This window comes from Ischnura elegans, chromosome 3 (assembly GCF_921293095.1).
Source record: "Ischnura elegans chromosome 3, ioIscEleg1.1, whole genome shotgun sequence".
NCBI lineage: Eukaryota > Metazoa > Arthropoda > Insecta > Odonata > Coenagrionidae > Ischnura > Ischnura elegans.
The window spans coordinates 115,782,160-116,070,517 of record NC_060248.1 but is presented as its reverse complement, the minus strand read 5'-3'; the positions used below and the strand labels follow the sequence as shown (position 1 = coordinate 116,070,517).

Genomic DNA, 288,358 nt, shown 5'->3' with positions numbered 1-288,358 from the left:
GACAGGTCAGCTCAATATATCCCGGGTGAAGCATTTGAACTCTCCCTGTCAAAATCCCTCGGTGTGTGCTGTGGATGAGGGAAAGGAACTGGACAACCTGCCTTGAATGCGTGATGCCATACGGCTGTAGCTTACTCAGGGGTGACCTCTACCCTCAATTATACGATCCTATGTAACGGGTTGAATCACTGCGTTAGGGCACTCTTTGTGATTTGAAATTTTCAAGATAACAGATTTCAAATTTTGAGCAAGTAATAATGCATCACGAAAAAATATGAAATTCGATCAGCTGAACGGGATTGATGCGTCCCCCTTTTTGGGATCTAGCACAAAATTTGTCTGTATTCCGAATCAAGGAGACTATACATTAGAACATTTTGATAAGATTTACCCATGCTTGCCAGTTTCTTTTTTAAATACGTAACACGTTTTTCGAGTAATCGTTAGCGTAACTTGGGGACGAGGGAATTCCTTGGCTGCGATTGAATGAGAACAGTAGCTGATCCAAATGGGGACACAGGAGGTGCCCCCCCCCCTTGCGGGTCTAACCGCGTTGCCGAACATTGCAGAACCATAATTGTAACTTTTTTATATCATAAGGTGGCATTGTCTTGTATATGCGTAAAATCAGTTTGAATAAAACCATCTTAAATTTAGCATGTAACTTGATTTTTTTTTCGCTACGATAAAATTTGGAAACTCAAAATATCTTTTGCTCCGCTCCCCTTGAGTTTTTTCAATATCCGTTACTGAACAGGAATATTTACGTATCCGAAAGATAAGATACAGGAAATGATTCAGGCATAAATCCAAGAATATCTAGTATTCTGTTATGGTTTTTGCAACCTCAAATGTGTTGAAGAAAGATGCTTTCCGCTTATGAGCCACACCGAGTGATTATTCGCGGAAGGAACGCGTTTATAGAGAGGTTACTACTATGTGTATTGAAATACTCTTCAGTGCTCTTCTTTCTTCATTGACCACAATTCAAGACATTTTAATCTCTCATCAGGGTTGCTGAAAATTTTCGTGTATTCTCTATAAGGAGTTCAGTCCTTTGTAGCGATATTTATTGTCCCATCTATCCCACAACCCTTATTCTCTTTTTTTTATCTTTCCCCGCAACCAGTTGGTGTACCAATGGGTAAATATTCTCCAATTTTTCCTGGTTTATTTTTGTTTTTCAATATTGCGTCATGGGATGGGATGGATACCCTAGGGTAAAGAAGAAGCGAGGGAGGCCTCTCTACTGGACGCCTATCAGGATGCATTTATTCCCTCCACCCTGGCTCAAATCCTGCCCCTAGGGGATTCATGCCGAAAAAGGGAATGATTTACCCCCTTAAACTCCCACCCCTAGTGGTAACCCTCCTCCCACCCCTCTTGCCCCCGTTGGCCACAAGTCCCTCAGGGGAACGTACTGGGGCCTCACCGTTTAGTCACGCCGACAATCAAAGGCATATTCTCCTCGGCAGCGTCCGGGTCACTCCATCCGTACATATATATTTTTTTTATCTCGCTCGGGGATATAAGGCGAGCCACCGTGTCCAAACAGTTCCCCCTCGGTCCATGAGGGTTAGCACGATTGAATTCTCCCTTCGGAGGCCTCCTCCAATTGAAAATCGCACGTCGGTCGGAGAGTGTTTTGGATTCAGCGGAAGGAACATTAAGTATGGAATTGATCAGGACAAGGAAGTCAAAAAGGAAGAGAATTGGTGCATTAACAGGGGGCAAAGTGGTTACCCATGGTTCCCTGCTGCGATGTGGTCAAAGGACCCATAAATGTTAGCACCTCTCTCAAAAAAGCGAACTGAAACATTTGGATGAACATTTTTATTAATAACTTAAACAAAAGAGTTCGATATAAATTTGAGAATAATAGGATGGCAATGCGGTAAACCTCAAAAGACAAACACATCCTTGAAATGTGAGTTGGAACAATTACATGACCATTTTCAGTGACTTAAATAGAAGAGTTCAATTTACGTTAAAAGGTAAAAGTGTGACGACGTGGTTATCCAATGTCGACGTGATGAAAGGGCAGCATTGGCAAACAGTTCAAAAAGCGAGGTGAAACATTTTGATGAACAGTTTTGTGATGACTTAAACAAAATACTTCAATTCACAAAAGTAACAGTTTGGTAGGTACGAACAAAAAATTATGACGGAAGTGGCGTCTACCTCTTTGATAAGGTTTATTTAACACCTGGATATTGTAATATTTGCACATGTACGACATTACAGCCCATTTTGAGGGATGGATTCATTGTAAAAATTAAGCGTGATGGTGGATGCTCGACAAATGTACTTTCCGCCAGTGAATGCTCCTTAGGCTTCATAACTTTTGCGGAGCTTTGTCACTATGGGCCCCCGCGCACTGGCAACTTTTACAAAGCAACTATTTAGTTGCTTTGATGAAGTTCCAATGAAACACACGGCATTGACTATGGCCTCGCTCACTGTTGACTATTTAGTTGCCGCAACTAAATAATTACGTCCGAACCTATTCCGACGGTAAGTAAACTGTTGCCAGCAGGAATAGACCACGTGGGTTTTTAGTAACTAAATAGTTGCTTTGAAATAGTTGTCAGGCCCCTAAACCGACTGAATACCCGAGAAACCTTCATTAATGCCGTGGACTTGAAGAACTTGCTATTTATCATTTTCGTTTACCCCTATGCGCATCGGGGCAAAAATAAAAATACAACAGATGGGCTATCGATTTTCTGGAATATATCATCCTCATTCTAGTGAATAAACTTGTATAAATTACATTCTTTTTGGATGCGTATCATTAGTTGGTGATGAAAGCGGTTATAGCAGAGACGCGAGACGTTTCCAAATACATATGGGAGTAGTGTGGACCAATTGGCTACCCATTCCATTGTAAATACATTCATTTTTCAGTTTAGAAATATTACGCATTGAAGTCGGAAAACTATCCTGTAACGGCTGTCACTGCAGCTGTTTGCGATTTTATGCGTTTCCCTCCGTTTCTAATTCACGCACTAGCATGCGTGCATGTGAGCGGGTAAAGGGAAGCGATGTAGATTTGAAATGCATATCCATTCCTATATTGTATACATTCTGGTCCTCCTCCTATGCGCTCAAAATGGCAATACACCCTTCAAAACTTATTTCCTGAGTCTAAATTAGCCACCCTCACAAAATATTTTAAGAACCGTAGCAAATAGACATTATTGACAAAATTCAAGGGAAGAGTATTATATTTCCTAAAAGTTAACGGTAAGTAAGTGATTCATTCTATTCATCACGGATTGCGTAACGCAAGCTAATTGTTTTAACAATACATAGATACATAATTATTCGTTCATTTCACTACAGTAGTGCTAGTTATAGTGAGCAAATTGGATTGATAGTCTTTCGTATCTTCTCTGCTGTCGGGAAACCACACAAAAATGTATCCAGTGTTGATTCAAAAAGCTTACTTCTAGTTGGATCATTGAAATTTCTAGAAATAAAATCCCTGCAGTTCAATATAAAAATATTTAGCTTACCTTCCCAAGCCCTAGTGCATGGCGTAACTTCCCCCAACTCTCCTGGGAGATGAAATCACGGTGCAGACCACGGAAAAATACTTTAATACCGGTTCATAGAAACAATTAGCAGTGAGTCATCTGTAGGGAGCATTTAGCGTGAGACTCCAGTACCTTATAGGTAATAAATGTAGTGCATGGGTACGCAACATTGGAGGCGTTCAGGAAATTATTAGCAGGGAACCTGGTGAAATTAGAAGAGATGTGCGAGTACTCAAGAATTCGAGTCGAGTCGAGTAGTTGGAACTCGACTCGAGTGTTTCGAGTAGCATTACGCATGTCGAGTCGAGTAGTTTTGGTTACATTGCTGTCGAGGCGAGTAAGTTCAGAAAACTGCCGACAAGAGGCGCTAACTCGAAATGCATGCGATAATAACGTTTTTTAATTCGATAAGTCGTTCTAATGCCTTGGCTTGGCAGTTTCAGCTTGCTGTATACCTACGCAGCAGACAACTACTATAGTAGTCGACGAGGGCAGCAAGAGCGGCCGCCAAACGTCTTCAGACCCGGCTACATATTCGGAGAAGACCGTTGCATTGCTCATACTTTTCTTATGCAATACTCTAATGCCCTACTCTCTTCACTCAAACGCCGAGAAAATACGTAAAAATTGTTAAGATTTCTGCGAAACAAATATGTAACTTTTGGGTTTTAGCGGACACTGCCGGTTTTTCCTGATGCTTGACGTCATAAGTGGTACCATCTTTTAGAATATTTGAGTACTTCCGATGTTGCTTTACGTTTTTTTCCTTTGTTGCGTTTAGTTTCCTTCATAAACTTACAAAAAAGTTGCCCAGATTAATTAAAGAAAGTGGGAAATGAAGTATTCTTTTTGGTATATAAAGCTAAAGTTGAGTTCTATTTCGTTCGCTTCGTTCACTTTAATTCCGTTAAGATTCAAGATCCATAAAAATTGTTGATATCATTTTTAATAAAAATTCCCAAGGTTCTCAAATCTTGGAATTTTGTCAAGAAAGTACTTGTCCAGACAAAAAAGTGTGTAGCGAAAGACAATTTTCTGCAGGCAGTACTACTCTAATATGGACACGTCAAAAACTGCCTGAACATGTAGAACAATTAGTTTTTCTGAATGAGAATTTGGAAGGATCAAATATTATATGATTCATTTACGCATATAACAATGCATTTATTTGGGGTATCCTTAGCAGTTTGGATACAGATATTAGTTAAATTGTCTACATATTACTAGAGGTTAATTCATTTCAATAGTGCTTATAATAGAAATCTTTAAGACATTAATTTTCAATAATTTTCTAATTCAGACACAATTACCATCGACGTTTCTCTTTATCTTTTCCTTTTCACATCAGGCTAAACAATCAGAATTGAAAATTTACAATGGGATTGGAAAATGAGAGTATGTTGGAGCATGCATTGTTTAATGCCTGTTCCAGAAATTGCCATACTCGACTCGATACTCGCGAGTAGTTTTCAACTCGAATCGATACTCGACTCGAGATCAAAAAGTACTACTCGTACATACCTGGAAATTAGGGTGAAAATTAGTTTGCGGTTTGGTCGAATACGAATAAATGGGAATATAAGCATGAAATCATAAGGATTAAGCTTCATAATCATTTGCTTAAATGCTGAATGCGCTTTTTACCCTTATTTTGTGTAATAAACTGTGGATCATAGAATATGACATCTAAGGACGAAAATATCACTAATATAATATTGACGTTATTACACTATTTTTCGCGATTTCAGTTCTCCCGAGCCTATGGAAGATATGTCCTTAGTAAATGGTTTATGTCCTTACGTTTGGGTCGAAGGCAGCACTGAGGCCCAAATACTTTAGAAACTGACTGAAGACTCGTTATTGCCAGTTTATTTACTCCACTGCCTAATCTAGAATTTCAAAGAAGGACGTTCGTTCAACGTATGTTCGTATCTACCCTTGATGAAAAAGTTGGGATAAAGCGGAGGCATGCTGTGTATTTGCGAGTTTTTCCGGTGTTTATAAAAAAAGGCAGCGAGGGACACCGTGGATAATTTAGCGCGAAAAGTCTCCCCATGTCTTTCAAATCCCTTCCTTCCATTTCTGCTGAAAGGTATTTATCCTGGTATCTTTTATTTTCGTTTGCGCCAAGCTGAGCCTCGGGGCAATGGGTTGTTCTGCCAGATCGTGCTGTCTTCTTCGCGTTGCCCCCGGGTGAGTGGGCTAGTTTTTGTAGACTTCTGACAGTAACAAGTGAGCGAGACACTTGCTTCAGCACATAGGTACACTCCACCCTTGTGAGTACACCCGGGGACTCATATGGCATAAAATTTAACAAGTTTCGATTTTCTAGGAAATATTTCACTCTTGGTTCCTGAGTTCCCATGACTTAATGAACGACTGATTTAAGTATCATTATTGAAGTTGTTAAAGTAAAGTTTTTCACCATGAAGTTAAAGCAGTAGTTTCTTTTTTAGCATTGTACTCCAAGTAAAGGAGGTTCGTGGTAGGCCTAGTGGGTAGAGCGCTTGGCAGCCGATGGAGCGGTACTGGGTTCAAATCCTAGATGAAGTCTTCGGATATCCCCCAAAAACTTATTCGAACCTAGTGAAAGGAACTGGCTCTCCTATCATGAATTATGTAATTGTAATGTAATATGCATATATGAAATTCATACTCCCGTGGCTTAATTAGGTGTTAGCTATGCATTACTGTACAAATAATCTTCAGGTTCAACCACTGTGAGTGAAAACTATTATTAATTTTTTTAAAATATAATCCATTCTGTCAAATAATTTTTAAAAGGTCGTAGCAAGCAATATTCAATATATTATAAATATTACAAGATTATCAAAACTTTTTGAAAGATAGAAAATACATTAAAATTCAAAGCAACTTATGTGCTCATTCATGAAATTCTTGAAATATTTATTTCACGGTATTACTCCTCCTGAGCCGATGACTTCATAAGCATTTAAACTTTGTTGAAATACTTAAAACTTTTAGTATACGCGAATAATAGCATTTGGTAGGTTCTTTTGTAATTAGCCTTCCCAGCTTCAGTCCAAGTGTATTTGCTTCGTTTTTCTAACTTAAAATCTCAATTATTTTGTATTATTGATGATTTAGACCTCATATTCATGTAGGTATTATTAATTAAGTGCTTCGCAGCATAAAATATGTATCTCATAATTTATCATTTCAGTCGGACCTCGAAATACATTAAGTTTCAAATACGACGTTCTCCGTGTCGCTCTGAAAGGTCATAAAAATTCTCCATTGTTTCAGCAACATAAGCTTAGCGCGCAGCCTCGAAGTGTCAAGCGGCTCCAACCCTAATTCGTTGGACACCTGTGTAAAGGCCGTTTTACACGGAGTACTTGCACAATCTGACTTGTGTACGAAGGCGTAGTCAAAATTGCGTCGTGACAAGCGGTGAATCGCTAGAACACATGCGAAAATGCGTGGACGTGAGATGGCAAAATGGCCCCTGTTCCATTTTTTGTTCATGCATTCGCGCAATTGCACGCCATATTAGAAATTAATGCAATTCTAACCTGCGCAATTCCGTGCCCCGTGTAGAACGGCCTTAACGCTTTCTGTACGCTCGTAGCAGTTTTTGACGGGTCGGGCAATTTTCTTTTTATTTATTTTATTAAGTTCACGTGTTCAGTCTTTCTGCACAAGATCTCATTCGCTCGCTGAATATTCAAAGAATATATGCAATTTGAATCGGAAAAAATGCTGATAATACCAAAGCGGGCTCATTTAATAATTTTTTCTATCAGAAATTGCGTTGGGATTTCAAAAGGGAAGAGACTCGTATTTTTTCGTTCTTCGAACTTCGTTCTTCTTTGCCTACTCTTCGCTCTGTCCGTAATGAAAAGGGCCTTCCGCAGATAAGTTAATGAGCCCATGAATTCGTGCTGGGCGTGCTTCTGAGCTATATGCTACGATGCATACGAGCGTATGCTGCGATGTTAGTCCTCAGCGTTCATGGACCATGTATGATTCCTTGTTTTTCTCATTCTTTAAGGTGAATGCGTGTGAAATACAGGCATTTAAGGTCTCTAGGGCCAAATCCTCTCCCTTGGTCACCAAGAAATTAGAGTAGGTCTTTTATGTTTGGCGGTGCTTGCAAAGCTTCACCCGGCTATGTGAGATTAGAGCACAATCCAGAACACGGCGAATGCGTGTAAAATATTTACAGGCCTTTAATGCTAGGCGTTGCTCGCAAAGCTTCCCCCGAGAATCGGACTCCTGTCAGAGGCATATAGCTCCAGCTTCTGGGCTACCATGTTCGGTCTTGTTTGGATTTATATTATTACCAATATTGCTTCTGTGTGTTCCCCACGATGGTTTTGAAGCTATCGATTCTCCCAGACATCTGAATTAAATATAAGTAGTCGTTACGCTGTAAGAGTACAATCAAGTTGGAGGGGAAGTTTGGCGTTTCATCTCCTTTGGATTCGGAACCTAGCTTGTTTGGATTTCCTTAATGGATGAAATAATAGGCAGTTCATCCCCTATCCGTACAATCCTAACTGCATTCGCCCGGTACGCACCCTTTCAAAACGCACCAGATAGACTGAAATTGCACAATGCGAAGGGAATAATGTTGTTAGGGACGCTTCTCGGTTGATTTGTTCCTTTCACTCGTCCTGATCTCGTTTACCTCACTCGCGTCTTTTCCAATATTCTTTTTGACCTTTTTTTTGAACGTTTCCCAAACCTTCGTATCTGCCTCCTCCATTCTTGGGACGAGGTTACATTTCATACGATTGCACTCGACGGGACGAATCGGTTGTCATACTTTTCACAGCTGCTAATTCGCTCACATCGTCACTCCACCGTACCCCAGTCCCCTCATACTCCCAGAAAAGACGAATGAGAACTCTTGCTATAAGGCATAGGTCTTTAATTGAGTAGGTACTGTTTACGGAGCCTTAATATGGTAACGTTTCCTTCATCAAAGAAAGCGAAAGTCTTTGATTGCGATTCGTTACCCACCAATAGTGTATTCATAATATAAAAATTATTTGGTTTTAGAAATCCCAATTTAGACGAATATCAATGGTCAATTTCAACCTCATTTGAAAAACGCCAGATTGGCGCCAATGCGATGCCACTCCACGTGACGTCAAAGGAACCTAGGTGCTATACGAGTAGATAGGAGTTTTACATCGTCTGAGATTACCAAAACATGCATGAGGCACAGAGCTCAGCGAAGCATCTCTTAATATTCACCTATTAAACTTGCTTATGCTTGGAAAGTTTCCTTCGTTTGATAGTGTATTAATAATACTTATTTAAGCCAAGCTCTACCTGCTAGCTGGGTACTCTGCTACCTGCTAGCAGCCTGCATTGTATCGTCGCTCAAAGCCTCGCACCAAGGCTGGCCTCACACGGCGGCAGCCGAAACCAAAATTACGTCACACGGGCTTTTCCCAGCATTCATTCTTAGCCGTCGCGTTTTCGCGCGCTTGAAAATTCTCACTCGTCATTTAATCGCGAAAAATAGATATCGTCATTTAAAAATCTAAAAGCGTGAAGTACGTACCCCAGGAGTACTTAATAATCTTTCGATTTAGGCAATTTAAAAAAATAGGAAACCACCCTATTACTTCTGTCCTAATTTGTTTTCTTTGTTTATATTCAGTCAGTGGCAAATAAATATTTGAGCAAATATTCCACATCCTCCATAAATTTCGGCCTCAAAAAAGCAATATGAGATTAGAAACTCACAGCCATTTGAGTATTTCGGTTACACGGCGATATGAGTTTTCCATTTCATGTGACGTTTATTTTTTTATGGAAAAAATTGCTCACTTGCTGTTGCATGCAAGTTAAATTTGAAGTCAAGGACTCATTTTTCTGTTTACATACAGATAAAGTGATCGCATTTGTAAAAAATACATCGTCTGTACCAAATGTTCTCGATTTATTTGTCCCTTTCACTCGTTCTACTCTCTTTTACCTCTCCGGCGTCTTTTATAATCTTCTTTTTGACTTATTTCACGTGCCGCAAACCTTCTTACCCTGCCTTGTCAATTGGGGCTAGGTTTTATTTCATACCATTGCACTCGACGGGACGAATCGGTTGTCATGCCTGTCCCAACTGATATTTCGCTCACAATGTCACTTCAACATACCCTCGTTTTCCTTATACGCGGTCTTTTTTCACCGAAAAAGAAGAACGAAAACTCGCGCTATGAAGCATAGGTGTTTCATTGTTATTTAATAATAGTCGCATTCACCTAGATTACTGTTTACGGAGCCTTATTTATTGCGGTCCTACTTTATTTTCTTTCTTTATTCGCAATCAATGGCAAAGAAACATAGGAATTATTACAAAAGATCCTCAATAAATTCGATGTCGATTATTGCAAATGATGACATTTCGTTGTAGTTTAGTATTCACATTAAAGTCAGTTCTTCAGCCCTCTTCGTTGATGCTTCAATATGGTGATTTTGATCTCGAGAAAATACATAGGCCAAAGTTAATATTTTTAGGGAACGTTTAAATGGAAAACATTGCTCATTCACTTTTACACATTCAATTTCGCATGATAGTAACAATTTTACGTTTACGTAGAGATGGAGTGATTCAATGCTTACAAAATTCGTCGCCTATACAAAATGCTACCTTTTAATTTGCCCCTTTCACTAGTGCTTATCGTTTTCACCTCTCTGGGGTCTTTTATAATATTCTTGTTGAATTTTTTTTTCACGTTCCGTATACCGTCTTACCCTGCCTCCTCTATTCGTGGGCCCAGATTTCATTTCATACGATTTCGCTCGACGGGACGAATCGGTTGTCATATATGTCCCAGCTGCTAATTCTCTCGGATTGTCGCCCCACAATAGACCATCCCTATACTCGTTCGGTTATTTTTCCAGAAAAAAAGAACGGAGAGGAAGCGCGTTCTGAAGCATCGGTCTTTAAAAGAGTAAGCTGCGACACAGTAACAGGGGACGCATTCACCTTTTCTTCGCGGTGACTTTTTCCGCGTGACCGATCCGCCATAGAATCGCCGTAAAATCACCTCTTTTTTTCTGGTCACGCACGAGCATATTGTGGCGTTTTCATTTTATGCGATCGCACCGCTTATGGATCGACATCAAATTGCCCGAATGGAGAAAGATGTTTCCGACGTTTAATTTTCGTGATTTTGTTTGCTTTACCCGAATTTTTTTTTTTTGCTCTTTTCGAAAGGGGAATATATCCTTTCATTCCGGGTTTTATTTGATTTTTTCTTTCAGCCATGACGGATCCTCGATAATGGATGTGTGGCTTGCCGGCAGAAATATGGCATGTGGCATCGCGGCTGGGCGATCACCGCCGGAGTCCGTCTCCACATGGTCCGAGGAAATCAGAGGAATAAGAGGCCGCCGGCGTGTGTGAGTGATTGAAGACCTATTGACCAGGATTAGTGGCTCGGCTGACCTGGATTTGTGAGTTGAACTTTTTATTTGACCCCTCAAAACTGCATGGACTTTTAAAATTTGATTCTAATGGATGGTAGAGGGAAAAATATCAGTAAATTTAAGCTAACACTTAGCGAAAAACGAAACGGAAACTTAACGAAACATGTCGTACGGACGAAATAAATCAGTGAAAATCAACGAAGTCTCCTTTTCATTTTCGTGTATTAATTTCCACATAGTTGAGCCTAATACAATTGAACGAATTAACGAAAAATTATCTTCATAGCTTTAGGGCGTTTATAGAGACAGCGTGGGCCGGACACCCTCTGTCATTCATCTCAAGAACTAACCGCACGTACTGTATTGCACAGGGTGCGGCAATAGAACTTCCTTTATTCAAAACTTAATAAATATGTCAGTCAGTAATTTTTATTATTTTATTATAGTGTAGGTATATGTATACAAAGTGCTGTTTTACTCACAATCAGTTTCGAAGATCAAATAAGGTAGGTGTCTTCCCCTAGTCTCCATAAATTATTGCTGTAACTAAAATATTAATATGAATGGCTCATTGAATATTGCCTCATTATTCGATAGAATGATTGATGAAACCGGGCATTTAGGGGCAAAGTGAGATTACCGCCTTCTCTGAAAATCATAAAATCTCTCTAAAAAAATTGAAAATTCCTCTTATGCTTATGATCTGAGCACTTACGTTCCAATTGTTGTAATTTATTTTTAGTTTATTTCCACGTGGAAAACATTTATAATGCATGGAAACAAATTGATAAGTTGAAAATCATACTGAAATTCTAAAAGAAGCAGCAGTGTATGCATACATATAGGAGTAATATTTACTGCCACTTATTCATTTTTCTGCTAAATCAGTGTATTTTGTAATGTATTTATTAGTTTAATAGTTAATAAACTTGATAAAGCTTATCGTCATCCTGGTAATGAGGTGAGCACTGCTTTTTGAAATAATTTTGCCCTTTACTTATTTTCCTCTGGCTCACCTCGTCTGATTTATTGATATCACTCCATTAGATATCAATGATTTGCGGATACCATGACGACGATATATTGCTTGCCTCTGCCTCATTGTTTCCTTACCACGATTTCCATTATTAAGTAGATCCAGGATTTTCGTGCGAGTTGTTACTTTATATTCTCTCGTCCGCAATGCTGTAGTTGGGAAAAACATTTAGGCGGTACTCGCCAAAAATTGCCGACAGCTGAGCATGTATTATCCGGCCGCAATTGAAGTGTCCAACTCCAACTCTTATATTAGTTCCAAGTTGTGCCACAAGATAACTCTGAGCAAGTAAATAATCATTTCCGATTTTTCTTTCCGAAATCCATTGGACAATTTTCAGTAGGGCTAGTGTTTTTACAGATTTAAAAAGGTAGTTTAAAACGGTACGCTTATGACGAGTTTGGATTTTAGGGGGTACGCCGTACCAGCCCAACCACAGCTCTGCTCGTCCGCGTTATCACAATAATTGCAATGGCTATCATAGATATGTGGATAACATGACGATACCTTGATTTTCCCATTATGAGACCCAGTGATGGAGGAATTCGAATTGCTGAACGAGAAGTCACTAAATATATTCATTTGAATTCTTTCGTCTGCATTATCGGAACAAATCTATTGAATTTAATTGATTTGCGGTTACCATGACGACGGAGTATCACTTGACACTGTCTTATTGTTAGGTGGTCTCCCCACGATAAGCCCATAAAGCTTAAGGAGACCCAGCGATAAAGGAGTAAGAATTTCCAAGTGAGTAACTTTCATTCTTCCCTCTTCTTCTTCTTACAGTTCTTCTTTCGGCATCCTCTTTTACAGTGCCGTCCCATTATTCTCCATATCCCATTCTCGCCGTTTTGAACGGTCGGAGCAAACCCTCTCCTCCTTCCCTTGTGTCGCTTTTATGACCGCCATTCGCTTTGATCATTCTTTCCTTTCTTTTATTGTCCATCCCATAAGTCTCTTTCCATCCCACCCCCTTTTTTTCTTCTCTCCTCAACTCAATCTTTCATCAAGTCTCTATCCGTTTTATTTCCATCGGAGATGAATACTCTCACTCCTTAGGCTCTGCTTCAGGTATATCTTTCGTGTTAATGCCTTTTATACATTTTATTTTCGTGATTCCAAACACATTTAGTTTATCACTGAATAAGGTGCCTTCGGGTTTCCAGCGGGGTGAGAGTGTTTTATTTTCACCAACGTTTCGAGGTTCGGCACGTTTTCCGCTATCAGGGTATTATGCCGGTGCCACATCCACGGCTTGTGTATATACTTGTGTGTTTACACTGTATTTATACGTGTACCTGTATTTATTATTGGCAGCAGCATTATTCTCTGATGACGAGGAACGAGTCGGTCCTTGAAAAATTAAAAAAAAAAATGGACCTGACTGGAAGTCCGAAAAAACCTTATTCAGTCTATTCGCCGGGAAAGCACAAGTTGTTTCTACGCATATATTTTATATTTCTGCCCAATGTTCCTACATCCACAAATAACATAAATTTTGGCGCAAGTGATTTTATTTCTATGTTTAGAGTCTGGCAATCACAAGGTTTAATAGCTATGCCTAGTTCGTGAAAGAGCTATGTTTTCCATTACAAAAGTAATTTTATTTCCTTCTGAAACATATCAGGAAAAGAGTGAGTAAGTAATAGCCATTATATAGCATTATCAATGTAAAGGGCTTAATACGAGTCACGCAAAAGTACTTCACAATGCCTATAAGGAAAAAAACATGCAACGGTGATATCATTATATGTTTCTTCACTATAAACGCTTTCTTCATGGTAGATACTCGTTCAAATTATCTCTTAATATCTAACCGTTTAATCTCAAAACTTTATATCAATCCTTTAAAACATTTTTAATCTCTATCGAATTGTTTAGCAACGACACGCTGTAGTAATTCTAATAATTTAAAAATTAATCACTTATATATTCGCTTTTATTGCAGGCAGTAAGTATTTTTAAGACACAACGTAGCAAAGCATAAATACTTAATAAATGACTTCTACCTCTTAGGCGACCTAAGCTTTAAGAACATGGCATTGGAGAAAAGAACGAGGCGGGCAAGGATACATTTTTATTACTCATTCATAAAATCAGATAAACATGTAGGCCTGACCTTTAACCTTAAATTAGTTAAATATTAGGAAACGTATTAAAATTCCTCTCCTGCTAAAGACCTAAGCCATTAAGTATTGTTTAAGGAGCCCTAACTATTGCTGTCGTTCTTTTTTCCTTTCTTCATTCGCAGCCAACGGGAAAGAAACATTTGGCTAATAATATTACATGCACCATAGACTTTTCTGCGGGAAATTATATAACACGATAACCTGTTACAGTTCAGTCTTTTCAATAAAACCAAACATTAAGCTTTCAGCATGCTGTTGTTTACACTTTGATATAGTGGTTTTCTTCTTTGGAAACTGCTTTTTTCGAAAGTTGTATTTTATGGAATATTATCGCGGAAAAAAATTACTCATTCACAGTTGGGTAAACATTCAATTCGATGTCATGGATTCAAAATTTTCCATTTTCATGGAGATAGAGCGATTTCGATGCGCAGAAAAAATACACCGGCCGCACGAAATGTTTTTCGGAATTCCACCACCACGGCAGAATTGTTCTCTGAATTTCGGGCTCACATTCACAGTAATGGCGAAGCATTCAACATTCCTCCTCTGTACCACCGAGATAGAGCGAGTCGGAGGACTCGGAAATAATAATTCCCTCTTGCCATTTGGACGTCTCGACTACAGTCTTTGTCTCCCACTTCTCCATTACGGCCAATCCTTTTTATTTCATTTTTCTCCGTCTCTCCATTTTTCTCCTCAGCACAATCTTTCCTATCTTCCCGGCGTCTGAAGGTCTTTCTCACCCTACTCGGGAGACCGAACCGCCCAAATAACCCTTTTAAGGAAGACGCGGGAATATACACGACCGCCGCCTCACTCAACAAAATGGCTTACAAACACTGAAAACTGCACGAAAGCAATGGGTGCGAATAAACCCTTTTAAGTGTTATTGCAATGCCTTTAGAGGGAAGGGGGGGGAGTGTAAGGGGAGAGGGGAAGATGTGGGTAGAATATGGAATTGGAGGGGCGGTATACTGAAGGGCATCGGGACCAGTATTCCCGAGATACCGGGACCAAATTTTCCGATTCCGTAATATCGGGTTTCTGTACTTCAAGGTCTATCTCCAAGGTTCTGTACTCCATCAAATTATCCATTAAAGATATTGGGTGTGGGTCATTCTAAATAAATTAATATAAATAATTCTTTTCCAAAGATTCCAAATTTAATGAATTCCATCTTCAAGGCTCAGGACTTGTTAAATGAGAGCACCATTATTTCTAATTCATACTTGGGTTATGCATCCATATAAAAAATACTAAGCCCAAAAGTTGGAATTCATAAAATTCCGAAACACCGGCAAGGAATCATTTTTTAAGCACCCAAGCTGAAGACCCACACTCGATATATTTAACAGATATATAAATAAAGAGGTCCAGAAGGAAGATACTCTTTTCTATGAACGTAGCGAAAATTCGTCTTCTACTAATAATCTGAGCCATTAGGAGCTATTTGTTGTTAGTCACCTTTAGTTAAATTTATCTCTGCTTCGAGAGCATTTAAAATACTTGGGCAAATATCACAGTCTTCCTATCTTTTTCGTTTTTCAATGGTTTTCATTACGTGTGATGAGTTATGGCTTTCTATTGTTTAGTTACATGTTTATTGGCTGTCGAACGAAGTCCATTGTGAGATTGTATAAGTTCGTAAAGTCGTATTAAGCCTAAGTAAGTCTTAGTCTACTTATTCAGCATGATGAAATAAAATAATTCAAACTATACTGTTAAAGGAGCTTAATACTCGCATATCCCACTTTTTTCATATATTAATCTGCTATCAATAGCAAAGAAGTGTTTGAGTAAGTAAATAATATCCACCATAAATTTTGCTGCGAGAAATTGTAAAGGGAGAAATTGCGTAAACGCTCAGTATTTATAGTAGAGAGAAATGTTTTTTTGTGACGGCTAGTTTGTTGGCTTTCAACCCAGTGTAATATATCTTATAACAGCGTATTCCATGATCAGATTCTCTGTTTTTGAAATGAATTATGTTCTGTCTGATCGGCGGGATAGAAAATTTATTAGAATGGAGAAAAATGCGTAATAGAATAGTAGGGAATACATTACATCTACATCTACATACTACCCAGCAAGCCGCCTAAAAAGGTGTGTGGCAGGGGGTGTTAGGACATTAGCCGTTTACACATAAAAAGGAAATGGGAATTTAGGATTAGTATTTATTTAAGCCCTTTATGGTTCGTGGAAAACGTATTCCCTTATCTATCCGTTCGGCAAAATGTCTCTCTTCATTTATCGCTCCTGTTGGACCTGGAAATAGAGACTCTAATATGATCTTCTCCTTGTCGCTCTCAAAGATATCTATTCTCAATTCTTCAAGCAATCTGAGCCTAGTTCACAACCTCCGAGTCTGAGCGCTTCCCAACCTAATTAGCTTAACATCTGGGTAACGCTGTTCTTAAGCCCGTAGCAGTTTTTAACGATTCGTGCAGTTTTCCTTTGTGTTTTATTCAGTTCAATAAAGACTCTGCAACAGATCCTATATGCTCGCTGCACATTCAAGATGTGGTCGGACGAGTGCGAAATAGCACTTTTCTTTTAATTTCATCCGAAAATCTTTACAATATAACACTTGACGAATCCTAACTTTTTGAGGGCTCTACCAGAAATATTCCTTAAGTTCCTACCTCAATTATTCCCTCATTATAGTCAGATAATTTAATTTCTCCAGTGGTTATTAAATTCATCTTTCGCTCGTCTTGATGCGATAGCACGGCGTTATGTTTTCCGGAGTTGCGTTGCATGGCATTTTTGACGGCATAATGATAGCTATTTCTTTGCGCGAGGCAAAGTAATTACGGTTTAATTGATTTCGTGTGGTTTTAAATTTTAATGTATAGTATAGAAGAACCACTAATTTCAATAACAATCGTTCATTTCAACAAATAACCATTTAAGGCATCCCAATATCGTATCATTTTCACCTTATCATTAGGTAAATGACCCATTCACCGGTTCATTTGAAGATCCGTTTCTTACATTTTATATCTTCATTGGTATGTTCTATATTTCCAAAAGGAACTCAACAGATTTGATTGCATTTTACTCTATCATTAACAATTGCTGATTTTCCATGTCTAATTAAGTATTAAATATTTTAAAAGTGTAAATGTGCTACTTTTGCATTTATCTTGGCGTGATAAATCAAATATAGAATGCTAATTCATGAAAATTTTTGAAATATGTGAAATTTATTTTTAACTCCAATGCTATACTAATTAGTTATCCCTTTTTGCAGAGAATGTTTTTAATTTCTGATTTTTTTATTGTCATTGATGCATAATCTAGTCATGTCATCTATTGTCTAAATAAGGGAATTAAATAAATTTAGCCTCTCTAATTACACATATAATGTTCCTTTTTCTTATGTGAGGGAATGAGAAACCAAGGGGTACGAGTGATTTTTTTTCACTATAGTTCGGTAAACTTAATTGTTAGAAGAAAAACACAAAAACTTGGTTGCCTAGGGATAGGAGTGAGTCTTTGTTCTGCGCTGACATCGAGTGGAAAATCAAGTGCACCACTAATTATCTAATCGATCTATTTTGTTTTACATACCTAATTTCTGTACCTAACTCTGTTTAGAAAAAAAAAGAAATCACTTATACCCCTTGACTTCTCACCCTCTCATATAAAATTGTCCCTTTCATTGGCGTCTCAAGATCAGTATAGATCGTTGCATCAACAACTGCACTAGTGTCGGCCTACACGTCACGTAGCTATTAGTTTTTCTACAGATTCCTGAAGGTATAAAAAATATAGAATTAGGAATAGATTTTGAAGTTGAAAGTTTAAAACTCTCAAAAAATCTAAATAAATGATTGTACGTAGTAATTATAATGTGCCAACAGAGTCCAATCGTATATTTTCGAATATTTCCCTAATATTCTATTCACACTGAAGTTAATGCCAAAAAGTTTTGTAGCAGTTTTTATTTTTTGTTATTATCAGTATTTTGAGGAGCTGAATCCAAATATGAGGTTTGTTGACAGCATTTCGTGGTGAAAATTTTCAAAAATGAATAAATGCCAAAATATGCTACATTTTTAGCATTTTTATTTTATAAATCAGTTTATCAAATTTTAAGGAAATAAGTTGTCATTTCAAAATTAAAATACATAAAATTTTCTAAAAGTTTTATTCCTTAGGTTTTTTCTTCGATGTCCCATTTTAACTCCGGTACCATTTTAAAATTAGCATTTTATGCTCATCCCTGCAAAAACCAGTTTCTCCGCAATTAACTAAACTAGCAAACAATGATTATATATTTTCAGTTCAGCATAGTTGTTTTCTGTGAATTATTCCGCGGCAAATCCGGATATAACCTTTATTTTCCTCCTACGTATTTGGTAAATTGTAATTTTGAAATTTTGCAGAGGGTCGAAAATTGCTTTGGAATATACTGTGAAACTTCAAAAAGTGCTCAAAACTTTTTTTTTTGTGTCGATACTCCTTATGCGTACCTTCGCGTAGGAAATGCTGATTGAAATATAAGTTGGGGATGGAAGTTGTGAATGAGGAGGTGGAGTTGGAACGAGGGATTATAAGGCGAGGGAGAGATAATATGTATCTTAATTGTAAGTTATGTTAAATGTAAACTAAATGAATTTTACATCGCAAAAAACCTGAGGGTAAAAGGATGAGGGGTAGTTTTTGAAAATGTCAAGTACTTTTATGTTGAACTGGCAAATTATTCTTTATAATTTGATGTGCCGGAATATATCTCAGGATCGCAGATCCAACATCAATCTCATTTTTCGATGAACCAGTGATATAATATTTGCATATATTATCCGATTATTATTATTCCACAAATTAACTGAAGTTACCTGAAATGACCTGTTAAATTTTTCTCACGACACAATAAATTGAAAACAAATTTTCATGGAATTTTTATCCTGAACGGGAACTCACAACATCTCAGCGGGAGATATTTTTTTCTGTTCTTCATGACGCATTGCTCATTCGCAGCTTGCGCTATCATCTTGACATTTTCAGGGTGTACAGAGTAAGCACTTGTCAGCATAAATACCTGTTTCCATTCGAATTCCTACACTTCAGACATTGAAATCTGTTGTTGAGGATAATCTACTCTAAATGCCCACAAACGTTCAAGACGATAGCGGAAGATCAAAACAACAATCGTATTTTCAGTTCAGCACAGTCGATTTCTATCCGCCACCCTCAGATTTTTTATCATTTTTATCATAGAGGGGAAAGGGAATGGATATAGGAGGATGATCGATACGGCTGTGAATGTAGCGGGAAGTGTGAGGAGCCAGGAGGTAAGTTTGTAAGGGTGGGGCTGGAGAGATGTAGTTGGGACCTGGCGCCCACTTTAGTGTGTGAGTGAGTGAGTGGATGTCGTAAATGGAGATCGGGAAAGATAGTGTGCGAAGGAAGGGAACGGACGAATTCTCCGCAACTTTTGATAACTTAGACGGACGCGCAAAGATTCCAAAGAGGACTCAAATACGTATTTTTGAGGGCCGTCTCTCTCTATCTCTCTTTACTTCCCATTCGCTTTTTGCCACATTCCTCTATCATTTTTATTCCTCTTCCCTACTATCACCATCATGCAAACTCGTTCGCCATTCATATCAAACGCTTGCGAACGTAAGGTTACGCATCACTCCCCTTTGACCAGTATTATCTATCAAGCATTGTTATTCTTTCAAATTTATATCCATCACCACATAAACAGAATTTTGAGGGCTTTGTAATCGTATATTTTTTAAATTTGGTGTTTCTTGTCTTTTTTCTTTGGTCTTAGCATATTGTTATATAAAAATGGATTTTCAGGGCAATGTAAATGTAGAAATTTATTGTTTTTTTTTTGCTGATTTGGTGATATGTATACAGGGACATTATTGTGTAAAAAAATTGTTTTTTGAGGGCTTTTTAAAAAAATTTGTGGTACTAAGTATTTTGTTTTGCATTTTGGTTTATGTATATTATTGTGTAATAACTTTATGTTACCACCCGACTTCATGGTCGAATTGTAACCAATTATTTAATAATAATAATAAATAATAATAATTTGGCTGACTTAAACGGCCCTTATGGCGATGAATAAGACATCGAAGCGTCGGTAAGGATGGAGATGGAGGATCGAACCGTGATTGACACCCGAGTACTGTCAAAGTCAGCCGTTCGCCGGGAGAAATTTATATCTTCCATAGCATTATTTGACCTTTACATCGAGGGGCTACAACATACGAGGGTTGCCTACGAATTAATACACACAATTTTTTCTCAGCCGACAACAATGGTGCGAATTCAAAACGTTACGTATGCATTATCTGAAGTTTCATGAATGCGCATGCGAAATTTCTGGCTCTTCCGACAGATAGCGTAGCCGCAGGACCCTTTCAAAATGGCGTGTGTAAGTGATGTAGTACCTACTTAGTAAGCAAGTCTTTGAATTTCTCATAACATAAAAAGAAACTGCGGAAATTATTCACAAAAGTTTGTGAAAAGTCTATGGAGCATCAGCTGTCAGCGAGAGTGACAGCTGATCAGTATAGAAACTCAGCTAATCAGTATAGAAAAATCGATGCTTCCAGCGAGTTCGGCGCCATAACAGCCCAGGAGATGCTTTGATTCAGCTTAGCTCGACCCCACACAAGTTTTAGGACTGCCGAGCCCATGCTAAACAGGGTTGAACGGTGTTATCCCATCCACTCAACAGCCCTGACCTGGCTCCCTCAGATTTCTACATGTTTGGTCCATTAAAGGATGCCATTCGTCGAAAACATTTTGAGGGCGACTATGAGGTGATTCACACAGTGAAGAAATGGCTCCGTGGTCAGAACTAGGATTGGCACCTACACGGTTTACACGACCTTGCTTCACGCTGGATGACGGCGTAGAACGGGACGGAGATTGCGTGGAAAAATATGGTGTGTATTGATATTACCATTTAGTCACTTAAAACGTGGCTTCAACCCCTATCATTTTATCAAAACACCATAGAAAATTATGTACTCCTAACAAATTTAGTGACGAACCAAAATTATTTTACCTTCAAAGGGAAATATTACATACGAGATTTCGGTACCACTACGGGAAATAAACTTTCACCATTCTTAGCCAAAGTCTGCATGACGCATTTTGAAACAACCTTCAAAAAATTCTCATATTTCCCTTCAGTTTATTTGCGTTATGTAGATGACATTTTTGCCGTATTTGACACAAACAAATGTTCACTGAATACTTTCGTAGACAACCTAAATAGCCTTTTCCCTTCCATTAAGTTCACCGTAAAAACCGAAAAGAATTATTCAATTCCTTTACTCGATCTCTCCTTAACATGATTTGAAAACAGAATCGTATTTGGCATATCGAAAACCCACCAGAACAACAAAATATAAGAACAACAACTCATTTGTTCACCCAAGCCACAAATTTGTTACCTTCCATTTCCTCATTAATAGACTTTTAAACGTACCTCTAAGTATCTCAGCATTCAATAAAGAATTAAACTTCATTAAAGATATTGCCAAACAAAAAAAACACGTTACATCCGTTGGGAGTTGCTTCCTCTCCCAGTTGACATTGAGGCCGTAGGGCTCACGCATTTTTATATATAGGGTGTATAGCTAAAATATAATTTTGAGCCATGAATAAATGCCGAAGAAAAAAATATGGTGCATTACTTTATGGAAATCCCTCGTGTAACAATGGACTATCACAAAATCCATGCCCTGGATAGGGGTAAGCTTCCCTCGCGGTACTCGTACCCGTGACCTTCGGTTTGGCAGGCAAGTATTTTACCCCGCCGCCACTGAAAATCTTATTCCATTGTATTGTAAATGCCAGAAGACCTAGAGTGCTTAAACTCTTGCCAAAAATTTGTAGACACCGTCGGATTGAAAAATTTTCCTTAGTACCTTTGCTGAAGCAAAAGATTTACGACTGAAATTAATAAAATATTTTTAAATGCTAGGGTGGATCCAGGATTTTTCCGGGGCACAAGGGTCTAACTGGTCTTCTGATACTTGAGATTAAAAACAAAATACAACAATTACTGTAGGCAATATTCTCTTAATGTAAGATTTTACGCTTTCCCGGCGAACAACATGTAAAAACTCTTCTCAGGATACCGCGCGGGTAAGACTATATAAGAGCGCCTACGTTTCGGGTACCGACTCGCTACCCATTCTCACGGCTAGTTGTAGTATTCCAGTAGCCGTGAGAATAGGTAGCGAGTCGGTACCCGAAACGTCGGCGCTCTTATATAATCTTACCCGCGCGGTACGTCCGTTTCGGGAAGAACCTTGCGTTTTGGGTACCAACTCGCCACCTATTCTCACGGCTACTGGAATACTACAACTAGTACCCGTGAGAATGGGTAGCGAGTCGGTACCCGAAACGTAGGCGCTCTTGTATATTCTTACCCGCGCGGCACCCCGAGAAGAGTTTTTACAAATGTTCTCTTTATTTTGATATGAAAGTTATTAATATTAAATTAAACGATTGAGGCTCCGCAATACACAAAATAAAACGAACGTAATGATAACCGTATTGAAAATCATGCCTATTTTTCAAGTGTCTGCGGGGATTACGGGCCCCCGTGCCCCCCTCTAAATCCGCCTATGCTTAAGTGGGTCAATTCTGTTTCCTGGGTGTGCGGAGATGCTCTGGTTGTCACTTGTTATAGGTTCAAATTGTGGGTACAAGGAAAGCTCCAATAATGAAGAGGTCGCATCACTTCCGTTCGACGGTTATTTTGTGATAACGTAAATTTTTTTCAAATTTCTGCTTTCATGTTGAAAATGTATGGGCATTTCAGTAGATCCTTAACAATGGATTCCTGTCTGGAGATTTGTCTCATGTATTTTTTCAGATGTAAAGCGACCAGTTCAATGCAATGCGTAAACAATCCAATGTACGAAACATTAGGTTTTTTCGTCAAGAAATAATAATATTACATCAAATTTTCTTCAATAATAATACGAGGTGTGTTAAGAATATAACGGGAATTTTAGTTTTTCGGAGATAATATTTGTTTATTCGTCCTCATTAATGTTGCCGACTTCAAAATAGTCCCCATAAGATATTATGTACTTGTGCCAGCACTTCTACCAATCCTCGAAACACTTCCCAACCTCGTGGTAGGGGATAATGGTTAACCACCTTAATGTTCCACCAGGCATCCCTTAATTCTTTCTCCGGCCATCTCTCCTGCGACGATTCCCGATATCCGTCGAGGCATCTCCTCTTCTTCGCCACAACTCAAGACGCACGATGGGAGCAGGAAGTGGAGGAGGAAGAAGCAGACGACGACTGAAGGCGATAAGCGATGCGCCCATTCATGCATGGGAAAGAGAGGAATGTGTTCCCCGCGGGAACTTTATGCGACGTTTAATACTTGTGAATGCGCGTTCTCGCGGGAAGGGCCATTTGTTCCTCCCGCTTTTCTTTTATTTTTTCTTCCCTTCGGAGGAGGGGGTCGCACCAAAAGGCGTTTTGAACGCTCCTTTAATGCGTGCACTGCTTCGAGATTAATTCCTCGGCGAGTTTTAAAGAGGGCGGTGGTGACGAGTGGCCGGGATTGTGCTTGAATGCCAAGTGGCGCTCTCCGTTTCTCTCCTGTTTTTCTTCCTCCTCCCTCCATTGTGAATTCCTTTCCCTCATGGGGTACTTACCTAACTATTCCTCCAACTCGGTCCCAGCTGTACATCACCATAAGCGGCATTAGAGGCAAAAATAACTCCGCTCTGCAGTAGTCACTGGAATTGCTTGTAGGCATGTACAAAGCGTCGAATTTTTTCGTTTAGAAAATATACTTTTACACCATGCTGTCTTCATTTGTAATACTAGAGGCATTTAAATAAATAAAAGATCGTAGCACCTTTCCACAAAATATTTTACTGCGTACAACGCGTTTCACATAATAGAGCCATCATCTGGCACAAGACAGCAAGACGTCTTGTACCGGATGATGGCTCAGTGAGAGATGGCTTTCCGAAACGTGTTGGACGCAGTAAAACATTTTGAGGAAAAGAACTACGATCTTTTATTTATTTAAATATGTCTAACTTCCACCAATTGAAGCCTGAATCAGTTAAACTTAATACTGGAGGTGTTCAGAATAAAACAGCAATTTTAGTTTTTCGAAAATCAATATTTATTCGTCTACATTAATGTTGTCACCTTCATTCAATAGTCCCAATTAGATATTATTCACTAGTTCCAATCCTCGAAACACTTCTCGAACTCGATGTTTGGGAGAAGGCTATTTTGCTGTCAGCGACTTATTTCATTGACATCGTTGAAGTATTGTTTCTGACTAAATATTCATGTACCAGCAATGAAGATTGAGCCGAAAATCGCCGGGCTCATAAAAACACGTCTAATATTAGCGGCATCCACAGACATAGATAGCCGCGATAGACGCGAGCGTTGTGGGGGTCCCTTATGATCGCCGACCAGCCGACCTGGCCATACCGCCCCTCTATGTTATGAAACCCGGGTTTTGGTTTTTTAAATATATTAGTGAACCTAACAAAGTTATTTCTTTCATTTTCCATGTCAGAACACGTCATAAATGAATGCATAGAGTATCCTAGTTGGTAATCAGTGAGGAGAAAATGTTCTTTCGAATATTAAATACTAGTAACCTCTTTATTCAATGTGCAACGCATATGAAAGTGAATATAATAATAATATACAAAGGAGTTCTAATGAGTAGAAATAATTGAATACATAGGGAGTGTTATAGTAGGTACTAAAAGATCTTGTTTTACATTCTTATTATATATACTTCCATGTGCATTGTACATTGAATAAAGAGGTTGCTAGCATTTACTTTTCGAAAGAACATTCTCTCCTCACGGCCCGAATTCAGCGGGCCGATCATTTCCACATTTCATTCCCCTATTCCCGCTCCTTTCTCTCTTCATCTTATCACCTTATCTCTCTCCTCACCCTCTGAAAACTTCCCCACTTCACCCTCCACGCTTCCTTCCCTTCCCCAACCCCTTCTTGGGAATTCCTTCCGAAGCTCCATTCCTCCCATCCCCCAACGGTTTGGAAACGTTCCCATCTGCCATCTTCCGAGTCGGGAAGCGCCCGCCACGTCTGCCGCAGGGACGAGTATCTACGGCCGTAACGTGACGGTGGGCGTCTCAAGGAATAAACTTCCCCATCCCCTCCTCCGACCACTTCGGAAGTGCCTTCGTGTAGAGGGGGCTTTTCCTCCCTTTCAGGGGCGTCAGGGCCGTCAGCACGCGCGCTCGCCTCTGCCCCGGTTGACACGCCTCCTCCTCCCCCCCCCCCCCCTCCGCACCCTGGATACGCGATGGTGACGTGTTCTTCTTTTCGCTATGATGTAGACCAGTGCATATCCTTGCTCTTTTTTCATTTCACACGACATTTTTGGACATTCGATCAATATGATAACATGAGTTTTATCGGAAACAAAGTTTTTGCACTTGTCTTTTTAAGAAGTTAATGCATCTTCGTGCCACTAATAGATAATATTTTAATTCCAAATTTTCACACGAGTGACTTAAATAATAGGTAGGTACTGCTTTCGTAAATACTGTCTTCTCACAGGCATTTTTACGCAAAATTAGTATGTTGCCACCAACTTTGAAATTACCCGTGAAAAATTCATTTGGTTTAGCCGGCATTCGAACCTGGATCTTAAATTTTATTCATCGATTTGAAAATTAGGATACCCACGTAGTATGCCAATTAGTAAATTTTTATTAGTGCATTTATGACCGATAGTAATTTTTTAAGCCTTTTTCGTACATATTCTACACTTAGGTTTTATATTTATTGTAAATTATACTGTATATTTGTTCAAACAGCTGGTAGAGAGTAAAAAAAAGAACAACAAGGAGTTAATGTAGTCCAAATTATGAGTGATTAATTTTAATCGTCAAACTTAGATGCTTTGGGGAGTTAGTCTTCCAAGTTTGGTCATCCTTTCTAACAGGGGCGTCAGGGACAATAGCACACGCACCTTTGCACTGAATAACGCACCCCTAACTGCACTTTGGATATGCGATGAAGAATCACTTTTATTCTCGCAATGTAGACCCTCGCTCTTTCTTACTCCACACATAGCCTCCGTTCACTTTCGTCTCCTGAGTCATGAGGGCGAAAATGCTGTCACTAATTCTCAAGTGTATACAAGCGAAATCAGCATACTCATATCCATTATTAATCGATTACAAGACATATGGATGGAGGTGTGAGGTAGCCTAGTGGTTAGAGCGCTTGGCTGCTGTTAATTGAGAAGTCTTGGGTTCAATTCCCGGGTGAATACTTTGCTTTTGGATACATCCAAACAAAATCCTCGTAATGCGAGGTGGCCCAGGAAAAGGAATCGCCCCCCCCCTACCCAGAATGTCATGTTCACACGCTTGTGGCCTGAATTCGAGGTGAGACCCTCACATATCCTAGCCAACCATCGGATCGAATCACTGAGTGATACATCTGAAAAGCAGATAGGCAAAAAATCAATTTTTATGTTGACGTTTTTGGAAACGAATCGGCGAATATTTTCTGTACGTATAAAATTATAAGTAAGTCGCCATGGCTCTCTCGTCCTCGTCGTCCATAGGAGCATAGGGAAAGTCGCGCAGAAAAAGGAAGAACTCACATGTCGGAATCAACAATTACACTTTATTGTTACCTACTTCATTAGCATACCCACGCCGATTGCCCCAAGGAACCGTCGCCTCTCGTCAGCGCTTCTGTTATTGGATCGGGTGTATTATAAGATCACGTTCACAGCATGACTTACCTAACGTCCTAGCACTTCCAGTGGCTGAAAGGGAGGCAAGAAATACGACAGCCGCCTCTTACCAGTACACATTAACAGAGATTTGATTAGACTATTATCAAATACAGATATTTGAGGAGCAACTTGTATGTTATCGAGAATTAACTTACTTGTTTTTATCCAGCGAGTGTCTTCTAAGGATCTCCCTCCGCACCACCCCAGGGGCGTCAGGGCCGTCAGCACGCACGCCTATAGCCACGACTACCCCTTCGTCCCTTATCCGTATCCTGGATATGCGACGATGACGCGTTCTGCTTTTTGCAATGTAGACCCTCGCTCTTCCCAACGACACACCAAACCTCACGCCTTCATTCACTTACTCAGCATGAGTTTCATGGAAGAATAAGCTGTCTCACATACGCTCTGAGAGATTGCATACCTCTCAACCGTCGTTTTTGATGACGTATTACTCACTACAAGCACACGCCATCCACTTGACATTTCCATGGTCTGCGGCGTTCACCCTGTCTAACATTTGGCTGAATCAAATGATAAAAAAATGCATCTAAAATCATCTAAAGTTTCATTCTTTACCTATTTGTGATGCATACACCTATTCAAGTGTTTGTGTAGTATTTTTTGCTCAATCTCGGGCTATGATGCAAATAACATAATTCCTTGCAATACCAAAAAAAAACTATTTTGTTCGGTTTCCAATCCAGATATTGATTTCTCGGAAAATTCGTTCAAGAAAATTAAGTTGAAATTTTTGTGGCACATGATTTGGTCCTCGAAATATATATGTTTGAATATATTAAAATATTTCTTGGAGTGTAGGTCAATGTATGTTGTGCAATAAAAGTTTTAGCCAACGTTTCTGTTTATTTTAAACCATCCTCAGGGCTATGAAAGAAAACATAAAAACAATATAAAATGATATGAATAACATATACCCGGGGATGGCTGGGCGACCTACGCAAGATGTATACCGCCGTGAATTAAAGGGTTTTTGAAGTATGACAATTCTGTATCTATCTTTTTAAGATTGCTCTTTTGGTGACCTTAGGTAGTTACCTACCTCAAGCAAATCACATTACACACCTACCCATGTGCAATTTTGAGGGTGATCATTAAGCCTAAAAATTTGCCCATAATTACTGGACCGAGTATTTGTTCACAAAATGGGTGCGCTAGCATATTGACCTCCTTGATATGGTGCTCTCTGTGGGACACTCTTAGCGTATCCTGGGTGCCTCGGAAATCCTAGGTAGCCCGGAACGATTCTCTTAGATTTATTCCTATCGAGCGAGTACTTGAGCATTTACAAGATGTAAAAAGACAGCAAAGGCTATCCCTCTCTATCCCTCCTTGGGAAGCGCTCAAGCCTTTTTACGGCCCATCGGGGGAGAGGAGGGGGGGAAGAAAAGGCAATCAATCAAGCAGAAGGCGACGTCTTTCTTTTCCCGCTGAATCATCTAACGCGGGGCCCATATATGGAGTAACGCCAAATGCCGCAGAGGAATCTAAAAAACGGATAAAATGCCTCCCCCTCCTTCCTCCCTCACCTCTCGACTTGGGGCGTCAATATCGATTCCCCCTTCTGTCTTCCCCCACCCCCTCACATGACCACCCCTTCCGCCCCCGACCCTCATCCCCCACGTCTTCCACGGTCGGGAGTTGGGGAGGGAGGATCGGAACCGGAGTGCAAGCGCCCATACCATCAGGGTTGTTCCATGATTCCATTGGTAGAAGCCATCTTCGATAGTGTGGGTTGACCAAAAAGTCACTATTGCTATGGCAGGAATGGGGTGTTCCCATGGATTATGAAAGCGATATATGCTGAAATTCACTTCATCTGAAGCACGAGCAGCGTATTTAAATTTATATCGATAGAAATTTTGGCTATTTCTAGCTGCGTCAATAGGTAGAAGCCATCGTTGATAGTGCGGGTTGATTCAAAAGTCACTATTGGAATGGCGGGAATGCGGTGTTCCAATGGGTTATGAAAATATCGACGGCTAAGTTCTAACAACACGTGTCTCAAAATTTGGCCGGCTTGACACAGGTATCTTAAACTAAGTGTAATAGCATAAACAAATAAAATTCAAGCAAAAAACAACTCTTTGTTGGCAAATGTATGCTTCTTTTTTCAGTTTTATGAATTGTTGATTTTTAATTTTAGCGTACTTATAGAAAAAAACAATCGTTTTATTGCTCTCCTGTAAAGTTGTCATTTTTGAGATACGTGTTGTTAGAACTTAGCCATCGATATGCTAAACTTCACTTCATCCAAAGCACGAATAGGGTATTTAAATTTGTATCGATAGAAATTTTGGCTTTTTCTAGCTGCGTCAATTGGTAGAGCCATCGTCGATATTATGAGTTAATAAAAAATTCACCATTAAAATGAAAGGAATGGGGTATTTGCAAGGATTTTTTAAGCGATATGTGCTGAAACTTCACTCATCCTAAGCACGAACATGCTATTCAAATTTAAATGGACATTATTTTAGCCATTTTTGGCTGCGTCCATTGGTAGAAGCCATCGTCAAAAGTAATGGTAGGTATATCAAATTATAACTATTCCAAAGGTAGGAATGGGGTATTTGAATGGATTTTATAAGCGATAAATACAGAAACTTAACTTCGTCTCAGGCAAAAATATGCTATTTCAATTTAAAAAAATATAATTTTGGCCAATTCTGGTTTCGTAAAAAATACCTGTTTTTCAATGTTCGCGAAAACAAGAAAAATGAACTTGGCCGCCTGTGACGTCACGTGCTCGAAACTTTGAGTACTTGCCTTACGATTATTGTGTATTAAATGGTTTAACCTCGTTCCTTGCCGTAACGAGATCCAGTGAAAAAATTCAAACCATGAGTCATGCAAGAATGAATACAGATGTACAGATGAGGTTCATTTTGACTATGATATTTTCAGAGCAGCAGATGCCATATTGATTGTTCCATCGATAGATCCCACTGCCGATAGTTTCGATTGGTATAGACCACTATTTGCGGAATGGGACTCATTGTCAGTAATTTAAATTCGATTGTTTTAAGGTAAATCGTTTAATTGCAATAAGAAAAATATAATTAACAAATAAAAATATCACATTTTCAACCAAAAAAATGCAAAATAACTTTAAGTTTCAATGATTGACAAGGAATATATAAATCGGCGGTTAATGGTGGATGTCAATCAGGTAAAGGATTTGTCGAAATTCATCGACAATTATGTTTACTTATATATGATTTTTTGGTTAACTTCGCGCTCCATTATCAAATTTCAAGTAAACGCAGAGTATATGTATCAACTTTGATAACCAATGGGAAACGGAGTGTTCTTTATGGATTTAAATAGGTATTTGGCAGTTTATAATAATAATTAATGAGTAAGTGGCAGGTATGGGGCCTGAGGGGGTGACGGGGTGAGGGGGTGGGTGTGACGAAAAAATGTATTAGGCTTATTGATTTTCCCCGGAGTGTCCAAATATCGATATTCGAGTTATCAGGGTTCTAATGTTGACCAAATGTTGACTCTTCTAAAATGCATAAAAAACTTAAAACTCACTACTTATAAAATTTTTCGGGGCAAGATCCCCGGTTTGGGCCCCCCCAATATTTTTTGCAAGTCGGCATCCCTGCTTACCTTCCACCTTTCTTCCACCTGTTATCATGAGGCCATCATGCCTCATAGTAATAGTAGTAGCCCAACTAAGTTGTGTATTCTTCTCCTGAAGATTTTCTCCCACTCTCATTAGTACTTCCTCATTACTTAATCTGTCGATCCATTTTATTTTTATCAAATCGCTAGCGTCACATTTCGAATGCTTTTAAATTTAAGGACGAGCTCCCATAGCAGCAGCGTAGCCGAGGGTCCGAACCCCCCCCCCTCCCCCGAAATATAAAAACACAATTATTTTCGTTCATAATCCTAGAAAATCCTAGTAACGAGGAAGTCCTAAGAAGGGTAGGAGAGAAGAGAAGCCTCATGAAAACCTTAATAAGAAGACGGAACAACCTTATAGGCCACATCTTGAGACATGATGGCCTGATGAAGACAATCGTCGAAGGACAGGTGGAAGGCAAGAACGGAAAAGGAAGACCTCGAACAAAATATATGGAACAAGTAAAGAGAGATGTGAAAGAGAAGAAATACGTAGGAGTGAAAAGATTAGCTGATAGGAGAACTGAGTGGAGAGCTGCGTCAAACCAATCCTAGGATTGTTGACCAGTGATGATGAACAGAAAACAAAATGGTGAAAAATCATGAATTTACGGAATAATTTTTTTTAACAACTGAAGTTTTTTTCGATTATGAAAAGTGCTAAAATTAGTTACTAAGTACCCTGTTTTTCAAAAAATTTTCCCTCTGGTTTTGGACCCCCCCGAACGAAAATCCTGGCTACGCCATTGTCCCATAGAGGACAAGCTCCTTGTGTAGCATCTGATTTAGTCTCATCTCACTTCTACGCTTGTATTTTCAGCCGTGGGTCTTTGAGTGGGGTCGTGGAGTGAGGGAGGTAGTGGTGGAGGGAGGAATGGTGTGAAGAAAGAGTGGGGCATTATTCCTCATCTTGTCCATCAAAAACGGTGCCTCGCCCGCTCCTATCCCCGCATTGCTGCGCATGCGTGACAGGGGGTTGATGGCGCCCCCTTCGCGCCGGACGCCGTTGGCGGGTAGGTGGCATGAGGGAGGGGCGTGGTGGGAGATGGAGGTTGGGGGAGCGGCCGGGCGGGCGGACCATTCGGCGGTGTATTGGGCCACAGTAACCACATACCCTCGATAGGAGCGCTGCCTGAGGCAAAAGTGTGCCGACGGACAGGAGTCCGGAATCGTGAAAGAAAGGTTTTTTATGTAAACTTGGAACTCAAGATTTTTTATGTAAACTTGGAACTCAAGACGGGGCCAATTTGTTTGGAAAAAAGTGTCTGCCATTTAATACAAATTACTAGAGATGCGTGAAAATCGCAAATGCGATATAGATGCAATGTACGCAAATAAATGCGACATAGATGCGATGATTGGACTTTTATGATATTTTTACGCAAATTTACCTTTTCGACGGCAAAATTCGTACATTTTGTGCCGAGCGCAGTTTAAATGCTCCGCCGACACTCACCGCTTAAAGCACGTGAGCGACTGGCCAGCTGCTAGTCGTGGCCGCGAACTACAAGTGGGCGCGGGCAAGCTACACCTCCGCCACTATATGTCTTATTCCTTAATTTATTATTGTTCTACAACATAATTATTTAAAATATTCTGTATTTTGTCATATAACTGTGTTTCACTACATTTTATCGTCATCTACCTCATTATGAAAATAAAAATGGACACTACAAAGTGCGATTTTCACGTATCTCTACAAATTACCTATACAAGATGGAGAAAAACTGTATCACACACAAAATTTTAACCTTGGATATCTGATGCCAGCTGATGAAGAACACCCAGGGTTGGTCTTTAGATAGCTACAACCACCTGGGCCGGGACCCAATACCCTTTAACTGATTCGCCCAGCCACCCGGGGGAAGGGTTTGATGGGGAAGGAAAAAAGTAATGAGGCGCCGCGCCGCCGAGATTAGGAGCCCGACGACGCCTCCGGAGTGAGAAAAGGGTTGGAAAGGGGGGGGGAGGGAAATCCCACGCCGTCATTGGGACGACGTGGGCCACTACTAGCGAAACCATACTTTGATGTATCTACGGAAGGGGCAGATTTTTCTATGGAGAGGGAAAATCTTTCAATCATTCCATAGAACATATCTGATACCAATAGGAACGAAAATTACGGATGATGTTCAGGTCGAAAAAGCATCATTTTTAAACAACAGAAATTTGGAGCAAGCTCTCAGATAGGGCGCGAGTTTGTCCTGTTGCCTGATACTCTCGGCAAAGGCAAAGGCAGGCAAAGCATTCGAAGAAAAAGCTGACCAGAGCACCCGGCTACAGGGCAAACTCGCGGCAGTGTCGAAAACATGGTCGGTCTTCAAGTGTTAAATTAAATAGTGTGGAAATTACCATTATTCCACAAAATTAAGCCTGAAACTATTTTATACGATCATTAGTGATTCTGTTTCCTTTTGGCATCAGCTACCCATGGTTAAAATTTCGTGATACAATACCTTTCCACCCTGTATAGGTAAAAACCTATGAATTTCGCAGAAACCGAGGTCTGTGATTCGGTAACCGGACCCGGTACTTTTGATTTGTGCTGATATGTCTGGGTCTTTATATAGCTCCCTTAGTTATTTGCTGGTGCAGATCCTCCGTATTCTATCATAATTTATAAGACCATGAATTCATCTTAAATTATTTTTTTTGAAACTTACTTTAGCATCTTGGAATTTTTAGGCAATAGAGAGTAGAAAGTCGTCTACTCCGTGTAGCCTAATATTACTACCCTACTATTTTCAAAATGTTTCACTTTAAATAGTCTGAAAATGCCTAGGAGGTAGCTGAAATTTTAAGCGAGTTATCCGCAACAAAAAAAGACGAGATAGTTAGTTAATAATAACGATCATATTCATCCATTGTGGAGATCTCACCATTATCGGCAAATTATATCTTTCTTTTTCTTTCATGCAGTCGATGCCTTTGAGCTAACTAATTTGAATTTAAAACTACCCACGGCAATCCGTGACTCCCAAAAATAACTCGTAGGTCTTCAAGCTAGTTTCCAGTGGAATTGTGTTCATAACCCTTTGATCGCACTTATTGTGACACAGAATGGTAGAGATGAGGGCATCACCTCCATCATCATGTATCATTCTAGGATTATGGGATGGCGAGGTTACCCGTACATTACAAATCTACCGCCATCCTCACTGTTCTCCCAGCTGGCTGCCTCCTGTTTGTATGGTGCCTTTCGCAGATAATTTTATTCTTTAAATGTGTTGATACCGGTAAAGCTAAATTCTTCTCGTATAAAAATAATTCAAGATGTGCCGGGGAGGTCAAAGTGTAATATTTCCTCAGAAATATAAATAAAAGATTATTAGACAAAAATTGATGCCATTACTGAGGTTTATTTTCAATCTAAAAAGATAAGAAAATTCAGCTCTTCCATAAATTTACTATTCACTTCTTAACTCATAAATTCCTAGCAATGTTCTTAATTTGTGGACCTGTAGAAAGCTCAAAGGTAAACTGATCTGAGAAAAAAATCCTCAAAATTGTTTACTAGTAATATGCGCAAAAAAATTGATGAACTCACAAAATGGATCACTAAAATTAATATTTAGAAGTGCATAAAACTTAAGAGATAATTACTGTAATTACTGTAATCTTCTGTATTCCTGAATAACTCCTGATAGTCGCCTAGTTTACCATAGCATAGGTCTACTACTTGAAGATAGGCTTCTTGAATACGTAATAATGACTGAAAACTACTGTAATTATAAGTACAAGATTAAAAAACAAATGAAAAATGCAATGGAATTGACACAAAATGAATGGTGAGAAATTCCCAACCTACTAACTAGTATCATATAGTAAGTAAATACTTACTCTCTGCTAGTATATTACAGGGTATTGGGATGGAGGGTCATGGGAGAAACCTGAACCTAAAGCCTTCCTCCGAAAAAGGACTCGTACGTTTTGCTATATCTCCTCCTTTCTCCCCCAACCCATTGGCTGACCTTTCATTCCCCGCTTTTTCCCTCGAACACATTCTCCCACCCCTGCCTATTTCCCCCTTCCCCGCCAAACCACTCACTATATGCCCATATTTCTGCGGGTGTATGTTTTCAGGTCGGGAGTGAGGGGGGTAAGTATTAATCCCGAAACTTCTTCTCCTGCCCCCTACCTTTTCCTTTCGGCTCCGTTTATCTTCACCTATAGATTGCTGAGCTGTCTTTATTTTTCTCTCTCTCTCCGCTTCTTGCCCTCCTCATTCTTACCATTCCCGAAAGGTCTCATTCCCCCTCTCATTCCTTTTCACATCGCATTCCAGACATCCGTGTTCTCGTGGTCTTGACTCCCTCACCAACTTTTGTTTTTCATTTCTGTCTAAACTCAAGTCACTCTCGGTGGTGTTGACGTAATTCATGGCTTAATAAATAAATAAAATTTTATTAAAAACAACTGAAAAAATAAATATGCTGTAAAGCACAAAAATTTAGCGGTGGAAAGGTTTTCACAGTTAGTGAATCTGTGAATTTAATGAGATTGACCAAATGCAAGCTCCATTCCCTGAAGGGTTTGCCTTTTCTGACGTAATTTCTGTAATACTTAAATTTTACGTAAGTACACAGAGTAGCTTCATATTCGGCATTCAGTATCGGTTCATCCTTCCTAAAACGATAATATCGTGTAAATATTCATTCATCCTCGTATAAGAAAGTCATTGCATTATTTTTATTATTACAATCATACAAAAAATTTAGTGTACCGCTGAATTATAGGAGAATGAGCAAACGCAAGCTCCATTCCCTGCAGGGTTTGTCTGCTCCTTCTTCCTTTCTCCTTCCACTTCCTCAATCTTCTCTCGTCTCCGCATCCCAAATACCTAAATACCCTACTAATTGTATTTTGAACTAAAGACGACAGGATCGTTTTGCGAGAATGCATTTCACAATTTATTAATTCATGAACTTGAATGCGAGAGCTGGTTCATCTGAAGATCCTTTGTGAAATAAAAAAGCGTTGCCTTTGTATCAGAGAGAATGTGTGGTGGCCTAGGTTTGCTAGGCTGGTGACAAAGGGTATCGGCATCGAATCCTGGTTGAAGCCGAAAGCTGAAATCCATGAAGTGCGGCAGCTCAGTGAAAAAACTGCCCTCCCTAACACAGAGTTTGTGAAATTCACACGCCTTTACTTAATCTGAGACGATCTCAATCTTCACCCAACCAAACTTATTTTAGTCATTTAATAGTACCTCGCTAGCCGACTCATTCGTCATGTGGTGGGGGTATTAGAACACCAGCTGTTCACAGATAAAAAGGAAATACTCCAACCAATATACACCTACTATTCATTAAGTGTTACACCGCGCGGAGGAAAAACGATTCCCCATATCTATCCACTCGGCAATATAAATAGAAATATCTCTTATTTTATTAAATATTATTATTATCATTTTGAGCATAACGGGACTAGCCACGGTGATAACTTTTAACACAAATTGTGAGAAAAATCCACAGTGAAAAAAATCATTCGCCTTGACCAGGATTCGAACCCGGATCCCTCGATTTCCGGCCGAGAGCTTAGGCCAGTTAAGGTACCGAGGCATCATTCCTCCGTGTGTCCACTTCTAGTCCGATTGTGTCCAAAAATATTCAGAGGATAAAATGAAGCCTCAATAGCCTAACTGGTTCAAGCACTGCGCCAGAAATTGAGGGATCTGAGTACGAATCCTGGTCAAGGCAAAGTTTTTTTTTCTTTGTAGGTTTTTCGCACAATTATTACTATATTTTCTGTCGGACCTGGAATATAGCAGGCTTTAATATGATGTACTCAGTGCCACTCCGAAGGATATCTTTTCTCAATTGCTCAAGTGATCCAAGATTATGTAGCCTCAGAGTCTCCAGTGATTCTGAGACTGATTCGTTTAATATTTATTTTAACGCTTTCTGCACGCCCGCAAGAGCCTTCGACGAATCGTGCGGCTTTGCTTTAAAAGTGAGTGGTGCACAACTGTTGAGTCACTGTTATATTTATTTGAAATATATTGAAAATTCCAACGCTCTCGAAAAGTTAATATACCTTTCAAAGTAGTTATTTTTATTCGTATTTGTTCATTCAGGCAGATATTCTTCGCCTCTTTATGTGCTTTCGGTATTATCTGCTTAGTTTAGCTATAGTTTACAGAACCTAGGGTTTAGCTATGATATACAGTGTCCTACTAGCCGTGTGACCTTTTGTGTGTGACGTTTTTGACCTCCAATTTTGCTGACTTTCCCTCAAGCAATATTCATGAAAATTGGCATACTTATGGGGAAAGGCTCTAATTTTTGTTGAGTGAGCTAAAGTTTACAATTTTGACCTTTTGTTCATAATTTGGGCCCAAAGCAAACTTTTGAATTTGCCTTATGGAGTTTTAATGTTAAAAACATTCGAGACAGAAAAAATTGTTAAATTCATAGAACACGATTTCAATTCTAAGGTCTTCGGACTCTAGGATTCCGAAAATAACACTTTTATTAACGAAAATTCAACCCTTGACGCTGTATGGTCACAGTCGAGGCCGTAGGGGTGGCATAGAATAGCTTTATAGCTTTAGCTTTAAAATAGAAGTATAGCTTTATTTGAAATGTGTCATCGGTACATCTCTGTCTTGTATCAAAATGAAATTAGTATCAATTGGAAGAATAATTTTGATATTCGAAGGATGAACCGATGCGGAATGTTGGATATGTGACTACTCCGAATACTTGCATAATATTTAAAGTACAGAAATGACTTCACGGCCAACGCCACCGAGAGGGCTCGAGATATTGACAAATTTCTAGGCAAATAAAAGTTTGTTTCCTTGACCTTTCTTTCACTTGTACTTCAAAGTTTTATGTATATTAAGTTATTAATTAGTGTGCTATGGTATGGTTTCCTAGAAAAAACTACGTATTTAACCTACTCTGAAGCAATAAGTACCAGATAATCGTGCTAGAAAAAGACGTATAAAAACTCGACGACCTAATGTTCACCACTTTCATTTGTAATTGAATTGCTATGGAAACATATACGCACGTGAATGTCGTCCTCTATATCAGATAGAAATCCCTGGAATATTTATCATTATTATTTTTGTACTCCTTAACGACCATAAAAATGGCCTGAACTTTTAGGTAGTTCCCATTCATTGGAATTTCAACAATTAGATAGGTACCATAAAATTCGCCGATTCACTTAAACTGTGAAAAATTGTTCACTATTTATTTGATGCGCTTTACAATATATTTATTCCTATTTTTTTTCATAAAATGAAATTTTACCGAAGGTTTCATACCATAGTTGCAATGTAAATATAAATATTCTAATTAAATTTTTACTCGAGTATAGATAAAAAGCATTTTTTATATTATCATTATTAGCAGATAAGGTGCATGACAATTCCATAATTAATGTTAGGAAAAGAAGATATACCAAATTCGTTTTACCACACACCCTTGATTTGCCTTTAGAAATGATTAGTTGTATCTCCTTCATTTTTCTTAGCATGAATTAGACTGTATGTCGTTTTTTCACAATTGTCAGGAAATAAATTTCTCAGGGCACGGGCATAAAATGTTCGGAGACACGTTATCCTCTTCGAGAAGTATGTAACGCTGACTAAATTAAACGGGGGAGGGGGTTGGGGACCTTGGGGGACTCCTTTTCATCAAAAACGTCCACGCTCTGGACCGCTCCATAAAACAATTCGGGACCACATTCGGCACCCAATACCAGGGTCGTAAAAAAATGTGAGAGAGCCAGCGCCAAGCCGGCGGGGAAGAAATATCCTTTCCTCGATCTGAGAGGGAAGGAAAATGGGGCCACACCTTGCGAACGCTTTTTCGGGAAGAGGAAGGGCTTCGGCCTTTTCGGATGGGCGTCGGAAGCTTGGGAAGGCCGTGTGTACGTCTGCATGTGCTATTTGTATGTAGTGAGGGTAGATATAGCATGTGTTGGAAAATGGGACGATGCTTGAGAAAGAGTTCATTTTGGAGTACTCTTATTCCGATCTAAGGACCGATTAATTCTAATATATCAGCAAGTGAAATAATAAAATGCAATTCAATCAATTCGTTCGATTGTGCAATAAAAAACTGGTAAGCTCATATTAAGGATGTATGTCACTTGCGTTATATTTTAGAATGCGGTTTAAAATGGTGATAAGTCAATATCATCTATTTTTTGTCTCTAGTTTCAATGTTTCTTAATAAATTACCTGCTGAAAGTCGTTCAATCATTCAATCGAACATTTTTTAGCTTAAACAATATATACATCACTTGTTTAGTATAGTAAAATAAGGTTTAAAATGATAATGAGTATGAAACAATGCAAGCAATGAAACCCTTCGGAAATAAGCTATTTTGAAAGCTGCATATGTAAGAATTGAAATTGTAATCAATGCAAAATTTTATAATTACATGGCCTATAAACCTTTTTTTTAATACTGTAAGAAAATAAAGATAGCTTTTATAATCTAGGTTTAAGTTCTGTGAAACCAACTATCATTTTTTTCCTTTTTACTTGCAAAATGGGCTTATTTGTGTACTGTACACTGCTGACCACACTGATTGAAAACGTGGTCAGTTTATTTCCAAATTATTAATAGTACCTACATTTGCTTTTATTTATGCTTTATAAAACCTCTACAAGTTGGAGCTAATTACATAAGGGATGTCCATTGAAACCATACAGACTTTGGCTTCTCATGCAAAATAATAAGTTGTTGACTATGACTCCTAGCCTTATTCTCCTATGCTACGCAAGTTATTAATATATATTGCATGAGGTAAACAATTTTCAATTGCATGATTAAATGACTTTTAATGCTTTTTTATTGGAAATATATTCATTGGTTCATTTTCAAGCATGCACAAGGGGTTATGAAGGAATAGGGGATGTGTATGCGAGGGAAGATTGAGGAAGTGGCAGCTAAAGGAAGGAAGAGAGGAAGTGAGGGAAGACGAGCCCTGCTGCAAAATGGAGCTTGCGTTTGGTCAATCCCCTAAGTCAATGATACCATTCTTTATGGCCACCCTCCTTCCACTCCCCAAAACTCCATTCGAAAAAAGCGCACCTAATACTTTTTCATACTTTACCACGACTACTCCTTTCTCACATCCCATATCTCCTCCATTCTCTCCTCTTTTAACTCCCTTCCCCACCCCCCCTCCCATCTTTCCTCGCCCCGAAAAAGCCCACACAATCCGTTCTCCATTCCCTATCCGTGTTGGAAGCCATTTCCCCCACCGCCGCCACCCCCCTCCCTGCCGAAACTATTCCCAAGCTCATTCTTTTCCCTCAACATTTTTAGTGAGGTCGGCAGAAATATCGGGGTTATGCCCAAGTATATATGTACCAGCGTTTGATCGTTTTTGGTGAGTCCACATACCTGTGTAGGTTGGTATATAATTTTACAACTTTCCGAGTGTGTGCGCTGGCAATCTTTGACATGGACATTTCTCTCGCGGTGAAAAGTAAATAGGGGAGTGGGAAAAAGCATTTGTCAAAGATGTCACGTTATTATAAGCATTTTGTTAAAAAAACTGCAAAATTTAGGAAAAAAATTCAATGATTAAATGAGGTCACGATAAGAGGGGGGGAAAATTCAAGTTACTTCCTTGTGCTTTGGATGATGGTTTGAGGCGATTCGTCATGCTTTTTTGTCGGAATTTTCTTTATATAAGTATTCCCGGACTAGCCACGGTGAAATATTTACGGAGTCACCCGCAATTTACTTGCTTTCACTGCATTGGTTTCAGCTTTCGAAATTTTCTTAGTTTTACAAAACCTTTTGTTGGTAGGAGACATGGAGGACCCGACCCGGTGCGAAACCCGAGAAATCTTTGCTTCAAGTTTATATAATATTTACGGATTCTTTCTGGAGGAGATAAAAATATAAAAATTGATTCGGATAAAAGGGGCAGCCGCTCAATTGGAGCAAAGTCCCATTTACCCGGGGCTACTTACCAAGAGCGTGCTGGTGGGCAGGCACTCTGCTGGTGCTCCAATATGCTGACTAAATATTTAATGGGCCGGTATTTTGTTATTTTTAAATCTGAATATGGCTTTTGTAGAGGTATAATTTATCGCTAAAGGCAAGCAAAATTAATACGTAAAAAATTATGGGGCCAATCTAGTTGTGAATATTTATTTTTAATTTGATTTTAATATTAACCAACAATATAATTAAAGAGCACAATGATAGTGCACAAATGTTACAAAAATACATACCTGTGGATATACTTCGGATACCTGCTACTTAAAAAACAGCCGCTTTTTATTATTAAGTACTTTAGATTCAGTCATTGTAGTCCATCGACAATATGAGATGGTTTTACAAAATTTGTGTCTTCCTTGAAACAGATGGAGTTCATTGCAACATTTATTGTGCATCTCACACATTCTATTTAACGTCAATTTTTGTCACGATTCCACTGGACTTATATATTTATTTCCTGCTACCCATAAACAGCATATAACGGCCTATTCAGCGGAAATTCAAACATTAACTACGCACAACACAAACATCCATGCACTGCATAGGGACTACCTATCCACGCGGGTCTAGAATACACGACCTTAGGTTTGGCAGGCGAGGACTTTACTCCATCGGGTGAAAATAATTATGTGGTTTAATTAATACATAATATAAGTAAAAAAAATACTGTAGGTATATGTGTAAGTAGGTGGTGCACGCTTGCATGTGGAGGATACTTGTATGTGGTTACTTTTTATTCGTATTCAGAGACCTTCCCTCTCTCTCCCTTTGCCTTCACCGCGTGGGATTCTGAGGGGGAGGGATTATTATTGTCTTCTGTTGCGAGGAGAACAAGTGGGTGGTGGGAAGGGACGATAAAAGAGTGAAAATAAGGCGAGAGAGCAAAAATACTTCCTCCAATTCCCAGCATGCACTGCTCGCCCTACTCCTTCCCATCCTTTTCTTCTCTCCGTCCAACCCTTGGCTAACTTTACTGCCGATTCACTATTGCTCTGCAACACTTTTAGTTCATTCAGCGTCGACCTGGTCTTTCTCTTCTCGTACGGAAAATCAGTCGTCTCTTTTGGTCTTCGCTCGACCAAAATCCTCTTTCAAACCGCTTTCCGACCTCTTGTCCCAGCTGATTTTAACGGCCGACATTTCCACCTCTCGCGCCCGCATTTCTCTTTAATCAATGGACTATTTCATCAATTTTATTTTATTTTCGGTGGTGATAGAATTGGGATAAAGTAAGGAAACCATCACTTACCAACCGTGGCGAAAAATTCAAGCCGCTTGAGGATAAGCTATCATGATGTCACGCACATCTGCAGAGTAGGCCACCGCTAAGTTGCTCCTCAGTATCAATCGTTCGCTTGGTTTGATGTTGTATGTTATTAATGTTATAATGATGATACCAGTTAGACGTAGATCGCTGGCACGGTGTATGCTTCATTAAAGAGTGGAAAATACTGAAGAAGTTATTATCTGCCATAATCATAATAGAAAAAAATCCACAACGTAAAACCTGGGTCAATTGTTTGTATCAAAATTATTATTAAAGAAGCATGCTAGAGGAGATATTTTAGTTATTAGCGAGGAAAAAGAAAGCATAAATTATCCTAAATTAAAAGAAATAACTTTGTTTTTTGCCACCAAATTATTTTCAGGCACAACTACTTTCGACGCTGCGGCGTCATCTTCAGGTTCCAATAAAATGAAGTTCTACGAGGTTGAGCCTTAGACGATAGAGATTAACATACATCAGTACTGGGCGCTAGAAATATTCTTAGTAAAAAGGAGTCATCTGATGACACGACACATCAGGAGGCTCCGCTTCCGAATGTTTCAAGCATTCCTCGCGGTAAGCAAAATTTCTTTCGATCCAAAAGGATCCTTCCAACTCATCCGCACCATTTTCACGTCAGCTCTCTTCCCATTCCGCCACCGCCCTACCCTTTCCACCCCCTCCAATGCTGTTCCACACCCTCACGAAGCAATCCCTCCCTCCATCTCCAATTCAAGACCATCATCCCCATAAATTTCCCGCGCCCCACCAAACAACCCCTTTCACCCCCACTCGCACGATCTTCCTCGATCCCACCTTCCCTCATCCCTCCGCACCCGATCCTCCCCCGATTCCTGGAAACCCCTCCGTCCCACCCGTCATTGTTCGCTTTCTTGTTTCCCTGTATTCTCCCGCTTCCAGTCTTGTCATTTCCTATTTCTCACATCTCCCTCTCTCTTCTATTCGCGAATTCAAGGGAAGTCTCAAGCATGTTGTAGTAAGATTTTTGGATGAAATAGTCGAAGAAAGGCGTTTCTTAGCACTCATCCGACCACACCTTACCACAGAAAGACTTAATCCGTGAATTTTATTTATATTAATAATAATAATAATAATAATAATAATAATAAAATGCCTTTATTCGGGCGAGGTTGAGACTGGAAAGTCCCCTCTTCCACCTAACCCCTCGATAACGTCAATGCAAGCATATTATAAAATATTAGACAAACGTTTACAGTACCAAGAATATACAATATACACTGTTTGTGAAATGTCAAAAAATATAAACAACTATATGTGAAATTTTTGTGTAAAAAAGATTTAAGTTGGTGGGAAAAAAATGAGGATAAGGGTGTAATATCCTTCAGCGAAAAAACCCACTGCAGGAAAACGTCCACACAAGAAGGGGGGCGTCAAAAACCTGCGAAAACCTACTGAGTGAAAGCTAATGTCATGTTACATGCAAAATACAACATAGTTCATGAGATACATAGGATACACAAATATTACACAAGCAATTAAGATATAAAATATAACATGTATACATATACAAGCATTCAGTGATGCATATCACTTTGTCGCAGGTGCTGCTCAGTGTCATGTATACCTACTTGTTGTGAGGTGAAAAGTGCTTTGTGTAGTCTCCTCTTAAAAGATGCCAATGATGATGAGTTCCTAATTGAAAGGTCAAGATTATTCCATTCCCTACATGCAGTAACGGTAAATGATTTGTTGTAAATGACAGTTCGGTGATGAGGTATAACAAGATTGTGATTCCCTCTTGTGTTAGTCATATGGACAGTGTCAAGACTCCTGAATTCGCATGATAGGTAAGGAGGTGTTTTTGTGTTTAGAATTTGATATAGGAGAGAAAGAGTATGCAGCCGGCGTCGAGAGTCAAGTTTCAGCCATGACATATATTCGAAGGAAAGCTGCGTGATTCGTCAAAAACTGCAAAGGGCGTACAAAAAGCGTTTATCAGACATTAAGCTTATTAGGCCGGGATCCGCTAGAGACTCGAAGGCAGCGCGCTAGGCTTAGATTGCTTGAGCAACTGAGAAAATATAAATATCAGAGCGACATGGAAAACATCATATAAAAAACCCCACTATATTTCCAGGCCCGACAGAAGCGATGAATTAAGAGGGATATTTTGATGAACGGATAGATTTGGGAATTCGTATTTCCCCCGAGCGATAAAGTACTTTAATCATTCCTAGTCGTAATTTTGTTTGAGTACTTGCTTTTAATGTGTAGATGGCTATTGTCCTAGACGTGCCTTTTAGGTTCCTTACGGGGTAGTATGTAGATGTAGATGTTTAACGAATTAGGCTGGGATCCGCGAGATACTCGGAAGCTGCGCGCTAGGCTTAGATTGCTTGAGCGACTGAGAATACTTATATATTAGAGCGACAAGGAGATGATCATATTAGAACCCCACTATATTTCCAGGTCCGACAGAAACGATAAATATAGAGAGATAGTTTGCCGAACGGATAGGTATGGGAATTCGTTACCCCACGACAAAAGAAAGGACTTTATTAAATGCTAGGCTGAACTTCGTTAGAAAACTTCAATTTTATGAAACGGCTGGTGTCCAACACCCCCTGCCACACACCTATTGAGGTGTCTTGCGGGGTAATATGCAGATCTGGATGAAGTGTTTGACACATTGTGGCCAAGAATGGAAACTTTTGCAAGATTTTTTATGGTAGCCGTGAAGATTGCAAATAATGTAATCAATATTATATTCGATGACTCCTTAGAAATATGTTCTCATATATTTATTTTTACTGATATAATTTTTTACCGACTCAAGTTACGTCTAAATACCATTCTGCACTCGTGTCATTTCGGGGACCACCCGGAGTACAACAAACATGTTGTCACTATCCAGAACCAAGCATTCACACTATGTAGCGTTATATGACAAAGATACCGTCTTCCTTCCCTGAAAAAATGGGAAATTATACCTACATGAGGCTTTCTATTGAACTTATCTATCTGAGGAACATACCCATCGACCGCAAATCCTGCAAACGAGCTACCATTTGTACCGCATATAATTTTCTTTGATCGTAATTGATCAATTTTGTGTCTTAAGTCAAAGGACGCCGTTCAACATCTATGTACTTTACAAGTTCAGAGACTTCAATTGCCTACACTATTGATAAAATTTAATAAAATCACACCAGTTGTCAACGCCGCTGGCACCCGATCACCTGTCCGCCATTAATGGCGTTGCCCATCATCGCCCATTGGATTCACAAATCGTCTCTTCGTCGCTATGAACTCCGTAAAAACTATGCACGCTCTATGGTTTCTATGGCTCTCATTCCGTATTATCCATTTGTGTTAATCTATGAGCTCGTTATTGAAAAATAGGAACTAATTCATACTCGTATAACTGCAAATTTAACCTGAAGACTAAATGGAAAACAGAAGAAAGTAACATGTTTCAACAAGAACTTGCATGAGCGAAAAGAGAGAGTAGCACAGCTTTAAAACGAATTATATTGGAAGCCCTTAGAGACTCAGACACTCACTTGGCTTAAAATGCGTGAGTAATCACGAACAGATATGATTCAGAGCGATTTCAATTTTTACCCGAACATTGAAGGATTCTAACAAATGCTATTCCGAACTCAAGCAGTCAGTGATATGGAAACGTAAAAATAAATGTTTTGGCATTTCAAATTTGGATTATTCTTTATACTTTTTATAGTTATAGTTCAACTAAATTAAATTCCAGAAATAATGCGTTTATATTTCGATTTGTCTTACTTTTACATTATATTATCCAATTAAGTGCATTAAGCAATTAAGTGCATATCCAATTAAGGTGCAAGCCGCCTCAATAGGCACGTGCGAGTGGGGGATAGGTACAGAAAACGGCAACAGCCTAAACATTTTCGCTGCAAGTTTACGGAAGCCATTTTTGGGGTAGCATTTGATATGATTGTTTTAATACCTACTCTACCAAGCATCGTAGATTAGGCATCGTAATTCTATGTACTGGTTTTGCCCCATTAAAATATTTTGGCTTTTGATTTTATGTCACTTAAACAATATCTATGTTGAGCTCCATGCGTCAGAGAATGGCGGATTGTCCATATTATAACAAACAGTAAATTCGTGAGAAATAACATGGAAGTCATATATATTCATTGATTTTCTTTAATCCCATCCTTACTGTAATCATTCGATATATGAACGCCCTTCGAGATAAAAAGATAATCGCAGCGCAAAATCATTACATTACGACGTAATTGGTACTCCCAGCCAAATTTCCTAATGCTCCATAAAAAATCATCTATTTTTAAAAGGCAATGCCAGTGCTATAAATTTGCAGTGAAATTATTTAGCAATGCAATGGAGGAATTAAAAACAAGTTTAGAATTTCAGTTAGAGCATAGGTACATTAGTGACGCTTTTCTTAATATTTCTTTGAAAAAACTGATGCATACAAAATTAGAAGAAATATAACTGTGTATCGATAGAGGGAAACCCTAAAATATTTTAATTTTCCGTGGATATACTGATAAAAAAAATCAAACTCAAACGGCGTTATGAGAAATTGAGAGTTTGTGCAGCGATTTCGACGCAATCCGCATGATTTGAGCGATATAACTTATTAAGAAACCATTTTAGCAGAAGAGTCTCGTTAAAGATAGAAAAATAAGCTCAGAATCGAAAAGATATTTTGTTAAAAAAATATCGCAAGTTGAAGAGAAGGATTAAATATTTGCAGTTTTCGGAGGATATTTTTCACTCATTTTTCATATGTTGTGAGCACTTAGGAAACAAATAAAAAATATTGGCTTTATGCCTGGTAATTCATGCCAAATATTTGAAGATATAGCGTGTTCCTGCGCATGACTGAATAAAAAATGTTGGTCGTGGATATTAAAAAGATGATTTTTGAGAGGCTTCGAGATTTTGATCGCATAATCTGGGAATATCTTTGGAGTCATAAATCTCTTGATTTCTATCGCGTGTCATAAAACGGAAATGCTTCATATCACTGCGCCATATCTTTATCCGACTGAGATAAAAATGCTCGAAAACAAAACAATGACTTCTCGCGGAGATTGACGGGATTAGATTACAGTGCGTCTTTTCACAATCAGCCCCATCTCTTGCGCGCATCCTCTCTCTCATGATTGGCTCGCATGCCTCATTATTTTCATTCATTTTATTATGCTTCATTTCTCCTCTCCAAGGGAACGTGGGTCCACATTTCGCGAGTGAAAGGGACCCGGATCTCATTTATTAGGCGAACACTTTGACAAATATGGAAAGAACAGTGACCAGTCATCAGATGAAAATCAACAATAGAAAGAAAATATGTTTGTATGCAGCAAAAGAAAGGAGGCTAGTACAACCATAAAATAAGAAAAGCAACAAATTGTTTAGGTGGAAAAGTTTTGTTGCCTAAGTAGCCGAATTACCAACGAAGGGCGAAGCTAGTAATAAATAGTAGAATAGCATAGGAGAGGGTTTTCCAGAAAAAGGGAAATATACTTACATCTGAAAATACATTATTTAAGGCGAGGAAGTAATTCGTCAGGTGCTACCTATGGAGCGTGTTTCACTATTGGATGCCAGGTTTGGACGTTGAAAGGTGTAGAGAAGTCAAGAGTGGAAGCATTCGAAATATTGTACAACTGAAGAATGATGACAATAAAATGGGAATAAAATCTAATCTTTATGTTAAATTGTAGCCTTCTTTTTATAAATATTCATCTATGTTTTCATATAATTTGGGATTTTTCAGTTTGACCCAATAGGAAAATATACGTGTGCTTATGAAGTACTTACGTGAAATACACTTATGAACTACATACTTATGAAATTACTCAGTCACACCTTTTCCTCGTAAATCTTACAAATAGATTGTCGATTCAAGAAGGAGGGTTAACTTCGTAGTCTCGGGTATCTTGAATTTTATTAAAGTTAAATTTAAGACAAGTTATAAAACCTGAGCTATATTTTTCCCAAAATTAATATCAGTCCCTCGTTCAATCCCAACATAGATGGCGTCCCGGGTGCAATTTCTGATCGCCATTATTAGGTAAAATATTACTTATTTCTTACTCTTGAATTGTTCAACATATTACGTAAAGTTTTCCTTTCATTTCTAAAATAATTTTTTTCTCGCTAAATCGGTAAATTATTTTGGATGATTCGCTTTAGTTATCTTTTTAAATCCATTCACATTTAGTAAAAAAAAACCGAAAAAATATTTTTCAAAAATACCACTCTCATAAATTTCAATTTGTCAATTTTCTTTATCTAAAACATAAAATGAAGAACACAATACGTCCAACACACGAAATAACTAATAAAGGGGTGACGATATAACATAAAACATAGGGCATTCACGCGTATAAACAGTGGGATATTTCGGCAGTTTGTATGAGCTTCATTCTTTCTCAACCACACGAAGACGATCGAGAAAGAAATGGTTAGGAAGATCCTATCCTCTGCCCCCTGCTGTATCGCCAGTCTAGCAAAAAAATTAAGGAAAAACTTTCTGGAGTTACCGAGTATTTCTATTACACTTCGTCGATATCTTGATCGTAACAACTCTCCATTAATTTATGCGAAAGGTTATGCTTTCCATTTTAATATAGCCAAAAAAAAACAAAAAAAAAACGGTTCGAATCCAAAAAAGCCCCAGATGAAACGTGTGAAACGTCAAACAAGGAAGTTACAGGGCGTTTTATGTTTCGCCTTTTAAATCCTGTACTCGCTAAAATAATTGGATTTGTGAAACCCCCAGAATTAATACAACATAACACACAAACTCTAACTGCAGCACTTTATTTTTCTGTATTTTACTCATCTCGACCCTCCAACATTTCGATACTTCCACTGCACAAACGCTAAACAATCGCCCACTCAATCAAATCCGCTCATCTATTAGCCCTAGTATTACTAGACGAGCTGATTCGATTCGGAGGGCAATTGTTGAGCGTTTGTGCAGTGCAGGTATCGATTTATTCACGTCACTGCCTTCTCCCAAAACTACATTTTTATCCAACAAAACTATACGGCGGCATCCTCTCCCTTCCCCCCCCCCCCCCCCCCCCCCCCAACAATAAACCCATCTTTTACGAAGAAGACATTTTTTCATCCTTTCAATGAAAAAGACGAGCATCTTCGTCTCCTTTTTTTGTGTCCAAGGAATCCTCTTGTTTTTTGATGGGGAAGAAAACACAGCATTTCTTTGGCGATTCCCAGGCATTTCGTCCGCTTTTCCAGGTCTTTTACGTTTTGCTATCATCACATCGGTATTATTTCGGAGGGGAGATGGGGCGTCCCTCCTTTGGACCGAATTTGATTGACATGTGATTTCCATTGTTAAAGGAATAATAGTAAAAAAAAGGAGGAAGGGGTAGCGATCGGCGTTTACGGCGGTCGAGCATAAAATGCTTCGTACACCCCCAGGTTATGAGGTTTTTACGCGCACTAAATTTGAAATAGAATCCTACTCCCTCCTCAGTCTACCCTCTCACTAAAAAAATTAGGTGCCATCGTTTCATTTTTAATGCCTGGGCCTTAAAAATCGCGATACGGCCTTTACACGGTAGTTTTGTCAATCAATTGAAGAGATGCTTATCGGGTTAAATGTAATGGCGCTGTAAAAAGCCTGAGGAATCTCCGAAATGGTCGAAGTAATAAATGCAATTTTGATTTTTATCTCTTTCGTTTATGCATGGTTGTATTTTAGCGAAAACAAATGCATAATTATCCGCCTGTTGGTCATGAAGTGTGTATCTTTGCTGAACAATGCGAAGCATTAAAAATCTTTCCTGAGGACAATTTGAATTATTGGCTATATTAATATTAAAAATTTGCGTCGACTTTATCTTGTGCTAGAATGTTCAAGATGTAATTTCCATTACCTACCGCTAATTCACCGAAGAGTATACCTGGTTCACGATGGAAGGAGGTGTTACTTCATATATTTTCCAAGATTATAGAATTTTTGCTAAAATTTAAGGGAAATAGTGGCTGCACACGTTTTAGATAGTTCTAACTGGCATTGGCCGACGACGAAGTTTTGAGAATGCGATGAAAAGCTTTTGAAGTTGAAGAAGATTACATCATGAACCAACTTTCCCCCAACTCATGCGGAATACATGGCAAATAGTAAACTGAAAAATTGTCATTATGGAGTCGTAAATAAAGAAACTGCGAAATGCTAAGCCATAACATTTTTTTATTATGAGAATGGCTACCGCTCGAAATTTTTAAAGAAAACGGTGCAATTGGTCCACTCTAAAAGATAAATAGCAAAGGTATCATTGCTTTACGCTACGTTCAACGTGAACCGCAGAGTACTGTAGTGCACTTTTCAAAGCATTCAAGTAAGATGTTGATGGAGACTTTCGCGGGGTGGTGCAGCATGCGTAGCAAGGTTTCCGGGTTGACCTCCGCGTCGATTCATCTTCAAGACGACAGTTTTGCCGGTGTTGCAGCTAGCTGCAACTGTCGTCTTGAAGATGAATCGACGCGGAGGTCAACCCGGAAACCTTGCTACGCACATTCATGTAAGAGTTGGATTTCCACATAAATATGTTCCCCCTAGGGAGATTAAATTCACGTATTTTATACAATACTAGATGACCCGGTGGACTTTGTATCACTATTTTGGAATAATATCTTATGAGTAGGCATGAAATTGTCCAGCGCAATATGCGTTGTTCCATACGAAGTCCTTTGAAAACGACTGTTATACTCTTGAATGTTGTCCAAGAAGTGTTTAGTATCATTTCACCTTCCTAGAAACTATCGAGGGTAGTGGATATTGTGGTGACACAATTGTGGCATTTTTAATTTCCCACCAGCACAACATAATCCAGTAGATTGACATCTGCATTTTAACGCCTTACAATATTGTAAATGATTTTTCATCTCCCCAATTCTTGCAGATTTGTCGGCACAATAATCTGCTTCCGGATCGTAGTCGAATGCTACTCGTTCCAGGATCACAGGAGCACTGCGTCGTAATCGAATAATTTCATTTAGTCGCGCTCACTGTTGTTGTGTTTGATGGGCACGAACTCGTTGCATTCTAAGCTTATCCGCTTCATTATCAGTTGAATTAGCCTACAGTAAGTGAAGAAAGTTTTCGTACTCTAAATTTGTGGGTAAATAATGACATGAACTTTTTGGTGACTGTAAACAAGTATTTACTTTGTGAATAAACTTAGAATGAGATGGCAAACTAAACAAACAACATTGACGGTCGTCAAGGGAGCAGTAAGCCGAAAACGCTAAGAATACGGAATTTTTAGGAAGCATTTTTTTTCAAAATCCACCGTAAATTACCTAGAAAAAGAAAATCGATTGCAAGAATGAGAATTTGTATTTATTTTTCTGTCCAAGGGTATATGTTTCAACTATTTATGACCGTTATCAATAATTTAAATACGAAGAAGGAAAATGGTCTGCTGGCATTAATAGCTTTACATTTATTTCTTATGGAAATTATTCATAGCCCTCTCCAGGGTCTCGTGGGCCCTGTGTTATAATATTCTCACCTTTTAAACCTTCCCTGGACTTTCAAAAATATTTTAAAACCAAAATTAGCCAATCGGTGCATCCATTCTCGAGTATTAGCGAGACTAACGAACAGCAATTCATTTTTACAATGTAGATGCTACATGAAGCCCTTCTTCTATGTGTGGCATGCAAATTAAAGTACCGACATTTAGGAATTTTCTTATTTTCCATGTAAGTATATTTGGCATTAACCCTGATACGATCTTTTTAAGCCTTGACCTTACCATCTCTTTCTTTTCTTCTGGCATTAATTGCCTGGCATTAATTGAATTTTAAAAATTATTTTTTTTCCGATTCTCCGTCCATTCATTGCTTCTAGATGTTTTATTCCAATTGCGTTTGCATATAAGTATTATATTTAGTTTTAGTGTTGCTCTCTCCATCAACGACTCTAGTTATCTGAACTTAGTTTTTAAAGAGGGCTGCGTTAGACACAAGCAGTTAGAAGATGAAATATGGATAAAAAATTTTCTGAGATAATATTAAATTCAAGTTCAAAATATCCTTTAGCGCTGCTTCGGAGGAAAAGAGACTGCTTTTTTATGCCGCGAAAATACAAAATATCGAAACCTGTAAAAACATTTCTAGGTATAAATACGTTTAGTATGATGTTCATTTTCCTGCTTTCGTCTTTACCTGAACGTGGCAGCTTCAAAAGCCCACCTTATCTCAATTTCGACGGTTTTTCTCTTCCTAGGGCGACAAATACCCTCTCTCTATTTCAAAACCCTCCCGCGCGAGGCAAAAAAAGCTATGGCATCATCGCACGCACCTGCTTGCTTCGGAAGTGTGTGCCTTCCCTCAATTGACAGACCCCGGAATCGCATTGCATGTCGTCGAACATCCCATATCCAACGTGTTCTTAGGCTCAGAGCCTACCCCAACACACACACTGGAGGAATACGAATACGAGGAATATCTGGGCGCTGCTTACGGATGGAGAAGTAGCATTTGTAGGCGTTTTTTCGCGGGGCAAGGAGAAGAAGAAGGCTTCGTGGGCAGCCTACGGGATCGCCAATTTTCGAGGTACACTGAACCAGCCCCCCAAAGTTCCTTGCCGTTTCATTGTATTAAGTTTAATTTATTTGAAGCTGGACGTCAGATGGCAGAAAGGAGCAATCAGAGGTTACAGTGATAGATACATTGCTTGGCGGCTTAAGGCGGATATTTATTGTTGGCTGAAGAATTTAGTAGCATCATGGTAAAAAATTGATAGAAGATCTTGTTTTGTCCCTGGATACTCCACGGGGTATGGAGCTGCAAAGAAAAAGGACAAAATTTCCGAAATTAAGACTAAAAGTTTACTCAAGATTTATGTACTCGTAAATCACCTCTTGACGTTTGACGCTTACCACATAGTAAATCTTTATGTTCGTTGATGATATTTTAATGCATCGACTGTTTACTTTTTTGCTAAAAATAATTTATGTCTTAGCTTAAGAAATATTTATCTTCTATTGGAAGTTAATATATTAAGAAGCTCGTTAGAATTCGTCCGTTAATAACCTCACATGGACTGGTGGCGCCGCGACCAGCGTCAGCAGACGTATCGAGTAAGAGTTTGTGACGCCATGAACTTATCTGTGGAAGGGTCAAGGCTGGTGACTTTTTACCGCGAATGTCTCAAGAAATTGACGCCGGATCGTAAAACGGAGAGCTACGATTGTGTCTGCTTTTTCCCAACTCTATCACTATCGACAATAATACAGAGAATGGAGAATGATCCCATTAGTGAAATACACTACCCATTAGCAGCTTAAAAGATAATAGAAATAAGAAATAAACAATAGATAGAACATTGATGATTAATTGCCAAATATTTATCTTCCTGCTTTACGTATAGGTAATATCACATTCATTACTGAGTCCTCGTGTTTACTCTGCGTTTAAATTATCGATTTATAAATGATGATAACTCCATGATTGACCAAGTTCATGTATAAACTCACAAGTGCCATAAATTTCCTGGTGTAATGTTTTAAACGTTTTTAGTGTTTTGACATTGTCTCCATCTACTGGGGAAGCAATCAACTTTCAAACTTGAAGCATTACCGGATAGGAATCCGAAACTGGAATCGAGTTGGCCTCTACATATCTCTCCAGCAGTACTGAAAAAAAATTCCAATCAGAACAACAGTAAAAGCTCTGCGGGGAAGATAATCTGGGAGCGAGCAAACTTGTCTTTATGGGTTTTTCTCTCTCCAAACGAAGGGAATAAACCCACCAACGAGTGGCTATGAGCTTCCCTCCGCCGCTTTCCTTTTTTTTATCGAAGATGATTTGTGGCGCATTGGCCGATGAATTAAACCACGCCCCCTTCCTCCAATCGTACGCGCCCTTCAATTTCTCATCCCTCCCTATCTTCTCCATCCACTGGTGCGTCTGCAAACACAAACATGCCGCACGAGAAGAGGCTGTTTATTTTGTTGCATTAAAGGTAGCATTATTTCAAACCGAATCAAGGCAAATCTCCGGGTATAAGAAACTATCATAGTTGTTATTTGTTGGAAAAGTATCTTAAAATATCAATTCAATTTAACTTAGGAAAAATAACAGCTTTGCTCAAATTGCTTTGCTATGTCCAATATAACTTAAATTTCAATCGTTGACATCTTTCAATACACTATAATTTTCAAGACTAGTGGTCTACAGTTTTCAAGCCTAGTCTTGAAAATAATAGGGTGAAATGTATTGAAAATAGTGGACGATTAAAAGTTAAGTTGGAGCAAGTAAAATTGTTATTTTTCCTAACTTCAAATGAAATTCTACAATGCTAAGACCTCAACAAAAAATTCAGTGGAAATAAATTTTCATGCCTGCATGAGGAATAAAAACCAAAAACATAATGCGATACTCAGTGACCTTATGGGCAATGAAGGTCTTACAAAAAACAGATCAACAATAATTTAAATGGATAGAAGTGAATTGTAATTAAAGGTTATATAAAACTTATTGCAATTTTCATAATGAATATATAACTCCTTCATTTCAATATCAATGAATATTTATTTGAGAATTTAGTTAAATCTCAAATTACTTCTAGGAATTTTGCTAAGAATTAGCTCTCTGATCTTAAATGGGCACTTGTTACGATATGTTGCGGGCCATTTTGTAACACTTGCATGAATTTATGTATTTGAGGAATAACGTTTGCTCTAATTTTATCATTACATGAAATTTACTATTAATACAAGGTTATATGACTTACCTATATTAGTTCAAGATAATTAAATATGGTTATCGCAGCATCAAGGATTTAAATGTCTTTTAAGTACGAAATATTTCGTTCTCATATTATCTTTCTACAAATTTTCTACCAAGATACTACGTTAGGAACCTTACGAGTGGTATCATATGCGATTTTTTTGGTTTTTGATGGACGAGTGGGTTGCTTAACCTATAGAAGACTCCCTCAGAATGTATTTTTCCAAGAAAATTATTCAAATCATAAATTTAATAAAAAATTTTAATCACATAATACTCCTCTTCAAAATTAATGTAGATGAAATATTTGTTGCTCTATCTGTTTCATATGAATTCATTCCTGACTTATTCTTAAAATATATTCATCTCTTTCTCCCATTTTCATCTTTTTCCAAGAAAAAGCACTTGAGAGAATGAGCATGGAAAAAGTTTAGAGCACATAAACGTGAACAGACCTAAAATATTAGAGGAAAATTAAAAATCGTGCCCACGATACTGTGAGCCAGAGGTTCGTCTCCCTTTTTGCCCTCCGACGGTGAAAATGACATCTGGACTCGGAACGCGACCCTCTCCTTTCGTCGCTTCGAAAGGATAAATAATATGAACGCTACATTTGGCTTAAGCGGGTGACATTATACACTTCGACTGACACACGTAAGATTTGGGCGAAAAAGGCGAAAAAAGAGAGGTTAATACGACGAAAATACACATTTTTTATGTCTATGGGATGCAAAAAAAAAGGAAGAGTTTCGCTGAAAGATAAAATTACGTGTGGATCCGAGAGGCTTGTATGTGAGCGTGGAATGGCTAATCCCCACGAGGAGGGGAAGAAAGAGTATAATACGTTTAGGGGTGGAAAAGGGGTGGGCAGAGGGGGAGAGAAGAAAGGATAAGGAGGGTTAGGAGAGGATTTTTGGAGAAGGGGTCGCATAGTGGGGGTACAGAATATCCCCTCGCCTCCGTCACCCGGATAGTATCATTTGTATTAATAATTCTTCCGATCAATTTGATGATGAAAACAGCAGTCGGCTCGAGGGATCGCTTCCAGCGGAGGGCTGTTATTGAAAAATATCATTCCCTCGTAGGCGATCGGGAAAGAGGCCCCTCGGTGCGGCTCATCGTTGCCCCTAACAGGGTCTTCTTTCTTTTTCCCCCGCCACGCATCTCCGCCCGCAAGACATTATCCGCATGCGAGAGGGGATAAATCCACCCCTTCCCAAGTCCTCATCCCGAAGGGAGTTGCTCGCTCCCCGTTCCAAGGACTACTGTGCTGTAGGGGGGAGGACTATCGAATGCTAGTCTCATCTTTTCTCGAGACTCGCGCATGGAGGAAAAATTGAGTGAACCACGAAATAAGTCGGGGACAAGAATAAGGAGAAACTCGTAGTCGCGTCTTCATCGGTTCGATTTTATTTATATCCTCTCGAAAATTCGTAGTTGTTTCTGGGATTATAATAAAATGCATAATAAATATTAAGGAGAGATTAAAAGCTACCCCTGATATATTAATAATTATTTGCGTTAGCGTATTATTTATGAATTTTTGAAAACACATTCACCCGATCAAAGAAATACTTCACATTACCGGGGAGGACAAACGAATACTACGCTTCTCTAGTGCTGTGCCGAAGCTAGGGTTTTTAAATTAGGGTTAATAGGAGATTAATAGGGGTTTCGCCGTCATATGATTTCTGGGCTCTTCCTTCGGGGTATGTGGAAAACACCCCCTGGCAAAGGTGGGTCCTTCCGTGGAAAAATTTTGGGATTTTTGACGTTGAAAACGTGATTTTAAGGACTCAAAAACAGTAATTTTGTACGAGCATTGTTTAAGAGTTACTTATTAATGCCATCTTACACGTTTTTGGTGCCTCTTTTAAAGGCTTAAGGAGGGAGTTGTATCCCGGGCAACACCCCCGTGGATACGCCACTGCTAGCATACTCTCTTTTTCTCTCCGTTAAGGCTCGTTAATGGAGGAAAAATAGAGACAGATACTTAGTCGGAAAGAAAACTATGGGAAAACTTTCATGAGAAGTCGACGTTTTTCTTCATAAACTGTTGTTTTCTTTACTTAAATATTTCATGCAAGTAAGAAAAAAATTTCGGCGAATTTTTGGGGTGTCATAAAAGATATAAGTATTTATTTTGTAATGCGACAATTCCCTTTCAACAACAATTTCATATGAAAAATTTTATTTTCTTTTAATATACATCATAAAAATAAAAATGGCGATTTTAGCAAGTAGAGTTTTCAAACTAGAGGTCCTCTATGAAGGGTTTAATAAAGACGGAACGATGATGTCACCGAATGCTCATGCGAACGATATTGATAGATAATTTTTTTCTGAGATTCATAAGAAAAAAAAAATTGGTTGAAATTGATCTCATGTAAATCAAAGTAGTCCATTTCAGTTACAAGCTTTTGAGTCAACATCATATTCCTAGTATTTGTTTCTTTTTTCCCAACTTGAATTCTGCAGCATATATTATTAATCTGGGGCTTCCAACTCACGTAGCCTCGGTGGCGGTGGGTTTAAGTCCTTGCCTCCCAGACCGAAGGTCGCAGGTTCGACTCCAGCCTGGGTTGGTAACCCATATCCAGAGTATGGGTGTTTGTGGCCGTTCTGCGTTTTCATTTGACAGGTTCTCCCGTTGTAAGGACCTCGGATGAGCGTAGTTTTCGGATAAGCAAAAGGAATGGAAGATAAAATTACAAATAATAAAATGTAATTCTCAGCCCCCTTTTCTTGAGACAAATTTCACCGTTATAATTTTTCGAAAATTTCTTCTCTCCATTAATTTTATGATATATCTATTATTTAAAATGGCAGTAATACTACCGCAAAATATCCTATCGAACTTTGTGAGCAGCCCTTCCAAGTCTATGAAGTAGACGTCTGATAATATAACTAGAATATCCTAGAATCTCTAAGTGGAATTGGATTCAACTCCCCTTTGATCATGACTGATTTGACCATTTGACCATGACTGATTGGACATTATTTGACCATTGGCCCATTAAATATATTAAATTATCTGTTAATTGTTTAATGTTTAATTTCTGCTATGCTATTCCGAATGCTAATTAGCAATAGGGGTGACTCTTTTATGAAGATTCAGTTACTATGGACTTGGTAGCTATGACGACGATAATAATCCTTCTCCCCCTATCCACTCTGCTCCTCCAATTCCCTTCCTTCTTTCATCTTCTGCGTCTCCCCCTCTCCCATTTCTCTCTCCTCCTTCCAACTCGCCACCACCCCCTGCCACCCACCCACCCAGCACGAGGTCCATCGGTCGCCGTCCCCAGCGGAGTCGTAATGGAGTGCTCCCCACCCCCCTCCTCCCCCGCACGACCGGCCCTCCCTCTCCCGAGTGGTTTTTGAGTTTGCGTCGGCGATAAAAGCGAGAGATGTATTGCGATTGCTGCGTATGGATTGTTTTATGTGGAACTGAAGCGGGGGATGAAGGGGAGGTTGGCTCTGCGATATGGAGCTCCGTGGTGTGGCATTGGAGAGGGGTGGTTATTATGGCCCGAGGAGTGAAGAGGGGTGGGTGGTGCGGGAGATGGGTTTGCCGGGGGAAAGGGAAGGGTGACGGGGGATATATGTATGTGGTGGGTGCTTTCAATTACAGAGCTCTTAAATGTATCGTCCCCAGGAGGAATTCGATGGAGCTAGTGCGATAGATACTGTTCGGATACTACCTTTGTCTAGCGTCCATATTATAAAGGCCTGGTTGTTACACTATACATATTAACCCGTGCTAGTCAATGTCTAATTGCATGAACTATTTCGGTTGACCCGAACGGAGCATGTACGAATGCATGAACCAAGTTATGATAGATTCTCTTTTCTATTTATGCAAGTGTACCATTTGGATGATTACACTGTTATTTTGGAGTTCATTTTTTAGTTTATTCATGTAAACGTTAACTAGAACCTTCGTGCTTAATGTACGATATGTTCTGCGTAACCAGACCGTCACTTCTCGTGCAGATAGTTTTGGGCAAGGAGTGTAGGATTTTTTGGGTACAGTTCGTGGTAATAAATATATCGCTCGTGTCCTCATTTGAAGAATCTTAAATTGCGGGAGTAATAATTTACTTAACATATTCACACTAATGACGCACCTGACCATGATTTGCAGAACACTACGTCATTAATAATGACATATTAAAGCCAAAACTATGCGCGGGATAAAAACGTTCATGTAGAATTTACGAAGTGAATATTCATTTCCTCCTTTGAAGTTCCTTATATATAGTGCGATAGATACTGCTCGTACTAACTTCGTCAAGCGCTCCGAAGCAAGTCCGAAGACCTGGTTATCAGTATATGAGTCAATGCCTAAGTGCACGAGCTATTTTGGTTGACCGGGACGGAACACTTACCAATACATGAAACAAATTATGACATATTCTATTTTCTTTTCATGCATTCACACAATTTGGGTGATTACTCGGTGCATTTTGGCGTTCATTTTCGACTTCATAGATTTAGATGTTAACTCGTTCCTACGTGTTAATATATGTAGGTACAGTGTAACTGGGCCATTACTTCCCATGGAGATAGTTTTGACCAAAGAGTGTAAGCTGTGAACAGTGCGGTTATTGGTGTATTATGTATCACTCGTTTTTATAAATTTTAAGAATCTCAAATTAGTAAATAATAATTCACTTAACACATTAACTTAATACGTGACCATTTTATTTATTTTTATTTTAAAGAAAGAGAACCACATGCAGCATAAAGTTGCCATTTTACAGTGGCCAGGTAAAAATACCATGGTTTCTATAATATATATTGTCAAGGTTAGAAATTTGGATTAGGATAAAATTGAATAAATGAAATAGTAAAAAATGGACGCGGTAAAAATCATGGAAATGAAGTGTTCACACCATACTTTACGCGCTAATAGTTTATACCCAACCAGGGTTTCGAAAACACTTTATCGTTATATAAATTAGACCTCGATGATTACACATTTATGTCGAATATATGCCCGGGATTAAAGCGCTTGTGTAGGATGTGAAAAGTGGATATTCATATCCTACTTCGAGGTTCCTTATATAAAGCCGCAATGGTTGAACAATGCTATCAAGATTAATTGGCGGCCGCCATCCGTCTTCTCTGTCCTCTTCATTACAGATAATCGTCTGCGTCTCTATCTGGCTTCAATATTCCAGGGAAAGGGAAGAGAGCGGGGGGATATAGTGGTGTTTTCAATTACGGAGCTCTTAAAAGTATAGCCACCAGCAGGAATTCGATGGAACTAGTGCAATAGATACTGCTCGGATACTACCTTCGTCTAGCGTCCCTATTATAAAGGCCTGGTTATTAAAGTATACCTACATATTAACCCGGGCTAGTCAATCTCTAATTGCATGAACTATCTCGGTTGATCCGAACGGAGCATGTACGAATGCATGAACCAAATTGCAAGAGGTTCCATTTTCTGTTCATGCTTTCGTACAGTTTGGGTGATTACTAGGTGAATTTTTCGTACATTACCGAGTTCATGCTATGAGGAGTGTAAACTCTTCATAGTAGGCGTTAACTCTTACGCCTACTAACCGATTCCAGCCAAGGGGGACACCACCTGGCGGAGAACGCTCGAAACAGAGGAACGATGGTCATGACGCGGTAGTGCTATGAGGAATAGTGTAAATGAGACCTTTACACTGTTTTATTGACTAGTTACGGGGTGATACCTACTTTTTTGTTTCAAAGCAATTATTACCGTTACTTGAGGTTAAATATTATTTAATTCTACGACCCTGTAATAACTGCAGCACAAGTGGAATTGTTTCAAAGCGAGGCGACGGCTGTTGTTCCCGCACGTAGGTAGGAGCAGAAAGCTCTTGCTTAGGACGATTTTAATGGAGATACGTTGGTTTTACATGCTATAGCTATTAATATAGTGTTATTTCAATTGAAAATCGTTCATGTGTCAGGCTACGCAGAAAAAAGAAGAAAAATAGCGTATATCCAATGCATCAAAGTATCCGATATCCGTGATCGCTGTTTTCGAGATTTTCAATATAAAATACTCAATATTTACATCGCCATTATTATAAGCGGGATGGTATTTACCCGTGTTAGTCTGATAAATGTGTTTTTTTCTTCTGTGCGCGATGTGCTATTGAACAATTTACATAAAGTTGCTGAGTATAGTAACTCAAGATTGACGTTAAGTTTCAATAGCAAGGAGGATGAACCTACTGTACCATTGAACGAACAATTTTTAACAGGGTCTCACGGTGTAAATTAGTAATTTATGCAATATGGTTAACAATATTAGCTTATTTTGATTGATTCCAGGTGTCAATTCGAAGTCATACATAATCTCAGAACATATTGCTTTCAGACAAGAAATGGACGACTTTCACCTATTCAAGGCAATGCCAATTGGCTAAACTTAAGTTTCATTTCGACTTTGAAATGTAATAGTGGGCAAAGAAACTTAGTCCCCAAATTTATTTCCCCGTAGACAGTTAGGTACAATAACTCATTCAACGGATTATTATTTAACTTTGACACCCAATTTAAATTCAAAACCCAGCCAATTTCATGTGATGCTCTGTCGAATAACCATAAACCGGTGTTAATAAGACTGCTATAAGTAATATTGTTTCTACAGAATATTACAAAGATAATATTTCAATTCCTATCTGAAGTAACCGAACGATTAAAACTAATATTATTAAGACAAGTACAACATATCATACTATGACATAATTCATGTAAAAATATCAGGCCATTCAGTTCCTTCCTAACCATCAGCGGTTGGATATCCAAAATATACATTGTTTCTCTGTATGGGGTATGATTAGTATTGAATCCACCATAGTAGTTTAAAATTTGCTTTGTACCCTTTCAGTTGTAATCATTTACACTTTATAATAAGGATGCTATATAACTCTGCTAAATTCGAGAATAGGGTATACCAGTTCTGAATGCAATACTTTGAGCAAATGAATGTGTTTTTGTTACTCAAAGGAGACGATTTATAAAACCTAACATACATATACGAGCCTTTTGCAAATTACCTATTAATTACACCAACTTGTATATTTTCATCTGAGGAATTATTAAAAAAATTATTAAATGTAGCTAAATTAGTAGTACTAGACATTATTTATCTGAAACCTTGCTGTTTAGTATGTACATACTTCAACATGGTGATAAAGAATGAAGAACTATCGTCTCCATGATTTTACCAAGAACAGGGAATCAACAGTAAAGATACTTAAGTCGTCCTTAAATTTCTAAATCATACCAAACAATTTCATTTCCCAATGGTAAATCACATCACATAACTATTTAGTTCATTTCTTATCCGGAATATAGGTGAACACAGCAATCCACATCAGTGAAGCAGACGGCTGTGGCACCCAAATACAACACGAAAACTGCCTGAAATGGTTCTATGTATTGAAGCGGCAGATTGTGTATGAAATACTATCAAGTTCTTTTGTAGTGTATTCCATAGAAATGAGTAGGAAGTAACGCGACACGAGTCGGATAGATGCAAGTCGAGAATCAAACCTGACTCGTAATGATTAGGTACATTATAAACACCTTTAGTTACATCGTCAAGCAGTTTTATTCAGTTCTAGACCTTCTTACGGACGAAAGAAGCCGAGAAATACACCGTACGAAGGTTTTAAAAGAATATTTCTATCTTATTAGCTCTTGATATTATGCTTTATGTTCTCTCCGTACGCCAAAGCTTTATGATTGTTTTGATTTTACCATCACTCTGGCGGCCATATTGGAAATTGACGTCACTGACAGCAGCGCCGCCATCGGTCATTTGAGTCTCGAATTGCCTTTACTTCCCGTACTGATCGTTTAGACCACGGCTTTGATGCCTACCGATCTTGTGTTTCATAAATTTAATTTGATTGTATTTATTTGCAAAATTTCAAGTTACAGAAATGAAATTTCACTTAATATATTCTACTCTAATAAATACTTTATACCCAACCCTCGTTTCGACAGTATCATGTCAATATCAAGGCTAGGCTCAGCGCAGAGGTACACGGGATATGCTCCACCTGTCCATGTTTGTAGACTAAGGTTACGCTGAAATTGCAGCTGGCTACTTCAGGCCAGTAAGAAGAGGTTAATTTATTTTGTGATTTCACGATTCATGTATAATTTTTATGCCTGCAAAGGTCACGAAATATTGCTTGTATCCATGTAAAACAGATTGAATTATATCGGTGTCAAAGGTAATATAATAATGTACACTAATTCTATTCATAAAAATGTACCTACTCTTCCTTGAACAGGGAGCATATTTTGCTATTTAAATAGGAATTTATATAATGCAGTGTTCGATGTTTTTATGTCAGGGGTATTAAGTTTACTATCGACTGAGGTAAAACGAGTATAGTTTCTTTTTTATTAAGCGGGAGTGTAATTAATAAATTTTCAAAATTTATTGAGAGCTTTAATATTTTAAGTAAGGGTTATTTTAAGCCAATGACGCGTAAGATGGGTTAAATAACACCTATTTAAATACGAGGGCCGTTTTTTTTCAACCTCCGATCGCTCAGCAAAAAAACCATTCAAGCGACAGGCGGATGCAGCGCGGATAGGGCAACTGCGCGTCCTCCACAACACACGCTCAAGTCATGTCTGACCGTAAATTGATAGTTTAAGGTTAGATGCAATCTCATTTACTACACTGCCTCAATTGACTCTACCGCCAATTGTGCACTGCGGAGCGACAGCCAGAAAACTCACCGAATGGTTTCAGCGTTGAAATTTCTTTACCTTTATACCGATAAAAGAGATTTTTTTTAATGCACTCCAGCAAGAGTGCGACACAATACGTCCATTCCCATTCCAAACAAAAGAAGAGACACGCTGAATTCTGTAAGTGCTCTGATCCATGACAACGACCGTCATCTCAGCGCTGATGCAGCCCAACTGCTCCTTGGGCAATTTCAATGGGACACTTTCGAACACCCACCATTGCCGACCTTGTACCGTGTGACTTCCATATGTACGCTTAAACGAAGATGTGGCTTGGAGGGAAGCGTTTTCTAACGGTCGATGAGCTACAGGACAATGGCAACATTCATTGAAAGTCATAGGTGACAACATTATGTTAAGAAGATATAGTAAAGCTTGTCCGCAGGCACGACCAGTTCTTCAATCGCCGAGGCGATTATGTCAAAAGGACACCACAAGTATACTCATGATTTACCGATGAAATAATTTTTAATCATTGATTTCATCTTCTGTTCATGGCCCATCGGAGCTTGAAAAAAACGGCCCTCGTAAAAATGAAAACCAAAGTTAACGAATTCTTCAATCTCTTTAGCTGTTAATTGATCTCACGATTATTTTAAACTATTTTCCTATAGTGTAACTCTCAGTCATTCTTTAGTAATGGTTACCGCGTTATGCAATCGTTATCACTGACTTTTTATAGAGGAATTTATAAAAGACGTCCTTGAAGTTTCCTTCATTCATTCTCATTTATACTGAACCTAGAACGAGAGTGCAATTTAATAACAACGGGTTAGTCAGAAAACATTCGTAATGCCATTTCCAGCCGGGATTCATGAAATTTTTCCACAGATGGTTATATAATGAAGTTCCTAAGATATAAACGAGGAGATAACATCCGAACTGGAGCGCTGGACCGGACCGAGGAAGATGTAATAATGTAGAGATGCTGCTGGAAGTTGCCAGGGGACAAATTGTATGCCAAGCTAGAGTGTCCTGGCATAAGAGCAACTCCAGCTCCATCACATTTACATAACTCTCATCATATTTGGCTCCACAGAAGTTCAGGCGCTATACAATTCAGCTTTTCATTCAATTCATGTCGCGGCTAAATCATTTTCATCTTGCTAGTGTCAAGATTTCTTGCTTAACTCTGAAGCATTTGTAAATGCCTTTATACATAACTGATTGAATATTTTATGATTAGTTTTTGTGAATTCCAATTTGTGATTTAATTAAAAATTTTCACCTGCCATCCAATGTTGACAGCGTTTGCTTTTTTTTAGAGGTCTAAGCAATCCTTTTGATTATTTAAATGAATGTAATTAAAGTATTCTTCAGAATGAAATAATTCAATTTTTCCATTCAATTTATTTCGCACACGATGCGTGCCGGTTTAGTATATTGTATGCTCAAGCAGTAGTGCACTCAACAAATTCAGTGGACATTTTTTTAAATGTCTCATTGAAACGATTTTAAGAAGATACAGATGACGCCGCGGAGCTTGAAGTCTCCAGTGCTGGCTCTGAAATCGCTTTTTCCTTTACAAACAAAAAAAATTATAGTGATAATAAGACTATCGAAGGGACATTTCTGTGTAAAAAGATGATCACAACAGGTTGTTTACTTACAAGTGAGCTATGGATAGTAATTTTGTGAAATTGAATGATATTTAACGATAATATCATCTGAATTTGGTTGAAATGTAGTTGATATTAGAAAGGATTACCGCTAAAACGAGTTTACGCAGTAAATTTTGTTTAATCAACCTTGGTTTTAACAAAATATTACCATCAGCTAAGTTGCTATGATTATCCAATTTCTGGTCGGTTTGATTAATATCATCTTGTAGAACTTACGAAGTAATTTATATGGCTATACTTTTCATACGATAAACCATTTTTTCACTCGATACTTTAAAATATGTTCATTTTATAATAATTATTTGATAGGATTTCCGGAGGCCATGCAAACAGATGGTTTAGCGCTTAGCTTTAAACAGGTGAGTCCTGGATACAAACAATGAAATCTTCAGACACTCCCAATCAAAAATCCTCTAACTGCGAAATGACCCAGGAGCTGGCACCCAAACCCTGGATGAGTGATGATTCTCACGCCTGAGGCTTAGTGTGGGGTGAAATTTACCCACATTTATCCCTACCAGTCTTCGAGTTGAAAGGCAGCTCCAACGTTGTGGCTAGTCCAGGGTCAAATATGGTGGACTGCAATATGTTTCAATAAGCCACATTATTAAGAAGGGGCGTTGGTAATTGAATCACCCATCCTTCCCCGATTGTAGTGTGTAATGGTAAACAACATAGGAGTACTTAACCCGAAAACGCCCGCCGCGTCACCTGTAGGTGACACAGTTTTGTGAACACATTACACACAGCAATGCAAACTTAGACACGGTAACTTTTGTTACATTTTAAGTCTCTCTCTGAGACGCATAATGGAATATCATGTTGATTTGGCGAAAGAGAAGTCTTCAGTACACCTGTGAATGGAAGACAGTGAGGTAGCGTGCATTGGACTGAGCATGGGAGCTGTAGGGTTAATCCATAAACTTAATAAATACTGAGGGAAGTTGCGCAATTTTTCAATAACTGCTTCGAGCGACCAAAGAGCGTTACATAATTTTTAAACAAATATGGCTGGGAGCCGCTTGGGATTCGAAGGCTACGTGATTGGGTAGGATTTTTGAGCAATTGAGAGTGAACACCTTTCACAGGGAGACGGAGAACAGCATGTTAGAACCCCACTATATTTCCTGGCCCGACAAAATTGATAAATTAAGATAGATATTTCGCCGAAAGGATAGATAGGAGATTTCGTTTTTTCCTTTAACAGTGAAGTAACTTGAACAATTCCCGGTGGAAATCAGTGCGCGCATTGCAGCTATGCTGTCATACCCTTTTGCTTGGATTCAGGCTGAGCACTCAAAAGGTTTCAATCAGGTATAGGCTCTATTATGTGTTTTGCTCGATTTTGCTCTATTTAACTAAATTTCAATATGGAAAAATAGTTTAAAATTTTCTCAATAGGTAGCGTTAGTTATAATGTTTTGGTTTAAATTTCTTTAATAGCTCTGGTTTAATCGATTATATGATTCACCACTTTAAACTGTAAAATAAAATAAAAACGATAAAAAAACACGCTTTTTCCAAAACAGTATAAAATGCGTTAAGGAGTAAAAAAATTAGGTTTTCATCCCTCGAATATTATAATGCTTGGGTGCTGATTAGGTTAAGGCATTAATATTAGGCGCCAATGCTTACTCAGCGATCAAGCTCTTCAACAATCATTTGTAAAGATACTAATAATTAACTACGTTGTTTTCTCAGTGTGGTTTAAAGGTTAATATTCATTGTATACTTTACACTGTTTCTGAAAAATGAGTGTTTTCAATAACTTTTATTAAATTTCCTTCACACGTGAAATTTTGATGGATGAAAGGCACATTGGCTCAGGCAGTGGAACCGTTGGTCGAAGGGTTAGCCATTCATCGAAGTGTCTTTGTCATTCCATCAAATCACTGCTCCTTCGACTTATCTCTTCCCCTCCTGCCCCACCAACCTGTCCCCCTACTATTCCTCTCCTATCCTCCTTCCTTCTCGATGACAACATACCCACTCCATCTTCCCTAATGCATCTCTTACTATTCTCAACCAGAAACCAAGAGAAGAGGACCTATGACCTACAGGCCCCTTGCCCTTTAAGGCCCGTTCATGACATCTTAACTTGGTGTAACTTTATAAGTTTTCCTGGAAGTTAGTGAATTACCACAAAGTTAATTAAAAGTCAGTGAATTTTGATGTAACTTTACTTAGGCCGAATTCCACTCCAATTATACCACGTTAGCATATATAATATGCTTACTGAAGAACATGTTCGGGGCGTACTAGAAAATCGGAGCATACTCACGAACGTCCGAAGCGCTATTGCACTGATACGGCCGTGTAAATAACTATAAACCAAAACAAAGCACTGCGTTGGGCTGAGGAATATGCGAAAATTAATGCAGAAAATGGTGATTCACATGTTACTGATCCGACTTTCTGTGTACAACCAATCGTCGTCTGGAGAATCACAGCGCCCGTACGAAGTTTGGAGGAATTAATTCAACCAAAACATCTAGTATTCAACATTCAAATACATCTAGTGGGAAATTTTGGAAACCACGCACACAGCAGGAAAGAATCATAAAGAGTAAAAAAAAAAGTTTCCTTGGTGAGGCTTTGAAGTATAAGTGGATTATCTTAAAAAAAAAATTTTAACCCAGATATGTGGTTTAGATTGATAAAATTATATGTTACGGATAAATAGTATGGCCAACCGTTTGGTCTTTGTCCGCCATGTTTCTTTAGTAAAGCTGGAACTTCTCCTATATGCTGATTTTAGATATTCATAAAGTATTTTAAAAATTTGTTTTATCAAGCCCGTGAAATAAAAGCTTTCATTAGAGAGCTACCTCATGGATTACCATTCTTTTGAATTTTCCAGAAATTTTGGGGGGCTACCCACATAATCCGCCGCTGATTTAATTTAACGTAAGCTCTTTCTGAGTTTTTTTTAACTCCACAGTTACGCCAAGTTAAGTTCCAGTTGAGTTGTTACGAACAAGGCTTTACTCTCTTTTTCCGGTCCACTGCCCCTCCAACTTTTGGCCATCCCGACTTGACTTCTGATATTATTTCATGGCAGCAATAAAAATAAAAGGCTTTTAGTGGGAGAGGCCAAACTAAAAGCGATGGAGGAAGACATTCAAGAGGGTTCTCTCTGGGCGTATAGAGGATGGGCATTTTTGGGGAGGAGAGTAGTGGGTAGAAGTCACATCTTAGGGAATGGGTAGAAGTTTGGGGGGGGGGGGGGAGGAAGGAAGAGAGGGGTCTGAGGGTCAAAATGAATTTCTCTTTCCCTTTGACTTTGGGGCCTGAGACTCTCTCGGATGCTCATGTTTTCAGACGAGACCCTTTCATTATTGTTTGGATGGCTTTTTGGGGGGGAAGGAATAAGCCAGTGATTCAGGAATGGTGGACAAATAGAAGTGAAGGGATGATGGAAATATGAGAAGGGAGCAGTTATGGATGAGTGCGAAATGAAAGAATATCAAGCGCTCTTTTTATGAAAGTGGGATGGATACTCAACAACATTTCTCCTTCTTTGATGAGGAAATCTACTATTTCTTTATTTTTCAATCCATTAGAATTATCGTATACTTTGTATGAGGTACGCTATTGTGGAAATTAAAAGCACTGTTTAAATAGTTCAATAGGAAAATGTGCATTTTCTGATTAAAAAAACATCAGGAAATGAATATTCCTGATGTACGGGGTTGTCATATAAGAATGGTGCGGTTTTTAACATGGTTTAAAAGAAAAAAGTATTAATACTTACAGCTTATGTTTTACATTTTTCGAACTTGCCTTCTTAAACAGTTTTTTTACATAATTAATAACTTTCAATATATACTCCCTTATTCGATAGACAAGAGAGAATCCCGAAGTCAACATCGGCCTAATCCTAACGAAAGGCGCCAAAGAGACCACGGGTTAACGGACGGACGGAGTGATGCACTTGAAGTGCCCACCTCGGGCGGCCTCTGAAAAATCTCTGACACCGTATCCCTCCTTTCTTCCTAAGAATCATTCAATTCCCATTTTTCTTGTGTGATAACCACGTGCATGCTACGCTGATGCATTGTTATTGAATGTGGTATCGACAATACTATTTTCCCATCATAATGGAAAATTCACTTGGCACATTTCACACTGTTTCATTACGCACCTTAGATTTAGCTTTAGGTAAAGAATATTCACTCTTTATAGCTAATAAAAATACATTTACGACCATGCTTTTGACACCACTATGACATTATCCTCTAATGGCTGGAAATAAAGTATGCATTAGCTTAAAATTTAGAACATGAATATTAATTTCCAGATAATTGTCAATAAGAATCAGATTCTGGCATTGTCGATACCATGGTTCGAAAAAAAGTATTAATTTCTGCTTGAGGCTTTCGCAGCGCTGGATTGCATTTCTCACCATTTCTTTTCGGGTTAGCTATTTGTCTGCAATCAGACCTGATCTGAAGATGTGACCAGCATAGACCACGAAACGTCATCAGAACTCAACTTCGATGCAGCTAATCCGAAAAGAAAAGGAGAAGAATGAAGCATTGATATTGAACGTAAAGATTAGCTATTCATTTTCTGATTCGAAGTTCCTGACATTAAAACGCAATATTTGAACAATACCATTAAGATTAATTTGCGACTCCTGTCTTTATCCTCTTCACGTCAAGACCGCATCCTATATTCTTCATAAACTGGCTACAATATTCTTATCTTGGTCTTCCTGTACTTCTTTTGTCTTTTGTCATCCCTTCTGAAATTATCGTTTCCAAAACCTCATTCCTCAGTCCCCGTGCATTTCCAATGAATCTATTCCGCCATCTCTGTGGTGATTTTCTTATATTTCACTGAACTTTCACACTCCTGACTACCCCTCTCCATTTGTCACTTTCTTTTGTCAGCTCATTCTGTATCCTACCGTAGCATCACATCGCAATTGCCTCTAATATTTTTCTCTCATCTTGAGGACATAAATGATACCACCACATCGACATTGCCTCTAGTCCTTTTATCTTGTGGATTTTAATGAAGAAATAGCGTGGCGTTAAGAAGAGCGTGGAATCCAAAACTTTTAGCATGCATTCGCGTGTAATCGTTGCCCCAAAAAACAATACTGTCAGATGCCTTGTTGCCATCTCAGCGGTCAAGTATACAATCAACGTGGTGTTACAAAACGGCGTATTTTCAGAGGCAAGTGTTTCATTTTTCGTATAAAAAAAAGGACGCTGATAATATAGGCATCACATGTGAATTGGAGTGCACTCGAGTAATGGAAATGCGAGGGTTCGATACAAATTTTGTAAGATATTTATAGTAGTTAATTAATATATTTTCAAAATTTCCACTGCATTTATTTACTGCGCTCGACGCGTTCCGTCGTTACAACTTGGGATTGAAAGTATTCCTGTAAGAACGCAATGTGAAAATATATTCAGTGGAAATATTGCAGATACTTACTTCACTAATATTTATTTATTTATTTTCATACCACCGAAAACAGCTTATGTTGGCCTTTACAGCGGGGCTTTTCAAAATTTTTTAACAAATACACGTTCACTAACAATCATGCCCTTGATAGGGGCAACCTACCCATGCGGGACTCGAACCCGTGACCTCTTATTTGGGAGACGAGGAATTTGCCCCGCCTCCATTGAGGCCGGCAGGGTTATGTAAATCCATTGTAAACCGCGATAGTTGGCTATGGATATAGTGAAACACCGAAGAATCATCTATTGCAATATTCGTGGTGAAGACCTTTTGAAGTGCGTTAGCAAAATTGTTGAGTTGTGTTTCGTGCGCCCGTTTTTTTCTTTCCATTTGCCAGCCAATGTCGACAACCCTTCAAGCCATTTCAACAATCCCTTTACCTCTCCCTCCCGTCTCTCTTCTAGGGGTCGTCAACGTCCAGGGGCGCCGACTTATAAAAAATATTGGGGGGGCCCATATCGGGGGTATTACCCCGGGAAGAGGTTAAATTCAAAGTGTGTCGCAGCACCGTAACACTATCATAATTCACACCACTTGTTTTCAGTTAACCTGCTTACTACCTTAAAATTTTTTGTTTTAACACATTATTGAATGTGTTTTAAAAGGTATCTATCGTCAAACATGGGAAAATACTAATATATGTTTGTGATTTCAAGAAGCATAATATAACTTAATTATTTTCTTGAGTTATTGAGGGGGCTCCGCCCCCCCTGACGAATCTTTGAGGGGGCTCGGGCCCCCTCAGGCCCCATGGAGTCGGCGCTAGTGTCAACGTCCCCAATCCCCCACCGAATTCTGCGGGAGGGCGTCTGCGGTGACTTATGTCCACTTTGAGCGGATTAAAATGGGGTCCTGTTTTCGCGCCCCCAGGCGACGTGTAGCGACACTTGGTGGTCGGCGCGAAATATCCCCCGGTGAGATATGCCAAAGGTCATTAAATTAAATATTATATCTTCAAGGAAAAAAATCATGCCATTGATATATTAACCTGCTGTTTTTTTAAATTTTGCCCTAACTATATTAATTTTTTACCGTATTATTCCTGATTTTTATTGCAGATTCAGTTAAGTTAGATTTAGAAGATAGTTATTGATTTGAAACAGTGGCGTAACTAGGAATATGCTTGGGGGGGGGGGGGGGGGGGGGTGAGGAGGCTAGTGGGGGCTACCCCTAGGAAACTGAACTACCCCCTCTGAACAATCCCTTTCCTGGACTACCCCCTAGGGGAGTTCAGGAAATAATTGAAAAATAACATGCCTGAAAATTCAGTTTACATCATTTTGGCACTTAAAATTAAGCAGATGCAGTTATTATGTATCAAATCCAGACAATATTTTTAAATTCTTTTTGATTTATCAGAGGCTTTTTCTTTTTGATTTATGATTTTTTATACATCACCTCATCCCCCCCATACTTACGCCACTGATTTGAACAATTAACTAACTCAAAGCCAATAATTCTGCTGGTGGCATTTTCAACTGAGAAGCAAAAGCCAATTCGGCCCGTGGCACTGAGAGGGTCAAGGGGAAGATAATTGACTTTGTCAGCATAAATATTTCAATAGAGGATTCGTCCTATTGCTATGCTCTGCAAAAAATAAATTTAATTTCTAATGCGATCTTAATATTATGGTTGTTTGGTGCTACAGAATTAGCCTGCATTCGCGATGTGCCTCGCGTTAATATCACACATACTCGTAAAATTTTAAGGAACCTCATATATAAAATCAGCGCGCTTAACGTGAATAGCAGTAATTGCGTGCTCAGCGGTATCATATACTTGAGTTTCAAACTTCTAAGCATATGTATCCCAGAAAAAAGGTGCCACACTGTCCGACCAAGTTCGTCACAAATTTTATGTGAGCGCTCCATAGTGATAATGTTTGAAGACAATTATTTTAACTAAGGCCAAATAAGTTCCAATAGGGTAGTTTCCTTCATCAAATAAAACGAAAGGCATTGATTACGATTCGTTACTCAACATTAGTGTATTCATAATATACAAATTGTTTGGTTTTAGAAATCCCAGTTTAGACAAATGTTAATGGTCAATTTCAACCTCATTTGAAAAAGGCCAGATTGGCGCCCATGCGATTCCACTCCACGTGACGTCACAGGGACCTAGTTTCTACACTAGAGGATAGGAGTTATACATCGTCTGAGGTTACCAATGCATGCATGAGGCACAGAGCTCAGGGAAACATGTCTTAATAATCACCTATTAAAACTGGCTAAGGTCGGAAAGTTTTCTTCGTTTGGTAAGGTATTAATAAACCTTTTTTAAGCCAAGCGCTACCAGCCAGCAAGATACTCAGCTACCCGCTAGCATCCTGCGTCCTATCAGAGCTCAGAGCCTCGATCAAGGACGTTGCGTAGCGTTGCACCGACTTTTTCCCATCATTCCTACTTAGCCGTCGCCTTTTTGCGCGCTTGAAATTTTTCACTTTTCATTTAATCGCAAAAAACAGATATCGCAATTTAAAAATCTAAAAGCATGAAATACGTACTTTAGGAGTAATAATCTTTCGATTCAGGCATTAAAAAAAAAAAAGGAAACCACCCTATTTCTATGTACGTCTACGCGTTCTATTGGCTTTGGATTAAGGTTTAAGCTCCTCTTTACCTATACCTATTACAATCCTTTTTTGAATTACCTCCTACGATTGCATAAGTTGATACTCGATCGTAATTTTGATTAGCAAGGAAGGGGCACTGTGGCGTAACGGTAACGCGTCTGACTCCAGATTTGAAGGTTACATGTTCAAATCACGTCGCGGTGAGTTTTAAAGTTCGAACCTTTCTCTACAATCTCTTCTGCGTACTAATTTTATTTTTTCTTAATGCTACCGCTTTTCGTCTAATTGAATTAATTTCATTTTTTACCCGTAAATATCTGGGTATTATTTATTTTATCAAATGAGGATGCATGGTGACGTAGTATGTTCGGTGTTTGCTGCTGAACCAGTAATCAGAAAGGCGTAGAATCAAATCCCCCCAGGACCCTCCCCCCTGGATAGCCAAAGAGGAGTGGGCATTCCTGAAAAAGAGCTGGCAGCTGAGAATGTAAGCGTAGAATTAAGCTAAAAATATATACAAGGACTTGCATTAGTTTGAGTGAGGCGTGGACGGCGGAATCGGCGGAAAAATCGAGGTTGGAAGCTTTATAAATTTGGTATCATAGAAGAATGATGAAGATTAAATGAATCGATCGTGTGAGTACAACGGTAGGTCTAAGAAGAGAAGTCTTCAGTAAGCATGTGGTAGACTACGGGTGAGTTCAATCGGAAAAATTATGACTCGTATGGCACGAGGGCCTGATGATAAATATCGTTGAAATACTGGTAAAAGGTTAGCTCGTCAGAGGTAGGCCTCGGATTAGATACACAGGGCAGGGGATGAAGGATTTAATTCAGGAGAATTACATCGGTGTTATAAGTTTAGCGGATGGGGGAACTGAGTGGAGAGCTACGTCGAACCAATCGTCACTGTTGATGATAACTAGAGATGAGCGATATATCGCTGACTGCGATTGAAGCACCGTTACTGAAAAGTAGCAGTCACTATCGGTGATTTAATACTCGAAATCACTGTGATTGGATCACTGGAATCGGTGATGAAAGCGCATGTGGCACAGGCTGCTACCAAGTGATAAGCGATACATCGCTTTCTGTGATTGAAGAAAAGTAGCCGATCACCGCCGGTGACTAAATCACTAAATACTTGAAATCACTGCGACTGTGAATACGGTGAAGATAACTTCGGCTGCTACCACTACTACCAACAGTATACTAGAGGATGTCTTATTCATGTTTTATGATAAATAAGATATTCTTTACGAAATATAAATATATATAGAATAGCTAACGGTTTGAATCATGATGGCTTGAATATAAAATACGTTAAAATATTGCCGACGGGATTTTAATGATTGGCCCTTATAAATTCCTTTACGATATCAAATTTACTTAATTATCGTAATTTAAGCTCAGAATCAGAACTATTCCCTCAAAAAAAATATTTTGCCTAATTTTCCAATTTTCAATAAGTTTATTCGTTCCTATTGCGGAGAGATCATTCATTGGAATTGGACAAAGTAGCAGGAATAGCAGCGCCACAAAACACCGCTGGCTTTTAAGAGTGATTATCCTCGGTAGAGCTGTGTCGTTCATGAATGAATCGTTCAAAGTGAACGATTCAATGGCATGAACCGAATGAATCGAATCCACGTTTTCCTCTCGAATCGTTCAAAATGAACGATTTGATTGAAGATTCAAATCCGCCGAATCCAAATCGTTCAAAATGAATGAATTGTGGGGGAAGATTCAAATCCGCCGAATCCAAATCGTTCAAAATGAATGAATTGTGGGTGAAGATTCAAATCCGCCGAATCTAAATCGTTCAAAATGAATGAATTGTGGGGGAAGATTCAAATCCGCCGAATCTAAATCGTTCAAAATGAATGAATTGTGGCGAAGATTCAAATCCGCCGAATCTACTGGTGTTCGCAAATTGGAATAGTTACCACTAATTTCAAAAATACAATTTCAATTTACCAGAATTTATTAACAGAGTAAATACCTTTGAAACACCTTGTCAAACGCCTGATCACAAATTGGAGCAAATATAACGGTAATGTTTCAATGACCTTATAATAGATTAGAAAACCGCTCATAACTTCGAAAATAATTATCACATTCCAATAAAATTGCCAGATAAAAACAATTTGAATACTTCTTCAAAGATCTTGTGTTCCCAAAATAGAGCACTGTTCATATCTTCAAAAATATAATATCACATTTTCAATGACCAGAATATCTTTGCATAATACCCTTGAAATACTTTGTCAACCAGAGTGTTCATAAATTCACAGTCTTGTGTTTCTAGATTAGAACATTAGATGTTCACAACTTGAAGCACCACTCTTAAGTTAAAGCTATAATTGTAACATTTCAATAACTGCAGATTAAATACCATTAAAACACCTTTCCAACAGTCTTGTGTGTATAGAACACCACTAATAACTTCAATAACAATTATCATATTGCAATAGCCAGATAAATACCATTTGAATACTTCTTCAAATATGTTGTGTTCCCTGATTGGAGCACTGTTCATATCTTCAAAAATATAATATCACATTTTCAATGACCAGAATACCTTTCCCTGATAAAAATAAACTCCCCCATGGTGGGTAAAAGAAGGGTAAAGGAAGGGTAGTAGCCACCATGGTGGGTAGTTACCCTTGCACTAAACAGGCCCTACACGTACTCCAAGGAGGGTAAGGGAAGGGTAGAAAAAATCTTCCTCTACCCTTCCTGAAAACTCCTTCGCTTACCATCCGTCTACACGCCATTAAGAGTAAGGGAGGGGTAGGGCTATCCTTCGTCTACCCTTCCTCTACACGCCATTAAGGGTAAGGGAAGGGTAGGCCTATACTTCATCTACCCTTCCTTGGCACTCCTTCCCTTACGATCCGTCTACCATTCTTCTACACGCCATTAAGAGTAAAGGAAGGGTAGGCCTATACTTCCTCTACCCTTCTTTGGAAGTCATTTCCTTACCATCTGTCTACCCTTCCTCTACACGCCATTAAGGGTAAGGGAAGTGTAGGGCTATCCTTCGTCTACCCTTCTTTGGAAGTCATTCCCTTACCATCCGTCTACCCTTCTTATAACTCAATTAATGGTATGACAAGTGTAGGAATATCCTTCGTCTACCCTTCCTTGGAACTTAGCATTTATTGCTGAGGAAAGCCTATCCTGAAAGTGTCTCCTCAGCTACTTTCACCTGCTAAAGAGCATTGAGTTCTGCACAAGAACGTAAACAGTCTTTGAAAGCAAAGATAGACGGGCTGCACAACTAATATTTAAAAGTCCCCTAAGGAAAGCAGTAATATACACAAACAGTGGCGTAGCCAGGGGTGGGGTCCCGGGGGGTTCGGATCCCCCTGCCCCCAAAATATAAAAACACTATCATTTTCTTCATAAAAGAAAACAAAATATTGAAAAATCATGAGCTTAGAAATATTTCTTTAATAATTGAAGTTTTTTCGATCATGAAAAGTGTTAAAATTAGTTTAAAACCCATTACTTAGTATCCTGTTTTTCAAAAATTCCCCCCCCTGGTTTTAGACCCCCTCGAACGAAATTCCTGGCTACGCCACAGTAAACAATAGTTTCTATACTTGTGTGAAAAATGCTCATTTAGAAGTTCTTTCATTCACATTTTTAGGATGTAACCTATCTGTGTGGCACACAATAACGAGTTATTTACTGAAACGAAATAGGAATGGTAGAAAAAAAATCAGTTTTCTTCCACATAGGCCCGGTACGAAAGATAATCTCATCTAAAGATTTTGTAGTATAAGTTCCGTTGAGAAGCACTAACTTTCAAGTACCTCAGTAACTTAGTTGTTAAGATGCTACTTCATTATCCCCCAATATGTGAGTCCTGGGTTCAAGACCATGTGCAGGCTAATTTTTTTTCTGTCTTATAATTTTAGAAATCACTGTTACAACTCATCCCCATTCGTTTAATTTAGTTGCTTAGCGATTTTTTAAATTTTCATGTTAATTTATGGATTTTTAGTTTTATATTAGTTATTTATTTGCTATTTTTATTGTTACACCCAGATTTAGTATGATAGTCACTCATAGGATTTGAAATGCAGTAATCGACAGATTTACAAGGATTCGAGATTCATGGATTCGAGGTATGGATTCGAGAATCACACGGTTCATTATGAACGATTTAAAGAACCGAATCATTGCCAAGAATCAAATCCCATGAACCGAATCCACAAAATGAACAGAAATTCCCACCTCTAATCCTCGGTGATAGCAATCACAGTTAAGAATCACCGTTACTGCTGAGTAACAGTCACAGTTAAAGAAGTGATTGGAAAATTACAGTCCCGAGCATCACTGATGGTAACGATTCGGTTTTATCCTGAGGAGCAGTGTGACTGCCACTGTGAAACCCTTGAGAAGCTGTATGCATTTCATGTTGATTATACTTTAGATGCGATGAATAATCTTAAGATCCTTATAAGTGTATTAATGCTGACTTGGTTATCAGTTGATATAAATACGCACATAAATGAAGAACCTTTTCTTTATCTGCATTTCAATTATTAATGGCGGAATGGAATTAATGAAATTTGCTTATACAAGTGGCACACTTTAGAAAAATATGAAGAACTGGCAATGTAAATTAAAAAGTATATCCTTTAAAAAGATAGCGTAGATTAAGCCGCTTTGACTAATGCACTAATCAGCATTTCGCGGCGAAGTACATAAAGTGACCTTTTTTATTTCACGGAGAGCCATCTGCTGGCAAATCCAGTTATCACCCACCACTTCGATTCGTTGAGAACTTCCCTGGCATACCTCTACGGAGATATTTTGTGTTAGCAGCTATCAGGGCTCATTTTTACCTTTATATTTTCTATATGAATCCGAGCAACAGCCTGTAAGATAGCAAATTATTAAACTTTTCTGGTACCGCTTTACTTTTGGGCGTATTGATCTGCAAATCTCTCACTGGAGTAATATTTGCTCTGTTCTGTGATTAAGTATGCTGACATTTTTTGGAAAAAATTGAGCGATAAATATTCCATCTCGCGAAAAAGTTCCAGCGTGTCGCTTTGTGGGTCATACTATTCGTCTTGTTTTTATGGATGGTATGACCTGATTTAGTTTAGATAGGCTTCACTATATACTACTCTGTGGTAAAAACAAAAAATTGAAAGCTATTTCCAGATTTTAATTTTCTGAAATCTGTTTCTTAGTCTCTAAAGTAACTAACATTAAGCTATAATGATCACACGTTATACCTAATTCAAATGAATGATTCCTACAATCACCTAAAGACATTTTTTTAAACTTGAAAATTCCTACTTAAAGTTTTTAGGATAATAAATAAAAGAAAAAATAAGGACCGGTTTTATAATTTCCCGTTAGTGTTCACTGAAACATGATACATTTGGAATACGGCCGTAATCCTTGTTAGAGAACATTTGTTAGTTACAGTAAAGCAAAGCAGGTCAGTATAACGTCTAATTAAACTGACGACCTCAAATGGAAGAATATGCTAACTACGGTGTTCATACTCCACAAAATTTTAACTGGAAGTCATAAAGCCGGTGCTAGAAAATAGTGAATTCTCGGGTTTTCTGATATTTTCGCAATTTTCCGGTATGGTTAAACCAATATTTTATTAATTATGCAAAAAATAAACATTAGGTAAATTCATTTTGATGTACATTCATGATAACGGCGGTCGATAACATTTTAATACAATTTCTGCGGGGATTGAAAATCGTTTTTTGTTCGGCGAAAAAGATCTTTTCTCAGGCCCGTAAGATGGGGAAGCGAAAGAGGCGTAACCAGAAAATTATAGGGCAATATATTTTTCAGAATTGCTACTCACTTATCTCGGGTCTTCATCGCGCTCGGCTTGATTTATTATTGAAGCTGTTATCATTCCGTTCCTTTTTGTATAGGGTTCAACTGTCGTTTAATCAGTAATTTGCATTCACAAAATATACCCCCATCCATCTCATTTATGCGTCAATTTTCGAGCTTCTAAAACCCCTTGTATATAACGACGAGGGTCTCTCCTCCACAGCCGGGCCCTCGTGCGTCCAAAACCGCCCCCACTCCTCCTCCAAGATCTGCCCCACACTCCTTTTCCTGCCCCCGACGCGACGTCGCCCTGCCCCACGTGACACGGGGGGGGGCAGGCGCTGCCAAAACCACCCCCCTGCTGTGTCCCGCCCACTCATTCTCCACACCCTCATATCTGCTTAACAATAACCTCGCTGTATATTAAACGGCCAAGTTCGACACACTGTGCCACACGGATGGATCACATTATTCAACCCACCCCCATCCCCTTTTCCTTCCCCCCCCACCCTTCCCACATCTTGCATCATTGCCTTTGCCCACCCCTCTACCCTACCTCCCGAACTCTAACTAAACCATCGTCTCAGCAAGAGAGCTTACTCATCGCCCATATTGCTTCCGTGTCTGTGGGATTTAGGAGCTCCTCCGTTCCGTGTATTTGGATTTTTTTTTCGGAGGGCTCGCGGTGAATTGGATCATTTTTTGAGGTTCACAATCGATTTTAATATGGTCCAAAAAATAAAGAGATACACATATCTTTCGTTTTCATATCCGTCGCCTACTTTCTTAGACATTCTTTAGACTTATCGAGAATTCTTCCGTCATCCAGTGCAATAAAAGAATTGTAGGATAAACGCGAGACGCTGCTCATTAATATCATAAACATGCTCCGCCCCAACAAGTAAGCCCATTATCCAACTTGGAGTGTACTTATTATTATTATAGTATTCTACCGATTAAGGTAGGTTTCCATGGAGTACGCAAGAAGTGATCTGGGAGCCTCCCTTTCCTTCCAGCGCTGCCTTCTTTAACTCACAGTAAGACCTACTCTCTTTCAATCTATCTAAAAATCCTATTCTTCTCTTTCCCCTCCCTCGTTTCCCTAACATTCTACCCTCTAGCACTAATGCATGGTAAATCATTTTTCGGACAAAGAGAGGCTATTCATTAACGGTAGAATAAAATTTGGTGAGACTGAGAAAACAACACTTAAATTTGCAATTTTCTTATCCCATTTCAGGCGATAAATTAATGTTACTCCCAGATATTTCTCTTCTTTTGTCCTTTTAATGTCAATGCAATTGCAAAAATGCGTTGAACAGTCTAAGAAATGGAAGAATTATACTTATTTGGGTTGTATGATCAACAAAAGATAATTAATTACAACACCGCTACTGTGGAAGTATTCACGGTCGTCACGTTCCCTTTGTTTAATTATCGTTTCTCTGCTGCAGTTAGCCTCCCACGCGAAGGTTCGCCAACGCATAGGTTCGCATTCTAGCGAACGGTTTACGCGAAGAAATGACGTTTCTCGTCGCGTGCAAGAAATGACGCCCCTGACGCGTCTATGAAAACGTAGCTTTAGTCCTTTCGTGGAAAAGTTGATGAAGCTATAAGCTCATGCCGATCGAATAACCGCTTCTCATCTATGGCTAAGCTTCTCGCAATGAACTAGCGTGGATTTGCCGTTGTTTATCCCCTTATGAGTGATTCCTTCCCACCATTAAGAGTTCCCCCTGAACTAGTAAATAAATGACGTCACCTACTCAAGAAAAGTGGGCGTTGCCGTTTACATATTTTGAGTCGACGAGAGAGAAATGCTGAATGAAGGATATTATTTTTTGCCGTAATTTAGATTTATTATTTCCTTAGCAGGCTAATTGGGGAACAGTGCGCGGGGCAAAAACGGGACTGACCAAGGGGACAAACTAAAATTCTAAATTATTATTATTATAGAATGAGGTGTTTTTAGAGTAATACACACAGCGTATCGCACTCAGTCATTCAATTTTAATAATTTAATCGAGATTTTATTTAGCATTGCTACCCATGAGATTACAACGAAGGATAATTTGCATCATCCCTTCCATTTCATTTGATGCATTAGCACTTGGAGTCATTTATTTGGACCTCCCATTCCTTCTCCAGTTTTGCCCTTGTTACTTCCTCACCCTGTGTGCTTACTCCCCGGACACCCTGGTCGCCCCTCGGGGACAAAAACTTCCCCTCGGTCAGTCCCGTTTTTGCTCCGTGCACTGTTCCCAATTAGTCCCCGGAGAGGCAACACCGATTGCAACGAAGGTGGAGTGGGAGAGAGAGAGAGAGAGGATGCTCTCAGAGTTACAACAGGGAGTACTGGAACAATGCGCACGTGATAGACCCCTTTCCTTTCCCCCCTCTACATCACCTCCTGATGTAGCTGCTCTTCACTTTCACCCTCAATAGGCGTCCACCAACGGTTTTTTTTTTACTTCAGGCATCCGTTGGTTGCGAACGAAACCAAAATTTTACGTAAATCATGCATGATTATAGCACTAATTTTTTTATTTACAACAGTTATTTATTTTAGTAAATTTATTCTTTCTAATTACATCTCTTTTGCCAAAGCATTTTTTTTGTTTTTAAGAAAACATACAAGACCTCCACGGCAAGGGTGTACTGTAAAACTGTAAAAGGGGGATTTCATGATCATTCATGTAAGTATTTCAGTGCGGACGAGACGAATGAAACCAAAATTATACGGCAATAATTCTTGAACCTAGCAGTAATTTTATATTTATCATAGTTATTTTCTTTAACAAATTGATTTTTTTTCTAGTTAGATGTCTAATATCAATATCATTTTTTTGAGTTCGAAGAGGACTCACAAATGATCTTCATACTCTGATGATTTTCGCGCATTTGAATCAGGATTAAAAATGTTGAAAATACATCGAATTATTCTCCCAATAATTATCATTGTTTGGGTTTGAAGAAAACTCACAAATGATCTTCACACGCTGATGATTTTCGCGTACTTATATCAGGATTAAAAATGTTAAAAATACATCGAATTATTCACCCTAAAAGAAGTACTTTAATATTAACCAATGAAGAAAACATGTTCAAACTTTATTGCCATTTAATACTTTTTGGGGGCAGCCTCCCCAGCTTCCTAGAAATTATCCTCGAAAATTACACTCCCCCTTCGCTTCCCTTTTCAAGTTGATGTTCACTTTCGTCCTCCGCAGTCGTCCACTCTCCTCCTCGCCATGGTTTTTGCTCACAGGCGTCCGTTGGTCGCGAAGGGGAGGACGATCGTCCACGTTTTGGGTATGCATTTCCCTCACTAAGACACACCCCAGGGATCGTTTTTTATTCGCCCACGGAGTATCGAATGAATGAATGAAGGAGCATTTATTTATACTATGGGGTAACTCGTGAGAGTGGAAATGAAAATACTTCTAAATACACATTCTGCTAAAAAAAATGGTCGAATATCATCCATGCAAAAAATAAAAATAAGTAGATAATTCATAAAGTTATCAAGTCAAACACGTTAAAGAAATCACAATGGACATTTTTTAAGTAAACCCGGACTAACCGCGGTGATAACTTTTACAGGATTGCATAGTTTGGTCGTTGCGAGCGAGTCTCCTGGCTAGTTCCGGTATACTTAAAACTAGTCAAGAGCGAACACCTCTATGTGTTTTAAGTCCTGGCCTGCTCTCCGGCTGAGGCGCCGGGTGCAGGATTTGGACTGCTTCTGGTATCATGTGCTCAGCAGTTCATAACGCCTTGTCCTGTTGTGTCCACAAATATCGATACGGAGGAATGACGCCTCGATAACTTAACTACCAAAAGCACTCGATTGGAAATCGGGGGATTCCAGTTCGAATCCTGGTCAATGCGAATGATTTTTTCTCTGTGGATATTTGAGTCACAAGACTATCACAAGAAGAGGTGATTCGTGAGAGCAAAAGGATTAAGAGTCAAGAGAGTCAACTACTAAGAATTAGAGGTTAGAACAATCGTCCTAATGGAACCGGACTTCATGTACCTTTGGGACTTGCAGGGATATGTTACAGCAGGCTATCAACAATTGAAGTACCTAAAAATATCGAAAGCGATCGACAAAAGCAATTACTGACGATAATTTTCGTATTCTGTTCTCATGATAGAGCTGTGAGTACGATGATAAAACCTAGCCAATAGAATTAGATGGCATGAAACTACGAATGAATAACCTTTAACGAAAAATAAACCCCACTTTGTCGCTAATCCGCGACGGGCGTATTTCAAAGCACTGCTTGAAACGGGCAACTCTGTACGCAGTCACGCGCACGGATCCATCATTAACGACATACATCGGGGTTACAAAGCAGCCGTTACCAATCAACCTAATCGGCCATATCATGAGACACGATGGTCTGATGAAGAAAATTGTCGAAAGACAGGTTGACGGGAAGAAGGGCAAAGGACAACTCCGAATGAGTTATTTACGACACATATTCGTAAAGTAAGGGCCGCGTGGACACAGGAAAAGATATACTCATATGAAACACATTTTATTGGCACTTTTAGTTAAAGTAATTAAAAACCTACTTTACTTCTCTACTTATCTACATCTACATAATACCCCGCAAGCCGCCTAAAAGGTGTGTGGCAGGGAGTGTTAGGACACCAGCCGTCTACGCATAAAAAATGAAGCGCTCTAACGAAGTTGGTATTAGCGTTTATTAAAGTCCTTAATGGTTCGGGGGAAAAACGAATTCCCATATCTAACCGTTCGGCAAAACATCTCTTTTAAATTATCGCTTCTATCGGACCTGGAAATATAGTGTGGCTCCATTGTTATGTTCTCCTAGGAGCTCTTAAAGATATCCATTCTCAATTGTTCAAGCAATCTAAGCCTAGCGCGCAGCCTCCGAGTCTCCAGCGGCTCACAGCATAATTCGCTTAACATCTGCGTAACGCTGTCTGTAATAACATAATCGCTGTTCGCTTCCAAGCATTTTTGGTTCCGCTGCACCAGATTCTTTAACCCCTCTACTTAGGAGCTCGCCGCCTGAGGGTTGAACCCATTGTCAACGCCCTTTGAGTTCCTCCACGGTTTCGTAATGTCGTTCCCCGAACTACTGTTTCAAGTTCAAGAAGAGGAAGTAGTCGCTAGATGCAAGGTAAGGACTGTACGATGGGTGGTCAAAGAGTTCCCAACGAAAATATTGAATTTTCTTATTGGTTTTGACAGCAGTGTGAGTCTGTGGCTTAGTCCAATTGGTTCGACACTCAGGCGGCGAGCTTCTTTGCAGAGGGGTGAAAGATGCTGGTGCAGCGTTACGAAAAATTCTTGGAAGTGAACGTCGATAATGTAGAGAAAAAAGTAGGTTTGTAGCCAAATAAACGTGACAATTAAATGTGTTTCATATGAGTACATCTTTTCCTGTGACCAAATGGCCCTTACTTTATGAACATGCGTCATAGAACAGGCTATTAAGGGTGTGAAAAAACATACATCACTATGAAATGTGAGCAGATAGTAGAGAGAAATCGAGAGCTACGTCAATTTAACGTTATAGTTAGACCTGTTGACTCATGATGAGAATGAGGATAAGCCAATCCTCATATAATAAATTATTTACTAGTTACAACTTAGTAGTTAATATTATTTATAGATGCTTGAGCCGACCATTGCAGTATTTCCATGTAACTGGCGTTTTATGGCTTCGAGTACAGCCTTCACTAAGATCACAGCCTTCACAAAGAAGTACAGCCTTCACACAGAAATATTAAGACACTAATCGATAATTTTATAACATGCACCAAGGATGTAGTTCGCCATGAAAAAATATTTGGCCCAGCCGGAAAAGCGATCCCGGATCTCCCGATTACCGGTCAGGTATTCTACACCAGAAAACCATCTTCTTCCATTGAGTATCTCAGGCCGTCCATGCCTTGTTCCGTAAAACCTTTAATGAACCTTACAATAGATAATGCACCCCGTTTGTGCCATGTTCTAATGTATGCCTCGAGTTTACCCTTGCTCTCTGGTTGTGTCTTGTTAATGTTCTTTCTCCACCCTATTCCTTTGCCCCCTTACCAATCTTATTATTACTCTGCGACATTTTCCTCCTCGTCATTCCCTACTCCTCTGTCTCCATCATGATCCCCCACCCTTCCGCAATATCTTGCGAGAGAGATAAGGGGGTGGGTTTGTAGTGTGCGGAGGGAGGGAGAGAGGGAAGGGGTCGCACGGGAACAGGGTCTAAAAGGGATTGGGGGAAAGGGGCGGAGGGTGAAGAAATTCATCTGGAATGCTAGTCTCGGGGATGGACCCCGTAATTAGAAGGGCATCTCGACGTGATTATGTTCCCTTATCCCTTCTCTCGGGAAGGTCTTAAAACTGTCGTTTCATTCACTTTTTTCCGTTATTAATTCCGCGTGTTGCATTCTGGATCGTATTCTGATGTAGTCGGTAGTCACAGCAGATAAGCCCGTATAAGACGGCGGCAACTCCTTCTGTTTCTCATTTCCTCCAGCCAAGATTTCCAGACTCGCGCTCCTGCTGCTCTCTTGTTTTTTTTTGACGAACGCGAACTGTTTTTACTCCCATTTAATTTTTCGAGTAAAAAAAATTAATTGCCTCTCTACTTCATATTTTTACGCCTCTTTCTCTCTGGAGTAGCGGCGTTTATTATTCCGACCGTCACTTATTCAGTCGCTCTAATTTCTTTTCCTGCGAAACGATTGTTTGAATAAGTCCATTTTCTGTGCTTTTAATATTCCGAATGTAGTGAACATTTTTAGCGCTGCCTTCGTCAACTTTTTTAACGGCTCGAGAATTCTCGACGAATAGGAATGAGGAATATTTATGCGTCGCTGACGATCATAAAATAACTAATTTAAGATGAGTCAACTCAAAACATTATGTCATAGTTCGCATGGATAAAGTTTTCATGATGTGCGAATTTAAGCACTGTATTAATCACTTTATTTAATGTGGCGAAATGTTTAAAAAAAAAAAATGTTTTTTAGGATGTGTGAGGATTCAAAAAGCCGAATCCGGTCCAGGGATTTTTTTACAATAGCAATTAATTTTTGCTGTACTGAGTATTTAATTTTGCTCTTCATGTACTCTTATACGCTTGAATTATTGTGCATCGATTTTGATTCTCGACCGGCAATCGGACCAAGCACTCTGAAATTTTCGGAGCACTACACTAGCCAAGTTTCTTCGTTGCCCGGGCAACGTATGTTAACCAAGTACCATGAAACACGGCAAAATTCCATAAAAGATCCTGTATATCCAAGTAGTGTACGCTGGGATATTGTAAAACGACGGTTTGTGGTTAGAATAAAATGATTTATTTTTGCACGGCAGCTTTTGTAAATTGTATCACCGTTTGTGCAGCCGTTTTGAAATAAATCTCACTTTTTGTTATCCCACAACCATTCTATTGAGCCAGCCGGTCTCAAAATACGTGCCTGCGTCATTAATAGTGTAGATCCTTATTCTTTTATTCTCTTACGTAATAGCCCGAGTGTGTTGAAATCGGTCGCTGTGAATTTAATTTACTCGATTGTGAAATATTATTATATCAGGAATTTTATTAATTTTTGTACTATTAGAATCTCATTAAATGAGTGAACCCGAAGGTTGGTTTGGTTAGGTAAGGGCAAAGCTCACCCCAGACTAAGCCGCAGATGTAAGAATAACACGCATTCAGGGTAGGGCGGGGGACAGTTCCTTTTCCTGGGCCACGTCACTCTACGAGAATTTTGTTTTCTGTTGTCCGTAGGCTTCACACGGTTTATGATTCTGGAACACTTCGATCAGCAACCAAGCTCCCTAGGGGAAGCATCTCCTGGAAAATAATCGGATCAGTAGTATAGTAGGAATAGTAGAATTTATGGAGGGAATTTTGCGCATTTTCTCATTTAAAATGAATGGGATATGAAATAAAATACTTTGCACTTTTCCACAAAAATATTTATTTAAAAAGGGGTCAACATGCTTCATTGGACTACTGCAATGCGGTGACACACTTTGACGCCGTTTTAAATACATATTTATGCGTGAAAGTGCAAAATATTTTACTTCATATCCTACGATGGATTTTCACAACGTATCAGCCTCCGCAATTCATTTGATCAAATTCATGGAAGTCGACCATGTTTGGTGGGCCCAGATGGGCTTCAGCTTGGCTTCACATATTCCCGTGTGCGGTACATAAAGACCAGCATTCAATTGTTATCAGCTCAGTGCACACAACTGAACTTCTTTCTAGTCAGCAGAAAAAATACACCCTCACAAACGCACTGCAATCTTAAAGGTTGCCACGGAGGCACTGCGGAATCCATCTTCGAGTCCCACTTTTCGAAGTCTTCAACGGATATATTGGTGCACCTTCCAAGACCTCTACCTCCCCCTGTAGTATAGGCGGCGACTCCTTTTTCGAATTAAGGCGTTGGCATGGGAACGCCATCAAATTCCTCCTTCCTCCCATGCATCTCTTCTCCCAGCGACCCCATCCCACCTTCAGCGCCATGCCTTCCCGGCCAAGATAACCCTCTTCATTAAAACTTTCGCCTTGCAGCCCCGAGCAATTGCTTTCGGTTCGCAAGCAATCTAATTACCATAAATGCATGCGGCAGCCAGGTCGAAGGGGCTAGTGTGGTTGCGGGCCAAGTGGGGGCAGCACCGTCGGCAAGGGATGATAAGGGGGGAGCATCATGGCGGCGCTCCGCAATTCTGAAAAAAGTGTTCCAGGCGGTGAATAAATGTAAATGACCTAGGTGCGTTAGTTTCAAAAACTTTTCCAGGACCATTTTAATTGATACAATTATTAAGTAGGTGTTGTTTGAATATTGTATTTTGAACGCCTGAAAACAGTTTATCACTGTCATTGTATATGTACATTATTGCATAACGTCGTTAGTCATCTTCAAATCATTTACTGGGAAATGTTTTTTCCGAACATGCAGGACGATTAACACTACCAAATCAAACATCGAATACGCAAACGTAAAAGCTTACGACTATAGCAGTCCTTAACGCATCTCTAATAAAATCCTCTGATATGCAGAAGAAGGAAGCTACCAGTTAGAGAAAAGGAGAGGTTTATCAACATACAACGAAAAAAATTAACCCATATAATTTTAGGATTGGCTCCAAGCATAATGCAAATTATAAATTTCTTGCAAGATCAACTATTATCATTAAATGTATTTCATTCCTGGTAGTACAACGGAAGAATCACAGTTCTAATATTTCTTTAACGCAGCCTTCCTCTTGACAATAGAGGACAATCCATAAGTTAAAGCTGTCGTAATATAAAAAGGTGATATTATGCATTTATATCAGAATATTTGCTTTTCAAAGTTCATCAATGCATTTAACCTACCATTGAATGTTTCGGAAAATCGGAGTTCAACTCAATTGTATTTGTACTAATTTTCACATTTTACATGGCGTTTTTCAGCGCAGGACTTTATTGATTCCTTTTAATACATAGGATATTTTTTACAATAATCTACCACAGATGGGGATTTAATGACTAATTTCTGCTGAAATGTGTGTCACAAATCTGCATTCAGAGAATACTAACATTGACACTCTTTTTTATGTAATAAGATTCGTCTATGTAAACTTAATTTTTTTGAAGGTAGTACCAACTGATATTGCCTTTTTTGGGAGGCACTTTTTGTTCATTATTTTTTCATGTCTGCTGAATACCTTTCAGGGTTACCATAAATCTAATCTAGATTTAAAAATAAAGTATCCGTTAATACACATGCTAGTATGCTCATCAAAATTTTGCTATTATTTCATTTTAATTTTTGTCTTTACTGGTAGAGGGATAAACTCGACGTTTAAATTTGTTTATTCTATCGTCAATATTCATCTTGGACAATTGATGGATAATTATTTCTCTTTGTTCTTTAGTCATAGTTAGTATATGGCCTATTCTGTCACATAAAAGCTTTTTGAGGCTTTCCTCAGATTAAATTTTCCGTCAATACAATTCTGTGGCGTGGCAAAGCATTCTTCTGTTCAGCATTAAAGATAATCCGATTCTTGCATCTTCAATATACCCAACCCATCATTGCATGTTTTGGAACACCGGGATACAAAGTAACACGATTTTAGTCATATTTTGCTATTAATCATCATATAATACAAAGGGAACGCACTATTTTCATCACTGAAGTTGATTCCTTTTCATAGGATTGTTTTTACAATAATATAGCACTGATGGAGAATTGATGATTACTTTCTGCTAAAATGTATTTCACAAATATGCGTTAAGGGAACACTATTATTTTGACTATTCTATAAGATTTTCCGCCAAGGTAAGCATAATAATTTTGAAGATACCTACTGTCATTCTCCATTTTTAGGGAGGCGCTTCTTGCTCATTAATTTTTCATTCCTCCTCAAGACCTTCGTGATCATACAGCTAATCCAGTTTTAATTTTTTCAAAAACTTTCGTTAACACACATCCTAATGCTTATGTTGAATTCATATCCTCATATTCTCTACAAAATTTTAACTATTCTTCCACACTATTATTCCTATTTTTATCTTTTACTGTTAGATGATTAATCTCGACGTTTTCATTTATTTAATCCATTGCGAATATATATAATTTGGGCAACCGATAGCTTTTTCACTACATTCAATCCGGTGCCATGGAATATTTCTGAGGGGTATTCAAAAAGAGGAGAGAAATCATCTAAAGTTCGGTTTTTACTTAATTCCCCATAATTATTTTGGTCAGGGTTGCGATTGCACTTGTCGACCCACCCTTTGGAAATAGCAATGTTTGTAATTTTTTATTCTACCTAGTATTTGCGCGTATCTGCAGTTCAGTGATTACCATTCCGTAACGTAATTCTCAGTTGGAACTAAGGTATATGTTTTAAAATATCAAAACATGGATTGCCCTTAAGTACGCACCGTTATTTCCTCGATTACATAATATTATGGGTGTATAATGAGGAAGTTATTCAGCGAATCGTACGTTCGTGGTAGTTTTAAAAGTCTTCCGTGTGGATCGCAACGAATTCCTTTCGGGCGGAAATCCGCAGAACGAGCTCCGCCGATAGAAATATTACCGTGGGGCCGAGTCTCGCGTTTTAGTCTTTATCTTGACTTTTCCCCCGAAACTCACGAAAATTGAGACGATGGTAAGAGCAAAAAAGACAGGGAGCACGGAGAAATATACGAGGTATCGGGAACCGAAATAAAAAAAAGAACACGTCGAAGGCGTCGCGGTTCCCGATGTTCTTTTTTTTTCTCTCTCTCTCTCTCCCTCCGTGGAAAGAGTTCGAACGGGAAATACGGTTGCGGGGATCCGGGAAGACTTTGCGGTGGCAGTTGGACGGTAGGAGTTTCGGACGGTGGGGCTGTGGACACACGGCGAGGGATGGGGAGTGGGACGTGGGAGGTGGGGGAAGTGAGGGTCAGATTGATGGCAGGGGGTGTAAGCGAAGGAAAGGGGGAGAGGATCCTTGGCCAGGGTGAGCTACGGCTCCTTCCCTCCCCCTTCCCCTAGAAACCTCGGCCGTTTCAATCTCACGGCAATGGACCAAGGGGGATGATGCGCCCAGAGGGGTTCTGGCACCCAATCTCTATCTCATGCTATCCCTACCTCACCCCCCCCAACCCCACCCTTCGCGTCCTAATACACCTCCTCGACTGCCGAGCACAGTCATTCTCCAGCGGGCTTCGCTCTCAACCGACTACGTTTTCCGGGAAAGACTGTGATCATGGGCGTGCTCAGTGAGGGGAAGGAGGGGGCTAGAAGCAAAAATCGCAATTTTCTTTAAGGAAAATAATATTTTTTCAAGGAAATAATTTTAGAAGCTAATAAAGAGCTGTTACAGTTTCCTTATAATGTTGGTTTCGTTCACTTTTTCCATGCTTAATCATCTTTCCATCATTAAATCTTACCTACAACTTGAACCACCATGACTTACCCCCTCTAGTTTTGATCCTGGGTACGCCCTTGAAAGTGACAGAAAAATAGTGGAATTTCTGTGTATTTTGATGCTCCAGAAAATCTGATTATATTAATATTATTCATCAAAGATTCATTTAAAAAAAGCAATGATGATTAATGGCGGTATATGGTGAATAATATTGAAATAGAATACCAAAAATTTACATAAAAACCTGTTCCGGAGTATATTACTTAATTTCTCTCGTGATTCTAGCCGAGCTAATTTTTTTGGCAAACGTTACGAAAGTATGCTTTTACATTATCAACAGAGCATGTGGTGATGGTCTGATAGCAATGTCTCAAAGCAATAGTTTCCAAGACCAAGCAGTTTTTCACTTTTTAGGTTTATATATCCATCGTTCCAAGCCAGATGGCTGCCTCCTAGGATTTGGTGGAGAAATTAGTTTCATTATTAAAATGTGTATTCGCTTTGGTGGTAATTGGAGTCATGGCATTGATTTATAGGCGTTAATTAGGAGTGGGAATACGGATAGGGATAAGGGCATATGAGGTACTAAGTTTAGTTTTTTTCAGTAATTGAATAGTCCCAACGATTCACAAAGATGGATAATTTTCTGTTCAAACTTTGGCTACAAAAATTGAACTCATTTAGGTATCCGAGAATCATTTATTAATATAATTTGCTGAGAAAGGACTAAATATCCTACCGGAGTAATATTTCGTTATAATTGTAATAGTTATATTTCAGAACACTTCCTTTATTATTGAAGAATTTGTTTTATATTGCTAACATTGCATAAAATGCGTTCCGAGAATTAAGTAAAATATATGCTAATGAATCCAATAATGTCCCGTTAAAACGCTCAGACTTTTACCCATTCGTGTACATAAAAACTCTTCTGTCACAACTGCCAGAACTTACGAATAATGCGACACCAATCGGTTTTGATGTAGCAGAAGAACTGAGAACTGACGTATGCCCTGCCGATTTTTATTTTCGCGGCCACTAGGAATGTTTAGGATATCACAAGATGCACAGTTTTGTCTCCCTGCCTGCATAGCTTATCCATGGCAACTACCCCTCGCCTTCCCGGTTTAAAAAAAATTTCAAAAGTCAAAGTCGTTTTATTCCAACTCACTTCACCTTATCGATGAAATCATGTTTGACAGTACTTTGTTTTCCAGGAATGGATGAAGATATTTTTTCAGCAGTTTTTTTCCGGTTCAAAATAGCAGGTGAATAAAACTCACAGTTATTCAGATGAAATTACAAAATTATGCAGGCTTTCCAGTGCCCTCACTTCGTGCACGTAAAAACTCAACTGCGACGCATGCTAGAACGAACGAGTTATGGGAGACCAGTCGCAGCAGAAGAGGTGTAGCTTAAACTGGCGATTATTATTTTCGTTGTGACAACGAAATTCAGGGTATCGCACTCGAATCAGAATTCAGAATGCTGAGATGATGATGATCGTAATGCACACTCACGTGTGGGGATAATAGTTACATCATTTTACATTTGGAAATGAATTCAAGAAAGTAAAGTCAGAAATTTATTCTTAGCTTGATAATAAGTTGGTGGAGCACTTGCTCTTCGTGTTTTTATGAGCTATACAAAACTACCAGAGTATTTATTCGACTAAAAAGGAAAATATTATGTGAATAGGAAAGTATAGTGAGAATAAGTGCTAGCCCTCGTGTTTCTAGTCATTCCGGGTCAATATCCGTTAGAAATAGTTGAAACAGAAAAATTACCCGAATTGTGAAATATCCTCCACTTTACCGACGTTGAATGAATAATCCCCAGAAAAAAAATTTATTTGCGAGGAGAGAAGAAAAGAACACTTTGAATTGAGTTCTAGCACAGGCTTCCATCCAGTCGACAATGAATTAGCGAGGGAGCGAATTTCTTCGTAAAACTCCATCGAATACCCTTATCACTGGGATTCCCCTCACCCTCCATTGCTTTTGCCAAGAGACGGAAAGAGAAAACCGAGCGTCCATTCGTTTTCTTTGCTCCCCGGAAACGCGGCTATCTCTGTTTTCCCGCCCAAACTGCCCTCATGGTCCTTTTACAGCCTTCCTCCCTCTATTTTCTCTCTCCCGACCCATCTGGAGGAAGGAAAGAAAAAAAAGAGAGGCCGCCTTGTACATATATCTCCATTGGAACACTCTTTTAGCGTCGATTTCGGACACTCCCGCTACACTTTGGGAAAACCCCCGACTCCTTCCTCCGACTGCCTCCACCGTTAATGGCGTCCGGTCACCGAAGAAGGGTGGACGGCAGGAGGGCGGGGATCTTGTAAGAAGGAGATTGCGTCTTCTTCTTCCAAGGGGAGAAGATGGGAGGAGGAGATGGACGATCGGAGGGGGGGTTGTCGCAGTTCGGCCATCTTGGAAAGGAGGTGGTTGTGGGGGCTTTCTGTTTGGCCTCTGGAATGGACCTGGTAAAGGGGGAATGGGAGGATAGATTGTACATACATAGGTCCAGCCGGGAGGGCCAGTGTCCATTGGAAAACAATCTGTAGGTGGCCTGGCCCTGAGGGGAGGGTGGGACATGGGCTTCCTTGTCCAGCCGAGGGGTTTTGGGGGTTGTCGGGAGAAGGAAAAGAACTGATAAGGGACGTAATGCACGTCCATTGAGGGAAAAAAGGAAGAATGGGGATTTTTCATGACGTAACTCCTCCTTTACCCTCCCACCCCCTTCTCCACCGACCGAGGGAGGAGTTTAAGAGAAATAAATGCTCTGAGATAAGGCGCCCCGAGGTGTTTGATTATTTTCAGATGCATGGGTTGGCTTAGTCGATCACCACTTCCTTTGTGCTTGCTTTCCCTTGTCTTAGTGCGTAATCTGGTTTTTTGTATCGAGTGACTACCGATGAAGCTGGATACAAAGTTCTTGTTACCGTATGGGTACTTGTAGATGCTTTGGTAAGTCAAAGAATGCCCTTAAGGATAAACATTAATGCCATCGATTCAGGTTATTTCATGATCTGGTCTGAAAGTGGAAAATATGAAAATTTTCTTGTTTATTTATTTCGACAAATTTCATACCAAAAAGAGTACCCATTGACTCGCCCCAATTACTAAACATTTGCTAGTATTTGTGAAAAGAAATGTCATAAATACGGAAGCGGATATTTGGAAATTCTAACGGTGGTAATTCTTGCAGGAAAGCTCATTGAGAGGTGATAAAACCAATTCCTGTTATTTTCTGCAATTCAATAAAATACTTCCATTGTTATCATTTTTGCCTCTTGCACAGTTTAGCTTTGAGAAATACTTGCTGCCGCTCAGTATCAACAGAGGAACAACAGACGAACCACATAAACACTGCTACGGTCACGACTTGTGTTTCAATGTGTAAGCACATCATCATGGAATTTAACAGAAAAGAAAATCCTTATACGCTATCGATTAATATTTTCTTGACAACTACGAATTTTAGGATATCGCACTAATGTTTGGAATGTTATGATGGTGATGGACGTGTTGCAAAGTCATGAGCATGATTTATTTCTAACTTTAAATGAAACATTGCAATATTTCCACCGGATTTATTCAACCATGACGCTTCTCGTCGTTACGACAACCTTTGATAATGGTATTGTAGAATTATTGTATTAAAGAAATATCATTAGCACTAGATAATTTTGTTCTGACAACGAAACGCGTTGCATTCGCACGAATCCTTTCGAAGATATGCGGTTTTTATTTAATGAATGTGAAAATTAAGGTCTTCGGTAACCAAAATTAGAATTTCAAACTTTTTAAGTCGTACTTCGAATGTTCAACTATCTCCTGGATAATGCAGATAACTTATCAGGAAGATTACTCCCTCATCCGTCGACTTTTATCTCAGTCAGGTGTGCTTGACCGGGCGATCGTGATAAATTAAAAAGACGTCATGGGCACCCAGGGATCCTCCGCACACCGTCAGGGTCGTCTCCTCCTTCAGCTCTCTCTCATCCTCCGTTGGCCCCTTATTTCGCCCGAGGAGCAAGTTGGCGGTGACGTGTTTAAAATCATTCATCAGGGCCGGCGTCCGGTCGCATCCACACACCCCTCTCCTCCTAGGACGCAAGCTGAGCGTGAAGGGCGAACGTACTATCCAGGGAGACGTCAGCGAAATCAAAGAATTGTGCATGAGCCGGAAAAGTACCCCTGAGAACATGGGGACTTCGCATTGGCGTAGCCAGAAACTTCGTTCGTGGGCGGGGTCCAAAACCAGGGGTGAAAATAAAAAACAGTGTACTAAGTAGATGGTTTTAAACTAATTTTAACGCTTTTCATAACCGAAATAACTTCATTTGCCAAAGAAATATATTGTAAATTCATAATTTTTCAATATTTTGTTTTCTCTTATGAAGGAAAGTAATTGCGTTTTTATGTTTCTGGGGAGAGGGGTGTGGACCCCCCGGACTTCCTCCCTGGCTACGCCACTCGGACTTTGGTTGCAGCCATTGTGATTGAAGAATTTTGTGATTAGATAAAAAAAAATTACTTGAACAGGTGGTACGCGTTACCTATAGCGACGGGCATGGGTTATTTTGTCCCATAAAGCATGCTAGCCATGCTCCAACTTCAGTCATGTAGACGCCCTTTCCTTTGGAATATTTTATCTGTGCAAAATGAATTAGACCATATGATGTAGGGAATATAGCTAGCCATCAGTCTTATTATTCTAACTAGTGCAATTTTTATTGGATTCGTATAAATGTGAAGATGTCTGAAGATATCCGGCTGTATTCATAAAAAACTGAGCTCTTTGAAGTCTTCTTTAAAGTTTGATGTTCTAGTCTCCTTCTGTCTATCATTGTTATAATGAAAGAAGTTTATAAAATGAAATCCGCAAGTTTTATTTGTTCCCATCATGGAAATATTTCTCATAATGGTCCCTGAATACGTTGGTTTTTTAAATGTCAAAATGTTGAAATTTTGGCATACCGCAATGCAGGTGAAGTAAATGTTTGTTCTACTTGTATATTGTCTATACAACTAGATATCTGGGTGGTCCAGGAGAAAAAAATTTGAGGGAAAACCTGGCCTTGAGTGAAAGGTTTCGGTTCCAAATTTACTCATTGCCGTCCTTGTAAGTAAAATATCCATTTTTTGATTCCCTGTGTACGGTTGCGGTAATTCATTTGTATATTTGTATAATATAATATTTGTAAAGATGAATACAGTCCGGGTATTTCAAATAATTTGGGTAGAAAGGGAACAGATAAATTTGGTATTGAACTTGATCTATGGGTCAAAAGCAGGGATGGCAATGGAAACTAAATGAAAGTCAAAACCATTAAAATCTCAGTTGTTTCGTTCCCAAGGGCGAAATGTGGAAACGAAATGTATTTAAACCCAGGGAACTAAACTCAGGGTCGAAACGAAATCGGAGTCAAAACTACTTCGGGTCGAAACTTAAGTAAAACTCTGGGACGAAACGAAACGCAGATAATGTTTCGCATCGGAGGGACCACGTGCTTCACTTTCGAACGGTTTAGTTTCGACCCACACACGGAGTACGAAGTATGGTTGAATGAAGCCTACCGCTATTGGATGCATGGGGCACTCATTTTTTACCACTGACAGGAGAACGGTGAACGCAAACTGGCCAGCACTTCATCATAAAACCCGATATCTCAAATAAGTACATCCAAGCGTAGTATTCTCAAAATAAATGTAATTACGCGGTGAAACCTATGTTGAGCGGCTACCGTAAGGATTGGATGAAAGAGGTAATCGCTGAATAGAAGTGAGGTGTACCGTATAGTATCATTTGTTTATAATACAATAAAGGGAGCCATTACTTTGTTTTATTTCGAAAAATACCATGGCTACCTGTCTAGAATTCAAAGATTTTAATCTCATGCTATAATGCAATTCCCAGGGACTCGAATGAAGCAATGCTTGTTGCTGGCCTCTGAGGGGCGGCTGTACTCTTGAAAAATGGAGCTCTTTCAAGTTTGATTTACTATCATCCTTCAGTCTATTATTGAACTGGCGTGCAAAAGAAAACTTGGATACTTAACGGTAACTTAAAACGAAAAAATCTGGAAGGAGCACTTTAGAATTTAAAATTTCGACTTTTAATCCCAACTATGTCTGAATTCCCATGCTGTAAGTAACTTTTTTACAGTATGAATTGTGGAAATGCTGGATACACAAAATCGAAAATCACTGCACTTGTTAGAACGTAGGTTTCCGCGGCGATGGTTTGATCTCTGCATTTCTTCAGGGTTTTCTTCCGCGTCAGGCTGTTTGTGGACAACAGTCACCTTCGACCTGAAGACGCTGGCAGGATAGCCAGCGAAACTGTTGTCCACAAACAACCTGACGCGGAAGAAAACCCTGGAGAAATGCAGAGATCAATCACTGCACTTTTTCGTTTCGCAAAGTTTGCAATGCGCCGCATGGATAGCAGTGTATGTTATTTTCTAGTTGCTAAAAGCTCCGGAAAGGGATGAAAATTCTGAGGATAAAAAACGGTTGAGCCTCGCAAGACTCTCTCCACAAATTGTTCCTCCGGCGCTGGATTGGATGTGGAGGCGGTGAAGTCTCGAGAAAAAGTGAGCAGAGGAAGGCGGAGGGAGTGTTGTTCGGCCATCTAGCGGAGAAGTGGTGCGATAAAGCACGGTTAAATAAATGAATGGGGAGAGAAAGACCTCTTTTTACCCTCCACCTCCTCCTCCGCTTCGCCCAAGACGCGAGTCTTCTTCGGGTCCCCTTGATTGGTATTTACGGCGAGCGGTTGCAGATCTCGTAATGGAGATTTAAGGGAGAGAGCAAGTTCTGTGTGCAAAGGGGTGCTTTCAGCTTTGGCGGTCGGGAATAAGAGGCCGAGAGATGTGGAGCCTCGCATCCCTCGGAGACGTACATTCTATCGCACGTGTGATTTGAGTGTGTGTCGCTGCTGAGGCGTGGGGAAGGGCTTCTCTCTCCTACTGCATACATAACTCACGGAAGAGGGCGTCTTCATTTTCGGGTCTGGGGGATGTTTTTTGGTGAACTCCGGATGGCGACAGTGTCTGCTAATTTGAAACATTAAGTGCTGCGTAAACATTCCGTTTCCTTGGATTGCGTCTTTAATTTCAATTACGGGTAATGGATGGGGTTTATCTCGTTCCCATTTTTTTTTCTAGCTGGCAGTTATTTCTGGCTTCTCCTTTTACTTCGTAGGGCATCGCTACAATTTGTGCTGCAGGTTTTAAGGGTGTAAAAAGGATTGGTCTTAAAGTGTCCTCTTTTTCCTCGAGATGGATAATAAGAAGTATGACCGCAGCGTCATCTTAATCCGCGTATTTTTTTAGGTGCCATTACTACAGGAATATTTTATGCTATCTGGCTCATGAGACCCTCAGTTACTTTTGTTCGTTAAATGATGGTTTAAAGGAAATGATTTACTAATTAAATTTAAAAAGTTCGATACTTAGGTGGATAGTGGAAGCAAGTCATATACTATTGGAAGTAAGAAGTTTATCCTCCTGGTGAAAATCTCGGATGATCCTATCACTAGTAAGTAAAGAGGGAGGAAAGCATAAAATTGTTTTTTTTATAAGATTATTATAAGTAATAGAATAGAGTAAGTAATATACTTACTCTATGGTAATAGTTAGCGAGTTCCAATTGAAGATGATGCTTTTTCAGTTTTAAGAGGACACAAGGGATTTGGCGAGACTAGTTGGTAGGACAAGCACGCTAACAAAAGTTAAACCTGTATTTGTTCAAATGAAATTTATGCCTAAATAACTGTTTGTAGGAATTTCCGAGTAGTATTTTTTGATCTCGAGTCGAGTTCCTATGCTAGCTGAATGTAATTGCCTAGCTTGCCCAGCTTGATGTAAAAAGGAAAAGATAATGAGGAAAGTTGACGGCAATTGAGTCACAATTAGGAGATGAATGAAAACTTATGTGTCTTAAACAGTTGCATAAGCACTATTGAAATGAACTAACCTCTAGTAATATGTCATCAATGCATGTATCCAAACTGCTCTGAAGAACCCTAAACAAATATAATTGTACAATTGTAATCAAGATTGTATACGTAAATGTATCATGTAATATTTGATCCTTTCTAATTCTCATGCAGAAAAACCAATTGTTCTACATGCTCAGGCAGCATGTTTTTACGTCTCCATGCTTCAGTATTACCTACTGTCTTTCGCAACACACTTGTGTAGCTGGAAACGTACTTTCTTTCCAAAGTTGCAGGTTGAGGAACCTTGAAAAGTTTTTTTTAAAGTTATATCAGCGATTTATATGGATCTTAAATGTTCATGAAATTTTAGTAGACGATGCGAACGAACAATAGAACTTAGGTTTCGCTTTGTAGATAAAAAAAGAAGTTTTCTGTATTTATTGATTCGTTTAATCAGCCGTAGAAACTCTTTTTTTGTAGGTTCAAGAAGAAAACTAAACGTAATAATGTAATAAACGAAAATTATTATCGGACGTACGTCGTACTCAAGAATTCTATTATATGGCACCCTTTTGTGAATTCAAAAACCAGGGAAAAACCGGTATCGCCCGCTAAAACCTAAAAGTTGCATTTTTTCCATAGAAATCCTAATAATTTTTACGTATTCCCTCGATTTTTGAATACAGAAAGTATGGTAGGGTATGAAATTATCGCATTAGTATGAGCGATGCTGTGGTCCACTCCGATTACTCCGAATGCGCCGCTGGGGCAGAAGATGGTCGGACGCCGCGGCTGATGAAAAGGAATTTGGCACCCTCGTCGACTACTATAGCGGTCGACTGCTACGTATACAAAAGCTGAAACTCCTAGGCCAAGGCATTAGAACGACTTATCGAATTTATGAACGATATTACTACCTTAGTTCCATGATAGCGCTTTCTGCCGGCAGATTTCTGAACTTACAGGCCTCGACAGCTCTGTAACCGAAACTACTCGAGTAGACTCGACATTCGTAATACTACTCGAATCACTGGAGTCGAGTAGGTACCAACTACTCGACTCAACTCGAATTTTTGTGTACTCGCATATCCCTGTTTGATTATTTCACTTCCATATTTTTATCTACGACACCCGCTTTAAATATATTTCCGTTATCTCATTTCACTACGTTCTCCCATTAGCTGGCCACTGTGTTCACCGACACTTTTTATGCTGGCACATGCTTATGCACTAGAAGTGATTGCAGACTTTTCTTTATTTCAATCGTAGGTAGTGGATGAGATACTTACCTCTGACATAGTTATTCCTCGGTGACTTTTTTCAGGGCTTCCTTGTGCCTTATAAAGCGAATGCTACAATTCACACACAAGTATATCGTCCTTATCTTCGACATTAATGTTTAGTAGATTGATCGCAAACCAATTCATTAGTATGGCTTAAACATGAATTAATGCGGTAGATTCACAGTTTTAATATTTTTATTGTGTTCATTGTTATCGTATTTTTTGCACATGAAGTTCCATTGATTTAAGGAGAGCTATGATGATTTAGCAGGATTATAGGCGGATTGAAAGGAATCTTCATATAATCTACCTTTCCGAAAACTGTATTGAATGATATGTGAAAAGTTTTGACGGTCCATTTTCCATTGCTCGGACTTTTTATGAGTGGCTTGCATTTGCATTTGAATCTTCGACACCAGATGAAAACCGCCATATAATGATATCAATAAACTCTATTCTGGTAAGTTGCGTTACCATACCATATCTTTCATAAATCTCTTCGCATTATTTACTCTCATTAAACGGCGGCACTTCTTTGAAATCACGTTGTCTCCTCTAGTGATGTAGTGACCCCCATACCACCATCTCCCCCTTCCTCTCCCTCATTCTATCACGACACCGTCTCCCCCCTCCGCCTCTCTACACGACCAAACCAGCGATCTCTCTCCGTCTCCAACTCCTCCGCAATTATCTCCGAAGAAAAAATCCTCCCCCTCTTCCTTATAAAGCACCCTTAGATCTTCCCTTCCAACTCCCTCCCTTGCTGAAATCTCGCCTCGCATCCGTCCGGAGCCAAATCCCCGCTCCCTCCTGCCCCCCGCTCTCCGGGAAATGGCTCGGATTAGCCTTGTCCCCACTTCATCTCCAAGCTGCCTCTCTCTCTCTCTCTCTAACGCTCTCAACCCCAATGGAGAGAAGACCACCCCCCACATTCATTCCCCCACACGTGAACGCACCCTCCTCCTTCTCCGAGCGCCACCTCTCCGCCGCCATCTTGAGCCGGAACGGAAATGAACACTTGACGATTCCCCCTCCCCCCCTCCTCACACACAATCTTATTCCACGTGTGATTCTCCCATTAAAAAAAAAACGTATTATACTGCTAATTCGGGAGAAGATAAAGTTAACATATAATATAATTAATAAAAAGCTAGTTACCTACGCGACCTTCACCTTTGATGTTGTAACAGTGTCATCTGGTGTCCTACAAGGAAGAGTAATTGGTCCCATTTTGTTCAATAATTTTTCACCTGTGGATCACTTTAATCACAATGACATCGCAGCCAGTTCTGTCCTTTCAACATGTCCTTTTTACTTAAGATCACTCGGAAATTTATTGCCGAATGTAGTGAATATAGATTGCAAGTTTTTTTTTATAGGGTCTATCCTTCTGAAAGACGTAATGACTGCCATGTAGGAAATTTTGATTGTCCTGTTTTGTTTAATTCATTCGTGAATAATTTGTTATAGATAATTAAGGAAACTACAATAAATTATTTTTTTTATTTTGTACTTAATATCATTTGGTATTATAATAAGTATATGTTTAACTTTCCCAGTTTTTTGCCGTCTACTTTATTAGCTAGTAAAGGTGATATTTCTCAACTTTGCACGGCTCTGTGCACCAAGAGAATGGTAAGATGTAGGATATTTAAGTAATCCAACTGGTAATGAGTGGCCAGCGTTTAATTTTCATCATGGCTCCGGCATCATCGGACCAAAAAAATGTTAATGCGTGGAGCCAAGGTTGGGGACTAGAACTAATTCTCTACTTGATATTTAGTTCTTCTGTGCTTAACCAGCCCAATGTAAACGTTCTGTATGGAGTTAACGTCGATGCGTCATATAGTATTAAATATTTTAGACTGATATTAACTTCAATGTAATCGTGGGAGCAGATATGAGAAATATTTGCTGTAGAGTGTTAAAGAAGCTAGAATACGTCAGGAGTGTTGAGGGAAGGTCCTCGGGCGATGAAGTGAAAGAGAAATGCTACATCGCACTCGCCAGACCGCATGTGAAATGCGCGGAAAGGATATGGGGTACGGAGTATGAAGATTTCGGAGCTTTTACTCGAATTTGGTCGGAAGCCGCTGGAAACGTGGCGTTGAGGCCATTTCCAGGGGGGCTCTGCCCAGACTCCACGGAAAAGGCCTGCGATATTTTAAGGCCACTCTGACAGTTCTTACAATTTTTGTCTGCTATTTGTTCCATAGGGGTCGTTTTTTTCCTGTGATATCTTAACTACTTATGTTGAATCCTAGGAATACCAAACAGTTCTTGGCTTCTAGGCTTTCTGACAGTTACAAGGTGAGGACTAACGGCTACCACATTTACTTTGATACGGTGAACAAGCTTCCTCACGATGTTCAAATTCCTCATTACCATCGATTTTTTGCCTCTCAAACCCCCCCACAAAGAAGAGCCACAGAGAAAACTGGCAATACTTCAATATTTATATAAAATTTATTGCTTCGACAATTTTTTCGAGGGTTTCAGAAGATTTTTCACGGGGTCGATTCCATGACTTTTTGTAGTATCGCCTCGCTCACCCCAAAAATGTGTATGAACCAGTCAGTCGTCGTAAGTGGGTTCCATAGTATTCATGGTGGAGAAAACTGTACCACGAAATTTTAACCGTGGATAGGTGATGCCAGTAGGGAACCAAAAATACCAATTTTGTGTCATGCGCTCCGATTGGCCGCGAGTTTGCCAAGTTGCCAGATGCCTTGGATACATCGCGATCTAAGGCAGGCTCAAAGCATTCTAGCATTGTAAGCCATGAGTTATCCTGAGCATCTTTCAACAGGGCAAACTCGCGGCCAATCGGAGCGCTCGACTCAAAGTTTCTGTAATTAAATAATGGTGCGTTTTCAACCCAAACATCAATAGTAATTTTGGTTCTTTCAATTGCATCAGCTATGCGGAGTTAAAATTTCGCGGCACAATTTTTTTCCACCCTGTCTACATGAGGAAATAGGAATATATTGGAGGAATGCTATTGCACGCGGAGGGAGAGAAGAGGATTTGGAGATGGGGCGTGGATGAAATGGCGATCGGAGGGTGGTTGACGTGGCTCTGTCGTGTGGGGGATGAGTTAAAAATAGTTGGAACGGTCCCGAGAATGTGGGAGGGGGGAGTGGAGAGACAAGATGGCGGGAAGGGGTGGGGTGGTTGTTGGAATCAATACGGGAAAAATGAGGTGGATATGTGGTGGGATCGTCTTCTGGGTCTTGTGGGTGGGTTCTCTCGCGCCCTTTCTCTCGCGGTGCCAAAGGGCGATTCTCATCTCCCCGGTTCCTTATCCCTCTCTGACACGAGTGAAGGGGTGGAGCGGGTAGTGGAGCCTGGAGTCACTGATCCAAGGGTTTTGAGCGCGGAATTGGGGTAGGGATTCATTTGATAGGCAATTTAAGTATCCATAATTTTTTTTGTAATAATCATCATTCTATTTTTTTGTTATCAACATGATAATTTAAGTGGGTTGATATCTGTAATTAGAGATTTCTTAGATTCGCGTCTACTCTCTCAAATATTGTCTCCGGCTCATCGTTAGGAATGGAAAATAGATCCTCATCAACATCTTCTACCTTTAGTTGCCCTTTCTCGGGTTTCTTAAGTTAAAATATTTATTGTAACAAAAATTCAATAAATTATTCATGGCAATTTTAAATTTGCTTTGAATTATCAAGTTATCATTATCAGAATTATCAACTTTGAGTTATTTTTACCCGTTAAAAGTGAAAGGGTATATCAGAGTATGCATCTGTAATGTATGTAATCCCCCTTCCATATGTAAACACTCCTGTCATGAAGACGTGAGTGCCAAGAGTACGTTGATGAGAACAATACACCAATAAAAAGGCAAAATTAGAACCGATGTATTTAAGATACGAAACAATGTTACATGAACAAAATTTATCGGTAGAAAATATATTAATTTTAAATATACCGGGACTAGTCACGGTGATAACTCGGACGGGAGTCGCCCGCAATGCACAAATTGCTTATAAGTTCCTTTCAACGGGAATGAGAATTATCATGGGAAATATTTTCTCCAAAAAGTAAACCATTAATGCCCCAGTGCATTAAAATAGCATAAAATTGCATGAAACAAGTGGCTTTGTATGCAGTCACGCGCATGAGTGCAAAGTTAAATACACCAAAGGAAGAAGTACGCAATGTAAAAATATATTTTTACTTAGCAAACCTCAAACCTTGGTGCATATGGCATAAAGATATGTTACTTACCCCTTTGATAGATTAATAGACATGTTGAGATACTTACTTAGAACGTAGTTCATATATCATCGCAGACCTTAGTATTCTTCCCAATTCCTTATTGCATTCAAAGCGAAAGAAGATTATGGATTATTAATTGCAACAATCCATTGATCGACATAAAAATCATTGACATTATTCGTCGGAATACTAAATAATTGCAGGAATAAATCGAGTCTCTGTCACCCCTCTAGCGAGTAAAACAACATGTGTCTTCCTCGGGTTTCGTTTCCGAGAAGCGGCGCGAGCAAGGGCGGTGGGCGCTGATGAGAATCTATTGTCCCATTCCTGCCGATGAGTCGGAGAGAAGATTTCCAAGAACAACGACTCGAATCTAATCATTCCCTAATCACAGTGATTATCCCACTCCAGAAAGCAAGAGTGAGATGTACATCACCAGACAGTTCCGAGAACGACTCTGGTTATTACCGCCGTTCATGGAAACACTTCGAATGGAGACATAAAAATGGTCGTAATTCGCAATCAACATACGTGTTGACAGTTCTTTTGAAGCAATAAGGAATAAATTCAGAAGGAGATGTATCAGCGGAAAATGTTTTACCATGGAAAGATTGAAGATTGGAGTCCTTTTCTATCAAGAGAAATTGGTATTATCTACGAGTTTAAACACCTTAAGTGTCAGGAAAATAGAATGAGAGCGAATTATATCTATTTTCAGTGTTGAGGATGTATTGACTCCAGGGAGTTTTATAAAACGTTGTTGATTGCCTTACCTATAGGAGAAAGTGGTCCATAATTGGAATTAGTAAGAAGGATCAGTAATATTGAGTTTCGACTTATACAGTACTAGCGGTACTACTGAAGATAGGAAAAGTTTAGTAAGGGCGAAAGAAAGGAATTACTCCAGACTAATATTAGTTTGATAAAGCAATTTTATGGAAGTCACTGAAAGTAACAGCCATATGCTAATTTTTATAGCATATATATGACCGTAATCGTCTTCTTTTTTTAATAAAAAAAAGAAATTTGGAAGAATAATGCAGTTTGAGTTATATATGATTAGTTCTAAGTAAGCATCATATGGACGTGCCCTGTTGAAGCGATAAGGTGATCAAGGCATGTGTGGAGAAACAACGGAAAGCCCTTTTCATATTTTTTCTCCATATTGTCTTCATCCCTCATCCCTCCCTCCCCAAAATAGTGTAAATTTGGATGGGGAAGTTTATACATTATGAAAATGATTGTTATATAGCCATTACATGCGGAAAACAGTATTTTACATAGTGCAGGAAATTGATGCAATTTTACTTACCTATGACTGTTAAATACTTGCAAATCACAATATTCTTATAATTAAGTCTTTCGATTAGATATTTTATTTTTTTAATGCTGAATTTTTAGAAATAAAAATTTGGGAAGCATTTGAACTGATGATAACTGATAATCGATAACATATATTCAGGTGTCATGGACCGTGTACTCACAGAGAATTAAGTTTTTTTCTGAAAAATTAGAGCATGAATAGTTAATTTTGCTTATGATAAGACCGTTAATATTACTTCCTATCTCAAAATATAATCAAAATTCTTACATTTTAGAGTCAGAGTGGAAAAATATTTTTAATCCCGTGTTATTTTTAAGTCACCACCTTCCTGCTTATTTGACGTTGTATTTTTGCGGAAGATCTCTACTTGTAAAAATCAATGTATTGAATGAAAAATCAATGTAACTTATGATGGGTAATATCTCCTCAAGCTACAAGTCGGTCAATTTATTTTCTGATGGAAATATAGCGATTATTGTTGAAAACAACGAATCCTTATCATCGATTAAACAACCAACTCCGGATGGAAGAGGTGACTTGCTTTTGAGTGCATGATTAGCGGGAGGTAACCTTCGTAATGAGTTCGGCGCAGACTCATCTGTTTGTGCGAATGAAAGACATAAATCAGGCCTCACAAAAAGTTATCGGGATGGCTGGGGAGTTAACCGTGGCGAAATTTCCCGCAAAGCGATCCTCTTGTGTTCTCAAAGCCTCGAGAGTTTAAGGTCTCCGGGAGACGTTGGGTGCGTCACTTTGATCGAGAGGAGCGCGTCTTGATGAGGCTTCGGCTGCCGGGGTCGAGGGAAGCGATTCGTCTGTGACACTCCAACATCACCCTCCCCCCACAACCCCTTCTACGCGATCACCTAAATTTGCCCACTCACGGGAGAGAGAATAGGATGGTGGAAGGGTTGCAATCAGGAAATGTTGGAAATGGATCAGCTAGAAGAAGTGTGCGTTGATCTCGGTTACATCTACACGGTTCAAGGAATAGGCTGTCCTAAAAAAACATTTTTTTTTTAATTTCAAAATCGTCAACCGGATTTCGATGACCCTCGGGTATTAAAATTATTCAACAAAGCCAGGTTTCAGTTGAACTATCTCTTTCTTCGTACCCTCATTTATTATTTTTCGAAATTGCGATACGATCTGCAGAAAACATTGCTTTTGTTCTTCGTCATTAGTAATAATGCTATTGAATTCCAACTGAAACTGAACTGGCTCCAACTGAAACCTGGATTTGTTGAATAATTTTCTCAGTAGGTTAACGAATTTGAGACAATTTTCCAAAATAAAGTTAATATTGATAACCAGACGTTCCAACATGATTTGGTCTACGAAACGAGTCCAAAATCTGAATTTGAGAGAGTGAGAGAGAGTTACTGAAGCATGTGAACATGGCGGGCGACCGCAGGTGAGGAGGAGATGGAGGGGAGAGCAGGGGGAAGGCCTTAGCCGTCTGTTGCGCCGCGTCGCTCGAGCCGCATCGCTTAGCGCCGCTCATGGCGTCAGGCTGCACGGGCCGCAAAGCCTAAATGGTGAAAGATACGCAAAAACCGACGAAATTTTTCCCAACGTATCATAGCTTACCCTGATTACCCTAATTTTGGCAGTTTTCGCGAAATCGTATAAAAAATTAAGGGTGTTGGTATTTAGGCGCCTCTCGCTAACTAATTATTAAAAAAATTTCGAAATTTTTTTGTCTATCCTTGTATACCCGAGGGTCATCGAAATCCGGTTGACGTATTTAAAATAAAATAAAAAAATTTTTGGGACAGCCTATCCAAGGAACCATCTGCAAGGTATAAGCCATCATAATGGTGCATGTCACGGGGTGATACCACGCTAGGCATGCAGAACTCATACTAGCCTTGATCAGAAACACGCTCGTTCGCCGGACGCAGATAAAGAACTCAGAATAGCGACACGCAGTAGGACCAGTAACTATGAGAGTGTTACAGACACGAAGATGCCAACATGAAAATAAAACTTCTAGTTGGTATTAGAGAAACAAAAAGTCAGCATTAGCGTTTAAAGCGTTAGTGATAAAGACATGAGTTATGACATGCCTAAAAATTCATTCAAATAGTTAGTATTTACAGTTATAATTAGCCATTAACGCCAGCATTTAGAGTCTATTTTACCGAGTCCGATTCAAGATATCGCAGAGCTAAGCTATCGCAAGTACTTATTGTAGTCCATTATTATACGCGGGAAAAAGACATCTTAAATCTTTCCGTTCAACAGTCTATTTACTTAACCTTATCCATGTGATCGTTTTTAAGATTATAATTAGGCGCTCTCAAAATATCTTGAACCATTTTTTGCCTATCTCTGATTGTTATTATTAAAACTGATGTAGCTGGGTTATTGCGGTTTGGTCTTGAGAGTCATCGTCAACATTTCACCGTTGGTTCGCTCTTTTATTCGTAAAATATAGTACAGAAATATAATAGTGGAGATATATAATAGTACAGAAATAATTGTAACGTAAAGCAATGCTGAAAGTTTTTGTAATAGCCTTCATTATATTGCAATTACTTTTATATTTTTATCAATGCTGTTGTACTCAGCCCTGATGACGCTCAATTAAATCAGCGAAACTTTGGCGAAAAGTTCACAAATAATTCCCTTAAAAGTAACCAGTAGCATTGAAGATGTAATGTATCTCGATGGTCTTACGAAAGTTCTTCTAGATCTATTTCATGATTGACGCACGGTCTGATATATGATTAAAATGAAATAATATTTGTAAATTTAGCATACATACATAACTTTAATCCATCAGATTCATCACGGTGGTAAATCGTCTGATCAGGTACAGAAAATACACAATCTCACACAGGGGCGCAACTAAGAATTAAGGCTAGGGCTAGGCGCAACTAATACTTTGTGGTGTGGGGAGTATTGCATACCCGCCAGGGTAAGTTGGTGTTGCAGAGGCCCTCCTCCAGAAAAATGTTAAGATTAATGGTTCAAAATGGCGAGTTTTGCGGCTTTCTGAGGGATATTTGATTAATCCTAACACTATTCTATAAGTAATACTAATCCATTAAGTAAAATGGATTACACTTAAAAAATTCTCTGAGCTCTAGAGGGGTGGGTTTATCCTCGCAAATCCCCCCCTCGCTGCGCCACTGATCTCACACGCACTTGGCCAATAGGTTGAAAAGTGAAATAAAAGCGATAGATTTAAGATATAAATGTGCAATTTACTAAACGTAACAGTAAATTTTCTGTCTATTACAGTGTTGCCAACTACCTCTACGCCTCTGTTTTGGGGGTAAAAAAATCAATGGTAAGGAGGAATTCGAACATCGCAGAGGAGCTTATTAATGTCACCATAGGCATTGCGGTAGCCATTTGTACACACCTTTTAACAGTCAGAAAACCTGGAAGCCAAGAGCTCCAGGGATTCAATTTAAGTAGGTTAGACATCACCGAAAATAAACGATCCTTAATGTGCAAGCGGCAGACAAAAATCATAAGAACCAGCAGAGTGACTAGAAAATGTCGTTGTCTTTTTCCGGTAGGGCTCCTACCAGCGAGCGAAAGCAATTTAGCCTTCTTATTGCCATATCGTTGGAGTGGCACTGACGAGAAATACCAAAGATATTTAAATTAATTGTACTGCGTCCGACAGAAAAAATTATGCCTTTTTTTGGTATACAAGCATGCTGTTTTTAAAATTTTATTCTAATTATAGAAGTTGTTTAGTATGTTATTAACTTAACTGAACTATTTGCATTTTAACTGTAACTATTCCTGATTTTTATTGAAGATGTTAGTTGCCGCATCTTGACGTGTATGTTGGAACCGAGCTTCTCGCCTTTCTTTTCCTTAGGCACAATGGCAAATACCATTTCAGGCGAATTTTTATCATGTTTTATTACTCATCGGTACAAAGAACCGCTTATTTTGAGCTACAGAAGCCATAGCTTGCGTATCAGTTGCTTTTTCTGCACTTCAACACTAGCGAATGCCTTAGTAAACACTGCACCAGCAACCCGATATGACTTGTGACGTAAATTTCCCACAATTCCGCGTTCCTGCTGTTTTCGCAACCGTTCGAAATCTCCTACTCTTTTTCATTAGTTTTTGCCTAAAATACTGTTCAATTTGCGAAAGTAATTACTTTTTCAGTACACTTTCACGAAATCGATTCTGAAGCCCATTATTAGTTTGAACAATTTACCACCTCAAAGACGATTTTTTTCCTCGTGACACTTTTCAGCTGGGAAGCATGAGCCGATATATCGGCCCGCGGCACTAAGAGGTGTAAGTTGCTGTGATCGGGGCTTCAGTCGTGGCCTGAGTGTATGTGGTGTACAGTGGTTGGCGGTGGTTTTTTCGACGGCGAGAAAAGGGGTGGTTCACAAACCAGGATCCACCGTGAAAAAGTACCCTCTCCCCCTAAACTTCGATACCCCTCCCATTCTCGCTGCCTCTCGACCCTCCCCCCCCCCTTCACACAAAGCGTCCCACACTGCATCGCGCCTGTTCGTTCTGAGATGGAAGCGACAGATAATTTGGAAAAATGGCCAACGGAGGCCGCTGCGGGAAGCGGGAAAAAATCGTCCGAAAATCTGAATAACAATGGTGAACGGGTATTTCTTTTTTTCTTTCTCTCTCTCTTCCCGCCATTTGAAAAATAATGTTAATTCTCGCGAGAGGAACTCAGCCAATATCTTCTTTTTTTATTGCGGTGCAATTTTTTAATTCAGTGAGTGTTGTGATATGTCGCAAGCAAAGCCCGCATTTGGGGTGACTCTTGATTTTTTTGCTCATGCATTTCTCGGCATCGCTCTAAAATGGAAGCACAAAGCTCACTCTAGACATTTCATGTTAAAAGTAATTTGAAAGAGAAATGCACAGCCCTCCTATTCTCAGAATTTAATCAGTATTACATTTTACGTAAAGTAGTACTGACGCTGGACTTTGCTTCGCCCTAATTTTTTTTAGATAAAATGTGTGTGAATGACGAAATTTCAGCTCAAAGTTTGACGTGATAATATGAAATGATTAATTTTAATTAGGATTGAGAATTATATACGTATCGTGATTTATCTTCTTAAGGTTACGTCTGTCAGTTCCGAAATTCAGTAACTTTCAATATTATAATTTATGATGCAAAACAATAGAGAGAATAATATAAATTACTGTGTCGTTTGCTTTCTTTCGAGTTTTTATCAAAGTTTCACTATTTATGGCAAACTGTAGAGCTTTTATAAGGCGTTAATTTATGTATATTTGCTGGCCTATGGCATAAGTTTGATATCACCACACTATCTCTGCGGCAATGGTCAATTATTAACGTTTGAGCCAGGGATGGCAAGTGAAACGAAACGAAAATATTTCATTTCGACCCGGAGGGAAACGAATATACGAGGCCTAGGCTTATTTTCGTTTCTTACGAAATTAAAATCACCAAGGAGTTTAATTTTGACCAGGGACGAAACTTTAATCCCGCGAACGAATCTAAATTAATCAGAACTCCGCTGCTCATGGTTAAGTTTCGATTCCAGAAGTTGAGTGGAGGGGGATAAGAGGGAATAGTTTCGACCCGTTACATGTTAATACGTGTAGAGAGGTTATAACCTTGAGGTCAAACATTGAATGGCCAGTTTGTGTTCACCGTTCTCCTGCTAGTGGTAAAAGTATTAGTGCCCCATGCATATAATGGCGGTACGCTGAACCTCTACTTCATCAATCATATACTTCATGCACGGTGTGTGGGTCGAAACTAAATTGTTCGAAGGTGAAACACGCGGTCCCTCCGGTGCGAAACATAATCTGCGTTTCGTTTCGTCCCAGAGTTTTAGTTTAGTTTCGACCCGAAGTAGTTTCGATTTCGATTTCGTTTCGACCCTGAGTTTAGCTCCCCAAGTTTAAATACATTTCGTTTAGTTTCTACATTTCGCGCCCGGGAACGAAACTACTGAAAAGTTACTGGTTTTGTCTTTCGTGTAGTTTCGATTGCCGTCCCTGCTGTAAATACAAAAAGTGACGGATGAAGCGATGGAAAGAAGGACGGTGGGAATGACCGTGTGAATCAGTAAATGATAGGTCTTGCCATCATTATTTTTGTCCCTTAAACCTATCGCTGGAGCTATCATTCTGAGGGACGGAAGAAAATATCTTGCAATCTAAGAGTTAAGGAACACCAGCTATTTCTCTTCCCCTTAGCGTTTCAAGTAAGTGTATGCCATTTTTACAAAGGTATGGTATGGTATTTTGGGTAGGCGACCGACAGCTGAGGTCATTTTGATAAATGAGGGAATGGTATGGAAGGATGGTTGGAGAGAAACTCGGCGTCGGCATTAGCCTGCTCTTAGCCTTAGGCGCCAAAGGGCTTAATGCCCTTATCCGGCGGACGGAATATTGCGCTTGAAATATCCTCCACACAACACTCAATCAGGTATAGGGCAATCTCTGAAAATTCTCTGCCACCGCCGGGTTTTGAACCCGAGCCCACAGGGTAGGAAGCCAACACTCTAGCCACCACACCAACCCGATCCCCTATACTAATAATTTCATTTATATTCGTGAGCATTAGGTCCATGAGAAAATAATTTATATCAATTTTTACAATTTCAATATCAATGTATGCATTCCTCCCTGCCAAACACCCTAGAGGTGGCTCGTAGGGTATTATGTATAGATGTAGAATAGAAATGAGAAAGGAATAGAAACTCAAACAAATGCACCCTGTGCAGACCGCCGATAGTATGGATAAGATTCAATATTACAATACTGTCCAAAATTTATTTATAAAGTCCACCATCCGATCCCCATTTTTAAATTGTCAGATTATATTGTTCCCCTAAATAGTGCTGAAATAATGGAAATAAGACGACTACTGCGCGATGTGGCAACTGCGCACGGCTTCGAGTATCTTTCTCTTTTCTGTTGCTTTGTTTTGACTTTTGGCCTGCCTCGCCAGGCAGGGAAAAGGCGACAACCAGAGTTCAAAGCAAAAATAAATATTAAAAGATATTGAATACACAGCTAACATTTAACGTGTATGATCTACGTATATGCATTACTAACATTCTACGGCAGACAAAAGTACCAATCAATTTCAATTGACCCACTGGTTTCGAAGTTAGCGGAGGTTTGCGTTGTTTACAGCAATTCCGTTAATTTTAGTGGTATAAAAAATTAGTTTTCGGCAAACTGCTAATAATAGATGTGGCTTCTTTATACCAAAATTGCAAGTTACAGGAACGAAAACTACGAGAATGCCAAGCGCTTAAATGTGGGCAACTTGATTTTACGCGCAAAAGATTAAATTGAAGAATTAAGAAAATTGAGAAAAAATTAATTACAGGGAATACTATTGAGCCGAAGATTTTTTAAAGTACATGATACAACGTAGAAATAAATTCTATTTCGTATGCTTTTTGTTGCATTGAAATTGATTGCTTCGTTTAGACGCTAAAGCTCCTCAAACTCGGGTATCTTGCTTTTTTTTTACAGACAGTAGCTAGACTCGTCATTGCGCGGTTTGGCATCGGAAGTTGATGACGAGCTAGACTCTTCATTTAAGCGCAAGGGGTTAAGCAAACTGAGGGTGATAGAAATATGAGAATGGTGGTCGCCCAAGGAAGGTGGGGAATCCTAGGGTGTGAGAGAGGAGCGGCGCTGGGGAAGCGCGAAAAAAAAGGCAATGGCCGATATCTCCCGCGATGTCCGCGCGCGAGGCGAGAGGCGAGGGAACTAAAGGGGAAAAATTTCGCGGGTAAGAGGGGGAGGAAAAAAACACACGATCGTTGGGAGGAGAGGGTAAAAAAATGACGAAAAAAAATTGAAGGGCGCGATTTGTCGGTGAGAGTTGGTGGGTGAGGGTGGGTAAGTATTATTTTTTTATTTAGGGGGAGGGAAAGAGGTGTGCTTTGTTGTGGGGAGGGATGAAATGAGAAAAAAGAGAGGAACAGAATGCGCTCGCACCGCACGATGCAGAGGCCGCGGTGGGCAGTAAAAACACAAGGGGTCCAGTCGGGTGAGGTGGGGGGATTCGTGCGATTATATGTATAAAAAAAGAGAAACGAAAAAAAACGGGCGTTTGGCTCATCTCTTCATGGGAGCATAAATCTCTTTTTTCCGCCGCGCGAGAGGGCAATCAGAGTCGGCGATGGTGGTTTCACTCCCGTGTGAAGGGGTGGGAGCGGAGGAAATTTGGGGGTGGGGGGCGGGAGAGGGTTGGGGAGGGGAAGTGGTTAGCGACGGAATCCTATACACGTTCGCACGCAAACAATCCCACCTCCCGCCATCGGCTGCGAGACACCGCTCTCGCTTTTCCTCGGCTTGTTTCCTGCTTCACCTCTCCTTGATTACATGCCGGAGGGGACGATGGACATCAGGGTTATCACATTGTCGTATTAGCGTGGTGGGCAACACCGCCATTCGGGGTGCTGTGGATATGATGTAAGCTAGACCTAGGCGCCGACTGAAGAACTCGAAGAAAGCTGCAATAGTAGGTGATTTCTTTAGTGAATAAGTGATTGATAAGGAAATCATTAGTGTTATCCATGTAATATTTGAGCAGGCGTGATGGCGGCGTACACCTATGTCAGATTCCCACTGCGCGGGCTCAGGCTAGACTCTCGGATGGTGCTGCGATCCTTGCGCTCCCTGCGCTGCGCTGCGTGCCTTCTACGACTAAAATGATCTCTCTCTCTCTCTTCTGAAATTAATTTTTTTTTATTTTTCAAACTCCGCGAATATGTTTTATAAATTCCCAGGATCGTTTTTTAAATGTCATTAGATTCATGTTATGTTTCCCGAAAAAATAGTCAAAAAGATTTATCGAGCAACTTATAAAAATATGGAAGATATGATTTTTGATCAGCTTTTTTCGATTTCAGCCCGCTATGCGATGTCGGTCTCTTTACCGTGCAATGACCACTGACGATTGAATTTTAACCTTGAATCGTTATCACCTATTCAGTGATTCAATCAGAAGTTTGGTTTGGTTAGGTGAGGGTAGAGCTCACCCCAGACTAGGCCACAGGGCTGCTAACATTTTAAATTCAGGTGAGGGGAAAGGGCAGTTCCTTTCCCTGGGCCACGTCGCCCTTCAAGGATTTTCTTTTGGAATATGAATAGGCTTCACCTGGGATTTGAACCCGGGGCCCCTCGATCTGTAGCCAAACACTATACCCGCTAGGTCTGGGGTCGGCAACCTTTGGAGATGGAATAGCCAAAGGTTGTGCAACAGGCGTTGAAATAAACTGCGCAGCTACATGTTGACAGTGCTTTAATTTGACTATCGATAAATTATTTATTGTAATGACGCTTCATCCTCTTTCTTTCCGACAGTCATTATTTTTTATCGTGTTCCCAATATTTTATAGAGTTTTGAAAATAAAATAATATAATTATTATTTTTTTTTGTGTACGGAAAAGGAAGGCAGCAATTTGACACCAAAAGAGCGGCATACGGCTCGCGAACCGTAGGTTGCCAACCCCTGCGCTTGCCTATCACGCTTGCCCTAATCGTCATAGAGTAGAATTAAATTGAAGCATGGGCATGTATCTCAGATTGAGTTTATTTAGGGAGATTCACGATATTATTTGAGTTTTGAATGGACTCGGCGCAGGCGTCGCGCCAATCCTGGACAATTAACGTGGTCCAGTTACTGTTGCCGGCGGCGCGCGCGGCATGGCGGCGGATCAGTTTCAGAAAAGGTTCGTGTTATACTAGAACTGCTAGGAGGTAAGAAAAAGTGTCTGGCAGGTAAGGTCATTTGCGCCATTAAAGAAGGGTAGACAGGAGTTCGGTGTTGGCATCGGCCTGCTGGTATTTGAACCCAACTGGGTTTCTGCTGCCAACCCTGCTGGGTTTGGAAGCCAACAGACCTGTATGCCGCCGCAGGCACAAGGATATGCTAAAATAATCTCGTGAAACATGCTTAAATGTTAACATTCGTATCAACCATTTTTTTCACCAGTAGTTTTTGCGAATATTTTTTGAAATTTTTGAAAAAAATCCAAGAAAGGTTTACATCAATAGTAAACATTCCCAATTTTCAGCAATTTAGTTAATTAAGGATGCAGACTCAAAAGTATTACATATTAATTAATCTTTATTTTCACTTAATGACGGTTAGAGCTAAATTTTGAGCCACAAAGGACTGGTTAATAAGGATGTGAAAGAGAAAAGAATACTTCACTGTGAAAAGGCTGGTGGATGGGTGAGCGGAAAGGAGAGCTGTGTCAAAAAAATCTTAGTATTGTTGACTCACGGCGATGATGAAACATACCAAGGCGGGTACTGGTTCCTTTGGACTGTGCGCGAATCTCGGGGGAATAGCCTTTTCTGTGCGGCCGCTATCCCACAGAGACGATTCAAGAGAATCGAATGCGTCCTAACCTTAATCCGTCTGCCTAGTGGCGCGACACAACCTCTCGCATGCTAGATCGTGGTTCGAGCCCTGCAGTCAAATCCTCAGCCAGGGATGAATTGGGCTGCGTACATACGCGAACGGAGGCCCGGGCTGGAGTAGGCTCAGAGTAGTCTGTGCGAGTGTGGGGAGAAGAACGTTTCCCTAGAAACCTCATCGTCGCGGCTTTAGCAGTAGTTGAGACGAGGGGGCCTTGCATCGGCTGCTAACCCAGGTACTGTGCCGCTCCTCTCTAGCTCTAATTTCTTTCCTGACTCCCGTGTGAACGGTCTAATGTCCGAGCGTAATTTTTGCTTAAATCCTGAGATATCGTCTTTAACCAGGGATGGCAAGTGAGACGAAACGAAAATGTTTCGTTTCGACCCGGAGGGAAACGAAAATACGTCGCCTGGATTTAGTTTCGGTCCCGCACGAAATTAAAATCACAAAAGGAGTTTAGTTTCGACCCGGGACGAAACTTTACTCCCAGGAACGAAACGAAATTAATCGAAACTCCACTGCTCATATTTAAGTTTCGATCCCAAAAGTTGAGTGGAGGGGGGGGGGGTTAGAGGGAATAGTTTCGACCCGTTTACTACGTGTAGAGAGGTTAAAACATAAGGCTTAAAAGTCAAATGGCTAGTTTGTGTTTACCGTTCTCCTGTTAGTGGTAAAATATGAGTGTCCCTTGCATCTAATAGCGGTAGGCCGAACCTCTACTTCATTCAACCATACTTCGTACTAGGTGGGTGGGTCGAAACTAAACTGTTCGAAGATGAAGCACGTGGTCCCTCCGCAGTGGCGTAACCAGGAATTTCGTTCGGGGGGAGGTGACGGGGGGGGGGGGGGGGGGGGGGGCCCAAAACCAAGGGGGGAAATTTTTTAGAAACAGGGTTCTAAGTGAAGGGTTTTAAACTAATTTTAACACTTTTCATTATCGAAAGAACTTCATTTGTTAAATAAATATTTTGTGAATTTAAGATTTTTGAATATTTTGTTTTCATTTATCAAGGAAAATAATTGTGTTTCTATATTTCGGGGGGTCCGGACCCCCTGTACCCCTCCATAGCTACGCCACTGTCCCTCCGGTCTACGCTTCGTTACGTCTCAGAGTTTTTATTATGTTTCGACCCGAAGTAGTTTTGACTCCGATTTCGTTTCGACCCTGAGTTTAGCTCCCCGGGTTTAAATCCATTTCGTTTCCACATTTCGCCCTCGGGAACGAAACTATTGAAATTTTACTGGTTTTGACTTTCGTTTCGTTTCACTTGCCATCCCTGTCTTTAAATTTTCAAGCTATAAGCACATAATAGATCCTTTTTTTACGGTTTCCTTTCTTATGCATGAAATACTTCTGACATCTCATGCTCTCTCAAAGGTTTTCACGTTAGAAATGCAGAAAGGTGTGTGAAATGTTTCTTGTTTGGGATACATGTGGATATGAAAAAAAGTTACTCAATATTGCCTGAAATTTTAAAGAAGATAACGTACACGTTTTGTAAAAGTTAAACTATTTTTTGTCTGGTTATCGATGCAAAGTACGATAGGCCTGAATGATGCTTACTTTTAAGGGTTATATGCAATGAACACATACGTCGATTCCCTTAGCTATTCGTGCAGTATCGAATTCATGAAAATGTTAGAAATGATTGTGAGGCCATTCTCGGCATATTCATGCATTAATAAATGACTTACTTAAGTATCACATTGTTCCTTTCGAGTGTCCCATTCCCAAGTGTCCATATTTCCGCACCGTAGTGCTTCATTCCAGGCTGGACTCTTCACGAGCCTTCTCTTTAGATTCTTTCATAGTGATCCTCTCATCATCGCTATCCTATTCATGAACGCCTCCTTTGCTAACGCACTAATTTTATTGATGTCTTTATTACCATGTCCGTGAGTTTCATCCATTGGGTTACCTAAATTTGCTATTACATTACCCCTTTAAATATCAAGATGATGACGCAAATATTAAAAGAGTAATGCACGGTGAAAAAAAACAAAAGAAGGTCGTTCCAGAGGTAGTAATGCTTTCTCTCTACTGATCTGATATTGAGCCGTGGCGGTGGTGAATATATGTGTGGGGAGATGTTGGCTGCTTGGTCACGCCATGGCCATACGAGAAAAGAGAGCGAGGGATGGAAATGGACATCGAAGAGAGAGGGAGAGAAAGAATATCGGGAGGCTGCGGAATGGACCGTAATAGAGAGGTGAGGGGAGTGAGTGATTTGTTCATTTCAAACCCAACCAACCAAATCCCCCCTCCCTCCACGTTAAACTCCACAGTGTACTTGGGCACGGATTTTTTTTTACGACACCAGTCTAACGACTAGCGACCAATTTCACCGCATATCGAGTTTCATGAAGTTTTTCGCCCTGATAAGGCCCCGTAGGGGGCGAGAGGGGGGTGGGAGGAGCGGCCGGGCACCATGGGTTGTTATGGTCCGAAAGAGTCGGCGAAAAAAAAATTGGTGTGTGTTGCGGTTTAGGCAGGCATATAGCTAGCTGTGTGCATAAATGAATGTTCTCCGAAGGGACCTTCGATCGCAGGAAGAATCGTGATTCTTTTGTTTTATGTTTTTTTATTTACCTCTCGCTCCCTTGAAATTTTATGGGCTGCAGCGAGAGCATAACACGGTGAAACACGGATATGTGCTGTGTATGCTGATCAAAAAAAAAACAAAAGAAATGAACATTTTGCAAAAAATGTGCATGTACGGTCATTTTTGATGCGAGCGCGTTTTAGCATCTAATGCGAAATTTTGCATGAACAAGAAGGTTCTCCGCGATGGTGCGTACTAAAGATTCCGTCCGTCATTTTTTTTTGGCTCGGTGGATCGATATTTTTTTTATGACCGCGGTTGATTAATTGCCGGAAAAGATCGGGTTATCTTTGACGCGGGAAAAAGAATTTTTTTTACCTCAATACAAACGATTTAATGCCTCTAAATCGCTCGAATGAAAAAGCAGTATATATTCAATTAAAAGTTACGTCCGAGAATTAATTGTGAAAATAAATTTCAGGCAAAGGCATTTTTAAAAAAATCTGGAATAATGCGTTCTTTATATATCGAAACAGATTAATGATCTCAATATTAATTGGTTGTAAAATATTAATAAAACTTCTACATTTATGGGAAAAATACAGGACACATATCAAATCCATATTTCTACGGATGATGAATTGGGTAACAAATAAATATAATGATTTAAAGTCGTATGGAGAGTTCTCGCCCTCAGAAAGTCCTGAAATTTATATCGATAGCTGCTCTTGCTTTATGGCACCGAGTAATTCAAATAGAAGTGCGGTCGGAGTGAGTGATGAATGAGCATAAGACATAAGCCATGCATTTGTCCGTATCTTTAATTTTATTAAGAGATGCATCATTTATTTTTCACATATTACTTAACTAATTGAATGGCTTACTATTAGTGCGATTTCCTTAATTACTCAAATAGTTCGATGAATTTCAATTATGTTTTATTAGCTTAAAGAATCGTTTTATTTATCTTCATGGCATTCTGTTGAACCATAATTTATGATACTTATCCATTATGTAATGATTTATCTTTGTATATGTAGAGCATTTTCCATTTCTTTCATTATCTGTTATTTCAAGCATGAGAGATCTCTTGTTGCTGTATTTATTTTTATTTTCCATTTTATTTTATTCCCAATCCACCGAATACAGCTCATATCCCCCATTCCGTATCGGATTATTTAACAAATTTAACAATTGCATGTACACAAACAACCATGTCCTGGATAGGGGAAATCTACCCTGGCGGGACTCGAACCCGCGACCCTTGATTGGCCGGCGAGGACTTTACACCGTCGCCATCGAAGCCGGAGATATGTGCATTTGATGCATTCTCTGTTACTCCAAAATTGTATACCTAAAAATTCGGTTAATCAGCCAAGTAATATATTTTCTCGAATCCCAAAGGAAAGCTATTAATAAAACCTATGCTATAACTTGTGTGACAGATTTATTGATAAATAAGCATATAATGTGAGTAATGTCAAAAGAGTAGAAAGAGTGAACTTTTTACTGTGCATAAAACTCTTGGAGGATTGCACATTAATCCTTGGTCAAATATACCAATTCCTCGATCAGAAAAGTTAAAGTCGTGATCCGAACATCAGCTGACTTATTGGCATATCCGCGAACTTATAATTAATTCACAGTATAATACGTATTATTTGAATTGACATGGGGATGATAAAACCTGAAAACTCAAATTAATGGCGCTAAATGTAGAAGTATTTTATTCATGTTATTCATGCATCCTAATGCCATGCGTTCACTTTAGCAACTACTTTAATATTTAGCAACTTTCCATGTTCATTATCTGTACATGCATTAACGTTGAACGGAAGCATTGAAATTATTAAAACAGATTTGATTTGGCGAAGGCCTTTTCAGAAGTTTTGTCCGGCTGGAAAGTGTTAAAAATCTTAAAAGTGAGACGCAAAAAATACTGTCTCATTTTCGAATGAAAATTACTTATATTTTGTGTTACATAAGTTCTCATCCCATACCTTTCCAAACGATGTTCACCGTCAACATCCTGTTTTCCTTAAAATACCTGTTTTTTTAGGTTGAGAAGGATTTCCGCACAATTTATTAACATCAATGAGTAGTTTGTTAATTTACAAAGAATTTATCATCTCTCAACGGTAGTGCAATTGCAATCCAATATTCAAAATTTTGCCAAAGAAATGCGTTTCTTTTCTCCTGTAGTCAGTTCATAATATATTCAATTGAAATATCTCGAAGGGGAACCTGTTGTGTTCTCGTTAACTGATTAGTACCCATTAAAATAAATTCCAGAGCACGCTTCTTTCAAGAGAATCCAAGTCGCCTCTACCATAAATGTAGGACGCCAATTCGCAATTCAATTTTTTCTTCGATTCTGTACACTCTTCCTTTCCTATTCTTGTTCCCAAAATATCAGTCAAAAAATGCCCAAATTTTAAGAACTGTCACTTGAACATTTTATTTAACTCGATACTGAGTGTTAGTAAATAGCAGAAAAGCTGCAATTCGGATGCTTTTTGAAGGCCACTAGCGCTAAGTAAGTAGTGGAGAAAAATTAAATTCAAAGTTGCAAATGATTGGTTCAAGCCCGTTTTGTCGAAAAGGGGTCTAAGGCAACCTGTCTACACTTTGCCTCTGTCTTCCCGAGATGGTAAATTCCAGAATATTTTCTCGGGGAAGCACAGGGAGACATGACCGAAGTGGAAGTAAGTGAAATGGAGCGTTCAAGATTTAATAGTAGTTTTCCATTTGCGAAGGGGGAAGTGGTGGGTCACCTAACGCCATGACAGCGTTTCGAAGGCTCTTTACGAGCTGAAAGAGTGGCATAAAACTGGAGCGGGTTGCTCGACCAGGAAGAGGATGGGTCTCTCTTAGAATGAGGGGAAAATGGCTGGAGATGTAGACCTTGCAATGCCAATAGAAGTGCTATGACTACCAACAAGCATCCACGAACATTGAATAATCTCCATAGTTTTGCCTCAACCACGAACTAGCCAGCGTTGAATATTTAAAGAAGTTTAAAGGCCCAGTATTTAAGCTGGTGATGAGTGGTTCCTCGGGTTTCGAGAATTGCAAAGAAGTGAGTTATCGTGTTGATATCGTGTGTTGATTAACGTCTGGGAATATAGGTATAAGAATGATATACGAAATTAATTTCGATATATAACAAAGCTACTACAATATCATGCATGTGGGTTGACTTAAAATGAAAAAGCATAAAATAAAAATAAGGCAACAACTCATATTTAAAAAATCTTAGTTACCATCAGCTTGGATTTATTAAATAAAAATATATTTTACTATATTGTCAATGCTGATGCTTTATTGCAAATGCTTTTGTTTTTAGAGATCTCGTTTTATGTACATCTAAATATTATCCTAAAAGCCATATACAGGGGAGTTTGGCAGGGTGTGAACCATCACCAACGTGCACCAGAGGATTAAAATTTAATTCCCATTGCATGCGTTATGAGTTGCGTACGCTACATATGACACATTATCTGCTATATCCTACTTATGAGGGCAATCTGCTTATGAAGCTAGAACCTGCAAAACATACTGTTAGATATACTAGGACAATTCAGAAGCAAGCATTAAAGGATACATAAGTATGTAAGCTGCACTACCAGTCAACTAACCTATTTCTACGTCCTAACGCTGCCGTTATAGTCTCCAATTGATCCCGGAAAAGACACCTTCTAAATCCATTTGTTCTACGGATTCTTGGTGTATGAGGAATGTGCACTAGGCAAAAAGAGTGTCCCATCCACCAGTTCCCGAGCCTAATCGGCAGATGTCGGATTGCCGTTCCTAAGGAGCTCTGGCTATTCCACTTCCCCTATCGTAACAGGTCGACACTGGATCGAAAAATATTATAGGTTTCAAAACCGAATCTCCCAATATTCGGGCCTTAAGCAGCCGACTGCAAGGCTGGTGAAACTCTCATCCGGATGAAATGCTGACAGACGCGGAGTGAAGCCTGGAAGAGCTACATCTTCATTTACACGACCCCGCAGAGGCCTTCTTAAAGACCAACATCTTACACTTCATTCTATAATTGATGGCAAAGCCTTTTTCTAATTTCCTACTCGACCAAGACTTTATTCCCTCCTGTTTGAATTTTTTCTTCCGCTTTCCACAAAGTACTCAATTCCTTAGCCTTTACTAACCTTAAAATTGATTCCTTAATCGTTGACTAGTGGTATGAAGTACTGGGTAAAATATAATATAACGGTTTTATGTTTCTTACCATCGCAAATCACCTGATTTATACAACTCGTGTGAAGCTTCCCCTTACCGCTCTTTCTGTTCACTTGTCCTTTGATGGTTATTTCCTCCAAGCCACCAATCCTCATGACGTGGCCAATTAGGTTAGCTCATAATCTTTTCAACATTGTTAGGGAACTTCTTCTTCTTCTTTGTTCTCATAATATTCTCAGGTCATGACCATCGGTTTTGGAGTTCTGTTTTTTTATTCCTTTAGCTCCCGATTTCTCATTTTCCTTGAAAGCATTGATCAAGGTTTCCAATTGTTTTTTTATTGCCTAAATCGAAGGATAATTACTCATGGAATACGTATTTCACGCTTTTAGATTTTACAATGACTATCTGTTTTTCGCGATTCAATGAAAAGTGAACATTTTCAAGGGCGCGAAAACGCGACGGCTAAGTATGAATGCTCGGAAAAGCCCGTGTGACGTCATTCTGGTTCCGGCTGCCGCCACGTGAGGCCAACTTGGTGCGAGGCTATGAGCGCCGCTACGATGCAGGCTGCTAGCAGGCAGCAGACTACCCAGCTAGCAGGTAGCGCTTGGCTTAAATAAGGATTATTATTACCTTATCAAACGAAGGAAGCTTTCCGACCATCGGCAGTTTTAATAGGTGATTATTGAGATATATTTCTCTGAGCTCTATGCCTCATGCATGCATTGATAATCTCAAACGATGTAAAACTGCTATCTACTCGTATAGAAACTAGGTCCCTGTGACGTCACGTGGAATGGCATCGTATGGGCGCCAATCTGGCCTTTTTCAAATGAGGTTAAAATTGACCATTGCCATTCGTCTAAACTGGGATTTCTGAAACCAAATAATTTGTATATTATGAATACACTAACGCTGGGTAAGGAATCGCTATCAATGCCTTTCGTTTTCTGTGATGTAGGAAACTATCCTATTGGAACTTATTTGGCCTTCTTGTTCAATTGTTGTCTTCAAACAGTATCACTACGGAACGCGCACGTAAAATTCTTGACTCCCTTGGCCGGGCAGCGTGGCACCTTTATTCTGAGATTCATATGCCTAGTAGTTTGAAACTCAAGTATATGCTACCGCTGAGCACGCAATTACTGCTATTCACATTAAGCGTGCTGATTTTAAACATGAGGTTCCTTAAAATAATACGAATGTTTGTGACATTAACGCGAGGCACATCGTGAATACACTAATGGTGGGTAACGAATCGCAATCAATGCCTTTTGTTTTCTTTGATGAAGCAAACTACCCTGTTGCTATACGTGTAGTATCTAGTCATTCAATTTGAATCTACAAGCTATTCCGTAAGCCGCCTCAATTGAGGCGTGGGGAGGTGGTCTTAGGAGACCAGTCGTGTGAACAAATAAAAAGGTAATACTTTAACGAAGTTCCGCTTAGTATTTATTTGAGTCCGCCTATCAATCCGTTCGGAAAAATATCTCTCTTAATTTCTCGTTTGTGTCGAGCCTGGGAATATAGTGGGTTTGTAATATGATGTTCTCCGCGCGCTCCGAAATATATCAGGTCTCAATTGCTCAAGCAATCTATGCATTGAGCGCAGCCTTCGAGTCTCGAGCGCCTCCTAGCCTAACTCGTTCAACATCAGTGTAACGCTTTCTGAACGCCCCTAGCGGTTTTTCGTCAATTTATTAAGCAGGCATGGGATTAAAAGAAACTGATTGGGACAGATATTATGGAATTGGCGGTAACGTTAGCGGAAAATAAGGAAGGGAGTTAAAGGGAAAAGAGGTGAGAAGAATACAAAGAGGAGATATTTGTATCTGATGACGGTAGGTATTGATTGGGCGTGGAGAGGATCACTGGGCTGGGATGAAGAAACGAAGGATATAGACTTCGAAGCGAGGATTTCGGGAGCTGTAGGGAAAGGATATCGTCGGAGGTAATCAGGGAGTGTCGAAGGGTTCGGGGGTGTGATGGAGATGGGGGAGGTGGGGAGGGTGAGGGAAGGGTGGCGAGAGGAGGGGAGGGGGAGTAGCATTAGAAGATGGAATGAGACGATGTAGGGGAGGGAGATGGAATGGGGGTGGGTTTTAGGATGACTTGTACTATTAGGATGAATTGTCATCCACTTACGGTTTAATTTTTCCGGCGTCGCGCAGTGGGCTGAAATCGAAAAAGTCAGACAAGACCTCCAAAATGGATTTTTTAAAGCATAGAATTCGAAACTCTGCGCAATTGTTTACAATAAATTAATGCATGTTTTAACACAGACCGTTTTTCATAGGTTACATTTTTAAACAAATTACGTGGCCTCAAAGTTGAACAAATTTCGCAAAAAATGACCGCGTTGAATATTTCTCGAAATTCATCATAAACCTAATGCCACACCTTTTGTAGATATTCAATAGCAACAACAATTTACAATACTATTAAGCGGTTTATTGTAGTTAATTTTCATCAACTTACACGCCTAAGTTGTTGTATTTGTGGACGATACGATACAAAATGGCGGATCATGTTTTTCGTCTTATTTAGTGTTTACGTAGGGTTATAAAAAAGGAATTTGTTCAACATTGAGTCTATTTATTTTGTTTTAAAATCTAACCTATGAAAAACGGTTTGCGTCAAAGCAAGCACTAACGCATGCATGTTACCAACAGCTGTGCAAAGTTTCGAATTCCATGCTCAAAAGAAAAACTATTTTGGAGGTTTTGTCCAGCTTCATTTGGTTTTCAGCCCACTGTGTGTCGGTGGTGTGAAGTCCCCGACTGCCAGACCGAAGGTCGCGGTTTCGAGTTTCACATGGCTAGTGTGCCCTTATCTGATAGAGCATGGTTGTTTATGATAATCCATCGTCATTGATTGTTAAAAATCCGTAATGGAAAGGCCTGGATGTGATATTTTGGGGTTGGTAAGAGAAACAAATGATTAAATTTCAGAACCTGACTCAACTTTGAGTCCTCACTACACTATGGTTGTTCAGATCTAAAATTCGTTTTGTTTGAGTTCTGTTATGTTTGAGTCAGAATTCGTGCTTTAGAAATTAATTTCAACACAACCATCTTGATCTATATTAATTCTGATACAATTTACCAAAATAATGCATTTACCTTATCTATTTTCATGCATGATCTCTTGCTCATCAAAAAAATAGCATTATTGGTTCACAATATCACGCGTGGAAGTATTTGTACGAGAAATAATTATTAATAAATTTTATAAACGCATTACGGTGGATATGGATGCCTGGAAGACAAATTAATGCGAAAAATCCTCAGAGATAAATCATTCGCCTTGACCGGGGTTCGAACCCTAATCCCCCGATTTCCGGTCAAGTGCTATATAGTTAAGCTACCTAGGTGTCATTCTTCCCTGTATATATTTCTGGATACTACCGGACAAGATGGTATGGACTGCTCAGCATATCAAAGCGAATGATTTTTTCTCTGTGGATTTGTCGCACAATTTGTGCATTGCGGGTGACTCCCGTTAAATGCTATCACCGTTAAAAAAATAAGACGAAATAGGTTGAGAAAGTACTCTTGAAGAAGTGCAACTATTTTTTAAGCAATTATCATAAAAAATCATAACTCACATGCCGATATTTACGAGTTCATTTTGCCAGATCACCAAAATTGAGGCACGTTTAGAACATAAAACATAATTTGTGTCGAAGTAGAGACAGAATAACCTCAGCACAAGTACTGAGGTTATTATATTCTTTACTCTGATTAAATAAAATGATCAGAATCTATCTGATGCTTTTCTTGTAAAATAAATGCTTGATCACTTTGAACGTACCATCAGTTTGCACGTCAGCACTAGTGCTTCAATTGATCTGCTATTGCATATTTCGATCCTGTTGTAAACTCACCATCCTTAGCTACTTGTTAGGTACTCACACTTAAAGTTGCTCGCTTAGGTTGTCAAAAAGTTGCCTGGAGTTTTTAGCAGTGGTCTTTGTCCATCATGCGCGAGAAATTTACGGGAATTGGAAGAATTAAACAAGCAGTTCTGTCTAGCATTGCATTTAGAATAATACGTGAATTTTCACCCTGGTGTGCTGAGATGGGCCATTAAAAAAGAGAATGGTCTGTGATAGCTAGGATGGGGGATATATAACTTTCTGCCCTCGTCCGCAAGAAGACGTCTCTTTCTTGCTACACTAGCTGTTTCTGAGGGGATGTGTCTCTGAAAAAAATGGAGCCAACTACGAAGTTTATCGAAAATATCAGCGCCAAAACGAGCGAAGAATGCTGGAAATTGATGTTGAGGGAAGAAGAGATATTGGAGGAGTCCCACTCAGAGTTCGGTGGAGGGGGGGAAGGAGAGGGGGGAAAGGAACGTGGAGGGGGTTTGAAGGGAGACGGAGGAAAGAGGGGCGGAAAGGTGGGGGGGGGGGGGTGGGAGTAGGGGTAGTTTTGGCCATTGGAGCAAGAACGCGCAGAGTGCGTGTGAACTGGCTGCGCAGCATGGTGGAATCTTATGCTAGATGGCATGCGTTCATGCAATTCTTCGATGATCGTGCAAAAATGAACTACGAAATTGATAACAGTGTTTCTTGATCATAACTTTCGTGGCTCATGATGATTAAAAAGTAATATACGGGTTTAAACCACGTGGTGGATCGGACTTTTTTTTCCCCGACGTTTCGTGACCGACCGATGGTCACTTCTTCAAGGGAATGGTGGTGGTGTTTGGCGCTAATGACTATATTTCGAGTGGGAGAGATGGGTAGAGGAGGTGAGGACTAAGGGTCTCTCAATCACTGCTCTTACTCCTCACTCCCTCCGCCCACCTCTCCCACTTGAAATATGAAGTCAGTAGTGCCAAGCACCACTACCATTCCCTTGAAGAAGCGACCTGCAGTCGGTCATGAAACGTCGGGGCAAAACAATCCGGTATACCACTCGATATGCACCCGTATGTCACTCTTTGATAACAGTGATTGAAAAAGTATTTAATAGTGATTAATGCTCGAGGAAACAATGAATTACAATGGATTCCAGTTAATCCGAACTAATTGGGACCGAACCAAGTATGGATGACTTGATTGTTCGTATTAGCCCATATTATGATAAAAAGCCGCTTTGAAGGAAGAGCGAATCACAAGTGTATGCAGTGCATAATAATACCGCGTGACTAGACAAGACTACTCGCCCTACTCCTTCGACGCACCTCACTGCAGACTAGGCGAGCCTGGCACTTTCGGCAGTCGTAACTGTTATTTATTTTAAAGTCTGTATTGAAAATAGTGCGTAGTTTATATTTTATACTGTGGGCTATACTTGAAAATTTGTACATAGCGGATTATTATACTATGTTTAAGGTCTATATATTATAGAAAGGAACTGAACTATTAATAACAACATAAAGGTTAATTATCATTGAAAAAAATTTCGCCAGGGAGCTGTTTGGCTTAAGCGGATGATTCATTTAGCATGTTCGGATTTGCAAGGATCCACTATACATATGAAATACAATGAAAATACTATAATATGACAGTGACATTTTCATTGTTAAATTAACCCTAAAAATTATGCATTGAAACCATTTTCATCATAAAAGTATGCTGATGTATATAACAACAGAAAATTGATAAAAATAACTAATTTTCTCGATGAAGAAAAATTTCCTTTGACTTTCTACTTCATCACTTATTAGTATAATCCAATGTACTTGAATTTTAATCTAATGTATCAGTTATTTTGCACCTTTAAATGATGATAAAAGATCGGTGAGGGTGATCAATATTTCAAAAGGAGTTATAAAAACAGAGATTTTAATTGCGTAATTTTATCCGTCATTGATATTAAGTTATGAAAATTTTGTGTTTTACGCTGTCCTTGGAAATATGTTTTGCATTTTATTCTTATTATATATGCATCCTTGAATTTTCATTGTATTTTCGATGGGTAAGTTTGCTTTTATACAAGGCTGCACAAGAATGCTGGCTGCGTTGCGCAGATTCCTAGTAGTCGCTCTTCTTCCCATCACGGCTCTATGATTCGGTTGGGAGGAGGAGGAGGACGAGGCGTTCTTGGAGAGGGGAGCGGGAATGGGGGGGGTGGAGTGTCATTTTGAGTGAGTGGGATGGGTAGGGTGGGAAGGGGATGGGGGATATCTGCCGCCGCCTCCACTATATATGTATACGCCTCGATGGCGTGTCAGTGAGGATTTTGGATGGGGGGATGGGCTTCTCTAGTGGGAGTATGGGTGTGTTGAGGGAAGAGAGAGAGAGAGAGGGTATTAAGGAATGCTGGGAAGGGAGGAAGGGTGGGGAGCGAGTTGAGTGGTGGGGATGGGTATGGAAAGAGAGAGAGAGGGATATAGAGATGGAAGGTTTCGAAAATGGAATTGACACGACGACGTTGCGATGGTGGAAGAGTGGCGCCTCGGTGGCCAGTTGCCATGGTAACCGGCAGTCTCACCCATAGAGTGAGTCTCCCCCTCTACTACTCCCCCTCCCTCCTCGACCCTCCACCCACCCCGCCACATCTCCTTCCATTACGCCCTACATCACCCTCCATACTCCCACACCCCATATACACACCCGTTCGCATATCACAAGCTCTCTCTCTCTCTCTCCCCCACTATCTATCTAACCTCCCTAAAACTGTAATTCCCTCACCATATCACATCTACCCTCCCATCTTCCTCAAGCCTACCCCACCCTCTCCCTCGCTTTAACAACATGAGCCTATAATTCATTTCGTATGTTTTATATTCTCAATTCAGAACTCATTATATGCAATGAAATCCTTCTTGTTAGGCATAAGATTTTTATTAATGTTCATGTCCATGATACAGAATTTACGATAATAATTTATTCTTATTCGCATTCTAGTTGTTTTTTATTTTATAGTCAGTACAGCCGACAGAAGATTCTAGTCATTATCTATAGTATTTTTATGTTTTTCTGCCCCAAAAGTATCGAACTTGGTGGTGGAACTCATGAATGCTCATTTAAAATATGCCTATGTTTCAACTATATGTGCATCTAAAATTAGTTCTCTGCCTCTTGTTACATTGTGACTGAATAAACTTTTGTGCATGAGAAAAGCTGGGCTTGAGGAAGAGGAAGTGTCCTCTCCACATCTAACCCAGAGTAAAATCATGTCAGCTTCGCTCTCTCCCGTTAAGCACGCTATCTTCCCCCTCCCCAACCATAGACAGACATAGACGTAAGTTAATACATTAGCAGGATAACTTGATGGTCGTCGACACCGAAAATTCGTATAAACGCCTAATGATTTATAACTTTGATCTTTCGAACCACCAAGTAAGACTATTATTTTTCCCGTATACATCTTGCTCTTTCTTGATCTTCTTTCCTACTCATGCTTTCTGCAGTGATACCAGATATACTTTTAAAAATTAAGATCTTATTCGAAATAGATTAAGTAGCAACTTGTTTTTAATTTAACATAATTATGTTTCTTTTTCACCGAGTCATAAATCCCTATTAGCGTTGATACTTCGAAAAACGACATCTTTTTTCATCAGCAGGGCATGTTCTTTCTCCTCTGTCTGGATTCGTTTAGTTAGAATTGCCTCCATGAGAAACCATCACCCAGTGTGTAGTTCGATAAATATTTTTTACATCCAGCTCAGCGGAAATATATTATATAATGTATTGCTTTGAAATGTTATGTTGGTGCAAGTGACTCTAGCTGTCGATATTCTATGAGCGAAATTATGCTATGGAATTCGATGTAAACAATGGGAAAAGAGCGATACCCAACGATTGCAAGGCTTTCGACTGTCGTTCGACCGTGGATAATCGGTTGACATTCGTTCAATTCACTGCTGCCTACCGTTGACACCTGCAATTACGACAAAGAGTTGATAAGCTATGAATCTGATCTGCCGAATCACGAAGCTATCCTATTATTTTTTCCATTTCCTTTTTTCTTCGTATTGGTCCTCTTTCCTGCACATTCCTCAGAGATCCCAGCGCTATTTTCTCGGAAATAAAGACATTTTTAGACATAATAGGTATCAACTTACTTGAATATGCTTTTTCTCACGAGTGACTTTAACTGTCGATATTTTATAAACAAAAATCATCTTTGGTCTTCAATATAGACAATGGTAGAGGAGCGATGGCCTACGATTACTGATAGCTTTCGACTACCGTTCGAACATTGAAAATCAGTTGATCATAATTAAAAAGTCATTGACGCTTACCATTGACACCGGGGTAACTCTAACGGCATGGATAGTTATCGTTTTGGAGCCGTCAAAGTATTCCTTCGTCAGATAACTAGACCTTCATTACATCGGTTGCTAGGGACTATTTAGTCTGTGCCACGATGCTGCTTGCTAACCACCCGTCTGCCTAGAAACCTACCGAGATAAATGAAAAGTCCTTATGTACTTAAAGCCTATCTAGGAAATGGTTTACATTTTCGGCGTCGAAATCGGAGATATGAGCTCGAGTTTCTGAATGAGCTCTGACTTGTTAGAATACGAAATTTCTCCAAGTGCCATAAATTTTACGCCTACTGGAGCGACTTCAGACCCTAACGTTTACATTTCGGTTGGTTACCTTTTTAACGTTATCCGCCTGGATAGGTTTCCCCCTCCAGGACATGGGTGTGTGAGATCGTCTATTGCTGCTTTTTTAAACTCCCGATGTAAAGGCCTCACTGTGCTGTTTCCGGGGGTAATTGAGATAAATGAATATGCGTATTATATGTTTAAATAAAACTTTCTTAGACTTTGCTTGTGACTTAACTACTTGTCATTATAACAAAAGTAAAGGTAGCTCATGATATTTTTAGCGCCCCCTCCTTTGACTTTTTTCTATATTCGCAACTGCTTGGCTGTTGACCAAAGGATATCGGGTATACATCCTGAGTAATGACTTCGTAGGCCACTGAACAGTAAATTTGCTCTAGGGAACTAAACTAAAAAGTATGAATTGCTCTAGGAAAACAAACTGGCCCAACATACCCTGAATTTGTGCTATCACATTGATTTCACATCTCAAATTACAGCTAAAACACTTAGAGATAAGCTTCATCCAAAAACGCGCCGTGTTCCTTTGAAGTAAGCAAAATTTGTGTTTTATCAAGGGAAGTCTTAATTTTTCATAATTTGAACCCGATTCACTACCTATAGTCGTTGTCAGATTGAATCCAATTTTCTGTGATTTATTTTGGACCGTACTGAATCCAAGGCCACAAATATCCTCACAGCTTTTCGAAACTTCGTGACTTTGTCATGAATAAATTTTTGTCTCAGTTAGACCAGTAGTTTCATAGAAACCACAGAGATTTCGACGCAAATCCTATAGGACAACCTTCGCCTTGGAACAAGTTGTTCAATTCCTGAGTTACTATCAGATATTCAGGTAACTATCCCCTCCCATTTAAACTTTTTTCCGTAAAAGTAGACCTTGGTTCGAAAAATGATTGTTAAAAAAATATACACTTCATGGTAAAATAAATAGAATATCATTAAACACATGTAAATAAAAATTTCATTCCAATATAGGAGGTTTTAAACAATCCTTCATGAACTTAAGGTGAAGACGCATTAGTTACATATGCTGCCCCTGAAGCTGGTGTAAAGCCTCAAGGATAATACGGTACATAGTATTTCAAAATAGCGAAATTCGGCATGTTTCACCAATTAACGTTTTTTGTAATGACTTGTCACAGAAACCGTCTGAATTTTATCTCATGAAAGAGAAGAGAAATCTACTATTCATAATTTCCACGCAAAAATATTTTTTCCGTAGAAGGTTATTCACGCAAAAATTCTTCACGGGTTGTCAACGGAATGAATGGCACCATTTCCGACGTTTCGGCAGCTGATTCTGCAAACATCTTCAAAGGTGAATCGTCATAATACGTTTACTGGTATGATTACCGTTGCCATATTTATACTTATTTAAACTTGTTTCATAAAAGCATTTAAAAAGACAAAAATTATATTCCAAATATTGAAACCCAACTTCGATAACAAGTTCACTAAATAATCTAATATTCCCAAAAAAAAACCCCAAAGAAGTCATTTTTAATAACCCAAAAATTACGATTCCTTTATGTGGTACAGGAGAATGAGCAATAAGCTAGTTCAAATCAACCTGACGCAAAAGAATAAGACTGACTGAAACCCCTCAAAAAACTCTAGGCCTCTTATAAGCATTACATGGGCGTACACAGCGAGGGACAGGAGGGGGCAGCTGCCCCCCCTACAAGCAAAAATCGCAAATGTCTCTAAGGAAAATAATATATTTTAAAGCAAATAATTTTAAAAACTAATATAGAGCTGTTACAGTTTCCTTAAAATGTTGATTTCATTCACCTTTTCCATGCTTAAATCTTACCTACTGCTTGAACAACCATGGCTTGCCCCCCCCCCCCAGTTTTGATCCTTGATACGCCCTTGAAACATTATGGAGTTCTTTCCTGGGTAAAACTCCTTATGGCGTCGAAGCAAGAGCCATGAAAGGATCGGCGCGCCGATTCAGCGATGGGCTCCAATGGATCTCTTCCGCTCTACCTCAAGATGCGATAATGAGGGTTCATTGCGAGCGTTGATCTCACTCGCAGTCGGAATGGAAGAAGATGAACGCGGCCGAGCGGAGAGAAATGGAGGATTGGGGGGAGGGATGGGAGGGTCGAGGGAGTGGAGGGGGAGGAGCCGAAAGGATGATGATGATGGAAGAGACGACTCTGTGGGGCGGGGGAGGGGGGATGGAACCTTTCACACCCCTCCCACGCACCCTCATCGCTAGACGAAAGGGTTTGTGGAGATGGCGTGACTTTACACTCTTGACAGCCAGCAATAATCTTTTTGAAAGTTTGAGGCTCACATGGCTACGGCATAACTATCACTCAGTGAGAATTAAAACCCTAAGGTTGGCTAGGATAGTTGATGGTAAACCTCACACCGGACTAAGCCACAGGTACTAGGGTGATAGGAGCAAGTTTAATAGGGAGCAGATACAAGGGCGTGCCCAGGATCATAACTAGGAGGGGGCAAGCCATGGTTTAGAGGGGGGCAAGCCAATTTGTGACATTTTAGCATGGGAAAGGTGAATGAAACCAACATTTTAAGAAAATCATAACAGAAATTTATTAGTTATGAGATTATTTCCTTGAAAAAATAGTTTTATTTTAGTTTAGTACTGAAAGTATTCAATAAATCTTAATAAAATTTATTGAATACTTTCGTTTCAATTCAGTACTGATTTTGCTTAGAGACTTTTGCGATGTTTGCTTAGTAAAAAAAAATCAATGCATTGGCAAGGGCCTACTCTGCTGAAAAAAAATAATCCAATAAAAAAATAACAAAATGATTATCATTTGTCATACAAAACAATTGTTAAAAAATATACAAAAAAATAATAAGATACAATTAATCTTACAATTAATCTTTCTGTCAATGTACTATTTTAGTTTTTAAGTTTCCTCTTCACACAAACAACACTTCATACAACAACAGAACACATGCGCACCTCACTTGTAAAATTGTAAATCCGCTGACTGGTTGTGGTGAGGTTGACTCACCGGTGCAGTGTATATCGACGCGCCTTCGGCGCGGACAATAAATGCGACTCCTTTGAAATGCTTCCAAAAAAAACGGTATTTGGCGCGGATAATTGAGAAATAAAACTTAATGTTTGGCTCGGCTCGGATAGTTTGTTATACACCTCACACCGGACTAAGACTCAGGCGTAAGGTACTAAAATGATAGGAGAAAGTTTACCAAGAAACGAATAGCTGTAGGCGCTGATGCCACCTTAGAATTGTGAAGTTTAGGCTAAACATTAGCATCTGAGGTAGATATGTTATATAAATAATTTTCAGTAATTTTTAACAATTGGATTTTTAATTTTTATCTTTATCCTTTTTTAAGTGAGTTATAGGTGGTGACTTATTTGTTCATCTTTGGTAGTTTTTATTTCATTGTCTTAGGTTTTATCTTTAAAGACTGGTGATCTTTTTTTGTATCAGTTTTCATTTTCTAACTTAATTGCCTTTATCACGTCAGTTAGAATGGGTAACCCCATCTGTGGAACAAAGAGACTAAGATGCTGGGATAAACCGAGCATGGTGAAAACGTAGACATTTCACACTGAACATACGAGCCGTATTGGCTTCGTAATTTTGATAAAGGACGAAATTATTAGCTAATAAGTTATGAGAAAAATTACGGTCGCTAAGGAAGCCAGGTGCTCCAGCCAACAAGAACTCAGGAGGGCTAAAGTGGTAAATTTGGAGAAAACATTCTTTAAATTACTTAGGATTTCTTTCTTCATAGGATTCATAGGAATCCCTCAAATGGCTGTGAATTAATATTTTCTGCATTAAGTCTCCATTTCCCTCCATTGAAAAACTTATCCTTCCACTGAATAATTATTTCCTTGAAATATTCTTCATCAAGAATACATTCTTGAATTCTGGTTTATTCAGAAGTAACCTTTTAAAGAGATAATCTGAAAGCAGTGGCTGCGTCTTTTTATTGCTTCGACGGATATTTAAAAGTGATTTGTGCAAGTTTTTTGCTGTTATACGTGTTGATTATAAGAGTTTACACACCTATCTCAGTTTTCAGCAAATTTAATGTTGTGGAATGCACTGAATACCATTGGACAGTAAGCAAAAATAGGTGTAAGAAGATAGAAATTGAAGGGATCTGGTAGGATCTACAGAAGCTGGTAGTTCAGCACAGGGGGCAGTCATGGTCCGTAATTCATGTGAAAATTTATCTCAGAATATAATCTCTATGTGAGGAAAATGAAAAGGAGGATAAAATGAGGAAAGTAAATGATATTTCTAAACGTCAATTCGAAAAATTGAATTTGTTATAAACTACTCGGAAATAACACGTATGCATGTAACCTTAGGGTGGTCCTTATTTTGAAAGTTATCGGATTTTTTTTGGGATCCTCCCCCCAGTTTTGTTCCATTTAGTGAGAAACTAAATCATGAAAATTATTTTGGAAATCGGATACCGGGAAAACGTGCAGCATCGCACTTAAAGGTTTGAAATTTTGGTATTTTTGTGAGTTTTTTGGACATAACTGAATATGATCTCACTCTCGGATTGTTATATCACTTTTTGTCTTCTATAACGATTCATTAGACATTTTCAGAGAATAACCTCAAATTTCTTTCATTTCTCCCCTCTGGTTCCCGAGATATCGCACCGAGAGTGAGCGCGCGCCAACCATATTTGGCTGGCACGCGGGGTTCATACTCTCAATATTTGTTTATCATTCTCACCCATCATAAAAGCATAACATTCTTTAGATTAACTTTAAACTTCGTCAATATAACTTTGAATGCTATATTTATCTTTTTTTATTTCCAAAGCGGGATTAGTAGCACTTGTCTATTCTCCATATCTAAACCTTATCTTTAAGTGCTTCTATCTGAATTCAGTGAATCATTTCTGAGATTTCTTTCGTATTTCAGCTTAAATTTTTAACTTAGCTTAAATGGCACCATAAAACAAATAGTATAACTCCATAGTTTTCAAATTTCCCACAAAATCATAATTCTGTCAAATATCTTAATTAAGTCCCAAGAATTAAGGTGACTAATGTATAGGCAAAAAAAACCTTGCAAAGTATATGTAGTATCATATCAATTGCAGCATGATCACATCGTGGATTAGGGTAACTTTACATATTAAATACTTATTTATAGTCTTTTGTAATCAATTTTTTAAACGCGAAATAAAACTTTTTATTCCAGTTGGTCATGGGAGAGGACTTTGAAAAGAAACAAGAATTGATTTCAGCAACATGTTTTATATTACAAATATTATTCCACTCATAATACAACACTTGTATATTCAGCTCTCAATGGCCGAGTTTTGCATCGTACACTCTTTTTATGTGCTGCAAATTTCTCTGGCAAGTCAATTCTTACAGTTAAATATAGAATTTACAACCAAAGGTGACAACACCAAGTGCTAATGTAGTACAGCATATATTATTTTTACATATATATTAAGTTATCTTTATTCTTGTGCAATGACTCATATTGTTTATCAAATAGTCGTGTAAATATCATCAAGGATGATTAGATAGAATTACCAGTTTACCAGAGCCATTTCAAAACCTTTTTCAAACCTTCAGAAAACAATATAATAATCGCGTAGCACTGTAAGTTTTCATAGTAAAGGTTTTAACAATGTCGTATACAGATGTATGTCTTCGCCTTTGGAACGCAGCAGAAGAAAAAATGCAAACTTAAGCCGATACAATTCACCTGATATTTTTCCTTTTCTTTAATTATGTGAACAAAAAAAATCTTGGAAGCCTACGTTCAAAGGTTTGCCAGTAAGTTTGGATTATTATTTCACTTTTGACTAGAATATTGAGGTGAAATATATCGAGTTCTGCATCATCCGGCTTTTCTTACGTGTTTCATTGTTAAATATTAAATTAAAATAGGCAATAGATGACCCTAGACTATTATCGACCTTCATTACGATCAGTTTTTGAAATGCAATGACGAATATTACCCATTAAGGCCTGTTTGTACGGTACATCAACCCGAACGAGTTAATTTCTAAATGTAGGAACGCGTGAATGAACACGAAAATGCTCCGTGTCACCATCCAACTTGTGCGAATGAATGTACAGAATGCATGAACAGAAAATAGAACCTGTTCTAATTTGGCTCATGCATTCGTACAAGTTCAGTTCCGGGCCACAAAAATCATTCACACATACAGGCATTAACTTGTACGTGTTAATGTATCGTGTAAAGAGGCGTTTAGAGTGTGGTATGCTAATATACAGTAATAATAATCTATACTAAAAATTCGGCCAAAAACTATTGTAATTGTAGTTCAATACAATCCCTTACAGTTCTGTAGGTATACAATCGATTTCAATTTATAAGCGATATGATCGTCAACGTTTGACGACAATCGATATCGGTAGAATGACAGTGTGATTGATACAGAATTGCATTCTTTTACGTGAAAGCCTCATGCATATTAATTTCTTATTGCCTTGGAAATTGGATACCGTCCTTCGATTTTGAGGGGAGACGTAAGCAACTTTGGCTGTACCAACGATAACTTCCTGTGTATGAAATTTGGCTACCCTTAATGACATTTACGATATATTGAAATGATTGGTAGTAGCACTTTTGATGTGCAAATACCGTTCCTTTCAATACATCGAATTTCCACTACATCAAACCTGACACGGTTGAGCAAAAATCGATTTTCTTAAAAAAGCGGTGAGCCTCAACAATCGAAGTCAATAGATAACGGTGCATTGACGGTCTTAATTGAGTAAGAAATCCATTTTTGTCAACCATTAAAACACCCTTAAATTAATGCCCATCAATTAATATAAACCACGAAATTTTGTTGGCGAAACTCCCCTCTATTGGACGAGCCTTATTCCACCTGCCTACGGGGATCACTCAACCGCGGCCACCGGTTTAGCGACCGCTTCCTCGCGGAGAGAAAGGACAGCGAGTGAGGGGAGCATGGGATGGAACGAACGCAGCGTGGAAAGAGGAGAAAAATATCTCTCCCTCCCCCTTTTCCTTGCGTTGAGTGTGTGATGAGTTTTTAGGGAGTGGAAGTGAGAAACGACGTTGAGAAGGAGTAGGCGGAGGCGGGGGGGGGAGGCGAGGAAGTGGGTGGCAACCGCTCGCGCTCCGCCCCCTTCCGGTCCCTCCACCAATCAATGCGCGCGTCAGAGGTTACGTCACACACCCGGAGCTCCCTCAATTCCCCCGCCGCCTCGCGTGTCGGGCGCGAGATTGCGGCGATGCCGGTGGTGGTGTGGGAGAGACGGGTTGGGCAGGGGGAGGGGGTGGAGGGGCTTGGGTACACGTCTGGGAGACTCCAGGGAGGGAATGTGAGGGAGAGAGAGAATTGGATGCTATCTATGCATGTGTTCCGGAGAATCTCTGGGGGGACTTGAGCGTGAAATGCAGTCCCTAGTAGGTTGGTCTCTCTCTCTCTATCCCTTCTGATTTTTTCCCCTCTCGATGGAAAGAACTAGTATCTCCTCATATATAGGAGAAACCAATGCTACAAGCGTTCGTGAAGGAGGTCTTGGATGAAGGAGCTGTTGCCAATGAGCGCGCTGGAACGCTCCTCAGTCTGGAGGAGAAGTCATGAATAATTCCATATATAAGATTTTTATTCCGGAAGACTGTGGGGAGAGGGGGGCTAGGAATTTTTTGATGATGTTATTCCGCGCTATTCATCCGGTCGTTTGGCGCTCGAGTTCTCTCTCCCTTCCGATTTCACGAAGTCTGTCGCCTCGGAGGCGGTTGTGTATCTCCGAATCGATTCGGAGCCATGTGTCAACGCGCCGGAGTTAGCTTCTTTCCACCGCCTTCTTAGCTTCCTTCTCCTAGCTGTCCTTCCCACGCGAAGTTGTTGACATATCCGACTCGAAGGAGGCTAGCGGTAAAGTTGGCCGTTATTGTGCAAACTTTATTTTAAATCAATTTGATTTATTTCTATTCCCAAATTGTTTTCAAACATGTTATGAACAATTTTGTAGATAATTCTCCCAGCGCACTCCTTGATCACTCCCCCTGAATTGGGATGAAAAATGGGCCATGTTCAATTTCTCGTACGTATTCCTAATGTCTCCTGCTTTTCTAGGAGGCTGCCCGTTTAGTCATTGATGAAACGATTAACATTGATGGTGATGGAAGACGATGATCCAACAATTTGATTGATTGGAGGAGATAAAATAAAAATTCTGTATCCCTCATGATGGCTGCAATATAACCGAAATTTGGACAGAAGAAACGATAGTTTATTACTAAATGACTTAAAATGTGTTGATTAACTTCCGGGATAGTCAGAAGAACGAAAAAAAATGTAATTGGTATTCATTCTCTCTTAATAGAAATGCCCACTTAATTCTTAAACTTGGTGGACGAATGGTAACATGGATGGTATCTTAGGAAAAAAGCATTTTCTATCATTAATTACTTAGTCGCAAATCACGAAGAATGTATTTACCGGATGATGCCGACTATTCAAGAAGTCGTGACCCTATTAGGATTCCAATTACGTACACAAGTCACTGGCAGAAAAGCGATAGAATAAATCAAGATGAATTACGCATGCTCTAACAGTGAATTTTTTTTAGTTCGGTGGAAATGGTATCTTAAGGCTTGCGCCAATATTGAATTTTAACTACATTGGTTACATATCTTAAATTTTTTCAGAAAAATTAGGCGATAGATGACAAAAGAACGGTGACAAAAATATATTGGACAAAGTTACATGGCCAAACCTATATTGGCTCTGGTAATTCACTGCAGTACTGTGTGATATTAAATTTTATTATTTTAATTCATTATTTAACTGGCCCACTGAGATGAAGCCAGTTTAAGTTATAAAAAAATTGCATTTTCCTTCAAGTCTATTACATTCCATGTCGTTAATTTTTCAATTTTTTAAATATTTTTTTCTGTATTTATGTTCTACCGTTGTCCACCATTTTTCTATTCGGAAAAAATATTCCACTTGTATACTCTGGACTGAAATCATTTTCAGCCGTTTTAGAGAAAATTCAAGTTGATCGTACAAGCTTCATTGATTGCGAAGACTAAAAACTGCACTCCAACTACTATTTGAGCATCGATTCCATACATTTCTGAGCCCTGATTCATCCAATACATTTTGTACCAAATTGCACTTCCTCCCGAGATTAGCATAACATAAAGAAATAAATTACATAAAAACATATGACTATATGTGTGCTCAGTGTCCCGCTTCCTCTCAGGAAGCAAAGTAATAGTCTTGCGATTCACTGTATAGATTGGAATTTTTTTGCACGTTCCACCGTAAGTCTTTTTTTTTACACTCGAACACAATCAAGGACTCAACAAGAATGAGGCGTCGTTCACATATTGTTGCACATAACATGAAAAATGAAGGCGACTTTTTCTATCGTCCTTGTTTTCAGAGGTCATTCGTGCTGTAGTCACGTCCTTCCGTATTTCGCTTCACAGTCGAAAACAATAAATATGCCGTAAACATCACCAATCTAAGCACTCGAAGGGACAGAAACTTGTTTTATGAGATAATTAGGGTGGCATGAGAGTCAATTTCATGCTTTATAGAGTCATTCCTTTTCACTGAAATGTTTTGATCTCTTCAAGTGTAGTCCATTGTTACCAGAATTGTACTAGTATTTCCTCCCCACCTCGATCATATTTATCTCACAATAAGGTAACAGGTTCTGATGGTGTCACTGCAAATTCCACTTCAAAAATAAAAAAGGGAACCCCTTCGCTCTTAATTGGGGCCGGAAGTCTACGGCGACAGACGTACACTGACCATAACTGGGCGTTCAACTTTGCAGCCGAATGATTTCAAAGAAAAACAATTCGTTCGCCCTTATGAGCTGACAAGGAGTTTTTTCCAGAGTGGTATTTACGTAGAAACGTACTGATGTCCGAAGTAAGGAGCACTGATTAAAGTTCCAGGCAAATGCGGACCCAGTCAATGAGTTTCGACGGCACATTCACTCATGCACTGGAAAAAGGTTCCCCACCAGTTATCGCTAACGTGCGACGAAAAATTTGGCCATTTCCACTGTGAGACGTAAAATCTTCAAGAATTTTTCGATCTGCCGGGATTCATTGCGAATGTTCCCAAGTCGACGTCACTTATGAATTGGCAAATGCAACCGTTTCCAAACCAACTATCATCAACGGGCGACAAAAATATTGCCGATTTCCGTCCTCAAGAATATTTCGAGACGAGGTCTTCTTCGATCCGTAAGGATTCGTAGTGAGTGTTCCCGAGTCGAAGTCTTTCATTCACGCGAGGGACTCTTTTGGTAAGAGTTTTCCGGGTTGAAAAATGTGTACAGTGGTCACTTGCTTAGCAGTGACAAGTTCCGCGAGTGACTACTGCCTCCTCTGTAAGATGTGTCTCTCCTGCTCCTCCGCTTCCTCCCGCCTCCTCTTCCGATTGCGGCTGCGGTGGTCGGAGGAGTCGCGGCAGGCGTCCCCGCCGTCCCCCCGGCCGTCCCCGCCGCCGTCCGTGCTCTCGCCGTCATCGGGCTCCTCGTCGTCCACCATGACGTCTTCGCTGGATGCGGCGTCGAAGAGACCGTTGGTGGGCTGTGGGTGGTGCGGGTGGTGGTGGTGATGGTGGTGTTGGTGCGGGTCGAGGTGCAGCGGGTGGTGGTGGTGCAGGGGGTTGGCGAGGGCGGCCGCGGCGGCGGCTGCGCTGTTGCCACCTCCTCGGCGGTCCGGGTACAATCCGCTGGCGCCACCGCTGGGCGTCCGAGGAGATCCGACAACGTCGGACACGTCCTCTTCCGCCTCGGCCTCCTCCTGCTTCCGCTTCGCCGTCGCCATCTCGGCCGCGTGCTTCTTGCGCCACTTAGTTCGGCGGTTCTGGAACCACACCTGTAAATAATAAGAAATAAAAATAAATTTTTATGAACAACGTTTTTATCGCGAACTACAAAGAATATAAGTTAAGTTTTTTCAATGATTGTATTTAAATAAATTTGTTGTTATGACTATCATTTTCGTCCCTTTAAATAATAGTAGGGCCGCCATTGGATTTAAGTGGCCATATTTTGAACTAATCTCCATAGATAATGTAAAAATACGAATTACAATCGATATATAATTAAAAACATGATACATGAGTAATAATATTGCATTATCTTCTGGTTCTGAGTGATACTGATTTTATTATGAGGTAAAGCTTAGTATAAAAAGCATTTTCATTCTTTTGATAGAAGGTTTAGATATACTGATAATGTATGAAAGCGCATCGTTAATAATTAACGCACAATCGTTTGATGTCCTCTTTTCGAATAAGGATATGAAACAATTCATCACATTCGTTCACCGATCATAGTTATTCCATCATCAACGGCTATCAAATTAAGTTAGGAATTGATTTCAACTGCAAAGATAACGAAATGAGTTTTCAACACACCTCAATCATCGACACAGAAGGCATAGAAGTATGTACTTCAAATGCCATTGGGGTTGTATATTATAAAAATAAAATGGAAGTCTATTTTGACTTTAAATCTATTTTGAAGATGCACAAAAGTTTTACTTGACATTATAGTATAAATTTTAATGGAATGTAAATTTAATACGATAATTATAAACATGTACGGAAGCTTGGTGCCCAACTAGGCAATAGGCCTTTTTTTAGGGTTCAAACAGGTTTTTACTTGCATTGCTCAAATTATGAAAGATATTTCATCACATGTAGTAATATGTTAACAGAAAACCGAACAAACTTTCTTTAATATAGAACTTGACTCTGGTAACGGAAGGAAAGGAAAAATATCTTAACGAAGCTCATTTTAAAAGTTTATGCAAGATATTAACAATCGCTTAGGTAATTTAAGAAAAATTGTATAAAATGTATCATCCTCTACAAGTGTGCTTGGTTGTTTATTCAACAATTTAGATCCAATCAACAAAAAGGATCTTTTGAAGAGCGTGACTCACACCTTAGGCATACGGACATAGTAGCCTCTACGACAATTATACACGACATGTCTGTCTATTTCTTTAGGCACATTTCCGCTTTTTATATAAAATATTTTAGTACCTTATAGCAGTACATATTTCTAAGATGAAGAAGCCTCAATCCAGTGAAGAAAAGCAAACCCAAAGAAATTTTTGGAGTTTTCTTTCAAAATAATTTATCTAAATTCTTCAAAATTAGGCTCATAAGTATTTTATGCTACGATCGTAATACAATGGATAAACATAGGTTTTAAAATTATAAATATATTGACGCTCCTCTCTTTCCAGTTCTCTCCCATTTCTGTTTCTATTTCATCTGCTTTTGAACGGTCTGCGCATAGTAGCCATCTTGCCGAATGATATCCCAGTACGACGTAGTATTGCCTGAACTATGTTTTAATATGTAACAATGTACGAAAGCATTTCAAGTAAACTGCAGAATTTGCCCGCATTCTTGAAACTGTCTGTTGCGATAATTTTGTTGCAAAATAATGCCTTTTATTTCTATCTCACCGTCAGCCAGTTGGTGGTGACCTTTGGGCCAAGAAGAGGTTGTGGGCCATTTTTCAAGAGGCTAATTACACCTTAAAGAGGATTTTTTCCCAATAAGAGACCCTAATATTTATAATATTCCTCGCCATTCATAACCAATTCATCCGAAGAAGTCACATCTTCTTATATTCCCGTGAACTTATAAACTAGTCGTGCCGCCTGAAGCCAGATGTATACATTCACGCAGGCATTGTCAGGGAGGACGAAAGAATGATTGCGGTCGCTACCGTTCTCCGCACCCTCTCCAGGCCGCCGCGAAAACTGATATGGACTGAGGGATCATATACATATATATAAATGAGGGAAATCAGCGCATCATTCCCATTTAATTACGTTCGCATTTGTGCTGGCCAACATTTCATTTTCCCATTAAGCTTCTTTCACTGCCGAGAGAAGAGAGCGTTGCCGAGATATTAAAATACACTTAGTGCTTATAAATCACAATGTCCAAGAGGAGGGGTGGTGGTACAGTTGGGGAGAATTTTTACGCATCGCCAACTTTCCTGAATGCCCTCTGGCGCTCCGAAGAAAAATTTAACAGATGACACTCTCTCTTCTTCCCCTTAATTTCAACCCAAGGACGCAGTAATGGAACCCTTACCCTAACCATCCCTCCCCCCGTATATATAATGACGGGGCAGCGTAAGGTGGTGCTGAGGCCATGAGGCACTCACAGCCTGCTATTAAATATATCTGGAAGGGGACTGTTACACTCGGAGTGAGTGCGCGATCGGCTAATAGGGGAGGCTTTTGTGACAATGTGGCAGGGGATCCCGTGGTGGGTATCAAAAACCCACGGAGGGGTGGACTAAAAAGGGATTATGCACGCCTTGGTAGTAGCAGCTCTTTCATGCATATTTGGTTCACTGGCACTGAATAAGACGGGCCCGCCAATAAAGTCACTCAATGTTTTTTTTCAGCAGCAGTTCATCAACGTAAAAGTCATACATCATAGCTCTAAGTGTGAAAATATTATAGCAGCTGAAATGACTAATTTGAAAGGAAAATGGCCACAGTAAAAATGAGCATAACTTAGTGGCAATCAGGGGCGGATTCGGCATCAAATTGGGGGGGGGGGTTGTGACCAAGGTCCGGGGAGCATGGAATAGCCCCCCTGGAGAGAGGGGCGCTCTCCCTTGTAAACTTTTTCGTAGGGACGCTCTACGATAAATATTGCTCAAACCTCTCTCACCTTTGGGACTTGTAGCCATGAATTTACATACACACTCCCATTACTTATTTACAAGGATACAAGAATTATTGAACTAATAAAAATTTTGAAAAATCATAAAATTGGGGGGGTCATGACCCATGTGACCTCCCTTAATCCACCCCTGGTCACAATAACTGTGCTCCATAAGATAATGGGCAAGTGAAGAGATAAATTAATTTTTTTTACAAAATATTGCGTAGGGACAATTTATCTGAAAATGTAATGCGGTCATAGGGCAATTCTTTCCTCTGTTCCATTGGGTAACAGTTCAAAATCTTTTCCGGGGAGGGCTCAAACGATTCACACTATTAACAAAATGTCAGTCATGAAGTAGACATGAAAATAGTTTTTGCCTGGGGGTCACTACGGTCTAGGAAACGGTATTTGTTAGATAGTGAGTATTATTTCAAATAACCCACTCAATTTGGGAGAACTATTATGGCTGTTATATAAAAAAATCATCGTTACTATCTTATTAATTATAATGCTTCTAAAACACATCTTTTATACTTTTACAGGAAACATGAATGCTGTTGGGAATAGAAGTTGGAAAAGACTCCTTACGTCAAGGAATCAAGTTGTAAGTTTTACATTCACCATTTTATAAATCTGCGTAATTTTCGTGGCGTATTCAGAATCACCTCGAGTTTTAAAATTCATTTAATTTACTTTGGTCTCGGCACTGCAGAAGCTCTTACCACAGCTGTAGCGCAACAGACAGCTTTAATTCTAAGAACAAGTTTCTGGCATGAGTAACTTGGGATATAACAATACTTTTATATGGAATATTAAAATTTGTGATGTAATTTCTGCAGTTCTATATTGTTGGACCATATGTTGAAAGTCGTTCACGATGAGGTTCAAGAAACTTGGGTTTTAGTTTTTCCTTGCAAATGCTCCGTTTTAATCATAATTTTTTGATAGTAAGGTTTGTTCTAAGGGATGCTTCTAATTTACGGAAATGAACTCATAGATGAAGTTAGGAATTAAAGTTTTCATCCGCTGCACTGCTTCAATTTAAGCTTCAGGACTCTTTCAACTTGCTTTTGTGCAAGCTTGAACTTGAAAATCGTTATCAAAGAATGATTCATTAAATACGTGATACAATTTTGTCCACCAAATCCTTTTTCTGAGCTATGACTAGAGAATGTTTGCAATTACTACCCACGGCTCATCGAATTATCAAAGTTCTACAGCACATTACTCCTGCTACAGGCGCGGCGAATTTTGTATTTTTTTTTGTCTCAATTTGGCTGCAAGGGGACCTCAAGACGGAATCCGGTGCGCTACGACGACACCTCGAGATTCGGGCCGCAAGGGTTCAAGCAAGAGGTAATGAAGACCAAAAGGAATCTGCATGAGACAGGGAGGCAGATGGGAGGGAAATAGCTGAGAAAGGAGGGGGAAGGTCGGTGGAATAGATTAGGCGAAGGTATGGGTCTTGGGTGTAGGGATGGTAGGGTGGCCAAAGCGAGCCTTAATTACCCTTTTAGGTCTGGAGAGATGGGGTAGAGTCAAAGGATTGAGTGCGTACAGGGGTTTGGGGCGAAGGAGCGAACGGGGTTTTCAAGGGGAGAGGAGGTGAGGGTAGTATTGGGTGAGGGGCGGAGAGAGGGGATGAGGTCGCAGGACGGGGTTGATGGCTTTAAAGGGTTCTCCTCCTGAAACTCTCCCTTAACTGCTGCAAAATCTCACTAGCGCCACTTCTCCACGTCGCAACAACCCCTTCCCCTCCTGTCTCCACCATTCCCCAGCACCCTCTATCTACTTTACATAACCTCCCACTCCCCCTTCGTCCCACTTCTTATATCGTCCGCCCACTTCATTTACTCAGCTGTTACTTTTAACAACCCCCCAAAACAATAAGCATACTGTTGCTACAATGCACTCTTACTTTCCTAGAGAGCCCATTTAATGAAATCAACTGATTTTGGCATGACTTGGTGGAACAAGGAGAACAAAAAACACAGTAAAAACATTCTGTTTTTCTTGAGAATGACGCCATAGCCGTCGAATCTAGTCGACAGCACCACAAAATTTGTGGAAGTGTACAGTGTTCTTGTCCTTGTTCTAACATGGACCCATTTAATTTTGAAACTTACTAAATACTGCGTTTTCCTTCGCGAAAAGCATATTTAATGCATAAATATGCTACGAAGATCAATGTTTGCCGGATAATTTACTTCGAAACACACTTACTTGGCTGTACTTGTGTACGAATTCCACAGAAAATAATTCAAATTAAGTAATAAAGTTGCAAATGTAACACGTGAGCAAATCCATTGACGTGGTGGAATATTCTCCACTCATAATTTTCGAACGCTAATTTTAACATAATGAACTAAATAAATTTCTGAAGCGAATTTCACCTCATTGGTGGATTTTTCTAGCACATAGTTAAGTTTTAAATGCTTTACCTAACCATCTGTAAGATGACTCAGCATAATTACTCACAACAAAGTTTTATGTTTGGAATTTTATGTGCTGAGAAATTAGGGCACCTGTAAAATTAAGATTGACCAAGTCGCTACCCGTATCTTGAAACCCTAATTGAATAACTTTTTTTTTCAGTTTTTTTACGTTAAAACAGAGGAAACAATTCGTTCTTTCAGTGAGTTATGTTTCATGCGTTAAAAATCTTAACTTGTACATTCGTATGTTTATAAAATTAAGGTTATTTCAACGTATTGCGAAAACTAAATAATAAATCACATTTAAGATTTCTTAGAACCGCCAATATATTTCAAAACTAAACTATTGTGAAATGATATCATCTGGTTCTGACTTTATAAGTGAAAATTCTGTGCTATATTTTTGCACATCGCTTTTATCTCAATAAGTTTCAATTTATCAATTTCTCGAAGCATGTGGATAGAAGAGGAAAATTTTATCCTATTCAATTTGAATCGAAATTATTCGCACAATTTTATCAGTATCGTTAAATGTGGAGATCTCTTATAATGTGGAGAATGCAATTTTTGGGGAGAAGTTTTGATTTAAAGCGACTGGATACGAGTTAAGTGAGTGTATTGGTCCACGGACGAGACGGGGCAGGTCATCATCCTCGTTTTGGTAATGTTCATCCTCTCTTAAGATAATTGTTTCCCCCTCGTATCACTCGCGCTTCCCTCCATTCTCATATTACCTACCCCGTCCCACGAGCAGACATCTCTCCGGGGCCAACGATGGTCGGGAGCATTAAATAACCCCGGGGCGGGAAAATCCTCCTTTATTTGTTATCACGTCTGATTAATCGTCTCCCGGGATGGAGTGCATTAATATCATTAAACTCGCTCCCGGCCTCTCTCTCCCTGCTGAGCCATCTCCCTCATAACCTCTCTTTCCCTTCTTCTTCATTCTCCTCCTTTGGTGTCGCTGGCTGGCTTGCGAGCCTTTCGCGCGCTGCCCCGCGCCTCCTACCCCCCACCCTCATTATTCAACGCTCAAAATCACATTAGCCCTCCTCTCTCTCTCTTTCTCTTCCCCATCCCTTTCCATCTCCACCCCTCCATCCCCTCCCCACCTTAGCTTTTCTCTCCTTTCTCCTCCATTTCCACACATTATCTTTCCGATCACGAGTCTCTCAACCTCTGCCATTCTACGTCCTTTACTTCTCCTCCTCCTCCTTTCTTCACATATTTCTCCACCCTTCATTCTGCTTTAAAACCACTTTCTCTCTCTCTCACTCTCTCTCTCCCGTACCAGGAAGGGAGTTTTGGAGTAATTCTACATCCAGGATAATTAAATGAAAAAGAAATATGGCATTTCAAATCGAAACTTGAAGCTTGTGAGTGGTGGTAGGGCTCCATATTAGCGATGAAAGACACTTCGTTACTTCCTCAATGTGTTTAAAAATTGCAACCGGTTTCGGCCGTTGCGCTAATATCAAGCACATCATACGTGAATATAATGTAACAAGTATTTATGGACTTGATAATGGCGTAACAGCAGAACGCAGTTGTATTTTTTAAAATAAATTGTGGACGTAACGAAGTGTCTATCATTGCTTATAAGTATGGCAATTGTCCACGAATGTATTGAATAATGTACGACGCGTTTCATCCGTCAGGTCATTCTCAAGTATAAATGTATATTTTCTCGATTATCATTGCACTTGAGAATTGACTGACAGTCGAAACGCTTCGTACATTATTAAAGTAATTTGTGGAAAATTGCCATCTCTATTCTTCATTAAATCAGTATGTCATTCCACTTCATCTCTCCTGCCTCAGTTACTTTCATACAGGTTTATCAAAAAAAACTGTGTGATTTCAGTTATTCGTAGCCGGGAAAGGATGACAAAGAAGAATCGGAGACTACTCGATCGCTGCTGGAGTGCCCTTAGGAGGGCACTTCAAGCGCAGCCCTCCGTCCGTCGAGTGGCACTTAAAGCCATGGTTCCCTTAAGGTAGTATTAGTAGGAGGAGTTGTGAATAACCCCTTTAACCTCTTAGAGCTAACTATCTTCCTGGGATACTTTCGAGATGTACCGAGCGCGGTGTAATGTAATATAACAGCTTTGGGAATAACGATGGCTAAGTTTTAGCAACACGTATGTCAAAAATAGCAACTTTTTAGGAGAGCAATTAAACGATTAATTTCTTTTACTTGCACCCTGAAATTAAAAACCAAAAGTTCATAAAACTGATAGAGAAGCATTCATTTGCCAACAAAGAGTTGTTCTTGGCTTGTATTTTATTTTTTTACTGTTATTACACTTTTTTTAAGATACCCGTCTCAAACTGGCCGAATTTGAGATACGCGTTGTTAGAACTTAGCCATCGATATAGATATCACGAAGGTATTAGTTGTATGCGTTTTTTTACGTTATTGAAGTTAAACCACATAATAATGAAATCATTATCACGCTGTCTGAAAAATATTCAATATTATTGTTTCATAAAATTTAACAATATACAGGGTAATAATAAAACCATTGTGCTGTTTCAGTAATTCGTATGCTGATATTAGGGATAGGATGGCAAAGACTTTACGGAGGCAGCCTTATCCCTGCTTGAGTGCCTTGAGAAGGGCACCTCGAATGCAGCACACCGTCCGTCAAGTGGGACGTTAAGCCGTCGTCCTCATCGGCGCATTTCCGTAGGAGTAGGCTAATGTCGACGCCGGGTTTCTCTCTTGGCGAGCGATTCTATATGTGCGAAGTGCACACATATTGAAATTTATTAATTATGTTAAAAATGGTTTGAGACGAAAAATTAGAAAAATGAAATACATAAACTGTAATTAACTCTGTAAGACATTTTTACGGCTAAAAACAACAATTTGGAGCTCTAAAAGTGTAGTTTGTTTAGATAAACATTGCTGCAAATGCTTTACGGAGAAATTTAACCTGAATACCATTGATAGAGACAGATTTTGAGAGAATAGATAGTCAAACGCAGGATCGTAATACTCACAGTTCGTAAATTTAAAAAAAGTTCAAATGCTTTCATGTCTGTCTATATCCATGGAAAATATTCAATCACCAATTACCTTCAACTACTTGGTAGTGTCAAAAGCAACGTGATGCAACAGAAACAAAAATATAGGTGTAGGGAAGTAGGAATGATAATTCATTAACGTCTACATCTCCGAGGAAAATAGGACAGTAGGAGATAAAGAATAGGTATTCTCAGTTTTGCATTTTCATTTTGTACCGAAAATCGTAAGTTGAGTAATCTGCAACTCACTCTTTTATCCTTCGCATTTTCTCATCTTATGTTAATGGGGCATTAATTTCCGTGGAGATAAAAATTTTCGTTTCGCAAACAAAAATAATCTTCATTCTGACCTTATGTTTTTCCCTCCCCCGAAAGTCAACTGAATCACCTCTTCTGTATCCCTAAGAACCTTAACCGCGTGTGTCTGTTTATGCGTGTCCCAATAATCCAGGCGAGCAATCTCAGCCATAGATACGGAGAGGGCGGGGAAGGAGGGTGGAGGCGGAGGGCCTCCAGCACCCTCTTAAATCACCCCTTTTATCTCCAACCCTTTACCCCTTTCCCCTCCCTCCCTGCGTATACGCCCCACGCACCCCCAACCCCCTCCCCAAACCTCCCCCCTCCCTTCGCGTCCTGTTTTCGGATCGCAATCAAGCGTAATTATGCGTTGTATTTGCAAATTACACGGTATTTAGCCGGCATGTAATGCTCATCAATCATTTTCACGGCGGAGCAAGGCCGGAGCGGCGGTCGGGTGCGGGGGGGAGTGGGGGATGATGGTGCGGTTCCCGCCGCTCCCGGTCTCCGCTTCCTTCAACGCGCGCCAGAGGGGCCCTCTCTCTCTGAAGGGAAGGAGGGAAAAAAGGATGCCGAGAAAGAGACGGTGTCAAGGGGAAGAAGGAGAGTGTCATAAATAGGCCATGATATCCAAAGTGAACTCAAGGCAACTAAAATGGGATATTACTTACCATTTAAGTGCCAGACAGAAGCACGTTAATGTGCTTTTAAAGTGCCGAAATAAAAATTACATTTAAGCATTCGAACACTATTTAATGCAATTCTTTTGGAGCTTATTCCTTTGAGTAAGTAACTGATATGGAGAAATACTTACTATAAAAATATTTTGGACTACTAGAGGAAGTGAAAAAATTAAAACACTTTAAAATTATTAATGTTACTATTTAATATAATGTACTCGAAAAAATTGTAAGGAGGAGAAAGAGGAGATTTTGGAGAAAGATTTTGGAAGATTATAATTGGCAGAATTTGGCTGTCAGAAAGGAAAATAGTGCGAGAGAGGGTGTGAAAGAAAGGCTATACTCGTACATATAGTTATACCCACGATAAGGGACTAGTATTATGACATTATATAATACTGCTCATCTAGTGGAGTATTTATTTGTATGGATTCTATCTGGGTCGTTGTTTGTAAAACAAACTTATAAAAATATTTGGAGAAGAATTAAAAATATTAAAAAAGGCATAGTGACGTGGTAAAATATTAATTTAAATAATGGGCTATGATATTAAAAGAAAGACTGCTGAAATTGCAAGAGAAAATGATTATGATAGAAAAAGGCGCATCTATGTTGAAAATGGATATTAGCCAGTGAGAAGCGTTCGCAACTTGTGCCAAAATCAGAATGGAGAACTTCGAGAAAAGGGAGAAGGAATTTAGAGAAAGAGCCGGGAGAAGGATGAGGACAGGAGAGGAGGTAAGAGGGTGTGGAGCAGATTTTTGGAGGGCGGGAAACGAGTGTTTGCGTGTGTATGTGTGTGAGAGTGTAAGAGGAAGGGGGTGGGAGAGAAGGAGGTAGAAGAAGAGAAGGAAGAAGGCAAGGGTGGGGAGTTACCGCGCGCACGGGAAGATAATGTCTGAAGCTATTCTAAGTCTCGCCCTTATCATATAAATGAAGTGGCATTAGTCTCGCAAAATGGGATGAGGGAAGAATTTAGGTTGGGGGACGGTTTTGTGGGGAGGATCCCGGGCTGTGGCCAGGAGGATGGGAGGAGGAGGGGAAAGACAGGGGTGATCGGTGGTGGAAGAGGGTGGGGGGATGTGGATGGGGAGTTCCTAGTGAGGGGTGGGGGCCGGAGCACCATGCTTTGGTGCAGTGGAGATGGACGAACTAAGGGTTTAGTGGAGGCGCAGGGTATGGTGGAGGCGCGGGGTCTGTTCAAGGCGCAGGATACTTCCCCAGTCCCCCCTCCCACCCTCGCCTACCCATTGCGGTGGGGTCTGTAGCGGGAGGCAGTTTCTTTTCAGGGTGCCATCGAGGGTGGGAGAAGGGGGGAGGGGTTAGTTGTTTCCGTTCGAAGGGACTCACTGGGCTTGCCTGCGGGCGTCCTTCCGGATCTTAAATCATGCTCCTTTATTCTGTTAACACGCCTCCTTAAGGTTTATTGAAAAATGAGTAGTGATTATCATACCGTTATTATGGGAGGTGCTTGTCGCGCGATTATGGCCCCGGTAATGAATTGATTTATTACATCAACCAACAAGGGCCCCTAGGCTGAGTTGGAAGTTCAAAACTAAATTTATTAATATCAACTATTTTTTTTCAACTTTAATCTTCGAAAAGATATAAGACTCAAAATATGCGATATGAAATTCATGCTAATAACATAGTAACGAGACGGGGAAAGTCTAATTAAAATTCTTGGCGGCATTTATATCCCATCATCTCTTTATAATGAGGAACAAGTGGGTTAGCGACTTGAATGGGTAGTGCAATGATTTCATTAGATAATTTGATACCTGAAAATAATGTATCAACCAAAGTTATCAAACAAATTTCTATCACTAGTAGAGGTATGAAAAGCCTATTAATGGAATTTGTTTGACGCTGTCATCCTAAAACGGCAATTAATTTTAATCCATCCAGCGGCAAATAGAAAAAAAATACTGAAATGGATAATAATAATAATGTTTCCGAACCATTTGCATCTCATAGTTAGAATAGTTTTGCTGTAATCATCGCACGTTTTATTAATTTTAATCCTTAGTCTCGGTAAACTAATTAATGTATCCCTAATTTCAGGCACACGGTTAACAAGCAGCCGATGGATAGTTACAATAACAGGCTAATTAATTCAATTGATGGTAATATATGCGTAATTTTAATTACTAAATAACGTTTTTCCTCTCGTTATGTAAGTATTTTTTAGAGACCTATGGGGTATTATCCGCGGAAACTACCTAGAAAATATTTTTTAAATCATATGCTGTTGGGTTATGGTAACAGGTCGATATATTTTATACTGTAAATAAAATCAGCACTTTTCGCAAGCGTTCCTTCTTTCTTTTTCTGATGAGGAACTCTACGCCAGTGGAAGACGGTGGGCGAGGTGGGAGAGAATCGAAGGAGGAGGGTAGAATGGGGTAAGGAGGGTGAAATTGGGGCGCGCTCTTTGTGGGAGGGATGAGAAGGGGGGGAAATACAAGAGGAAGGGGTGAGTGAGAGAGAGAGAGAGAGAGGCGAAAGCCCTTTTAGACTCGGGGATTATGCGCCCCATTTAACCAACATTTCATTTCATAAAGAGGAGCCTCACGATTAATGGCATTAAAGTGGAGGCGAGACTCGTTCCTGGAAGTATGTATTAGGATGTGGAGAAGTCTGAAAAATATTAAGCCCCCCGTCCTCCTCCCTTCTTTACGCCCCCCACACCCCCTGCAACTCCCCAAGTGGAGGTGTGGAGAGTGGGAGGCTGTTTTTAGGAGAAGGGGAACAGGCCAGCAGTGGGAGTGGGTACAGCCGCATACGGCGAGGAAGGATGCTTCGTTGGGATTTTCCAGGGAGGGGTGGGGAGGGAAGGGGTTGGGGGAGAAGAGGTGAGGCGTTGTTTGGGAGCGCTCTTTGATTATGAGGCGGAACGGAGGAGAGGGAATACCCACTCTTGCACATTTTGAGCGAAAAAAATAAAACATAGTAGAGGCTCTCTGGGGTGAATATATGGTCTCTCTCTTTTTCTCTGCGCGGAAAATGGCTTGAGGTTATGATCCTCCCTCTTACTGGTGAAATGCTTCTATAATTTAGAAGTCATGTGCCGTTGATGTCATATTTGTACATGGTTATTAACATGTGTATTTAGAAATAAAAAAATGATAAATAGCCCAATGACGGAAAGAATAAAATTTTGCGATTAATTTTGTGAACCATTCTGTTGCCATAGGAATGGAATTATTATATAATAAATATTTATTTGTCAAAAGACAAGTTGACATACATGTTTTCCTTACGAATTTTTTATCATAGATTTTTCTGCACTATACCAAATAAAAATAAATACCAAAGTATAAACTTATGTTTATTGTTATAAGTCCTTCCAGGACCACTCATAAGAAATAACTTCAGTATAGCAATTCAGGTGAGAATTGAACCCGCGATCGTCGAACTGACAGGTGAGAATTTTACCCTTTTACCACAAAAAAAATCTTAGCACTGCAATTTGCACGACATATTGCGCAACGTCAAGTTTAAATTCAAGGGGAAACGAGAGCGTAATTACCCGAAAAAGCATTCAGTTGTTGGTGAATTAATTGTTAGCTCTTCTTAATGCGTTAATTTGCACTAGAACATTGGCTCGGGAGATCCCCGTCTCGCACGCTTGTTTTTTTTAATTTCGTGCGGCGGAATTATAAAGAGATATCCACCTTACGAAATCCTTCCAAAGACTTATTCCACCTTATTTAAATGACCAAATCCTTGTTTTTTCTCCTCTTCCCTCTGGTGGCGTCGGATAAACGGAAGGTTTCCCTATTATCAGCGCAAGCCGAGGTGGTGGAACAGAGCGAGCAAGCGGGGAAAAGCTGTTCTCGGGCACGCATTTCATTATCAGCGGATAGGTTTCCCCTCAAAGCACGCTTCTCTTTTTTTTCATGAACTTTATCCATCCCATATCCTCCCCTCCCCTTAACCCTTTTTCCCTTGTATCCTTGCGGGACTTATATAGGGAAGGGAGGGGAGGAGGAGGATCATCTTTTTTTTTTCTTACCCCTCTGAAGAGACACGCTTTCCAAGGGAGGATACGATGGGAGTCGGTGTTGGTGGGGAAGAAAAAAAAACACGAGTGAGGATTTCGGAGAGGAGCTTCGAGATAGCTAGCTTCCCTTTTAGCCGACGGGAGGAGGGTATAGTTGGGTGCGCCGAGCAAAAAGCGTAGCGTGGGATTATATGCGTTGAGAGAGAGAGAGAGAGAGAGAGAGACGGTGAGGAGAGGTAGATTGGGAAGAGAATGAGGTGGGGGAGATGAGGTAATTGGAGGAATGAGGGGGTTGTGAGGGGGAAGTGGTGGACAGCGGAGAACGCACGAATTAAGTCAGCTCACGGCACATCTCCACCCCAAAGGCTCAGGAGAGATCCCCAGCGCCTTTCGTGTGTCTGCTTTTTTTTATTTAAAACTGAATTTTTTCCTACCCCTTTTTCTCCACCATTTTCGCGAATATCCCACATGTTTTATTTTTTTTTCGCTCTCTCAGTAGCGAAAAGTGCAAATTTATATGCTCCCCGGAGGAAAAGATTGTGCTATTTCACTCATCATCAAGTGGGATTTATTACTGTGTAAGCGATATTAATCTAGAAGATGTTTTGCGGTTATGGAGTCATTGTGATTGTTCACAAGGGCTTTCAAATTTAAAGATATTTAATATTTCATGATACTACAGATTTTTCCATTTTTATTAAAAATATAGGTTATTGATCCAAACTCCATTTATTACAATAATCTGTTCCGTTATTTGAGTTATTCATGGGAGGTGCAGAGTATGCTAAATATAAACAACATGTCTGAACATATGTTATTAGGAGGAAATTTTAATAGTTATAGCAATGGATGGAATGTAAAACTACCCACTTTATGTGAACATGAGATCAAAAGGGAAATGCAAATGTGATAATTTTGCAACCATAACACCACTGAAGATAAGAACACTGGGGAAAATTTATTGCCATTAGAAATCCTTATAAAAATCTCCTTTAATTTCGACAGTATTGCTAATCCATTTAATACTTGAAGTTTTGAAAAGTGAAAATATATATGCTAAGTTTAGGGAAGGGGGTTTGCTATTCATTTGTAGTCATGGGATTTTCACGGCTGCAAAAATTATACCAAGTAGAGGGGAGGTCAATTAAGCTCTGGCTTCAGTTTAGACTGTGAATTCAATACCTTAGTGAGACAGAGAAATTTTCCTATAGATTCGTGCCAGAGCACAAAATATGGATGTAAAGATCACTAGAGTCACAGTATTATATGCAATTATCAGTGGTGAAGCTGAAACTATTCCTTCATTTTCAGCTAACCAATTACACACATCACGCACCTACGTGGCCTTTGCTAATACGATATTAATATTTTAAAAATCATGGAGCAACAGTGCCATAAACTTTACAACTCTTGGAATGGGTGCAAAATAATGAATATCTAAACAAAAAAGGGGGGAAAAATGCATGGAATTTTACGAGAAGAATATGAGGTTATGGAATAATATTAGCGCTTGTTCCGTTTTTCCGAAAACATAATTCTCCCTCTCCTTCTGCGGGGGCCCAAGTAATTTCCACGGGACGTGATGTACGAGCTCGGAATTGTCTTTGCATTTTCGCCGCAAGGGGGCTCTGAGGATGCGGGCAGTGAAGGGGGGCGGGGGTGCAGAGGCTGTTTGTGGATAATGGAGGAAAATGAGAGAATGCTGCTCTACCCCCCCCCCCCCCAACTCCACTCTTGGACGCCACCTACGGTGAATAATAACGATTATAGCGCCCGGGAAAAAGAAGACTCTTGATCTAGTGCGTCCGTGGAGCGTTCGTGGTGCTCCGCACCGCAAAAGTCTTGCGCCTTCCTCTCGGTTATGAATGGAAATGCCATTATAGTTTCAGCGTTCCACCCTTAATCCCCGCAGAAGCGGGAGCGCGAGAGAGCCCTGGCTATATTGCTTGCGACTTATTATTCTTGCTTGTTTTTTTCTTTAAACCATGTCGCACTCGCAACGACCCGAAACTATAGGCGGATAATATTTCTAGAGCCAGAAAAATGACTCCTTTCTTGCTTCTCTTTTAATATTACGTTTTCTTACCACTTTACTCTTTCTATAATGGCGGCCAAATTGCTGTGATCGAAGTGGATATCATAATCTTCACATTTGCCTTAGCAGTTAAAGGAATAAAGTCAAAAAGTGCTTGTGACATCGTTTTATACCTATCTAAAATTTTTATGTAGATATAGGATCTCAAATATTACAGTGATAAATGCAAGTATGAGTACAAAATATGGTGATGAGCGGTGCTTCACGGCGATTTCAACGTCATTTTTGCTAAAGAATGTCTGCTTTATGTTTATAATTACACGAAGTAAACTTATGGAAAGGAAATACACTTATTAAAATATACTCTCAGGTTTATTGTTTTAAAACCTTTCCGCCATAGCCTTAATATTTAATGTTTGTTGTTGATATTTCTGGTTTGGTGCGGCGGAAGCTACGTTCAAAATTGAAACATTCCGTCTAAATTCCTTTGTCATCATTACTCATTGGACATACGTGCTCCCATCTCAAAAATATTCAAGAACCAAGCTTGGCATGTATTGGAAAAGTTTGTCACGCCTTGATTAAAGTCGATCTTTTAAAAACAATAGTTATAGTTAGGATGTATTTAATGATGTGACTTAAATTTTGAACTTGTTATATGTCGTAGGCAAGAGCAAATGGAATTATGTTTCCCTATAAAATACTGCACAAATGGAAAAAAAATTAACCGAATATTTTCACAAACGGGCCCCATCATTCAGTCGTTGGTCGAAGGAGGCGTCAATTATAAAAGACATTATCTGATTAAATAGAGTTTAGTATTTACAGGGAACAAATGATAAGGCCGCAAAAGAGAAATGTGAAAAATTAAAGTGATAATTCGGCGGAGTAACATAGTAGTGCGCTGTGGAAAGCCATTTTAATAATAATGTACAGTAAATAATGATCTCTTTGGAAATGGTAAACATTTTCACATATTTCTCATGAGGATCACATGTACAACAACTTAACGAATTTATTGGTATCGTTGTGCGACGAGGGGGTTTATATTGTATAGCAACCTCCCCATTGCAACGCCATGTAAGGTCATCCAGTATTAGAATCTTTTTTGTTGAATATACCCGATCTCCAAAGCAGCCAGTTGGGAATATCATTATTTCTTTAGATTCCAAAATATACTCAGTTATGAGGAGGATTATTTTCATGAAATTGTGTCCCTCTCATGCTATTTTTTTCGCCGTTCAAAACCTTCCCGAAATACATATCTGGCGCTCTAATTGGATTTCTGTTAAGTCCGCCCTTGATGCGAGGTGCTTATTATAAGCTTCCCATGGGCTGCATGGCCCGACTTGAATATCACCCTTTGAGAGTGCTTAAGTGTCTTATTGGCTTAACGGCCCGGCGGACGGTAATTTCAGACGGTTAATTAGGGTCAAGGGAGAAGTAGCCCCACGGAATAGTGTGTTCTTCCATTTTTAGGCTGCCCCGGAAAAATTAAAAAGCGAGCCGGAGTGTGGGTTGGATGAGAATATACTGTCAGCAGTTTTGTCCCTTTGCGTGAGCATATTTCTCTCTTTTATTTTTAAACTGTGGACGTGCTCAGGAACTATATACATACAAGTGTGCAATGAAGGTGTGTGCCATGACCACATTTTCTGCCTTCCCCCCCCCCACCCACCCACTTAATTCCTTCGGAACCAACCCACCCCACCCCCTCCTCCTCCTCCGCGTCTAACCCCTTCCTCTTTCCATACCGCAGAGGAAACTCAACCATTCAGTTTTGATTATCACGGCGCTCGTTAGCAACGAAATATGGTTCTCGAGGAGAAAAAAAATTATTCTCGCGCCGCGGTTGCTTCACGTCATAAACAATAAAAATATCTCACAAGTGATTACAAAAGCGTGAACGGGCTCGATAATACCCGGAGTTCTATGTTTTACCCTCGAAAAGTGTTGCAACAGAATTTGATTGCCTATCCCATAATTTAACATTAAACATTGAGGGTATGACGGGGCAACCAAACCCGCAGAAAATAGCATGATTTTAATGTTTCAAGTAATATTATGCCTTTACATGCCTCACATCCATGACTTGGTGTTTCGAAAACATGAAAGCACGTGAAAAAATGAGAGAAAAAATACATGAGACTGGTAAATTTAGCAGGAAACGAGGTTATATACACTTAAAGTTTCAAAATCTCGTTAAAAATTAAATAAATATCTTGTAAAAATACAGAACATAGTAAAATTTATTGAACCTACTCATCTAAGAGCAAAATAAAATGGCTCACATTTAAAATCAAAGCTATGCTATGTATTACTGTCTATCAACGGGGGTAGCTGGGCTCTTTTATGTGTAAGATAATCGAAGTACATTCGCATCAATCACTATCGTATTTAGTGTCTATATAATGTTTCGTATCCTCTCGAAAATTTTCTTTTTCCAGCATCCATCATTTTGGAAGCGTGAAAATTTGTTGGCTGTAGGAGGTAGTGATAAACGTGGCAAGGGGATATCTAGTGTCGTCATTTCTCTAATGCAATACAATTAGCTCCAGGGGGCTCTCCATTTCATGACGCATTCTCTTTCCTCCGTCTTCCTCTCCCCCCGACCCGCACCTTAATTTCCTCCCCTAATATCCCCCTCCCACTCCTTCCCCCGCCCCCTCCTCCCGCCTGCGAACTCTTGCGGTCGGACCTAAATGGAGGACAACCCGTGCGGCCGTCTCCCGTGGACTGTGAGAAGCAAGAAGTGGGGACTGCTGGGAAACAAGTGACGACAGGGCAGCGCGTGTGCGATGGTGGAACTGTGAGGGGTCTTCAAGGAGTTGGGGAGGGGTTGGTAATAAGTTATGTGACATTAAAGGGTTTAGAGTAAGGAAGGGTCGTAAATGCTAGTAGTGGAGAATAGCAGTAAAGTAAATGACGTTACGAAGTTAGCACTGTTCCACCGATTTTTTTAATGGTATTGGACGACTAATTACTCCATTCTCTGTATTTCGCATTGGGGCTGAATTTTCTCTTCCGTGAAGAGGCTTGAATAGGTTAGGACTCGGTGACTTATCCTCAACCGTGCTAAAACGATTTCCCCCCCAGCGGACATTCCTCACGGAGGTCTGCCTCGCAGATGTTACAGGCTTGAATTCGCGGAAATAGTTGTCTTCGATCGTTAGCCATAGTTTCTTCCAATTTTCGTTCGGTTAGAAATTTGAGGATTGCTAGGCCAAATCTTGATAATCAAGCTATTGAGTCACTTAACCAACTGTAAAATAAGATTCAATTTCTCATCAACGGCTACTTTCTGTTTCATTGGGTTTCAACAAGTTTTCTCTTAATAGTTGAACAGCATGATTGCTAGTTTATTTTACTGTTAATACTTTTAATACTCCATAAGTAGCATGGCTGTTATCTAGACTTTCAAATGTATATAGGTCATTGCAATTTTTCCACATTGCTGGCTCTATTTTATGGCCTATTTTGAGCACGCTCAAAGTCATTCTCATGAATTCAAAAAAGCCACACCAGTCTAAAGTTTTCACATTATTTTTTGATTCCATGGGGTTTTCTCAGGGAGATATCGATGACAAAGTTTCAATTGCGGTTTTTTCCTAAAAAAAAACTTACTAGAGAGAAACAAATCATAGATCTTTTTTTCACCACAGAGCTTACATCTACGCAGAATGGGCTGTTAAAACTGGAAGCAATCCACTCCAAAAATATCTTTCATCATCCTTGGAAGGGGGCAGAAGATGAACCCATGGAATGGAATGTAAATCACCATCATCATGATAAAGTTCACTGTGGACGATTAGCGCAGCTATTAATTAAGTAATTATTGGAGAGAGCAGAGATGAATTTTTCAAATTGTGTCATCCTATCACGTCCTTTGGCCGCCCACATTTTTATGGCAGCCCCGGATACTGTCGGCAAGAGTAGAATGACCCCTCGCTTTAGTTTTTATGTGGGGCTAATTTTCACAGGTGCCGTCCCCGGCTTTGGGTTTCCACGTTAGATCGATGGCACGCCGGAGTTAGCCTTTTTTCTCTTTTTTTTTTTTTTGGCTGATCGGTAGTTGTTTGATCGTCGAATGAAGTCACCACAACGTTCATTACGTCATTTCCTGGCTCACTGCCACTCTCGAGGGAGCTACATGGAGTAGAACAAAATGATAGCAGCCGAGATATGATGCGGTGAGGGATATATTTTATGAGTCAGAGGCAGGGAGTGGATAAAATCAAAAGATGAATAAAAGATTTCCTCGGTGGATCATTGATTCAAAGTGTTATTAAGGCCGCAGCGAGATAATAGTGTAATCAAATGAAGAGGAGTATATATTATGTAAAAAAAACAGCTGATTGCAGAGAAAATACACATATTATTGCGGCTTGGCATGTAGAAGTAAAGCGATTTTCTTCTAAGAGTTTATTAATATGTTTTCAGATATAATTTTATGAACCATGTAATACTTAGCTTGCCATGTTTTAGAATGAAATAGGCAAAGTAAAATATTTTGGAGCAGTCTCGTATCCTATATTAGGGAGCTTAGTAACGTAGTGGGTAGAGTATTTGATTCGTAATTGAGGGATCTCGGGTTCAAATACCGGGTGAGTCCTTCGGACTTCCGCAAATTAAAATTCTCCAATTACGAGGTGGCTCAGGGAAATGAACTGGCTCCCTTACCCTGAGTGTGTGTGATACTCTCATGCCTGTGGAATGGCCCAGTTGAGCTCTATCCTCAGCTAACGAAACTAACCTTCGGGTTGAATCACTACGTGAGTGATTCCCCCTTCACCTAGCGCTATACTCCAACATGGTCCGATCTCATCAGAGCAGCAGTTGCATGGCTATGCTGCGCATTGTTGTGAGGAAAGTCTCAAACAAAGTCATAAAATAAAACACACTCTGAGCAAATTAATTGTCAAACTAACTCCTTAACCTTAGCTACGCGTGCAGTAGACAATAGTCACACTCTTTGCTCATGATTTAATCCTTCTTGAACACATCTTTTCATCCCTTTCATCTACCGACTTAAAAAAAAATAATTGCGATTTCGTATCTGAGTGTCAGCGCCATTTGAGCAGGCTCATGAAGTAATCTGAAGAGTTTTTGAGCATTGTTTTGAGATCCTGATGGTGAGTGTGGCACCCAACCACAATCGTCCCCCAGTCTCACGACGGATGTTCGGTTCGGGTGAAGTCCCTTGCAGAGGGGAGCCCAGCACCCCATTCCCCTTGTCTTCTCTGGTTGGGGCGCGGCGAGATCGGTTACATGGTATGAAGAGAGAAGGGGGAGGGATAAATCAATTTCCCCGGTAGAGGGGGGGGTCTTCGTGGGTGAGGGCTGCTCTTTTCCGGGGACTTTTAGTGCTGGGACAAATGGGGTTGGGGCGTGGGTGTCCTTGGGCCTCGTTAGGGCGATTGACAACAATGGGCGACTCACAGAGTTTCGCCCAAGGGTGTGTGTGTCCGTTAAGGGTTGCATGCTAAAGGGGTCGCTGTGTGCACATCAAATCGCGCGTGTATTACACCCCTATCGCCTTGAAGCCCGAGGCATGAGTGGGGGAGACACCCTCCGCATGAAGTTCTTTAGGGAGGACCAGGAAATCAAGTAAGAGGGACTGTCGGAAACGAAGGGAATTAAGTGGGTGGATCACTACGTAACGCGCAATTATCGTACATGGTATGCGGCACGGTAAATTTGGAAATACTAAAGCATTGCTTAAATAAATCAGAATAATTTGAACATAAATACATTGACTTCTTTAATCAATGCTTCTTGGCAAAAAGAACTGAACTTTAACATATCGATAACCACGTTCTGGTGTCATTTTTTTAATTGTACATGATATTCCGGAAGGTGATAGGTATTCGGCTACATGGTCGGTTATGTGCGACTATATTGTCTGACTTTTTCCAAACTCTTGGGCATTTTAGGTAAATTTCATTTTCGATATGGAGGCAAATCTGTAGCTCTCTCAGAAACAAATTTATTCGGTCTGCAAATCCATGAGCCATATTTTAATTATTTTCAATATAAAAATAACTGAAGTGGTTGTGGCGAGAGGGCATTGCTAATATTTAAGTTAATAACATATATTTATTTTAATGCCGCTTAATGCAGTGATAATTGTGACGCGGGTAGCAATATAATAATTCAATTGCCACCTTCATGTACGAGAAAGCTACCTGTTCTGCTAAGGCTCTTTGACAAATGCCGAAAGGTGATAGCTGTCCGACTACATGGTCGATAATGTACAACTGTGTTTTCAGACTTTTTACAAAATCTAAGGCAATAAATATTTCATTTTCTATGTCGAGGTAAAAGGTAAAGGTAAGTCTACCGTAATAAACAGTATTTATTTCACATAATGTTGAGGGAAAACCATTGAAACTATATCTAAGCCAAACCACGGACAGTTACCCCAACATTACTTTTTTTAGAGGAAATACTCTATAAAATATTAATTTTCAGCTCTGACATCCATCATCGTTAAATGAATGTAACCCCTCTCTTTTTCCATGTCGTTATTTTTTTTACTTTGAAACATGCGATATTCAAATGCCGTTCTCATTACTTGGAAGGCGAGGTCTCCCTTCAGGAGACAATTTTTTCAGCTGTCATAAGATGTCTTCGGAGACTTTTCGGGAAAATTGAATGCCGAGATGAAGTTATAGAATCCATAACAAACTGCTGTCGAACGGAAAATGTCTTACTCGAGTTGTGAACACCCGGAGAAAGTTGGAGGAAGATTGGATTCAGTTCCGAAGCCTTACTGCAAGCGAATTTTCATCACTTTTTTCAACCGCAGATTATCTCTGGAAAATTCTTTCGCGATGTCACTCGAGATATGATTTTCATAACTTAGTATGGACGAAAATTTGAACCATAATCCAGTTTTCATACATTATCATTGATATCACAACGTTTCATAAGTACACACATTCAGTATGCCATTCCTCTTGTACTGTATTAATATTAGCGTAGGTGATAGATCGACGTCTTAGAGGGTTCCATTTGAAAGGATATACTTTGTCCTAAATGGTTTTATTGATATCACAACTAGGATGCATATACTTTTAATCATCAGACTGTAAATGCAATTAGGAAAGGTGAACCTTTTGCATAATAGAATCACGGAGGAATGCCAAACAATGTTGCACTTTTTCACAATTATTTAATGCGCATAAAATAATTGTGGAAAATTGTAATTGATTGTATTTCCATTGGTAGCTTACCATCCACTATGCGTTGGTGTATGAGAAATAAAAGAATGGGAATGTAAGAGACTTGTTCTTTATCCACCCCTTTCGTACAGAGGCCCATGTTCGGAAAAAAGGCGAGCAAAAACAATTCTTCGACAGTTTTGAAACTCACTTTGACAATGTTGCTGATGTTGATATAACTGTGCCATTCCACTTCACGCTTACTTCTTTACATTTTTTTACCTCCGTTATGTCGCTCTAGCATAGTAGCCTAGTGGGCGCTTTGCCGATGCTCCAAACTCCTCCAAACAAAATCCTCGATAGGGTTCCAATCATGGGTCACTCCTTAAGACACATCCAAGCAAAATCCTTGAAGTGCGAAAGGAACTAGGCCTCCCCACCCTGAATGTGTGAAATTCACAAGCCTGTGGCTTAGTTCGAGGTAAGCTCTACCCGCACATAATTAAATCAACCCCCATAGTGGTGGAAAACTGAGTGTTTATATTTTGCTTTAAAGCAGAGCTACTTTTCGCGCTTTTTTCGCTTTCTTATACTGAAAATTACGACATTAATACTTGTTTTTCTGCCTCACAGCGTCAAACTCTTAGCGTTTTAACAGAAAACCTAGATGCTTGTTCGAAACTGGTTACTGGAAGCTGGCGAAACTGTTGTGGTTTATTCAACAACATACGCGAACGCAGCCCAGATATGTTGACGTCATCCAGAAAATCTAGATGTCAATCTTTTACTGAGTGCTGCGTAAATTTTCGAGAAGGAGAAGTCGGCGCCTAAGTATCCCAGACCTCCACACGCCACCCTCTCTCCTGTCATCCCCCGCCGCCATTTCTTACCCCCTCCCCCCGCCCATCCCTCACCCCTTGGAAACGAGGCCTTGTCTGCGCAATCCACGCACCCTCCCCTACGGCGGCCCAATCAAAAACTGAGCGACTGAGGGGGCGGCCAAGAGGGGAGTCGGGGGAGGGGACTGGGGGGTGTGAGAATGGCTAAGGGGAATGCGGGAAAGATTTCTTCCCCTCTCTCCCCAATTCTCACACGACGAAAGAGAGCAGTGATGAGCGGAACTGTGATGTTTTGGTCGCAGCTTTAAGTGAATCAAGTGCTATCACGGCTCCGAGACCAATTTTTACAAATGCATCTTCTGACACGGATAGGATTTGATGTACAACGCGGTGAAATAAAACGCGGTATTATAAAACTCAATGAGATTACCAATATGCATGACATCACCTTAGTGAGTTTACCATCATATTCGACATTGTAGGCCAAAAAATAAATGTAAAATACGTAATTTTTTAACAAAAAAATAAAAAGCGCATTTCCCTTAAAAGCAGCTCTACTTTGAAGGAGGTATCTGAGGTAAAAATATGTAGAGAATTGAACTTATTTCCCTCGTGTGAAAAAAATAATTCTCATAGATTTCAACTCATTATGTATTTTAAATCATTGCTAATGCCTAGAACACTATTTAATTAGTGATTTTATAATAATTGTAATATGAAAATTTTATTTTCGTGGTAATTGTAAAATTAATTTTTAATTAAAACATTTTGTATACATTTCACAAGGGAAAATATTGGCTTCGTATAGAGTGTTGGCGTCGCATCCTGAGGGCTCGGGTTCTATCCCCGGCTTTGGCGGGGATTTTTTTTCAGGGACTGCCCCTGCTTGAGTACATAGGAGAGGTTGCTTAAAGTACAAGCACCAATCTATACCCTTCCCTATAGAGCACCGCCTGCAGATTGAATCCAACTACAAACCAACGTCCGCAGGAGGCAATCAATGCATGAGTCAGGGAGAGAGAAAGAATGAGATTCCTCCGTCGAAGAAAGAGAGGGATGCTGTTTGGGAGAAGACGAAGGGATGCTCGGACGAGGACTGGAGAATGGAGTGCGATGATTTTGGGGGGGGTGGTGGTTTATGGGGGGTACTAGGGGGGGTGAGGGGGGAGGAATACGTGGCATTCTAGTGAGGAGGGATGGAGGAAATGGGGGAGGAAGTAAGATTATGTCCTCTCCCCCGAGAGTGTAAGGCTAAATTGAAAGGAGTGAAAAAACGACTTTAAAAAAAATGAAGCCGGAGGAGAAGTCGCGGGAATTCTCATCCCATCATTTCTCCGCCCCTCGGTCTCATCTTCCGCTAATGCAATGGAGCGGCAAAGAGCGCACTTTCCGCTTTCTGACTGTTTACTTTATGCTGCTTGGGAGGAGGGGGGCGCGCAGTGAAAGGGGGGGGGAGACATGGAGTCTTCTCAAAAGGCACTCGGCAAATAGGAGGAGCAGAAGAGAGGATCGTTTTTTTATTCTCGAAATAAGAAAGCAATTTCTGGAATATTTCTCTCCCTTACCAATATCTATGTATCGTTTACGATTCTCAACAGTGAATAAAAGCACAAAATCGTCTTTCATTGTCGAATATTAGCCAACGTCTTCCATTTTCTTCGGTCTTTAATTATCTCTACCCTAAGATATCCATCAAATATCGTTAGATTCGGTTTACGGTTGCCAGCAGTCAACGAATGTCTACAATCATCTTAGAATGTCCATTATTTAAGGTCATAGTTTATCAACGGCCTAAGATAACCGTCAATTTTTGATAGATACGAGAAGTCATCGGTTTTAAACGGTTAACTGTGGCAATTGTTATCAATTTGCCACGATTGTTATCGATTTAACGATATTTAGCATTCGACAGTCGTTGATTATTGATATTCCCTCTCCATTTCTTTCGCTTCCCTCCCATATTTGTCATCTCCCATTTGTCCTGTGGGACATGGATGAGGAAGCGAGAAAGAGAGAGAGAGAGAGGGATATGAAGAGGAGAGGGTAAATTGGAAAAGGGGGGAGAGGAAGCTTTTTGCTGGTTGGGGGCGAGGGGGTCGGGCGCAGTGGGTGGAGGTAAATGGAGTCTTCTTAAAAGGCAATGGTGCAAGATGAGGAGGAGATGAAAAAAAATCCTTTTTTATTCTTGGAATAAGAGAGCACTCTGTAGAATATTTCTCCCCGCCCAGCTTTCTCATCCCTCCTTTCCAATTCACCCACTCTTCTTCTAGTTCTCTCCCTAGTTTCAGCATCCATACCCCAAAGGGCGGATGGGAGGCGAAGAAAAGCGGAGGAAACGGAGAAGGACTACCGCTAATCAACGTCTATCGAATCTGAACTTTCGTTAAAATCGATTACAATCGTAGCACATCGATAGTTACTGCTATTGCTGACCATCGACAATCGATGAATGTTTGAATCTATCGACAATTGACTCCTATTTGAGGTTAGAAATTATAAATCACATTTTAAAAAATCAATAACGACCGCTATTCATCGACAACAGAAGACAATTTAGGAGTATTGTTGACTTTCGGGAACTGTAAATGGAACCATTTGATAATTACCGGCTATTTAACGCAACAATTAACGGAGATTGAAAATCTATGAAAACCGGCACTGATTGAAAATCGTTGATGATTGTCGGTTATTGTTGATCTTTGGTAACCGTAAGCCATTGTCGTCATTGATGATGAAAATTGAATACGTGGAACAATCAATCAATTTAGAATAGCATTTTCAAAATCGAATGCCAAATGTCATAATAATGAAATGAACAATCATGCTTTCCTTCCCCGTGGGTGCTGGGGCAGGGAGAGGAAAATATGAAGAGGAGCTAAGGAGCTGTAAGAAGGGAAGAAGAGGTGGAGCCAGGGAGCAAAAGAGGAAGGCTTTAGGGAATGACGCCTTTTCCATTCCAGCCGAATATTTCCCAACCCTTCGCCCTCTCATCTCATTTGTTTTCTCGGAAATATTGCCCTTTCAAACGGCGATGCAAGTTAAAGGGAGGGAATGCGATTTGTATGAAAACAAATTGTGGAGATATGGCTTTTCGGGGAAGGAGGACGCGGAGGGTGTCAGAGAGGACCCCTGTTGAGGGGCGGGAGGGGAGATCGCAGCAGGGTGTGAAAGGGGTTCGCCACCCCCTAAAAGTGTGGGGGTTTTAAGAGCAAGGGGTTACTGCACGCTGAGGAATCCTTGCTCTACATACATATATATACGTACACGTGAGTGTGTGTGAGCGTGCGTGTTTGAGAGAGCGCTTCGTATCAGTCTGGGCGTCCTCGTCTCTGTTTTAATATCATCAACTCTCGGACGGCATCGTGCTTCGTTCTTGTTTTTCCTTCGCCCTCCAGTCCTCCAGTTTGTTTTTATTTTTTCATTCCTCGGTCTGGGTGGGAATAAAGTCTGAGATTGGAGTAAGGAAGAGGGGAGGGGAGGTTTTTGTTGCGTTTGGAAGGTTGAAAAGGCGGCTGCGGAGGCAAAAAAATATATATATAAGGGACGATATGATAAGATGGTATCAAAAAATATAATAAAGGAATATGGGACGTCTTTATTTCGAGATATTTGGCTGAATTGAGTCTCACATCCCACTCCTTTTCATTTTCTTTTAGCGTTTCCCACCCTCCGCACTTCGCTCGCCAAAGTATATCATTTGCTCGAATCCTTTGGCTGTTGCTGTATAGACGGACGACCCTTTTCATGCTGAGACTGAATGTTTTAAAGATGAAGAAGTTTTTCTCCTTCAAGAATCAAACCACTTTAAGACTTTTCTCGAATGGGTAACAGTAGATTTTTTAAATTCATTTAATCGAAAAGTGAAAATATTTAAACTTTTAGTCAACTGTGGTTCTATACTATGAGCTCTCATAAATATATTTATCATTAAAAATTATGAGCATATATGCAGCTAGTTTAATATTTTATATTTATTTAAACAGCACGAAAATATTTACCATAAGTTATCCCGCTACCGACCCATAAATATTATAAAGTGACGAAGAAATCCACGATTTATCGCAGCACCAATAAAGGATCACAATTTTGAGGAATTTTGCGGTTCAATTTTAGAAATTCTCTATTAGTACGCGAGGTCCTAGTACCGCGTAATAAAAATGTTTGTCATGTTTCTTTCCGTATTTTCATGAAATAATGGAAAATATTCCTGAGTTGAGTGGCGATCTAGTTTCTTGAGAAATACCGTCTCACTGTCTGTCACATTCCGTATTTGATTTAGCTAAAAGATCCCTTTCTAAAAACGAAATTTCCAGGAAATGTTAGGGAAAGTGGTAGTTCACTTGTTTTTAGAGAGCTTCACCACACTAAATCTGCGACACTACTATCGCCTTCCTTTGATGCAGTCGACCATTGTAATGCCCTATTAGAATGACCGATATTTTTTCGCGAGGGGTTAAAGAGGGGTTTCAAATTAGATATATTTTCATATTTTATAATATATTTTTTACTTTATTTATTATCGTCTTGCCATTTTTAGAATGTTAGGGAAACGAGGGAGGGGAAGGAAAAGAATAGGATTTTTAGATAAATTGAAAGGGATTAGGCCTAACAGTGAATTAAAGAAGGCTGTGGTGGAAGGAAAGGAAGGCTTCCAGACCACTTCTTCAACACTCCATGGAAACCTACCTTAATCGGTAGAATACTATAATTATAATAATAATATATTTATTTCACCAATGTCTATTATTTGAGCCCTTCCTGAAAACAAAGGTGGTATAGCATTATAATAAGAGCTTCACGTTTCTGATCCTGGATGAAACATTTTTTGTCATTCCTATGGTGGTTCAATTCCGTAAATCTCGTCTTGCCATTCCTCACAACTCCTCCACCCAAAGCCACTCAACGCTATGAAACATATCCCTTTAGAAAAAAGCACGAACGCAAGAATTTCTCCCTTTTAGCACTGAATAATAAGGCGGATGAAGCATCATCCCCTTTTGTTTCGGATTTGGTGCGGAATCCGCGACGCTTGCGGTTATTCCTCCAAGACCTTTAAAAACTCGCACTTCAGGACCTCTCTCACCCACGTCTTTACTCCCAGAACGCGCTCTAGGAATGGAGATGGGAAACAAGAGAAGGATTTGTCGCGTGATAGAGGGAGGGAGGTTGGGAAGGTTAAGGTGGATGAACGTTACGATGGTATGGGGGTCGAACACCACTCTTCTGCAGCTCCTCGGTTGAGCCGCGCGGGGGAGAGAGGTGGGTGGGAGGGTGAAAGACCGGCAGACGGGATAAGTGTGACAAATGACGGTGAAACTCCGCTGTCGCCTTGCAATGATTGAGCGAGGCTCAGGACGGCGACGGCGCGGGGGTATGAGGTGCGGGCTCTCGCGTTAAAGTGGCGGTCGGGGGTTTTGCCGAGATAAATGAGGAGACTGATGAAGAGATCTGGTGCGTGGGGTGGGCCGAAGGTGGTGGTAGGAGGAGGGGGGGATGGGAGAGAGAGAGAGAGGAGGGGGAGATTGTGGGTAAAGGGGAGGGTGTCGGTTAAAAGGGTGTTTGTCGGGGGGGGAAAAGAGTGCGGTGGTCCTCTTCGGAGATGGATGGTAGCTGCGTGTATCGCGTTGCTACCACTTTATAGCGCCACTCTCGTGAGAGGGTCTTCCTGCTGGACCATTTCGGGCGCCACCGCCTTCCCGCCTGCCCCGGCCACAAACACGACGCCACTGTGTTCGGCACTCCGAGGAACATCCTTTTGGGGGAATCGCTGCAGAGAACGCGTCAGGAATTGACAATAAGTGTTCTGTTCGATACTCCATTCGTTCCCATTAAGTGACGTTTGAGGATTGAGTTTGAGATGAGTCTGATTGCGTTAAAAAGCTCAAATTATGATAAATGGCCAAATTTTTCATATGATGATCACGAATCTTTAAATCGAATAGCTAATAATAATCAGTCACGTATTCGCCATAATATAGTTCATTATTTATTTATATTATTGGTATAGGAATTCATTGGCAAAAAGGCATCTTTGACAAATGCTGGCCGCATTCTCAGATATATTTTACTTGAATTGTAATGTACTGATTCCAGCAGTGGCGCAGCGAGGGGGGGTTTTGGGGGATAAACCCCCCCCTCAGAGCTCAGAGAAGTTTAATCCATTTTATTTTATTGGATTGATGTTACCAATAGAATAGTGTAAGGATTATTAAATATCCTTCGGAAATCCGTAAAACTCACCATTTTGAACCATTTCTCTTAAAATTCCGCAATTTATTAACCTCGCACCTAAGCCTTATCCTGGTGGGTATTCCATACCCCCACACACCCCGGTATTAGCTGCACCTAAACCCCCCCACCCCCCAGCCTTAATTCCTAGCTGCGCCCCTGGATTCCAATATATTTGATGGATAATGTCCAATCAATTGGTATTCAGTAACTTTATCCTCATCATTTTATGATATATTTAAATGTGTGCTTGATATTTTGTGGCACTATTTCTCTTTTTTTCTTTCGTATGCAGACAAACTTGGATATGCCTTGCATGATACTACTTCTTCTTTCTTCCTTTGATTTGCTTCATATTAAATTTGGTTTTTCTCTAATACGTAAGAAAATATTTAATTTTTCACCACTTCTCAACGGCACACCATCGCATGTTCGTGAAACTTTTTCTTCCGGGAGATGCCTTAAAGGCCCTTCATATACACCTTTTACCACCCTATTTGTAATGAACAAATGCGATGCAGTTTGGAAGGGTTCAAATACACTCAACATCTTAATTAATTTGATTCACTCAGATAGGATTAGAAATCGTTGATTCTGGCAATAACGATTGAATTTTCTAAAGATTTCCTTCTATGGAAAAATGTAGACATTGACGCACGCCTTGTAAATCCAATACATCTGTCTTACTTGGCGTTACACAGGCGTTAAAAAGAATCAGGCTGGGAGCAACTTGCGACTCGGAGGCTACGCGCTGGGCTCGATTGCTTGAGCAATTAAAATTAGATATATTACAGAGCTACAAGGAGAACATCACTTTAGAGCCCCACTATATTTCCAGGTGCTGAATAAACCATATACTCAGAGAGATATTATACCGAACGGACAAGGATGGAAATTAGTTTTCCCGCCCCCCAACAATAAAGGACTTAAATAAACGCAAAGCGAAATTTAGTCAGAGCGGAGTAGTTTTCATTAGCTTATCTTTTTACATGTAAACGGCTGGTATCCTGATGAAGACTTCTCGGGAAATCAGTCGGGTGAAGATGAACATTGCTGCAAAAATTTTTCCATGACCTTCTCTACATTCATCTTCAGGACGAATTACGCCTCGAAGACGATGGCAGAGAAGGCCATCGAAACGTTGACAGAAATGGTCCTCTTGACCCGGCCGATTTCACGAGAAGACCTCATCAGTAATATTCTCTGGAAAAGCACAAAATCCTTCATGGGATGGTGTCCAAACACGTCCCGCTGCACGCCTATGTAGGCTTCTTGTGGGGTGGTACGTAGACGTAGAGACTTCTCGCCAAATTGAGTTGCTCTACGTCCTTCCTCGCTCCTCTATCATTATACACATGACTCCGTCCCACCTCGATGGTACTTCTTCCTTCCGGGCGATGGTCCCGCAGCCATTTCTGCAGGTAGGGGCGGGTGGGTGCCGAGATGCAGATTGCTGGGAAACAAGGGGGGGGGAGGATTGAGGCAGTTTAGAAGGGGGGTCTCGCGCGGATAGATAAAGGGAATTGACTACGCATCCCGTGTAACAAATGAGGCCGAGGAGGCGATAAGAGGGAGAGAAGGCTCAGAGCAAGAGGAGGGCTGATAGGAGTGAAATGGGAAGGGCTCGTCACTTATATATACGCCCTCACACACAGGAGAGAGAGAGAGAGAGACCCCAGCCTGCTATCTACTCATGCACACATACTAAAATTCTCGCCAAGGGGGTGTGTGTCTCTCTCCTGTCGGAGGAGGGGATTGTGGGAAGGGTGTCTATCGCGAGCGGAGTCGTCACGGAGACGGAAGCCGTGGAGAGATTGAGTGTTCGTGGGGATTGGAGACCCGCCCTGGACGCAAAGTCGGTGGTACCTCTTTCGTGAGGAATCAATATGTTAAAATCAGTGTCGCCAACCTCAAAGGACACTGTCCTAAGACTAGCGAAGTGCACCCATTAATGCTCATCGGGATAGTGAAGACTTAAGTGATTGATTTGATCATTGTTGACAATGTCGGAGAACCTTTTTTTAAACGACAGATGCGTTGAGTACGTATTTGTATTGAATTTAACGGTCGCAAAACTTGACGGAGAAGCTTTTAACATTGCGGTATTCCTCCTCTATATTTGTTCTTTCCTTTCGTCTCTCTCCTCATCTAACCTACTGAACCTTAGACTTAAAATAGACTAGAAATTACTTCATAGTATCCTAAACTCGGCTTATGACTATTCTTTCTTTGTTTAATTTTAAAATACCAACTCGATCACCTACTCGCCCTCCCTAGTCCATTTGCCAATCCCAGGATCTCCCTAACAAGCACACTTTTTTATACCTATCATCCATTTTTTTTAGTTTTTAAATTGTTGTTATATTTTTATGTCTCATTTCAAGTTTTGTTAAACTGTTCACTTTAAATATCCGTCACGGTTATTGGTGAAAAATAAATTAGATAATGATATAAGATTAGATTTATAAAATTCGTTGATATGAATCGATGACAGTAAAACTACCATGATTTAACGATTTCATTGCAATTTTAAGTTTTTTCTATCTCATGGGATTTAAAAATATGCTCAAAATATTAAATTTATGGCACTGAATGTCATGGCCTGAATTTACCTCAGTTCCCTATAATTGTTTCTCAGTATCTTTTCGAGAATTTCTAAAAATCAAGGGGGCCACTGAATATCTTTTTGGTGAGACATCTTTAAGTCTTTCAGCAGCGTTAAATTTGATCAAGCTTCGAAGAAAGCCCTTTGGAAGGTAATTTTTGTATTTTCAAACGCTTTCCGGTTGATTGATGAATATAATTAGGGGTGCGAACTTTGATGGCCTCATTATAGCCTTCTATAAGGTGTCTGTTGCGTAATTTTTAAGGCTTTGTTAGAATTGATGAAAGGTATCTCAAAATTATTGCTTGAAATTATTTAAAGGCATTTCGATGTATTGATTACGTTTTTAACTAAGCACGTGCACCTGATGGCCTCATCGCAGTGATTTTCTTGGTTTAATAATGCAAAAATATGCTAATTCAAACTAGAGTAGCTAATTTGAATGAAGGCAACCTGAATCACTCTCTTGCTACTAAAATGTTGCAGTTAAGTACTTACTTATTTTCTAATACGATGGTTACTCACGTGCGGTCGGCTGAACAAATCTCAAAAAGGTGAAAAAACAAAGCAGTGCAGATCTTAAAATTTTACAAAATTCACCATAGTTGGCATTAGAAAATTATGAAGGAAAATCGCAGTTGAAAGATATAAAAGTTGGTTGAAACAATTATTGTTTGAAATTATTTGAAGGCATTTCGATGGATCGATGACGGTTTTAATTAGGTACGTGCGCGTGATGGCCTCATTGAAGCCAAAATGCCTACTTGGGGAACCAATGAAAACGCTGCCGTGCGGGTACTCATTACTCTCTTGTGGGGTAGGGTGGAAGAGAATGCAGACGTTTGTCTCTCTCTCTCTTCCTCTCTCCCTCTCTCTCCCTCTCTCCATTCCGTTTGCCTTCGGGACTTTTCGAGAGTCATTCGAGTAATTCCGTGGAATCACGCTTTTTTGATGAAAGCCTTTTCCCCGGTGAGGATTGGCTCACCCAGGGAGGGACCCGGCAAATACCCTCCCCCCCACCTAATAGCTCCCTGCATAAAGCCGAAACTTTTACGAGTCATCCCGCGCCGCCGGCCATTATTCCAGGCGAATAGTTGGTCATTTTCAGGTAACTGCTTGAGATGGCGATGAAGCGAAGAAGATAAGGTTTCGGATATGACGCAAACTACAATTGCGACGTTATTCACTCGGTTGCGTTACCTCGAGAGCGATTAAAATTACGATTGCCACCATTATGCCCTAGCAGTTTCAAAGCATTAAAAAATATGCGAGGCTATCTGGATAAATTAATCTCCATTACTCCAGCAATTTAGTTTGGGTTCACGAGGAAATTATCATTATTTTTTTAGCCGTTTTATAGAGACACTCGAATGAGTTTTGATAGCTTCCATAACGTAGTTACGGTTAAAGTCTTAAAATTAATCGTCTTTAATCTGCAAGTTCATTTCAGCATTATGGCGTAACTGCTTTTCTTTATATAGGAATAGAGGCGTAGTAATTGGTTTATTTCCCACCGAATTATTATTTCATTCAGAAGTTTCGCGAATTACGATGTTTGCATGTGGGGAATAGAACTCACTGCAATTGCCTTGGTTTTATAATGTAAAAGTAAGCCAGTTCAAACTAAGGTAGCAAAATGATATAATTCCAACATAAAAAGAACATTATCCGCTCTTTTTCTAGTAAAATTTAGTAGCTAATTACGTCAAAAACTTTTAACTCCCACAGCAGTGGGGAGTTAAACCGTCAATGGTTACGTGCGGTCAAGTCAAGAAATCTTTAAACGGTCATAAAAACAGAGCAATACATTTGTTTAAATTTATCAAATGTCAGCATACTGGGAAATTGAAAATAATGATGGGAACGAAGCCATTACCTCTAACTTAGTATTTAAAATGTTAATAAAGTTCACCAACCAATAGAACGCTTGTAATTGCCCCATTAACGACAAAACTGCTTTCAACATGGCGTTGCTCTTTCGTAACTTATGGTACCATGATCAATGCTGTGCAGTGGCGCAGCGAAGGGGGGATTTTGGGGGTTAAAACCCCCTCCAGAGCTCAGAGAAATTTTTAAGTTTAATCCATTTAACTTAATTGGATTGATATTACTAATATAATAGTGGAATAATTAATAAATATCCGTCAGAAAGTCATAACACTCACCATTTTGAACCGTTTATATTAAAATTCCGCAACTTATTAATCTCACACCTACCGCTTATCCTGGTGGGTATTCCATACCCCCACACACCCCGGTATTAGTTGCACCTAACCCCTCCCCCCCCCAGCCTTAATTCCTAGCTGCGCCCCTGATGCTGTGGACTGTTCCATATGTTAAACAGAGTGATTTGCTATTTTCCTCTTGCACTAATATTTATCACAATTATAAATTTATTTGTAGAAGTGGAGGGGCTGGAAAATTGATCTCTTGCACGTGGTATTGCTGTGCCAGCTATTGATATTTTGACAAAAGTGTGAAATCGCAGATCGTTCTCCTGCGCGTGGTTTTGCTGTTCCAACTTCATCCATTTCCCTTGTCTTTTCATTCCGAGCGTCAGTTTGGCGCGACGCGCAAACAGTCGAAGGCGACGAAGCGCGCGAAATGTTTCCGCGCTGCGGCGAGCGCCGCGAAATGGCGCCACCGCCGCTTCCAGTTAAAAGGAATGGCGGGAATGCGTGTTTTTAGTGAGGGGAGGAGGAGTTAAAGAGGACCATTGAGGGAAAGGCCTGCTACTACAAGCACCCGTGGAAAGAGAGGAGGCCCTTCTCGTATCAAGCGACGGCGGAGCGGCATCCGAAACCTCACGGCAATTATCCACGCGTTGCCTAATGAGCACTCGACGCCATTAAATGCTCCCCTTAACAGCGACCGCCTCCTTAAGAGACGGCAACACGGCCATAATATAATGCCTCTCCGCCTCCACCCCTCCACCACTCCTCTTTACCAGCCTCAACATCTCCCGGTCTCAGGAAGATGGCCTCCGCGCGCACCGCTCTCGTTTCCCTCCGCCGAAACCGTACCCACCTCTTCCCCTGCAACATCTCTCGCACTCCATCACTTGCAACCTGTGTGCGGGGGCTGAGGAGTAAGTTTTAATCACCCTAGCTGAGAGCCCCCCCTTCTCGCTGCAAGACTCAAAAACTTCAGCTTCCCAACTACTACGCTTTTAAGGGGACACTACCCTCTTGAGCTATCTCCCACCATTACCACACCCCCCGTCCCAACCCACTTCAGTTTTCAGCCAATGGGGGATCCTCCTCCCGACCTCCCTCTTTTTATCTTTCTATTCATCTACATCTGCCGTTTGGCCTCCAGGAGGCACCGCAATCGGTGTAGGGTAAGGGAAGAATGTGGTGGGGAGGTTGTCGCGTCGCACATAGCACTCCCGTCTCCGTCTGACTCCCTCGCGCCGTGCCCGCCTGGGAGAGAGGGTCGTAGGCAATCAGTTTAAACTTCATTCATTACTGTAATTTCCCCGTAATGATGATATTTTATCAGCGCAAAACGCCATCATGAAGTTCTTGTAGATACGTGTACGGCAAGGCCAATCAAAGGCGATGATAACTATCGTGGAATGAGAGGAATTTATATTTTCCCGCCAGATGTTAATCATACAAAGTCGTACCCATCTAAATTTTATTACCACCAGGGCAGTATGGAACGGGTTTTGGATACTGACCCCCAGCAAAACCAGAATGCGTTTTCAACACAGATACCATCTACTTTTTTTAGTAAGTGAAGTGTGAACAGCGTTGTTAAAAAAATTTCCCTAATATTTTCCAGCATTGTCTGAGTTCCGATTGTACGAAGTTCATAACACTGGCCATTAAAATGAATGGCAAATATAAGTATATATTTTTAACACTTATTTTTCATAAAATACTCAGTTAAGACTGTAATAATTCCTTTGGGATTAGATTGCATCAAGGGAATATTCATTAAAGCCTTTTACTAATGTAAGTCTTTCATCATGATGCATAGGATTGCTTAATTCTTTGCTATATGAATAGTTGTAGAAAAAGTATCTATATCTATGATATATACTGAGAAAAAAATTATTTATTCAAGATAAGATAAGAGCAGCCAGTTAATATACTACATGTTACACATAGATCGCTAGGTCCGATTCGCTGCTGCGTGGTGTAATTATTTGTAAATTTTCTAGGGAAGCAATAAGTGACGAGCATTTGGGGAAAACGGTAAGGTAATAAACTTATCTAAATTAATTATATTAAATATAATATTTAGGAAGCACTTTCATAGTCATCTTGCGGAAGAAGTTGCCGTGCAACGAACTATTAATCTTATGGGCACGCGCCGTAATTTTTATATCGGAGCGCTTGGATCAAAGTTTATTTAGTTTAAAAATGGTGCGTTTTCGGCCTAAACATAATTAGTAATGTTTTTCTTACTGGCATCATCTATCCTGGATTAAAATTTCTTGAAAACATTTTTCTCCGACTTGTATAAGGTTTCTGAACAGAGCAAGAGCATTCACGAAGTAAATATGTGCTTTGAGTGGTCTTTCGTGGATGGGAAAGGCGTGACAAGTGGGCAAGGATGGAGGAAGTGCGGAGGGAGGGAAGAGGGAGGGAGGTCAGGGAGATTTGGGCGCCTGACGCACGGGGAAAAGGGTGTCCTGGAGGGACATTCACGCTGCAAACGGGCCTGCGATTTGCATGAGATATTTGCGCCAGATAGCCGATGATTCGCTCCCCACTAAAACCCGCCTACTCTACCCATCTTACCCACGCAAAAGCCAGGAAAGTGTCTCTTCCATGGACTTATGCGGTCCCTGGGTAATGTCAGGGAAACATTTTATAGCAAGAGACGCAACGTAGGAAACCAGCGACAAGTAGGTAGAAACTTAAAAATGACCATTCGCTGTTTCGGGCGTGACTTCATGGAATTGACTTGACAGAATGAAATGCAAAAATCTTTGCAATTCCATATAAATTTAATACTGTTTAGTCGACCTAGATTTCGACTGACGTATCATGTCGAAACCTAGGTTGTTCAGTATTGGATTTATGTGGAATTATTAAGTTTTTTGAATTTAATCCTATTAAAAATGACCACTGAAAAATCTCGTTCGCAACAGCTATAATCGAAGTAACATAGCCTACTACGCCCTTGACCTCTTATAAGTGGTATATACCATTAAACACGTCAAAAACAGCGCTTAAATACTGAAATCGATTGAAGTAAGTGGACAGATTTTAGGACGATAGGCAATGCTTCGGGCCTATTTGTAGGAATTACGAGAAAATTAGTCTTTTCTCGACAAATTCCTACGCTGTTCTGAGTTATTTTTATCCAGCAGATGCAAATTCAAGTTCCTGCCTCCATAGTCACACCTGGTTGCGTGTACTTGATCCCATGCGAACGAGGCTTTAGTGTTTTGTACGAACAGCACCCCTGGCTTAATTTTGGCAAGCGAAAATATAGCGAATATAATTGCTGTTCACCCATCAAATAGGGAATATTGCATTTGATTTTTATTCCATTGCATTTGCTCCAGAGCTTGAGTAATATATGTTCTGTTTATTTTTTCCTGCTTAACCCTGCCACCTATTCTTTCACTGTGAAGAGGGTGATCCCCGAAGGGCGAGAGTCTGATCAGAGAAGATTGTCCAAATCGATGTTCTCCCTAATGAACTCACCCCCTCTGTATTTTTTTCCCTTGAGCTCTACTCCCCCAAGATTGACCATGGTTTACACCCTAACCCCTAATCCATGCTCGGAAACCCAGGGATTAGGAGATGATTTTTGCTGAGGGTATGCTGAAGAGCACTGGTGACATTACACTGAGAGCAGAAGGGGGTGACCTCGCCATTTCTAACTTATCCCTCCGAACAATCTTCGGTTTCCTTCAAACTGTAGACATGAGTTCATGGGGGGGAAGGCTTGACCCTTCTTGAATTTAAAATGAGCTCAAGAGATTCCCACAGAGATAATCGCAGTGAAGATACATACGTTGTGGACAGAAAATAACGAAACAAAAGTCATAGCTGATGTTAGAGAGTACAATCCGCGTTCATTAGATGCTTGATGTTTCCATTCAGTGTCTTAAGCAGATAGTAAGCGAAAGAATATTGGGAAAAGCGAATATGTACAAGCTTTGCGTACGCTAATGTCAAAAAAGAGCCTCTCAAAATACATTATTTTGTACAAGGGGATAGAGTATAAGAATTAAGATTATAACGGCTTGCTGGTAAAGCAATTAGTTTCGATGATATTCAAATAAAATATAGAAGTTGAATTTTATGTTACATCACAGATGTTCTGATCTAAATATACATAGATGGAAAGATTTTTTTAAGAAATCAGAATGACGATATTATATTTCATAGTAAATGCCAATAACCCTAGAAATAAATTGCTGGTAGTGTTTTTTTGGCAAGTTGATTGTTTATTTTATGAGAGTGCACAGAATCTTTGAGAACTTTTCGATAAAAAAACCATTATCGTATTCCCCGCGTTCGTGTTTAAGAGAAAATGTATGGATGCGATTAAATATACTGCGACAAATCGGGGAAAATGAGCAGAAAGGGGCTCACAAGTTGAATGAATGATGTATCAGGATGAAGCTAACGCGGTAGAAGGGCATCCCAGAACTTGAGTTTTACGCGTGATTTCGCCGCTCACCAGGCGGCGTGCATTCGTTTTTATGTCAGCGCGGGAGTGAAGAGCGTGATCCGCAGATTCAGCGTTTGATATTCTCCACCCTCCAACTCGGATGAAGCTAACGCGGGGCCGAGTAAACGAGTTAAGAGAATGCGAAATCTGCAGCATCGAAACAAGACCGGCTCTTCCCGAATCGCTCGCTCCTTCTCATTTTATAGATGCACGGACCAAACCGGCGTCCATTCCCGACGTAGTTAAGCAATCACGCCCCCTTCAATCGTGCACGACCATTCCGGGTTATCCGCTGAATTGGCGCATGTGCGGGTCTCTAAAACTCTCCCGTGAGTTCGAATGCCATTGGCGATGCACACGGCTGAAAATCCACGCAACGGCTAAATGTTTGCTCTCCAAAATCCGACGGTTTCGGGTTTTGGCATCGGGAAATTACGCGCGGAATAATTTACATCCCCCCGCCCCAAACTGGAATGTTTCTCCACGATTGCGGGGTAGGAGGGGCTCGGAATTGATGATTATCTGAACCTACGACCGTACCTTCCCATGCTTTGGTTATTATGGAGCTAGAGACTTCGGTCGTCATTTCGTCTTTATTCAATGGGATCTTAGCATTTTTTTCTCATAAATGACTGGTAAAGATCAGCTGGTTTCAAAATTAAGAATGGCTGGATAGGGATGCGGAACGAATAGTTTAGCCAATCAAGTCGATCGATGGTTATATCAAACAAGGAGTCCCTAAGAAAGTATTCTTTGGAGGAAAAAATACTACAAGATTATTATGATAAGAAAACTAACAAAGAAAAAGGCCTGTCTCTTTCCCAAGTGGATACTGTTTGAGCCGAGCTTAAGGTACAGCCAGTATTGAAATGCTCTCAGTCTTATGGAGTTCATAGTTCTTTAGTGATTTAACCTGCCATGTAAAGACTAAGATATTTCTGCTTCACTTCAGCCTTAAAGCTCAAGAGATGAAAATTTAGTTTTGCCAAAATTTATGAAAGGAAATTTTACGACAAGTATTTTGGCTTTTCTTTCGATCCTCTATTAATATTTATTGAGTTTTTGACGCCAAAATTTTGGTGAACATAAAATTTAACATCACAAAAGTTACTTACTGTTAGTAAACCCTCTTTAATGAGCATTTTCCTCATTTTCATTACTTATCCTTATGAAATAAGCTCACTTTATCAGACGCAATGCACCTAAAATCTCCCTTTTTTGACAATGCTTCAAGATTGCGTCGTTTCCCAGGATAATCAATACAAAAATTTCCGATTTGGTATCGGAATTGGCTACTTTGATCGCTTGAATTAGCACAATTGCGAATTGCGCTTACTTCAGCAAAAGCGCGAGACAGGATCCAATCGAGCGGTGAAAGTCCACATTCGTAAGGTTTTTGTCCTAGTCAGAATCCGACCGACGCGACGGGACGCGACGCGCTTATAATTACCACACGTCCGAAAGACTTTCGCGAACATCCCAATCCGCCGCAGCCGACTGGGCCGCGTGACGACCGCTTTGCGAAATGGTGACGCGAAAATCTGGACCTCCCGCCTTCGAATTCCATTAAATTTCTCGTTTACTCAGAGATCAGAGCGCAGGGTTTTGACGCTTTTAGCGCGGGCATTTGCCACGGGAAAGTCCTCTCTCTCTCTGCTCTCAAAACCTCTGCTCCCGACCCGCGTGAAATATTCTTCAACAACCCCTTAATCTGGCCCCACTCGGTCCTAAGCCGCAACACCAGTGCCGCCCCTCCTCGGGCCCCCGGACAAACCGACAGACATCGCACACCCCAAAATCGACGAGACGAGATCATCCCTTTTCACCGGCAACATCACAGCGCACTCCACTAGTAGTAGCAGCCCTCCACCCCCCCCCCCCCCCCCGATCACGCCTCTCGCCGCTATCTCTATCCCCTATCTCCCCCTATCCAACCTATTTCCCTATTTCGGCGACGGATCCTGTGTTGACTGCGTAGTAATCCTTTTATGCGTGTTCCCAGGTTTCACCTCGTTAGCAGCAACAGACCCCAGATGCGTCCCCCCTTCAAAATCCTTCCTTCCCGCCTTTTCCACCTCCTGTCTGTCTCTCTGCCTGTCTATCGCTCCCCTGTTGTTTCCATCCCAGAGCGACACCTAGCGGGGGAATACCCGCTTGCTGGGCAGCGAAATCAAATGGGCAGGATGAAAGGGGGGAATATATAAGTGCGAATTTGACGGCCGTTTGTCATTCCAAGGCAAAGTGCAAAATTTGTGCAAGGTCTTGTCTCTACTCTTTAATAAGTACTGGGATGGGCCCAGTAAGTGCACATCCTTTTATTTCTATTCCTCTCTTTTTTTATTAACGGCTGGTGTGCTGACACCCTCCTCCATACTCCTATTGAGACAGCTTGTATGTAAAAGTACTCTGCTACTTTCACCCTCTCTCCATTAAAACATTTCTCACCTTATCGCAGTGATTGTATGGAAGCGAACCGATGAAGTGCACAAGGCTTTATAGGGCAAGATAAATCCTTTGTTTCCATAGAATATCCTTCATCAATATCATACCAAATGTAGGTACTAAGCACTTATACGAAGTCATACTGATGTTACAAATCGTTTATCTGCAACGCGAGGGGAAAACTTGAATCTTGTGAGATTAGACCTTTTCCATTTTTAATGCTGTTCTAGCTGTGTGCCTTCAGTTCCACTTTTGAGAATTTTACTTCCTACTCATATAAATCAAGAATAGAAAAAATATTTGGAGGAGTTATTTTCTGCTGCCACATTTAGCATCCCTCGAATTCTTCTCCTCGATTGGTAAAAAAACTCTCACCTTAATTTCTTTTAATGTTTTTTTTTCGTTTACTCTAAGAACTGCTGAAGCGGTGATGAATTCGTAGAACACACTTGTTTAGCTTCACTTTTGATTTTCGAACCACGGATTTAAATCAAAATCACAACTGCGAGTTATTCATAAATGATTATGAAAGAAAAATTCCCAATCGACTCTTGGTAGTGATTGTGTGCAGGTATAACCGTAGCCTAGGGGAAAATTTAGATTTGAAGCGAGAGAATGACGATCATCGTTTTCGAAAGAGTGGTCCGTCCGCCTCCCAGCTTGGGCGGCGCATTCCCCAGGGAGAGAGAGAGAGCGTGGCTGGCGTCCGATGTGTTCGGAATTGCAATCAAATCAATAGGATTGCTTTATCGCGCCATGTTCTGGTGTACATGCCGCCCGCGTGTAAGTGAGTGAGTGTGTTCGAGGGATAATTGATAAACACTGCCTCCGCATCAGCGCCGCCCAGTGAGTATTTGCTCCAATTAACTCTCTCGCAAGCGGCAATTTATCATCCGGTCAACCTTTCTGATTGGAAATGATTTTTTGAGAGCTCACCACTGGCGGTTCGCGCGAGGCAAATGAAGGGCAATCCACCGATCTCTCTCCAGCTGCAGATCTGAATACATTGGGGCGCTGAGGACAAGGGGGAATAGGTAGGGAGGAACACCACGATTGATTGGAAAAGGAATAATCGTAAACGAATGGATGAAATCGTCCAAACACATTCAGCTACCCATTGATTCAACCCAAAGTTTGAAAATGTGAGGGTAGAGCTCACCCCGGACTAAGCCTCAGGCGTGTGAATATTGCACATTCAGGGTAGAGGTCCCACACTTTAGTAATTATGTGTAATTTAACTAGGGCCTGTCATACCATTAAGATTTTAAGGTTTTTCGGATGGATAACTTTTACTAATTATACCTCCAATTGTTTTTTAAAGACAGCGAACCGGGATTCTTTTTCCCATACTTTTCCTCTATATTAGCATCCGTTTCAAAAATCATCTCTTCTTCCGTTGCGTAACTAAGGTTACAATAATAATATTAATTAGATACATAGATAAAACTTGCACCAGATGATAATGAGTATTATTCATTGAAACCCGTGTCGCTTCATTAAAAAAAATAATTGTTATAAGTAATAATTATCCATCCAAGAAATCTGATGTACAGCATCGAAACTATGGTAGGTGTTTCTAAATATTCTGTGTAAAACGTTTAAAGTGATTTTTTATTTCCCCATATCGTCGTTCGTCAAAGTTCAGCCGGAAAACTTACACACTAATATTTTACGGTGATATTTTTTGCTTGAAGAGCAATGGTGTTCGACGGAGAGCAGAAAATCTTTCACGTCAAGAAGTTACGGCTGGCGATAAGGAAGGCCCTCTGGCGCTCACGAGGGTAATCATGGGAATGAAAAGAGGAAATTCGATCCCCATTCCTTCCCCTCCCCTGATAAACCCTGATTATTCTGCCTGGAAGTCATTCATTCTCGCCAGTTTTTTCGCGAATCTTCCTTCCCGCTGGGTGATTTGGAGAGTTCCCCCCCCCTGATCAATTGAGATGGAATGGCTGGCGACGGCGAATCTTTATGACTGGGGGAAAAGAAGACCCGACGTCTCTTTATCCTCCGACGATTCTTTTTCCCTCACTCAAGCCCACCCTTTCATTCCCTTGCTTTCCTCCATCTCTTTCTCTAGCCTCCTCCCTCTTGCATCCTCCAAAACCTATTCTCGCTAGTCGACGGAAAGGTAGCCTCCCTATTCGCAGGGAGAGAATGCGTCAGCAAAGGAGGCGATCATGACAAGGAAAGAGTTGATGAGAGGATCGTTACGTATGTGTCTCAAGTTGAGGGTTGTGATGATTGTGATCTGAGATAACGCGATTTACAGAGCGGAAACATAGACATTTAGAAATTAGGAGGACGAGTTTTGGTCTTTAAGAGTACCTTTTGACGTCATAACACGGCAGTAGGTGAAATGAATAAATATTACGAAAGATATCATTTTGAATTATCTCTTTTTCCCACGATTCATATTCTTATTGTATGTAATTCTTATGCGTTATGAGAGAAAGTGTGTTATGAAAGTGTGTGTGTTAAGAAAAGTTATCCATGTGTAAATTACTGTAAATTCACAATCGAATGCAATTGTCAAGAAAACAAATCACTCAATTAAACGAAATGAATGTATTTTTTTATGTATGTTAGCACCAGTCATGTTCTAAATAGTGTATGATGGTAGCCCCAAAACCTTTCCACGAAGGGGTACCTATATATTCCACAATTATTACAGGTTTTTTTCTCGATTTAATGTATTGAATATGAGTGGAATAAAGTTATATTATTATTATTATATTATATGTTTTCTGGAAGTGAAACAACACACTGCTATGATATTTTTCCGGCCTCGGCGGAGGCGGGTTGAAGTCGTCCGGAATCGGGTTGAAGTCGTCCTATAGGAATTTGTTTTTCCCCCGAACCTTAAAGGACTTTAATAAGTGCTAGTCGCAACTTCGTAGAGCACTTAATTTTTTATGCGTAGACGACTGGTGTCCTAACACCCCCTGCCACACGCCTTTTAGGTGGCTTGCGGCGTATTATGTAGATGTTGATGTGGAAGTCCTCGCCTGCCAATCCGAGGGTCGCGGGTTCGAGTCCCGCCTGGGTAAGTTGCCCATATCGAGGGTATGGATGTGTGTGCCCGTTTTATCGTTAAATGTTTTTGTAAAGGCCTAATAGTGCTATTTTCGAATGTGTGCAAATAAAAAAATAAAAATTATCCTTGTACCTTTTCGGTACGTTGATGATTCTTTTCCCCTTCACTCCAGCCCTTTCTTTCATTCCCTCGCTTTTTCAAATTTTTTTCTATAATTCTCTGTCACTTGCAACCCCCTGAACCTCTTCTCCCGAACCAACGGAAATAAGCTTTCCTATTCGCTGAAAGAGAATTGCGTCAGCAAAGGAGGCGGTCATGAGGAGGAAAAAGCTGATGACAAGTTATTTATGTAAGAATTTATTGAAAGTGCTAGTGAAGAGGCTGATCTGGAGTGTAGTGTTTTGCGGTGAAGAAACATCTACATCATACCCCGCAAGCCGCCTAAAATGCGTGTGGCAGGGGGTGTTAAGACACCAGCCGTCTACGCATAAAAAATCAAGTGCTCTACGAAGTTGCGACTAGCACTTATTAAAGTCCTTTATGGTTCCGGGGGAAGAACGAATTCCCATATCTATCCGTTCGACAAAACATCTCTTTTAATTTATCGCTTTTCTCGGACCTGGATATGTAGTGTCGCTCAAATCTTATGTTTTCCGTGTCGCTCTTAAAGATATCCATTCTCAATTGTTCAAGCAATCTAAGCCTAGCGCGCAGCCTCCGAGTCTCCAGCGGCTCCCAGCCTAATTCGCTTAACATCTGCGTAACGCTGTCTGTACGCCCGTAGCAGTTTTTGATGAAACACGCAGCCTTCCTTTCTATTTTATTCATTGGCTATTTATAACATGGACATTGAGGAAGAAAAACGAGAGGAAAGTGGAGGCATTCGAAATGTGGATGTGGAGGAGAATGGAGAAGGTTAAGTGGGCGAAGAGGAAGGAAAGCAAAGAAGTGGTAAATGAGGAGAGTAAGCAGTAAGATGAGATACGATGGGAAAGAGGGTTTCCATTGAGTGAGTACTAGGATAATATTTAAAATCTGAGCAAAATTAAAGCTGTTTAACTGATAATATTTAGAGTCAGAAGTATTAGTGATAAAAGGAATCGTCCTTGGAATCGCACCTTCTATGGTTATTACATCTTATGCACATTTTTAGCGTTTGATTGTGAAGGCCCAACGTAGTATTTATTCTGAAACCATCTAATTAAAGGTTTTATAAGATATAGTTCCGAGTGTACACGAATCGGATATTTATGAAATGGTGCAAGTACGGATCCTTGATTAATTTCCTTGATCTGTATGTAACGGAATAATCCTGCGTACCTCTTTCGGCATTAGAAGCAAGAGTCATTCGTTACAGTCATTTAACGACACCATTCTTGCGACAAAACTTGATCTTCATTAGCTTAAGGTGGCGAATGCTTTTCGAAAATCCTGGCACCAAATATTTGCTCCCGGAAGAATAATAAAAATATTTTCTCTCTCGCGAAAGGGCTTTTCCTTTTACGCAGAGGGTTCATGAAGAAATTTCGCTTAAAAATGCGGCTCCAACGGCCTCCTCTACGGCCCTTCGATGAAACGAGGGAACCATTAAAGTGGATTAAGAGCGGAAAATAGCTTTCGAGCTCTGACAAGATAATCCCACGCCTATTAGCTCGCGATAATATCCAGCAAAAGGACCCCATACCCGTATGGAGGATATTTCTTCCTTCTGCAGGTGTTTATCTTTCGTCTGAACAAATTAAGTTGGAGGGAAAATAAAATTAACCCCGTTTCTCGAGGCTCTTAAAATGATAATTCATTCCTTCAGGAGGCGGCGCAGTTCGCCATGCGGATGCGGGGATTTGCTTCACTGCCGGCCCTGGAAATGCGTTCGAATTTACTTTTTGAGAGCCTTTTTATTCCGATCCAATGTTTTGCCGCGGAATTACTTCTTAGAGAAAATTAGGCAGGTGGTGATTTCAACTATTGCGTTATTTTAATAATGTTGAATTATGATGATTAATGGTTGATGATGTGACCATAAAATTTGTTTTCATGTTGCATTCAGTGGTCAGTCTTATCATCCCTGGTCGATTATGGATTTCAGAACATTCATAGGGATCGAATAAGATCATTTATTAGAAATAAAATTAGTTCAGTGCGACAGTTTGAATACATATTCTTCAACAGTAGGTTAACCATGTACGGAAATGTTAAAAAAAACTCCTTTAGTGACTTAGGTCCATCCTAAGTATCGTAGAAACTTTGATCGGTAGCACTTAAAGAAAGATGCATCCTGTAACTGATTTATTTAGATGCCCATATTCCATTTTCAACGTATATGACGAAGGGTTTTAAATACAAGAAGCTCTCTAAAGACAGCTGAGTCGGCAGTAACTCATGAGAGTTCAGGTTTTACAGATTGCATTAGTTACTGTTAAATTGATATTCGTAATAACTGAGGTATCTTGATCGTTTCTCTTGCATTTTCTACCCAATTACCTTTAGTGAGGGCCAAGCATGATAGGTTATTCATTGCTGAAATAATGTCAGATGATTCGCATAATTGGTCATTTATATCCTGCATTTCGACGCAGACAATCGATGAAGATTTTTTATTTCCCAGTCTTAAAAATCGCATCATTATCAACCCATTTTTTTTTTAGACTCATCATCGTCGGAATCAAGGAAGGCATCTAGCTCATGTTTAACTGGTTTCCTCGCCTTTTCGATCATCTTCTTGGAAGTGTAGTGGAGGGGATAGGAAACGCTCAGGGTAGATGCTGTGAGTGGGGTGGGAAATGAGGAGGAAGGCTATGGGACAAATATTTGTCTCTCGTAAAAAAAACCCTCATAAACTCGGAGAAAATGGCCGGCAGAGATGAGAGTTGGATGGCTATGAATACGACGACGATAAGCTTGTGTGACATGGTGAAAAACACGTATTACTTAAAAGCCCACCCGTATCCCCATTTTCTAATGGTCTGTAAAGAGATAATAAAGAGCGGGCGACGCTGAAACACGAGTTCAGGGAGGGTAAAGGTAGGTGAGAGGAAAGAGAGCGAAGGCATCGCTCCAGAGGCTGGAGGGAGAGAATAGGACCCCTGTTGTCTGAGATGGAGTGGGGGAAGGTTTTGAGAGCTCCAGCAGCGGGAGGTCCTGAGGGTTGTATCTCCCGCAATAATAAGCGTGCTGGAAACGAAAATCTCTCGGCGCGGGGGATAGAAATCGAGGAATAGGTAATTTCTTGGACTTGGAGAGATTAAATCATTCCGGAACGAGCCTCGAAAATTTAACGGCGGTTAAGATATTCGAAACCTCCCTTTTCAATAGCGCGCTCTCGTGTTTTATTTTATTTTTTTTGGTGAAAAATTGTCCCCCCCAATGCCTTCACACCTCCTCGGTCTCTGAAATTGAATAACACTTGACGAATCCAGATGGGGGAGTGGCACTTAAAGCTGTCTCCGTTTTTGTGATTCATATCTGTGAAGATGTGTGTCGTAGGTATAAAGAAATTCCATATCATTTCAATGCCAAAGACAGGAATTCTGATTTATTCTCGTGGTATTTATGTTCTTCCAAAACGACATGAAAGGTTTTTCATACCAAATGGTTGGCGATGAAATAGCGTGTTTACCGTTTACTAAGCTATTGAAAAACTCCAGGAATCAGTGTAAAACTTAAAAGAAACATTAAAAACACATTTAATATATACAATGATGTAATATATCATTCGAGAAAGTGTTATTCAGTATTTGAAATGGCTGGAAAACGATAAAAATATATCTGTAATAGAATTTTTATTTTCATCTTTATTTTTCAAGTCGAAGTATTTTTTTGGTTATAGCTGTTTGCAAGAAAAAAATCAGATAGGCCAGATCTATAGCATCGTCTATTTTATACATGCATGTGTCCTCTCCTTGGTATGAAAAATTTACTGAAGGTTTCTTAATGGCGTGTACTAAATTCTTTGCATTCTAACGACTCGTATCGAATTAACAGCACATGTCTAGATCATATTCCTTAAGGTACTCTTTGAACTGAAATGAATACTCTTCTGTTGCTTATAATTAATTCAACCACTTGGATGGGGTTAAGTGATTTAAAAAATTGGAGGATCGTAATTTTTCTAGAAGCATGAAATTATTACTATCGCCTCACTTAAAAGTGATTCAACCGGCTCCGAAATAGCTCGATTTATTTCTTGAGAATCGCATGAAGTCTCTGATTTAATTTTCTCATCATCGACTCGATGAATGAAGCGGGTATATTCTCCTCGGTGTAGGACCCACGCGCTTAGAATATTAAGATCAGCACATCGTTCATGCATAATAGTCTCAATAACCCTAATCTTAGCGGGAGATACTATCAGGATATCATGCATTACACGGTGTGGTGCCTCCCTATAAACCTTGAGCCGATATCACGCACCCCAATTGCACGCGGATTTCGAATAAATCAGACGGGAAGAGCGAATGGAATCGTAGTAATTTCCGGACATAATCCCGCAAACTTCGTTTTCTTCCCCCAACCTCGGCCACCCTTTCAGCACGCGTGTTATGCCCGTGCGAAGGGAAGAGAACCACAGTTCACCCCCCCTCTCCCGTCAGTTTCAACTGCGGGATACCCTTCCGGAGAGGCACGCGCTTGATTTAACCGGTCACGTGTCTCGGATGTGAAGGAGGATGCTTCAGACGAACCGAATCCCAAGAGCAAATCCGGAACTCTTTTTCTCCATTATACCCTCCGTGTAACCACGGCCCTTTGTTCGAATTGTTGGGATCAACCACGCAACCACGGCTGTAGAAATTTCAGGGGACTTTTGCGATGTTCGGATAAATAAAACAAGTTTGCCCACATCTTAACTTTAAACTTTGATAGCGAAAATTAAAACGAAATTAATTTGGTCTGACCAAAGAGAAAATTTTAAAGTCTTTTCATGGTCTTGTTATATCTCTGAATTGCATCTACATGCTACACCGCAAGCCACTCAATAGGAGCGTAGTGGGGATTGTTAGCACACCAGCTGTTAACAAATAAAAAGGATATGCTCCGAAAAATTACGCTTTGTATTTGTTTAAGACCTTTATTCGTCGGGGGAAAAGCAAATTCCAATACCTTTCCAAATTTAAAAAAAGGCATAATTATACATGTCATCAAAACATGCGTCTTTTTATCACCACGAACTCATTGATTCTTCGAGATAGCTTTTTAAAAGGCTCTCAGGATATTACAAATTACCAATGAGAAAAATTGTTAATATACTTATTGCTATGTAAAAGCGATGTACTGCCTGATCGTGAGAACTTCATTTTTCCTCTTTTTTTATTCACTGAGTTTTGGCGGCAAGGTACACTATCATGGCACGGGGTGGCAATGAAGAAGATGAGGGGGAGGTGGGAGTGAGGGGAAATTGTTCGGTATAAAAGAGTGAGGGTTCTAGGCGGAAGATGTTGTTGAGATAGGGAAATCCGCCCTTTAGGAGCCGATTAAATCCGTGGTGGGCGGGCGGACCAATTTGCATGGCCCATTTGACGAGCGGACGCGGCACGGAAGGGTGTAAGCCACGTGGCTTTCCGAGAAAATCTTCGGCTCCTGGATGCAGGAGGCTTCCTTGCTTGTTCGGGGGGTGCGGGGCGGACGATGCATTAATGGCCGTGTTGTTGCTGTTGTTGTTGCTGTTGCACGCGTCGCGGGCTTTATCTCCAGCACATGCAAACACACACCCTTCCGATGCGGTAATGCGAATTTAATTGGAGGCTTTTGTGCCTCGCTAAGGGTCGGAGACGAGACTGAAAGAGCTGCGGGATAAACAGTATGGAACCAAGGTGAATGCCGATATAGCTTACGATTCAAAATTTCGTTTAACCGTATCAATTATTGAGTTTAAATTACGTTCACTCAGTGAACGCTACATGTTCCACATCTAATTTACATATTGTTTGCAAAACAGAATATAATGCACGAAAGAATTATTTTTAGTAGAGTTGAAAATTAAATATAATTTTCAGCTATTGATTCATGTTCCAACGTAAGAATTTAACCGCGCTTATTGTACTGTTATATAATAGTAATATTGCAATGAATCGCATTTAAATTTTATCAAATATTAGGACTACTTGCAATTCTGATTGGAACAACAGATTTGAAAAAGAGCATGTCAAGACTTGCACTATTTTTCTCTTTGGTCAATTTTAATGTCCTAACAGCCTTTCATAAAATTATTCGGGAGAATAAATGAGATCGTGACAATGAAAAGATGCTTATAGTGATGTCATACCTAATTTGTATCCTTTCTAAAAAATATCGCCAATTATTTGCGTTCGTGAGACTTTTCCATTGCATGATCATGTTTATAAGACTTCGTTGTTAACCAAAGATCTATTTACACGGTGCCTTATCTCCCTTAGATACTCATCGCCATGGCAAACTGTTCTGTGTTTAAAGCCTTCCAACTCGCCTTTTTCTCTTTTCCCTCCTCATTTCAAACTGCATAAAAAAGCAGAAGCATAAAAAAAGAAGCAAGATGAGTCCGTTCGACCTAGTGAAAAAAACCTTTCTTGTATGCACGTAACAATCTCCCTGTCTCCGGATAACCCCACTCTCCCCTCACTTGTTTCGACCCCCCTTCAAACCCCCACCCCCGATACCCCACGACAATGGAATTCCCTGAGGACATCACAGCCCTTATCCCCTGGTCCCTCTTTTCCAAGGTTTGGCCCGAAATCCTTCCGATTGCCATTGGCTCCATCGGGCGTCCCTCTACCCATAATCCCGTGCGCTCAAACCTCCCCCATCCTCCCGCACCTCCTCCTTTCACGCCTAAACCCCATTTTACCACGCCATCCCCTACCCAATTCGACACTCTTCTTCCTCCTCCTTCGGGCTTCATTCATTTCATTTTCTCATTCAATATGTGTACATTTGGGAAGGGTGACCTCATCAAAACTCTCCCCTCCCCCCCTTTCCCTCGTTCGTCATCGATTCGATGCGACATTGTTTTTTGTGAGAGCGCGGACAAATCAACTTCGGAATTCCAGACCGGTATTCTATGGTCCGAGTTCCCTCTTCTTTTACCCTTCGTGGATCGACAACTTCCTGATGATTTTGATGATGTCCCGGTCGCTTTTCTTCCTCTGAAGTTTTCCTTCGGCGCTTCCACGACTGAGGTCGCGCTAACGTTGCTCACTGTAAACCACTCTTAACTGAATGTGCATCTTAGACAACCGGGAGACTAATATTGATGACAATTTGACTTTGTTAAGTATCGGAAAAACTTATATAAGTCTCTTCAAAATTAAGTCGTTTGATTTCTCGACGCAATACCATTCACGGCACATCGATGAAAAATTTACGTTGCGATTGGCGAATCTGATCACTGAAAAATACTGCCGGAACAATAAAAGACGAGACATAATAATAATAAGAAATGAGCAACCCTTATTTCGTATTGTATGTACTATAACTGTGAGAACAAAAACCTATAGAAGAAAATAATATGATATGACGATTAGGCTGCTTAGTCAAGAGGGGAAAGTAGATTTCAAGGAAGAGTAGATAAACGTATTTAGAGACTATTGAATGCTGGAATACAGCGTAAAATGATGAAATGATGAATATGAAAATATTTACCCACCAATCTGATTTATTTATTAAGTCACGAATGTCAGAATGTGTATTTTAAAGTATTTCTTTCAATTTTCATAAAAATATATAAAAACGCCAGTCCATGGGAGTAAACTTATCGAATTAAACATTAATCGCAGTTTTTCTGTCGTAGATTTGCCAAATTCCTTCTGAAAAATAGTAATTCCAATCCATAGGCCGCAAAAATTAAGTCGTCTTAGAACTGGAAACAATTGAGAGTCTTCCTTTAGTTTTTCGACATTCCTTTTGTTCTGCAATCTTCTTCTTTGGCTTTCGTTGGGCCTCCGAGTACGCAGTTACCGTTTTTGACTTCCACGAACCCCCACTGCTATGCCAAACAGCAAGTTTTCTCCCCCTTCAACCCTGGAGACCCAATACATGCATGGACTTCGGCCTTTCATATGCAAAGCCCCATTTGAGGCTAGCCGACCCTCTCCTCCCCCATTCTCAGTGCACTTGGCCCCTTGATTAGTTTCCTCCCCTCTCACACATGGCGAAAGGGGGGTGGGGTACACGACAAATCGAAATGCACGCCCTCCCAGACTGAGGAGGACACCCCCCAACCCAACCGCCAACCCCTTTTCACAGAAGTGCCAGGGTAAGGTGTCGGGAGCATATGTGGTTGAAAGGGGAGAACGCTTTTTAGGGTGAAGGGTCTTCAATGGGTAGTCCCTTGGAGAGCGATACGCGATATTTATATATTTCTTATTTGCGGCGAGGACGGATTAGAGGGGAAATAAGTTTGTACGGGGAAGAAAGTATACTTAAGTAAGAATACGAAGAATAAGGGAGTAATATAAGTTTTAAGAGTCGAAAGGAAGGTAGTAAATCCTACGAACGGTCCTTCCCTATAACCAAGTGAAGTAAGTAACTTTTAGTTTTTTTGGGGAAATGATTTTGTATCCAGCACCAAAAATTGTTGACTATGCTTTAGATATCTTTGAATGCTTATTTTACTTCCCAGCAAACATTTTCCCACCTCAGGTGTTTGAAAATATAAGATCAAAAGCAAATGGGCTCATCCGGTAGATAATGAAATTAATTTATTAATCCCTCGCAACGAAAAATAAACTAGTTTCCTCTACCCAGTAATTCCAAGTCGTTCTCCGTCGTTTAAAAATGCTGAGAACGAGTAGATACACTGTTAAATCTTACAAGATACACTGTAAAAATCTTACAATAAATGTTACGCCACGTTTTTTACTGAGATTATTTTGTAGTGAAAGACGATTTTTGCAACCATTGTCCATCCATGTTATACTGTATTCAAGAGGATATAATCGTCAATTTTGATGAAAAAGCTCTACAATGCGGGAGTAATGTATTAGAGCATTTAGAAGTGGGAAAATGCGGTGAAAACCGCGGAAACCACTCCATTGATTCAAGCTAAGCTGTATTAAACGATGATGTATCCATCCATTTTGTTTAAAAAAAACCGTGGGATACCAGAGTAGTGATGATAGAGAAAATGACTCACCTTGACTTGTGACTCAGTCATGCCGAGGGCGTAGGCCAGCTTGGCTCTCTCGGGACCCGCGAGGTATTTGGTCTGCTCGAAGGTCTTTTCGAGGGCGAAGATCTGCTGGCCGCTGAAGGTTGGCCGCGTGTGCTTCTTCTTGCCGTCCTTGTCCATGGGAGACATGTTGGTGTGGCCCACTGCAGGGAAGGACGGGATGCGGATGTCTGTGCGTCAATTAGGATGCAAGGTCTAGCACAAGGGGCACAATATACGCAACACTAGCCCCCTCCCACATTTATTCAAATTTACAAACTAGTGAATTTCACTAACAGGGCGGAATTGTACAAGAAAAATGTGCGTCACTTCCGAAAAGTAGTTTAACATACTTAAATGTGGTGGAAATGGCCTTTAGGTAGCCTAGATCGAAATGCCAACAATCCCAAAAACTCCCACTCGGAGAATATGGCGCCATATTTGAAAATTGGCCGCCATCTTGGATTTTCAGCATCTTGCATTTCTTTGATTTTCAGCTTGTATGACTGCTTTTTCGAAGTTCAGAGAAATTTATCTGCATAATTCTGTACCATAGGAGTTGGATACATTGGCACATTTAAGGTCGATATGCTCAGCTTGGCATAACTAATGGGGTTCGATTTATATGACGCCATCTTTGGAAATTGGCCGACATATCGGACTTCCACAAAATAGTCTTTTAAATCCAGTTATTTCATATCTGAAAGTGGTAGACATACCATATTTCCTAGGGTACAGAAAAGAACCGAAGTACACCAGAATATAGTTAACATGGTATAAATACTTTTGAAGAAACTCTTGATTACGGTAGAGTTTGATTTGGGAGTTTTTGAGACCAAAAGGATTCTGACCTAGGCAACTCATAAATGATATCCACCAATTTTCAGCTTGTCTAACTACTTATTCGAAATTCAGTGAAATTTGGCTAAAAACCTGCTCTTTGGGAGTTGAAAACATGGGCACATTCAAGGACAACATGCTCAACTTGCTATTAATCATATTTATAATAATGTTTAATACAATGAATTTGGTTCCATTACTTAATATTATTATCCAAAATAATTTTTTGAGTGGAAGGCCATATATGTAATGAAAATATATAGTAATATATCTCACTTAATACTGCATTAGAATTTGTTTCATTAAAAGATTATGCCTTAAGGGAGATAAAAATGTTTAGAAGGGCTACGGTATACCACCTTCCTACTCAACAAGAGAGTAGGGCCTGAATGCTGTAGGAAGTAGTGAGTACCACTCCACTAGGGTAGAATTCCCATCTCCATAGTTGAGAAATAGGTCTGCAAATCGTAACCTTCCGATACATTCAATGATAGCCTTTCAATGGATTCAACTTATCTCAAAGTTGTATTCCCAGATTCACTGGTATAATATTATTTTTTACAATTTTTATTTTTGAATGTCTATCATAGGAAATATTTTATTGCTGGTTCAAACTAATTATTTCACCTAAGTAGTAATGGCTGCAGTAAATAACACACTGTTGCAACAAAACTTTAACCTCTTTTCAGCAAAAAAAACAATAAAAAATAATAAAGTCATCTAAAAACAGCAACCTAATTCCACAATGCCAATTATAACGTGAAGCAATTTCTTAGCAGAGTTAAACGTATGGGTTGTGCAAACCGAACATTAAATGAGGCTTGTTTCTCAGAGTCATTTGCATTGAAAAATAATTTATGCTGTTCTAAATAGTGTAATAATTGATCAATTTTGTTCAAGAATATGGTATGAGTTGATATGAGGTGAAATAGTACTTGGAAGTGAAAATATAACTTCTTAGGTATTCCGTAAAACATATTTCACCCCCATTTTGTTCTTGATAATAGAAACATGCCAGGTGGAATAAATTTTGTGGACAGTACAAAGTTTTCCTTTTCCAGTTTTACTTTTTGGTAATCTACAAAGCACATGCATATATTTTATTGCAACGATCATGATTTTAAAAGCATTTCACTTAGAATTGTTTTAAGTTACTGTGCAATTTAGGAGTTTTTGTGGTCTTAGCCTAATGAGGGATGAAGATGGTAATATAGTAATCAAAAATTTTACTTACTGCTGTAGAAAACTGCAAGAAAAGAGTATAGAAATGTAAGCAATTTGAAATTTACACGTTTTAGCAACATACATTTCATTCATGAAATTAGTAAACTGCAGCCCTTAATTGGCATGGTGGAATAGGCGCCTATGGTTTCAAAGTTTGAGCTCTCATTGGTCACGTAAGTCTTTGCATCTGATGTGGATATGTCACATTTTGGATGTGTGTATTCAAATTCCTGGTAAAAGTGTCTTCTACGCAAATTCCAGAAAAATTAGTGATATCATAAAAACAATTAATTTATAGTTATAAGTATGGAGAAGTTTCCAATTACGGTCCCGTGTTCTTTTTGAAAAGCCTACTTCAATGTGTTCTTTAAAGTTTCCGATCTTCAAAGGAAGCCCAAAGTTTACTTGAAAGTATAGTTGGAATCTTCAATGTATTTTTTGCCCGTGCACGAAAATTGTATCGTTTCTGCTTCAATGCTAACTCTAAACCAAAATGGAATCCAAACAATTTCCAATCAAATGAAAAAATGAATATGACATGCAATGATATTCACCCGCAGCATTTCAATAAATACGATACTGATACGACGCTATGTAGGTACCCTCGAACTTTTCCGGTACGGGTAACCATTCCATTGAAGTTACCCCAGAAGCCACTGCAATTTAAACTTGAACAAAAGCTTCATGGTAGAATATTTTCCGCTGCCTTGATGAAGAAAATGAAGCATGATCCCAGTCAATGTGGGCTAGAGCATAAAGGCGAGGCTCCGACTCACGAAATGATGACGCAGGGTCAGCGGTGTGAAGGGCATGCGAGGAATACGTGCTCCGATTTCGATAGCGAACTGGACGCCTTCGGAGAGGATGAAACCTACATCTCGCTTCTTGGCCTCTTGACGCCGTTCATATCAAAGGTTTGCGGTATGAATCGATATTGTTTTACCTACTTCAATTACTCCAGTGCGCCTTCTTTCACTAGGTGTCAATATTTTATCACGTATAAATACAATAAATACTTAAGTTAATTTGACTACAGTCTTCTGAACTTAACAGAATGCAGATAAAGTAAAATCTTATAAGAGCAGTGGAGACAAATTATTTAAAATGATATTACTAGGAGGACACACGATTTGTTTTAGAACGATTTCAGTATTTGCAAACCTTTGCCTTGATTTGGGTCTTAAGATGAATTCGGCATGAGATCTGTAACGATCCCATAGGTGGGCGCCGATTGGAGGACCTAATTCGGCGCCAACCAATGAGAAGAGGTCACAACGGCGATACAATCATAATTTAATGCCACAGTTATGTACCTAACATCATTCCCTGATGATGAGGAACGTTACGGACCTTGAAACGTTGGAGAATTAGTCGCTATCGCCCGGCTGGAAACCCAAAAAACCATTATTCGGTCTATCAGCCGAGAAAGCACTAGATCTTTCGTCGTGTCCCGACAATTGATGTCTCGAAATTGATCTCGGGTGACATTTCGAAAATCGAGCTGGTTTTCGAAACATCGACATCAATGGATACTTTCACCCGCTGGAGAGCCCGCGTTTGTCTACAAAATACGAAATATTTCTATTTATTAAGCATGACCTCACTTTATATGGTAATTAATATGGTCTTGGAGTGTAGATCAGTGATAAGAAATGCAAAATGTTCGCATTGTTAAATTAAATTGTTCATCGATTAAATTGCTACCGCAAATAATGATGATGTTGCATAAAATATTGAAACGTCGGCAAACAAACATTGCATTTCATTTCACTGACCAACACTTAAAGAGCATTTTAATTATTATAATAAGTATTTCTTCAAAACTCATATCGGATTCGGATGCATCGCAATATTTTCATATGAACCAGTCGTCCGTAGTTCGCACCCACGCTTCGTCCGGGAGAGTTGGAAGAAAAGACGTGGGAAAAATGCCTGCACCGGGGTGGCAAGCGATAAAGATTGCCCTTTCGTCGGGAAGATTAGGAGTGGGGGAGCGACGCACCTGCACTCATCTCCCGGGGATTGCCCTCCCATCTTCCGCTCTCTCTCTCTTGCGAAGGGGCCGCCCTACCACCCACTCACACTGAGATCCTCAAAACCCTTTATCGAACCCTCATCCACAGCTCCTCCCCCCCCCCCCCCTAACACACGCACCTCAATCTCTTCTTCTTTTTCCATCGCGACCCTTAAACTTCAGCGGAGAACAATCCTGGGGAATAATTTCTCGGCTACAAAAATATTTTTCAGGTTTACCACCGAGTATTGTTAAGGGTACCGTCAGCTGTAGTAGCTTTTTTCAAACTTTTCATGTTTTCTTGGAACACAAACGAACTTATCTAACTTTAAAATTAATAAACAATGCATGACAAGTGGTTAAAATTGTTAAAAGACAATGAACCTTAAGTTTAAGGCTGTTTCTGAACCTCTGGGCTATTTTAACAACCAGGATTTTTATTTTTTTTTAATTTGGGCCAAAGTTACCATGAATTGGGGCCACATTTGCTCATCATTATCACGAGCTGTATCTGATAGCTCTTGATATTGACGTGAAAACGTAGAAAGCGGTTGATTGAATGAAATTGTGTGGGAACTTACTGCAGCTTGGGGATCGGGTTGGTGTGGTGGCTGGTGTGTTGGCTTCCCACCCGGCGGGCTTGTGTTCAAATCCTGGCAGCGGCAGCGAATTTTCAGAGATTTCCCGATCCCTGCTTGTGTGTTGTGTGAAGGACACTTCAAGCGCAACACTCCGTCCGTCAGGTGGAACGTTAAGCCGTGGTCCCCTTGGCGCCGTTCGTTCGTCCGACGCCGGGTTTCTCTCCACCCTTCCTAACCCACGCGTCCCTCATGGCGCAAATGGCCTTAGCTGTTCGTCGCCTCCTCAAAATACTATACCATTTTAACACAGCCATTTGTACCATATTACAATGAATGTCCACAAAGTGCACTAGTCAACAATCGATCTGGGTACATAGCTCCTATCCAGAGCATAGGTGTATGCGAATTATCAAAGTTGTAATTAGCAACATTCCCCGATGTAAAAGCCTTTGCGCATTTTCCTCTTTCTAATACCATCTCTTTTTGTTTTTTCCATCATACATGTAAATATTTTCATCTCTGCCTCAACCTTTTCTTTTCGGGGGTTTCTTACCAGGCCAGGTGACATCACTGCCATATCACAGCGCTTGCCGGACAACGGTTTTATATAATTTTCCTCTGACCCTGCTCCCAATTCTGCGATCACACACTAAACACTTCTAGGATTTGTGTCTGTAGGCTTCACCGGGGACTTGAACCCTGAACGCCTAGATGGGTATCCTAGCACGTTACCCCCTAGACTAGGCCGTCTATCGTCTAGGCCTGGGCCGTAATTATGCCTACATAATAAAACAATCGTTTTTTAACACGTCGCGGTCGGGTTTATTCCTTAGACGGAGCCATTTTCACTCGCAAAACCGGTCGTATCTTGTCACACCGTCTCGTATTTATAAATCTCCCTTTATTCGGAGATTTTTATTGACGGCCATATTTTCCATAGATGTGACGCATAGTCGCGCTATTTGATAGACCCCCTCCCGGTGTCCGCGACGGTGTCCGAAGAATGGAACGTGACAGCAGTGAGAAGAAGGAATAAATCCGGCTGAGGCCGTGAAAACTCACATAAAAAGGCAAAATTCAAAAAGGGACGCGAGTTATGGCCGCTTTCCGAGAAACCCATGTCTCTTTCTTTTATTATATAGGCCGTATCTGGTGGCATGGAAAATGTTGTCTTGTTCTCCATATTTACACTCGTGTTCAAGGAAAAATAATACCTCATGCTCATCGTGAAGAACGAAGCATTTCCTCCTCTTTCTTCCCTTAATGCGATAACACCACATAAGCAATATTTCCTCCAGTAAAGAGGTTTGGACAATAGATTTTTTTCTTGCAATTCACCCGTTATTCTAAGTTCTCAAGCTGTTATCGTATTTACATTTCTCAAAGGTGATTGACGGTAGTGATAACATTTTCCTGTGTACTGCATTTTCTTTGTCGTTTAAGTAAAAACAATTGAATCAGCTGTACCCGGTGAATTATATTTGCTGTTTAAATTTAAAAAAATGCCTTATTCTCCCTGATTCGACTCACATGTTGGTTTGAATAGGTTAAAGTGAATCTCGCCCCGGAATAAGCCATCGGCGAATGCATTTCGCAGTTCTGGGTGGTGGGAAGTTTCCTTCCCAATGCCACAAAAGACTTCGAGGATTTTTTTGGGGAGTTAAAAGGTTTCACTTCGGACTTAACCCAAAACGTTTAGGTCGTTAGCTAACCCACTAGACTGACTCGCTCCAAAATTATACCTAGAGTTAGTTACAATCGTAAAATTACTCAGTACCAAAGTTTCTCACTCATAAGAATAGTATTTTAAATTCTTTTGTCCAAATATATTTAAAGATTAAGGGACTTTATTAGTTCAAAACATATTATCTGTATTATTACTCGGAAATCTATGGTATCTTGCTTTCAAAATGGAAATAATACCATACCACTCCAAAATTCGTTAGACAAAATACTGGTTGAAAGTAAGCTGAAAATGCTTATGATATCTAAGCGAGTTGTGCAATGACAATATGTACAGCTCCGCTTTCCGGAGGCTCAATGTGTAGACCAACCTTTGATGTGGGGTGGAATGACATTGAAGAACGAGTATTAAAATTTTAATTTGTATCTACAGCTCCAAAAGGTTGGAACGAGCCCTATATTTATTAGGATTTTTTTTAATTTCACGAAAGCATGAAAAGGTCTTCGCTTTCTCGTCCACTGGATCCCTGGTAGGTTTCAAAACGTTGGACTGACTGAGGGGTGACCGAAAACGACCATTTTAAACACCTCCGTCGAGCAGAGAATCAGATTTCAGGTTGCTCTTTAAAAGCCATCTGTCGGGCGTCTGCTGACCGCATTTATGGCAAACCGAGGAAATACATCGCCCTAAGTCTTTACGAGTTTTTCTTTGAAAGTGACGCAATGCGTTGAGCATAAATGATCTCTCCAATAGAAACCCATAGCAATAACTGTTGTAGGAATATTAAGGAGTCACATTGGACTCACGTCAGCGACGAACACGAGGCAATAAATTAATTTTGTTTAGAATACGGGAGACTATATTAAAGTTCAAAATTTGAGGAAGAGGTTGACGTCTGTTGCCATGGTCTGCAGTCGTCGAGAGGATAAGTCAAATTTAGTCGGAGTTACCTGTGATTTTGATGGGATATGGAGGATCTTGTATTTTACGACATTTTGTCAGTTATCATCTGGTGTTATGCATCATCCGATTAAGGTAAGAATGATTCCTCTAAGAAATATCTCATTTTGCGTCTTAACATATTATTTTCATTTTTTATTACCAGAAAAATAGAGTCATATTGACATAAATTAGACCGTAGTTTAGCAAAAAAATGCAAAATAAAATTATTTTGCTATTATAGACAACGTGTGCATGATTGCTGCAGACATTGAGTACGGTAAAATATATTGAAACAAAGGTGACGAAAAGTATAAAGCTGGCGAATGTTTATGTTTGGAGAACGTAGCCATGATTGAAAATTATTCGATCTACCGACATGTTTTCCTTACATCAACGCAATCGTTATCATTTATTATCTCACGCTGTGCTATCTAGAGCGTGAAAGAGTTAACGTGGGTTTTGCGAACAATTTTTGCTTTTTGACACAATTCGATAGTTGAACCACAATAGAGAAAACAAATCAGGTACGTAGAAAACCTTGATGTTCAACGGACCGAAAACTGTGACTGTTTATATTGGAAAAAAAATTGTCCTTTTTAATATCATGCATAATGTGGATGGCGTGATTCAAGTGATTAGACAGGCAACATAAAAAAATGCGGCGTGGAGAATATTCATTAATGCATTATATAAAGACCACTTAGCATATTTATAGGGAAGATGGGTTTATGAGACCAGTCCACAGGAATTCCAGAATATATATAAGCCATAATTGTTTCCAAAAGGGGATCAAAGCCATGTGTAAGATATGTGATCGGGATGAGTGTCTCAGGACACGGAAATAGATATTTCTGTGCGGTCGATCGCTTCATGAGGAGGATAAGGAGATTTCACAAATGTGTTTCCACGCATGGTATCGGGGGATGTGAGGTTTAGCTATCCTCTTCATGAATAGGTGATAGTAAAACAGAATTCCTCCCTAAATTTTTACCGCGTTTCTTTTTTTTAACGATCCGCGTTCTTTGAATAGCCGGAACGCTTTGACCGCAAAGGGGTTCGTGATGGCCGCGTTCAGGGGGCGGGATTTTTCAGAGCTCTTAAAGAACGGAGGGAACCATTCCATCTCTCCAGAGGCAAGAGTCTTGCCATATCAGGGACGCATTTGGGACTGGAAGATTATTGAGGTTGACCAGTTCGGCTTTACCGAAGTGTACGGGGTTATGGATTTGTTCACAGTACATGGTTATCATAAAAGAAAAGAACGTAGGGGCTTCAGTAATTCATAAAGTTGTATCAGAAAAGATCAAAAGCGTTGTTAACCGAAAAAAATTCGCGACCAGAACCACTCAATGAACAGAATCAACGAAGCAATTACAATCATTGACGAAGTAATGTCAACTAATGTTTCGAAAGAAGTTGAATATCGTTTGGACATTTGTCCATCTTCTATGGGCGCACATATTGAAATTCATTAATTAAAAAAATATTTAGGCAAAAAATTCGAAAAATAAACAAACATAAACTATTAGTACCTAGCTCTGTTTTCATGTAAAAATATAAAAAACCGCACCATTCTTGTATGATAACCATGTACATCGGTGACTTTTGTGACGAATTAAAAATTAGCTTGGATAATAATCAGCGAAGGTTTTGAGCTATTAAGCTACTACATACGAATAACGAGTCCTTCTGGGGTAAGTCACCTCTATCCTGAGCATGGATGCTTGTGAAATCATTAATTGTTGTCATCCTTGACATAAATTACATCACGAGCTGTTTCCGGAATAAGTGGAAATAAATAAATTAAATTAATGAATGCCGGTAGAACGCAAAATTATCACCGTGTTTTATAAGTGCGCAGCAGTCCAAGAACATAATATTTCTATTAAAAATGGTTTCATGTTGTGGTTCGATGGGCTGGTATGCCTTGATGGACTACGCGTTAATATAGCCATGCATCCAACCTTTCATCCTCCCCAAATCTCTTGGTACTACTCCCCCACCCTAAGGAATTTTCCTCACAATGACATCCCCCGCTGCTTCCTCCCGAGAATAATCGCGTGAAAGGAGGAATGAAATAAAAGCATCAAAGGGAGAGAGAGAGAGAGGTCCACCAAAAAGGATGGACTCCGAGGCTCTACCTGGAACGTTTATACCCCAACAGTTCTTAGTTTTTTTTATACTGTCCGTTCAAGGCGTGGGATGAGATGCCTACACCTGGCCGGCCACCGCGCGATGCCTCGATCGTCTTTAATGGCTAGTCTTAGTCTCCTTAACGTCGTCGGGTTCAGCCTCTGATGGGGAGATAGATGCTTTCGGGTGATTAGGAATGCGACGACAAGGAATTTCACACCCGATGGAACGACTTGTACATCTGAGAAAGATGTCGCGTTAGAAGAGGAGATGTTTTCCTTGAAGTTCCACTGCCAAAACATGTCTGACTATTTGTAGTCTCATATTTAAGTGGTGACTACCAAGATTATTTTTTTATAATTTATATAAATTGTTCTTTTTTCTTTGCTCGCCGTGTAAACTAAGGATTGGTAACGCCCGAATTACTGTAATTCCGATGTGGGATGAGTAACTTGTGTTGTATTTCAAACTCTTCTCGAAGAAATGTATCATATTGATATAATTGATAAAATTGAAAAATCTCTATTATATCGGCTGTCCGTTCAGGGTGACTTTGTTGGGATTCGTTTTCTTTTCCTTTTTTTTATGCATGACTCAAATTTCAGTTGCTAAGAGATCTTTATCTATAAGAAATATATTTTCTCGTGGGCAAGGGGCTCACGAAAATAAATGAATTATTATTAATTATGAAGAAAAATGTAGAGATAGAAAACGCGTGCTGACGTTGAAAACAATAATAAGTCCCTTTTATTAAAAAAGGAAACAATATTTGCTTGGTGCGTTCCACACTGATACAGAACATCCGACCATGTTATCGACAATGGTATGCCATAATCACGGTAGTCACATTGAAGGATAAATATACGTAACACCAACGTTTCCCACACTTTTAGCTCATGTATTCATGCAGGTTCAACCCAAAGAATGAAGATATTACCTAAAAGCTGCAAATATTGGTCCTTTACCGCCAATGCAAACAGCATACACTACTTCATTAATGAATAAAAAGCTACATTATTTAAAATGCTTACGGAAATTTTCACTGATTCTTGCACAGCCTTATCGAGGAAACTCACCTATACCACCTATACTTAATATGCGTGTTACTGAAAGTTACTGTACAAAGGTAGTGAACGAGTTTTAAAAATTACTTTCATGTCGTTACTTTTTCCGACGATGTGGGGTGCCTTTTTCATGTTTAGTCAATAAATAGTTTTAATGAGCTTTGATGATGATGGTGGATTAGTATATATTTTATCACGTACTTTCATCATAAAATATTTTCCATTCCTCAATAAAAATGGATGGAATTTTCAAACGTGGAAATTGGGTGAGCGGCCGAAAAACTTCCCTCGCGGAGAGTAACTTGAGTTTAAAAGAAGGGGCTAGACTGCTGAAAAGGTTCAATTGGTTGAATTCGCAGCGATAATAGCCTCCGCGACGTTTCCATGCTTGCCTGTCCTTTGATCCTGCAGGTGTAGCAGAGAGGAATGGAGAAGGAGGGGCGTGGGAGGAGAAGGAATCCGAGGCTGTGAAGTGATGGGGCTGAGATCGAGGAATGAGATTTCGCGGTGGGCAAAACGACGAGGTTTTTATGTGAGGGCGAAGGAATTCTCGTCCAGGATGGAGGCCTAGGCTTTTGACTTGCAGTTGTAACGGAGAGAGAAAGAGATAAACAATAATGGCGAAAGGATAGACCAATGGATTGAGATGTAAGAGTACTCAATCTCCATAGGACTTCTACATCTACACCTATGTATTTATACATCCTGCCAGCCAGTGACGCAGCGAGGGGGGCTTTGGAGGATAAACCCCCCCCCCCCAGAGCTCAGAGTAAATTTTAAGTTTAATCCATTGTACTAAATTGATTTGATATTACTAATAGAATAGTTTAAGGATTAATAAAATATACCTCAGAAAGCCGTAAAACTCACCATTTTGAACCATTTATCTTAAAATTCCGCAATTTATTAATCTCGCACCTACCGCTTATCCTGGTGGGTAGTCCATACCTCACGCGCACTATTACTTGCACCTAAATCCCCCAAGCCGTAATTCCTAGTTGCGCCTCTGCTGCCAGCCACCTTGATATACGAAAATCTTTAGGGTGACTCTAAAAAAGGGTACACTCTAAGTAAATTGGTTTAAAATGCTAAAAACAAAGATTTTCTGTCAGTCATCACCATTTCTCATGTTTCTAGAGGCATAGTTATTTTCCTGCTTTTTTCAATTGAAATTCTTAATAAGGTTATAATAGCAAATTCGCATGCATTCCAATATATTGCATTGTCGGCCTCGGTGGCGGCGGGGATAAGTCCTCGCCGACTATTCCGACGGTCGCGGGTTCGAGTCCCGCCTGGATCGTCTGTGTGGTCGTCTGTTGTTGATTGTTTAAACTCCCGACGTCAAAGGCCACATTGTGCTGTTTTCGGGGGTGATTGAGAGAAATAAACAAAAACATGCTGAAGTCACTTAACATCGTTTTGCATCATAATACCAAATTTCTCACACTTATATTTAATGAATGAAAACTTCACTTAATATAAATTGATGGTGATGTACATCTAGTCAACTTCTTGTGGTTAACTATATATTTTATGAGGTCATATCTGTAGTTTTATGAAAATTCGCAGGCTTTCTATCTGTTTGCGTCAATTTCTCTAATATTTTCAAAGACTGTGCCAAAAAAAACTTTCAAAAAACGAATTTTGAAGTATGTAAAATCATTTTTAATCGGTCCAAATAATATTTTTTCAATAAACGTACATTTTAGCAAGCGTCTTCTTGCTATTTGCATGAGCATAAAATTCAGTTTTCCACGTTATTCCAGAAAAGATGTTGATCTCACACGTCAACAAATGCATTCAGCCGGATTAAAGATATGAGAGATGGATAGCCATACATCTTTCTCTTAACTTCTTGCTCGAAGCCGTAAAAATGACTTAAGGGAACCAAAAAAAAAGCTGTGTAAAGTCAGCATTCGCGATCTCCTCATCCATTTCGAGTATTCTACCATAAATACTTTATGTGAGTTGCTTGCGAAAGAAAAAACGACCATCGGCTCAACACAATGCCTAAAATTACGTGACATTTTTATCTTTGCTCTCATAAATTGCAGAAATATGACACGTGGTATTGTTGATTTTCCAATGCTGTATTCCAGGAATGTCATACTTTTGGCGTGCCACTTGATATATATACGTGTGCACCTCCCGTCGAATGCAGTGATGTACTGCATAAGAAAGGAGAGATATGGTGCATTGCTATAGCCATTGATTCCCTTGGACGCCGACCAAACTGCATTTCAGATAAATTCTTGTTTCTTACAATGAAAGGCAGTAGTTTCGAAAATTGAGAAGCTTTTTTTGGGAATTGATTTAAACGAGTCGTTATACCTATGACGCACAAGGTCAATAAATTCTCGATTTGACGGAGAAATTTTATTCAAGGCGTGGCACGTGATATTTAATGCTCATTACTGAATATATTTTATAAATATTAATTTTAAATTGACATAGGTAGTAAGCCGAATTAACGTCAGTGGCTTATTAGTATCTTTGTTCGAGAATATTTTGGTATGGTGGCTGTTATCATTAGGAAAATAAAATTTTCATCCTCTATGGATCTGGGAAGAGAACGACCACTATTGGTAAATAAATTAGGTTGACCTGAGTTTTGTGATGTGCCAAGAGGACCTTGCTCAATCCCTCTGATTTAGTTATTTATCATAAAATCGAGTGTGCTTGCATGTAACTTTATTTTATTTTAGATTTGAGCATTGCGCATTCATTTGTAAGCCTTATGAAGGTACGTGAAACACTAACTTAAAATTTATTATTTTCTTACTTTTAAAATCATAAAGCTTTGCGCTTGATCAATGGGGAAATATTTTTGATCCATGTGGTATATTTAGTAGGCCCCTTATTGATACAAGCATGTGGTTTATAATGGTCACTTAAATTTAGTCAATTTGTATTAACACCCTGGAGCGAGCAAGATGGATATAAGCGCTAAGTAGTAGGCACTCAACCTCAATCTTTGGAGAAAAAATAATTATAAATAGAGTGAACGCCTTCAGCTAACCAATAATATTTTTGAAGTGTGTATAGGACGTTTCACCCGATTTCAGAATGGATTCTAGCACCCATCTTCACTCAGTTTACACCTAGTTCACGCTCTCAGCTCTTGTTAAAAAATCTATACAGAAAACTGAAGGAAAGGAAGAATAAAGTGAAATAGAGGAGAAAGACGGAGAGATTGTGAGAAAGAAAGCGGAAAGAAGAAGATATTTCACGTTTTTTCTCACCCTAGGAAGGCAACCCAATCGTATATTATATAAATGTATATCTGTATATAACCCGACTGTCTGCGGGCGCCATGCCCGGAAGATTTACTGTGCTGTGGCAAAGGGAAGAGTGTTCTTACGTGTATGGGGGGTGAGGGGTTGTGGGTGGAGGAAAAGGGGGAAGGGGCGGAGGATGGAACTTAGTGAGGTTACGTGCGAGGGATGTCGGGAAGGCTGCATGAGGGTGGGGTCTCCAAAAGAGAGCAGCGATTTTGTCCGTTGCCGACGCAGGAGTTGCTGGGAATATATAGGGGAAGGAAAAGCCAGTTAGAAGCATTGAATAGTGCCTTCCTAGCCTGGAATTGAATCAAAACTGTCGATTCGTTGGTTCTCGATTACGATGGGTAGTCTCAAAAATGTTATTCGGACGGTCAATGGTGGGTGGATTGTCAGTGATCTTGTGGACGATTAGTGATTTCCATCTGTGCCACTGAGCTCCAAGCTTGGTCGACTTGGTTCCTCTCTTGTCGAGCGACTAAGGGCGTACATTTTTTAATTTATTAATTATTATGGCGAAAAAATCGTTTGAAAATACAAATTCGAAAATAAAAAAACATTAACTTTAATTAATTCTGTTTTCATCTAAACCATTTTCAAAAACACACAATTCTGTTCTCCCTTCCACGCTCAAGGAATAGCCTTGCCCCAATTGGATGCATTTTAGAAAGATTAATTTCACAAAATTTTGGTGTGACTTCAATTGTCAATCCTTTTTGTCATTAAATTATTTTAAAGAGGTAAACAGATAATTTTAAGTTAGCTCTCAGGCATTCATTATGTTCTCAGATTCATATTTAAACGATAACGGTGTGAATGTTTGTTATCTGCAAACCCTTGGCTATGTCTGAAGTGAGCTCTACCCTTACCTATCCAAAACAACCTTTGGTTCGAATTGCTGAGTTTGCGAACCCCCGTGAATTACGGGGGAAGCAATAGGTAGAAGGAGAATAAGTCCTATCGATATATTAGTCTAAGTAGGTAAACAAATAATTTGGAGTGAGTTTTCCAGCATTTATTATGTTCTTAGATGAATATTTATTCGTGTAAACCAGGGATCTTCAACAATTTTCGCAGCAGTGGCGCAGCGAGGGGGTGTTTTGGGGGATAAACCCCCCCCCCAGAGTTGAGATAATCTTTTAAGTTTAGTCCATTTTACTTAATTTGATTACTATACTTATAGAAGAGTGTAAATATTAATAAAATATCCCTCAGAAAGCCGTAAAACTCACCATTTTGAATCATTTATCTTAAAAAATTTCTGAGGGAGGGTCCCCGCACCTCCCACTTATCCTGGCAGTTATACCACACACCACAGGTCATGTTGCGCCTAAAACCCTCCCTAGCCTTAATTCCTAGCTGCGCCCCTGATTCGCAAGCCCTTGGAGCGTGCTCTACCCTCACCTATCACAACCAACCTCCGGGTCGTATCGCTAAGTTTGTGAAGCCCCTGGAACTGTGGGGGAAGCAAGATGTAGGAGGAGAATGAGCCCAGTTGGTGGCTGTCCGGTCTGTGTAGCGCCGAGAAGTGCAGTCGGGAGAGGGGTGCGGCGTTTTGCGGGCAAGTAAGGCAGAGGGGGTGCAGGGAGAGAGGGAGGGGAGGGAACCTTGTTTCGGGAGAGAGGAGAGCGTTCCTCAAACCGACCACCCCCACGATGTGAAGAGGGGGTTGTGGGACGTGGTGGCACCTCTTGCGGGGGGGGTCTCACACGGTAAGGCGCCCCTTCCCCCCCCTCGAAACGGAGGCGGAGGTTTGGGTCGGTTGGGGGTGGGAAATTGTTGGGAGAGAGAGAGACAACAGCTGGTCCTTGCGACATGGTGTCCCGCCACCGCGGCCCGACCGCGAGTGATGGCGCAGCTTTGGGGGGTGGGGCGGGGGAAGGGGTGGCGGTTGGGGGCCTGCGGGGGCGGAGGCGAGTAAGAGGGTCTAAGAGAGAGAGACAGCGGTGGTGAAAAGAGGGGTGGTAAGATAAGGCGAACATGGGGGAAAAGTGTGAGATTAATGGAGGGGATGGCGGGAATGGAAGATGGAATAAAGAGAGGGACAGAGAAGGCAGACATAGAAGATAAAAGGGAGGAAGCAAAAAAATCAAATAATAATGATAATCAAATGTCATTTTATAAAAACATCACGAAAGTGCATTTTATTCATATATATTTTTTATACATTTTATGCAACTGTATTATTTTTAATTGTCGAGTTGCTAGATTTAAGTTTCTTTTTTCACACAAACCTCACTTTACACTGATAACCCAAACAGATACGCAGAAAACATTGTTTATATAAACTGGCTGGTTGGAGTGAGTCACTGGACATTTTAGTGCTATTTGCAGACCTCGCTGTATTCCTGTTGACTAATTTCTAAAGAAAGTGTAGATATTCTCAAATAGTAACGCTTCCAAGTCGAGCTATATCGCTGTAAGTTATCGTTAAATACCAAACGAACATCTTGCGTTTTCAGAGAACCATGAGTCGACGTCTCGTGAACCACTGCATCTTATTAATGGGATGAAATGATTTCATATCCCACTTATGAGCCAATCTCCTTCCTCCTTAGCGCATTTTACTCGAGCAAAGAACTAAGGAACCAAAGAAGCAATAAAGTCGCCAAAATTCATATTTTCTCGTATTTAATGAGAGTTGAGTTTTGTATTTTTTCTATATTTTGTGGATACCTCAATATCATTTTCTTGGTGCTTCAATATTCAAGCATTACATTTTAGGAGGTCATGTATAAGAAGTTTCAACCTTTATTCTAGTGAGGGCGGATTACGGTTGTTGCTTTAGGGAGCATTACATTTTTTTCAATTTTGGATCATTATTTTCTGCGACACCTTGGTGGTGTTCAATATATTTAAGCGATAATGCGGCCGTAATAATAATTTGAAGAGAAGTGCCATTTCAATTTACGTCAATTATTTCGAAACAGTGTGTGTTAAACAAATGAAATAAAACCTTACATAGGAGACCCGTTGTAGATAACCGTCTTTTCAAACTTTTCAGAACTTTAAGAAGGAGGCGGCATGAACTTGCTATTAAGCAGGTCGTGTTATCGTACTAAATATTTCATGTAAAAACTTAAAAGAATTGTTCATGTTTGAATCGATTTTTATGTAATACAGGCGTTCAAAGGGACCCAAAATTAGGATGCAAATCCTGAATTCTATAACATGGTTGAGAAAGTAGATTATTTAGAAATGGAATACATATCAGTGATAATTCGTCTGTACCTATTAATAATACGTAGCAATTAGATACGTATAAAGTATTTTTAAATATCGTTCATGAAGCTGGGGAAATAACGGCTGTCATTTGTGAACCACCTTACTTAACTGAAATATTTTCCTGAAATTTCGGGGGGAGGGGACGGTCTCTTCCCCCCTCCTCTCCGCGATCCCCCCTCCATCCGACCCTGACGTCAGGTTGATGACTGCCACGTATTAGGAGTCATTACTCCATGACCTCTTCCCTCCGTTCCTCCCAAACTTGTGCGAGGACAGGAGTATACGCGTGCATTGTTCAAGCAGGTAGAGATGGAAACGCGAGTGTGTGAGGAGAGGGGGTTGAATAGGGCCGCGGATGGGATTGGCGCGAGAAATTATGAGCGCTTTACACTCGATGTCTAATGGGACGCTGGGGTGCCATTACCCGGGCTTTTTATAAGCGCGCGCGCGGGAATCGTGAGGGCAGGTGAACTGAAGGAGGGAACAACCCTGAAACCAGAGAAACGCCCTTTCCCCCCCCCCCCCCCCCCACCCCCAAGTACTAACCTTTCAACCCTCTCACAAACACAAACGCTCTCCGGCTTGTTGCAGTTTTCGAATCGAGGATCGACCCCGTAGGAAAAACGCCACGAGGGAATTGAGTTAAGGAAAAAAAAGGAAGAATTTGCTCGGAAGGCGCGTTTCGCAAGGCGTGTTCGGGAGTGGCGGCTTATTGCTTCTCACGTTGAAGGCCTCAAGATTAAGCACCCCTCGCCTCGTTGTTTCACTCACTTTATGGGAGCACATCCTTCTGAAAAAAAGATTTCATCGTCATCTCAAGCCCGGTATTTTACGATCAAACTTGAAATGGCATTGCAGAACAAAATAAAAATGAGCAATCGATCGGGAAACAATTTTGGGAGATGTGGGGTGAAAAAAAATTTCTTCCGCATTTACTGCCTGTTTATGGTTACGGAGCTATTGGTGATGCAATAATCAACCCAACAGTGTGGGTAAAACTTGAAGTTTTCAAGTCGTGTCTTAAAGATTTTTCCCCCCGTCCGTAAGTACTTACACGTTTTGTGTGATAGTAAAGTCATATTAAAGTACGAAGTGATTGGAAGGCACAAAAAACAGAGGAAATCAAAATTGCTTCAGTTTTAAATTTATGTATAATTATGTTTTGTGCATATGGAAAATTCTTCACATATTTTTTCATTTTTTCCGCGTCTGCTGACGGAGGGAAAAAAATCTCTCGCACACAGAGTAAAAGAAGTAAGTACTGACTTACGCTAGTATTTTTCTTGTAAGCAATTTGATTCGGAAGGAATATTTAAAGTGTCCTGGTACAGGAAAAGAATATTTGCGTTTATTCCGGGGATTCAATATCTTAAGCATTCGAGATATCTCGGCGTATTATCTTCCTTAGCAAGAAAACATCGCTTTCTCCCTTTCTCAGAAGATACATTGGTTGTTTCTCCTTTTCTCGCACCTCCACGCTCGCCGTGTAAAACATCGAAATATGGCCAATCCTTTGCTCACTCTTTTCGAATATTTTGTACCCAAGATGTGAAAACGGGAGGCGGGCGGGCGGGAGGGGGTGAGCTGCGGAGAAATATGGAGGGAAAGCGGATATTTACATGTTAGCGGCGTTGTAACGGGTGGCAAGAGTGGGGAGGGGGGAGGAGAGGGTGTTGGAAGGGGGAGAGGAGAGGAGGAGGTAGGTTGGGATGAGGAGTGGGGGAGATACACGGTGCGAGACGGGATTGGTCAGGAGAGGTTGGGATGTTCTTTTTATTTTTGGACGAGGTAGGCGGTGTATGAAGATGTATGGAGGAGGTGGTTTGGCTCGGATGGGCTCGTGAGCGATGAAGAGACGAATTTTCCACTTGAGCCCTCTTAGTGCAGCAGGCCGATACATCAGTTCTATCTATTTATATAATACACGGTTGTAATGCAAGAATGGTGCGGTTTTAAACAAGGTTTAAATATAAGACACTGTCTCCGGCGTTACTTTGTGAAACTGCTTCATCATAAAATAAAAATACTTTGTTACATTCCACACTTTATTTTAAATAGTACGACCCGGGTTTCTGCATATCATGCTATCATCAGGTACGTAATGGTCTGCATATCATCCTATCATTAGGTACAGCTACCTGATGATCGCATGATATGCAGAAACCCGGGTCGTACTATTTAAAATAAAGTGTGGAATAGAACAAAATATTTTTATTTTATAAGGTTTAAATGAAAATAGAATTAATTATAATTTATACATTTTGTTTTTCAAATTTGTTGTCTTAAATAGTATTTTTACCATAATTAATACTGGAAATGAAGGAATAAAACTGTTAGGTTCACTATTAGATATATTAATATGGGCATGAACCGGGTTTCGTAACGTAGTTACATCTTCAGGTTACGTTACGAAGCCCGGGTCGTACCCATATTAATATAATAGTGAGCCCTACAAAGTTTTATTCCTTTATTTCAATAATGGAGAGGTTTCACAAAGTAAAGCCTGAAGTTATCATTAATACATTTCAATATATGGACCCTTCAACGCTCGACAAGAGACACTAAATAACTGGACAAAGAGCCTTTATTTGAAGTTATGACGCGATATCTCCATTTTTGGGGTCGAAACTGTTTGAATTTTTTTATCAATGCATCCCCGAAAACAGAAAATTTAACGCCTTTACATCAGGGAATGCTAACAATCAATAATGATGGATTATTGCACTTGGTGGACTTTTGTGTTGAAAAATTGGGGGAAAAACGTAGGTTTTAAGACTAGTTTTCCTCGCTAAAAATAATGAACAGATGTCTCGAAATGACTGTATATATTCATCTTTACCTTTCTTTATACCGAAAATATTCAGTGCACTTCTGCCAAGGTTGAGTTACGAAATGTGTGATGGAGATGATTTGCAGCGACGCTTGTTCCCGAGGTAGTGAGAGCCCCCCGGCGGGGAAAGGCGGGGAAAAGTCACGGAAAGAACTGCCGGGGCCTGAGGATTTTTAATACTCGCCCACTCCCCCCGCGAACAATATTCTCCATTTCTTATTCAACTCCACCTGTTCCGCGCCGCGATCCTCGTTTTTTTTCTTCTACTCATCCCCTTTTTCATTTTTCTTCCCCCATCCTACTCACCCCCTGCTTTTCAACGTACGATTCCCGATGCTGTTTATTGCCCTGTTCCCCCTCCCTCCCCCGTAACGTCTTGTTCTTCCAAACAGGCGCGGACCAACCTCCCACCTGAATACCCAACCCTCCGTCCACCCCTTCGCTCCCATCCAAATATCCACTCTTTCCCGCCGTGAATAAGCATTTCATATCTCTCCCACGCATAATGCCCAGCCCCTCCCTCCCTCTCTCTCTCTTCAAAAGAATCTTTCTCTCTTTCTTTCATCCCTTCATTTTATTCCGAGTGGGACCTGTGTTCCACCCCTTTTCCCCTCATTCCTATCCCCCTCGTTGCATTCCCCACCTCCGGCACGCCCTCCGGTGTCTTTTCACCGAAACAGGGTAAAGTGGTGAGAGCAAGTAGGTATATAAATGTATTACACAGACGCATATGTTTATATTTGTCGTGAATACCGTGCAGACATCTTTAAAAACTGTCGAAATGTCCGTTATAGTTTCATAAATAATGTAGCATTTTAGGTAAGCTAGGGAGAGGAAGGAAAAGAATACGAATTTTAGATAGAATGAAAGGGAGTATGACTTATTGTGAATTGAAGAGGGAAGTGGTTGATGGGGAAGGAGGATCCCAGAATTCTTCTCAAGTACTCCATGGAAACCTACTTTAATCGGTAGAATACTTAAATAATAATAATTATTTATAAAACTTAGTTTTATAAATGAAGTTGTGAATGTTATTTTTATTCGACCACTAAGGGTCTACAAGTGTGGAATGGTTTTTATTTTCCTCTCCTCTACTCTGTACAAGCTGGCGATTATCGTACCTTCCTTCTCCATCCACCCATATCTAAGATACCTCTCCCTCTCCTGCCCATCTAAAAACCTCTCCTTGATTCTTTGATTTGGTGAGGTAGCTAGAGTTTTGGATTCCCACCCTGTCGGTCCGGGTTCATTCCCGGTAGGGGTAGAGATTTTTCAGAGGCTGCCCGATCCCTGCATGAGTGCCTTGCGGAGGGCACTTCAAGTGCAGTACATACATGGTATCCATATACAGGATAAACTATACTCGTAAACTATGAACCGCGGGGTACATCCATATCCACGCTAACTGCTCGTTTTTTTCATTTGCTAACTAGAGGTTTTATTCAGCATGTTCAAGTCCTTAGCACCTTCCTAGTTCCTAGTATGTCCGCATTTCGCTATCTTGTGTGCTTGGTCTGTACCCAGCAAGAGAGTGCGTATCTGATTAGGGCTAGGATGAATTCTGCACGCCTGGTGTGGGATCACCCCGTGCCACACACCCTGGTAGTGTCTTGTAGATGGTGGAGATGGAGACTATTTCCAACTCTTTTCCCCTCCCTGCCTCTCCAGCGTCGGGGTACATCCGGGGGCCGAGAGCGATAGAAGAAAGAAGGCAGGGCGGCCGAAAGGATAAGAGTTCAATTTCCTAAGAGGAGCCCCCCCTTGAGCAATTCTCTCGTCCATAAACAAAGGTCGGCCGGTAAACACGGCGCAATCTCCTCACACGGCACCCCGCCTCCCGTTCGCCACTATTTCGCATTCAGCCCACCTCCAACCGACTCGCGTATTGTGTGAGTGCCTCCGATAGTGAGAGCCGCCGACGTTGGCCAACTTCATCCGATGCCGAGAAGAACACCCCTATTCGATCAAAAATGAAGCGTGCGTAACGGAAGATGCACCATTTCCCGTTCCACTCAAATAATAATGTTTTGACGGCGCACTATACCATCGCGAGGCCCCTTCAACCCTTGCAAAGTTTCCTTCGCGTTGAGTGTTTGCTTGCGACGGGATTCCGGCGGAGAGACTGCGGTTGATCACTGTGCGAATCTGCTCGTTCCGGAAAACCAACAGTGTCATTATTTTCGTGCCAGTGACGTGATCCATAACGTTACGGCCATTAAAGAATGCCTTCTCTTTCAGTATTGAGGCCGTAGATCCCATCTTGCGTATGATAAAAAATGTGAAGTAAAAATGGTAATTTTCACGCTTAAATATATACTCAATTATCGACCACGGTTCCATGTCACCTTCAAGGTAATTCAGTTTTTACCTTTAAAATGACATAGAATGGCGAAATCATTGAGATATTGGAGTTATTTAGTAAGGTGTAAATATTACCATTTGTAGTTCACATTTTTTATCATAGATATATCGCATTTCCACCTCGTCAAGCTTGAAACGACTTCATACGGTTACCTTGCCTGATATATCTGTTTCAATGCTTCGATTATCAAGTGCATATCGATAGAGTGACTATGTGATACTGAATGATGCGTTACTATGAATAAATGAGGTACTGACATACTTGCTTCAAGGTCAAAGAACGCTGAACTTAGTGATTCATATGAAAAAATCGTATTATTGAGCGCATTTATCGTATTAATAACGTGCAAATCACGTAGACCATATCATAAATGTTTAAGACCTCAAATAATGGTGGTGCAAACTTCTTCCGAGATAAATAATAAGGTATGCAAATTTACTACTTAAAGAATCGCTCATTGAATAAAGAAAAATTGTGCCTGACCATAATGTTTTCAACATATTTTCAAACTACACACAGTATTTGCCACGAAATTAATCGTTAATGTTCATGAAGAAAGAGTAGATTTGGTCAAACAATTTTTCAATGTGTACAATTCACACTCAAATGATCAAATCATGCATGAGGAAACGATAACTCCAGGAAAATGTTTTCTGTGGTAATTAGAGACACCATTGCCTGAAATTTTGTCACATCGAATTTGCGTGACCGAAATATTGAGGTCTTAAAATCTTCCGTTCAAATTTAGTGAAAGAAGGCATCTTCCTTTTAAAAGCACCAAGTAAGTTTAAAAGAACCAGTTCGGTTCGGTGACAAATATTGAAACTTTCGCAGAATCCATTCAATTCCTCTCTGGCTTCCACGGCCTTTTGAAAGGAACTTATCGTAATGCTTGGGATCAAAGACTCTCCATCAAAAAACTTTCCCTGCTGAGAGAATGAAAGGCAATCATGTGCTCTTCTTCAATTGGCGTCCTTTGGGAAATCAAATACGAAGGAGTTGTAAGATATGCTAAGGATAGTGGCTGGGGTGGGGAGAAATCAAACGTATTGGGGTGATTCGGGGAGCAGGCGATGTCAACGAAAGGCGTAGGAAAGGATGGGCGAATTGGAAAGGCATTTCCTTGTGGGCTTGCCTATTGTTGGCCTCGTCGGCGAGCAGCAGAGAGGGCGTCCTGCGTTGGTCCTGCTCGTTGCCATAGCACCGTGCAAAGGGCTCAACCATCCTCTCCGCCCCGGTTATTGCCGAAATTTTTATCCCGGCCTATCTTTCTTGGAGGGTTAGCGGAGGGAGGGAACTAGGGGATAGGATAGGGATAGCCCCGGAGGACCAACAAAAAACACAAGCGAAGCCCCCCATCCTCGCATCGTGGAGCACAGAACAGTGGAATACCCCAGCCCTCTCTCCTTGACCGGGAGTGGGAAACGGTGCCCGGGAAGTAAAATAAAAAAGAAGATGAGAGAGGTGCTCATTCTATTTCGCTCGAAGGAGATGTTCCTCTCGGAAAAAAGTAAGAATTTTATGGGCCACGATAAGGTCTTCCCTGTGTATTGTGCGGGAGAGAAGCAGGGTTTTTGTTTCCCTATCGCATCAGGGGGAGGGGTTTGGAGGGGTATGGCGGAAAAAGGTTTTTTTTTCGAGATCGCTACCGAGAAGGAAACGGCAAGTATGTTGGGATGGGAAGGGGAGGGGATATTGGTTTGTTATTTGGGTTCGCGTTCCAATCGCCGGACGATACCTCCGTGCCCATCTGATGATACGCTCCATACTTATCTCGTGGCTGGATGCGAACACACCACGCCTGCCTTCCACAATATCGATGATAGCGCGAGCGGACTCGGGTTATGAATAGGAAACTAGTGATACCGCTGATATACCGTTAGATTACAGCTCACATGGACTCAATAGAGAAAAAGGTGCATGCAAATATGTGCTCTCTTTTCCCTCTCATCCAGAAATTTTCAATGAATTCCACCGCGAGAAACCAATATCCTCGGTTTATTCACTCACAACATTGGGACTATTTCACGACCACAGCGCATTTATCCTATGCGTGTAGGAAATCTAGTACTTTTAGTTCCTTTTGCATGTTGGCATAAATACTCTGTACTCATGCATATAACTAATATTTAAAAACTTGGCCACGAGCCCCCCCTAGTCTTCGATTCCTTGGCTGTAAATTCATTTTCTACCGAAAAAATATCCACTTTTATCACAAAATTCCCCTTTAACTTGATATTCTTTGTAGTCACGGAGGATTTGTACCTCGCATATGTTATTGGCATATTGTTAATTTTATGGCGTTGCAACTTACATAATGTACATTGCATTCCTTTGGTTATAATATGCTTTTGTAAGCGGCGCGCAGTGTACTTAACGGCAGGATAGACGGTAGTCAGCAATTGATAACGACAGCAGAATATTACTATATTTTTGTTTCCTACCCCAATAATTAAGCGGCGTTATGAAGTCACGGACCTAAGGTCCGAGAAAAAAATCAAAATTTGAGTGGGTATGGTTAGAAACCTCCCTAAATATAAATCCCCATTGTATCACCACCGACAGGTAAATAAGAATATACAGTACAGTGAGCTTTAATTATTAATTTGAGCCCAACAAAGCTTTAATATGGAATAACGATAAAATTATGTACATTACTAGATTTTAGGCTTGTTACTTAAATTTGGACCTGCTAAAAGACGGATAAGAATAGCAAACCACAGTACGTTGAGTCCTCATCTAACTATAACTTTGTAAGATCACCCCTCGAGAGCTTCGAAAACTGATTCTATGAATTGGGCATACGTTAAATTGCCTCAATAAAGCTTCCCTCTCTTCCTCTAAACAAGATGTCGGCTCATGTTTTTCCTGCCTCTTTCTTCTCTTTCAACAACGCGAAAACAAGAGTGATGCCAACGAGTGCATGGAAATGGGCGACTCCTTTTCCCTCCATTCCCTTTGGTATCATCCTTACACAATCTCCAACCCCGAACTCATTCCCCGCTCCGCCTACACGTAACAGTCTGCGCTCCACTTGGGCATCATTTCAATTGCCGCGAAAATATTCCGCCTCGCTTCCCACAAATCAACGAGGCGCAGCTTGCAAATGGCGCGCAAGATGCTTCCGGAATGTGGAATGCTCTTAGGAAGCTCTCAGGAGAGAGGACAGGGGAAGAGGAGCAAGCGAGAGGAGCAGAAGAGTGTGTAGAATATATTTTCAGTGGGGGAGCACGAACAATATAAGGAAATTCACTTCAATTGTCATGAGAATAAATACTTACGTATTGGGTATCGAACTATGGACCTTCCGTTTCCTGGGACACAGCGCAGGCCACTACCAATGGGGGTGTCAGGAACCCCCCCCCCCCCCCCGCCGAAATATAAAAACACAAGTATTTTCCTTTATGAAAGAAAACAAAATATTGAAAAATAATAAATTTACTAAATATTTATTTCTCAAATGAAATATTTTCGATTATGAAAAGTGTTGAAATTAGTTTGAAACCCTCTACTTAGTACCCTATTTTCAAAAATTTTCCCCCCTGGTTTTGGACCCCCCCGAATTAAATTCCTGGCTACGCCACCGGCCACTACGATAGCCAGTTTCCTTGATTCCCATGTCAATTTAATCAAGTAATCTGGAATGTTTAATGGACTTCACAATGACCGCGTTTCGATTCCGGGTCCAGGGAATTTTTTCCCATGACGTTGAATGAGTATTTCACCGCTGTTCACGCGACAGCCTTGAAATGTGGTCCGCGCAATGCCTCGTCCGTGGTTCGACTTCCAATGTCTAGGGATTTTTTTCTCAATGCATTAAATCAGTGCGAATTTCAACACCGATCACTTGGCAGGTTTGAAGTGATCAATATATGAAGGTTTGAGTATATTTAAATAAGATAACCCCTGTCATATTTAAAGAGAGATGAAATTTACGACAAATAAGAAAATATTTCAGTAAAACGAGATGGATAAGAAGTACGGTGCATTAGTTCTGTGCGGTGGGCGGCAGGCAGATTTAACGCAAAATATTTTCCTCATTTCGGGGAGGGTGGTGTCCCCCGCCCCCGTTTCTTACATGCGCCCCTGTATGGCATGACTGCATGTGCTAACCCGCGGAAGGAATGGTGGTTTCGGTCGTTGGTGCGAGGAAACTAACTCTCTCTCGCCCTGCGAGGCACGTAGTGGGTGAGGACGCTATATTTTTCTCGAAGAGGCGCGAGGTTTTTCCCGGAATATTAAAAAAAAGAAGAAGTTGCAAGTGCGAGCTGAGAGGGAGAGATATATAGTATTAAGCACCGCACGGAAAACAGAGAGAGAGAGAGAGAAAGAGAGAAAAAAAATGTCCTCACTCACATCCGCGCGCATATATAATCCCCGTGGGTGGAGTTCCCGAAAATTAGCCATTCCGCACGGAATCTGTTTATAAGCCTTAATGCAATTTCATACGGGGTCGCCTCCTCTAACTCTTCCGCTCACACCCAGCTCCTCCATGACGTTTTAAAATACCATTATCTTCGCATTTTCGCTTCCCTTCCCGAAATGTTTATGTCCCTCAGGCAACAAGGACATGCGGCTTTTCTCTCTCTCTCCGTGTGGGCGCGGAGCACAGCGCCACCTAACCCCCGACCACCCTCCGCGGGGTAACGATTCTCTTACACCCCTCCCCTTCAACCTCCCCTCCTGCCTTTTCCCCTCCCTCCTCCCTCAACTCTGTCCGCAAAAGCCCCGCCCACTTCCCTGAAGCGTTTTCCACTTGAAGTCTATATCGTCTCCCAGGGAAACCTGAACGACTACTTATCACTCTCCTTACTGTAAGTATAGACTGATCTCAAGTTAAAAGATACTTGTGTGAATTAAAATTAGTTTTTCGTGCCCACATAAAGAATTAATTTACTGGAACGACCCGCAGTTTGATACGTAAAACTTCATCGTTTGGACGATCTAGCAGTATAGACACCTCCACTGCAAAAACGTTCAACAATCGCCCACCGATTCAAATCCGCTCATCTAGTAGCCCAACAATACGAATCCGCTAGGCTAGCAGTTTTCGGAGCATAAACGCTCATCTCCTACTCTCCAAGATTGGAGGTGGGCGTTTATGCTCCGGACACTGCCAGCTGAGTGGATTCGTATTGTTGGGCTACTAGATGAGCGGATTTGAATCGGTGGGCGATTGTTGAACGTTTTTGCAGTGGAGGTATCGGCTATGGAACTGCATGAATGTCCAGATCGTTCCAATAAAGTTGTTTTTTTTTTTAATTTATAATCTTGAAGTTAATTTTTTCATTTTTATCATTAATGACCTAACCCCTGAAACGATCGAAAAGACTATCAAATTTAAAATGCAATTATTTTCACGGTTAATATTTCGAAAAAAAACTTAATTTTCTCCTCCCAATTGCCTTCCCGTGCTACAAGTACCCAAATTCTCATCTGGAACCGTTCGGAGCAAATCATTTGCCGCTCCTGGGAGACTCTTCGCTAATTAGGGCCACGATACGCCCAACCCACCCCCATCCCAACTCGCTCCTCCCATTCTCCTTCCCCCCTCCCTTCTTGCCCTAAACCCCATCAGGCATGCAACCAAAGCAATTTTGTTCCGTCAACTATCTCCCTGCACCTTCCTTCCACTCCCGGCTTGCAGATATCCACCGTGCCCTTAAACACATTTATATATCCGCTGTGGTATCCACCATTCATATGCACAGTATCACTTGAGATGTCGCTTTTATTTAAAAAAAATATTAACCATCCACGGTGACCCGAAATCACATTTTGATTCATGAATGTAAGAAATCGTCTCAGGTATTATTTAGTGGAAATTGTAGATATTCTTAAAAAATACACAATTGTAATCAGGTCTTCAGTTATTTTAATGCTAACCATAACCGTACGTTTCGGCAGCTCAGTGCTATATTGGCCTGAGCTGCAGAAACCCGGATTGGTTAACATTATAATAGTTCAGATTTGCAATTGTGTTTTGCATTGATTAAAAAAATTGGAAAATTAATAACTAGGCCATCTTTTGGAGAGAAAAAACTAGCAAAAATAGTTGTACTGAATATTTAAACTAAAAATTAGCATTCGCAAAGGTTACCACCCACTGGAGAAGTTCATGATGCCATCAAACATCGTGTTTCGTAATTAATCCGCTAGTTAGAGAGCGAGGAGAAGAATTGTTAGTGTCGCACAGCGGTATTGGCCTGGGTCATTCTTTTTCAATCCAAATAGTGACTTCATTTACGACAATTCCCATTGCAATATTGAAAATAATATTCAGTTTACCCACTCTTCCTGCAAATTATATTGATTGCTTCATGACAAATCAGTAAGGGTATGTAATGATATACACACCTAGTCGAAGAAATAATTCACTATTAACTGTCACTTATACCTACTGATTCATGGTAAAAGAGTGGATGTCACATTATACTCACCTAATTGTTTTCCTTTCAATAATTTTATTTCATCCCACGAGTTGGACATGTATAATATAAGCCCTAATGAGTGTATTTTATAAGCAGTAATTTGATATCACATGGCATCATAAGTTGATATTTGTCATCAGAGGCATGTGCAAGTCTGGAGGATAGAGTCACGTAAGCTAGCGAAGATCAAAGACGTGGAAGAACTGCAGCCAATTTCCCAACATAGCCGCCAACAGCGAACGAACATAAGAGTAACCCAAAACACACCCACTACTGGCAGATATCTTCTTCGCTCGCACACATGAACGCACGCGGCGAGAGCGGGGCGACGAGCAAAACTCTCATTTTCCAAACGCGAGTATAATTTCTTCCCTCCCACGCCCGTAAACTGCTCTTTCCCACGTAAATGTTCCATTTTCCCACCATTCCGGCCGACACGTACCTACCGCGTTAACTACGCTCTCACGCCGTGATCCTCCGGAAGCCGCAAACACTTTGAAAACCGCGACGGCCGTGCCTCGGGTACCTACAATGAAAACGCAATTACAACGTTCTGAGCCTTTTCCTCCTCCACTCGAAACGTTAACCTCCCGTCTCCTCCCGGGACCCGAATCGGTCGTCACACACGGCATCGGCCGCCTAATCTTCCGCAATCTCTTCGCCCTCCCCGGTGTGACATGCCGTGGATGAGTGGTCGACGCGGCAAGCTTTCACTAGCCGGGGTCTCCTCGCGTCCATCCCGTATGGTCACTTGTCGTGAAAGCGGCGAAAAAGTGCCTTTCCCGCCCCAGCATCTCAACGCATTGTGTACCACTCTTCACACATTCACGCAGCGCTTTATAAAGAGGAAATAGGAAGTCTACAATTGCCACATTGTATTGAAATAATTACTTGCAATTTTCCATGATTACTAAATTTATTACGATCAAAGTTTCAATGTTACTACACCATCTCCAGGTTTAACATCTCGATGGCTAAGTTCTAACAACACGTATCTCAAAAATTTGGCCGGTTTGAGACAGGTTTCTTAAACAAAGTGTAATAAAATATTAAAAAATAAAATACAGGTAAAAAAATCTTTGTTTGCAAATGAATGCTTCTTTTTCAATTTTATGAACTTTTGGTTTTTAATTTCAGTGCGCAAGTAAAACATTTAATCGTTTTTATGCTCTCCTGAAAAGTTTCTATTTTTGAGACACGTGTTGATAGATCTTAGCCGTTGATCTCTTTTTCTTCTTTAGCAACAATTGTTGCTTAGTGAAATAAAATTTTGTGTCCAGATTCACTCCCGGTATCCTCCGCAATGGCGGGTAGTTTAAATTGTTCATGTTTCTCTAGATTGGGCAAATTCTTTCTTGAAATTTCAGAATCGCATCATTAGCCCTTGAATCATCCCATCGATACGTTGTTTCAGTGAAAAATGAAGCGGGATTCTCGTCTAGATACATATGTAGCCATGTGCAGTGGCGCAGCGAGGGGGTGTATTCCGGTGTGGATTTGTAAACAAATATGCAGCTAGGTACCGAAGAATGTTGAAGATAATATCGATCGACCGAGTATGTAATGAGAACGTGCTGAGAGGAGTGGGGGAAAAGAGAAGTCTTCTGAAAATCTGAAGGAGAAGATGGGCCAACTTATTTGGCCATCCTATGAAGCATGATGGCCTGATGAAGACAATCATAGAAGGGCAGGGTACGTCCCCGAATGAGTTATGTAGGACAGTTGATAAAGGATGTAAAAGAGGATAAATTCGTATTCATGAGAAGGCTAGCGGATAGGAGAGCGGTATGTAGAACTGCGTAGAACCAATTTTAGGTTTGTTAACTTAAAATGATGGACTAGTTTTTATTCTTCGTTAAAGATTATGCAAGTGTTCGTCATTATAGTAAAAATGGAAAGTTCCCTGAATGAGCGCCCGGCATCAGTAGAAAAACGTTGGATCCACTCAAATAGTGACGCGGAGACTTATTCCAGTGGTTTGTAACTTGGTATAGTAGCCTAAATTTACCTAGCCTAGCGAGCACGCGCAGCGCGGCGAGTTCAATAATATACAGAGCAAGTCATTACTTATAAGTAATGATATCACCTTATTTATAATCATAACTATCTTCATTCTTTCTCAGCAATAAATGTCATCCGATCAAGGCAAGTTTATCATTCTTGGTGGAAGATAAAACTTTAATCTTTCGCTAACTCATGCAGTCGGATAGGCAAGCTGTTTTCTAATGCGCTATACGCCTATCATGGGTGTTCCATTGAATCATTTCAGTCAAGTTTCTTAACGGTGCTACGTAACAACTAGCCATTTAATACCTGCAGTAACGGGACCCAGTGAAATCCATTAAATATGAAGCAATGCAATGAGGATGTGAAATCATTAGTTTACGAGTATGGCGCTGTTTTCAAGCAAAATTGATAGCATCCGCGAGTCGTGAGTTTTTGTATTCTCGACAGCTCTAACATTCGCAACAGAACATGGAGAAGAGAAAATCGGCGGGACGAAGAAAAGATATCCCGCGAAGATATATATACGACATTTTTTTTTTTAATTAAATTTTTTTTTTCTCCCTGTCGCGGAATCATAATTTGGAAGAGAATAGCGGCGGCTGCGGCATCGCCATGGAAACGGCGAGAAGGAAAATGACTGACGTCTGGGAATTCGGTTTTTCCGCAGGTCGACGGTGGTGGCGCCGCGATCGCGTACTGAAAGGGATGAGAACAAATGAAGGGGAGAGACCCGCACAAGGGGTGGCTGGGGGAGAAATGGCGTGTATAGGGGGGACGAACGGTTGTATTGTTGGGGGAAAAACCGAAATGGCTAATCTGAGGCGCCGAGATTTTATTTATTCATTTTTTTTCAGGAATGCGGTGGGCAAAGAAAAAAATTAATAAAACACGAAATGAAACAAACAATAAGGTATAAATGAACGGGAGACATCGGACGAGAAAATTTGCATTGCATTCGGAATTTGCGTTTTCACGGCGTCGCTTACATCCCCTCAAAGCGGATTTTAGATTACGCCCACCTATATGGCCGGCGTAAAAAAAAGATTCCGGATTTTCCGCGCGGCGGACAGGAAAATAATTATCTGAATGATTGATGCCGCAGATTTGTGAGGTCGAGCATAGTTTTGGGTGTAAGGCATAAGGGAAGGGGGAGGGAAGAGGACAGGAGTTTTATTTTCGTTTTTCATTTGTTTATTTTTTTATAAATGTCTACGGCATTCGAGATAAGCGTTTTAATGGTTCTCTCCCCTCTCTCGCCTCTCCACCGCTAACCACACTTCAGCCGATAAGGAGATAACGAATTAATCAATCATATCTCTCTCGACTATAAAAGATATATTTACTTTTATCGCCGTGCGCAAGGTATGATTCTTTTATTTCCGAAGCGCCGTTTTATTTTTTTCTCCTCGCCCTCGGCGTGCGCGGCGTAATTGGATTTACAAATTAAATTCAGTTTTGAAACTGGCACTTAAATTATTCAACAATAGTTCAGACGAAACTTTGTGATGCGCGAGAGACGACAGTGGGACTTAAATGGCTTTGCATCGCCATTCAAAACAAATGACACTCCAACGATGAAGCCGCATTGTTTTGGAAAAGTGTTCTATTTTAGCAAAGAAAAGTCCCCCCAATTTTTATAAACCAGGTAATCATTTACGTGCGGACGCAGTGATACTCTGGATGAGGAAGGAATTTCATACTTGTGATTTTTCGGAATCGCTTCATCAGCCCTTCTATTTGCCTATTAATTAGCCCTATAAAACATCCCATCGATACCTAGATGCGAATTATGCTGGGCTATTCGGAGGCCACTAATCTTAGGTCCGGTTTTATAATTCCTGGCTAGCGTTCGCATAGCCCTAATGAATAGCGATACCGATAGCCCTAGCAATAGGCAACATCGACTTATGTTAGGCCTAACAATAACTTGAGAGCTTATGAAAGCTCCACTAAAACAAAGGAGTTATAAATAGCGTTTAACTTAACTTGTGATCTTGCATGGAAGCACTAGTTCATTGCGATTTTCACATTCCGCAAAATGTTAACTCGACATTATAAAGCCTGCCCTCAGATCACATGAGTAATTAAGAACATGTATTTCTTACCCATAGGGAAAACATTATCTTAAAAACGCTTTATATTTCCAGGTCTGAAAGAAATGATGAAATAGGAGAGATGTTGTGCTGGACGAATAGGAACAAGAATTCATTTTTCTCCCAAACAATGAAGGATACTTACTCAAATATCCAATTCACACTTGCGACACTCATCTATTTTTTTGTCGTCTTCTAGGAAAACGGCTGAAATCCTAACACCTTCTAATGCACTTTTTAGGGTGGCTTGAGGGGTTGCATTCCTATGATATTCCATATTGGCCCTGGATATAAATTGCGATATTTCAGAAGGTCTACATTAGCCCTTAAAACATCCCATCGATTTCTTTTCTGATGAATTGTGAAACTTCTTTTTCTGGGTGTCACCATGGCTACTAATTTTTATTCTCATATGACCCTCTTCTACGAGCTTTGTGAAGGGTAACCGTCCTCGCCGTTAATGTTGCTCAAAGTCTTGATCATTTCTATGGCTTCCTTGTTTAGCTTGCTTTAACATCTCTTTTTTTCCTTAGCAACGACTCTTTTTACATGCCAAGTATAATATAATGAATATAAATATAATTATTAACAATAAAATATTATTATTTGTCTAGGTTCACTCCCGGCATCCTTCGCTATGGCGGGCACTTGAGAATGTTCACTTTTTTCTAGATTGGGCATATTTCTTTCTTACCGTTTCAGAATCGATTCATTAGCCCTTGAACCATCCCATTGATACATTGTTTTCAGTGAAAAATGAAGCGGGATTCTCGTCTGGATACACTGGATTACTTTCAAATGCGCCCGCCCCATTTGTTCATCCAACGCACGTTTCGAATTTACTCCGATCAGGACCTCCATTTAAGAAATGCCCACAGCGATCATGGACACCCGGCAACCTCTTCGTAATTCCATCATATTAATTTCGCGCCATCGGGGAGTGCGGGCGATCACTTTGGCAACCACTTTTGTGTATCGTATTAAATTACGCGCGGGCCGAAAAAGGGTGGATCGCAAAAGGGTGGATCGTGCGACGCTTAGCTATTGCCAAAAACGAGCGCGTAACGGTGTGGAGGACATAATCGCGGCACAATCATGACGCAGTTTGAGCGCGCAATTTATTCTGCGGGGCCTCGCAGTTAACCGTGTGCCGTGGGCGTAGCGGGTGAGGTGTGTGTGTTTGTGTGAGTGTGTGCAGGGGAAAAAGATCACAATGAAGAGGTTTCCGGAATGCCCCGTAATTGAGATAATGTGGCCAATTATTATGCGAGCGCAGATCCCAGCGATCGCCATTGATCGGGTCATTTAAAAGCGCCGATTCCGAGTCCGTTAAAATACACACCGCAGACCGCACCTCGCATATAAAACGGCCATGTGTATGCGCAAAGCCGCGGTGTAGGTAAAGCCGTGTAACGTTTGAAATTTCACGGTTTCGAGGCCTTTGGAGAGGATGAAGGACTAGATGGCAGGGGTGGTGGATAGAGTGCTGAGGCTTCCCACCCTGTAGGTTCGAGTTCTAATCCAGATTTTTAGGAGACTGCCCTGCTTGAGTACTTTGTGGAGGGTATTAAAAGTACTGCACTTAGTCCGTTGAATCGGACCTTAATCCGTAGGATCCTATTTGCGCCTTTTGTCAAAAGCATGATCATGAAGCTAAAGCCTAAAAATTATTATTATTAATTTATCAAACTTCGTGCTAAGGTTCATAATTATTTTAAAAATTCATTATTCCATCAATTATAACTTAAAAACAATGTTAATGCAATGATAAGTTTTCAAACTTCGTGCTAAGGTTCATAATTATAAATGAATTCGTTATTTCATCATTATAGTTTTTTTAATCCTTATATAAATGGGAATTCGCCTAATAATGGGCGGATAATGAAAAAAAAAAATTGTAGCATATTACTTTAAATGAAAAATTATCCACGAGGGCTTAAGGGCTTAAGCGCTGCATCAACTTAAAAAAAAGAGCATTTGCCTCTTTCAAGTTGTAATGTAATATCTGCTAAATTCCAGGACATTTTCAATCGTTACAAATTGCGAGAACGCCCACTGGTAGTCATTTTTTTCCCTCCGTTTCCAAACGAGCGGAGCCCAGCCTACTAACACGTTGGGCTCTAAATTTGTAGCATTAAACGCACATCGAGTGGAAGAAAAAAAAATAGAACGGATATTTGCGATAATGCAGCGGCGTTGAGGTCGACGGCAAAAACACATCAATGGAATGAATGAATCATGCAATATTGAGTGGGGAATAATTAAGAGCAACCGTTTGGCCCTTTAATCCCATAGAGGAGCGGATCGCAAAAAAAACGACATTTTCCCCATTTTTTGTCCTCTCGTCCTCGTGGCGCCGGCGCTACCGACGGTTGACGCCATTTCCGGATAGACCTCCTTTTTTGTGTTTCAAAATTGAGCGTATCACCCTGGCATCAATATGCAGAAGCACTAATTAAATGCTTATTTTGCCGCTACGTTTTGCCAGATATGGATCCTATCGAAGGTAGTTAGTGGCGGAATGAAATGTAATTTAAACAGTGCTCGTGTTTTGTGAGCGAGGATTATCTTAATGTTGAAATTGGACGTATACCGAGCGTTGATGATTATTTTACCAAGTGCTAATGGTACCAACATTGCGAACTTAAAATTCTCTCATTAGCTTGCTTATCCGTATCCAAAGATTGTAGGACTACACGAAAGAGTGTTTCCGACTTTGCCAGTGCTTCTATGACTAATTGTAAGTATATGGAATAACTCAGGATTACATGTTTTTATATGTGCTCCTATTCTGTAACTGATATTATTTTCTCGCGTTTTGATGAGTGTTTTATTTTCTTGATACGGTTAAATATAATTAAATTTGAGGCTAATTATTTGAATTCTTTGATGTATAGGATTTTTAATTTTCTTTTGAATGCTGTTCAGGGAACTTCTACCGCAAAACATGCTGGTTAGGCAGTCGGCTATCTATCTTTAGAGTCGCATACTATTTATATGCCTATGCTCTAGTTATGAGAGATGCACGATTAATTAGAATATTTTAGCTTGCCACCCTAATATTTTGCTTTGCTCATCAATTCTATATACGTATACACTGACCGACGGTTAATGATCTCATTTAATTTTGGATTTATAAAGATACCTACTCCATATCTAAAAGAACCTTTTGTGATACATAAAAACCACTTTAACATGAGCGCCAAAAAGTATGCATATGTTTTTTACTGAAATATTCGTAAAAGGGAGGTACATAACAGTATCTCCAAGGATGTTCTTTCGACAAGTTTGGGGCGGTAATCTGCTTGAAAAGAACGATTCCCTTCACACTTTGACAGCCGTAGTTGCTCAAAATACAAGTAACGGGTTCTTTTTAGTAAAATGAAGTAAAGGATTTATTTTCAAACAGCCTTTAATTCTATTCTTTCCTTATCGGAAAAATAATCGATAAGGCTGTGATTGTTGCCGTCCAAGATCTGGCGCTTTGGTTCCCGTGAGTAGAGACATGTTTCGATGACTTTCGTTGCTATGAATGCTCAAAATATTCGAGACAGTAACTAACTGGCTGCGAAGATACATATTAATCTGCAGTTCTCCAGAGGCTTTCCTGGCGCTGAATATACAAATGCTGAATGTAAAAATATGGATTACATATTTATCACATATAGCATGCACTATAATGCAGATTTTATTACATACACAGAGGTCACATTTTAATGACTTTCTGTACAAAAAAATACTGAAAACATTCGAGAAAGATACATAATGGCCCCGAGGAAACATATTAATTGCATAAGACACCCTCGTATTTCTATCGACGACGACGGAGTATGGACAAATGGTTCGTGGCCGAGGGGTAAACCGAGGCTTGTGGCCATTATTTGACCCCATCGGCTTGCTGGCCACCGAAAGTCTCCGAAAAGAATGACTTGACCTCTTTCGCCCTCACTGCTTTCGTCCAATATATATTTTTCCCGCCGTACGCTCGACCCCAGGCAAAGAATAAAGCTTTTCCCTGTGGCGCCAGAAGGGTCGGGACTATTAATGAGAGTCCATATCTCCTCGAGGAGAGAAACGTACAAGTCTGCTTGATCGCTCTCGGAAAAGGGAAATTCTGGCGAAATCATTTATTGCCGCCTACGAGGCACCGATCCCCAGATACCTCAGACGAGCTTATCAGCCATCTCTTAGCAACCACAATCCTACTTCCAACTTCTCTTCTTCTACCACTTCAAGAAGATTGCGCGGCTAGACAAGTTAGATTTCTTCCCTTGAAAATTTTCATACCTTTCCGAGTAACTTTGCTCAAACTTTTTTAACTCTCAAGCTAAATTTTTAGAAATTTCATTCTAAGATAGGTTATTTTCGCCCATCAAAAAATTATCGGATTTTTTTACATCAATAACGTTTGTTACTATTGTCAAAATACAGAATTTGGATGAAAATAGTGCTATGGTTGACTCAATCCGCCGAAAAATAATAGTTATGAATGCTGCAATTGACTGATATACGCAATTGCGCATGCTGCTACCAGTAAATTTTCATTTATCTATGCTCATCGCAGCAGTAAGAGCCAAAAAAATCCTAGATGTAAATGAATCAGGGTGCTTTGTGCGCAATTTCAGGATTTAGTGCAACATTATACCTACTTTGTAGAATGTCTCCGTAAGATGTGACCTTTGAATTTAGGCTTCCATACCGAATTCTGGTTGCAGGACGGTGGAAAATTTGAACAGTCCGAAAAGCGAGGGGGGATGGTCCACTCTAAACACGTCATAACAATGCAAAAGGGGAGCCGCGCGCTGCGTAAGGCATTTGTTGCCTCCGGACAACAGCAGTGGGGGCAAGCCCCTCCACCACGCTGTTCGTCGCAACTACCAAAACTTGCGACGCACCCCAATGTCCGTCATCGGAAAGCACTTAGGTCGCAGTGCCAGTTGGCTAATGGCTGTTAGCCACTCTCGCATTTTTTGTTTCAGCAAACGTCAAAAGCTTTTATTCTCTACGCGTCATTGGCCTGGTCTCTATGGGTCTCTTTTCGATTGTTTGTTCTCTTTTAGATAGGTACTTTTATTTGTCTTCAGACCGATTTGAAGGTCGTTTTCCATGGACGCCGATACTCTGATTCACTTTAGAATGCAGGGTATATCATTTTTTCGAAGGCTAATTAGAGATATTCGCGAATATTTTAATGCACCTGCGCAGGATAGATAGGTAGAATTTCAGGTAGCCATGGCAATGCAAGATTCGGTTGGGGTTACGGTTCCATGGAGTTTAATTTTGATATTTTAGAATGAAAATTACTTATACAAGACAGGGATCGCGCAGCCTCTGAAAAATCTCTACCACCCCCGGGATTTGAACCCGAACCGATCGATTGGGAAGCCACCTCACCAACTCGATTATATTTAAACATGTTCATGTGGCATCCATCGAGATATAGGTATCGAGGTAGTATTACACGGCGGTCTACGTGGGGTTTTGCCGGTTTTCCTCACGTCTCGTACGAATGTCGGACCAATAGCCATCCCGGAAGAAAAACATTTTGTCCCACATTTTTGATTTTTGCCATATCTGCTACATGCTCACAAACACTGTTTAAATAATAACAAATTATGGCATGCCCTGAAGAGGAAAATATTCCTATAACGGGGACCTCACTGTATATATTAGGGATGGTCGGATCGGATACCTCGGATCCAAATATCCGCGGATATTGCCCTTCATCGGATACATCGGATCCAAAGTCGCTTGAGGACATCGGATCTGGATCCGAAATTTTAAATAATAGATTCAGTGAATGCAACGTCCCATAAGGGTGGAAAGAGTTCCGATTCTCTCTCCGAATGCGATTCTTCTTCTACGCCACTGGTCAGTGGTTTATCCGAAGATTTTTCCTATTTTCATTTCCAAACCCAAGCTTAACAGTTTAGGTCCTGAGCATGTAAAGATGTTTAAAAAAACAACTTGAAAGCCAATAAAAATGATTTTTAATTCATAAAAATATTAAAATTTGTATGAAAATTTAAAAAGCATTCCTTCGATTGTACTTACCCGGAATAAACTTGAATAATTACTTCGTTTAATAGCAGGAATTTGTAATTGCATTTGGATCCGAAAATATCCGATCCGAAAGATCGGGCTCCGAAAATCCTGGATTCGTCCATCCCTAGTATATATGTATCATAATATTCACCTCACTATGTAAATATTCATGTAAAACTTGCAGTAAGGAAATAAACCTTATTTTGAATTTTGATCCATCGAGACACATTCAACCGGATATGATTGATATATGATATATTTCTCGTCTTGCGTACATCCTACGAGCTTCTATCGTTGAAAACGACGGAAGCCATTCATGTCCACCTCCGTCATTCATTCTGCTGCTCGGCCAGTTGATGGAACGGGTCTCGAGAGGCCGCCACCGTCTCCGGGATATCATTTCTCTCGCCTTCAGCGCGAAATTATTTGGCTCGCAAGAAGGGCTAACGCGTATGCATGCGCACACACTGTACTTCACCGTCTGGCAGACGGGACTAGAGAGATGGGATATACATCAAGTAGTGTTTGCCCGCCCCTTTAGTACGTACCCGCACCGCCGCGGCGCTCGCGTCGCTCGGAGTAACAGATTGCCTCGGCTGTCTCGCTCCGTGCGTCTCCGTCGGTTGGGAGCAATCTCATCGCAAAGTAAGGATACCCTTCGGATTCTTCAGCTGGATGAGGCCAAGACCCTCCATCCTCTCCTGTCATTCCGCGAGGTAACGGCGCGGTCGCGAGATCCAAGACGCTTGCCTTGGCCGTTGGGTGATCTTGGGTGACCTGCCTCGCGGTTACCCCGAATCCGATCCAGCCCGCGGCTAAGAAGGTGATTAATGGGTTGGGTTACCGTGGCAATTTGAAGCTCCCCCTTGCCGAGAGACCGGGTTCACGTCTCCGCGGCGGAAAAGACGTTTGCGTGAGTCAAAGTGTTTCGTTATTACATAGTGGAGCCGCGGTAAAATAATTGAGCACCACTAGTTAAATATGGAGAGATCTTTGTCATTAATGGAATGGGGCACAGATAACTTACTGCTTTTGATACATTGGATTTTTATCTAATTCAAATGATGGAGATTCCTTGAAAACATACGAATTTACCCAGAGAAAATATGAGAAACGGCAAGGGGACATTTCACTGTCCTCACAAATCAGCGAGCTCATAAAGTTATATTTTCAGCGATAAATTGAAAGTAAACATTGCGAATTATTAAAAAAAACATTTTTTTCGAATATTTTTTCATGGCATATACTGCGGTTATGGCAAAAATTTTAGTCAAAGGCATTCTTGAAAAGAAAAAATGTCAATTTATACAAGTTCCAGTGCATCAGTCAAAATCCTTCCGGATGAGAGCTTCGATTTAATCTGCCCTCCTCCACAAGGGGCACTGAGATATCTTACGAGGTGGAGGAGGTAACTGGAGAAATGGCAGACCAGTCTCCTTATCTCAACTCCAGAGATTCCCGACCAAGGCGTCCGCCTTCGCGGGATAATCCCATTGTTGGCCTGCGCTCGCTTCCAAAGTGGGTAGCGCGCCGCCGCGCCTAGATCCGTCATTGTCCGCGACGGGAGCGGCTCCCTTCCCGCGCTCCTCGGCGTGTGTTTGCCTTCGGCACCCCCGCACCGCGCCTGCCGTCGCAGTAGCCCGGAGAGAGGAGGACGGAGAGTACAAACAGAGGAGGAGATCCGTCCCTTGGGCACACACAAGGCGACGCGGCCAGAGAGATTGATGATCGCGCGAAACTATTAATTTGAGAGATAATAGGAGGCATTCGGGGCGTCACCGAGGAGATCCGATTCTAAATTGACCATCGGGGAAGGGGGTAGGAACTTTTTATCGAATTACATCCTTAATATTATTTTTAATAAAATATTATACCGAATAATTTAAAATTCTGCTGCTATAAGCACCAGGCAACCTCGACAAAATGTTATTTGCTTCTCCAGTTGGAAATAATTATATTCATAAATATTAAACTATCCTCCTCCATTATTATTATTATCAATATTAATTAAGTTGTGTTATTTACCTCCTATTATATTCGCGTACCATACTAGAAATTATAACACTTCATGACTTCCATATTTTGTTTTTAAAAAATTACTCAAAAAAATTGTGGAAGTCACCAACTGTTATCATTTTAACCCTTTCATTGCGTAACATTTTCTCAGAGTTGTTTCACATTGGCGGAGAATTTTTTTTCACTGCATTCACTTTGTTTTTCGAAAATATGAAAACAATTTCAATAAAAGAGGGATTTTTATATTAATTTGACAATTTATTAAACAATTTGTTAATGGCATCACAGTGATGCCATCCGCACCCATGTGATAAATGCTCCGGATATTTATGCAACCCGTTACACAAACATTAGAAACGACGGACAACATATTTTTACATAGCAACTAAGAAGCTTGTATTAATTTCTGAAATGATGGCGGAATTGAATTATAAAATAAGATAAATAATTTTTCAGATGTCATCCACTATCCATGCATCAAATTTTGGGTGAATAAAAGTTTTCGAATTTTAATTTTCACATCGAAATTTTTAAATTTACTAGTAACTTAGATTTGGATGCAAACATATGAAAGTTATTTTATCTTTTTGCCATTTTCTTTTGCGTTAATGCTGAAAATATTAACTAATAATTGTGAAATTCTTTGAAAAAAGGGTTCAAACACAGCCCTGGAACATCTGCACATCATACACCATCAGAGTTATACTGATTCGCCACTTTAGTCGTTCTAAGGACGTGAGGAAGATTATTTCTTCTGTTTGTCCTTAGAGTTTCAGGGGTGTGTCTTTTTGAGTAACTCAATAGATATTTGAACAGATTATTATAATTTTTATGATGATTATAATTTTCCATGTATAAACTCAGTAGAGTAGCCACGGGAGGGGGGGTTATGGGTAATAACCCCCGTTGAGGTGCCAAAAACGGGTAAAATGGCCCCCGCACCCTCCAGAAGGGCCCCATAATCTCCGGCAAAAAAACCCCATTTCAAAATCGTGACTACGCGACTGTATAAACTGTGCCCACTGAGGAGAAATCTATCAATTAATTTTCGCACGACTTTGTTTGCATGTCCCCTGCCTCCAACATCAGGATACTTCACCCCAGTGTAAATTATAGCATCTTGCACGAGGCCATTAGGCTCAGAAAGCATATATAATGTTATGTCGCGTTTGTGACGCCAAAGCAACATGGACTAATGAAGCAGAGTTCTTTAAACGTGTAATAAATTTCTTTCATTCTTTGAGTGAATAATTTCAAAAGGGGTCGAATTTTATGCAAGGGGTCTCTTGGTATCGGATCATCTACTCCAGGGTTCCTGCCAAACTGCCTGCAACGGAAAATTAGTTGAAATCGGTCTCGGGAAAAAGTGCTGTGAAGGAGGGAAAAATCGAAGATATTTTCCTACCTTTTCCAATAATCTGGAATGGATGGCCATCTTACAATACTTCATACAATCATACATTAGGTATATCGGACCAAAAATGTCTCCCATAGCCCACGAGTAAGATTCCTATGCTCGGTTATCCTTGAAGAACTGCATGTTGAGAGGCATTGGCAATATGGACCAAAGCCTTTCAGACGACAATATTTCCTCCAGCTCCACATACTTGCATCCTCAACGTAAACCTCAGTTAACACCTATAAAATATACTACAATAAAATACATTACACCAACAAAATGCACAAGACTGATGAGGTTGCTCTTTTTCAGTCAGAAAGAGATGTAAGCGTTTAAGTTTAGAACCGACGTACAAAAAATATCTAAACGTGAATGCTCCAGATAAAACGGCAACGTATAATAATCCAAAAATAATTGTTTCTTTGCGCATAGAAATTTTGCTGACTTTCTTTTCTGATTATAATAGCTCTATTTGGTCGAAGTAAAATATGTAAATTGCTTCAAAGTTAAAAAAAAACCTTCGCGGAGAAGACCCAATGCAATGTTCCATGCATACACTTGAGTAAATTGTGCCAGAGGTAGTTTTATTGCGAGGAGATATTCTAAGCCTTGTTGACCAAAGGCTGATACATAAACGGTCTTTGGGGTTTGAAAATAGGAATAAAGTTAAAAATGAAGATGTCTCCCATACTCCACGTTAGTGGCTAAATATATGTAAAATACCAAAATGTCCAATGGAAAAAGGCCATACGGTAATATTGGGAAAAAAATCTCTATAGAGGAGTGAAAATGCACGCAATCGAGAGATGTCCGAAGGAGAGACTGTACTAATAACGAGAGTCGCAAAAACTGAGAAGGAAGAGCTGACCTTTTATACGACATGCACACAACAGAATAGTTGCATGGATTTCTAATAAGAATGGCAAAAACACTTCTAAAAATAGAGATAACAGGCGACACAGAGCGACTTGTAGTCTATTCCGCGGTGACGGAAAACGACTTTTTTATTTGAGCCCCGAAATTCGATCATTTTTTCCCCAAGGATTTCCCCAATTCTAATTCTCCTTCAAAATGGAAAAAATATAAAAAGTTTCCCTAGAACCTTCATTATTTCCCGTGAATAACGAATTGGTGGTCATAATTATTCCCACCTAGTACCTTTAACAAACTCATACGAAATAAATGAGAAAAAGTTGAAAACTCTATTTCTTCTTCCGCAGCCAATATAATCAGACCCCTATTGAAAGGATCGTTCAGAATATGAGTGGCAAATTTATTATGTAAGAATGTTAGGAGTTATAACGACATTATGTAAATATTAAGTTTAAATATTAATAAAAACAGCAACAGATTATTCAACTGTGTTTAGCGTGTGCAGGTATAGTGACCGTAAATTGAAATACGAAAATATTTTTCGTCAATGAGATGAAAGGAAATATTGTTTGAAAAATTTTAATAGGACTAAAACGAAAACAATAACCTTCAAATGTGGCAACACTTAGTACAAATATTCAGAAAAGTAAAGAAAATACCACATTTAAATTTTTTTGTAATGGCGAAAAATCTTACAAATAAAAAAGTACTCCATAAATGTAAAAAAAATTTAATCAAAAAATATAAACTATTTTAAAAAAACGGAAGGCATATGCAGGTAGCCTAATCCATTTTGTGTGCGGGAAACCATCATGAGAGTAGATAGAACAGAGCGGAGGAGAGTAGGGAGCAATTGTAGGACATAGGCCGGCGTGGCATCAATGTGATGCCACCCGCCCGTTGGTAGGACCTACGCTGGGCATCAATGCTATGCCATCCGCACTCAAAGGGTTAACTACGGAGCTCTTCCACCAAGTTCAAGCATCTAGTTTCGATTTAAATTTTTAGAGCAAAACTCAGAGTATATGTCTCCAAATTTTCTTATTGATTAAAAAAAAACACGCGTGGCCAACTTTTCCGGACTTCATTTTTCCATATCAACGATGATGCAAAGATTTTTTTGTAGTTGCTGGATAAATGATTACTCCTTTCGATCTCCGACAAGAGGAAGAAATGTCATATCTATTTTAATCTAAGCATTGGTAATCCTAATAATTTAGTAAGTTAATTGTGGATTACCAAGTGAAAAAAATTGTTACATTGATATTATTTTTAAGATTTCGGGATAGGTGATAGTATCTACGACTGGAATTTACTGAATATCAATTTATCTTATGTTATAAATGCTCCATCGAAGAAAAATCCCTTGGTGGCTTGGAGCGTAGAGCCACAGAGATTTAAAACCCTCGCTGTAAAATTGTATGAAATAAGACCTTAATGTTAAATTAGCTGTAGGCTTGACAAAGGAAATTACTAGTCATAGTCATTGCGGGAAAATCCACGGAGAAAAAATCATCCCGGTCAAGGAGAATGATTTTTCTCCGTGGATTTTTCGCACAATTTGTGCATTGAATTCCGCGGTGACTCCCGTGAAGTTATCACCGAGGCTAGTCCCGGTATCCTTAAAACTGATCATAGCCAGTTGCGATAGCAAGGAAACGGAAATATCAGTTGTTTTGCTATCCAGCAGATTCCGATTGTGTTCAGTCAATTGAAATTTCGATGTGCCCTATCAAGGCTGCGTTATCATAGAAATTATTCAAACGGTGATCATGCATTTACTGAGGGATTTCGCAAAAAGTGATATTCCCATTAAACCCCTGTTCTTTAACGTCTCTAAAATTATTGTTTTGGTAGAAAATTCACATTTCACTATATAAATAAAAACGGCATTTGGTTCCCAACTTGTTCCTTTGATATTCATTCCGGGTGTCATGCAGTCGCATAGCGACTAGACATTTTTGCCTTATTTTTTAAATTTTTTTCTTCTTTGAACAAAACCGAATTCTTGAGATTTTTTATCTCAATCCGCACTCTTTGATTGGCTTGATGACTTTTGGAGCGTAGGGAACGAGGAATATTTCCTTCGAATAATGGGGTCACCGAGGAGATCTCTTAGGGTGGCTCGGCCTCCATCTTTCCCTCTTGCACGTGCCCTCATTCGCCGAGCATCATAATTAATCTCTCGGTCTCTCCAAGATGGATGAATGGATCAGTGGCTTCCGAGAAAAAAGCGAAGTCCCATCGCCACAACCCACGCCCTGTCCACGTCAAGTGCGGACGCCGTCGCCGGACATTCCAAAGAGCGGAGGAACGTATTATGCATCCAGCCGTGAGGGAGGCCTTCTCATCCCACTGGGCAGGGTAGCACAGGGTGCGCCGGACGCATCACCCATTGAAGACATCGGAACAAGATTCGAAGTTTTCTGTTCACTCTCCTGATTGATAGTCGTTGAATTCCATTCATTATTCCCGATGATGGGAGCACATAATCATAAAATGGTTTTAAGAAATTCATTCATCACAGACAATCACTCAGTAATTCAACCCAAAGATAGGAAAAAATGAGTGAGGGTAAAGCCCAAACTAAACCACAGGCGTGTCGTCACGCACTAGGGGTGCAGGGGTTCAGGGGCGCAGCTAGGAATTAAGTTTGGCGGGGGTTTTAGGCACAACTAGACCTGGGGTGTGTGGTATGCTCGCCAGGATAAGCGGGAGGTGTGGGGGCACTCCCCCAGAATTTTTTTAGGTAAATGGTTAAAAATTGTGAGTTTTATGGCTTTCTGAGGGATATTTTATCAATTCTTACACTCTTCTATAAGTATATTAATCAAATGAAGTAAAATGGATTAAACCTAAAAGTTTCTCTGAGCTCTGGGGAGGGGGGTTTTTCCCCAAACCCCCCTCGCAGTGCCACTGCGTGGGTCAATAAATATCATTACCTGGGCCACCTATCGCTTCCAGGATTTTTACATGCGGGTGTTCGAAGGCCCGGTCAGAAACCTAGTGCTCTAACCTCTCACGCTCCCCAAAATCACAATAGAAAATAGAAACCGACATTTGAAAAGCGTAGATGGACATATTTTAGGCTCAATGTTGTAGGTACACGAAATAAGGTACAATATATACCATACTCCGTGGTTACCAGATGCGAAGGGTTACTTAAGCCAGTAAATGAGTGAGCGCCGGCGGTCAGGGGTAATGCAAATACTCTATTTTGCGCTGATGTCTAAACAAATTTCGATATTATAATTTTAATAACCATGTAAAAGCTGTTTCGGGGATCTTCCGAAGGCCAATACTGTTGTCTCAGCTGGGTGAACTTATGGAAACTTTTCTTGAATATTTACTTCACCATGTCAACATTAACTTCCATTACCAGAATCCCATAAAACAATAGATAGTCATCCTGCGTCAATTTTTTAAGATTTCATCTAAAAAAACATGCTTAGAATTGGTTTTTACTAATAAATATGCAGAGTAGTGTCAGAAAGATCATCTCATCAAAAACGAATGAAAAAGCCGTTCCATGAATGTTGCGAAGGTCAATAAGGTCGTCTCTGTTTGGTAAACTTGTGGAAACTTGGCTTGAAAATTACCTTCCTATGATAAAGAAAACCGTTTCAACATTAATTTCCAATGCCAGACCCCTCTCATCAAAATGGATAGTCATCCGGCGTCAATTTACTTAGATTTCAACTCAAAAGCCATGCCGAGAATTGGTTTGAACTTGTCGATAGGCATGCAGGGTAATGTCAGCAAAAATCATCTACCACATACGATCATCCGTCGGTTGGCCTAATTGGAAAAACACGAATGAATCTGAGCGGTCACGCTCCCCGACATGGCCTCCGTCCGACTCGCCAATAATTGGAAGCGAATAACATTCGGATGATCCGCAATGGCAAAAGGGCGGAGGAAGCACAAGAGACAAACACACGGCCAATGCATGGAGCACGCGACTCTGTGACCGCTATAAAAGACTCCTATCCCCCACACCTACCCGGGGCTCGCGCACAGCTAATCTGATTTCCCCGGCGGCGACACAGTCGAAAGCGCCAGGCGGAACGAAATCGCCAGCAGATAGTATATCTGTTTACATATTTATATACACTCCATCTCACCCATGTTCTCGGACAATCACAAGCCATTGCCGCGAAACAATTTAATTATCTACGTAGCAGTTAGTAAGGGAAATGAACATAGCATCCTGTGAGATGAAGCTGGCGATGATTTTGCTTATAAAAAGAATTGGCGACAGAAAGCCGATAGAAAATAAGAGTTACCGTGGGAAATATTTTGAGTTTTCCCATATAATAATGTGTTGAAATTTTACTCGGGTTGTCAGCAGGGTGAGTGGTTATGTTTCCGACGTTTCGGTAGCTCTCTATGCTACCATCGCCAGTGTGAAGATTGACTCATCCTCCCTGAAAGCAATGGTAGGAGTGAAGAGGCCGAAACGTTGGAGATGCACAAATTGAAAATGTTGAAAACCCGATAAATTTATTCCTAACTGATTCAGGTAAAATAACGCCTCATTGAAGAGACTGACTAATTGCTTGAAGACCTATAGTAAACCATGCTAGTAGAAATTGTGAACAAAATTTAAAATTGGAATATTTAGCAATGGATAAAATAAATAAATATGCTAACAAATAAACAATTATAGGAGTTATGCGTCCTCTCCATACTAGGTGCGGTTGGATACCAAACAAACTACAACCATTAAGACATGGGCGTACCCAGCGAGGGGCAGGGGGGGGGCAGAAATTGCAAGGTCCTAGAAGCAAAAATTGCAAATCTCTTTATGCAAAATCAGTACTGCGGCTTGCCCCTAAACCATGGCTTTCCCCCCCTAGTTATGATCCTGGGTACGCACTTGCATCAAGGCAATCTATGAAAAGGATAAAAAATATACTATTCTTTTCGGCCTCTTCGTCCATATCCACGGTTTCCAGCGGTCCAAATGAATTCCGCGTCTCTCTCCGCGAATCCGGCAGAACACGGCCGTGATCTGGATATACCCGGATGTTCATTAAACGATTGATGAACGGTATTTGTACATAACGCGAGGCGTGCGATACAAGCGCGCGGGTTCACTTGTGGAGATGGGGTTGCGGAATATATATACACCGCGGCGGCTGAGTGTGCATTAGGAGGGGCCTCGGCTCATCTCATCACCGGAATTCGCCCCGATTGCCCGTGTCGAACAAGCTCCGGCGGTCCACGGTGGGCGGCCGGGTGGACTACTCGGTCGGCAGCGCGGCAATGAATACACTACAACGGGGAACCCCTGCGCCGCCGTGCGAAGCATGATTGGCCACATGCTGTGCCCCTTGATCACCTCGATTGACTTGCATGCCTACTCGGTTTCCGATCCTGTGGTTTTAAAGCGGACGGGAGGCTAGAGCTCTGCGCAATATGATTCTTTAACCCTATCCCCTTCTAGAAGCCTGGCGGACTAGTGCTAGAGCACTTGAAGGATAGAAAGTTACTGGGTTCAAATTCCGGTGAAGCCTTCAGACAACCCTAAACAAAATCCTCAAAGTGCGAGGTGTCATAGGGAAAGGAAGTGGCCCTCAAATACTGAATGTGTGAAGATCACACACCTTTAGTCTAGTCCTGGACTTTAACCTAAAATCCGTCTTTCTTCTCCCAAAGATCACTCTCTTTGCTGACTTACTTCCTTGATCAACGTTATTTCGTCTACACACCCTTACCTGTCGTAACTTTATATCCGTAATGATGTGATCTGTCGAGTTCATAAATTTTCAATTCTATTCCTCACGGCATATTGGTAAATATTGAGTGTACATTTATGGATATGCATTCTATGCCGTGTAAATTTTCGGCAATCGATTAAGATGCGCCCATAAGTGGCAAAAAAATTCAAGCCTCAACGGGACGGACTGGTGTTAGACACTTGGCTTCAATCTTGAGCTCCCTCCGTCTCAAACAAAAGCGATGGATTGGTGGGCATGAGGACCGAGTTCTATTGTGGCTTGGACTCCAATGTGCCCTCTAAAGAAATCCTAGATATATGTAGATCTTCTATAGAGACTCCCTTAAGTCTCCTAAATTAAGATCCTCTAGCGAGGAGGGTATTTTAAAGCGATTATTGATCGTAAATCATTCAGGGATTACAGTTTTAGGAAATAGAAAAGGGAAAGTGAAGGGAATTAGTTTGATTTAAAAGGGTAGTTCAGAGGGGGTTACATGAATCCGATTTGTGGGTGCGATAGAGGGGAGGAGGGAGGTGGAAGAGAGGGGGGATGGCACGGAAGAAGTTGTGGCCATGGTAACCGGGGGAGGGATGTTGGGTGCTACTAGCTACTACCTTATACTAATAGGTTATCGTGAGTGCACGGAAGGAACGGGTCCATTGTCTTGTGAACGGCAGCCTTGGCTGGGACGCTGAGAGTCCTATTTTTAATTCGTTTTTATACGAGGGCTGTTTTTTTTCAACCACCGGTGGGTCATGAACAAAAGACGTAGTAATTGATTAAAAATAGGGTGGTTTCCTATTTTTTTAAATTATCTAAATCGAAATATTATTACTTCTGGAGCAAGTGTTTCTCGCTTTTTCATTTTTAAATGACGATTTCTATTTTTCGCGATTAAATGAAAAGTGAAAAATTTCAAGCCCGTGGGACGTCATTCTGGTTCCGGCTGCCGCTGTGTGAGGCCACCTTGGTGCGAGGCTATGAGCGCCGCTAAGATGCAGGCTGCTAGCAGGTAGCAGAGTATCCTGCTAGCAAGTAGCGATTGGCTTAATTAGGATTATAAATACCCTATCAAACGAAGGAAACTTTACGGCCAAAGACAATTTTAATAAGTGATTATTAAGAAATATTTCCCTGAGCTCTGTGCCTCATGTATGCATTGGTAATCTCAGACTATGTAAAAATCCTGACTACTCGTGTAGCATTTGGGTCCCTACTTTGGGTCACGTGGAGTGGCATCGCATGGGCGCCAATCTGGCCTTTTTCAAGTGAGGTTAAAATTGACATTTAACATTCGTCTAAACTGGGATTTCTAAAACCAAATAATTTGTATATTATTAACACACTAATGGTGGTAACGAATCGCAATCAATGCCTTTCATTTTCTTTGACGAAGGAAACTACCCTATTATTTACTGAAAATATTTGGTGCCATGGCCTCCTCGGGTTGTAAACAAAGCCAAAGAGAAGTGAAAGGATGCATGTTTAAGAAAGGCTTAGGGGGTGTAAGTAAGCAGGAGGGATTATCATGTGAGAGGGTATATTCGCAGGTCCACTTGCGGCACATGGTATTAGAGGGAGGGGAATATCCCGAGTTGTAATATAGTGAAATCACCACTGGGGCCGGGGGAAGGGGGTTTGGTCGAAAAGGGAGAATGAAGGGGGGTAGGGCAGAGTGCGGTAACATCTGCGTCCGGATCCGCCGGCGTCATTTTCCCCCGACATATGATTGGCCAGATGCATGATGGGAAACGTGAAACGAGAGGAAACGAGAGAGAGGAAAGGGATTGAGAAATTGAGAGGGAGGAAGCCGTTGGAGACGTGATTGCGTTTAAAGATGTGCGAGAAAGAGAGAGATTTGAGAGCGCCATCATTTGGGAGCGGAGGGTGAATGAACATTGACGATTGGCGCCGAAAAGTGTTAAACCACTGGGTAAGGATATCGATGAGGAGATAATGTGACGTCAATCATGAGTCCTACGTCACAATATAAATAATGACGTCACGATAGAGATATTTGCGAGCGCCATCGTTCTGAAATGGAGGGGGAATAAACGTTGACGCGCCAACGATTGGCCCGAAAATGGTAAGACCATTGGGTAAGAATGAACATTGACGATTGGGGCCGAACAGTGTTAAACCACTGGGTAAGGATATCGACGAAGAGATAATATGACGTCACCTAAAATGAGTCCTACGTCACAATATAAATAATTATGTAACGACAGAAATATTTTCGAGCTCCTTCATTTTGAAACGGAGAAAGAGTAAAAATTGACGCGCCAACGATTGGCTCCGAAACGAGTTAAACTATTGGGTTAGAATACAGATAGAAAGAGAGGATGACGTCACTCACAATAATTCCTACGTCACAATTTAAATAATCACGTTACGAAAGAGGGATTTGCTAGCGCCATCATTAGGGAGCGGATAGAGAGTGAACTTGCGCCGTACGCGCCGATGATTGGCACCGAAAGGTGTTAAACCATTGGGTACGAATATCGATAAAAAGAGAGTATGACGTCACTCTAAATGAGTCCAATTTCATAATTGTGATTTATAAGTTTAGCTGCGGATTGGCTTCACAGGTCGCATACTTCGCTTTCTTTTAAATGCAAGCCTTTGCTTTTTAAGTTTAATCCGTTCTTCACATTCCATGCCATGGAAGGGGATCATCACGAAGGCAACCCTAGATCTGTGGATTGGCATCTAAGGATTGAAGCTGAACTCTGTCTTACGGTCAATGCCCAAATATCCTATTATTATTCCGCATTATTCAATCATCTCAATGTCTGGTAAAAAAAATTAGTGCAACGTTGGATCTTTATTCGGAGGTAGACCCATTGTATTCATCAGTGGCATAACTATGGGGGGATGAGGGGATAGATCCCCCCCCCCAAACCTAACAGAAATAAAAAATATTCAAAATATTGTCTAGTTTTGGCATACAACAACTGCATCTGCCTATAGTTAAGCGCTAAAATCATGTAAAATGTATTTCCAGGCATGTCATAAAAATTTATGAATCTAAGGGATCCGGAGGCCTGACTGGCGGTAATGCTAGGATTCTTCACCACGAGATTTGTGGAGAGATTCGCCTACTTACACCACTGGATGTAACTGTGGGGGGATGAAGGGAGAGATACCCCCAAACCTCAGAGAAATAAAAAAGTTATTTAAAAATATTGCATAGTTTTGAAATTCAATAGCTATATCTGCTCAAAGTTAAATTTTGAGTGCCAAAATTATATAAAATGCATTACCAAGCATGTAATATTTCACAAATTTTCCCATATCCCCGTTGCATGGGGTGGGTTGCCCTCTCAGCCCCTCCTCCTCTCCCTCAAAGCATATTCCTTGTTACGCCACTGGCATTCGTCACCATTTCGTCTTAAACTCGAAAAAAAATATTTTATGCCAATATTTGACAAGCTCGGAGAAAGTGCGCGATATTTTTCTCACTACATTTTCAGGTTTTCGCATTGGTTTGGAATCTTTTATCATCCCGCAAACCCAGGAACCGGAGAATGGTGGAATCGCATAGCTTCCTTAAGCGCGGACCGGTAAAAGAGAAATTTTTGCCTACGGACCTGTCCGCGATGGAAGGGATAACATATGGCGGTAGTTTTATTAATACGACCAGATTCAAGGGTTTACCGCTTTTTAGTTCACAGATTAGCCAAGCATTTGCTCCGAGAGGGAAGATTGATTTTCGCTCTCGGATGGTCAAAGATTTACTTTCAAGAGCTGGGCATACACCCAGCGAAGGTGAATTTTTTTTTTCGTCTAATGAGAATTCAAGATTCAGGAGCCAGATGGTGGATTGGATTAATGGGTTGCACCTCAATACATCATGCCCGCCGTGGCACATTTTCAAAATTATTTTTTTCAGCAGTCTTCAACTAACATTGCACTGATAAGACTAGAAAATATTCCTGAACTCAGTTTGAACGCTACCAAAAGGTTTCTTCAATTATATTCCAAAACTATTACTTATTGAGGCTTTGTACATTAATAGGACCGTTGTTCACCTAATTGAATAAACTATCCAAAACTTACTTGCCATAAACTGCCGCCTGCCTTTTTATAAATGAAACTATTTATAATTTCATTTGGTATAATGTCATTTAGAAAAATATGATTTTTTATATTTTTCTAAATGACATTATACCTAACTTCCTTCATTATTTCCTTGTTATATTTACGGTTTTTAATGCAGATTTATATTTCATTTGATTTAGCGATGCTGGCATTTGGCTTTGCGATGCTGCATGTTAAGCGCCTGCTTTAATACAAGCTTTAACAAAACATGAAACTGCGGGACTGTTAATTTATTTTCAGGAAATTTCTTTTACGCTGACAGTTATAAAATTAAGTTTTTCATGGTCATCCTACAGGTCTGAGCCTGGTGCCGACCTAACCTATTCATTCGTAAACTTTGTTATATTCTTCCACAGTAACATATCTCTGGTTATAATTACCTGGTTAGCATATCATTGGTTAAAACTCAAACAGTCATCATCGGATGCAAGATTTTTTTAAAAATCTTATTAAAGGATTAATAAATGGTTGACCAATACTTCTAGCACTTTTTTCATAGAATTAAAAAAATATTTGCAAAGTTTTCTTTTGTTATTATTTTTAATCCAATAGGCATAAATTAATGCGTATTGATCTTGTTATCTACTATTCTTATAGTTTATATTACAGCGAGGGCAGTATTTATGAGATTTTTTCATAAGGTTTTATCTCTGTTCATGGTGTCACATCTCCAATACCAATCGTAATTCCTTCCATTGCATTATCCTTCATATTTATCCGTTGTCATTAACTCTTATCGAGTCGGTGGGTAGGTAAGCAAGCGATTTCCCTTGATTAATTGTCAGCGCACCTCGGACATCGCTTGGAGCACATCGTAAACAGCGGAAAAATCACATTCCACTCGATAAGGGACCCTTATGTTCCTGTCGCGATACCCCTTATGCCTTGCTCCGCCAACGATGGTGACATACGCCGTCGGTAGTAATTAACTGCGGTCGAGATGACGGAAACAAAATTTGAAACGGTATCGTAAATTAAATAAGGGGAACGTGATAGTGGGCCGGGAGCCATGGCAACGCCTACACCCGTGTCCTTTGCGCGAGAGTCTTCGGGATCACTTAATTGTTTCTCATCGGCGATGATAAAGCCCTCGAGGAAGTATCTGTCCCGCGTCCCGCTCATATGATTTCACGAAAAGCCATATGAGACTATTGACTTACGCCGTGTTGACACCAAGTTTCTGATAATAATCGACCTTGTTACCTTTTTCGCGATATGCTGTAATGCGGCGGAATAACTGAGGGATCTGACTCGATAAAACATTTGACTCATTGGACGGCTAAAATTTTCGACTAGAATGCGGTCTAACTCTGTTTTTAATATCGTATTCTTTGCATTTTACTCAATTACTCTGATAAAACATCATTCGTTTTTGGGAAAATAAATGAAAAGCACATGCTATGTGAAGCAATATTATGACACAAGAGCTAACACATACCTAAGGACGCTGAGGTAAAAATTAAATCTTTTTCACAATTATTGATGATGGCAATGGCCAAAGTATGGGAACTTAATCATAATCAAAGTGCTCTAAGTTCGTCAATGAATTTTGAGTGCGCAATAACTATTTCTGATTTAACAGTTGAAATTTATAATATTTTGTTTTACTATTTTCTATAAACAGCGGTATATTTGTTTAGAAATTCTTAATAATAATAATAATAATGAATTCTAATCCGAATCCTGAAATCGAATAAAATTTGTTGCAGTGCAGGGTAGTCGAAAATAAAAACTTCAAAAATGGGGAAAAATCAGCTGTTTCTGTCAACAGAACGGTTCGTTTCCGTTTTTTTCGCCCGGATTTTCTAACTGATATGTAAATACATATTAATTTTCTACTCTTATCTTTCGAGATTGATTTCGGTACGGAAGCATTCCGAGTATCCATTACTTTTAATCAGGTGGATTCATGGCTAGGTGCCGTAATCAATTGTGAGCTTCCGGTGTATCCCCTCAGAAGATATATCCTATTCATTGTGATTAACATTGCAACAATAAGAAAAATACTGATTCAAACAGTTGGATGAATGTATTTAAGCAAAAGGAATTAGTTTTCAGGAGAGATTGATTTAAAGTTGTTGGGGAACTAATAATCAATAGAAAATATGCTCTGTCAAGGTATCGTCATGTGAAGGCACTAAAACATTAAGATTTTTGAACATAAAAAATGTATACTTAAATTGCAAAAATATTTCACACTATGGAGTATCGCAATAATTTATAGTTATCAAAATCACGCTTCATAAAATTTAATAAATATCAAGGACGGCCATGCCTATCCAGGAATGTTATCCGTTTTAACACTATGCGTTAAAAGACTAAACCATTTAACCCATGGTTACTTGCCGCAACCAATATTGAGAGATTCCATCCCAGAAGATATCCCATTAATTGTTATTGACTATATCAATATTTTTAACCAAAGAAAACCAACTAACTAACTGGTTACCTATGACATTTATCGTATTCCTTCCCAACCGACAGTCCTGGACCGGTCGCCCCCCCCCCCCCACCCGCAAAAACTCCATCCCTGCAAGTGTGTGTTCGCCGCGACCGAGGAGTGTTGATATCTGCGTCGGAGACCATATGTCGCCAAGTCTCCGCTATAAGACACACTATCACTCACGATAGCTTCCACACACTCTCTCTCTTTTTCTCTCGCTATCTGATAAATTCCGTTCTCCTTATCGCAATCTCTTTCCCTCTCGCCTCCAACAATCATTATTTCTCCACTTCCCAACACCCGCTCAATATTCCACCAGCGTCCAATGCAACCTATTCCCACCCTCTCTCTCTCTCCAACACACACACCATCGATATATCGCTTGAAAACATCCCCCGTGCCTCTCTTAATGCCCCAACTTGGTTGTTTCGTCGGCAAAATTGGACTTTTTCCCACACACAGCAACAGCAACACCCTATTCCGTATCGATAGTATATTACGCTTTCCGAAAGAGACCTGCCTGTCTTTTAAGTTAGACCGGGAGAGATATGATGGAGCAAGTTATGGAATCTTTCGTCCATAGATTGGGAAAGGGCAAGTTCCACGGAGAGTATTGACCGAGATCCACGATTTAAGGAACGCTCACAGGGACACAACCTCTCGCTAGCTTTAAGTCTGTAGATCCTTCTTCCTCCTCGCTCTGAGTTATATCTGATCTTGTAATGGAATAGCTTCTCCATAAAGCAGCACTCGGAAAACTATGTATATTATGAAGCATCCAATTAAATCTATTTGATTAATTTTCTGGATCAATATTCTTTCTGTGAATGGATTATTCTGTGGAGGAGAGACTGAAGCTACAGAGGTAACCAGTTAACAGAAAAATGCAGACTTAACGCCATTCCGATGATTTATTTATTGTATTTAAGTATTTTACCTGTTAAGATTAAACTTTTACACAAAACACTATGCATATCATCCCCGCCTGCCTCTTTTACGGAATTGGAGTAACAGTTACAATCCACAATATGGTTTATTCCCTTTTGACCTACCCATGAATCCTGTTCTCTTACCTCTTCCCCGCTGACCTAAATTTCTTCCTTTAAATATGGTTATTTTCATGATATCATGAGTAATATACAACTTAGAGCATCAATTCATTTACTTTCAATGAATGCTTTATGAACGCCACCATCGTGGTAATTCGACGCAACGTGAGTGAAATCCTTCTTTGGTAAGGTTATTGTTAAAACATTATTTTAATTCCCCTTTCATTAAGCCCTGTCCGTATTTAGAGAAATGAGGATGTGTAAATTGCATGAAACTTCAATTGAATTAATATTGAATTAAAATTTACAGCAATTTTGCACAATAATTTAATAATTCACGACCGGTTTGAATGAATTTAGTACTATTTTCTCATGACCGGAAGATAATACAAGATGCATTAAAACCGGACGTGGAGTAAAATGAAATTATTCCGGAAAATTTCCAGTGACTATTTATTTATTAATTCCTCCATATTGAGCCTGAAAAAACTCTTCATCATCGTTTCAACTATTTTGCGTTATTCCTTCACTTACAAACGAGCGTTTATTCACTCATTCACACAATACATTCCTTCACGCACGTGAGAGCACAAGATGGGGTTGATCGTGTGCGATACGCTTTCCGGTTGTGTAGATGGCGTGTGTGATTTCCCGCCGACAAATTGAGGGGGCGGGATAAGAGATCCCCTCACTCACTACCTCGCACCCCCGATTCGCCCCCCAACTCCACTGAATGCCGCCCTAACACCCAGATACTACGAGAAGGGGCGCTTTATGTGACAGGGCGGGGAGGGGAATATGTTCGTACAACGGGGTGGTTGGGGAGGAGGGGAGGTTTTGTTGGATACAAAGATACAAAAGACGGGGGTTGGAATTGGTGGCTGGCGGAGGGAGGGAGAGGAGAGTGCATCATGGGAATACAGAATGAGTGGGGGTGGGGGAGGAGCAATCGTTGAAATTTCCACCCCAGCCCTATCTCATCCCATTCACTCTGACTGCGCCTTTTGATGCATATAAAGAGTGCGCGATACCCTGCTCGTGAGACTGACCCCTGTATTTCCAAGGATGAGGGATGCTCAACCACCAGTTTCCATCTTCCTCAGCCCCGGTCCTCTTGGCACCCTCATTTCCACCTCCTTTCATAAATTCCGCTCTGACCCATCCGTTGTAAGGCTTCTTCCCACGGACGTATAAAATCGTTACAGGTTTGATTTGGTGGAATATTGTTATATCCATGATAAAAACACAAATGGTAATTTCCACACTATTTAATTCACCACTCAACGACCGACCATGGCTTAAACACTTTGTAACTGTGTAGGCCCTTTGTTTCAACAACTTGAAAATGACATAAAATGTTGAAACCATGATCGGTCATTGAGTGGTGAATTAAATAGTGTGGAAATAATCACTTGTGTTTTTATCATGGTTCTTTCCACGGTTTCGGCCGATGCACTTCAATCTCCCGTTTCGCTATTTCTTTTCCCGGGTAGGAAGAGAACGGAAATTATGAAGGCAAGTATTACCTTTTATTAAACCTCTATTTGAGCATAGCAGCATATGTATCATTGCCGAATTTAATTGATTGAAAATTCGAATCATTAAAGCAAACGTTAACGATAGCAATGAATTTCCTATGGTGGTAATTTATCGCAACATTGAGATAGTTACATAAATTTTTATTTGTATTATTCCGTTATTTGTGGTGTATTTTCACTGGCGGGGTAAATGCATTCCCAGTTTGAAAGTATAATACCGTCTTCATAGAGTATTCTACCGGATAAGCTAGGTTTACAATGGATCTTTTCGCAGATCAACCCCGTCCGTCTTGCTTCTCAGCTTGAATTTCCATCTTAAATCCCCAACACTGCCTCCTGTCTTTCATTATTTCTATTAATACTTCTATTCTTTTCCCTTCCTCGCATATCCAATATTCTTCCTTCAAACACTGTTTATATTATCCTCTCCCTGAAGTAAAAAAAAAACTTAAGCTGAAAAATAACGATTGAAAAAAATAAACCACTTCAGAGTTAATCTCCGTTTCAGTAGAAAAAACAGCTACTCACTTTTTTGCGTAGGTTCCACGATCGAACCAATTCATTTCATCGAACCGGTTACATCCATCTAACCGGTTCACTCCATCCAACCGGTTCACTCTATCGACCCAGTTCATTTTATTGAATCGATTCAACCCCCGTCGCTAATGATTGTTTTTAAACCCTGAATCTAAAATGAAAAAAATTCATTTCACTATAAATAATCGGTTCAGTAGAAAAAAATTCACTTTTCTAAAGCCGGTTCGATTTATCAAACCGATTCATTTCATCGAATTTGTTAACCGGTAAAGGTACACTATCCAACCGGTTCACTCGACCCGATTCATTTAATTGAACCGATTGAACCACCGTCGCAAATGAATTTTTTGAAGCCGTGAATCGGTTCGCGATTTCATGCACCTACCGCCCAGCCCTACCTCACACAATACAGCCAGCCAACCACCCTCCTCGGCGCAACCACCTTCGCCCCTGATCCCATTCGTCCAATCCGCCCTCCCCTACTGCCCCCACCCTCTCTCTCTCTCTCCACCCTCCTCTTGACTCTCAATCGAAGCGTGGGGTATCGTTCAATTACAAGTGAGTGGGTACACTAATGAAGAGGGCGGTTCTGTGGCTCTGCCTCGCTAGCGGGGAAGGGGTGACAATGTATTGGGTCGGGAGGGTTAGATAATGTTCGAGGAAAGGGGGCCGATCGGTGCTTTGGTTGGTCGGCAACGTGTTGGGGATAGTCAGCATCAAACTGAATTGTGGATGGCTCTACGGCTACGGTTGTTCAAGTGGTCTTGGCGATTGACGGCTGAAATCCGACAACGGCACTAACGAAATGGAGATATTGAGCATATTAGTCAGCTAAACATAATAGACCGTGCCGAATCACACCTTTTGTTCACTGTAATGTTTCGCAAAGTAACGCCTGAAAAATTACAAATAGTTTTTGAAGATACTCAATGATAAGTCAATCAAATCCAAAGCAAAGCGAAACGATTGCATAATCGTGCGATGACTTTCTCTTAAAAATGAACTGATGTCGAAATGATTTTTCTCGGTAGATTCCCACGGTTAATGATTTCCAATACCTACTAGATATTCAATGGTAAGTTCATTTCAAATTCAAAGTGATCCCTGAGTCTTCTTCCTTCACGATATAACTATAGCATTACTAATACAGGAAATTCATACACCTATTAATTGAAATAAGTTTATTTGAAAAATTCCACTTTGGAAAGTCTATAAAGTGGATATTAAAACTCAAATATTGTTCAGTCAGCCGCAATATTCTCTTACCCAATCCTACTATCATTTTGATGCTTTGGTAGATACATGCTATAAACTGAGTCCCTCTTGAGGATTAACCTTATAATCTAGAGACTCCTACCTAACTCTGAGGAAGGTGGCAATGCGCCACCGAAAATTTAGTACTGTGAGTGTTTTTTATCTTTTTTTGTGTACTGTGAGTCCACCCAACCTGGGATTCTTTTATGTTATTTACATCGTCGAGGAACATTTCGAAGTGTCTTTTAATGATAAAAGTTATTTTAATCGATTTTTTTTAATCTGAAGTGATCAGGACTTAGATATTGAGCGAAAAATCCACTGAGGAAAAATCATTCGCCTCTGTGAATTTTTCGCACAATTTGTGCATTGGGGGTGACTCCGTAATAGTTATCACCATGGCTAGTCCCCGTATACTTAAATAAGGTTAGATATTGAGGTTGCATCTCACTACATTCTCTTTCATAATTAAAAAAAGTTCATTATTTTGTTTAACTTATATGATGCATGAATGGTCTCTCTTCTTTCATAATAATAATAATAATAATATGATTGATATACTTGACCCATATGAGGAATAAATAGATTCTTTCTTCTTCCATAATGATAATATGATTATTATACTTAACTTACATGGGGTATAAATAGAGTCTACTCTTTTATAGTAATAATATGATTAGTATGCGTAACTTATATGAGGTATAAATAGAGTCACATATGAGGGGGATACATTTCAAAACATGAAGAATTAACAATTTGCCACCGCCAGCAATGGAGCAGTTAGTGTTAGCATAACAGTCCACTGCCTACAATAAGGTTTTCTCCCACCTTTTACCCCTGTCTGCCGTCCATATCCTTTCCCCACCCCCCCCCCAATTTACCCTGTCGTCCACCCACACAAGTCCCTCTCACCTGCCCAACGGTCACTACACAAAACCCTTCCCCCTTCCCCCTCCAACCCACACCCACGAAAGGCCTTTATTCAACCCGACTACGCTTCCTGAGCACAGTCGTAACTGTTACACTCAATCTCCCGGGATGGCCTTTGATGGTCACGGCAAACACCGTAGTGGCGCGGCAAATACCTCCTCCTCCCCCCTCCTCCGAACGTATCCTCCCACCCACCCTCTTCAATGGTTCTACCCCTCCCTCCCCCTCACCCACCCCCTTCGCCCTCTCTCTCTCCGGGGTCGGACTGCAATCTGTGGAAATCCTGTAGCTGCGGTCACCGTTGCGGTGTATTCGGTGGCCATAAAAATATCTGGAAAAATTACATCGGCCGCAGGCTTCGAGGTTTGGAAAAAAATATATACATATACACACACGCGCGCACACATATAAAGGAAAGGGATCGGAAGGAAAACGGGAAAAATGTGGAGAAAAGAAGGGTGGAAGAGAGAGAGAGGAAAAAAACTCGCGATCGAGGCTGGCAACAAGGGTGGACGCGTTACGAGGGATAACAGAAGGAAAGGAGGAGAGAAGAGGAGATAAAGGTGAATGAAACGGGGAGGTAAAGAGAATGAGATGAAAAGAAGTCGCTGTGGATACGAACGAGGGGAGAAACCGCGTGAAACGCCGATTAATGGACAATTTTCGCAGTTCATCAGGACCACCGATTGTGATTTACGCCCCAAAAACCCCTCCCCGCCCTTGCGCACGATATGGTTTGGTTATTAAAAAAAAGGAAGGGGGTGAAGGCGATGATTTTTTTTTTTTCGAAAAAAAAAATATATAAAAGTTATGAAACGCCATAGCGTAGTCATGCGATGAAAGGCTGGGAACAAGCCCAGGAATTATGTTAGTTTTTATTTATTTTTTAATGCTAAAGCCAGGCTTTTGTTTTTACAACGGAGATATTGTGCAAGAAAAAAAATAATTTTTTTATTGCTTGCTTTTTGCTCTTGTGGTCGACGTGATCTTTGTTGCCTACACTCCCGGGGGTATTTTTTAATGCGAGACCACTCTCTCGGTTTTCGTGTGTTCGGGCACGACGTTTATGGGCCTCAAATATATGCACAAGGTTTTCACCCCGGAGATGAGCTCTAGGCCGGGGCCATCAAACCGCTCCATTAATGTGAGGTCCGGTCGCTGATGACACGCCGTGCGACGACGAATAATAACAGATCCGCCCCTGTATATGCGCCACGTATAAATAGCCACAGCGACCGCCGAGAACTATTCATTCGCCATAAATCTCGTTCCGTAAACTGCAGGGAGCTCTTTCCATCGCTCACGAGAGGGGAGAAGTATCGAAATTTTTTATCGTTTGGTTATGATCGGTGATCGCTCTACCATTCTTTGAAGTGATGGTCGGCTATTTAAAACGAGGAGTAGGAAGATATATTTTGTCTAGTCACCTTGGAAATTTCCCCATTTAACCCGTGTTAAAAACGAGAAAAGTGGCTAATATTAAATTGTATGTTTCTCAATGCCTTGGCCATTTTTTATCATTTACAAGCAAATACTGACAGTTGATCCTTCTAAACATTTTTTAGTGAATTTACCTACGTTGGGAACTTAAAGAAAGTAAAAATATTATATCATTCATTGAAGTAGGTAGTCAGTGTTTATGCACGTTTTCCAACAGGTTTGAATGAATATGAGTAAAATTAAGGGGTGCATGCAGAATTCACGCACTTTCTCCTGTACAATTAGGTGTTTAATTATCAACTAGACGATATCAGTAATTTTTTTCCTTTCAGCATCTCAAATATACCTTAATTTTTGATACTACTGTAGTAATATCTTTTATCTAAAAATAAGTTGGAAACGCAAGGCTGCAAACAAGAGAAATCGAACAAATATCTTTGCCATTTCATAAGAAAACGGAATAAGATGATTATGTGATTTAATTTTTTCATTTTCCGCAATGTCATCGTTCTATGTTGATTTTATGGCGGCATTAGTTATTATTGAAAAAAAAATAAGATTTTTTGGTTGGCACAGTTTGTTTGTTCTGCTTTTATGGGAATTAAATGGCTTTAAATCTTCATCGAAGCCCCTGACATGCATTTTATTTTGGAAGCCGGCAAAATATAAACTCTTCTTGATTGATTCTGAAATTGACTAGGATTGTATCAAGGGAGATGCATAAGATGATGTTTTCGGACAGTCCACAGCTCAATTCTTATCAACACAAACTTTGCTGTTGGTATTTACGGTGGAGTTAACTGCAAAAGAAAGAAAACGATGCGAGACCGATGTCACCGCGCTCATGCTAAGCGCCTTTACGGTTGCGCAGCAGTTTACGAGGCTCGCGAGCCCGTTTGCAGCGAGAGAAAGAGGATAGCTTGGAACAGAAGAAATATACTTGGCGCAATCGGTAGGAATTTGCGGTTAGTGTCGCGTGTGTGCTGCGGCGTGCAGATTTAAGGTGTACATCCACTCGGCTCCCTCTTGTAGTGTTTAACGGGCACGATGAGCACCGACCGTTTGTGTCTATATCGCCCTTTCGAAAGGCGGAATTGGAGCCACCAGGAAGGAGTGGGTAAATTGCTAGAGATGCCCCCACCTCCTCCCCCCAACGACCCAATCAGAGGGCGAGAAAGACGCTGGGAGTATTAATGGAGGAGAGAAAAAATTAAACGGCTGTGCGCGGCGACGTTAATTCCCAATCGATAGTAATTTCGGGGGATTCCGCCGGCGAAAGGTTCGGTGTACGGTTTTGCTCGTGTGTGGGTGGAGAGAGGGTAGGAGGAGTAGGGTGGAGGACGGAGGGGTGCGATGAAATGTGGGGGGGAAAAGGAGAAAGGGGTGTGTAGCTACTACGCGTTTGCGCCCAGCGGTCGTCTCTCCGTCGATGGGGCCCTCTCTAGTGGCCGGGATCGCAGTGATGACTGCCGCCGCCGTGGAAATAGTGAGTGGCGAGCGTATACAACGCGGCGCTCCGCCCCACATTCAGCGAGGTCCCCGGCAGAAAGGGTTTGAGATGAAAAGTCATTCTGCAACGGCGTGACAGTGGCTTCACCCTTTTTAAGGAGGTTGCTACATGGCACAAACGGAATCAAACACGTAAATAATTTGCTAGTATTTGATATTCCTCGATCACTAACAACTATTTCCAATTTCAATTGATTACTTTATATTTGAATACATTTTGAGGGATCTAATGAAGATTAAAAATAAATAATATATATAAAAAAAGCATTTTAATTCCAAATAAATTTAATATTGCACGACCTAGGTTACGACGTGGTACTTTATAATCTGGTACAGAGGCGTAACTATGGGGGGATGTGGGGATAGATCCCCCCTCAAAGCCTCAATACATTAAAAAAATGTATTTTAAACTTGTGTCTTGTTTTGACATTTAATAACTTCATCTGCTTCACGTTAATTTTTTTATTACTAAAATGATGTAATATGTATTTCCAGGCATGCCACTTTCCAAAAATTTTCCCTTACCCCCGTTGCCTCTGGGGGGGGGGGGTCAACCACCCCAGACTATCCCATCCCCTCCAAAGCATATTCCTAGTTTTGCCACAGATCGGAGGTATATGCAAATGTTCCAGTTGATAACGTGTCACGTTGAAACCCAGGTCGTACAGTATTAAATTTATGTGGAATCACAAGGTTTTTTACATTTAATTATGTTAGATCGATTCCATGAAGTCACGTCTGGGATAACGAAGATTTGAAAACATACCACTTTATCACCGGTAGAATATCCACACCGTTAAAACCCTTCTTTTCAATTTTTTCTGGGTTATTTTCACGAAAATGCTGAATTATCTTCTTCCAATAATATTACTTCATCGACTGACGTCCACAAGAACTGGCTTTCCGTGCTGTGTTTCCTGCTTATTTTATTTAAAAATGGGCATAATCAGTTTAGCTCTTCATGCAGTTATTCATCAACCATACGAAAAATGTTGCTTAATGCAGAATATGTATCCAAAAACTGCAGACATCTCAAAAATGTGGATTAGCCACATGAACCGAAATAAAAATAATTACGTCAACAGCCCAAGTTTTGAGCTTTCGCACATTAAAGTCAAATCACGTTATGGTTGGAAGGAAATTACTTAGCTTTTCTACAAAAACACACACTTTATTGCCGACTAGTTTCGGTTACACTGTACCATTTTCAAGACTTAGACAAGCGAAGTAATTTCCTTCCAACCATAAAATGGATTTCTACAAAGTGAAGGCCTCAACAATTCAGTGCATCAAATCACGTTAGTTACACGAAAATGGCGCTACCGTCGGCTAAAAAATTCGGAAAATTTGTTGCCATAAAAACACAAGTAATCAATTATCCACATATCCATCAACCTTGAGGTTCCTGGTGTAATATAAGAGCCGGACTTGTGGACCCAGCCCCGGGGGCGTAAACCCGCGGAATCTGTTCTAGGTTTCGATCCAACCCCTGCTCATCGCTCACTTCTGCTGGTTTCTGCAAGAGCCGACACTGTGGCAGAGGCGGCTCCATGGAAGTCATTGAGGACAGGCATTTATTCACCCGATCCCGCACGATTGATTCCGGGCTTTCTTTCCGGTCGTCTTCTTCTAACGTTCGCCCATGTTGCTCCCCACCCATGAATTCCAACAAACTCTATTTTCAGCCTTTATCCTCTTGTCATCGTAAGCGGTACATCCCACATCCATCGCCAATGCGTTTACAACTTCATAAATAACTTTAATCATGCTTTAATTAAACTTTTTTCGGGTTTCCGAGCGGGTAAGATATTCGAATTTTCGGGTTCCGACTCGTCACCCATTCTCAAGGCTAACCGAAACGTCGCGACGTGTCGGCGCTCTTCGAATAACTTACCCGCGTCTCAACCCGAAAAAAGTTTAAATATTCTGTTCGCCGGGAAAGTGTAAAATCTTACATGCTCTAATAACATGAAGTTCTAGGCTATCCTCTCTGTCATTTGCCTCGGATTTCACCTTCTGTAGGTAATATCCTTTATGAAGTTGTTGTGCTTATTGTTGTCCGAAAAGCTTTTTTCTCTTGCTTTAATTTTATCATTTGTTCTCTTTCTGCATGGACCTCTTTAGTACTCGCTCGTTTGTTTTTTATCGGTCAACCTTAGTTCTTTAAACCCTCCCACAAAACCACATTTCTGCAGCTTTAAGTCCGTTCACCTCATTCTTTCTTAGTGTGCGGCGGTAATCCGGAACGAAAGGACGACATGTGTATGGCGTTTCGCCCCCGCGACAGCTACTGTCGATAGGTCTCCACGGAATCACGCGGAGCATCCGAATAAAAGGCAGTGTCCCTCGAGGTTCGGGCTCCGGAGATTTGTTTTCACTGGCATTCACGTGTTTCAATTTTCGCTACTGTTCCAGTTCCAACCAGTCAGGGTCCATCCATACATGCATCCCTTTTAAACTTTTTTAGTGCAGAATACAAGGATGCTCAGTTGAGCAAAGTCTTTCCTCAGATTTCAAAATATTTCAAAGAACATTTAAAACAAAAATTTCCAGAGGAAACTATAGAAACGAGGGAAAATTACAGCATTTTTTATAAATTATCGGCAAGACATTCTCTATCCAGTAAACGTTTTCCATGCATAAGTAATGAGTGAAGCACTGTGATTCAGGCATTTAGCGATATTTTGCTGGCACACGATTTACCTATTTAATGATGCAATCATTTAAAAGGGAGAAATGGTTATAATGACAGGGTCTTCGCGAGAATGCATATGATTCCTTCTATACTAGGAGATATTGTTAACTTCAATACGGCTGGCAGAGATTAAGTTTCAGAGAGCCCATATATCTTTACAAAATTGCCTGTTTGTCGAATGATTTACTATGTCAGAGAAAAATGTCATGAATTGCCATTTGTTTCCGCGACAGCGCACAATCTTGCGTATCCTCGGAGGAACCTTTGAACTCACAAGGGTTGAGCTGATGCCAATCATCATCATAAGTCCTACGGTTCGTTTGACTCTCCATTCACCTCTCATTACTGATAGATTTTTCATAATAACGAATTCCTTCTGTCTTACAGTCTTCTTAACCTGTTGTATCGAACTCATTCGGGCTCTTTCCTCGCGCTTTTTACCGTTCTCCAGTCCTTCGACAATTGTCTTCATCAGGCCATTATGCCTCATGTTTGTCCGACTAAGTTGTCCCGCCTTTTTCTAATGGTTTTTATAAGAGTTCTCTTTTCTTCCACTCTTTTTAGAACTTTCTTATTATGCTTATGTTATGCTTGATGAATGGTATTATGGAAAGGAGGTATATCGACCAATATATAGCGAGAAAATCTATGTTGTGTATGGTAGTTAACCCATTTACGGCAAAAGGTACGAAAACGCACCATTTTTTAATTAATTTGTGAAAAAATAGCTACCCCGTTATTTAATAGGTTTTCCTAGGAAAATAATTCATTAGGTAATAAACTTATTTTTAAAACCGTTTTCATTTAAAATTTTGTAGTGGTTACTTAGATACAATTTTTCAAGTTTGCTAAATTTCTTGCTCATCGAGAGCTATCAGCTAGCATTTTTTTTACAATGGCACTAAGAATAATTATGAATCTTAAAACTAGTATTATAAATGTAATATGAATGCTTAATTACTCAGATTTTTTAAAAATCAAATAATATACTTAGAGGTGCACAATTTTGCCACTTGTATTTAATGGTTTTCACGAGATTCCTCGCACCTTTGGCGTTTGGGGGTATGGCAGATTAGGATTGAGGCACCGTTCCGAGGGACAATTCTATCAAACCTTGGTCACTAACATTTTACCCCAATGATTTTTGAGCGAGGAGACATCTCTGTCTATCCGAACCGCTCGTGCGGCGGGCCAATAAACTGAGCGACTGTTCCCCCAACCCCCTTCACGAGACCCCTCTCGAATGACACGAGAATTCTTAAGAGCCTTCCTTTTCGAAAAGTCTTCAAAGCGCTCGGTACGACACGACCGTCCGACCGTTTCAATTTCTCGCCGTCATGTTTCAATCCGGATGATGTCGCATAAGAAGCGGGGGGACACGTGGAGAGAGCGTCCTTTTCCTTTGGGGAAAACATACGGAGTGAACACGACTTCATCAAACATTCCGCCGCGCGACCGGCTAAACATGTGCCCCCACCTCCCCCACTCACTCACTCAAACGGCGCATCATGGCTGACGCGCGCAATCTTTCTCTGCGCGTCTTCCTCCGCCGCGGCGGTTAGTTCCCTCTTCACAAACCCCCTTTTTACCACTCCCTCTCCCCCTCGATATCCTCCGTGTCATCGCCGCAACACAAGCGACCAGTCCCCACCCACCCTACCATTCGCAGCTCCACGAAATGTCCGCCCAGTTTATTAGCACTTGGAGACTTGGCGAGATCCTTTGGGTGTCGCTTGCCTTGGTGCGGAAAAACCGCTCGCGTGAGCTTGACGGGTTCGACGAAGGCCCGGCAGAGTGCCGATGTGTTGTGTAGTCCGTGCGGTACAAGAAAAGAGGGGCGAGAGACCTAGTAGCCCCCCCCCCTCCCTCCCTGTCACAGATCCAAATCACCACAATTCCTGACTTCCAGCGCGATCGGTGAGGTAGATTAGACTTGCGCGCCGCCGAAGAGACGCAAGCCTAAAAAGGGCCATTGTTATTATTATTCCAGTTTGTTGTGTACATGATGTTGCCAGTGGAAACAAACAAACAAACTATTTATGTCTTGCACTTGAATCATTGAACTCTAAACTGTGGAAATTAGCATACAATTGTTAATATTTGTTCATTTTTTTTAACCCGCGAAGTTACTTGGGAGGAGACGCGCACGTTTTTTAGGTGCCAAACAGTGAAGTTTATAGATTGAAAAATTCAATTTTCAATTCATGGACTCACGCATTTTTAATTATCCATTGCAAAATTAGCAATACAGCGTTGAAAATTATGGATGCAGCGTTTTACGAAGAACCAAATCAGGCTTAAAAGCTATTTTGGAGGTCATTATTAGAGATAAATCCATGTTTTTCCACAATTTTTCATCAAATTGCTATCATTTCACGCATGGAGCCGGTATTCACGGTACGCAGTTTAAGTTACCCAAATCAGCATCTAAAAAATTCACTTTTGATTAAAAACCGGAATACTTAAAGTTCGGATGCACTCCGTATAATTGAATAATTTACGTCATTCCACTGGCTTTAACAAACACGGGATTGATAATTCAGCTTTGATCTTATGGCTTCACTGGGAAATGATGAGGAAACAGTTACTGAAAGTTTTGAGTATCCGTCAGTATTGTGATGCTGGCGGCGTGGAGGCTATAGTAATGCCGACAAGAAACATAAAATTTTGCATTCGCCGGCGCGGGCGGCGCTAGGGTCTTTTGCTCCTCCTTGTTTCCACTCCACGCCCCCAGGGCGGCGTGAGGGTCTAATTGATAAGTGACGGACGGCCGTCATTCGCCACGGGGCACTCTGGGACGGGGATTCGGTGTGTGATGGAGTTTCGGGGGGGAGAGCGGGGTGTTTAGAGGGGAATGGGAATACGACTGTGTTGACGTGGACTGGGTTAAATAACCTGGAACGGAGATGCAATGCTCACTCCTACTCCCTCACCCCCCATTCTGACACCAGTGGTTCTCATCGCTCATCCCCTACATCCCCCTTACGTATTCTCCAAACTCTTCATCCAATTGAATGAACCCCTTCCAATCAAAATCTCCAGACAAAGCTCTCTAATTTTCCGATACTTACTCACTCTGAGGAAAGGTAGCTCTAAAATATCACCACTCACAGCTCTAAAAAATACCCCCACTCAAAGCCCCCCCTTTCCCCCCAAAGCCCTATCACCCCCCCCCTAATCATATTCCTAGTTACGCCACAGCTCATTGATATTGATGAATTCTTCTCGGGTTCTCAGTCAGGTTAATTCTTTCGTATAAGCCGACGTTTCGAAAGACGACTTCGAAAGACCATTCTGTTTTCATGAAAAATCTTAAATATTATGTTCCTGCTGACGCATTTTGATATATTTCATTGGATAAATTTTAGTGCCATTTATTGATGTGATACGGAGCGGTTGAGGTCATGGTCAATCTTGATTCGGTCTTTTAGAGAAGTTGGAGCAGTTCAACTTGGAGCGCATTTATGGCCATGGCTATGGGTATCTCACAATCAACAAATTTTAATTTAACTTCGGAGGCAAAGAATATAACTAGAGATTGATTATTTACAATTTACAACTCATTAGACATCCCTAAGGTGCCTAAATTTTATGTAATCGCATTCAAAAAAATATTAAATAAAAATATAATACTTTTTGCTCGTGTTTTTTATTTTTCTAAATCTATCATCACGAATCGCACTCTCAGGACACTTCTACGTTGATAATTTTATCTTATGTGAGATATCTTTTTAGACCTATTGCAGTTTTCTTCGACTTGCAAACTAGGCATTGCCCTAGCCTAGCATATTTTGCCGCAAACCTCCTCTTTCCTACTCCCTTCACCGTCCTCCGCCCAACCCTCTCATCCCCAGGGCACCTGGTCCATCAATCAACACCCCCCGTGACGACGAGACGCCTCCCAGCCCAGCGACGAACACGGCCGCCCAACACAGCGCTCTCCACTCCCAAGCCCGATCGTCCTCGCCTGGCGATTGATAATTCGGGAGTCACATCGCGATGCATCGCCATGCGAGTCGAACAACTACTGTCGCGGTTCGATACTATCATTTGACTCACCTGGGGAGCGTCATTAATTGATTACGGTCAAATTTTCCGGACGTTTTCAAATTGATTATATTGCAATCAAGTTAACGCATCAGACGACTACCATCTAATGAAACGCCAAACATTCAGTAAGTGAAACTGTATAATGACGCACAGAAAATATTTTTAATATATTTGTAATTCCATTTAATATTTTACTTGGTATTAGTTAATTTATAGACCATGGTTTCAAGCATTGGCAGTCATTTTCATGGAAAAAAGTGGAATAATACCAAGCCATCCTTGAAAATTGCTCTCAATAGCTGAAATCATGGTCGGGTGCTTCACTAACATTCTAACTGAATTTTACATAGTTTAAATTTCATTTTTGCCTCCAATTTTGCTTCAATCTTCTTCTGGTTTCATAGAGAAATAGAGCCTATAAGTTAGAGTACACGGCTGGCTCATTCTTTTGTTGAAAGTCCTAGTCTCTAAATGTGTTTCCCCATTTACGTTTTATTATTTTTAAATTGCTTCAATTGATAGGATAAAAGATGTCAATTGTGGAACAAATTTGAATTTTAGCGCAATGTGATCTTGGAATTCTGTTTATTGCTGCTAATAGAATTCATAAAAATCATAAATAGGAAAGACTATAAAAAAGATGCATCGCGTAAAACGTACGGACTAATTTAGTAACTTCTTTGATATTCATAACTTTAAGCACTAAAAATCCTCTCGTTGGCATCACAAGTTCCACTCATTTGAAGATATTCGTAGAATCATTATAATTTAATTTAATAAAGTTGAAAAACTGGACTATGCCTTAACTGACGAAACCGGTGGTACTTAACAATAGAAATACCGTAGTAGAAACTCAGTTACTTTTATTCTGATAATCATGCTCACACTACACAAATTGTGTCGGAAACCCATTCCTTCAATACTGCTATTGAAGCATAGAGGAAACGGTCGACTTTTATGAAAACTTATGAAATCTAAAAGAGCCAGCTCCTATATATTTATAACCTTCATCATCATCATCACTGGTCAACAATCCAAGGATTGGTTTGACGCAGCTCTCCACTCAGTTCTCCTATCAGCTAATCTTTTCACTCCTACGTATTTCTTCTCTTTCACATCTCTCTTTACTTGTTCCATATATTTTGTTCGAGGTCTTCCTTTTCCATTCTTGCCTTCCACCTGTCCTTCGACGATTGTCTTCATCAGGCCATCATGTCTCAAGATGTGGCCTATAAGGTTGTTCCGTCTTCTTATTAAGGTTTTCATGAGGCTTCTCTTATCTCCTACCCTTCTTAGGACTTCCTCGTTACTAACTCGGTCGATCCATTTGATTTTCATCATTCTTCTGTAGCACCACATTTCAAAGGCCTCTATCCTTGCTTTCTCCGCTGCGGTCATTGTCCATGCCTCACTTCCGTATAGGAGCATACTCCAGATGTAGGTTCTTATAAATTGTTTCTTTACATCCATATTTAAGTTTCCCGCTGTAAGCAGGTCTCTCTTTTGGTGGAATGCTCTCTTCGCCTGGGCTATTCTGCTGATAATTTCTTTCTTGCTTCTCCCGTCACTAGTTATCTTGCTTCCCTTATAACCTTATGATATTTATAACCTTATGATATTTTATCACAGAAATTTACGTTTTCAGGAAAACCTCAGGCTCAGCTGAGGAGAAAAATTTATATCTAAATACTTATAAATGTTTTTGATAGGTCATAATTTTTATCGGTATGCATTTTTGTGACAGTTTTGTGGTCTTTTTTCATTTTAAATTGGTCCGGAGTTGATGCCGTATATAACACCATTCGAGCCAATGAACCTATCATTATCCTGTTGTGCTTTTGAACCGGTAGTTACAATAATACCACTCTCGATTCTGTGCGCTGCGATAATCAGTCAGGGTGGGCAACACTTAAAAAAAGATAGAGCTGCAGCAGTCTTTATGAGAGCAAGCAGCCTAATAAGAATTCCGAATGGTGTGAGCGCTATAGAATGAGCTCTCTATACTGCCTTCCTTCATTGTTGCCCGAACAATTGGGGTCTCGGCCGGCTGCGAGTGAAATAAGGCCCCCCCCCCCCCTGTCAGGGTGTCACGACACCCCTCGCTCGACCCCTGATTCGCCGACCCCCCCCTCTACCACGATTCTTGCTAAACAGCGCTGCTTCCGCCGACCCTCTCATCCTAATCCCCGCTTCGCACACTGCGGGGCAATGGCGGAGACGTCGTCCCGAGGGTCAGTTCATATGGCAGCACATTAGCCCCAGACCAAACCACCCTCACTCACACACACACAGACAGTGCAAAAGCCCAAACGTGCAATAGTGCCGAATGACGGTCATAAACCCCGCTCACCCCCTTCCTCCACACCCCCGTGAGCTTTTGAGAGAGAGAGAGGCTGTCATTGTGCCAGGGGGTTGGAGGGGGAGAGAGAAGTGGAATGAGGGGTGGAAAAGGGGTTTGCGGCGGGGGTTATAGGTAGAGGTGTGTTTCGGTGATTGCGCGAGCAAAAGATGGGTCGCATTTGCCGAGGAATGAGACTGCGTCTTCAAAGTGACGGACGGAGGATTTTTTTTACATCGACCCATGCTTGAAAAAGTGAGATTTAATTACAGGAAAACCAAATTTATACGATTTTGTCGCGTACAAGGAATATTATATATTTTGAATGAATAGCCTAAAATTTGTTTTCCGCAAAATTGTTTATTAAATAAAGAACGTGGTTTCGACGGTTAGCGACATCTTCTGGAATATGATGTCGATGATGACGATGACCAGAAGATGACGTTAACCGTCAAACCATGGTCGTGATTTAATAAAGCAGTGGAAAGCAAAGTTTAAAATACTCATTCAAAATTTTCAGCAAGTATTACTTCAAAATTCATTCAAAATTTCACAAAGTATCCGGAAACTGCCAACTTTAAGAAATATGAGGATATATAAACGGTGGCAATGGTGACAAACTGGAGTAATGCAACTATTTTGGGATCAAATAGAGGATAAAATGCAGTAGAAAGAATATTAGAAAAAGAATTACGCTAGCAAAAGAGGCTTTCGTCAAGAGGAAACAATTGATGAGAGGATCGTTAATAAGAGCTTAAAAAAAGTCTGGTGAGGAGACTGTACTAGAATGCAAAGCTTTATGTTACGGAAACGTGGACACTTAGGAAGGAGGACGAGTTTTGGAGTTTTAGTGTGCCCACTGAGGTCACAAAACGACGGCAGGTTAAATTAATAAATATTACCACAGAGATTCTTTTGAATGAACTATTTATTCCACAAATCGCCGGCGGCGGCGGGTTAAAGTCCTCGCCAGCCAAACAAGAGGTCACGGGTTCGAGTTCTGCCGGGGCAGGTTTCCCCTATCCAGGAAATGGTTGTTCGTAAACGCTAAAATTGTTAACATATTGAAAACCCTGTAGAGGCACTATAGAACTGTTGTCTTTGGTGTGGGAATAAAGGAAAAAATCATATTCTCATATGTTTCCCGTGAGTGAAACAACGCATTGCCATGATATGATTCTGGTATCCTTTCGGCTACGTTGATGCACTGTATGTTTTTGAACCGCAAGAAGTGAATGACCAGAGGAAGGTCGAAGGGAACGGATCACAGGATCCGCAGATGATTTATCTCCGCCCTCCTCTCCAAATTCACTTCGATAGAGCATCAAAATATTATCGTCTCTTGTTTTTCCCTCTGAGGGCTCTCTATCTATCTCTCCCTGATGCGTAAACCATGGCCCTGTGTGCACACAGCTTACCTCGCAAGCGGGCTGACTTTGATGGCGAGCTTTCGGACGGGAGGAATGGACGCTGGAGATCTTCCCCGCGATCATTTGGAAAAGGGTTTTTTTTTGAGTGCGGATATCATCGACCCCTCATAAAGACGGGGAGATACGACGGTCTGAAGCGTACGAGGAGGAGATCCTTCATAAAAAGGAAACAACGGGCACACACAGACTGATAGACAGAGATGGAGGAGATAACTGTTCTTCATCAATCCGAGGAGCATCGTTCTCCACGAGTGAAATCCACTCTATCTGGCCACTTCGTTCCTTCATCCATTCCCCCGCATGCCCCGAATTATTTTTTTGCTCTTCCGCAGCGCCGTTGCTATTGGGGATTGGGTACGGTACGGCCGGGATGGGTTGGGCTAGATGATAGCGCGAAAGGGACTGGTGAGGGTAAATGATGAAGGCATTTCAATTTGAGGCCAGGGACGGGGGAAACGGAAGGGAGTGGGATGTGGGATTATTATGAGAGGCAAAAAGGCCGCAATGGACGTTAATGAAGAGACGGGAGAGGAGATAAGAGAGTTTTGAAGCTGTATCGATCGTTCACGGGGCTGAGGAAACCTTTCTTGCCCGCGTCAAGTAATCCCTGTTGCCCCAGAAAGGATGCGATATCATCCTCGCCGAATGAGCTTCCATATCGTAACCGATGAACAGTTTTTCAGAATGCATTGAAGAGGAAGCATCATACCCGCACAGTTGGACCTATTCTATCTTCTCGACGTGGGTGTTACGTGTTTAAAATTGAAGCAGTAATTTAGAAATGTTCGGGGTATTGTTGAAATATGAACATCGGTTTACGGTAATAGCGTTAAAGCAAGCGAATTCATTTACAAGCTTAACACTTCAATCCTTTGCAACGCTCAGAAATCACAATGATAAGGTTAGTATTGACATAACCGTAGTAACCCCAACAGTAGTACTCAAGATGTTACAGGGCTAAATCAGAGTAGATCTTTTTTCAAAATTTCTCTGCATTTCAAAAATATAATAATTTTACATCTGAGATAATGTTTTCAAAGTTATGATTCAGATAATTGTCGACAAATATATACACGCCATGTACCCTAAAAATTTTTATTTTGTAGCTTAAGCTTTAAACAAGTATTTTCTGCAGTATCTACATTTAAATCAAGTTCCAATAGTTAAAGGATTTTATATGAAAACGACAGGGATATAATTCATTTTGGGATTGAGTGCATGAGTACCATCATAAATTATATCTTCTTGTGTGTTTCTGCCAAAGAGTAAGCGATTAGAGAAGGCACTTTAAGTTGGGTATGTAACGATCGTCAAGTGAGTACGTAAGGTATTCTTCGTTTTTAGCTAATGGTCAAAGTAAAAATCTTGGTCCCAGAACAGAATCGGAACCATTATCAAACACATGCGGTACAGTTCTTGTTAGAAAATTGTCTTCCAAGGACCCTTAATGGCTGAGTAAAACTAACCTTGAAAATGTTAAAAATGAATCAACAGTTTCAATGCTCAATTTGAGGATTTTACTTCTTGAATGCAGGTTGAATAGTGTTCTTTCTATTTATTAAGTAACTAGGTACCTGGTAGATAAAGCGATCCACTATATTTTTTGCATTGTTGCCTTTTGGCCCCCTTCGGGATTGTAAATTAATTGGACATTTTAGGTGTATTTGAGAGAGAGAGATACTAAAATTGATAGCAAACAATGATTGATAGAAAATTGTGAGAAATTCTTCCATGCAAGATTGAATTCATGCTTTGATGGAAAATTTGCAAGTAATATTAATGCCTATTAATTAATTATATCCCTTTTTCAGTCTCCTGGGTTGCCATTTGAAAATATTAATAATGGCTGTGGAACAAAAGCAGGAAGAGGAATTTCTCAAGAAGAAGACAGACCAAGTGGAAATCGGTGGGTAAGTGTCAAAAAAATTTTTATTTGGATCATTTTATCAAAAAACACTCATAAAAATGATTTTGAGATAGGAATGACGGTGGTTGGATGATGTTTATAGAATTAACAGCATGACAAAAGGTTGCACGACAGATGGAAAATGTTCTGTTTTTCGGGTGTGCAAGACGTTCGCTATTCTGTATCGAAGTCGATTTCGCAGGCTGTTCGTCAGAATCTACAACTCAACAACAGTTCCGAATAGACAACGCAAGTGCCGATCCTGAACTTTATTTTCCCCATCTCCCAACTCAAAATGAAACGGGATGAAGAAAGTGACGTTGACAAACCCTCGACTATTCGGAACTAAAAACATATTAAAATGGGATTCTCAAAGATAGGTCTCTACACTATGAAATTTCAACCCTATGATAGTTTTCATTCAGTACGCCAACCATTGAAATCGTAATGGTTTGTCTGTATGGAAAAAATAAACCTCCCAAGTCCGTGAAATAATGCGTCAATATTCGTACTCCTCGGAAAAATTTTTTTTCCCGACTCTTTTCGGGGTAATGTGACTGCTGAGAGAGTGAATCCATTGGCACCCTTTATCTCGGGGCATTTACTCACCCCACTACCCCCCCCTCCCCCCGACACCTCTCACCCCCCACCACCACCCATTCCGACCCTCGCACGCAGTCTCCAAAAGGATGTCCCACCATTCTGACTTCTTCCGCCATGTGACGTCATTAGGCCGCTTCCGATCTCCTTCACGCATGCGCATATTAGGGAGTTAATAGAAGAGTTTGGGGGGAGGGCTAGAATATTGAAGGAGTTTTGGAGGGGGTAGGGAATGCGGGGGCTGAGAAGGGATTGTTGGAGCCAATGATACCGAAATGCCAAGACACGTGTTTGCGGTCCTTTTCCTAGGGATTTTTGATATTCTCTAACGTGTTACAGGTTGTTCCGCGGTTTCGCCAGGATTTAGAAAAAATAATTTTCTAGGAAACTGAAAATAATAGGAGAGGTTATCTCATATGACATACACGAGTGGCACCGCTATTTTTTGCACATATAATGATATTTATGATTGAATCAAAACCGGCCATAATGGATACATTTTGAAGGCTCCGAATTTCAATGGGAACAGAATAGAATTAAATAAATATAACTTGGCATTTAAACCCTCGTTGATGTCTTTATGAGCAATCCGGAAAATCATGTAGTGCATCGACAGCTCTTACATTGAATACCAGCATTTTTAACAGTTAGAATGACTATCACAGTAGTAACTATCTGATAATTTTTACTGCGCAAGAGATTAGGCATTAAAATTTTCAAAAATGTGAGGGCTTCATTTTCCACTCTCATGTATATAAATATATCACCAAAATATGATTGGTTTCTGCGTTAATTCCGTGTCGACTCATTTTTGATGACGACAGTTTCGGTCGAGTTCCAGCTCCTGTCTTCGGGTCTAAACGAATGAATCCGTTTTGATGATGAGTATTATTTTACGATTCTTCGTTCGAGCCAATTTCATAGAATATTGACGAATCGACTGAAATCTTCTGATACCAATAGAATATTTATTATTATTATTATTTTGGCAAATTCAAATTCAAAATAACTTAAACTGTAAAGAACTTTAAAGGATTCGCAAATGGCTTATTTGAACTTCTTTTTTGTATGACATCTCTGAAAACAGCATCTCTTATTATATATCACCTTATTCATCTTATTATTTAACATATGTTTTAGGGAGGAACTTCTGCGATTGACTTACAAATATTCGTCATGATCTTGGGACTGAAGACCAAGGCTAATGATCTCTCGAAGTAACGCGATAAAGGCATGCATGTAACTTCTGGGGATATAATCACTGTTTTCGAAGCAATTACGAGACTTCAATACTGTAGCCATTTTAAAATTATTTCATTCGTATCGCAACAATATACGCGTTGGCCAGGAAAGCATAGAAACTATGGTTTGATACCAAGTCAAAGTGAATTAGATGCCGGAGGAATTCACGTTAAATGTAAAAACAGTTCTGTGGTAGTTTAAAAACATCATAAACATCGATGCAATGTTTCGTTTACGTCGCTTTGAAATTAAGATCATGTCCGTGAAAGTACACCTACGTCTCGAATTTGGCGGTTTTGCTCATAACCTCAAATCGGGCGGTATGTTGCGATTGCATTGTACTTAGAAGTTATACGAGGCACTTTTAACCACTGTTTACATGCCGTGAGGGGAAATTATTCACGTTTTTTTAATATCACAGTGCTGTCTTGTTTGAAAGAATTTTTACATTATGTCAGGAATACTTACAAATTCTAATTGCTCCGATTCCTCTACACAGCAGCATCCGTTTTAGCTAGTGAGTATTATTATACAATTCTTTGTTCGAGTCAACTTGATAGGATATTAACGAATCGACCGAATTCTTCTGATACTATCAGAACTTTTATTATATTTTTTTGGGCAAATCCAAATTCAAAATAACTTAAACTGTAAAGATTCGCAAATGACTCTTATTTGAACTTCTTTTTTCATATGACATCTCTCAAAACAGTATGGCTTCATGGTTAAAAATGTATTGCCCTTTTTATATTCATAAATTAAATCAAATAGTATTTTATGTATCAATTAGCCTAAATGTATGGCTGATGTCACTTCCCGTGGCATGCGTAAACGGGAAAAAATCGTAGAAAATGTAAATTTTGGGTAGTTCGAATTAAATCACTAGTATCTTCAGATTTGAATAATCATCGAAATTTCTTTGTATATCCAAAGCTCTCAAGCTCATTTCAATATAGTCTCTTGAGCTGTCTATGTATCGCTGACAATTTCTTCGAAGTCGGCCGCCGTTATTTAAATATATCATAAAAACAATTTGAAAGATTATGCCTTTTTGTTTTAATACATAATATCCCACTGATCAATCAAGTAAACAAAATACTACATGGCATACGTCATTTCCTGTGACATCCTCAAGTATTATGGAAACTGTATTTTATTATTGAATTTAAATCATACATATGGAGGCTTCAGATTTGAATTTAATTGAAATTTCCTCGTAAATCTAAGGAACTCAAATTCATTAGAATATAGTCTCTAGAGGTGCTACTGTATCATAGCCGACCCTGCGTCTTCAATTCTTCCGCTCTCTCCTCCTGAGGCCGGGCGACTCGACGGGGTTCCGACCCCCCGCCGAAGAAGGCCAGCACACCCAAGGAGCGGCGCATCTCACAGCCGGGCTCCTTGGCGGCGGCCTCGGCGTGTCGAGATTGATATTTGTGCGTGGCACGTGGCCACGACAACAGGCACTCTGATGATGCGCTTGGAGGATTGAATGGATGGATTTAGGGGGGGAGGGACCCTTTAGGGGGGGGATTACGCCCCGAACACACACTGCGAATAGGTCCACCCTCACTCAGCATCTCGCCCTTAGAATCGCTCTGGAACACTTTTCGAGACTCACATCCCCGTGAAAATTTCACGAAGAGCGCCAAAATGTGATGGAATGGAATTGAAACTTTTACCGGTAGGCATATTTATCCCTTCACGGAGAATTTATGGCCTAATCAGGGAAGGAGAAAAATAGAGAATTTGAATAAACATCCTGAATGATATTCATCAGGATTTTTCATTCCTTCTACTGCCATTTTGAACTTCTATCTAGGAGAGGAACAGGCCGGGTTGTTTCGCAAAATGTAGCCCATCCTTAACTAGCAGAATGTCATCAATACTGCTATTCTTGTCTTAAAATATTCGACCGGTCCCGATATGATATTTTGACTTCTCTTGATAATATTTAATTTTTTTACAGGAGCTCCATGGATTCGTTATATGGCCATTCTTACACTATAAACTCTAGTTTTTTGCTGATGATCGTAGACGCAGAACTGCGGGCGACAGTCTCCTCAACTATAACAGTACTAAGATGATCTTAGTTCTGTCGCGAAGTCGCCATCCTTACAAATTGCAAGTTAAACTAATTGTTCAATTCACAATTGCAAGTCCTAATGTCATGATCACGATGAATACTCGGCCCACAATTCTGAGTAAATATCGCTTACACATCAATTCGATCTTGTCTTAACTTTATGCCCCTTATGCCTGAATTCTTATTTGGGCAACTTGATGGAGTCCTAATATTCTCAAAGGTCGGGAAATGAAGGTACTCAACCGTGCGCATGATCACGATGTTCTGATAGTTAAAAAATTTAATATGGGGGAGAACCGAGCAATTTGCTCTAAATTTTATTATGATTGATTAATCTAAAGTTCCCATTTTCTCCACCTGTAGCAAGGATTTTATATACTGAATACCTAAAGTAGGTTAACTTCCTAGATTTCAGCCATTTTTTCCTAAATAACTTTTCCTCTTCCTTATGCAAAATATGTACAGAATAAAATGGTGTGCTGGAAGTTCTTGAGCATGCAATTCAAGAATATTTTGTTGTTGGGGTAATTTACAAGCATTTCACATATTCAAATATTTTAATGCAGAAATTCCGGGAAAAAGTTTAAAAAAATAAAACGCCTGGAAGTACATTTTACATCATTTTGGCACTTGAAATTCAAATTTAAGCAGATGCATTTATTATACTTAAAAACTATGAAATAGTTTTGAATATTTTTCAGAGGCTTCAGGGGGGGGGGTATCTATCTCATCATCCCCCACTATAGTTTGCCTCTGGTTTAATTTAATTTCAAGGTGGTATGGTATTTGGAGGAGGCGACCGACAGCTGAGGTCATTTGCGCCATGAGGGAAGGGTGTGGAAGGAAGGGTGGAGAGAAACCCGGCGTCGGCATTAGCCTGCTCTTAACGAAAGGCGCCAAGGGGACCACGGCTTAACGTCCCATCCGACGGACGGAGTGTTGCGCTTGAAATGTCCTCCACACAACATTCAAGCAGGGATCGGGCAGTCTCTGAAAATTCTCTGCCACTGCCGGGATTTGAACCCGAGCCCGCCGGGTGGGAAGCCAACACTCTAGCCACCACAACAACCCGATCCCCATTTAATTCCAAATTCCATGCCTTTTACATAGGTGCTATCAAATGTAATAGAACAAACTCCATTACGCATGAAGATGACGTTGTAATAATCTTATCTCGTCAGTATCTCATTACAATGATACTAAAAGAATACCTACGCTTTTTCACTCCAACATGGCGCAAATTCCCTTCGCGAAATATGTTATTGACTCCTATGACCAATTAAACTCTTCGAGAGTTAAAAGATAATGCGTACATAATCTTCTCTCCTTAAGCATACCTTGAATATGCTCTGGCATAAAAATTTTACGCGTGTTAATGGCGATTCTCGGATAATTTACGTGTCGCAATGGGCTTTAACGCGTTTAAAACATTATATAGCATGTACTAGAGGTGGAAGCTGATGATGAAATGAAAACAATATGATAAAAAGCGTTTGACTAATGTAAAATACTAGTTTCGCAATGTGGGATTCTAGGTTATGTTTTCTCGCACCTTTTGATTGCACGATAGCAAAAGTTAGTGCTGCCTCTCTATTAATGTGCTGGTAATTCAAACACACCCGTTACAGCTAGAGAGTGACATGGTAAATAGGTTCTGTAATGGTGAAACCCGATTACGCAATGGCCGCAGTTACTTACAAAATAACCGATGCATTTTTTCAGGTCGTAGTGCTCTGAAATGCGGAATTTAATTGAGTTATTTCAAATGTATATAATTTTTATTGTACAGTTAGCCATTTCGTAAGAAGAAAATATAAAATAGAAAGTGTTTCTAAACGTAGTGCTGTTTGAGAAATCTTAAAAACCTCTCCCAGGCATATGAGAAGTCTATAATTTTTCGCAGAAAAAGGCCTGACAATATGAATGAAACTAAGTACTCTGAGAGTTTTTTCATTGGAGAATTGATGGAAATGTCTTAATGATAATGTTCTGTCTGCCGAATAATTTCGAAGCTTGTCACGGTAGTTGTATTCCTCACGAGTTGTATAATTTAATAACTATATTGGCAAGTTAATTACGATTGGAGATTAAGGAATTTCCGAAATAAACCATTATATTTTTAAGAAGGAAAAACAAAATTTCGATTTTCAAATCCTAATGTGTCACTGCTGGGGCTATATCAAACTCAGTGGGGTAGCCAGGAATTTCGTTCGGGGTGGGTCCAAAACCAGGGTGGAAAATTTTTTAAAAAGAGAGTACTAAGTAGAGGGTTTTAATCTAGTTTTGGCTCTTTTCATCATCGATAAAACTTCATTTGTCAAAGAAATCTTTTGCAAATTAATGATTTTTCAATATTCCGTTTTCTTTTATTAAAGAAAGAAATTTTTTTAATATTTCGTTGGAGGGTCTGTACCCCCGAACCTCCCCTCGCTACGCCACTGATCAAACTGCTGGCTTTTATAAATCCAATAACTGTGCTGGAAAGGTTAGTCAAAACTTACAATTAGTCATTTAAACAAGAACAGTTTAGGTACTCAAAAATGCATTTATTTATTGTATTAATTTTAATGGAAATCATTGTGATTCTACAAATACTTTCGAGTTATTGTTCTTACCAAGAAATAATTACTGCTTAACTATCTCTAGAGATCAAATAGAATAGTGTAGTTAGGAAGCATTCCTAGATTGTGTAAAACCTCCCATCTCCTTATTATTTGATACCTATTGTTTGTGCTGCTGAGGGCGTTTAACATTTCATAGTAGCCTGTTAGAAAGACGACCTCGTTAGCCTGAGAGGAAGATGCCTTTATAAACTGTTGCCTTTTTTTCCTTCCCGTACCCTGGTGCCGTTTTGCATGGGGGTTGGCAATTAATTATAATTAATGCCGCCACGGTAAAATCGTATGGCTAATTCCGATGCCCTCGTTAAAGACGCCAGAGTGCCCTGTAAAAGCTTGTTTATAGCGCCCGGGAAATGGCTTACGAGCTCCGAGAGGAGGTACACGGTCGGAAGATAATGAAACGCAGCACAGCACCAGATATGTAAATGGTGAAACCTTATATTACGTGTCTCAAATGGGGGATTTATACGGGGGCTCATAAACATACTGCCGACCTAAAAGTAGACTGCTCGCTGATTAAGAAAATAGCGCGCGCACAAAACCGCTTGAGGCAGGCATCTTCCATTTTGCTGCCTCTAATATTCGCATTGCGAACAATTAAGATGAAGAAAAAAAAAAGTATAATGAATGACGGAATCGCATCCAAAACTCCAGTGGCTAAATAGTGTTGATATTAATTCTTGGCCTCAGTGGTTTCTGAAGGGAATTGTCGATGGACAGTGCCAATTTTTCTCTTACAACAGTGTGGCGAGGGAGTTTGAGATTATTTAGTAGTCCATTCGGAGTTATTGCTGCGAGGATGCTGAGAATGTTTTTTCATTCTCATGCTCAAAAAGAGCTTCGACGCCGAGTCCCTATACCGTTTCAAAGGGAGGCGAGTCGATATATGTTCATTAATGATGCAGTAAAGAAGATATTACCTTTGACTTTATAGGATCAGCAATAGGAATATGTTAATTAGGCGCCCTTTCAATTGCAAGGCATTTTGAAGCAGAGAATCGTCCAAGTAAAGGCGGAAATATTGTCCGAAGTGATTGCTCAAGTAAGGTGCTGCTAGAATGTTTCCATCTTATTTCAGTGCTTTTTTATGATATCATCTACGGATCTCCAACAAACTGGTTGTTGTTTTGATTAGGTATCTATTTATGCTACCATACTTCGCAAAGTAGGGAAACATTTTCAATCTTAACACTCCTCTCTTATCCGAAAAAATTGATTTAATTTGAATTAGCCATGGAGAAAGTCAGTTGAATTCCAAAATTTATCACAAAGTCTCAACCTTATGCATTCACAAAAAATCTACATTTTAAAGAACGAATTTTTGTCGTTATTAAAATTTCCTTCTTATATTTTCCATTTATCAAATAAAATAACGAAAATATTACCCTCACGATTGATTGGTATCTTTCAATAAAATAATTGAAGCAACTAAAATTCAGAGTAATTAATTTTCACGATCAAAGAATTATTGAGTTTTTCTTTCATTTGGTGAGAAAGAGAATTGAAAAGAGTATATTCAAATTAATGGTGAATGAAAGGTGGAGTAGTGTTACCTTTTTGAATTATCAATTCTATGAAAGGAACTTTGAGTTAAAAGAATTGGCACCCCATACAAAATCATTTAGTTCTACCCATGTACCCACTTTGATTGCTCATTGCATTTGTCTAGAAGATATTACTTTTTCATGTTGAAATTAAAATAATGGCACTGAAGAGAGCATCTAAATGTCCCATCGAAAAACGATGTATGAATTGTCATAGATTATTTTGAGATAAACGTTTTTCCAACTCTTTTTATTTAAAATACGCACAAAAGTTCACAAAGATTGGTGTATCATCATCATCATCACTGGTCAACAATCCTAGGATTGGTTTGACGCAGCTCTCCACGCAGTTCTCCTATCAGCTAATCTTTTCACTCCTACGTATTTCTTCTCTTTCACATCTCTCTTTACTTGTTCCATATATTTTGTTCGGGGTCTTCCTTTTCCATTCTTGCCTTCCACCTGTCCTTCGACGATTGTCTTCATCAGGCCATCATGTCTCAAGATGTGGCCTATAAGGTTGTTCCGTCTTCTTATTAAGGTTTTCATGAGGCTTCTCTTCTCTCCTACCCTTCTTAGGACTTCCTCGTTACTAACTCGGTCGATCCATTTGATTTTCATCATTCTTCTGTAGCACCACATTTCAAAGGCCTCTATCCTTGATTTCTCCGCTGCGGTCATTGTCCATGCCTCACTTCCGTATAGGAGCATACTCCAGATGTAGGTTCTTATAAATTGTTTCTTTACATCCATATTTAAGTTTCCCGCTGTTAGCAGGTCTCAAAAGATTGGTGTATGCTTCCATTATAGGCTTGCCGCTTCTGATCAAATTAAACCGTTCAATGTAGGCGATAGTAACTATTTTTTTAATAATTGAGTTCAGAGCGATAACGTATTTTTCTTCCTGAGCAAAAACCCTGTTCCGCACCTTCGGGGAACTTAACTTTTGAAATCGGATGATTTCCTCACGAGAGAGACGATTCTATTTCCTGTCCACTGAGATATTACCAAGCAGAAGAGAACTATTCATTTCAATGTATTGTTTAGCAGAGATGTCAGGGTTAATTCTGGCCCAAAAGTGGTAGAGAAGCTGAAATTTCTCAATGCGATCCTACTCAAAAAGGGTAAACTTTACCTAACGATCTCATAATGCAACAAAACATGATTTTTAACCGACTAATTGAATTTGGCTTTGCAAAGTTAACTTTATTATTCATAACTGGCGCAGGTATTATTTTCACAGTTAAGCGAGAATAATCGATTCTCCACCATATGAATTTGCCATAAGGAATTATCTTAAGTTATCCACGCGAGGAGAGCGGCAGCATCCCATATAATGCTACTGACTTAGGCCGGGGACTTCAACGACCCGCTCTCCCGGTCGTTGCAGCCTCCGTCGCCGTATCATTGAGTGAGCGGTTATGGGCTCTTTCACGCCAAATCGAACTCGGCCTGCCGGACTTCCGAATTTCATGCACGAATACGGCTCATTCGTCAATCAATTTCAACGTTCATATCAATGCGTCAGTACATTATCTCGTCAATACTGAGTATTTGTCGTCCCTTCGATCTTGTCGGACCCCCGTGCTTGACGCTATGTTCACATTCCTCTCACCTAAGAATCAAGTTTTTTCAAGCTTCCATTATCTTGACATTATCGGATATTCGACATTAAAGAATGGCTAAGTAATGTGTGAAAATTAATCGCAAAAATCTTTCCTTGAGGAATATCGGTATTATGTATATTTAATACTACTTAAATTTTTTTCGGAGAGCTCCTCTGATTAAATATGTTGAAATTGAACGGTCTTATTTATGAATGAAGATTAAGTATTATTTACAACTCACACGGCGAAAGACTTATTTATCTGCAAGTAAGCAAAATTGCGCATTTTGATGATCCATGACGCACTGCATGAAAGTGACCGATTGGCTCAATGTAAAACAATTTGTGTAGATTATTCATGTAGTCGGATTTCTCTTGCATATTATACAGTGGTCACTTTTAAGGTAAATTTCAGAATTACCGCCATTTGAACTCGAAATTCCCTGTCATTATGGTCGTTCAAAAATCTCAACAGAACGGAATAGCTGCAGCGTTCGCTATGTTAGGAAAATAAGCTTCAATGCACCATAGCATTCAAATAAATTTCCAGGTCTTACAATTAGACTAGTATATTGAAAAGTAATCCATGAAATACGCGTGACCATAAGGGCAATTACTAACCTTTTCTAGTTCATCTAATGTGTAATGTGATATTAAGGTAGAAATAAAATTGAATTTACACAAAGGAAATATTAATTTAAGATTTCTTTTTTATATAATTTATCTTAGCAAATATATTAGGAAAATTTTGTACGGTTAAACAGTAAATAAAAGGAAAAACTAAAGGTTTGACGTAATAGATTCAAAACTTTATGTACTCACCACAACTTCATCGCACCCAAGAGAACTGTTGCGCGGGTGAGTCATTACGCGATAACTGATGGATATGGTTACATTAATTTTCATTTCATCTGAGCCTAATTTTTAGAACTTATTACTTCATTTTATCTTATCATTAACGCAACAGATTGTTTAACAATACCTTATTTGGGAATTGACTTCCATTATTTTGAATGAGCCATATCTTAATGTAGAGCGGTATGTATTTGAGGGAGTGCATTCGATTTTTTTGTAGGAGTTTGTTGCCTTTGAAAGTTGAGAGTGCTGGTGATGAAGTCGGCGGAGAAGATATATAAAATAAATTTTAAGAGAGACCGCAAAAGAATATGAAAACGCATTTGAATTTTATAATCATAATTGAAGAGGGCGTAATCAAAATGAATGACGTTATATTAATAAATTAAATACGTTATATTCGACGCAGGAATAGAGGGCAAGGTATTAAACAGATATGACCGTCAAGAAATGGTGCGTTATATGGAATGTGCATTGAGCGATGAAAAAAAGCCGTTAAGAAAATTATTTGATTAGACTGAGAAAGCTTGTAATTTTCGAATAGGTGATTTCGTATATAACCATGATTCAAATACTTTCATCGTATCAAAAATGGTGCATTTCGATGAATGTGTGTGGAGTAATTGTGCGTTTCAGAAATGAAAGATGCTGACTTACGTGAGAATCGATTAAGTAAATATACTTCATTTTGCATCAGTTACATGGGAAATAATTAGGATAATATATACAGATCACTATCACTACCATGATAAACCAATTATGCGCGGATAGATGCAGTACTCACTTGCGCTAAGGCGGTCCCTCCACGCCATCGGGTTGCTCACGAGTCCCTGCAGCCCCGGCCAGTAGACGGATCGGGCCCCCAGCTCCGCAAGCGAAGGGCTCTGGTGGTGGTGCGGATGGTGGTGCGGGTGATGGTGCGGGTGGTGGTGCTTCCCCAGCGACCCTCCGGCACCCGGACCGCCGGCTCCCGCACCCGCCCCTCCCGCTCCGCCCATCGCCGCCGCGGCAGCCGCAGCCGCCGGGCTCGGGCCGAAGTACATGCCGGCCGCCGCGGCCGCAGCCGCCGCCGCTGCCGCCGCCGCCACGTTGAACCTCGCCGGCCCGAGACCGTGCAGAGCTGCGGCCGCGGCAGCCGCCGCCGAGCCGGCCGGGTGGGCCGTGGGCGTCGGTCGGCTCAGGATGTGGTCGATGCCGTGGGGAGTGCCCGTGGAGGAAGCGGAGGAGGTCGTAGTGGCCACCACAGTGGAGGACACGGGCGGAGAGCCGTGCTGGGGCGGCGGGGACTCGCTCCCGACCTTGCCGGCCGGCGGGGGCGGCGGCGGCGGAGAGGGGTTGTGCAGCGGGCTCCCCGGGTGGTGCCCGTGGTTCAAGTGGTGCGGGTGGTGGTGGTAGGCGTGCGGCGGGAACAGGGACGTCTTCATCTCGGTCATGGTGTGCAGCGCGGCCAGGGGCGGGTTGCCGAGGACGAAGGCGCCGGTGGGGGCAGAGCCGCCCCTCGCCGAGTCCACCATGTTGAGGAAGGAGAGCACGGTGGAGGAGGAGGCGGAGGAGGAGATGGGCGAGGAGGCGGCGGAGGAGGACGAGGAGGAGGAGGACGAGGAGGAGGAGGAGGAGGTGGAGGAGTGCGGAGGCGGAGCGGGGGGCGCCGCGATCGGGTGCGGCGCGTGCGGGGCCGCGTTCAGGAAGTCCAGCATGGTGGCGGCGTGCGGGGGCGGGGGCGGCGGGGGCGGTGGAGGCGGCGCGAGGGGATGGGCGGAGGCGAAGGAGAGCGGCAGGGGCAGCAGGGGCGGCGGGGAGAGCGCCGAGGTGCACGAGGAGAGGGCGTCGCTCTGCACCGAGGCCTGAGAGTCGTCGGTGGACGCCGTCTTGGTCGTCGCCGGAGACCACTCCGGCGCCGCGCTTCTGCTACGTCGACTTCACGCGCGTCCCCTGCCCTCACCTCCGGGATGATTCCTGCAAGCCTTCCCGGACATGTGACATGCCTCTTTCCCGGCAAAGTTTCTTCGGAATCTGGTTTCGTCTGCTGATTTACTTATTTCACTTCGTAAAACTCACACATGAGAGTTCAGCTTCTTAGCCCCTCTTAAAAATAGAATAAGCTCTCAAATCTCTCCGTCACCATGAATAAAAATCGTTTTTCTCTCTTCTGCTTCCTAATATCTCCGTTTGCAAGAAGTGGAATCGTCTCTTTCTTGAGTAAACGCTTGTTCCAAAGGTGAAGCTCTACTTCAATGTCTTTTAACACGAGAAACTTTCACCTTAGCGCTCGGAAACCACGATATCTATTCTAGAAGAGTTCTATAAACCCGCAGATGTGGGTGAGAATACACAAAACAACATTCCTCGTAGCAGCAGACGATTATGAAGCTTTCACGATCTTAATATCCCCTTGTATATTTAGCAGAGAGATGTAAATATCCGAAAAACTGTTCGCCAGCAATGACACTAACAAGCGTATGCAATGACAACACTGTCACTCGAAGTCCTTGCTTCTTTGCGGTGTTTCTGACAGGAGAACTTCTGCAGGTGAGGAGTACACGATATCCCGGTCTGTTGAACGGTCCGAAAAAGTCTTATCTAGTCCTGCATCACCTCACAGGTGCGGTAAAGATGTCCTCAATTAGCACATTCCCCACATAACATCCTCGGGAAGCTTCCCGCTCGGGGGACCGGTACGGGATAGTCGGGTTCACACACGTGTCCTCTCTGCTGAAGTTCCGACTCCCGGTAGACCAGGGCGCCCGGCAAGATCCTTATCTCGTCTAACGGCGGCGTTGAGCCCTTCGTCGCGGGAATGGTGAGAGCAGAAGACCGCCCAGTGTCAGAGACTCGGGCCAACTGACTCGCCGGAGGATCCACGGAGATTAACGGAGTGTAAACCAACCATCCCTTCTTCTCTGTCGGGTACACCCAGAAGACCGTCCCTACCACCACCACCATAACCTCTCCCCCCTCCCCTCAGTCCCTTCCCCCACTCCAGCGGAACACCTCCAACTCCCTCCTACAATGGACCTCACACCCTCCGCGCCTAATATTCCGACATAACCGAAGCCTTTAACAGGATCCCAAAAACCCGCCTGCCGCGCTCTTTGAATGCAATGGGGGGGTTAGCGCGCGAGAGAGGCCAACAGTGCCGCGGAAGTGAGTGAGGACGGCCGCCGTAAACGGGGCGAAGGCACCCTTCCCCGCGAGTTCGAGTGTGTACTCCTACTCTATGGAAGGGGAGGGGCTTACAAAGTGGGCGTGGTTTATAGAGCCCCAGAGAGAGAGAGCGGGGAGGGGTTTTTTTGAGGGTACAGGGGTGGGGGGTCCAGGCGATCGCTTACGGGACTGGGGGAGGGGTAGGTGGCGAAAGTGGGCGTGACGAGCAAACCCTCCCCCTCTCCTCCGGGGGCACTCGAGCGTGGTCGGGCCTCCTCCTCCTTCTCCGTCCTCCAGCATCCCATTTCTCGCTCTATCAGTCGTTTTGTTCGTTCCGTTGGGCGTGGAGGCGTCGCCGCAGCGGGTTTTAACCCCGTGCCATCACCACAGCCGACTTTTCGTCCCCTTTTTTTCGGTAATCTTATAATTGCCTCCCCTGTTCATCCGACCGTGGACCGAGGGAATATGGGGCGCGATTATCAAGTGATCCTTAAGCTTAAGCTTATTTCCTCTATCTTCCTTGCTATCTACTCTGTCGGCACCTTCAAAGGGGCTCCTGAGCCACATGTTTTGGTTTATACTTTATTCTATCGATTAATATAGAGCTGGAATAAAAAATAAACCTGCAATACCTACCCGTTTTTTTTTCGAACGGAAACGCTTCGTTTCTATCTGAAGTTTTCTTGGATATTACACAATTACTTCTACCACTTCTTTTTTACAGAGTGCGACCCTGTATAATATAATACCACAGAGTTAATCATGAGTTTGTGAATTTCATATCTATCTTGTCATTGTTGTTTCCAATAGCAATGAATTACTCATTAAACGATTCATTTGAATAATCAACATCTCTCCGAATATGGTCGTATTTATTCTGAAATACAGAATAATAACCTCCAAGAACCCGTACGTAGATAAGTTGATGACGTAACGTGGTCATGCTTTGCACGTCTACGATTCTCAACCATTCCTGAGACTTGTGAATGACCATTGCCTGATTAGTTGTTGTCTATTCTCTCATGGGTGATACATAACCTCAATGAGCGGTTCTTTCCTGAACAAAGAAAATGCGCGAGGAATTTAGTGACACCATCTACCGATGAAATGTTAGCGGTAATTTCCGCATTTTTTATTTGGTACTTCGTACCTTAAACTTCCTAAATTATTCCACCTACCGAATGTTTTCCATAATTTAGCGATGACCTTGCTTTCTTTGTTTCCAGTAATCTCTTCTCTGAGTGAACTGTCTTTTCCATCATCCGGAATTTTCAAAGGTCTACCGAGAAGAATGAAACCATCGCATAACGAAATGTACTTTGACATTCGTTCCTTCTCTTTGTAACCATCCATTATTTTCACGTTAGTACCTATGCTTATTCTAAGTATATTGAACTGAAATAACTTAAATGAATGCACATTATATGTCGCAACGTCATTTAAGTTTTTGAAAACACCTTTGCTTTGGTTTTCCACAAACGAACTAAAATAAATTAACCTGACTCTTCACGTTATTTTATGTGGGTCTAAGGACCAAAGTTTTGTTCATACGAATAATTAAAGTATAGATGAATATAAAAAAGGATTCCTGAAACATTTCTATTTCTTAAAATATAATTGTTAATCTCTGAAAATAATTTACGAAAATTATACTTATACTGAGCAGTATCATATTAGTAACAGGCATATACATAAATTTTAAATTTAGCGGAAGGTTTCCTTTTCACAGTATTTTTTGTTTTCACCGTTCCGAGCCGATCTAGACTGCAACTCCTGGCAGATGTAGCACAAATGAATTTTTCATTTATTTATTGGAACAAATAAATGTTAATAACCTTTGGAAAAATCAAGGGACATAGAAAGTGTTTTTTTAATATCCTTGTTTATTGAAACTGGCTAAACTGGAAGCTACTTTAAAAAAGTTTTAATCAACAAACACTAGCGAAAATTGGGAAACTCCATAGGAAAAATCACTGCAGCTCACTTTTGAAGACCTACGGTAAATGTGCTAAAAATATGAGCAGAGACAATTTCATTTAAATTATTTACAACCTTTAATATGGGGTGGAATTCATACGGAATAGGTACATTAAAGTCATCTATTATAGGATACACAACAATTCTCCTCGTTATACGATCAGGAACATAATCAGGCAAGTCCTACAAATGGACAAAAGCAATATATCTGCGTTTAGGGACTAACTGTATGTGTAGTTTGCGCTCTAGAGAGATATCAATGATCTATTATGTCCAAAGCTCGACCTGAATCACGTCTCTTCAACGTACCGTCATTACTTTCATCTTTGCCATTCTATAATGCCAACCTTTTAAGTCTAACAAGAGCTCTCACAATTGCCATTTTCATCCTTACCCATTGTGTCTATAAAAACGTCGTAGTCAACTCCCTAAATATTTCTTTTACTTCCCCCTAAACTTCCTGTGACTCTCTCGAACAGAACCTTTCATCTGCGAGAGAAACAGTGGGGAGGTGGGGTTCGAAAGGGATAGAGGTGGCGCGGAGGAGGGGGTGGGAAAAGAAACTTAAAAAAAAAACAAGTGAATACCCCTCCGCGCACTTCCCCTTCCCCCATCCCTCTCTTCCTCTCTCTTAGCGTGGATTGATGGAGATTTGATTGGGGGAGTGGGCTATGCCTGTTGCTCCGTCGCCTCCCCATTGGACGAAGGGACTCCGGGCGGGTCCGACGGACTCCCCTCATTGGCCCCGAGTCCTTCGCACGGGGGCGTGTCTTATACCTCGTGGATTCGAGAGCGAGGAGTGTGAGGTTGGAGTGGGATGGGGAGGGAGGGGAAGGTGGAAGAGGTTGTAGGGGGTTAGAGAGATAGAGAGAGAAGCGAAGGGACACCCCATTCCACTTGCGAAGGCCTTTCTGGCATCCCGTGGTCTTCGTTCGAACTCTTCGTCTCACTTCAACCTCCATCGCGTGAGGGATGAAAACTTGCGGGTTCCGACATCGATAGGACAACATCACTTTTTTATCCTCGATGGTGATTCTGTTGGAAGAATGAAGAGACTAAATTGTTACAAAGAAAATTGCAGGTTTCCATTATTTTAAGGCCGTTTGACTCGGGGCACGGAATTGCGCAGGTTAGAGCTGCACTAATTTCTGAAATGGCGTGAAATTGCGCGAATGTGTGAACGAAATTAGGACAGGGGCTATTTTGCCGTCTCGCATCCACGCAT

The 288,358-nt window shown here is 40.4% G+C and overlaps 1 protein-coding gene across 1 annotated transcript; it reads right to left on the bottom strand.

Annotated features, from left to right (window-relative positions):
* Positions 1-140,501: 140,501 nt before the first annotated feature.
* Positions 140,502-283,533, bottom strand: LOC124155251 (homeobox protein Nkx-6.1-like). The gene is made up of 6 exons (XM_046528970.1): positions 282,793-283,533; positions 261,482-261,489; positions 222,408-222,414; positions 217,798-217,817; positions 195,460-195,638; positions 140,502-142,081 (listed from the first exon to the last, which is right to left on the bottom strand). The coding sequence occupies exons 1-6, from the start codon at positions 283,524-283,526 to the stop codon at positions 141,575-141,577; spliced, it is 1,455 nt and encodes a 484-aa protein (XP_046384926.1). The 5' UTR covers positions 283,527-283,533; the 3' UTR covers positions 140,502-141,574.
* Positions 283,534-288,358: the final 4,825 nt, after the last annotated feature.

What these genes read in the sequence shown, in the direction of transcription:
- LOC124155251 (XM_046528970.1), bottom strand. Translation starts at nt 283,526, where the DNA reads ATGGTGGACTCGGCGAGGGGCGGCTCTGCCCCCACCGGCGCCTTCGTC. An exon ending in ATATATCAGGCAAGGTAACC is followed by an intron (nt 195,639 to 217,797) that starts GTATGAAGTCGT and finishes CCTTCCCTGCAG; the next exon opens with TGGGCCACACCAACATGTCT. An exon ending in TGACTGAGTCACAAGTCAAG is followed by an intron (nt 142,082 to 195,459) that starts GTGAGTCATTTT and finishes TATTATTTACAG; the next exon opens with GTGTGGTTCCAGAACCGCCG.